At 40.0% G+C, this 288,358-nt stretch overlaps 5 protein-coding genes and 1 long non-coding RNA gene across 16 annotated transcripts; 2 read left to right on the top strand and 4 right to left on the bottom strand.

The window, feature by feature from the left end:
• Positions 1-48,326: 48,326 nt before the first annotated feature.
• ZZEF1 (zinc finger ZZ-type and EF-hand domain containing 1) lies at positions 48,327-123,486 on the bottom strand. The gene is made up of 55 exons (XM_039334652.1): positions 122,819-123,486; positions 117,399-117,543; positions 116,131-116,325; positions 114,190-114,361; positions 112,149-112,348; positions 106,443-106,653; positions 104,745-104,861; positions 104,453-104,631; positions 103,192-103,290; positions 101,699-101,790; positions 100,851-100,999; positions 100,075-100,186; positions 98,705-98,920; positions 97,657-97,757; positions 97,057-97,226; positions 95,811-95,941; positions 95,404-95,474; positions 94,502-94,616; positions 93,278-93,437; positions 92,961-93,082; positions 92,741-92,863; positions 91,332-91,498; positions 90,238-90,319; positions 89,904-90,105; positions 88,956-89,104; positions 87,746-87,986; positions 86,994-87,073; positions 85,959-86,052; positions 84,005-84,497; positions 83,035-83,199; positions 82,442-82,561; positions 80,856-81,017; positions 78,466-78,595; positions 77,484-77,622; positions 76,116-76,281; positions 74,974-75,236; positions 73,547-73,707; positions 71,545-71,719; positions 69,572-69,708; positions 66,428-66,705; positions 65,420-65,594; positions 64,873-65,005; positions 63,806-64,002; positions 62,415-62,534; positions 61,681-61,866; positions 60,663-60,763; positions 59,786-59,921; positions 58,785-59,144; positions 57,622-57,765; positions 55,118-55,286; positions 54,117-54,215; positions 53,549-53,714; positions 51,790-51,940; positions 51,632-51,703; positions 48,327-51,267 (listed from the first exon to the last, which is right to left on the bottom strand). The coding sequence occupies exons 1-55, from the start codon at positions 123,347-123,349 to the stop codon at positions 51,193-51,195; spliced, it is 9,099 nt and encodes a 3,032-aa protein (XP_039190586.1). The 5' UTR covers positions 123,350-123,486; the 3' UTR covers positions 48,327-51,192.
• A 191-nt stretch (positions 123,487-123,677) lies between these two features.
• Positions 123,678-139,017, top strand: LOC120304271. 2 transcript variants are annotated; one of them, XR_005555683.1, is made up of 3 exons: positions 123,678-123,777; positions 128,351-128,613; positions 134,056-139,017. It is a non-coding gene; the product is annotated as an uncharacterized LOC120304271 (long non-coding RNA). The 2 variants fall into 2 exon arrangements; XR_005555682.1 differs by lacking the exon at positions 123,678-123,777 and having other exon boundaries at positions 127,318-128,613.
• A 9,465-nt stretch (positions 139,018-148,482) lies between these two features.
• LOC120304269 (uroplakin-3b-like) lies at positions 148,483-165,513 on the bottom strand. The gene is made up of 7 exons (XM_039334650.1): positions 165,214-165,513; positions 160,602-160,751; positions 157,832-158,060; positions 153,970-154,046; positions 152,552-152,681; positions 151,223-151,350; positions 148,483-148,825 (listed from the first exon to the last, which is right to left on the bottom strand). Exons 1-6 carry the CDS (start codon positions 165,404-165,406, stop codon positions 151,245-151,247), a joined length of 885 nt encoding a protein of 294 aa, XP_039190584.1. The 5' UTR covers positions 165,407-165,513; the 3' UTR covers positions 148,483-148,825; positions 151,223-151,244.
• Positions 165,514-177,516: 12,003 nt separating this feature from the next.
• On the bottom strand, positions 177,517-191,062 carry UPK3B (uroplakin 3B). The gene is made up of 6 exons (XM_039334587.1): positions 190,920-191,062; positions 187,987-188,136; positions 186,298-186,520; positions 181,609-181,685; positions 179,426-179,555; positions 177,517-177,804 (listed from the first exon to the last, which is right to left on the bottom strand). Exons 1-6 carry the CDS (start codon positions 190,975-190,977, stop codon positions 177,633-177,635), a joined length of 810 nt encoding a protein of 269 aa, XP_039190521.1. The 5' UTR covers positions 190,978-191,062; the 3' UTR covers positions 177,517-177,632.
• A 7,939-nt stretch (positions 191,063-199,001) lies between these two features.
• DTX2 (deltex E3 ubiquitin ligase 2) lies at positions 199,002-232,260 on the bottom strand. Of its 2 annotated transcripts, XM_039334639.1 has the most exons (10): positions 232,118-232,260; positions 225,749-226,132; positions 222,379-222,997; positions 215,251-215,309; positions 210,126-210,257; positions 205,576-205,646; positions 203,280-203,438; positions 202,073-202,234; positions 201,122-201,211; positions 199,002-200,693 (listed from the first exon to the last, which is right to left on the bottom strand). In XM_039334639.1, the coding sequence occupies exons 2-10, from the start codon at positions 226,026-226,028 to the stop codon at positions 200,469-200,471; spliced, it is 1,797 nt and encodes a 598-aa protein (XP_039190573.1). In that variant the 5' UTR covers positions 226,029-226,132; positions 232,118-232,260; the 3' UTR covers positions 199,002-200,468. The 2 variants fall into 2 exon arrangements, with proteins under 2 accessions (XP_039190573.1, XP_039190574.1); XM_039334640.1 differs by lacking the exon at positions 210,126-210,257 and having other exon boundaries at positions 232,118-232,259.
• Positions 232,261-232,359: 99 nt separating this feature from the next.
• On the top strand, positions 232,360-267,001 carry SSC4D (scavenger receptor cysteine rich family member with 4 domains). 9 transcript variants are annotated; one of them, XM_039334645.1, is made up of 14 exons: positions 232,360-232,522; positions 237,236-237,291; positions 237,702-237,772; positions 242,775-242,946; positions 246,228-246,263; positions 248,697-249,002; positions 253,286-253,357; positions 253,938-254,252; positions 256,653-256,736; positions 258,102-258,179; positions 258,617-258,931; positions 259,760-259,837; positions 262,369-262,704; positions 266,020-267,001. In XM_039334645.1, exons 4-13 carry the CDS (start codon positions 242,829-242,831, stop codon positions 262,683-262,685), a joined length of 1,719 nt encoding a protein of 572 aa, XP_039190579.1. In that variant the 5' UTR covers positions 232,360-232,522; positions 237,236-237,291; positions 237,702-237,772; positions 242,775-242,828; the 3' UTR covers positions 262,686-262,704; positions 266,020-267,001. The 9 variants fall into 9 exon arrangements, with proteins under 9 accessions (XP_039190579.1, XP_039190578.1, XP_039190583.1 ...); XM_039334644.1 differs by having other exon boundaries at positions 237,702-237,904; XM_039334649.1 differs by having other exon boundaries at positions 237,702-237,904; positions 242,702-242,946; positions 248,697-248,930.
• The last annotated feature ends 21,357 nt before the right edge of the window (positions 267,002-288,358 follow it).

Below are 288,358 nucleotides of genomic sequence, written 5' to 3'. Positions count from 1 at the left end.
ATTGTAAATAGTTCCCATGTTCTACCAAGAACAGTTTGGATGGATTTCCAAATGCATGGACCTGCCCTGTAGAATTTTCCTATAGTGAGCTGGATCACTGCTATCCATTCACAAGTGCCCTGAATAAACCTGAGCAAGCAGAGAGCAGATAGACTCTGTGAAAACCCACCATCTCAGGCTGAAATGTAGACAGGAGCTAGCAGTGCTAAGCAAGGAAGATAAAGATTGCAATTCCAATACTTCTTAGAAGGGGTGGGTGGCGTGATGGCTCAGCAGTTAAGACACTAGGCTTGTCAGCTGGAAAACCAACAACCCAGGTTCAAGACCTGAGTGTCATGTGACGGGTGAGCTCCCGTCCTCATCCTGCCAACCTAGCAGTTTGCAAATGCAAATGTAAATAGATAAGTAGGTACCACTTTGGTGGGAAGGTAACAGCACTCCGTGACATCATGCTGGCTGCATGACTGCAGAAATGTCTTTGGACAGCGCTGGCTCAACGGCTCTTGAAAATGAAATGAGGATACAGCTGTATAGTCAGCAACAACTAGCTGAGTGAAATTTGCAGGGACTCCCCCACTTAGAGGGGGTAGTAGGTTAGGAAGGGTTGGTCTGCATGTTATTATAGTCCGTTTTTGTTGTATATCTTCCATGGAATATACAGTGTAGCAGCTTCATCTTCACTGGTATTGTTTTCCAATTTTTTCATTCATTATTTCCAACATGGCAAAATGAGTGAAACCCTGAGATGGTGGCTCCTGAGATGGGTCGTGGCTGAACTTGAGTTTCAGTTGGAATTTCCCTTTCCAGACCTGTGTAGAATTTCATTCCTTTTTCTACTGTTCAAGAAAGAACACTAACTCGGGGCAAGGATTCTCTGTAGGAAGATGCAGATTTAATCTCCAGAATTTCCAGGTGTGCCTGGGAAAATCTCCTAGATGAGCTACTTTGGCAGTGCAGCAGTACTGAGCTAGGAGTAATTGTGACGTTTCTGTAGGCTTCTAGGTTGCCCTTGACTCTTCTATTACAGTCTTTCTCAACCATGGCATCTTGAAGATGTGTGGACCAACTCCCAGAAGGTTGGCTGGGGAATTCTGGGAGTTGAAGTCCACACAACTTCAAGTTGTCATGGTTGAGAAACACCATTCTATTCTATATAACTATTTCCTTTGCTCTGGAATTTGCCTTAGTCCTCTTAACCAATACATAGGCACCTGAAGCCTATGCCTATATGCTGGTTGGCAATTTGAAGTTGTGTGGACTTCAACTCCCAGAAGTTGCACAGGTTGAAAAAAAATGTCTATTGCTAGCTTCTGGATTGGATTCAGTTGGCACTGCTCAGGGTAATTGTCCTTTGTGGGTCATTCTTTCATTTAATTGCCAGAGGCCATTATAACTACTTTTGCCTGTGTTGGATCCAGTATGTCTGGATATCTCTTGCAACTAACTCAGTTCCGTTCCAAACCTTCTAAATGGATAAATTCCTTCTAAGGCCAAGGAAATGCTAGAACATCTTGGTCCAAGCATTCACTTTATCAAGTTGGTCTTTAAAGTAAAGACATTCATAAGCCAGTTAATTCCTGAAACACATGCCAGAATTCTCTAGTTGACTGTGAGAGAGAGATGCTGCCAAGAAAGAATTAAATTAGTCAATTAATTAAAGGCTCCTGAAAGCCCAAAGGACTAGCTCACAAAGGAGGTTACCCAGCGTATCCCTGCATGACTTCGGCATTTCTTTTCTCCATTAACCTTCTCTGAAGTATATTCTGCTCTGCAAGGTCAAATCACATTTGTGATAGCTGTGGGACCATCAGGCTGGTGTGGATCTCCTAGTGAGTGACCAATATAGAAAGGGTTCTGCCTCAGTCATCTTCTGAAAAGCTGTTCAAACGTGGTTAATTCTAATAAACGCTTTGTGATTAATTATCTGCACTATCCTGCCATGTGTTTGGCTGTATGCTGGCCTTCATTTTAATCAACATCATGGTTGATGGTTTAATGGTTTTACTGTTTTATGGCTTAGGTTTGCAGGACACCTAGAGCTCTGCAATATGGCAGCATCCAAGGAATGGAAAATTAAGTAAAGCAATAATAATGTATTAACTATGCCATGGATGCTTATAGCTGACAGTTTGCTTCATGCATTTACATATTCAATGAAAACCACTACAATGAGGGTGGGGGAGGGAATTACATTTTTGAACAGAAACTATATTCTATTCCTGGGAGTAAAATAGAAATGCTTTCTAGGGACAGTAATTATTATTATTGGTAAATTGATAGATTAAACTCTGAGTTCAGAAAGAAATAGGAATCCTTTTTTACAGACAAGCGGGCTAGGTGACTTTGAGCCAGTCACTCTCTCCAGTCCAACTTACCTGACAGGGTTTTGTTGTGGGAATAATAGGAAGGGGTGTTGGATGTGTTCGCCACCTTGAATTACTTGTAATAATAAAGGCAGGAAATAAAATAAAATAATAAAACAAAATAACATTGGGAATTACTGCATCAGAGACAAATTCCTTGTGTGTCTAATCACACTTGGCCAAATAAAACTATTCTATTCTGTTCTGTTCTGTTCTATTTAAAATAAAATAATATAGACACTATGCACTACTCAGAAATTGCCAGTTTTGAGTTTCTTGCCCTGCACTAAATATGTTTATTTGAGGTTTACCCCAGGGATAGGCACTCCGGAGGCACATTTGAAATGCTTGGGATGGCATTCTCACAAAATGGCTACCGCAATGACCACTTACAAAATGCCCATTGGCCAAATGGTGACTGGTCTTTCAGAATACCCTTAATCACCTCATTGGGCACATTGTAGGATATATTTTTAAATAAATACAATGGCATATGATGGCATTTTACTTAGTGGCATGCAGCTTCTTTGCTATTTTTTTTTTAAAAAAAATAGATTAATCCTTACCAAAAGGTGATTGCACAACAGCTTCAGAGAACCCTGGAGATCTGGTGACATTGGTGGAGAGCGTATGGCTATATGTCTAAGAAAATGAATGGTACTCTCCCACAGCTTGTGTTTTAATAATTTTAAACATTTGGTTTTTAAAGTTTTTAATGACTTTTGTGGTTATTTTGTGGTTGTCTTTGTATTGTGCAGGAGGAGCCAGATGCCTCCCCAAAGATTGCCTCCAATTGTCCTCCAAGTAATTCAAAAACAAAACTGCCAACATTTCATGAGATTTTTATATTCTACTACAGTGGTCCTCATTTAATGACTGCCTTGTTTAGCAATCATCCCAGGTATGATGGTGATAAAAAAGTAACTTTGTATTTATACCTTTGTGTCCCTGTAAAGCAAAAGAAGGCTGAAGTAAGGTCATAAGAACATTGGCTGTCAAGCACAGGGAAAATCAGAAAGTCCAGACAGTTCAAATGAATATAAAGATTTATTGCAAGCTCATGCTCTCTATAAGAATCTGAACTACTAACTGTCAAGGCAAATTGGGAGTAGATAAGAGTCAATGGAATTCAAGGTAGGCTGGATCTCTTGTGTACATGACAGGACTCGAGATTTATGACATACTTGACCCCTTCCTCGGGTTCAGCCTGGTCATCTCCTACAGCAGCAGTTTCACTTAGCAATTGCTTTGCTTAATGACCAAGTTTCCGGTCCCAACTGTGCTTGCTAAATAAGGATTACCCATATGAGAAGGCAGGAAGGCTGTGGGTTATTGTGAGAGAACACACATTGTTAAATACTGATACTATTGGTATATAAAATTCATTATAAACACAAACATGAGCCCTGCTGAAAAAGAAATAATAAAAAATTATCACAGAACTAGGCATGCTAGTTATGTTACTCAGCACTGAGTGAACAAAAAGCATTCTGCACGTTGGGATGCTCATTGGGATTCCTTGATTAGCCCTTCAGTTATTTCTTGCCTGGTATATAAGCCACCAGCTATAAAACTGAGTGCATTTCAAATGACTTGGGAAACACTTTTGCAGGAACTAAACTGTTTATCACATTCATTCCTTGATAGGAAGGAAAGTGGAAGATGAATGCAACAATATTGCCCCAAGGGCCTTGTCATCCTTCCTGTTAAAACACATGCCTGCTTATGATTATTCTGAGCAAAAGTATTTTGGTTCTACCCTTTTCAAAGACTTTAGTTTAACCCATCAAAGCTAACTATTTGTTCTTTGATTTTTTATTAAAAACTGGAATAAATAGCAAAAGAACAATTAAAATTTTGATTTTAGAAAGTTACAAAGGAACTAACAGTCCAGAAAAATGTGAAGTAAAACTTGGGAATTAACAGTAACGAATCTTCCCAATGGAAAATGTGTTTGTTTGATTTAAAAAAAAAAAACCGATAAGACTTTAATAGTTGGACACTAGAGGGAACTAAAGATTATAATTAAATTAGAAGAACATTCAAACTTAACTCACAATTATAGAATGAAGCAAAATATTTTAACATTAGACATATTGTCGCCTTTGATGAGATGGATGGCATATATATTAAATAAATAAATAAATATTGATGGATATTTTGAACAATGGACCCAGAATTTTAAGAGTGTCTGCCTCTTAGACTATGTTTCAAAGATGTTTAGAATAGAATAGAGCTGGAAGGGACCTTGGAGGTCTTCTAGTCCAGCCCCCTGCTCAAGCAGGAGAACCTATACCATCTCAGACAAGTGACTGTCTAGCCCAGTGATGGCAAACCTTTTAGAGACCGAGTGCCCAAACTGCAACCCAAAACTCACTTACGTATTGTCGGGTGCCGGGTGGGCGTGGCCTACTGGGTGTGTGTGGCCCACTGGGTGGGCATGACTCTTTGGGAGGGCATGGCTTCGGTGGTAATGGCAGACTGGGCGGGACTAAAAAGTTCAATCAATCAATTCCAACTTTGCGAGATCTTTTTTTTTCCCATGAGAAGTTGAAATTGATTGATTGATTGAACCTTTTTTTTTTAATGGAAGAGGAACAAGTTTTACCTGACAAGATTGAAATTGATTTGAAGGTGGGTTTACAAATGACAGCCTACAAAAACGACATAGAGAAAGATGTTACACTGGTCTAAAAGAAACCATCTGCTGTCTTAATAATTAAAAGAGATATACAAATAACAAACCCAAAGAGTGACCTGGACAATTTTGCTTTACTGGATTTACAAAAGAAGCTTGTTAAAATTTTTAAGATTTTTTTTTGAGACAGGACAAAGAAAAACAGAAAAGAGATCAAGTTCAAGGACATTATTTGAAGGGACTAAAGATCAAGATTGTTAGAAGTAAAAGAAAGGAATATAGAGTTGGTTAATGTGATCAAAAATAAAATAAGTATGTTGTTATCTCTGCTAACCCTCAATAGAATTTTGTTGACATAAGGATGGAAATGACAACTTTTTAAGGATTTGTTCATAGCTAAAATATGGGATATTTTATTGTATTTAAAGAGAAAGCATACATTATTAAAATTATTTAAACAGGTAGTCCTCAACTGATTACCACAACTGAGCTCAAAATTTCTATTGCTAAGAGAGTTAAGTTAGTTTTGCCCCATTTCATTACCTTTCTTACCACAATTGTTAAGTGAATCACTGCAATTGTTAATAATAATAATAATAATAATAATAATAATAATAATAATAATAATAGACTTAACAATTGTCGATAAGAAAGACAAAAAAGTCTGGATAGTGGACATGGCAGTGCCTGGAGACAGCAGAATAGAAGAGAAAGAACTGGAGAAGATAACAAAATACAAAGACCTACAAATAGAAATAGAAAGACTGTGGCAAAAGCAAGCAAGGGTAGTACCAATAGTCATAGGCTCCTTGGGTGCAATCCCAAAACAACTGGAGCACCACTTGAACACCATTGGCATTGACAAATTCGCTATTAGTCAATTGCAAAAGGCGGCCTTATTAGGAACTGCTTCCATCCTGCGACGATATCTGTAATACCATCAAACATCCATATCTGCCTATCCCAGGTCCTGGGTAAGGACTCGATAGGTAGACAAAATGCCAAATCCAGTCTGAACATCTGGCTGACTGTGCGATGATCGATAATAATAATAATAATTGCCAGGTCGTTATTATCTGCTTTCTCAGCTATTTTTTTAATGTACTGGCCATGCAATGCTTTGTCTTCCCATGCCTCTATTCTGTTCTTCATTTGGTCTTTCTTGTAGGCCAGTTTGGTCTCTCCAGTAGTCAGTAAGCCTTCCTGATATACTAATTTCAGTGCATCTTCATCACTGTCCTTCAGATATTCTTCCAAAGCCATTTTTTTCTTCTTCAACCATCTGATGTACTTGCAGCATTCCACGCCCACCTATTTGCCTTGGTAGATAAAGTCTGTCAAGACCAAGCTTTAAGGACAAATGCATATAAAGTCAAAATTGGGAAGACAGCAACAGACAGTAAGTGCCGCCTATGCAAAGAAGCTGAAGAAACAGTAGACCACCTGGTAAGCTGCTGCAAAAAGATCGACTACAAGCAGTGGCATGACAAAGTAGCAACAATGGTGCATTGGAAGATCTGCAAGAAATATCATTTGCTTGTAAGCAAGAACTGGTGGGATCATAAAATAGAGAAAGTCATAGAAAATGATAAAATTAAACTGCTCTGGGACTTCAGAATTCAAACAGACAAGCACCTGCAACATAACACCCCAGACTTAACAATTGTCGATAAGAAAGACAAAAAAGTCTGGATAGTGGATGTGGCAGTGCCTGGAGACAGCAGAATAGACGAGAAAGAACTGGAGAAGATAACAAAATACAAAGATTTTCAAATAGAAATAGAAAGACTGTGGGAAAAGCAAGCAAGGGTAGTACCAATAGTAATAGGTGCCTTGGATGCAATCCCAAAACAACTGGAGCACCAGTTGAATACCATTGGCATTGACAAAGTCGCCATTAGTCAATTGCAAAAGGTGTCCTTACTAGGAACTGCTTCCATCCTGCAACAATATCTGTAATACCATCAAACATCCACATCTGCCTATCCCAGGTACTTGGTAAGGACTCGATAGGTAGACAAAATGCCAAATCCAGTCTGAACATCTGGTTGACTGTGCAATGATCCATAATTATTATTATTATTATTATTATTATTATTTATATTATTTACATTATATTATATTATATTATATTATATTATATTATATTATATTATATTATATTATATTATATTATATTATATTATAGTGGATGTGGCAGTGCCTGGAGACAGCAGAATAGACGAGAAAGAACTGGAGAAGATAACAAAATACAAAGACCTACAAATAGAAATAGAAAGACTGTGGCAAAAGCAAACAAGGGTAGTACCAATAGTCATAGGCTCCTTGGGTGCAATCCCAAAACAACTGGAGCACCACTTGAACACCATTGGCATTGACAAATTCGCTATTAGTCAATTGCAAAAAGTGGCTTACTAGGAACTGCTTCCATCCTGCGACGATATCTGTAATACCATCAAACATCCACATCTGCCTATCCCAGGTCTTGGGTAAGGACTCGATAGGTAGAGAAAATGCCAAATCCAGTCTGAACATCTGTCTGACTGTGCAATGATCCATAATAAAAATAATAATAAAGTTGGAAGGGACCCTGGAGGTCATCGAGTCCAATCCCCTGCTCGGGCAGAAAACCCTACAACATTTCAGACAAATGGCTGTCCAGTCTCTTCTTAAAAATGTTGGAGCATTCACCGCTTCTGGAGGCAGGTTGTTCCATTGGTTAATTGTTCTAACTGGCAGGAAGTTTCTCCTTAGTTCTAGGTTGCTTCTCTCCTTGATTAGTTTCCATCCGTTGCTTCTTGTCCTGCCTTCAGGTGCATTGGAAAATAGCTTGATTCCCTCTTCTTTGTGGCAGCTCCTGAGATATTGGAACACTGCTATCATGTCCCCCTTCATCCTTCTCTTCGTTAAACTAGACATACCCAATTTCAGCAACCGTTCCTTATATGTTTTAGCCTCCAGTCCCCTAATCATCTTTGTTGCTCTTCTCTATACTCTTTCTAGAGTCTCAACATCTTTTTTACATCATGGTGACCAAAACTGGATGCAGTATTCCAAGTGTGGCCTTATCAAAGCATTGTAAAGTATTAATACTTCACGTGATCTTGATTCTATCCCTCTGTTAATGCAGCCCAGCACCCTGCTGGCTCATATTTAAGTGATTGTTCACTAGGACTCTGAGATCCCTCTCACAGTTACTACTATTGAGCAAGGTACCCCCTATACTATACCTGTACATTTGGTTTTTCTTGCCTTTTTTCACCATTGAATTTCATTTTGTTAGATAGCGCTCAGTAATCAAGTCTGTCCAGTCCTCCTGTATCTTTAGCTTGTCTTCTGGAGTGTTGGCTATTCCTGGCAGCTTGGTGTCATCTGCAAATTTGATGAGTTCCCCATCTATCCCCTAGTCCAAATCGTTGATGAAGATGTTGAAGAGCACTGGGCCCAAAATAGAGCCCTGGGGCACCTCACTAGTAAATTTGGTTTCCCCGTTGACTTTGCTTGTCAGAAGGTTACAAAATGTGATTGTATGATTCCAGGATACTGCAACCATCATAAATATGGATCAGTTGGCCAAGTGTCCGAATTTTGATCAGGTGACCATGGGGATGCCACAATGGTCGTAACTGTGAAAAACTGTCATAAGTTACTTTTTTCACCGCTGTTGTAACTTGGTATGGTCACTAAGTGATCCATTGTAACTTGAGGACTACCTGTACTTATTGTGATCAAGAGGGAAATAACTCCTTTTCTTTTTCTTTATTGTTATTTTTCTTCTAGTTTTCTCTTTATTCTTTTTCATTTGTATTAGCTTTTATTGTTGCAGTTGTAATCGTTAACAAAATCATTATAAGAGGTATTAATAAATCAACCACATGACAGTGCAAAAAATGTGAAGTTATGTAACTGCTGCAGGATAGCTGCCCTGCTACTCCCAGAAACGCACTGCTACTCATCTGCCACCCAGCCACTTCTCTTCTCAACAGCTGCAGTGGGAGGTGTGAGTCAAACTGATCTTTATTAGCCAAGTAATCAGCAAAGAGTTCATGATGCTGCCCCTCCAGAGCTGAAGACAATGCCAATATCTCCAGAGAAATCCCCAACCACCAAATACAATGTTTGGCACTAGATGTACATAGTACACTTATCATTTGGTCCCTGAATGTTGTTCATCATTTGGATTCTGACTCTATGACTGTCCAAGGCCAGCATGGCCAACAATTATACTGGGCAGGATATACGTATATATATATTTTAAAAAGGATAGATTGGACATTTGTGGAAGCATCTGACACAGGAGAAGACAGACAAACGGTGGTCTCACAGCCTGTTATTTATTTATACATATTATTTATTTATACATTCCCTCACCCTGTGTTTTCATTCTCAGAAAGAACCCAAAGAAAAATAGTGGGTATCAAGTGGCTTTGCAGGGTTTCCTGCCTGAGCAGGGGGTTGAACTAGATGACCTCCAAGGTCCCTTCCAACATGGTGATGATGATGATGATGATGATGTCCCTCAGAGCCACCAGTAGCCACAAGTTGCAGCTGTCATCACAATTTTCACAGCAGTTTCATATCAGTAGTATTCTAACATGAACAAAAGGAAGAAAATATCTTTCTAGAAGTAGGATGACCATTTAATCCTGTCCCAGCAAAAGGGGCTGGGGAAAGAAAGATCATTTTTCTAAATGTCTTCTGCACTTGTTGTAATTCCATATGAGCGGGATGTGGGACATCGGTCCCTGAATGCTAGTTTACAAAGCCATCCTGAAAAACATTCCTATACAGCATTCTTACATTCCTTACGTTTTATGAGTAAGCTGGCTGGAAATAAAGCCAGCTTGAAAGTTTAGAAGGAATAAGGAATAAAATAAGAATGTATGACACCCCTTGATTGTTTAATGCATTTATGAAGACGTATAAGGAGTGCTTGTCCTAACATTTGAAGTATATTAGCTGGAGATGTGAATGCATACAATAATATTGTCATTGGCTGGCAGCCCAAATGGTTTGCAGTGAATGTTAGATAGACTGCATAATGCAATAATTCATCATTTCATTAATGACTATTTGGTCATGTTTGGTCAGAGAGAGTTAATGGAGATCAAACTAAAAATTTGTGTGTGTGAGAGAGAGAGAGGGGGGGGGAGGGAGAGAGAGAAAAGAAAAGGAAAAAGTCAAGAGGAGAACACTGAGAAAGTTATGATTGGATGGGCCAGATGCAACCCTGAAAAGTTTAAAGGACAAAAGGTAATATATGAAGTGCTGGATGGGCATAATGGAAGGAAGGATAGAGTGCAATGACAGAAAGGCTGGGGAGTGGGTTATACTGACTCATGTTGGCATCAGTTAGATTTAGCTGTATTCCTTTTGCTTTTTCTTATCTCCTAATTTCTTCATCTCATTATTTATTACTCCTTTTCCTCTGTTTGACATAGCTCTGCTTACTCTGAAAGGAAATATGTGTGTAGCATTAAAGACATCATGAAAAAGGAGGGAAATGTGCATCCTGAGAAGGCAGAGTTTGGGGGCCAGAAAAAAAAGGGGAGGGTGCTCTGAAGGTAACAGAATGAGGTGTTGTCCACTTCTTGAATATTACACGTCACACTCATGAGATGGGCAGCTGTATACATTTGATAAAGATTACATCTATTTTCCTTATACTCATCAAACATAAGAGCAATAATGCTAATGATGATGATGATGATAACAGTGATGTCCTAAACCTTATTTACGATACATTAGAAGCAGAGGAGGAGGACTTTCATAAAAGCATTCCTTGGAGAAGACGTTGCATTGCAATTTTGCAAACTTTTTCAAGATATCAGAGAAAAGGGAAAAGTGAACGAGGCAATCCAAGTTCAGATTCTGGCTGGCAGGAGACCACAGCTGGGAAAAACATCAAAGGAGCAGGCCAATGCTACATCCCTGAAAGCTGCCACCTCAGAGCATCCTTTGTACTTTACTTTGGAGAAATGAGACAGACTTCAAACCCTGCTATTTTCTTTAATGAAATTGTTGCCTTGACAACCATCTTGTCACATTAGGGCAAAGCAGCAATTCCAGCAGAAGTCTGAATGTTTGCTAAGAGCTGGGCTAAGGGAGGAAGCAGCCAAATTAATAGGTGGGAGAACAAACATACATACCAAAAGTTTAGCAAATCAACCAGATGATTAGTGGCATGGCTGGCAAATTTCTCAGCCAGATCTTCCTAATCACTTTCATGAGAGGCCCAAAAAATCCAAGGGGCAATTGGATCTTCATAAATGATTTGTATGGGGGGATAGATGGGGAACTCAACAAATTTGCAGATGACACCAAGCTGGCAGGAATAGCCAACACTCCAGAAGACAGGCTTAAGATACAGGAGGACCTGGACAGACTTGAACACTGGCTGCTATCTAACAAAATGAAATTCATGGTGAAAAAAGTAAGGTTCTACATTTAGGCAAAAAACCCCAAACACACATTACAGTATATGTGGTCTCTTGCTCAATAGTAGTAACTGAGAGGGACCTTGGAGTCCTAGTGGACAATCAGTTAAATATGAGCCAGCAGTATGCTGCAGTGCTAGGCTGCATTAACAGAGGGATAGAATCAAGATCATGTGAAGTGTTAACAGCACTTTACAATGCCTTGGTAATACTTGGAACACTGCATCCAATTTTGGTTGCCACAATGTAAAAAAAAATATTGAGACTCTTGAAAGAGTACAGAGAAGAGCAACAAAGATGATTAGGGGACTGGAGGCTAAACATATAAGGAACGGTTGCTGGAATTGGGTATGTCTAGTTTAATGAAGAGAAGGACGAGGGGGGACATGATAGCAATGTTCCAATATCTCAGGGGCTGCCACAAAGAAGAGGGAGTCAAGCTATTTTCCGAAGCGCCTGAAGGCAGGACAAGAAGCAATGGATGAAAACTAATCAAAGAGAGAAGCAACCTAGAACTAATGAAAAATTTCCTGACAGTTGGAACAATTAATCAGTGGAACAACCTGCCTCCAGAAGCTGTGAATGCTCCAACATTGGATGTTTAATAATAATAATAATAATAATAATAATAATAATAATAATAATAATAATAATAACCCCCAGTGAGGCACTACCTTGACGTGGTTGTGGGGCTTGTGTACTCTGAGGAAGATGAGAGCTATGCCAGAGGTTCAACCATACTGGACAGGTCTCATCAGAGGAGTCAGACAAAGAGTGTCTCTCCCATAAAAAATATGGTGAGACGTAAATTTCAGAATGCCATACCGGCTCGGACGTCGCCCGGGTTAACAAGGTCCGCACTAGATATTGGAGTTCCTGGATATCTGGTGAAAAATGGGTTACAGGACTCAGGACTGTTGGCTGAGCAACCAGGGCCAGCAGCTGCAGAACTACTGGAAGAAAAGGTGTTTACCCGTCGCAGATACACAGTGATGGAAAACAAAGAAATAATGATCTGTTACTACAGATCAAGTCCAACAAGACGAGGATATCTAAAACGAATGCACCAATTCTGGAAAGAACAACATCCAGAATCAGAAATAACAGAACAGAGACTAGCAGATCAACGCCGATTTATAACACGAAATAAAGTATTTACAGAAACAGAATTGGACGAACTGCAAAGGTTTACCCAGGGCAAAGAAATCAAAGCCTTACAAGAAGTAATTCAGAATGTAGAGGCAAACCAGGGGGAGTTGGCAGTGAAGAATCCAGTAGAGATATACAACTGTTCTCATTTGGAAACCAGGCACCTCTTCCTCAGGAAGAACAAAACCCTCTAACTAAAGAAATAAAAGAATTGAAACAAAGAATAATTGAGCATCTAGAACAGCACAAAAACAACAGAATAAGGCTGCCTGCATTGAAGCTTGTTCCAAAGAAACAGCTAGCACAAGCATTAAAAGATGCAAATACTGCAATATCAAGTATAAGCACCAATTCACTGCAAGAAACAAACCAACATGTACAGCACAGCTGCAGTTATAACAGAATACCTGGGATGTAAAATCAACAAAAAAGAAAAACAAACAAACAGTGCACCACAAAAATGGAAGGTTAGACTAGAAAATAAGATCAGCAAGTTAAGATCACATGCAAGCAAGCTAGAACAGATGAAAGAAAAGAAGCTGAAGAACAAGAAGACCAAAGAATACCTAATCAAGAAATACCACTTAGAAACAAGGAAGATCAAGGAAGCACTGGAAATAATAAAGCAACAAATAACAGCTATAGCCAGGAAAATCAGTAGATATGAAGCTCGAATTGCAAACTATAGGCAGAACCTCCAATTTCAATCCAATCAGAAACGTTTCTACCAATCCATCAATGGAGAAACTGCAAGGAATCAGTCAGTACCTGACAAGGAAGAAACAGTGCAGTTCTGGAAGCAGATATGGGATAACCCAAAGAAATACAACAAGGATGCAGCTTGGTTAAAAGAGGTGGATGCAAATAAAACAGAAGTTGAAATGAAAGAACTAGTAATAACAACAAAAATGGTAGAAAAAAGAGCAAAGAAAATCAAAAATTGGTCAGCACCAGGTGAAGATGAACTGCATGGGTTTTGGTTGAAACATCTAACTGTTATACACCCACTCATTGCCAAGCAGTTCAACAATATACTACAAGGAGGAGAAATTGAAAAGTGGCTAACAACTGGGAAAACCTACCTAATAATGAAAAATCCAGCAAAAGGGGCAACACCAGGTAACTACAGGCCAATTACCTGCTTACCAACAACTTTCAAATTACTAACTGGTGTGGTAGCTGATGCAGTACAACAGCATCTAGTTGAAAACAATCTCTTTCCACCTGAGCAGAAAGGAAACCGCCCCAATAGCAGAGGAACAAAAGATCAACTCCTAATAGACAAAATGATCTTGGAAAACTGCAAGAGAAGGAAGACCAACCTGAATGTGGCATGGATTGACTACAAAAAGGCATTTGACTCTCTGCCACATGATTGGATAATCAAGTGCCTAGAAATAACAGGAGTAAGTAGAAACATCAGAAAATTTGTGCAAAGATCGATGGCACAATGGAAGACACAGTTGCAGATCAATGGTGAAAAGCTGGGAGAGGTTAATATCAAGAGAGGAATATTTCAAGGAGATTCATTATCACCATTACTATTTGTTATTGCACTGTTTCCTCTGTCAACAATACTGAATAACTCAGGACATGGCTATCAAACATCAAAAACATCTGCCAGACTATCCCACCTCCTTTACATGGATGATCTGAAGCTGTATGGAAAAACATCATCTGAAATAGAATCGCTGCTCAACACTGTCCGTATATATAGCCAAGATATTGTAATGGAGTTTGGCTTGGATAAATGTGCCACACTTACTATCAAACAAGGAAAAATAGTGAAAACTGAAGGAATCAAGATGCCCCACGAAAATAACATTAAGAGTCTGGATGAGGAAGAGTACTACAAATACTTGGGTATCCTTCAAGCTGACAACATCAAGCACACTGAAGTCAAGAAAAAGATTAGAGGTGAATACATCAAGAGAGTGAAGAAGATCTTAAAGTCCAAACTCAATGGAGGAAATACCATAAAGGCAATCAACACCTGGGCAATCCCAGTCATTAGGTACACAGCTGGAATAGTGGACTGGACTCAAGCAGAACTAAAAGCAATGGATAGGCAGACCAGAAAAATAATGACAATGAATCATGCCCTTCATCCACGCAGTGACATTGATAGACTTTATCTACCAAGGCAAATAGGTGGGCGTGGAATGCTACAAGTACATCAGATGGTTGAAGAAGAAAAAATGGCTTTGGAAGAATATCTGAAGAACAATGATGAAGATGCACTGAAATTAGTATATCAGGAAGGCTTACTAACTACTGGAGAGACCAAACTGGCCTACAAGAAAGACCAAATGAAGAACAGAATAGAGGCATGGGAAGACAAAGCACTACATGGCCAATACATGAAAAAAATAGCTGGGAAAGCAGATAATAATAAAACCTGGCAATGGCTAAGAGCAGGAAAATTGAAGAAAGAGACCGAGGGACTAATTCTGGCTGCACAAGACCAAGCCTTAAGGACAAATGCATACAAAGTCAAAATTGAGAAGACAGCAACAGACAGTAAGTGCCGCCTATGCAAAGAAGCTGAAGAAACAGTGGACCACTTGGTAAGCTGTTGCAAGAAGATTGCACAGACTGATTACAAGCAGCGGCATGACAAAGTAGCAACAATGGTGCATTGGAAGATCTGCAAAAAATATCATTTGCCTGTAAGCAAAAACTGGTGGGATCATAAAATAGAGAAAGTCATAGAAAATGATAAAATTAAACTGCTCTGGGACTTCAGAATTCAAACAGACAAGCACCTGCAACATAACACCCCAGACTTAACAATTGTCGATAAGAAAGACAAAAAAGTCTGGATAGTGGACGTGGCAGTGCCTGGAGACAGCAGAATAGAAGAGAAAGAACTGGAGAAGATAACAAAATACAAAGACCTACAAATAGAAATAGAAAGACTGTGGCAAAAGCAAGCAAGGGTAGTACCAATAGTCATAGGCTCCTTGGGTGCAATCCCAAAACAACTGGAGCACCACTTGAACACCATTGGCATTGACAAATTCGCTATTAGTCAATTGCAAAAGGCGGCCTTATTAGGAACTGCTTCCATCCTGCGACGATACCTGTAATACCATCAAACATCCACATCTGCCTATCCCAGGTCCTGGGTAAGGACTCGATAGGTAGACAAAATGCCAAATCCAGTCTGAACATCTGGCTGACTGTGCGATGATTGATAATAATAATAATAACGATATCTGTAATAACATCAAACAAAAGGCCAACACAGTGCTAGGCTGCATTAACAGAGAGATAGAATCAAGACCATGTGAAGTGTTAATACTACACTTGGAATACTGCATCCAGTTTTGGTCACTGCAATGTAAAAAAGATGTTGAGACTCTAGAAAGAGTACAGAGAAGAGCAACAAAGAGGATTAGGGGACTGGAAGCTAAAGCATATAAGGAAAGGCTGCTGGAATTGGGTATGTCTGGAATTGGGTATGCATACGAAATACTGTTACTGATGGATACAAGTATTACAGATGTTCTTTCTCTTCTATCTTGTCAATCTACCCTTTCCTGACTGCACTCAAACTTAATGTGCTTTAATTTAGTACAAACTGCCTAGGGATGCATAAGGAAAAGGCAGTATGGGAATTGATAGAATGATTGTATTTAAAATGCTAGATAACTTTTGACTGTTTGGCTTTCTTAAACATCTTGGAATATTTTAGATCAGAATTTAAATGGATCATATTTAGCGAATAAAATACTGGAGGCATATTCTATTTAAATATTATGGGGCTTTTGTGTATCAGTTCAAACTTACATTTCTTGTATTTAGAAAAACTGCATGAACATAATCAACCTAATTACTGAATTAACCCGTTTTCAGCATTTGTGTAATTTGTTGAAGCATGAATTAGCTAAACAGTCTGAGTTTGCGTAACATCCTGAGCCACAAGAAAACTAAATTTAATACCAACCTTGTAAGGTGCTAGATTTTTCTCCTCTGTTCTTTGTTTCTCTTTAAGTTTTCTTGTGATTTTTAAAAGCTTCAGTCACATTTTATCCACCATTCAAACATGTTTATTTATATTGCGGAAATTCTACTCATAAACTAGTTAGAGTTAGACAGTTGGTTATTCAAGGTTAAAGGAGATTGATCAGCCTTTGGAAGGATTAGAAAGAGTACAGAAAAGAGCAACAAAGATGATTAGGGGACTAAAGGCTAAAACGTATAAGGAACGGTTGCTGGAATTGGATATGTCTAGTTTAACGAAGAGAAGGACCAGTGGGGACATGATAGCAGTGTTCCAATATCTCAGGGGCTGCCACAAAGAAGAGAGAGTCAGGCTATTTTCCAAAGCTCCTGAGGGCAGGACAAGAAGCAATGGATGGAAACTAATCAAGGAGAGAAGCAACGTAGAACTAAGGAGAAACTTCCTGACAGTGAGAACAATTAACCAGTGGAACAACCTGCCTCCAGAAGCGGTGAATGCTCCAACACTGGAAGTTTTTAAGAGAAGACTGGACAGCCATTTGTCCTAAATGGTGTAGGGTTTCCTGCCTGAGCAGGGGGTTGGACTAGATGACTCCAAGGTCCCATTATTATTATTATTATTATTACTACTACTACTACTACTACTACTACTACTACTACTACTACTACTACAACATTATTTCTATTATTACTATTATCCACATCTGCCTATCCCAGGTCCTTGGTAAGGATAAGTAGACAAAATGCCAATTCCAGTCTGAACATCTGGTTGACTGTGCGATGATCCATAATAATGATAATAATATCATCATTTTTTAACACTCCTCCACTACTGCTTAAACACATGAAGAGGTGACAGAAGAAATTAACCACTTCCCCCTACCTACACTGTATTCTTTGATCTCAATTGCATATCTCTTCTGCCTCTATTCTGATGGTGAAACCAGGAAAGGAGAGGGAGGGAAGAATTCCAAGTGAGTGACCTCCACCTCCATGTTGCTGCTCCCTTGTTCCACTCCCAAAGCTGCTTTTGGCTGAGCTCACACAATACACCAAATAAAGTTGGTTCAGTTTTTGATGTCTTGAATTATTTTATTTGTATCACAGCCCAGCATCAGCTATGTAATTCTGGCTAGAAGTAATGGGAGGTGAGAATAATCTTGGGAGACAGGAGGAGGAGCCACAGCCTTGATAATGGTCAGGTAAAAGATATCTCATACCAAAGAAGGAAAAAGGGTGTGGGAGGACTCTCAGAAAGGACCCCTCTGAAGATAAAGGCAAGGGGGAAGAGAGGTGCTTTCAGACTTCCACTTACTGTAACTTTACAATATTGTAGAGTTAGTTAGTACTCATGGTTCTAGTTTCATGTCTGCCGTACCTCAAGGGGCTCCCAGTGGCCTCCAACCATTTAACTTAGCATGTGCTTGGTAAATGATGGTATATTAGGTTCTGGAAACCCAGCCAATTGTAGATTTCAGAATTCAAGTTAAACCATGAGTTAGAATAATGTGCAGAGCCACACATAAAAAGTACAAAAAATGGCAGGCTATCTGATAGCAGAACTCCCATATCTAGAATTACCAGATATTTGAACAGGCAGTGGATCTGTAGGAGATGACAGGGTTGAGCCTGAGGGAGGGGTCAAATGAATTAAGATCTAAGTCCAGGCCACCTTCAGTTCGGTTGACTCTTATCTGCCACCAATTTACTTTGACTGTTAGTAGTTCAGAATCTAGTAGATAGCATTAACTTTCAATAAACCTATATTCATTTGATCTCCCTGGACTCCAGATTTCCTACGCTTGACAGGATTACTTGAAAAAGAAGAGAAAGTGGGGGGGGGGCAGAGGACAAACTAACTGTTTAATGTTTGTATTTACATTCATCAGTGTAATGGCTGTATGAGAATGACCTTGGGAGATGGTGGGAGGGAAGATGCCATTTAGGGAATGGTCAAATAAGAAAAGACATAGCCTGCAGCTGCATAATTGATAGAAAAAGAGGCTCAGATGGGACACCCACACACACACACATACCCTACATTCTCAGGCTGTAAAAGAGCCGGTGGGAAAATTCGACTCACAAGATTTTGTTCATGTAGTCTTACAATAAAGTAACATTAGCTCATCTGTTAACTTGGAGTTAGCTCATATTAGGAAAATGGGGAGAAAGGCTGCTTAGTTAAAAAAGCCAGAGAATATATTTTATTTTGAGGCTATGCCTGCTGGACAGAGGACATGAGAACCAAAAGGAGGACCTGACCTCTGGTAACCCTACACATATCACACCTATTTTTGTACCCATTGGCAAGGCAAGAAAGAGGTTGAAGTACTAGATTCCTCTGAGGCTGACAGGCTTGTTCTAGTAGCACTAAGGCTCCATCTTTGTGTGTGTGTGTGTGTAAACTCTGCTCAGTGGTAGCATTTGCATTCAACCCTGGAAAATCCTAGAAAATTGAATAGGCCAAAAGAAGGCAAGAGAGAGAATGACCATTTGAAAACAAAGGGGGCAGCCACGGTCATTGTGGTTTTTGTTCCCCCGAAGTTCTCCCTGTGGGCTCTGGGAGGGCCATTATGAAACAAGGTGTTACTTTCCCCTGGAACTGTTGTTTACAGGAGACTTTGGAACACTTGGCGGGAAGAGATTTTTCGTTCTTTTCCAAAGCATGTTAGCCCTGATAAGGTCTCTTCATCTCAGCTCTTTATTTGAACCAGGACCTTCACAATAGAAGGGAAAGCTGCCAACTTTCCTTTGTGAAGGTCAGCTGGACGGGGAATGCAGACTGGGCATGCTACTTTGGTCTAACGCAGTGCCTCTCAACCTTGGTAGCTTTAATCTGTGTGGACTTCAACTCCCAGGATTCCCAGTCACCATGAATTCTGGTAATTGAATGACTAGAGAGCTTAAAGGCCACACAGTCTACACACCTTAAAGCTTCCAAGGTTGGGATACACTGATCTAAGGCCATTAACACTCAGTAAGGACAACAATGTAATACTACCTGAACTAATAATAAGCCACTTCCAGGGACCAATTTTTGTACATGAAAAAGAGGAAAGCATCCTCATTTCTCTATGTGGAAGCAAAGGTTTTAGCAGGCCTCAGGTTTGATCCACGTTCTCTTTGCGTCTCTTTGATAGGTGCTCATGCCTAGCAATGCCCATCACTGACCACAATGGAATTGAATCCACAGCCACCACTGAGCCTATCCAGGTTTCAAAGAAGAGAAGAAAAGTCTCATCTTCATTTGTGCATATTTCTGCAAAGAAATTCTGTAGATGTGACTTGCTTTGTGCAGAAACCAATGCATTTCAAAGCATTTGCCAACATATTTCTTTCAGGCATCTGTCTTGTACATGTGGATGTCTAGGGGGGCTTTGAATGACCACGAGTGGCTTTGCTGGTATGCTCACAGGACAGGTAATCCTCTTTTCTGAACACTCAGATAAGGGAAATATCTCATGCTCATCTCCCCAAGGTCAGTGATGTAAAACCACGCTAATGGCTTTTCTTCAGATCTAGTTTTCTGGTTCATAGAGACAGCCAGCTAACAAACTATTCATGGACTGTAGTTGAGGGCTGCCTTAATACTGTACAGTATTACATTCCTAGTTCCTTTGGTGAATTTAAGCAAAAACAGAGAATAAACCTTTGTGAGTAAACTGGCTGGAAATGAAGTCAGCTTGAAACTTTAGGAGTAAGGAATAAGACAAGAATGTATGATGCCCCTTGATTGTTTAATACATTTATGAAGATGGGTAAGAAGCGATTGTGCTAACAGATGAGATATATTAGCTGGAAATGGGAACGCACCTGCCCTTCTGCGTATAAAGATGTTGTTAGTGGCTAACAGCCCAAATGATTTACAGTGAATGTTATATAGATTGTATAAGACAATAATTCAACATTTGATTAATGTATCAAAGGCCAAATACTATACAGTATTATGTTCCTAGTTCCTTTAGTGAATTTAAGCAAAAACAAAATAAATCCTATGGTTCTGACATTCATCTACTCCCCTGCAATCCCTCCCTCCAAGAACACAGGAGGTATTAATGTTACTTCCATCATCCTTAGTTGGGATTTCCCATATATCTTGTACAGTAGTTTGATAGCTCAGCATTTTCCCCTTGAATTAAAATAATCTCATTAACTCCTGCACCTGTTTCATAACCATGAAGCATTGGCAAGCTCTTTGCACATTACAGGTGGACAATTCCCCAAGGCTATTAATGTGCCCCCTCCCCCGGTATTTCTAATTCTCACACTCCACTCTTGACTTATCAGGAGTATCTCAACAGGGTCCCCATTTCTGCTAGATACAGCTGTTATGGAGTTCTTAATAACTTTTCTTAAGAAGCCGCTAGTCATTAGTCACTAGATCAATTTCCCTCAATCTCAGCAGCTTTAAGATGAGTGGACTCCAACTCCCAGAATTCTTCAGACTGCAAGGAACAGAGCCTTTCATGAAATTAGCCTACCATAGAGCCCCCTCAGAAAGCAGAGTGTCTTGTATTTTCACCTCTGACTCCAGGGGACTCTATGATTGCTGAGCTTAGCACTTTCCATAGTATCAGCTGTTGCTGCAATGTTAGGGATTTAGGAGAACCAGATTAAATGGGGGAGGGGGGAATAGTTTTTTTTATCATATATGTATGTACGTATGTGTATGCATAGCTCCATATGCATGTATGTGAAAGCAGAAGCCCATTACCTTTTATCTAGGTTTAAATGCACTCACCTTTTCTCTCTCTGTTCATGATCCCGTTCTGTTCACATAGACTAAAAGTGTCGGAGGGTCTCTAGGAGATCATTTAGCCTAGCCCTTTTCCAGAGCTGGAATCCTATTGCAGCATCTTTGACAAATGTCTCAATGGTGCTTTTCAAAAGTCAACTGTATTTTCTTGATTTTTTCCCCCTTGAAAAGGTTTCACTTATCATCCAAGAAACTTCTTCAGTTTTATAACCATGACCTGGATGAATGAGAATCTCCATGTACATTCTTGACAAATGGGTTTCCAGCCTCTATTTAAGCACTTCCAGCAAAGAATAGGATCTCAGCTCCTGGGGCAGCTCCACTGTTGAACCATTCTTACTGTTGGGAACCATTTTCTGATATTTGTTTCCATGTAATCTACTTCCATGGCATTTGAACCCTTTGTTTTTTGTCTTGCCTTGGAAAACAGTTTTGTCTCACCTTCTATATGACAGCCCTTTTGATATGTGAAGAGAGCTAACATGATTTCTCCCTGCAAGCAAAACATACCTAACATTGTCAGATATTAGCAGGCTGGCTGGGGAATTCTGAGAGTTGTAGTCCACATGTCTTAAAATGGCCAAGATTGAGAAACACTGCATATCTCTTTTACCTTCCACAGCATTTACCATCTTAGTGGTTCTCCTCCAGACACATTTTGTTTTCCAGGGTCCAGAACAGGGTCCAGAACAGTCTAGATTCAGAAGAGAGAGGAACTGGGTCTTCATGATACATTGAGAAGTTGCCTTCTGAAATCTGGAATCTTGAGCATATCCCTTCCCCAGGTAGAAGAGGCTTTGTTTACTACTGGGGATGGGTGAGAACATGGCTCTTGAGTGGAAAAAGATAAATCTAGAGCAGGGACACCTCTCTCTCTCTCTCTCTCTCTCTCTCTCTCTCTCTCTCTCTCTCTCTCTCTCTCTCTCTCTCTGTGTGTGTGTGTGTGTGTGTTTAAGAGAGAGTCAAATTTGCAAGATGCAGACATGTCAACATATAAGCCTCATCTCTTCTGTATATGTGGAACTGCTGCATGAAGCAAAAGGGTGGGGGAAGCTTTCTGTCCCAATCTGTCATCTTGCAGATTTTGACCCCTTCTTCAGTCATCTTTGGATACAGCAATGGAGTTTAAGTTTCAAGATTGACATTAAACCTGCTGTGTGTGTGTTTTAGACAAAAATGTCTTGGCACGCTGCTTGGAAATTATTGCCCTTATCTTTTAAAAAAAACCAGTTTGACACCTACAGGATATTGCTGGATGCTTCAGCTTTCCACTTTGGTACATTTGTTCCCCCCTCCCCCCCCCAACAAAACAACTCAAGGATCACCTAAACAAACCATAAATCAATCTGAGCAAGCCATTTCCACAGGAACTGGGCAGAACCGTCCAGCAGTCTGCACATTATTCTGTAGGACTTGTTCAACAATGCAACATTATTTTAAAGTCAGCTGGCCAGAACAAGTGTAAGCTTGCCTTGTATAGCATTGTTTTCTCAGATATTTTTTTCTTTTTTGAACAGGAAGACCACAGTCCTTGATAGCACACTTTGGAAAAGTCAGCCTTGCCAATATAACCACAATGCAGTATTATCAGCAGTGGGGTGAATTTAGTCCAATTTTCTCTCATCTGATGCCACTCAGATGTGCTAAATTCCAACACCCATAACTCACTATGGGCCTTGAGTTGATGTTGCTGACAGGATCGCTTGTCAAGTGCCTTCTCCTTTTTTCTGGGTGTTCAGCTATTGTCATGGCTGCCTCCTTTTTTTTTTTTTTATTCATCACCAGTGTGCTGATTTAGGAGAGATTTTTCCTTCCCAGTTAAATTGTTAAACATTCTTGCTTGTTTCTGCAGAAGGGCTGTACCAACCCAATACAGCCTACAGCACTTGGAGAAAGTTGTTCAACTTCATGTAAGAAGCCGCACTTGTATACAAAAGATAGCTCTGCATTGATGCCCATTATAATCGCAGTATGCAAAATCCATCAAGAAAACACTGGAAGTATGTATATCTTTGTAGCAGCAAGCTTTTTTAAAAATTTTATTTAAATTTTCAATACATATAATACTTTCCATATAATGTATATAAAACTAAAAAAAAGAGAAAAATACCTTTAAAATAAGACCTTAGGTGTCGTTCGTCTATCTCCCCCGACTGCATCCGCCCTCTCAACCTTCCTTCCTTCCTTCCTTCCCTACTCCCTCTCTCTTCTCCTCTCCTCTCCTCTCTCCCCTCACCCCTTCCAACTTCCTTCCTTCCCTCCTCCCTTCTTATCCCTCTTCGGATACAGTTCAGGGGAAACACCCGAGTGGCACCTCCCTCTAAATTACTCCATCTATTTCATACTTTAATATTTCTATGTATACTTAATCCCACCTCACCCCCCCCCTACTTTTATGACAAAGCAGCAAGCTTTGTCATAAAAAAAAACCAGTGGAGTGAGGGAAGCCAGGAACTCCACAGTAGCCAGAGAATTCTGGGAATTGAAGTCCACACATCTTAAACTCAATGGTGCTTTTTCAAAAGGCAACTGGACTTTGTTTTTGCTTGAAAATGTTTTGCTTCTCATCCAGGAAGCTTCTTCTTGAAGAAGCTGAACAGCAGAAACAAAGAAAGTCCAGTTGCCTCTTGAAAAAGCACCTTTGGAACAACCATGACCTGGATGACTGAGAATCTCCATGGACACATCTTAAAGATGCTAAGTTTGAAAAACAGTGTTTAGTGCAGTTTTCCAGGTGTTCTGGCCTTCAGAATTCCGAACTCCAGTCATTATTAGGGTGGGGGGATGGACTGGCTAGTCTGGTGGAGAAAGTTGGCATTGTACCTAAGCAAATCAGGCAAGAGAAAACTGGCTTTTCTCTACTTTGCAAATACTTATTCCCAGTGCTTTTTTTGTTAAAAAAAAAAAAAAAGGTGCCGGAACTCACACATGTCATACAACCCGCCTTGCCTACCCTACAAGGTTCCATCCAAAATAGGTGCTGGAACTCCGTTCTGGACGTTCTATGACAAAAAAAGCCCTGATTATTCCAATTTGAATTATGGGGAGCAGCATACCAGAGATCATTCCAAAAATCCCATATTAAACCGTCCAGAACATCCTATGCACAATTATGCTATATTTATTTGGGGTTGCATTATATAGATTTATTTAATATCCAAGAGTGAATTTAAGTGGGAAAAATACATGGGATTGCTTTTCTCTTTTGGATGTACGGCAAATGGTCTTGATTTTTTTTTTCTTTCAAAATTTGGGGGATTTTGATTCAAACCTAAATTAACTATAGAAACCTGACCATTCCCCGACCCCTTCTCTTTTTAATCCTTTTCTGTAGGTCCCATTTTTTACGTCCCTCCGAAGCGCAACTCAGCAAGGACTCTAACTTTCCATGATAGAGACGGAATGAAAGAGAGGAAGTTTTTCAAGACAAGCCTTGCAAGAACTAAAGGGTTACAGCTACCCAGCACAAGTGCTCCCCCTGGTGCCACATTTTATGTATTGCGGTATTCTATCCCAACATATTGTGCACTGTACACAGTATTTTATCTATACAGTATTATTATGGTTGGTCGTACAGTCAGCCAAATGTTTAGACTGCATTTGGCATTTTTATCCACCGATCGAGCCCTTCCCAAGGACCTGTGGTAGGCAGATGTTGTTTGACGGTTTTCAAGGTATCGTCACAAGATGCAAGCTGTTCCAAGTAAAGCTGCCTGTTGCAACTGACGGATGGTGATTTTCTCAATGCTAATAGTGTTCAAGTGGTGTTCCAGATGTTTTGGATTGCATCCAAGGCGCCTATTTCTATTGATACTATCTTTGCTTTCTTTTGTCACAGTCGTTCTATTTCTGTTTGCAGGCTTTTGTATTTTGTGATTTCTCCCCAGTTCTTTCTCTTCTATTCTGCTATCTCCAAGTATTTAAATGCTCATTATCCAATTGTTAAGTTTGGGATGTTTTCTGGCAGGTGGTTGTCTGTTTGAATTTTATTATTATATACACAACAATGTGATATAATTATTGTAATATCTATGCAGTTACTAGGAATCAAAAATGACTTGATGGCAGGTAATCAATATTTTAGCCCAATGAAAGGGAGGGAAGGAGCATACACCTAAGAGTGTTCACTGAAATAAATATCTTTATGCAGAACTGGATAACTTCAAAGGGCAGGCATGAATATTGAGCAGGTGTACTCACCATCAAATACACTAACAGTAACTGCTGTAAGTGACAAATTGTTAATCTCTTATCAGTATTTCTTAATCTCAGCAAATTTAAGATGGGCAGATTTCAACTCCCAGAATTCCCCAGCCTGTTTTGTACTCCACCTATTTGAGTTGGGCAGCTGACACATTCAAGTAAATAAATATTAGCTTTTTTTGTACATTTATTTATTTAAATTGTATGCTTTCCTTCAACACCCAGCTTTCTCAAGTGGAAGCATATAGCTAAATAGTGCAATTTATGTGCACAAAAAGAGAACTTTTACTATTAATCATTAAAAATAAAGACAAGAAGAGATTAACACTTCATATTTGAAAGGTGGCATCCAAACCAAAATGCTGAAAAAGAAGGCAGAGCAAAGAACATAACTTCTCCCAAACTAGGATTACCCTTAGATGTGTTTAGACCGTGGCTCCAATAGCCCAGCCAATAATGCCAATGCTGCCTGAGAAGGATGGAAACTGAAGTTCACCCAGCTGGATGGCTGCAAATTTCAAGAGCCTGACTGAGATTTATTGGACTAGCTCTGGTTGACTCGTGGTCGATTGATAACAGTCAAACACTCCTATATGTAGTCCTCGATTGATGTCCACAACTAAACCCAAAATTTCTATTGCTAAGCGAGACAGTTGCTAAGTGAGTTTTGCCGCGTTCTGTGACCTTTCTTGCCACAGTTGTTAAATGAATCACTCCAGCTGTTATGTTAGTAATACAGATGTTAAGAGAATCTGTCTTCCCCCTTGACTTTGCATGTCAGAAGGTCACAAAAGGTGATCACATGACCCAGGGACATTGCAACCATCATAAATAGGAGTAAGTTGCCAAGCATCTGAATTTTAGTCATATGACCATTGGGAATGCTTCAATGACCGCAAGTGTGAAAAACAGTCATAAGTCACTTTTTTCAGGACTCTTGTGACTTTGAATGGTCACAAAATGAACTGTTATAAATCAAGGACTACCTGTAATGGCTTAAGGCTAACGTTAGCAACTGCTAAGTGACAACTGAGTTGCCTCCCACCCTTACCCATCAGAGTTGTGAATTAAGATGGCCAACCATACAAATCTTTTAAATAAATAAAATAAATTTATATTGATTAAAGTGAGTAAAGCATGGCAATAACAATAGCAATAGCACTTAGACTTATATACCGCTTCACGGTGCTTTACAGCCCTCTCTAAGCAGTTTATAGAGTCAGCATATTGCCCACAACAATCTGGGTCCTCATTTTACTGATCTCAGAAGGATGGAAGGCTGAGTCAACCTTGAACCGGTCAGAATCGAACTGCCAAACTGCTGGCAGTCGGCAGTCAGCAAAAGTAGCCTGCAGAACTGCATTCTAATCACTGCACCACCATGGCATAACTAGAATACTGTGGACTGGTGGAGGTATTTTGATCACCAATCATATTCCTGGGCTGAGAACAGTATGTCATCCACACTGATATTAGTTCCACTTAGGGTGTAGATTTCCAAGTTCTAAGCCAGTGGTGGTGAACCTATGGCATGCGTGCCAGAGGTGGCACTCGGAGCCCTCTCTGTGGGCACACGTGCTGTTGCCCTAGCCCCACCTCCCCCCTCCTCACCAGCAGCCCCCCCGGAGGAGAGTCGCCCCTGAGCGCAGCCCACATGGAGCAGCGCAGCCAAGTACATGGAGCCCGGCAGCGGGGACAAGATTCTGCCCTCATACTCCATTGCGCACAGATGATGCTGCAGGGTGCAGGCAGAGGGCATTGACGCCATGGCCCGCTGGGCCCTCTGGGCAATCTGTGGCGGGTTGTGGAGGTGGTGAGTGGCCCTGCGGGCAGGTGGGGGTGAAGCAGGGCTGGGGCAGAGTGGGCGGAATGGGGTGGAGTGGGGGCGGTTTTGGGGCACTCGTCTCTAAAATGTTCGCCATCACTGTTCTAAGCTATAGGTGCGTAACTTTTCTGTGGTTTCAGAGTTTGAACTTTAAAACACATTTGGTTTCCAATGTGATGGCGATATTCTTAAGTCATTAAGTGGCTAGGGGCAAAATATTTATCCTATTTTCTGGTGAGGGATGGCAATAAATAAAGTTTCCCGAGATTTAGAGTGACCATTTGCCCCTTAATACTCCACTTCCAAAACTAGCATGAGAACCGATGTGAAATGGATGCCTGAAATCTCTGCAAATTCCCATAAACATCCCCCACTCTCAAAGTTGAAAAAAATTGGTTTTGCCCATTCCAGGTAAGTGTTGAATGCTGTGAGGGTCACATGGATTGAAGGGTTCTTAACAAGAACAAGTGGATCCTGTAAAGCAGTGGTTCTCAACCTTTTTAATGCCGCGACCCCCAACCGGTCGTAAGTTGAGGATTACCCAACCGGTCATAAGTTGAGGACTTTCCCTGCTCGGGAGCGCCGTGCATGTATGGTGCCGCCCCCTGCGCTGGCCGAGGCGTAGCTGGCAAGCGGCAGAGATGGCGCAGGCCTTCCACCGGCTGGGCCACCAGCTGGCCCAGCCCAAGGGAGGTAAGGCACCCGCCGGGCCTCACGCGTGCCAGCAACCTTCCCTGCGCCCGCCGGCCTCCCACCTCCCACCCCTGGCCCTCTTTTACTTACATTCTTAGTAGTTGCTCAGCAGGGAGGGGTGGAAACTTCCAGACAGCTCACCTTCGCTGCAGACAACTTGCAGCACCATTTGCAGAATGGGACTTTTGGCGGGCTCAGCAGGGCAGAGACAGCCTGGACAATTCCTATTGGCTTTTGAAAGCCAATAGAATTAGACTCTATTCAAGAGAGTCTATTCTATTGGCTTTCAAAAGCCAATAGAATAAAAGGGAGTAGCACAGCTAAGGAAAAGGGGAAAAAATGGCGGACTGCATTGTTTGGCGACCCCTGTGAAATGGTCATTCGACCCCAAATGGGGTCCTGACCCACAGGTTGAGAACCGCTGCTGTAAAGTGTAGAATCTTCCTCCAATAATGTGATCATGCAAAGTACTGGATTTCAGCTCTCCAAATCTAGCGTAGCCAAATTAAGATGGTAAAAATTGAAACACTAATTCCCACAATGGAGGAATGGATGGCAAAGGTGATGGAGTTGGCAGAGATGGCAAAATTGACCATTTTAATTAAAAAGAAGAATTTATTTAGTTTTGTTTCTACTTAGAAACTGCTCCCAGATATAGGTAGTCCTCGACTTACAACCATTTGTGTAGTGACTGAAGTTACAACGGCACTGAAAAAAATGATTAGGACTGTTTTTCACACTTAAGACCATTGCAGCCTCCCTGTGATCACATGATCAAAATTCAGACACTTGGCAACTGACTCAATATTTTTGACAGTTGCAATGTCCCGGGGTCATGTGATCACCTTTTGTGACCTTCTGACAAGCAAAGTCAATGGGGAAGACAGATTCACTTTACAACCGTGTTACTAACTTAACAACTGCAGTGATTCATTTAACAACTGTGGCAAGAAAGATTGTAAAATGGGGCAAAACTCACTGAAGAACTGTCTTGCTTAGCAGCAGAAATTTTGGGCTCAGTTATGGTCGTAAGTCAAGGACTACCTTTACTGTGCTTAAAACGGAAAAAAAATGAAACGTTAATTTTAGGTTTTGATAACTAGAATAACTTTGTTGTTACAAAACCAGCTTGAAATGGTTTTAGAAATGTAAAGCCAAAGGTTAAAGATGTAACTTTTTTTGTATTCTGCTGCACTGAAAATAGTCAGAAGTCACAGGTTTTTCCCCCTTTCCTTCTCTCTGCTCTTCCCTTCTTTCTTGTTTAACTTCCCTGACTTTTATTTCTATTTGTATTTTATAATAAATAATAAAAATTGGGAAAAATTAAGGTGATAAAAATCCAGTGTATCCAGAGGCCACCAGAGAGCTAAGGAAGGCTGAACTACAGAGATGGAATGACTCAGGATGGGACTGTTCCCAAATACTACATTTTGTCTGGAATGGTATAGGCCGGGCAGGGGTAGGCAATCTTGGCTCATTTATGACTTGTGGACTTCAACTCCCAGAATTCTGGAAGTTCAAGTCCACGAGTCATAAAAGAGACAAGATCGCCTACCCCTGGATTGAGTTTACTGCTTGAGCAGGGCAATGGACTAGAACAGGGCTTTTCAACCAGTGATACGGGTACCACCTGTGGTACATTGGCACCTGGCAGGTGGTACGCGACCATCCTAGAAAAGTGGTAGTGGGGGAGGGGAATGAGCTGAACTGGTGGCAGCACCGCACAAGCCTGAGCGGAAGTGCCAGGATCAGCACCAGGCTCCAGCTGGAGCTCAGCACTGATCCTGGTGCTTCTGCTGAACCCTGAAGAAGCACCAATCAGCTGGAAAGAAGCACTGATCCTGGTGCTTCTGCTGAACCCAGAAGAAGCGCCAATCAGCTGGAATGTTGCAGCATCTCCAGGGTCTTGTGATTTACATTCAGATGCTTGGCAACTGATTCATATTTATGACGGTCACAGTGTCCGAAGGTTATGTGAAATGACCAAAACCTGCTGCAACTACCCAGCAGACGGGGGAATAAAAACCAAACACTCCCCCACCCCACCCCCGCTGCCAATCCTCAACAGAAATGCTCACAACAATGAAAACCTTGGACAGGAGGAAGAGCGCGGCCGGGTGGGCAGGCATCCTGCTCGGCTGTGGCTTGGGGGACACTTTTTTCAGTGCCATTGTAACTTTGAACAATCACTAAACGAACTGTTGTAAGTCGAGAACTACCTATACTTTATCACTTTTTTCCTTTTCTTTTTTAGTCATCAAGTTTTTGACACCTTGCTAGGCGACTGGTGGTACTTGGATATTGCCATATCCTAAAAGTGATACAATGGGTGAAAAGGTTGAAAAGCGCTGGACTAGAAGACCTCCAAGATCCCTTCCAACTCTGTTATTTGGTTATGCAAACTTAAAAGCAACACTCAAAAATCTGCTTAATGCCCCCCAATGCCCCCTGTTTAATGCATTCTACTTGTTGTTCCCTCTCCTGCAATATTTAGGGATCCCTCACAAGTAAACCTGGATTTGCATGGGGAGAGTTTGCAGTGTTTTGCTGCCTCTCCCACATCTCCCCATCAGATCAAGTGTGCCTGTCAGTTTTCCTTCAGCAGGGACGGGGGGGGGTGTTTCAGGGGCGAGCCATTGCCAAATGTTATTCTGCACTCTATCCCAAGGGTCCTGAGCCCTGTGAAGCAGAAACGAATGAGCTCCTTTGCCAACTCATTTTGTTAAAAGCATGGCCAGAAGCAGTGGGAGTTTCACACGTGAATGAGTCACTGTTCCCCGTGCCAAGAAGAAACATTTTTCCCAGCAAGAAACAAAATGGGTCATCGGGGGTGAAAGCACAGCCAGAAGAGGTCTCAAATCGGGCATCTAGATCAAGTCCTTGCTGAGTTAACTACACACATTAACAAAAGATACAAGAAGCATCACTGGAATCAAAAAAAAGAGCATGAAAAGATTACTGGGACCATTGCAGAGCCGTTTTTTAAGAAGAGGGGAGAAGAAAACTAAATATATTGGTGTGATATCTAATGGCAAATAAAGATTCTGAAGAGTAAACTAGTTTCCTCGAAAGGAATGCACCATTTTCTGTATTATTTTGCTTTTCAGGCTTACTTATATACAAACACAACCTAGCACAAATAGAGTTTGGTGTGGTGGTTAAGGCACCAGGCTAGAAACCAGGAGACCGTGAGCTCAGTTCCTGCCTTAGACACAAAACCAGCAAGGTGACCTTGGGCCAGTCGCTTTCACTCAGCCCTAAGAAGGACGCAATGATCAATCACTTCTGAAAAAACTTGTCAGGCAGTCTCAGAGAACTGGACTTGATTGTCCAAATATCCTAGGAATCTAATGGGCTTCATTAAGGCCCTTCTACATTGCTATTGTTTTCATTACACTATCTCTTAAAAGCAGTCCAAAGACAATCTGTGTATTCCTTTTTGCCAACCTCGGATATTAAGAGCAAAAAAGTTTAACCACTGGGCTACCATAAGCAGCAGCACATGCAAAAATAACAAAAAATGTCCTTCCATTCCTAGCAAAACAGGAAGTACAAACTGCTATTGGATTGAGGGAAGATCCCTCATCTGGGGACAACCAACCAGCCCCACGCTTTGTAGAGCTGTATCTTTCTAGAGAAATGGCTAGGTTTAGCTGTGATTTCAAATACATCGCCAATATGAGATGACAGAGATCCTGGGATGATTTCCAACTGGCCTCGAGCCAGAATTTTCAGTTGAGGCACAAAAGGCTCAAAATACCTTATTTCAGAAGACCCAGCTCCCTTGAGAGTCCATAATCCTGGAGAAAGATTTAGGAAATAGAAGAAAAGGATGACCAGCAGTGAGGCAGATAGACTTGATTGCTGCAGCATCACTGGAAGACTTGAAAAACCAAGGTGAAGACATGGCATCCTAGGAATAAGATATCTGTTCAGCTAAGGTCAACTGTGACTTAATGTCAAACAATAAATCATAGAGTATTGTATTGTGTCAAAGTGTCCATAAGAAGGTCTCTTATATATGCTCAGATTGGATCTCCATCTTGCACCCTAACTAAGACAGCTTTACTGTGTTGGGTTTACTTTTCTGTGGGATGATTTTGAGCAACACAAGTGAATGGTACGATTGGTGGGGACAAAGCATCTCCTTCTGTCTCCCTCTGGTTCTGCTCTTTTCACATAGTCAGAGGGATTTTTGTAATAAGCATCACAATGGAAAGGGGGGCAAAATGGCAGTGGGATGAGGAGGGACAATATCATCCTCAGAAAACTTAGTCAAGATGGGGCTGATTCAACTGTAGACATCATTGGTTTTTATTCTCTTTTGGAGAATTGCATTTTGTTTTTGTCTGTCATATTTAACATTCATTACTGTGAAATGAAAATCTTTGAGGTTTCTGTTGGGAGAATCTAGCTAAAAGCATGTTCTGCCCTGGAATCGAAAGAGAAGAGTGATCTCAAATCAACTTCATCCTTTCCCAGGAAGGTATGTTAGTCGTTTCACTAAAATGATCTGGATTATCTTTGCATCTTCCAGCACTGTTTTTTTTCTGTACAGAAAGGCTTCCAACTGGGTTGACTTCCCAATTCCCAGACTTTTGCAGGCTGGAAATTGTTCTCCAACATATCTGGAAGGGTCCTAGGTTAAGAAAGTTTGGTCTCATGACTTTAATGAAGTGGCCTCAGCCTGAGGAATTCCAGCAACTGTACAAGTATATTTAGCAAAAAATGTTAACAGCTAAATTAAGACAGCATTTTTTTAAAAAAAAAAACATAATGGAAACCTAGAGTTTCCAGGAGAGAGAATGTGTGTATACATGTACAAGTGCTATAGATACTCTGTTGAACTATACTAAGTAAACTATCCAACCCTGAACTGACACAACTTCCTGATTAAGTCCATCTGAATCTGTTTCTCAGCAATTTTCCCTTTTCAAGTACTTCCTCCTGCAGCCTGGCAGCCACTCAAGAAAAATAATGAACAACATTTAGGTCAAATCAATATTTCAAGGCAGCGGAGTCCTCTTGTTTGCAAAGGTTGAAGACAAACTCACTTTTGTCATTGGGCTGCTTTTACTTTTTTTGCCAAAAAATACCTTCAGAAATGATGGGGAGTACATTGCATATCTCTGTTTAATTTGTTTCTGCATCTCAGCATCAAAAGCAAAGGATGCTAAGATCTGTTTGAAATGAATTTATTTAGGATTAGAACAGGTCCATTTCTTGCTTTGTTTCAAGCTAGCTGATTTGCTGAGGCAAACAGTCTTAAGGCAAATCAGGTAAAGAAAGCTTGTTTAAAAATGGCCTTTGGAGGAAAAAATGGCATTAGCGAACAGAAAAGGAAGGGACAGAAGGAAGTCACAGGAGAACAGCTGCTTGCATTCCATGCTAGGAGGCCCTCACCCAGACAGCTGATATGTAGGTGGAGAAAGAATTGCCTGCAGGCCTTATGTCGTAGTTCCTGAAGTTCCTGGAACAGACCTACCCATCCTTGGCAACAGGACATGGCGTTCCTCGTGTCCTTTGTGTGTCTTGGAGTCAAGCCGAGGGACTTGTGAGCAGCAACTGGGCCAATCAAGGATAAGCACCTTGGCTCTTGGCTTCCTCAGACACTAGTTATAAAGCTTGTGGGTAGATGAGAGTTCAGCATTAGGAGAGCTGATTTGCAAAAAGAGGACTCTCCAACATCTCAAGGAAAAAATGCTAAAGATCAAGTCTTAAACTCACAAGGGCTTCTTTCCCAGTAAAGACAGTACGGAGCTGGATGGACAAGCTGTCTGAATGATTTATGAGGCATGCTTTCTAGAGCGGAAGGATCTGTTTGGCAGAAAATGCAACCTTTATAGTCACCAGAAAGTTCTTGGCAGGAAACGCAATTCTCATATTAGGTATCCTTTGTTATCTTTTTAGAACTGAGTTCTGCAAAACAAAAGGCCTCTTAAGTTTAAGGCATAAGGCACCTGTGGATAGTGCCAATTGGCTAACACTGTGACCTCACTAAGACACTTTCCTCAATCTACAGAACATTTTAAATTTATTGTTTAGAGATCCACTATTAAAATTCCAATCAATCTTCTGTCTTTCAGCTATTTTCAAACAATAAACAAGGATATACCATTATTTTTGGTCCCATCCTTCCAGGATACTCTTGACCTTCCTAGCTACTTTGCCTAATTGGGACAAAGCTGAACACACAACATTCACGTGAAGCCCAGAGATATGCTGGCTGGAGAAGTTTGGGAGTTGAAGTCCATACAGCTTAGGTCTGCTGAGGCTGAGAAATACTGCTGTAAGGAAAAATTATGCTGCAGTGGGTACTGTAGTTTGCTGTGCAATATACCAAATTCTCAAAAAAAAAAAAGTGTGGGGGGGAAATAAAGATACCAAGTTGCCTACTGCTGCTAGAATCTGCATTTAGCTACTTCATTAATCTCAGAAAAGCCAAGCAGGATCAGACATACAGTAGTGTTTGACTACCATCAAGGTCTGTAACTAGGCTAGGAAGTCAAAACCCATTCTGGAAGAAGGCAATGGCAAATGCCTTCCACATTGTTCCAGGAAAATGAAATATGACACATCCATGCAATTACCATCTTAAAAAGAAACAGACATTAGGCTCCAACCAGTGCTTGATCCTCTTGATGGTAGGTTAAAAAAAAAGGTTGTCCCCCCTTCCCATTCTTTTAATGCAATTTAATTAAGAGGAAAAAATAATGAGGTCCTTGGTGCTCTCTGAGCTTAGTTGTTTTCTTACAGACGTTTCATTACCAAACTAGGTAACATCATCAGTATTAGTAGGGAGTGGGATTTGCTCTCATTTTATATGTTAGTAGCTTGCCTTCTCAGTGTTGATGGTTCCTTGATTGGGCTGTTGTTTACTGTTGTTTGTCTGAATTGGTAGTTTCTTGATTGGGATATTGTTTGCTTCTTGATTGTTAGTCTAGCATTAATCTTGATGGTCACCTCTGTTCATCTGGGTGTTGATTGCTGGGGAAGTGGTGTTTTGGTCTGTTTGTTTCTTTTTGGACTTTTTTACTGTTTCTTTTGGGTGGTAGAAAGATGTTGTTTATCTCTATGTGTCTATTGATGGCTGATTTGTTTGAGTGCCAGGTTTCCACTGACCATCTATTTGTAACTTTGAAGTTCCTCCTTCCATACCTTTCCTATGACATTCCTGTGGATGGTACAAAAGATCAGTTGAAAATTTGGTCTGCCCAATGTGTGAAAATCCACTTTTCCCCCCAGATTTCTGAGAAACAGAGTAAATACATGAGCATCAGTAGGTTGCTGTCAGATTTCTGACAGCTTGTTGCCATGCTAACACAACAGTGCCATTTAGCAACCAGGCTTGGTGTCTTAGTTACAAGAGAACCTGTGGCCACAATCTCAACCATTGTGATCGGAAAAAGTTAAGTTCATAGCATTGGGAATGGAGGTGATAGTGGTGGGGGTAAAGCTGGAAATTAATGCCAATATTAAAAAAATCAGCAACAATGCAATTTGAAGCTACATTTGGTGCAGAAACCAGATGCATAAAGATCAAAACTGTATACAGTTATCAGTGGTTAAAGACGCTGAGCTTGTCAACTGGAAAGCTGACAGCTCAGGTTCAAGACCTGAGCACTGCACAACAGGATGAGCTCCCGTTCTTGCCTCAGCTTCTGTCCATCTAGCAGTTTGAAAGCATGCAACTGCAAGTAGATAAATAAGTACCACTTTGGTGGGAAAGTAACAGTGTTTTGTGCACTTCAGCATATAGTCATGCTGTACAAATGACCCCAGAAGTGTCTTCGGACAACGTTGGCTTCCTCAGCTAAGAAACAGAGATGAGCACCACTCAAGTCAGACAGACTGGACAGGGGGAATCTTTTATACAGGTGTCAGGAACACTGCAGGCTACGAAGATTTCATGGAGGACCTCCTAAAGGATGATGGGCTTGTTTGCAGGACATACCAGACAGTTAACAGGTTCTGAAGAAGTGAGGAAATGAGATATGTAAAAAGCCCCCAGTTCATTTTTTGGTATCTCTACTGTGTAAGATGATGTGAATTCCTGCTTCTTTTCTTTGAGCTAGGGAAGATAATACTAGATATAGATATAAACACAAATAATCCCAACCTGGCTTCAGGATATGTCTTAAAGGCTGGAGCCAATAATTGGATTTGGCTCAAACCACCCACTAAGTCTCACTGCTTGCTGCTGACCTTGGGTCAATCGGTCACTCTTTCCGAGAATGTGGTGAAGAAAAACCATCTGAGCCGCTTTGGGCTCCTTGCAGGAAAGCTAATTTAATGAATCATACATTTATTTACTGCTAAATATTTACTTTTGCATAGCCAGTTTCATTCTTACCCCTTTCATATTGAATTAAATGAGAGAAGGCCTCAAGGAACAAGGTCTTTAGTCCATTTAAGGTAGGCGTAGCAAGAACAGCCTTTGGCTTAATGCCACACAGTCCTCAGCCTCATTCTGAAAGTGCTTTTTAAGCCATCAGTTTAGACTTCTGGGAAGAAACGTGGGAAGAACAATCTGTCTCCTCCTTGGCAGCCTGCCGGAGGAAGAGGAAAAGAAATAATTCTATTTCCTTGAAAGGGAAACCAATCTGAATTGAAGATAGTCCCCATCAACCAAAGAAGAACACACACAGAAGAATCACACAAAACCTTATGCAATACCCAGCCCAGCCCCTGGCCCCTATGCCCCCTGCCAAAAATTCAAACTAGGGTTGTAACAACGCCTCTGGAGATTTCACCTCCTCAGTAATTCAGGAGCCTGTGATCTCTTTTCCAGTTTATGAAAGCATCTGCCTTGTGATAAAATGTGTTCACCTGCAAAGATCCTTCTGAATTTTGGCTACCGTAGACTGATCCATCTCTCCTCCTACAAAGACTTCTGCTGTGTGTGTGTGTGTGTGTGTGTGTGTGTGTATACAGATACAAATACATACCCGCTGGAAGCCAATCCAGAATTGGCAGAGCCAAGATCTCCCTGGCCTCTAAAAGGCCCCTGATTAATATTGACGCAGTATAGCAAATTACTTTGATAAAATGATCCTCTACCAACATCTACCAGCTATTTTGCTCTCTATTGCAATTCCCTTCCACCTTCTGGTAGATTTTTTTTTTTTTTAAAAAAAAGGGGGGGGGACAGTTACTTACTCCTGCCAAAAAAAAAAAAAAAAAAGGATGGAGACAGGGTTAAAAGCAAAGGGCCCTGCAATGGAAAGAGGAATGGAGAATCAAGATCAAATAAAAGATAACTGGATAGTTGGGGGCAGGGGGTGAAACTTTGTTTAGACATTTTAACATATTTTTATTTATTTTTTAAATTTATATCCTGCCTTTACTATTTTTATAAGTAACTCAAGGCAGTCAACGTGTCTAGTTCTCCTTCCCCCTATTGTTTTCCCCACAACAAGAACCCTCTGAAGTGGGTTGAGCTGACAGTGGGTGACTGGTCTGAAGTCACCCAGCTGGCTTTTGCTGCCTAAGGAAGGACTAGAATTCACAGACTCCTGGTTTCTAGTCTGGTGCCTTCACCACTAGATTAAACTGGCTCAGAACCGCCAAGTAAGAAACCCTAATCTAGGGCTAATCTTCAAAGCCAGCCTTTTGTACATTTTTAACTGCCTGATCAGGAAATGTCCACCACCCCCCATTCATAGATAACAAAGAAGATACTCGGTGTGTAAAGGCCTTCCTCCATCCACCTTTGGTAATGAGGCTATGTAGGATTGCAAAGCACAACAGAACAAAGTTGCCCTCCTGTTCTAGAGCTGTCTCCTAAACTAACTGAGGTAGGTACTCAAGAGCTATGTTACCAGTGCCAAACACTTACAACAAAACATAAATAAAAGCTAGTCACTACAGAAATCAGATGTTTGAAGAAAGCTGCTGGAATGACCAGAAAAGATAAAATCAGAAATGAGAGCACAAGAGAAAGAATCAGCATTGTGTATTACATACAAAAACAGCAAATAAAATGGTTTGCTCACCTGGAGAGGATGTCATGGGATTCTATACCATACAAGGCATATACAAAAAAAAAGCAAAAGTCAAAGAATATGAGGCAAAATAATCAAGAATGCCAGCAAGGACTGTGATGTGGAGGCTATTGGACATCTTGGCACTAATGATCTGTCCCAAAAAGATGTAATCTCTGTGCAGAACGATTTCCAGAACTTGGGGCAGGAACTTAGCAGAACAGGTTGTAGGCTTACTTTTTCAGAAGTTTTACCAGTATACAAGGAGCAAAATGGAAAAGGCCAGCATATAGCACAATTCAATATGTGGCTAAAGGAGTGGTGTAAAGGGGAAGGGTTTGGATATATTAGTCACAATGTCTGTAGCTGGTCCAAACAAAAAATGTACAAAAGAGATGGTTTGCATCCATCAAAGAAAGGGACTGAGTTGCTTGGCTATAAATTCACAGATTTTCTGGAGGAATATTTAAACTAAACAGCAGGGACAGTGAGTTAATTGATACAGAACATCCCTGTCCCCGGCAATCTAAAAGTTATAGGGCTACCAGTGCATATAACATAGATGTGTGTGCGGACAAGAATATCAACATTGCTATCAAGCAAAATCAAGCTTCTAATAGCAAGTGTCACACAAAGTGCACTAACCAAATAGATAGTAGGACAATAGGGGAACTCAGGCACCACACAGGTTACGTAGAAAGTAAACACAGGGTCAGTCATAAAGGACTCAAATGTCTATACACCAACGCACAGAGTATGAATAGCATACAGGGTGAACGAGAAATTCAGGTTAATGAGGGCAGATATGATATTGTTGCCATTACAGAAACATGGTGGGATGAAACCCACAAATGGAACACACAGCTAGAGGGATTTAAATTATTTTTAAAAAAGAGACCCAATAAAAGAGGAGGCGGAGTTGCTCTATATGTAAGAAATAACCACATCTCTACAGAAATAGAGCACAACAATGATGAAAACTGTCTTGAATGCATTTGGGTCAATATAAAAGGGGAAAAAATGACATTACCATAGGTGTATACTACAGGCCATCCAACCAAACAGAGGAAATAGATGAACTTTTTGCTAGTCAGCTAACTAAGTTATGTAGGAAGCACCTCACAATAGTAATGGGGGACTTTAACTACCCTGACATCAACTGGGAGACAAACTCTGCACCAAGTGGAAGATCAAACAGATTCCTGGCAAACCTAGCAGACAATTTTGTCTCCCAAAAAGTAGAGAAGGGAACTAGGGGATTAGCCATTTTGGATCTAATTCTCACTAACAGAGATGAAATGATAGAAGGTGTTGAAGCCACAGGAACCTTAGGAGGAAGTGATCATGCAATATTGGAATTCAACATTATGGAAGCACAAACAATAGAACACAGTCAAACTAGTCTTGGACTTTAAGAGAGCTAATTTCAATAAACTTAGAGAGGGCTTGGGAAGGATTCCATGGATGAGAATCCTCAAGGGGAAAACAACTCAAGAAGCTTGGGAAATTTTGAAAAGTGAGATAATAAAAGCCCAGTCCAGCACAATACCAACAAAGAGGAAAAATAACAGCTTTCAAAAGAAACCAGCATGGCTGTATAAAGAACTCTCTGATAAATTGAAAGATAAAAAGGACAAGTATAGAAAGTGGAAAGAGGGGCACACAACTAAGTCAGAATATCAACAAATAGCCCGAGCCTACAAAGATGAAGTGAGGAAAGCTAAGGCTCAAAATGAACAAAGGCTTGCGAACAAAGTCAAAAATAACAAAAAAAAAGCTTCTTTCAACATGTAAAAAACAAGAAAAAAGTGAAGGAAATGATTGGTCCATTAGTGGGGGAAAGTGGCAAGAAGGTGACAAGCAACATGGAGAAAGAAGAACTATTTAACTCGTTTTTTGCATCTGTCTCTACACAAAAGGAAAAAACAGACCAACCTACCAAAAACAGAATAGAAACACAAGTTAAGATAGGCAAGAAAACGGTAAGTGAGCACCTGTCCAGCCTAGACAAGTTCAAATCACCAGGACCAGATGGATTACACCCCAAGGTTCTCAAGGAACTGGCAGATGTGATCTCAGAACCATTGAACTATATTTTTCAAAGATCCTGGAGCACTGGGGAACTACCGGAGGACTGGAAAAGAGCTGATGTAGTTCCCATCTTCAAAAAAGGAAAAAAAATGGACCCAGGAAATTATAGGCCTATCAGCCTGACCTCGATACCTGGGAAGATTCTGGAAAAGATAAACAATGAATCAATGAACACCTAGACGCAAACAAAGTCATTACTAAAAGCCAACATGGGCTTCTCAAAATCAGATCATGCCAGACAAATCTTATTGCATTCTTTGACCAAGTGACAAAATTAGTGGATCAGAGGAATGCTGTGGATATAATTTACTTGGATTTCAGTAAGGCATTTGATAAAGTAGATCACAACCTACTATTTGATAAGATAGAAAAATGTGGGTTAGACAGCATCACCACCAGATGGATCCATAGCTGACTGACCGGTCGTACTCAGCGTGGTCCTCAATGGAACCGCATCTACATGGAGGGAAGTGTGTAGTGGGGTGCTCCAGGGCTCTGTTCTGGGTCCAGTGCTCTTCAACATCTTCATCAACGATTTGGACGAGGGGATATATGGAGAAATCATCAAATTTGCAGACGACACCAACCTGGCAGGAATAGCCAACACTCCAAAAGACAGGCTGAGGATACAGGAGGATCTGGACAGACTTGAACACTGGGCGCTATCTAACAAAATGAAATACAATGGTGAAAAAAGTAAGGTTCTACATTTAGGCAAGAAAAAACAAATGCACAGGTATAGTATAGGGGGTACCTTGCTCAATAGTAGTAACTGTAAGAGGGACCTCGGAGTCCTAGTGGACAATCACCTAAATATGAGCCAGCAGTGTGCTGCAGCTGCCAAAAAGGCCAACACAGTGCTGGGCTGCATTAACAGAGGGAGAGAATCAAAATCATGTGAATTATTAATACCACTTTACAATGCCTTGGTAAGGCCACACTTGGAATACTGCATCAAGTTTTGGTCACCACAATGTAAAAAAGATGTTGAGGCTCTAGAAAGAGTACAGAGAAGAGCAACAAAGATGATTAGGGGACTGGAGGCTAAAGCATATAAGCAAAGGCTGCTGGAATTTGGTATGTCTAGTTCAGGGGTAGGCAACCCAAAACACTCAAAGAGCCACTTGGACCCATTTCTCACCAAAAACAAAACACCGGGAGCCGCAAAACCGTTTTGATATCTAAAATGAAGATAACACTGCATATATCCTTTTTTACCTTTATTATAGGTGTGTGTGTTTGTGTATGTATGTGTGTGTGTGTGTATACACACACACACACACACACACACACACACACATAAAAAATAAAAGTAAAAATATCACTCTTGGGAATATCCATACTATTAAAACAATGATCACCAAGAGAATGCTTTAAGAGAATAAAATTACATACACACACAGGTTAAAAAAAGGATATATGCAGTGTTATCTTCATTTTACATGTCAAAAGGGTCTCTCTCCTCTCTCTCTCTGTCTCTCTGCCTCCCTCCCTCCCTATCTGCCCTTGGTCTGCCACTCCTCTTCCCCCACTCTCTTTCTTTCTCTCTCTCTCTCTCTCTCCCTCCCTCTCTCCCCCCCCCTCCTATCTGCTGCTCACCTGGCAAGCTTCAAGCTGTTGTCCAACAAGATCAGGGGTAGGCAACCTCGTCTCTTTTATGACTCATGGACTTCAACTCCCAGAATTCCTGAGTCAGCCTAGCTGGGCTAGCTAGCTCTCTCCTGCCCTTCCTGCTTCCTGCAGAGATGCAGCAAAGGGAGGGGCTCTGCCCAGTAAGCTTTTCAGCTCCGCGGGGAACACTGTGAGTGCACTCTCTTTTACACATACACACATACACAACAAACACATACAGAGAGAGAGAGAGAGAGAGAGAGAGAGAGAGAGAGAGAGAGAGAGAGAGAGAAGCAGGGAAGTGCAATTGCCTCTCTCTGTCTCTGTCTCTCTCTCTGCAAAGGCAGAGGAGGCTGGGAGCCACAGGGGGAGGCTCAAAGAGCCGCATGCGGCTCCGGAGCCGCAGGTTGCCGACCTGTGGTCTAGTTTAATAAAGAGAAGGAAGAGGGGGAACATGATAGCAGTATTCCAATATCTCAGGGGCTGCTAGAAAGAAGAGGGAGTCAAGCTATTTTCCAAGGTGCCTGAAGGCAGGAGAAGAAGCAATGGGTGGAAACTAAGCAAGGAGAGAAGCAACCTAGAACTAAGGAGAAACTGCCTGACAGTTAGAACAATTAACCAGTGGAACAACCTGCCTCCAGAAGCGGTGAATGCTCCAACACTGGAAGTTTTTAAGAAGAGACTGGACAGCCATTTGTCTGAAATGGTATAGGGTTTCCTGCCTGAGCAGGGGGTTGGACTAGATGACCTCCAAGGTCCCTTCCAACTTTATTATTATTATTAAACCCAAAAGATGGAGGAACAACATCAAAGACACACTGCAACAACATCAATTAACAATGGTTGAGGTCGCCATAAGAGCAAGAGCCCAGAACTTTGTGTCTCCTTCAACACCCAAAGTTATAAAAGAGAAAGTAAAGAAGAGGAAAAAGAAGACTCAAAGGCCTGAAAACGGGCCAAAATTAAATTCCATGCAACAGGCTTTTTGGACTTTTCTCAAAGCTTACGATACACACTGATGTCTCCAGGCTGTATGTAGACCAGGGGTCCCCAACCGTGGCAACTTTAAGACCTGTGGACTTCAACTCCCAGAATTCCCCAGCCAGCATGGCTGGCTGGGGAATTCTGGGAGTTGAAGTCTACAGGTCTTAAAGTTGCCAAGGTTGGGGACCCCTGATGTAGACCTTGAAAGCATTGGATGCCCTCCCATCCAAAGTTTGCTAAGAAATTACATAATTAAACAAGGAGTAATCAATTTAACTACAAATTGCTGCTTCAGTGGCGTAGCAGTTAGAGTGCAGTACTGCAGGCCACTTTAGCTGACTGTGTTCAGCAGGTCAGCGGTTCAAATCCCACCGGCTCAAGATTGATTCAGCCTTCCATCCTTCTGAGGTAGGTAAAATGAGGACCCAGATTGTTGGGGGCAATGTAAATATACATTGCTTACTGGTGTACACTGCTTAAAGAGTACTTGCACTTAAAGCGGTATATATGTCTCATATATATATATATATATATATATATATATATATATATATATATATATATATATATATATATTTGTTTTCTGAGGTTTTCGCGGGTGTTTGTATGTAGGTCTTTGGTTGTTTGGGTTTTCTCCCGCGTAAAATTGGAAGTGTCTTGGCGACGTTTTGACGAAGTCCCATTCGTCATCTTCAGGCTGGTGCTTTCAGCTTCGTGCTTTGAGCAGCAATGTGTGGTCTTAGCTGTTTATTCCTTTTAACTGCCAGTGGGGGTATGAACTGATTGGGTGGGAGCTTGGCTGTTTCTGATTGGGTGGAGGTGTGTTCTGAATGGTTAGGGGCTTGGCTGTGCTCTGATTGGCTGGGGGAGTGTTCTGTTTGGTTGTGCTCAGGTTAGTCTGAGTTGCTCCCACCCAATCAGTTCATACCCCCACTGGCAGTTAAAAGGAATAAACAGCTAAGACCACACATTGCTGCTCAAAGCACGAAGCTGAAAGCACCAGCCTGAAGATGACGAATGGGACTTCGTCGAAACGTCGCCAAGACACTTCCAATTTTACGTGGGAGAAAACCTGAACAACCAAAGACCTACATACCCGCGAAAACCTCAGAAAACACACACACACACACACACACACACACATACATATATATATTTGGGGCCATTTTGTTCAACTTTGAAGGCAACTTCTTAACTCCGTAAATGTTGTGAGCTCCTGCTAAGAGCCCATTATCCTCTGTAACAAATTGTGTCACTTATAATTGAACAGTCTAATGCTTATTTCCCCCCCCCTCCACCTTTCTAGATTTCATCTCTTATTAGGCTGTAAGTCCCTGGGAGGGACAGTATGTCATGAGCGTCAAATCTATTAAATGAGCCACTGAATGAGAAATAGGCTGGGAAGCAGGCCAATTGATTATGGACATTCAAGTTGCTGCTGTGTCTTAGCAGCCGCACAGACTTTTTACAGGATGATCTGTCTCCTGTCTGCTCTTTTGGATTTTCCAATGATGTATCCATCACCGCTGTAACTGAAGCCATTCATGTTGCTGCTGATCCTCCACCTCTTCTACCTTTTTCAGCATCACAGACTTTCAGGAGAGCTAGGTTTTCACATAACATGTCTAAAATATGATAATTTGAGTCTGGTCATTTGTGCCTCAAGTGAAAATACTGGGTTGATTCATTCGATGATCCACTGGTTTTTTTCCTTGATTTTCCATGATATTCTCAAGAGCTTTCTCCAAGACCAAAATTTAGAAGTATCAATCTTGTTATCCTGCTTCTTCAAAGTCTAATGTTTACTTCCATAGTGGGTCACAGGGAAACCCATTGCCTGCATTGCTTCTGATTCTCATCTTTGTGGGTATAGAAAGTCCATAATGTCTAAATATCCTTTCCAAAGACTTCAACTGCTACCCTACCAACTGGTTTCCCTGGCAGATATTTCTTGATTGCTGTTGATGGTTAATCCTAAAGAACAGGGACTATCTACTGCTAATTTTATTCTCATTCCTAAGGCTTTTAATAAAGGAGAATATTTGTAGGTCAGGGTTGAAATGAAGGGTCCTTGATGCTCTCTCAGCTTGCTTGTTTTCTTGCAGACATTTCATTACTCTAACTAGGTAATATCATCAGTGCTAGTCTGATGATGTTACCTAGTTTGGATAACGAAACATTTGCAAGAAAACAAGGAGCTCAGAGAGCACCAAGGACCCCTCATTTCTAAGGCTTTACCTATTATTATTATTATTATTAATTTGATTGTCTTCATACCTACATTTAGCTCTATTTTCTCACTGTTCCTATCGATTTTCACTACTAGGGTTTGCAGTTAATCCAAGTAATGTCATCAGCATAGTACAGATTACTGATATTACTGCTGCTCCATTGCTGGAGGTTTTCAAGAAAATATTGTCCAATCATTTGTCAGGAATGGTATAAAGACTCCTGCCTTGGGTTGGACCAGATCTCCCTTCCAGCCTTATGATTCTGTGATTCTGAGTTTAGAGATGTTTTGGAAAACTCTCCTTGTTTTTCTGTGTTTGTTTTCATCTTCGATATCTTTACGATTTAATTATAATACTGTTTCTTGTCTCCAGTTCTCTGAAATTCTTTGTTAGGTTCCTTCCTGAGATCTTTATCTTTCTTGGCTTTGGCTTCTCCTCTTTGCACTTTCCACTGTTTGGTCTGATATCCAACTTTTCTTTTTCTTGATCTTTGACAAACGCTTTTTCCTATCTGGTTCCCTATCAGTGAGTATCAGGATTTCAAAGTGATTCAGTTTCTTTGAAAATGGGTGAACACATGCTCAAGATCTTATTGTGGTAACTCACAGGCTTTTTTCTTCAGTTTCTCCTTGATTGCATATGAGCAGTTCACAATCCATTCCACAATCAGCCCAATTAACTGAGCACTTCCAAATCCTTGTATCAATAATATAGTCAGTCTAATTCTGTGTGCTTTATCTGGGGATGTCCATGTTGTTTGAAAAATGTTCATCAGAACAGTAATGAAGACATTATTGGATTGCCTGAAATGGTTATCATCTTGCTTCATTTCTGTTACTTAGGCCATATTGTCCTACTTCAGCATTCCAGTTTCCAACAAGATAACGTTTATTGTCATTTTTTTTACTGTGGGCACAACGGCACACATCAAAAATGAAATTAGTTGCCCGCTCTCAAGGTGAAACACATACATGACACACACCTAAACATACTATGTACAACATATGTATAGACCCACACCCCTACATATACATAACAAATAAATATTAAATACTGTCCATCTTGAATATATAACGGAAGGAGGAAGCTTGAGAGTTCACAAGGTTAATGCTGTATGGAATGAAACTATGGCTGAATCTGGATGTTCTCCTACGGGTCCTCCCAGAAGGTAACAAGGAAAACAGATCTTGAAGAGGATGTGTAGTGTCCCAGATGATCTTATGGACCCTGCTCAAACAACGCTTCTGTGCTATGTCCTGGATGGGAGGGAGGGAACTGCCAATGATCTTTTTGGCCATCCTCACCACTCTCTGCACCGCCTTCCTATCTGAAGCAGTGATGTTTCCAAACCAGACTGTGATGCTGTATGACAGGATGCTCTCGATTGTCTCCCTGTAGAAAGTGGTCAGGACAGGGGAAGGAAGATGTGCTTTTCTCATGCGATGCAGAAAAACCACTGCACATCCTGCTTGCATTGTTTAGACTATAAATTTCAGATTAAACTTGAGTATGAAATTTGTCAGCCTCCTCTTCTGCATCAGTTGAAGCACAAACTGGATAATAATCCTATTAAAGCAGGGTGTCTCAACATTGTGAACTTTATGAGGTGTGTCTTTTAAGTCCCAGAATTCTCCACCCACCCATGCTGGTTGGAGAATTCCGGGAATTGAAGTCCACTCATCTGAAAAGTTCACAAGGTTGAGAAATGCTGTATTGACTGTGAAATCTAACTGATATTATCTGCTGACTGCATGGCATCCAAGTACTGCTTTTCTTGTATGAAAACAACACAATTTCTTGTTTCTGTTTTCCAACAAGTAAACAGTATGATCTACTGAAAGTTTCCAATTCTGGGGAATTCTGGCTGGGGAATTTCAATTTCAATTTGCTGACACCCAAGACATTATTGTCTAGTACAGTGGTTCTCAACCTGTGGGTCGGGACCCCATTTGGGGTTGAACGACCATTTCACGGGGGTTGCCAAACAACACAATCCGCCATTTTTTCCCCCTTTTCCTTAGCTGTGCTACTCCCTTTTATTCTATTGGCTTTTGAAAGCCAATAGAATAGACTCTCTTGAATAGAGTCTAATTCTATTGGCTTTCAAAAGCCAATAGGAATTGTCCAGGCAGTCTCTGCCCGGCTGAGCCCGCCAAAAGTCCCATTCTGCAAACGGTGCTGTACCAGTTGAGTAGTCGACTTACGACCGGTTAAGTAGTCCTCGACTTACGACCGGTTGGGGGTCGCGGCATTAAAAAGGTTGAGAACCACTGGTCTAGTAGTTGATTCCTTTAATCTTTCAATGTGTTGTGACTTCCCATGTTCATCTTTCTTAATTTCCATGTTCCCATATAAGTCTGCAGCCTTTTCTTGTAGGGCAACATCAGAAAGTAGACATCCAGAGGGCTTTAATATAGCTGCATCATACACTAGTACACCGAAAGATTCCGTTCTTCCTCAGTAGTAATACTGCCATGTGACCTGAGAAGTCTATCATCTGGCATTATTTGTCAACCACTTTATATTGTGTGCCCATCTGCCTTTCTTGATAAAGTGCAGGAATAGTTTATCATTGCTTTCTCCCACACAGTATGACTGTTTGCTGTTGTTACTAAAGTGGTCACTTGCCTTCAGCATCTTCCTATAATACTGATGTCAGATATATGTACCTACTCGCTTTAGCTGGGCAGTTGAAATCACCTTCAAGCTTTGGGTGATCCTGCTGGAATGATACACTGTATTTTTGGAATAACTTCACAGCGTTCTTTGTTTCTCTTCCAGGAAGCCCTTCCCTCCAACCATGAGGTGGCATAGCAGGACATCAGGTGGGAAAGCAATAAAAAACCATTCACAAACCTTGTCTGCCAACTAAAGCCACAGAAGTGACCATCAGCCTGTTTCATACTACACAAAGAATATATATGGAAAGTGGAAAAGTGCCCTGGTTGATCATCTTTAGCAGTGTTTCTCAACTTTGGCAGCCTTCAGATGGTATGGGCTTCAACTCCCAGAATTCCCCAGTCAGTCAACCTAGAGTAGCTGGAAATTCTGGATGGGATTCCATTCCTAACACACTGGAGGGCACTGAAATGGGGGAACACAATCAACAGGACAAGGACAGAATCTGCCAATGCTGGAGGAGAATGAGAGAATAAAGCAGTTATCTATAGACCAACCTTTCCAATCCTGATGCCCTTCAAATATGTTGAGATATCCTTCCCATCACACTGGATGGGGATGATAGGAGCTAATTCAACACACCCAGAAGGCCTCAGTTTGGAGAAGGATGCTATACTCAAAGGTCTGTTAGTCCAAAAACATTTATTTGGAATTCCTACAGTTCAAATACTTTTGCTGATTGTCAACAAATATGTTTACATAATGATCAGTCACATATTTGGGTACTTCCATTTTTAATATAATTTTTTACAATATATCTCTTCATTTGTATATATTCATCGCATTTATAACTTCTTTTTAAATACATATTAAGCCGAACAGGAATAAATCTAAGAAGTTGATTTTAATAATGTTAAACTAAAACAGACTATCCTCCTCCAACCAAAATTTTTTTTTCTGAAAACCCCCCCCCCAAATAAGCATTAAGAAAATTAATGACTATTAACATTTAAGTGTTATTTTGGGAAAATAAAGTTGCATTAGGATGGTAATAGTCTCTCGATATGTTGGATACAATTTAAGATACACAATAATCACTTGTAGGCACATTTCTTGTTTTCTTCTCCACATTCACCCTTCAAATCTCAGATTTTGCATTCATCTGAAACTACTACAACTATTAACTGCAATGTTTGTTAACTGACTTAATTCAATATATAATGTGCATCTTTCACGCTAGCTAAAACAAAGGCCATAATTCTTCCTTGTGAGAAAAATAAGAAATGAAGAGAGCAATCAATGTAAGGCAATGATTGATGTTCATGCTCAGCGGTGACCCAGTAAATTCCTTGTACAGAGGTTAGAACAAAAGATGGTTTCAATCTTTTCTAGCTTCAAAATTCTTATTGGTCATAGGAAAAGCAATATGCAAGGTTACTGTTACTTTCCTTTCAATATTTATATGATTATATAGAAAGGGACACATCATAAGCCAAACAGAAACAGGAGGAATTGAAACCATGACACTGTTGATTACAGGTCTCAGGTCATGCCATGTACCATGAATAAAATTTGCAATTTTGTTTTGGAAGAGAATGAAAAATAAGCCGAGACTCCAGTTGTCATGAGTTCCTTTTCCCTTTCAATAAGCTATCCATCAAAAGATCCTGCCTTTTAAAAATTGTGATTTTTTTTTTACAGGAGCAATATTGCTCTCCAAATGGATTTCTGGCCTCTTTGGATACAACTATCATTGAAATGGCCTTCAGAAAATGCTTCCCATCTGGCTGCACGTGACCCATAGCTTGTCTCAACATACAGCTCGGAAGACAATAGATATCTTTGCTACAACAGGGATCATCTCCTAGGATTGATGGTTTATGGAAAATCTGATTGTGTGAGAGAATGCATCCTGGCCAAAAGCTGATCGTGCTGGTTATGGCTTCTGTTCTTGAAAAGAGATGAGAGAGAATTGGAGGTTTTTCTGCATTGATTGACATTTGCCATTGTAAACAGTCAAGCACTCTCTACTTTTCCTATAGTGTATTGCTTAAGCCAGGAAAGCTCCAGCCCCTTGGCACAATCATGAAGACCAATATGCAAGCACCCAGCAGTTATATCTAGCCTGAGGTTTTTGCAACCTTAGCAACTATAAGATGTGCGGACTTCAAACTCTCAGAATTCCCCAGCCAGCCTTTCTGCCTGGAGGTATTCTGGAAGTTGAAGTCTGCCCTTCTGAAAGTTGCTAAGGTTGAAAAACACTGAATCTCTTTCTTTCAGTTTCAAAAGATCAACCATTTTTTAAAAAAGGCATTTTATAAAGAAAACACTGGTGTTTTTTTTTAATGCTTCAGCAGGAGCAATATATTTGATGTGTGTCCCTACACTGATTTGCCATCACAATGTTCAGATCCTCCAGGTGCGTTTTCCCCTGGATTCTGAAAATCCTGAAAGACGTACTGAAGCACAACTGATGACTGGCAAGCTTGATAATAATATAAATATACAGCTGGCAATATATGGTTTCCACATAGAAGCACCTAGCTTTCCATGCAGTTGTCCTGGGAGAGGACAAAAAACAACAACAAAATCTCCCCTACCCTGCATTGCTACTTTCCCTCCTGAGGTGAGAAATTAAAGCCTATATATTTCATGTTTGAGATCTTCTTATGTCTTCCCAGTTCAGGAGGAGCTCTGTGGTTATTGTTGTGAAAAGCAAGATGAAGAGTTCACTTTCTCTACACCACAGTATTCCTAAGATCTTGTGGGAGGAAAAACCACGTTGCATCCCCCCTCTTCTCAAGGTGATCTTATTGGAAAAAAATAATTCCTTTCTCTTGCCTTCTTATGAGCAAATACTGTAAATTCCAGGCCATGGGAATTTTTTATTGTATGACATCTTTAGGAGTTTGGAGCTATCTGTGAAAGACAGACTTTTAAGGAAAACTACCAGCTTCTTGGTTCTCTACCCCAACACTATCATTCCATAAATGCCCAGATAATCTACCCTGCTCTTCTCAGAAAATACATTCTTTCTTTTTGCTCATTTGTAGGAACTGATCTGGATCCTGGAAGCTGGCCCTTGCTAGGGAAGGAGCCCCCATCTCAAAAAAAAAAAAAAAAAGGGTGTAAGGCAGCAACTCAGTTTTCCGCCATGCTGTAGCCTAAAACCCTCTTAAATATCTTGCTTCTTCCATCTTCATTCAGGAGTTCACAGGCTGCTACTTGCTAATTCCAGTTCATTCGCTCGTTAGCCTTCTGGGTAGAGGATATGCACAGGATGACCGGAAGATGCGATGACTGCCAGAAGATGCCCTGAGTTCTCCTTCTTTGGGGGAACTTCATCCCCTCTTCCCTGCCTTTTTTTCTTCCAAGATTCAGAGGGTGAATACTGTTCCAGAGATATGAAGTGCATATGGCACCGGAAGTGCTCCAGGGAATTCTCCCCCATTTCCCCAGATGTGCGCTTTTGCTCTTACAGAATCTAGGTTGGGGAGGAAGAAAGGTTGGCTGGCTGAAGAGTGCACATACACTGAAGCAGGAAAGGCCTCTGCCTTTCTCTGATTCGGGAGCCGAGCGAAAACGCTTGCACCAAGGTTCCTCTGGACAAGAACTAAGTTATTCTGAGCAGCAAAAGACATTCCTAGACATTCCAGGGACTTGTTGATTTGTTGGGATAGTTAATGGCAAGACTAATAGCAGCAATGTTTTTCAGGGCCTGTTAAACAAACAAACAAACAATTAAAAAAAGCAGAAAGATGGTTAAAAGCATATCACGTTTACTATCGAGAAATGCCACCGACTGTTAAGTTTTTATCAGGTTCAATTCAGCATGTTAATTTGAATTTCAAAGCCAGTTTTCCCCACTCAGAGAAAGCAGATTTAGAACATAATAGAATAAACACTTGGTTCTTCTTACTATGGTATCTGAGCTAATTTTTGGAGCGATGTCTCTGGATTCATTGGCCTGATGCCAATTTAGTCATTCCAAAAGACTTCACGCAGTTCCCATTTCAAATTTGTTTCAACTCTTCAAGGGACTCCACCCATATGGGCTTTAGAAGAGGAACAGGCTGTCCTACCTGGGCTGTACAGTGGTAGAGATGGTCTTCCGTATTTAAGGCAAGCAAGTAATCCTGCAGAGACCCAAGTTCCTGCAAACAGAAAAAGTGAGGCTCATAAACAAACTATAGGAATATATATCTGTGGTCTGCAAAACAAAGAAAAACAAATGACTTACACTAACTCTGCTCTCAGCAACAAAGAAAAGTTCAGTGAGTGCCCGGTGAAGTGGAAGAAGGACCCCTGGCTTAGTCACTTCAAACTTCATGTTTTTTTCCATGTGGCTGAAAAGATGCCACAGTGGCTTCAGCAAAGTGAGATCACAGTCTCTGAAAATAAAAAAGGTGTGTTAAAATTAGCATGAAAGACAGTGCACTGTAAATGGCATGACCGCTAAGCACTGTTTTACCTATGCATACCAATTTCTCAAGTTACTATTTTGAATACCATTTTATCTCCATAGTTCTTAGGAATTGAAGTATTAACTTTACTCAAAACCACACTAAAAAGGTGCAATGTAAATGTTCATTTTCCACAATGGAGCTGGAACAATTGATAGTAGGCGTCTTCTGCCCACTTGTTACGGAGGCAGGGCTCAAGATTTCTTCTTGAAGGAAATAGAGTGTCTTCCCCAGCATTAGAATGCCAAGCAAGAAAAAGAGGTGCAGAAGGATAAGGCACTGAGATGTGAAAACCACACACAACTGATGCAAATCGGGATGGAGTCCTGAGGTGCCTACCTATTTTTCTGATTAGAACCTTTGGGGCATCCGAAGGGCCAAATGATTTTGAGTCTTTCAAGCCTACTGATGTCTAGATGTTCCCAAGTAGTCGTGAAAAACCTGCTTTCTGACTAAGCCTAGTGGACCTGGGGATTAACTGCTGGTCATGTTCCTTATCTGAGGAGAATTCCTCTTCCTTGCTATATGGCTCTGCGTCTGACCAGATGATAGTTGAGATGGTGAGCCTAAGTCTCTCCTTAGGATGGAGGCAAGAATCCCCCTACAAGAGTGGCAGGAGGGTGTTTGCCTACTGTGGTGGGGATCTCAGTCTGAGCTGGGGACTGGTGATGTTTCACTCTGCCCTCAAAGCCCTTGTGACTTGTGCCAGCTGGCAACCCAAGGCAACGTTTCCTGCCTTCTTCTTTCCTCTTGGGGAAGCATAGAAAGGAATACCACAGTGAGATGAGGGGGAGTACTGCTGCACTACTGGGCCCAGTCTCTCTGCCTGGCGTCAGCCACTGCAGAGATCCTCTGAGACAGTAAGTTACACGAGCCTGCTGATCATGGCACCTGTACTAAATTAAAGGGAAAAGGAACAAAAGAGAGGGGGAAAAGGTCTGACTGTTTTGGTCACATGAATGGCCCATAGAATTCACAGCTCTGCATTGTCTCTGGAGCAAGGCAAATCAACAACTGGGAGAAGAGACTATCCCTTTATGTATAGCAGGGATGTCCACCCTTACTAACTTTAAGATTTGTGGGCTTCAACCTCCAGAATTCCCCAGCTAGCCATGCTGGCTGGGGAATTCGGGGAGCTGAAATCCATAAATCTTAAGTTCATAAAGTTGGACACGCCTGCTCTAGAGGCTGCAGAAGAAATTGAAGTGCTGCCTTGAGAGTGGTTGGGAAGGACTTACCACTGGATTCATTGGAAAAACAGGTCAATATTTATGAAGAAAGAAGTATGAAAAAAGCTAAGTAACCACTTGTGAGTCAAAACTATTTCTTCCATTTTTCAATTTGGAACTGAGAGAACATTTTACACTTTCAATTCCAACTGAGAATTTAAACAAAGGGGTTAAAATGAAAATATATAGCCCTCAAAATCATAAGATGACATGATATCCAGTAGTACTGTGGATTATGCATTTTCTGCAAAAACACAAGAGCAGGGAACTCCCTCAAGGAAAGCAAAAGTAGGATCAAAAACTGTACCTCTCACTACTGCACTGTATGATCTTCAAGAGCAAGTGGATGGCTTTCAATCGTTGGTGTCCAATTTGTCGGCAGGCCACGCCCACCTGCCACTCCCAAACTTCAGCAAGTGGAATATGAGGAATTGCCTTTTCCTCTGACAGCATTTGTTTCAAGATCTCAAAGCCTGAAATTCAATATAAGCACACTGCATTTTCTATGCGTTCTTTTAAGTCTCTGTATTCTTCTCTTTAATTAATCCTATATTCTTATCCGCAGAGACGTTTGTAACTAAGCTGGTATACAGAATTAAAGAAAAACATACAGTATACTTGAGGAGATTAGAAAAGCAATTTCATAAAGCTAAAATAATCAGGATAGATAGTACAATTATTTTTATTTATTTAGGGCAGCACTCTGACTTCCCCTGTTTAGATGTGTTGGAGGGTCACTCTCTGTGTTGATGGAAGGAGACTGACTTAGATCTTCTTAAGTTCTCGACGTACGTATTTATTATTTTATTTAGTGTCCCTACACAAAGATACCCACCAAGTAATAATAAAATGCTCCAGTACTGAGCAGAACTGACCTGTCTGGAATCTCCCCAGGTGACCAGCTGTTACTGTAAACTTGTAGCCCCATTCGGTATTGCTCATGTCAGTGGTGAATCGGTAGTATAGTGTATCTCCTGTCAAATAAGAAGGAAAGATTCTCTCATACAGGCTGAAGTGACCCATTTGATAAGGCTTCCCTATTTCTTTCATACACCTGCAGGAGGGAGACTCGCCTCTTTAACTATTTTTATTTTTTTTTTTATTTGTAGTTATCATAAGAATTGGTACTAAAATTGCTTTAGGATATTTATTTTTTTAAAAAAGTTCTTTCTCTTATTGGAATTAATCATGATGGGTTTAAAATTAACCATCAAGATTTATTTGTTTGTTTGTTTGTTTTAGAACAGTGTTTCCCAAACTTGACAATTTTAAGGCATGTGGACTTCAACTCCCAGAATTCCACAGCCAGCGTTGGAATTCTGGGAGTTGAAGTCCACATGCCTTAAAATTGTCAAGTTTGGGAAACACTGTTTTAGAATATTTATATAGCCGTCTATTTGCTCACAGTGACTCTACGCAGCTTTGTATTACTCAGATGACCTGAAGACACAGATAAGCGTCCAGGTAGCTTTAACGACTCGCTAAAAGAATGCAAATGGGCAGCTGTCTGCAGGAGTATAAATCCTTCCATTCCCCACCATCCAGTCAGAGCTGAAGAAGCTTCTTGGATGAGAAGCAAAACGTCTTCAAAGAAAAACAAGGAAGTCCAGTTGCCTCCTGAAAAAGCATCTTTGGGATAACCAGTGGAACGGCTTGCCTCCAGAAGTTGTGGGTGCTCCATCACTGAAGGCTTTTAAGAAGAGACTGGGCAGCCACTTGCCTGAAATAGTATAGGGTCTCCTGCTTGAGCAGGGGGTTGGACTAGAAGATCTCCAAGATCCCTTCCAACTTTGTTATTCTGTTATACTGTTACTTCTGACACAGATCTTCAAAATAAGGGATAATTGATTTCCTGAAGAAATCTTTTGTAGTTTACCTGGAAGTTCAAAATCAGTCCATTTGTGTGGAGGCCCACTGAATGTATGACGATCGTGGGTGAAGTCACAGCTGCTGGCTATGACCAATTCATCACATCCCTCTTCGGTATTACACTGAGAGTCAAATTTGACTGAGAGGTAGATAGCACCAGGGATATGAACTTTATCCTGTGGATAAAAGAATGTATGAACATTAGTGGTGTTCCACAGTCCCATTCCAACATGAACCAAATGGGTAGAAGCCGATCAACCAAAATGACTAAAGAAAACCTGCTGGAATCCTACGGCTCAAAAATGGGGAAATCACTGTGGAGGTTTGATAGTTTTATGCCTCTGATGCAAGGAGAATAAAAAATGTTATGAGTGGTAGGCTGCAAAAGGCATCCTTGCCTAGTCCATGAAGAGGAACACGCAGCCCAGCTACCATTTGGCTCTATATAAAGTTGCATGGGCCTGTCTAACCACCTCACCAAAAGATAAAGGTTAAGCACTTCAAACGTTTTTAAATAAATAAAATGATTTATTTCACCGTTCTTTCAAGGAATTTCGGTGTCTGCTGTTTTTAACCTCAGCAGCTATCCTGCTCCACTTTCTGAGAGACAGTCCTCCCGATTCTCCCCTTAAATGATTTACTCAGGGCTTTTTTTCTCATAGAACGCTCAGAACAGAGTTCCGGCACCTTTTTTGGATGGAACCTTGTAGGGTAGGCAACGCGGGTTGTATGACGTGTGTGAGTTCCGGCACCTTTTTTTTTTTTTTTTAAGAAAAAAAGCACTGGATTTACTTATACAAACAGAGTTGTACGCACTCATGCATGCACCTGCCACTCACACAGAACCATCCTCTCTCCCCCCCCCCCCGCTGGCCCACCAATCTGGAAAAGTTGGGGACCACTGGTCTAGAATCATCTTAAAGGGGAGATATACAATTTTAATGCATACAAAATGAATAAAAATAAATAAATATTCAAGTCTAAAAAAACCTAAAACCTGTTTTCTGAGGGATTAGCAACTTCTCCCAGTTTTGTATCCTCTGCAAATCTGATGAGCATCCCTTCTATCCCCTTGTTGAAGAGCCTGAGCCTCGGGCAGACCCTGAGATACCTCCTTCCTTACAGATGCATTAAGGGCCGTGTATTGGTACAGTTATTCAATCAACTGTGAATTCATCTGATAGTGGGCCATCCATACCTACTGTTTCCTTTTGTCAAGGAAGTGGCTATGATATCTTTGTCAAATAATTTTAGCAACGTATCATCTTCTTTTAAAACACAAATGATCTCTACCCATATTCCATCTCTTGTGTATAAACAAATCTCTAAAGCCTCATCATTTCTATCTGGAGGTCGGCAAAAACCCATTAAGGGTTACCAGAAATAACATTATTACCCTTGATCAAAACAACTCTATAGTCCTTACTTTTACTCCTAACAGTCTTGATCTTTAGTCCTTTCAAATAATGTCCCAGAACTTGATTTCTTTTCATTTTTTGTCATTTCTCACAAAATTCTTCAAAGCTTTAATAAGTCTTTATTTAAAATCCAATATAAAAAAATTATCCAAGTCATTATTGATTGATTATTTGTATATCTCTTTTAATTATTAAGACATCAGCTGGTTCCTTTTTGCCTGACATTTTAAAATTTACTTGTCAATCTTGTTAGAATCAAATTTAAATGTTTTTCTCCTTTAATTGTAATCTTTACTTCCCTCTAGTCTAATTTTTAAAATCTTATTTTATTACATAAATATTTTTAAGAATTAAAAAAACATTTTCTAATGGGAAGGATTCTTTACAATCAATATCAAAATCTTACTGCAAGACAAAATTGAAATATCTTATCTGGCCCCTTAATCCATTTGTAACTTTCTAAAATCAAAATTTTAATCATCCTTTTGTTGTTTATTCCGAGCAATTTTTTAAAATCCTTAAACTTGTATTTAAAACTTCTTTTACTAGGGACTAAAGGAAACCCATCTGGTGCTATAACACTTGTTGATCCAAAAGTTCTTAGTAGCTGAAAAGCAATTAATAAGTAATTTCCGAAAGGGTTTAGAAAAGGAAGCATACAAACCCAGTGTCCTTTCAAAGGTGACAACCAGAGTTTGAGCAAAATGGCCATTTCCTCATCACCCAGAGCTCTAAACCTGCCAGAGACTTCTTTCTCACAGTCTCCTCGTGAGGAACAACAGTCTGCAGCACTCGTGAGTAATTGCATGTTCTCTCCTCATCTGGAGAGGACTTATCAGAGCGGGGCTACCTGCCAACTCTTCATTTCACTCAGTCATTAGTTTCACTTTTTGCGGAACTGCCTTCAGTCCGCCATTTCTTCTTTGGTAATCTTGTACCTAGTCCTCAGTAAGGCATTTAATTGGGTTGGCCATAGCCACCTTTTTGATAAAATGGACCAATATGAGATGGACGGTCTTTTTCATCTGGAACTGCCAATGCAAGCATGACTGACATTTTGCTCACCTGGCGTCAAGACTACTAAGCATAGTACCTCAAAGTTTGTATTATTGTTGTAAGGATGCTTGGACTCGCGCACTTGGACCGCCATCCCAGGCTCCTCCATGAACTGACAGGCTGTAAGTGCCATCTTTGCTAGCATGGTTCCACTGCACCCACGAAGCACTTTCAGTAGAATCTGTAGGAAGGATCAGGGGGAGGGAATGACACACAAAGTGATTCACAAAATAAATGTTGGTTAAAGTACTGTTAAGTTTGGTATTAATAAAAATACAGGTGGGTGTGATGAATAATGAAACAAGAAAGGTAAAGTAAGAGAAGATACAGAGAGATCCTGGATGGCTCTTGTCTGCTTTTGCCCAAGACCCTAACGTCTAAAAGTGAGAAAAGAACTTACTCATAGATTACTGGTAGAGGTGTACTTGATATTCACTATTTCTCCTATTTGGAATGGATTCACAGATTTATGTATGAACAAGATTAATTAGAGATCATCCTGAACAAGATTAGGAAGCAATTTCAAACCTTTTTTTCCAACTTAAGCAAGAAAACTAGGAGGAAGGAGATGTTTTTTAAATTTAGAGCACTATAGAGCCCTACATGGATAAGAACATTTCTACAGGTCAAAACTCTGATCATCTAAAGGAATTTTCTTTGTTAGTATTAGTGGATTGCTCCAGTAACATCACTTATGTTCAAAGGAAGCAGGACTTCTCCCTGAGAAAATAAGGCAGTTATTGTCCACCTAGCCGAATTCCATTTACGGTGATTAGCAGCTATCCAAATTCTCAGGCATTCTAGGATTGCTTTATTTGAGACTGAACTGTGATCTTCAACATGCCAAATAAATGCTTTACAATTTCTTACAGACATTCTACATCTGATCTCTTCTGTCGTGAACGTCAAACAATCTTCCTGAATAATCTAATTATGCAGCTGAGACAACCAGACAACAAGGAAAAGAAAAACACAGAAGGAGGGAAAATGGGAATATTCTGTTTCACTTTTCTCCTCCTTAAAATCCAACTTGAATAGTAGACTAACATATTGTCTTCTAGCACATTAAAAACAAAATTGGTCAAAACGAAACAAAACAACAGAGTTAGGACAGACTGATGTTCTGATTTGCTGCTAGTGTCAAGCTACTTTTCCTGGTTTACTCCCAAATCAGAGAGATATACTAAAACAAGTCATTACCTTTTCACACAGCTGTTTTTCCTCTAACTGCAACAGCATGTCCAGGATATATGTCATATGTGCTGGGCCACTGAGATCTAACATCTCCTCGCTTATTGCTATGTCATCAGGCCACTCAGTCAACAACAAAGCAAGGACATGCCTGGCATAGAGGACAGCAGTAGCTTCATTGATTCGGTAGAGATAACCCCGCACAGTTTTCTTGCTTCTGGAGTCCAACTCTTTATGCAGGAGGACAGAACTTTTGGTGCGGCGTTGCTTGGCATAACTAAGTTGGAGGTCACTTTCTGTGTTGGTGATGAGTTTCTGGGTCACTGGGTTGGATTCTTCAGTGGCTTTGCTACAGGGAGCAGGCTTGGACTGTAACATAAAGAGTGTCTCAGTAGATGTGAAATTGTCTCATTTCAAAATCTACCCCGCTTTTGGATGCTGCCCATGTATTGTATGATATATTTTTTTGTAACAGTCAGTAACAGAAACTGTGACGGATCTTTATAATTAAGTGGGGAGACTGGAACTCAAGTCTTGCTTGTCCACATCTAAAATCCTGACTGATATACCATGCTGAATCAGCTAATCACTGACACCTAAATGACTGAACATAGGTTGAGGACTACTTGTAAAGCTCTCCAAAATGGAGACTAGAATTTAAACATGCATTAATATTCTACAGTACATTGTGAAGGTAAGGGTTTGATACTGCAGATATGTCATATTTGTTGTGTGTTTCTAGTTTAATATCCTTTAGATGTATTAAATTTCTGCTTCTCCAAATATCTCACAGCTATGCCAATGAATGATTGAAGAATAGCAATATTAGTTTGGTGTACATTGCAATCAACAAACATTTTTCTACGCCCATGTCCTTCCAAATGCTTAAACTACAATTCTAATCAGTTCTGGCTAATATGGTTAATGATCACATTTGGTGGAAATATTAGATATTACTACATAAACGGAACAAAGTAAAAAAAATGTGTTGTATAAAACAATACACTCACCAAACATGGCACAATGATCATATCTGTATCCAGGGCTTTGGAATTCTGCTCTTCTGTACGTAAACGCTTACTGGGCTGCCATTTTTGAGCCAATGTACGAATCCTTTCATCCATGGTAAGTACTTCTCCATCAAATCTTTAAAAATAGACACACAAATATTTTTACTGTCAGAATGTAAAGACAATACCTTTGAGCTGATCAATCTCTACATTTAAAACCACTTCTCTGTGTTTCATCCCATCAAGTGCTCTTTATATTAGCAGTTATATGGTCATGTGGCTTTCTTTGTTTCTAGATATCTTGTCCATGTTCCATGCAATTTAGAATATCTTTTATATCGTACACTTTTAATTTGCAATATAAGCATGTTTTCAAAGACAAGGTAACTGATTGCAAGTAGTTTATCCTCTCTCTGTCTCCAAGGTCAAGAAAATGTGTCTGATGTGTTGGGCTCTAACCACCATGATTTACAGCAAGAATGAAAGGATAACAGCTTGGAAATGGCTGTTTTGTCAAAAGATTATAGCATAAAGGTATCTTACAGAAGTGGTCTGCCTCTCTCTGGGGTTGTGCCATTTCAGCTTGTAAATGGGCAAGACCATGATGGAATGTTCCTTGCACACTAAATAGTTCCCCTCACTAAAACCTGGCCTACAAGAAAGCTGAAATGGTACTCTTATCTTATTCAAAATCATCAACAGCTCAGTTAGAAATACAAGAAGTCTTCCTGCCCCATTGCAAAATACCTGCAATCTTTAAAAATAAACTCCTGGCCATCTGTTAGTTTCCTCTCTAGGAATTCTTGATTAATAGATTAATTAAGTCACTATGGATACACAAATTTGCATTCCAAGTCGGCTTCAAAAATTCTCTTACCTCTTCTGAACTTCTAGGAAGAAAGAATCTGTCTTTTTCATATGCAATTCATACATGGCTCGAAGAATATGTAGAGGTGCATCAAGAGCATCATGTGTCATCTGAAAATAGATTTAACTCTGATTAGGTGAGAAGAAGGAAAATACTTTCTAATAGTAGACAATGTAGCTCAGGGTTGAATTGTTGGATTCTTAGTTTTGGCTTGGTTGTTTTTTTTAATAACTGCAATTTTTTTTTTACCAGATGTTTCATTGCTAGTGAATACCAAAAATCCAAGTCACTTTTTTTTCTTTTCCCCTAAAAACCACTGAGGAAGTATTGCATTGGTAGAGTCAACGTTTGAATCTGAATTATTTTGTTAGGCTTCCACAACAACACAAATACCCTACCCCCACCCCATACAATCATTATACTGGCTGGCTGGCTAAGATCTGCCTGCAAAAGTTGGAGGGTGGGAGTGTCAATGCAATTTCTGTCAATTCATTACATTTATTATCACAGGAAACAGCAAAGAAGTAAAAATACTAAAAACATCAGCCTAGTGTTACCTGAAAGATTAGATAGATTTGTTCAAGAAAAAGTTTTACATCTGGACTAGACTTCACTTTGGAGTCTAACTGTGTATTTGTTCAAAGTTGACTAGAGTCCATGAAACTGATAGTACATCATTGATAGTATTATCATTCAGGCATAATTGGATTTTGTATTTTTGCCATTGTAACATTCTAATAGGATTTTTATTTGGATTTTGGGACAAACTGAAGTTGAATATTGAAGCAGAGGTGGTGAATTGTATGACTGTACAATACCACTAGCCTTCTCCCCCAAGTGAAACACTAATCTTAAATTTCTGCTTGTATTCTTAGGTCTGTCTTTTGCCTTGATGAGGACTAATCCCTTGTTGTATGAAGAGAACTTCAAACAACATGTACAGTGCAACGCAAGCTTACATGCTGTGCTTCTGAGAGCAACTGAAGCATTGTCCCCACCCCATCCACTGTACATTAAAAAACAGTACCAGGAAGCATATTTTGGTGGTTTCATCCAAGCCTTCCAGTGGGTCCATCCTATTCTGCTCAGCATCAGAAGTGTCAACAGACTCATTTACTGCTTGTTCATGATCTCGCTCATTGAATTCTAAGTCCTTCTGCTCAGCCATGGAGTTTATCTCCTTTTTTGAAGAATAAAGCATGACCGACAAGATCTGCAAGGACAAAGACAAGGTACAACTTAAATTCCATTGGAAAGCCACTGAAGCTACAAGACAAATTACAGGCCAGATTTGCTTCTCTTCTGTAAAGCTGCTTCCTCTTTAGCCTCCAGCCATACTCTTCAATTTTAGTAGTTGAACAATAAAGCATGAACATAAGCAATAATAATATATTGGTAAGTGATGAAGTGAACATTAATTCATTGAATTGTGCCATGGAACTCTTACTCTCAAAAAGGCTGTCTCAGAGTTTTGCTGTGTGTAGTTCCATAACAGACTCACAAAGCATCCAGCCCCCCTCCCTCCATCAATTTCCATTCAGTTTAGGTTTGCTGGGTATATCATTCCAGTCTGGAGCAAAAAGGCTAGCAACACATCCATTTAACATTCCTTCCCCATAGCTGCAGCACAATTAGAAAGATTGAAATTACAAAGAATATAAAACTGCAAGAATGAGAAGGAACTGCTGATGTACAGAATAATCAAATAACTGAGTACGTGGGGAAGAATTTGCCCAGTACTTAAATGCATTGTTATGTTACCTCCAGGTCTCGCAGAAGCCAAGTCTTACTGAAGCCTGTTCCTTTGCTACACTTCTTCACCAATAGCTTAAGCAATCCAGATTGCAGAAAGGCTGTGCGGATTTCTTCAAAAGCATGTGTCTGTTGGTCACAAGAAAAAGTGGTAACCGTTAACACTTTGACTAAGATTGATAGTTTATCAGGTTTTCTCAATCTCGGCAACATTAAGATAGGTGGATTTCAACTGGAATTTCCCGGGCAGCGTGTTGGAGATTTTTGGGAGTTCAGACGTCTTAACATTGTTGAGTTCACACATCTTAACAATATTGAGGTTGAGAAATGCTGGTTTATATGGACGGATTTTTTTCAGGAGTTTTTGTTAAAGGATTTCTTACATGAGAAAGGCACTGAACATATAAGGATCACATTTTCATCTATAGCAGCGGTTCTCAACCTATGGGTTGTGACCCCATTTGGGGTCGAACGACCATTTTACGGGGATCGCCAAACAACGCGATCTGCCATTTTCCCCCCTCAGGGGGTGCCGCCGCGCATGCGCGCCATGCATGGGGGCGCCGCCGTGCATGCGCGCCGCGTCCATGTGACGGGGGTCGCCGTCACACAAACGTTGAGAAATGCTGATCTATAGTGTACAGAATTATAGACCATTGTTCCTTCCCAAAGAAAAAATAGTGTGGTATACAGTATTCCTGATCAAGAAAACGTAATCTTGGATTGCAGTGCTTGTGTATTAAATTTATAAAAATTGAAAATAACTTTTTAGAAGGGTGAAGGGGTTTTTGGCTGCTGGCTTTTGTCTTAACTGTAACGTTTTGCTAATAAAAATGATCAACATTCTTAAGTTATATTCTTAGTGGACCTTCTTGTTCCTCCAGGTTCTTTTTTTCTGTTATTTTAAAGAATCTAAGATGATTGGTTCAAAGTCAAGGCTAGACAGCCATTTTTTATTAATGCTTTAATCTGGATTAGAGAACGGAAAACTGAATGTGATGGCCTAAATGGCCTCTTAGATTTTGAAGCGAAAGCTCAAATGAGAAAAGATGTCTTATTTGAAAAGATCCTGATATTGGGGAAAATAAAGGCAAAAGGAGAAGGGGAGAACAAAGAATGAGATGATTACATAGTATAATCGATGCAGTGGGCATCGGTTAAGGCAGACTCTGGCAGACAGTGAAGGACAAGTGACCTGGCGTGCTGTGGTCCATGGGGTCACGAAGAGTTGGGCACGATTTAGCAACTGAACAACAACAACAAAATGGCCTCTTCCAGTTCTGTGAGTCTATGTTTCTTTATCAGAAATCAGCAGTGTTCTTTCTTCTATGCCCCCCCCCCAATGATTTATATAATTCTGTGTCATAAGATGCCTTGGGAATCTTTGTCCGTTTTTGTACCTTAAGTATTCTGTAAAGTCCCTTCAGAGCAAGAGATAAGACCCATGTTGCTTCCACTGCCTCTGCAAGACTACTGTCAATGCTGGTCTGAAGAAGATGGCTAGTTATAAACACAAAATGTTGGAGATATCGGCGGAGCTGGCCCTGAGACTCAGCATCATCTTGCTCACATGGCCTAATCAGCTGGAGATCTTTTACTAGAACAAAAATAGATGAATACATAAGTTTCGTTAGTAGCTGTCCTGGGTTCAGCTCTGTTTACAATTCTGGCCTTAGCTTAGCACGATGCAATGTGAGAAAAACACAAATCCTTTTAAAAAAAATGTTTTCGGATCTACCTCAAAAATAAACTCTTTAAAGAATTATGTTTTTTATATTCACAGAAAGATGATGCAGACAGAATATAGATTAAGAATAGGCTGGCAGTAAATAATATTGACATATGATTCGCATTCAGCCACTTCTAATATTTTACTCCAATACAGATAGCCCTTGCTTACTGACTGCCTTGTTCAGTGACCATTTGAAGTTACAATGGTGCTGAAAAATAATTTTACCACCAATGTCTGCATTTACAACCTTCACAGCATCCTTCAGTTACATTACCATTACAGTCAATATGTATTGTCCTGTTGTTTTTCTCCCCACACACCTGCAGAGAAGAGATTGGAGAGGAACGGACTGCAATGGAAGGAAAGCACACAAGGGGACATAGTGGCACTGGCAGCACCAAGCATGCTATGCAAACAGCCAGTATAATCCCCATTGTATATCTGCTTACTCTCTTGTAATTCCTTCCTCTCTAATAAATGTAAATTACAAACACTAATTCCTTTCTTGTTAATTATCCCAGTACTAGGATAGCCATTTCAAAGCAGGAATGGTTAGGAGGCAAACAAATGTGGAAGTTATGAAACTAATAATTACAGGTAGCAGCAATATGCCAACTATCCCAGCACTGGATCATGAATGAGGAAAAAGAAAGCACAGTTGTGATCATGTGATTTTCCACTTAGCTCACACAAACTAAGTTTCTATATACAAGATATAAACAAATATCCATGAACCTGCTTTCCTCTTTCGTGTTTTAACATCCACAATCACAGCCCTGTTCTTCTCTGTGAAATGCTTGAGGATGATCACATTGTGGGCCTCATTTGCATTATCCATATACACTGATTTGGTTCCCATGCATAAAACCTGTAGAATTGGAAAGAGACATTCAGATGACGTTTGTTCAGTTAATGTAGATTATAGCTAGATTTGCTCTCTATCCAAGCAAGCTACAAGTAAAACTATGATTTACTGGACAATTTGAGGGAGGGATTAGCCATTATAATCTAAATTTACATCATTTGTATCTATTTATGACACTGGCATAATTACATACACATGTAAATTGACACAAATTATAGTCCGTCAATTTATGTGATTCATCTGGACTACTGATAGTTGGCCTGTTATTCTGAAAGAATGCCTGGATATAACTTTTGTCTATTGCATCTAAAGTCCTCTAAACTGAAGTCAATCAAGTTTTCAGTGCCTGCTTTGGCTGCATTTTTACTTGCAGTTTCAGAAAGTGACCTAGAAAAGCGTGTACCTTAATATGCTCACCTCTGGAAAGCCAACAAGTACCAGCAATGTGAAAATGTTGGTATGTTTCAACTGAAAGGGAAGCTGCTTGATGCAGTGGTCTGTGAAGGCAGCAATCACATCATGCCATTGAGCGGAGGAGTTCAGCGCTCGCAGAATATCTGCCATGGTGCAAGCCCAGTCCAGTCCGACACGACTAGAAACCAAGAGTTAGAATTAATTATCTTCACATGTGCTCCTGAATGTGCCTGCCTTACGTCAGCATTGCTTCAAAAACTGAAAGCAGCCAATGACTATTTTGCTTCACTTGTAATTCCCATTGAAATAGGCTGCCTTCTCTTGGGGTAGATCCTGCCAACTAGGAGGGACATTCCTTGCAGAACTTACTGTTTCCCCCATGGATTGTAATGAGCTGCAGAAAATGACTTGGAGGGTAGCAAGTGCCTTCAGGCAGTGATTTTGAGATCTCTGCTCTAGGCGGGACAGTTTTCCAAAGTTTAAAAATCAGCTTACTTTCAAACAAGCTACAAATGCAGGATTATCTTCAGCATTTCCTATTTCTCTCTTTCTTCCCTTAAAATAATATTTACATTAGTACTACTGATAGCAATAGCACTTAGACTTATATACCGCTTCACAGTGCTTTACAGCCCTCTCTAAGCGGTTTACAGAATCAGCATATTGCCCCCAATAATCTGGGTCCTCATTTTACTGACTTCGGAAGGATGGAAGGCTGAGTCAATCTTGAGCCAGTGAGACTTGAACTGCCGAACTGCTGGCAGTAGACAGTTAGCAGAATTAGCCTCCAATACTGCATTCTAACCACTGTACCACTACGGCTCTTATTGATTCCTTGTGAGCCTCAATTTTGTTTTTTTATTGAAGGTGGTATTAAGTTTTGGGTTTTTTTGAGCAGTAGCAGTGCTTGCAAACGTTTTTAACACCCTGGCATTCCATGACAATTTTATAATAGAAAAGGTCATCTGAACATATTAAAACTTTTGAGATTAAGTTGTCATGAAAACTGACCTGTCCAGGCACACTGCTCCCAGACTGAAGAGGAGATGGGTTGTTTTCCAGCCTTCTGGCACTATGGAGCCATCACCAGCAGCCACAAGGCTATGCTTGGTGGAGAGGACAATGTTCACAGCAGCATCCACTTCTGCAGGACTCAGTCTCCGAATCAACTGTCCCAGGAGCCCCAAGGTTAAGTGATAAGTTTCATTTAAATGGCCAGCATTGGAGATCACAACATCAAACATGAGAGGAAGGATCTGGTCCAAGTTAATTAGAGACATGGTTAAGCCCTACAAAGAGAGAACAGGGAAGAATATGAAAATCAGCAGAGGGGGTGACACAATATACTTTATTTTAATTAACATACTTCAAAGGTTCAGTTCTTCAAAGATAGATAATTTGCAGTTTTGTTTTTGAACCAACAACAGGTCTACTGGATATCAAACAATGGATTCTAAATTGAATGATGACAAAGAGCAAACTATACTCATTCTGCTTAGCTTCATCAGATCCAATTGGGTACATAGATGAATTATTCAACTGAGCATGTAGTAACTATTAGAAACTCAACTCATTTTTACCAAATAATAAGTAATGCAGCAAAGTAGGAAATGTAGGAAAAAATCTATATCTACCCAGTATCTCTTCTCAATTAAAAGGTGTCAATTTAGATAAGTGAGAAAAGTTTGAAACAGTCTCAAGTTTTTTTCACTGCTTTTTCTAATACTTTTGCAGGGAAGAAATGACTACAAGAAGTAAGCAAGGCAAGGGAACTGGCAACATTCCTCTTCTGGAGGAGGACTTGGGACAGAATCACTTGACATGTGTGTCTGCAGAGGTTGTTTCTGCCAGAATGATGAAACAAGCATCAGAATTCCAAGATGGTGGGCTCATTAGAGAGGAAGTAGAACTTTCTACAGGAGGAATGCTGTCGTAGTTTCCCATTTTCATAATCATGGTGATTATTCATAGACTAGTGTCAAGAATCTAAGCCCAAAGAACAATTTATCCTTCAGGGACAGCTTGGGGTGGAATGAACAAATTCAAGGGATGTTCCGAGTAAGGACTACATAATTTCAGTTCTCAGCGTGATGAATAAAATCCAAATGAAAAACTGGGATCAGTAAAACAAAGATTAACCAGTCATTTTTTTCCATTTTTTCTTGACTTCAAATAAATACAGGTAGTCCTCAACTTACAACTATTCATTTAATGACCATTCAAAGGTACAATGGCAATGAAAAAAGTGACTCATGACTGTTTTGCACATTTATGACCATTGCAGCAACATCATGGTCATGCGATCAAAATGCAGATGTTTGGCAAGTGGCTCGTATTTACGACCTTTGGAGTATCCTGGGTGTCAACTTTAGAATGAGCATGGTTGCAGCCATCTTTTTCCTTCTCATTCCTAGTTGCCACATAGCACGGAGGGAGGGGGTTTGCCAGGTGTTGCGCTAGACCAGGGGTAGGCAACCGTGGCTCTTTTATGACTTGTGGGCTTCAACTCCCAGAATTCCTGAGCCAGCATGGCTGAGCTTGGAAACCTCTCCCTTTCCCTCAGCATGGTTGGCTCAGGAATTCTGGGAGTTGAAGTCCACGGGTCATAAAAGAGCCAAGGTTGCCTATCCCTGCGCTAGACAAAACAGACTTTCTCTCTTGGACTTTCTCTCATGGGAACCAAGGTCATTGGCTGCTCCCGAGATTGCAGGCTGGGCCTTTCATGAAAAGTCCTCCAACAAGCTGAGTGGGGAAACGTAGTTGCTTGTATAGCTTTGGGGATGGGATTTCTTAACTTTGTATTGGGGAATGTTTATGCATCTCTTCAGACTTGGTTTCACTTTTGAGGTACCAATACTCTGTATCAATAAACATGTTCTTTGAGGAATTTGCAAGCCTTGGAGTTCTGCTTTATTTGTCTCTGTCGATCAGAACCTTGACACTGGGATCATCTGATCCTCCCTTTGGTGATCTTCTGACCAGCAAAGTCAATGGGGAAGCCAGATTCATTTAACAACTGTGTGACTAACTTAACAACTGCAACGATTTGCTTAACAACTATGGCAAGAAAGTCGTAAAATGGGGTAAAACTCATTTAACAACTACCTCACTTAGCAACAGAAATTTTGGGCTCAATTGTGGTTGTAAGTTAAGGACTACCCGTCTACAAATGATAGTGCCAGGTTGATGGTGACTAAACACAGCATTAATTTACTTTTTTCATCAGCACTTATTTTATTGTATATTAAGTCATGTATTACTTTCTAATTTGTAATCAGCTCCAATTTTCCAGTATTTCCTATATACGGCTATCATGGACCTAATTCTCTGTTTGAATTATAGTTATTATCATAAGAGGGAGCTCTTGAATTTTTTTTACCACAGTGGCTTTAAACCATGTTTTACAGTAATTACAGTATTTTTACTATATTTGGACTATGCTGTAAAAACTCAAAATGACCTGTGGCTACAAAAAAGACAAAGACAATTTTAGGCTGCATCAACAGGAATATGATTTCCAAATTGCAGGAAACAATCTTTGCGCCCTCTTCTACACTCTACTTTAAGTACTATATCTGCTTTAAGAAGAATTTGAAGAAACTGGAATAGTTTCAGAGAAGAACAATAACCAGGGGGCCAGAAGCTAAGATTTATAAAGTGAGAATAAAGAAGCTAGTCATGTTTAGTCTTCAGAACCTACAATTAAGGAGAATGTAATTGCACTCTTCAAATATTTGCTTACGTTATTAGTTGCATTGTAATACTGCTATCTCCCAAGACTGAAAGGAAGTCACACAAATGAAGATCAAGACCTCTCTCATTCCAAAGCACAGGATGTGAAATAATAAAGTTACAGGAAAATGGATTCCAACTGAATGCTAGAATAACTTTCCAACAGCAACAGCAATTTGCCAGTGGAACTAAAGCTAATGGATTCCATTTCATTGCTTAAGCAAATATATTTGGATATAGATTCCTGAACTGAGGAAGGGATTGAATGTGCTGTCCTAGGTAGCTCCTTCCTACTCTCAAATTCTTTGATGAAACCACTAATGATTCATATGAACTTCTGGAGGGATTATCCTTTTCTTACTTCCTTAATTATCTGGCACCTAAATTCCTCCACTGTTTTCCCTAAATTGGATAATTCCTTACGGATTTCAGGCGAGGCAACATTGCAGCTAGTAGTCCGAGAATCCTCTTCTGGGAACATTCAGCAAATATTTCTGCTTGATCAGGCATTGCTTTTTCTTCAGCTTGGTGTGGAGGCAAAACATCAGAAACTTCAATATCTGTAAACCAACAAACAAAAATGCTTCCTCAAATTCTGCTTACTGTTGAAAATATTAGTAATATTACAATCACTGCAGATTTACAATGCATCAATTCAATTTTCATAATGATGCACGTTTCCTCATCATATATAGTATAGTGAAATATTCCCAAATGAATATTAATTCCATGTTTATATAGGTAATCCTTGGTGAATAATGTTGAAACTGGCAACTCTGTCGATAAACAACACATTGTTTATCAACAGCACATGTATACATAACCCGAACTAGACTGTTGTTTCTCTGTGTCATATATGTGGGTATATGCAAGATTCGTTTTTCTCGCCATGCATATTTATACATAACCTGAACTAGACTGTTGTTTCTCTGTGTCATATAATATATGTGGGTATATGCATAATTCTGTATTTATTTATTTTTCATTTTTATGTAGTGTATATATGAGGTGGTGACCCTTTAAAGAGCTGTATGCAATGAAATTTCATTTTAATGTATGCCAATGAGTGTACATTTAAAGTGACAATAAAGTTATTATTCTATTCTATTCTATTCTATTCTATTCTATTCTATTCTATTCTATTCTATTCTATTCTATTCTATTCATGTATGTGACCATGCCAACTTAAATGGCACTTCCAGTTACCATTGTTAAGCAAATCCTGTGCAATCATTAAGCATGTCACATGATTGCCATTTGTGATTTCCTGCTGGCTTCCCCTCTGACTTTGCTTGTTAGAAGCCAGCAGGGAAAGTCACAAATGGCGATCACGTGATTGCAGGATGTTGTGGCCATAATTGAGAGTCAATTGCTAAATGCTCAAATTGCAATTATGTGACTGCAGAGATGCTGTGCACTCTCCTTATTCAGCAGTACTGTAACATCGAACTATCACTAAACAAGTAATCATTAACTGAGGACTATCTGTACATGGAATGGTAGAGAGGGAGATAGAGCATGCTAGGAATTCATGTATCTACCTCTGGAAGGCTGATGATCATTTTTGGCATTACCAGGATACAGCATTACACATGTATTATACTAATAAGGTTTTTGAAAAAATCATAACAATTTTCTGATTGTATGATGGGCACCTACACTAGCGTTAATTTTCAAAATGTCCTTGTGTATGCAGTTAGGCTCAATGTCACTGATTTTCTAAGCCACGAATGAGAAATGAGTGAGAGAGTCTATGTTGAAGTAAATAAGGTGTCTCATCTAACCTCAATTACGGAATCTCACTGAGTAACTTTAGGCCAATTACTCTCTCAGCTCAACTTATGTCACAGGGGTTTTGTTATAGGAAAAAGTAAATTTTTCTAGTGTGGTTAGATATAAGAGCACACTAAATAAACATACAAAATATTAAAATACTAAACCAAGAACCTTTAAATACTGCTAACTACAAAATACAGCATTCTCTTAACTTTCTCTTACATGTGTCTTCACTTTCAACTTGCAGTATTAAATATGGATTGCTCTAAAATTCTATTTAAAATTTCATATATTATGCTTGCTAACAATCATTCATTCTTCCTTATTTATTTTTGACTGTTTCTATACATTCCTTGTAACTAACTGCGTTACTATGGGTCTGCCCCTAATAGCAATAATTATTAATTTCAAAATTGCCTAAAATTTTCTAAAAACTGACTAGTTAGGGTCAGTTTTTTTTAAAAAAATTAGGCAATTTAGAAATTAACAATAATGTATTGTTGTTAGTAGACCAATAGTAATACAGTTGGTTGCAAAGAATGTACATAAAGAAATAAGAAAAAAGAAACTGAACAGCAACTGCTTTTTTATATATAAAGGAGCTAAAAAGTAATATTTACCTAAGGATATGCTCTCTTTTGCAAGTAAGTCTGAATTAAAAGCAAGTGTCTGTTTCTCCTGTGATACCATTTCTTTCTTTGGTGGAAGACCATTGGAAAGTTTGTTCTCAATTTTCATTTTATTCTCTTGTTTATTATTTATTGAAGTCTGAATTTCAGTAGTGCTTCCATCTCCCTAAGTAAAAATAACAGATTAACTTCAAAATGTATTTTTAAGCACTTAGTGACTTTAAGAAAGTGTTTTTAATTTTAGCCACTTTATTTGCAATCGAGTTTAACAGCACTGCTCCAACAGAATAACTTACCATAAACCAGTGTAAAATTCTAATGTTCTTGTTGAAGAAATGCTCCTATCGTTAAGCAATAAAGGGGATCATTCCCAATATCTGAACTAACTTCCCTGAGTTAGAGCTCTCTAGATATGCGGGGTTTGTAATTCTGAGTTAGCAAAATCATCAGATTTGGGACCTGCAATGACAGCACATCTTGAGTGCTCAGTGTTAAAGAAGGCTAATTTGAACGAACACTTAACCTCCTAGGTCTCCAAAGTGAGAGTGTCAACTGCAGCTTATTCAGAAACTGACTATGAACACAAGAGATAAGAGCTACAGAGGCTCAAGGTTCAGCTCTAAGAATATTTAGAATCTCTTCAATTTGATGTAACTGAGGTCATAACAAGATCTTGCCTAAGAACAGGTGAACCAATAATCCTGGAATTCATTCTCCTTCCTCTACAGGATACAGCTTGACCTGCTTACTAGTCTAGTGGTTAAGTAACTAGGCTAGAAAACAGGATACTACAAGTTCTAGTACCACCTAAGGCATGAAAGCCAACTGGTGACTTTGGGCCAGTCACTCTCTCTCAGCCCCATCTACCATGCAGGGTTGTTGTAGAGCAGACATGTCAAACACAAGGCCCGGGGGCCGGATTCGGCCCGTGAAGTGGTTTCATGTGGCCCACGAAGCTATCCTGGAAACAGTGAGAGAATGGGCCCCACTGCCTTGGCCCTGTACAATTTTGTGGTGGCCATCTATGCTGAAACGCATTCAGTCTTAGCTCCACAAGGCCGTCTAGAAACAACTAGGAACCAGCCCCTGCCGTGTCAGCCCCACCCCCTGGGTGCATGCTGGGGAGGTGTCACCCTTTGTGAGGAATGAAGACATGGATCATGCCTTGGCACTTGCCCTGGTCCCATCCCCTTCTGCCGGAGACCCTCAGATCTGTCCCACTCCTGCCCAGGCCCCCACAGGCACCCTTGACATGAATGATGTAGAGCTGGCCATGCCCATCCAGTAGGCCACACCCACTCCATCCACGCCCACCCAGTAGGCTGCACCCCCCCCCCGAGGGCAACCACAATGCTGATGCGGCCCTCAATGAAATTGAGTTTGACACCCCTGTTGTAGAGGAAAAATAGAAGGAAGAAAGAGTATGTCAATGCTGCTAATATTGAATATTCTTGCTTTGACAATATATGCAGAACTGTCTGGTATTTTTAGAGTTAAATCAGGTGACAGTGAAAGGGGAGGAGAATATAAGGAAAGTCGGGGGGGGGGGGAGGGGGGGGAAGAAACAGAAGTGAATCTTTGCCCTCCAAGTTAATTGGAAGATGTGAATCATGACCCCAAAATAGGGGAGGGGAAATGCCTGGAATATTATGTGCAAAGGAAGGGAAATTCAGATCTTAGCATTTCCACCATGCCGTGCTGACATCTCTGTAACACTAATAAAGGCTTTTTAGGTTAAAAAAATGCCTGAAGGTTCTCTGAAGTGTTTCGTTAATCAGACACATGACAGAGTATTAAGTATGTTCTTTGCCTTGAGTTATTTATAAAAACAGGATAAAAACACTAAAATAAATTCATTTAGAATCCATCTCCCCTCTGTTGAGTGCATAACAGATGCTCACATATTTGCATATGTCTCTGCATACAAGGCTCTACATTTATAACCAAATTAAACTACTCAATGTATGTGTGTTTTCCCCCAAAAAATATTTACATTGCTATGGATGATAGATTTTGGCATCTTGTTATTTTCCACGATTTCCTTACTGGCACCGTTTTCTACATTGTTCTCTGTGCAAGAATCAACCGAGGGCACCCCATTTTCAGACAAAGGTTCTTCTGGCAACATACTAAGCAGAGTTTGGCTTTTCAGACCTGCAGGCAAAGAAAGAAAGTTTAGATGTTCAAGACAGGATAAAAACAGTCTGAATTCAGGATTCACCCCAATCAATGAATTTCAGAAAGACAGGATACATCATGGAATGAGTTTCACCACGTATCTATTGAATCCTTCTCCTTCCTTGTGTGACTGTTCTGTTCAAGCTGCCAGGAAAGGGACAAAATGGGATTTCCTTTATCCAGCCATCCTGGACAATTTCTACCTCATCTAGAGTTACTTCCGAGGATCCAGGATGAAGTGGACCTGGGTCAGGGAACAGCACTGCTTACTGTGGTGGATAGCCTACACAAAATGTGGATGGTGGGAGGGAACACAGCCCTCCTCATCCTGCTTTATCTTCAGTAGCATTAAATATCATTGCTCATGATATCTGGACCATCAGTGAGGTCATCCTGAATTTTCTTGGCAAATTCTTGCTGCAAATTTGGGAAAAATGAACTTAGTACAAAGAGAATTTTATGACCAGAAATGGTGCTAACAAAGATGGAAGGTCAACCATCACCAGTAGCAACTGAACTTTTCTTGAGGCAAGACAAGCATCCGAGAGTTACAGGTACCACAATAATGGCAAGAGCAGTCAAAACATCTTGGTTCATACAAGGGAAAAGATGAGCTCTCCTTTGTTCCACAGAGAAACCTCAGAAGGTAACATGTTCATTAATCTACCACTGTGGAGTAATTTGAAAGTATCTGTGTGGAGAGCATACATTCCAATTCCTACTATTTTTGTTATATGACTAAGTTTAAGAGAAACAGCTTAAGGAATCAATTATACAGACTGCAATGGCTATTCAGGAGGGAGTCAGTCCAGATAAGGTTGAATTGGTTCCAGTGCTAGAAGAGGATATCTGATGAACAGATTTTGTGGTGAACAAAAATCCTTCATGTTGGTGGGCAATTATGTCCGCCAAAGCTATGCCAGGACAGGAATGTTAAATACTTGTATTCAAATAGCCAGCATGTCTGTCAGCCTTTCAAGGTAGTCCAGACAGGAAACCATGAGTTCTAACACTGCCTTTATTGTAAGGTTACAGTAACTGAACCTTGCAAGTCTGAAAACACATCAGTTCCCCCTTTCTTGTATTTTCCAAGCAACTAGAGAGAGTCCCTTCTCAGATGCTTTCCCCTGTTCCCTCTGTGGGCTGAGATGTCTCATATCTCACTTTTTGCTCTGGCTGCGGTTCTTCCTCCTCCCGTTTCTCAAGGCTATCCCCACAGACTGTGACAACATCTCCGCTCACCTTTGCCATGCTGCACTTTCATCAGGCAATCTCCAATCAGCTGAACACATTCTTGCTGTAGGATTTTAGCATGAGCGATGATTTCTGGACTGAGTTCTTCCCCATCTGCTTGTTTGCCACAAGTCAAGTCAGCGCTGTAGAGAGCCAAGGCAGAAAAAAGGAGCCAGGAATAGTTGTGAAGATAAGGCTGGATGAGCCTATGGCAGTCGCTGATCCTAAAGGTCATCATTGGATACACAGTGATGCTATGGGTAGGCAGGTGGCTAAAACGACAAAAGGGTTATAAAAGCTGGTTGATATGATCATTAATAAAAACAAGGTATTTTTTTCCCTGCACTTTGTTCAGATATATCTGAAGCCGATTGTCTGCCACAGTGAAGAATGAAACACCGATGGTTCAATCATGTGACCCACTTCATGGCAAGGCACCAGCTACCACCCAGTCTGTACCACCCAGCTGAAAAATCAATGATTTTATAGATACTAGGTTTTTGCTTAAACAGAAGCAGCTCTTCTTACGCATATACCAAATATTGGGAACAATGTCAAAGACTATAGTAAAAATTGATAGAAATTATGCAAATAAGATCAGGATATACTGGAAGCAGAGATGAATCAATAAATTTTCAATTCTATAAGGATGAGGAAGAACAGCACTGCAGTACAGGTAATCCAGTGGCCCTCTCTGTCATGTGACTGAACCTCAGGCTCTTGGCAATTGAGCTGCATTTATGGCTGTTTGCGGCATTTTATGATGGTTTTGCCAAAAATTGAAATTTGCTTGGTTCATTTATTGACCGCAGCAAAAAAGGTTATAAAATTGGGTTTGTCATGTGACCAACACGCTTTATGACCATCACATCTTACAACTTGATGGGCAAGCTCCACTATGGTCATAGGTTGAGGATTATCAATATAGAAAACCTTTGCTTATAGGAGAGGATAGTAAAGCAAAGCAGAATGGAATAACCAAAGTGGTTTTCTAAGAAATTAAATCTTTTCAATAATCCCGTTTTGTTCCTTTCATCCTCCCCCAGCCATCTTTCTTCATATACCAAAGACAGTGTAAATACATAGAGAAATGACACCCAAATATGACCAAGTGATAGGCTGGCTTTTAGTAGCTGCTGATAGGCCAGTACCTTTCAGAGTATTTCTTTGTAGAGTAGCATCCATAGCAAAGGTCAAAATCTTCACACACATTGCAGTTAATGCGCTGGCCAACAATAATCCCTTGGCAGTGATTGCAGGCATACTCCATGTTAATCATATCATGACTGGCCTCGTGACCTTCAGGTCTCACTCCACCTTTTAGTAGGCAAATGCAAAACACATCATTCCATTATTCACATGCTGCATTGTTGTCCTGCAGGTCATTCTCCACTGGTGGTTGGGGAATTATGGTCCAAACATGTTAAAGTTTATAAAACACTGATCTAAAGCCTCAAAGACACACATCCTAAATTGTCATGTAACTGGGGGCCAGTAGATGCATTGCCCTGCTGCCTGTTTTTTTCCTACTGAAGAAGCTAAGAAACTGTGCCGCAAAATAACTGCTCTGCTTGCTGTATAAATATCATTCCACAAGAAGCTGATATATTACTCCAGAGAAATGTTAATAGTTAAGAAATCAGCAGATTGTTTTAAGTTTATTTCAGAGAATCATGTAACGAACTGGCCATGAGACTAATTAGCATTGTATTATTAGCATAATTAGCATTGTATTATTGAATAGTTTTATTTAAAACGTTTCCATTTTTTTCAAGGTAATGGTGGGATGTGTGTATAGATAAATAGCAATAAACACTTGATTTAATAAATCAAGTGTTTATTGCTATTCAGCTGCAACAAACAAAATTTAACTTTATGTACATGATTTAAAAAAGAAAGCTATTGGGTAACTATGAGGTCTAGGCTTCCTGTAGGCATGAAAGCTGATTAAGTGATTTGGGGCAAGTTATTTTCTCTCAGTCCAACCCACCTCTCAAGGTTCTTGCAGTGAGGAAAATAGGAGGCCTAAGCATTAAATATGAGTTATATATAAAAAGGTGGGATAAAAATCTAAAAAATAATAACTCTTAACAACACCCCTGGCAGCAAACAACTGTAAGGACAATTAGACATTTCCTAGTTACACAATCCTACATTTGTTAATTGGAAAGGTTTGAAATACCCATTCTCCACCTCCTATAATCATCTGTATGGTTTACATCTAGAAGAGTAGCTGCCTATGACATCACATCACTGTCAGTATTGCTACAGAAATTCAAAAAAGCCTACTTAAATTTAATGGACATAGACTTTTGGTTTCAACAAATATCCTTCCACACTTTGTTAAATTGTGGAGTTACTTTGTGAATATATTTGTCTAAGTGTGCATGTATGTGTGTGGGTGTATACACCTGCATGCCCCCCCCCCCAACTGACTCTCAGTATAACAGTGGAAGTTGAACTACAGCTCCATTATGGGAAATTAAGCCTATGATACAGTTTCCATCTATCTACCTTACCCAGAAAGCATGTTTTACACAGATCCATATCATTGCATTGCAAACAGCGGTAACGATGCCACGGAGCAATCTCATCACATCCATCGCATGATATATCCACATGTAACAGGTCACAGTAGCGGGCAATGAACATGTGCATCTAGAAAGAAATAGTGATAAAACGCTGATGAACAATAAATAACAAAATGGCTAGGGATAGTGGGGATGTTGTGCTATTTTCCCACCTAGTGAAAACTGGAGAAAAGCACATGGGCAATCAGATAGAAATGGGAATCCAAGAAAGATGGCATTTTCCAAAACCTGGAAGTAATTTCACTGACAGAATTGGTTTGAATTTCAAAGGGAAGAAATACATATTATATTTTGTCTGTGTTTTGAAAAATTCTATAATAGCTTAACTCTTTAAAGCTCAACTGAGGCTTGGATATGGAAGGTTCCCAAAGCCACAACAGTAGTCCTCAACATATGATGGTCACTTAGGGACTGTCTGAAGTTACAACAGACCCTCCTTCAAAAACTTACAACCTGGTTTTGAAGTTTTGATTACCTCTGCTGTGCTTTGAGTACCTGGCAACAGGTCTGTATTTATGGCTGTTTGCAGCATTCTGCAATCACACAACTATGATTTATGTTTCTGCCAGAACCGCAGTTTATGTTTCTGCTGTAAACTGGCATTTACTTCTGGTTTCCAGCAAAAACTGGCCCAGAGCCAAAAAAAAAAAAAAGGGGTTTGCTTAACAACAACTAAGATGGTAAAATTGGCCATGTGATGACTCATTTTATAACTGTTACAACTTATGACCCTAATTGCCAGGCTATTACAGTCAAAAGTCGAGGATTAACTGTTCAGATATTACTGAACAGACTCTTCCAGTCTTACTGCTGTCCAAAAGATTTAACATATGTAAGCTACAGCACATCACTGTTTTAAAAACTTTTTTATCTGAAAAAAACCCCATGTTAACATTTTTATCCTTATGACCTTTCTCTGCTTATCAGGGTCTGCTTGGCTTATCTTGTCACACCAGGTTTCAAAAACTCCTTCCTGGCATTCATCCATCCACTCTGAGTTTTGCTTGTAGTCTGCAATTTCTTCTTCTTTGTTGCACTGGCTGAGAACAAAGCATTACATTAAAAACTCATTTAGAACAATGACAAAGCCAGAAAGACCATCTCCAACAAATTTGCATAAGCAAAACTAAAAGGAAGAAGCTGCAGTTTCTGGTTCAGTAATCAGCATTCTCTGTGTTGCTGCTTTTGAAATGTAATGCTCTTAGCCTAGCATTTTTAGCTAGCAAGACCTTTGGGTAGGAAATATATAGTAACTGAAGTGCAACGTTAAAAGCAGGAAATCCAGTTGTAGAGAGAGATTTTAAAAAAAAATTAAGTACAGCTTTAACATATGACAGACAGAAATGTCATCTTAAAATATGCTTTTCATCTTCTTTCTCACAAAAGATGAAATACCTCTAAGATAATATTAACAGAAAACCTAAATATCCAGGCAGAATAGGCTTACCTGCTTCACAATTATTGCTTCACCTTCAATAAAAATGTATAATTAAATATTATCAGTAGAACTTTAATTGCAGCATCCCATATTTGATTAGAAGAGGCTCAGTGGCGTAAAAGACACGGGAGAAGGTCTACACTCCAGAGGTTCAAGTCCTACCACCGTGTGATAGAGTGAGCTCCTGTCACTTGCCTCAACTCCTGCTAACCTAGCAGTTTGAAAGCATGTAAATGCAAGGAGATAAACAGGTACCACTTCAGTGGGAAAGTAATAGCGTTCTGTGTTTGGCCATACGATTTGTCATGCTGGTCATGTGACTATGGAAACATCTTTGGCTGGCGCTGGTTCAATCAGTTAAAGAAATGGAGATGAGCACTGCCTCCTAAAATTGGCTACGACGAGCAGAATAAAACCCATAAGGACACCTTTAGCTTTTTATATCTCATTAGTGAGAGAGAGGGAGAGGGAGAGCGAGAGAGAGAGAGACAGACAGAGACAACAGGGGAGAGCAATTGTAGTGGGTTTTTTTCAGCCTAACACCTCCAATCTGTTGGAGCTCAACATTTACAATCATTACTCAGTATAAGCTGGTTTCATGGTTCTATCCTCTTTGCATATATCTATTAAGTAAGCAGCCCTATTTGCTTCTGTACGCCAGTGGAAACGAATGACCAATTAGATGTAAGTATAATTACAAATAGTAAAAATAATAGTGAAGATGCTCCCAAGCCAAGCTTGACTGCATTGTAAGTTTTTTTTCTTGACAATGTTTTAAGAAAGTAATTTGCCCTTACTTATGGAACATTATTTTTAATTTCCCAGTTTTTAAATTTCCCACAGTTTAAACTTTTATTCCTTTTCAAGAAAAACAAGGGCCAACTTTGCCTAATGCTCAAAAACAACTAAAGTTAGGATTAGACTTCTGCTTCACTGCATGTGAGGTAATGTATATATATGTAATTGGGAGATGGTTGCATTGCTGTTGCATTTAAACATTTGCAAATGTTAACCTCCTGGCTGGGGGGAGGGCACCCAAACAACAAAGCATAGAAAATATAGTCTTATTAACCAATTACCATGCAGGATGCACATCTTTGCACAACATGTAGTTGAGATTTGGGAGGTGTGTGTGTCAACTCTTTTGCAGCTATCTGCAACTTATGCACACCCATCAACCCATCTGCAGTGCATTGATGCCTGTGTGCAGTTGCAGACAAATCTAAATCAAGCTTTAAGCAACAATTACATTATTCTAAATAAAAAACAAAACAAAACCTAAGGCTATAATTCTATTCCCTCTTCGCAGAAAGTGACTAATAGTGAAGTCATAATTTTCACAATACTAACACGTTCTATATATAGTCATTTAAAGATTTTTACTAACTTTTAAATAATATTTTATTAATTTTCTAATTTTACAATTATTTAAAAAGCAACGTGGTGACTGGGTTAATCAATAGTTCAATAACATACATAAGTCTTTAGTATAAATCTCAAATTACAACATCAGATATTTCCTCTCTTTTTCCCTTAATATCTACTATCTCATATTAGGCTAATACAGTTCTTATTATTATCAATTAAGTAAAAACATCTTTGTTACATTTATCAATAATTTTTAGTTTATACATATTTTAATTGTATTTGCATTCAATCCTTATATACAATCAATGTCCTGTTATTGCTTTTCCCCAAGCTTTAATTTGCAATCAATATTCAAATTAACATTTGGTATTTATAATGAATACCTTTTTAATGAACAGCCTTCAAAGCGGTTGTGGAAAATATCCATGTACAAAGATATTCTTAAATTATTTCACTGACTTCTCTTTTTAATATTACATGTTTTTCTGACTTACCAAATTATCTTGTCATGTGTACTTATGTTCTCTTGTGACATGGTGAGGAGGAGACGTGGCAGCTGAATATCAACGAAGAAGGAAAGATCGTTTGCCTCCCAGCCCATATCCAAAAAGTGAAGGAGACATGTCTGCACACAGGACAAGGCAGGCAGTAATGATCTAAACAAATAATAATCTAATGAAATTGAGTGCTGCTATGTTCAAGGCATCCTGCTTATATAATATATAATTTAACTACCAGGAAGATTGTGTAATAGCTGCCAACTAAGATGACTTTACATGGCAATCAGACACATTAATCAATGAGAAGAACCTAAATTTTGGAGCATAGGAACAGCCAGAAGCTGGCAGGTGAACAACATGAAAACTATTTTGTTTTTCCAACTAACCAGATGTAAGAAAATGGGACTCTTTCACTTGTCAAATGGAGCAACATTTATGATTTGGTTGATATAGCCTCTTCCCATTTAGTGTCATCTAGTTATATTCAGAATACAGCTTTCATTCTTCCTATGCCAAGGTAATGATAACTCGCCATCTCCATTAGTGGAACAGTTGTATTCAGTTATACCAGTAAGGGTATACAAAAAATGAAATGTCACCTAATGGCTATTAACATTAAAAATTCCTGAATCTTACTCCATATATTGATACATTTCTAACAATAAATTGAAATCCAACAAAGAAACAAATAAGAGACCATTGCATGGAAGTCAGCAAATCTTTACACACTTATATTGACTATAACCACACATTTTGCCTAAGGTTTGATTAGTCAAATTTAATGTGAAATGAAAATGTGTCACTGTCTGTCTGAAATGTACCAGGTTTAGTTTTAGTTTAATAGCTTTTTATTTCTTCAGAAAGACAAAACAAGATTTGCTTATCTCTTTCAGTCTGTGTAATTCTTAGCATCACTAAATTAATATAATTATTAAATATATCACAAAATCAGCTATAAATGGTATATAAACTGATCTAGATATTAACTGAATTGTGGGAAAACCAAACTTCACTTAGTTAAGACCTACTGTTATCCTGGCAATATAGGTTTTTAAAAAGGACACTGAATTTTCAGGATTTCCCTTTCTAGAAGAAAGTTTAATTTGAGAGACCAAGAAAGTCCAGCTAATTTTTTTTATAACTCACTGACTGGAATAATAGTTTCTATGAGTAACATAATCAAGACATATAGATGTTTATCCCTGTGAATCAACAGACTGACAGCAACTCAAAACTTTTTTTCAGAGAAAACAGCATTCAACCTAGCAAAATCTGAATATAACAATGAAATAATCTCAGAGAAACGGATCCCTTCCTTCTCATCCATTACAAACAATACATGGTGATTATTTATAATATTTTTATAGTATTCATTCCTGGTAGCACTGAGAGGCTAACAATCAGATATACCAATAAAATCCATATAAAAATAATATCTCAAATGTTTCAGAAAAATATATGTATGTATGTATACAAAATGAGCAAATAAGAAGGACCATTGGCTACCAAGAAGATCCATTACCAAGATAAGCAATAAGATTAAAGAGTAATTTAGCATGCTTTATGAATAAGGCTCATACTTGTCACTGTAGTTGTTAAATCCTTTCAAAGCATTGACTAAGAAGTGAAGCAGCTGGTAGAAGGATTCCCGAATTTCCCGGTGTAATTCAGCTCCACACCCTTCTAAGTGTCCAAAATAGCTGGAAACAAGCAAAAAAAAAATAAAAAATAAAAAAATAAAAACCAACAGCATAAGGCTGGCTGATGAACTACATCATAAATCCTTCCATGATATCTATTTTACATCTATATATATATATGGGATGTGGGGATAGGACATTCCATGGATAAGTGGACATTCCAAAACACACATGTTCAATTATTTATGGTCTAAGTCAGTGATGGTGAACCTTTTAGAGACCCAGTGCCCAAACTGCAATCCAAAACCCACTTATTTATCACCGGATGCTGGGTGGGCATGGCCACGGTGGTGATGGCAGACTGGGTGGGCGGGGCCAGGGTGGCAGGGGCCAGTCCCTCGCCATCTCCGGGGCACAGCATGCATGCCCACAGAGAGGGCTCTGAGGGCCGCCTCTGGCACATGTGTCATAGGTTCGCCACCACTGGTCTAAGTTGATCAAATGTCAAGGAAATGGTTTTCATCGTATCTTACTTTGTGAAGTCTTTCTGGCAAGCTAAAAGTTCCAGCAGGAAAATGATGCAAGGTGGAACAAAACAGTGAGGTTGGCTGAGGGATTTTAGGCACTGGAGGATCATCTTCAGCACTTCCAAAATATTTTTGGCTTGAGTCTTCTTCAAAGCAAGGACTTTCACGACACTGGGGATAAAACACAAATCCAAATGAAATGACAGAATATCACCACCATCATCATTAGATATTGGATGCATCAGATTACATGGAACCAAATTCAGAATTAATAGAATCTTGGTAGGGAAAAAGTTACAAGTCTTGCTCAAGTTGTGGATTAAACTTCAGATAAAACAGATAATGTCTTTCCTCCAAATTAGCATAGGATAGCTTGGCATGAATTGCTGATCATGGATCTTGGAGCACCTGAATGGTTGCCTTCCACTATCCTGTCAAGTCTCAAGTCCTGAGGAACCAGTTAGAACCACTATCGTTTTCACAACAATGTTCCTTCCCTTGCATCATTAGAAACATAGCTTTCAGTTTGTTTGCCATACTTCAGAGATCAACACTAGCTAAAGCAATCAAAAGAAAATGCTATTTCTGTTGCCTTACGCAATTTCAAAGAGAAGTTCAAGCTCTATATTTGCTTTGTTCTGACATTAATTCAGGTTGTTGTTGAACTTTCAAAGTTAATTGCCTAATTTCTTTTCTGTAGAATAATCCACTCTATATCTGCTCTAAAACTATAAACTGAAACAAATATTCTCTTTACTAAAACAGGGACTATTTTGCTCTGTTTAAGTACTGAAATAACTATGAAAATATATTTCCTTGCATTTGATCCATTCCTGTTAAGTATCTGAGGTTTGTTTGCAGTTTTTCTTGACTATAACTTACAGGGTTAAACAACTTATCCACTCCTGGAACCCTAAAGCAGAAAATACTATCAGCCCTATACACAGATTTGCATCCAGGGGACAATGTGGCTCACCTTTCATGAGAAAGAGATTGATCTTTAATGAAATCCAAGATGTCTTTCAAGATGGGATATTTCTCCTTTATGCTGGGTGCAGGTTTAGATTCTTCCATTGAACGGAAGGAGAGGAGTCGTAGCCGTCCACGGCTGAATGGAGGCTTGCGGGTCGGGGTAGAAGGGGGGGACAAGGTTTCTTCTGGCTCTGAGTTTTTTTCCAGGGAACTATTTTGGGATGCTGAAGCCAGTTCCCTCTGTGGGGAATCGGGCACTTGTTTTTTCTTGAGTTCAGAGTTTTGACCTCCCTCTGGGAAAGGAAAACCAGTTGCTTCACAAGCAGGTGATAGATGTGAGGCTTGGAAATCTGCTTCTACTACAGAACTTGTCCTGTGGCGTTTACCATTAAGGACTTGCCCAGGGTCCTCCAGATGATCAGAGTTAAGGCCTTCAATCTTGGGCCGTACAGGCAAAAAATTCAGCAACAGAAGACTTTTCTGGATACACTGCTGTGCTACAATAGAAGGCAATATAAGTTTTTGTAAGAACAGCACAAGCAGCACTCTGCACCCCAGATTCTCAGACCATTCTTGAGGTTTTTATTTAGAAAACTGGAACACTCACTTTTGGAATACAGCATTTCCAAGTGAGTGAGTGAGTGAGTGAATGAGTGAAGCAGACTATAAAAAAGCAATACAAATTTCACATAAATTAAAGCAGCTATTACTGTAGAATAATGCCTTGGGTTCTTCTGCAAATTTCAGGGTTAGCCTTAAGCACATCAGTGCACTATTTTGTCAATCCAGCCAATGGCAAACTGAGGCTGGTTGTTGCAATTCAAACACAATCCCAGTTGAAAACAAGACCTTGGGACTACTGGGAAACAGAAAAGCCAGTCATCAAATGTGTCAGGCATTTCTAGAAAAGCAGAAGGTCTTAGCAATCCTCTGTGGCTGTAGATGCTTCCTTACTGGCCTAAGAGGAACGTAACTAAACTGAATTTTTTTTTTAACTTGCTAATGAACCTAATTCAAGGTGCTAGTACCCTGAGTTGCTTAGAGTTCAAATATCTGAAGGAGTATCTCATGCATGAAGATCAGAGAAAAGCTTTCTCACTGCCTCTTTCTAGATTGATCTATTATTTTCAACCAAGACAGACTTCTGCTGCCCTGATTTTGGAATGTTCCTTTAAAACTTGTTCAGGATTTTTAAAAATACACCACAAAACATTTTTATTCTTGCTGTATATGGATACATTTTAAATGATTTAATTTTAAGTTTCTGGATTATGTTTAGTTTTTAAGTTGTATTATTGGGCTGACTTCTGGTGGGGAAAATGGCAGTTTAACCATTTTCAACGGGAGATGGTGCTCCAAACTGTTTTGCCACCAGTTATACTTAGGAATGCTTTTTCTCCCTCTGGAAATAAGGAGGAAACCTGAAATCAACACATGTGTCCTCTGGACTGTCATTCCTCACAAGAAGGTCACAGAAATTGAGCTTTTCTCAATCAGCTAGTGAAGTGAGCAATAAGGAGAGAGGGTCTTCCCTTACGTTCACACCCCAATTTATGGGCTCTAGAACCTACATTTCTAATGAAATTTTTGGATTATAATTTATTCAGCTAAAGAGAGACTTTCTACCAATACAGATAAGTGTTTCTCTTTGGTGATTCTTTGTTATTTCTGTGATTATAATATTCAGAAATGCCTGTGAATATTTTTGGCTAATTTTTACTGGATCTTTGCTGATTAATAAGGACAGCTGGAGAAATGGGTTTATAGAAAAGGGAGCAAAGTACAGAATGAAGAGTTATCTGGTTGCATTTTAAGAGGGGGTGGTAAGTTATTAATGAAGCCATTTTTTATTTTTTTGTGAGAAAGACAAATGTTCTTCAAAAGGTCCTTTGGAGAATGGACATATGATTAATAACTAATAAGATTGCAAAAAGAGGCAAGTGCAGAAAGAGACTTACCAAGACATTCTGGGTTTACCTCGGTCATCTCACCAGCCTGCTGCTCCTCCCCATTACTTCTCTGGCCCATGAGGAACTTCTGCTTCATTTCCAGCTGCAGAAAAGAGAGTTTAAAAAAGAATGAAAGAATTTCATATTTGCCTTTCTCAGATGACATCTCCACAAAGACATTTCCTCACAATCAGCGGAAATCAACAGATCAATGGAATGGTATTATAAGTTCACATCTTAAAAGAAAAACCTAGAAAAATATAAGAATGGCCAGTTTATAGACAGGATACTACTAACAGACCTAAGTTTGAAAATGATCAGTTCAGATTTCGGCAAAGCACTTGGTCTTTGGAAATCAGATTGCATCAGGAAGTATACGACCCTTAGCAGGGTGAATGAGTTAACAATATAATTTCCATGTCATTTCTTGCATCAGTAGCTCATCAAGAAAACCAATGGATAAGTGAAATATATGCTTGTCTCAGGTCCATTTAAGTGGATTTCTTCTTCTGGGAAGTTAGTATACTTGGAGGGACAGCTCCGACTAAACCTGCTCCCTGACATGTAGAGCAGCAGTCCTCAACCTTTCTGGCTCTGCAGAATAGAAGCGGTGGTGGTGGTGGTGGTGGTGGTGGAGAGAGGGTGTGATTTCGCACACGCACACACCATTTATACAGAGCATCATGCATTCACGTGCTTGCCCACTGCTTGCACGGTCCAGTTCCCAATGGGCTGTGGACTGATAACCAGGCTGCGGACTGGGGGTTGGGGATCCCTGATGTCGAGTAGCAAAATTTTATGCTATTTTTTTAAATGAAAGGATAGTTGGGAGCCCTCACCTCTTGCAGATATTGATCGATTCCATGAGAAATGAATTTTGCAGGATTAATTGCCCCATAAAAGAAAAGTTGATTAATGCTACTAAAAGAGATACTCAAACATTTAAGCAATATCTGACTGATTCTGAACAGTTCCGAACCAGATTCACTTTGTGATTCACTTAGTAAATGAGGAATATATGATAACAATTAGCAGCCCTCTTACCATCCATATTCTGATCCCATCTGCCAGCAAATATACTTGTGCAAATTCTTCACTTAAAGGAGTTTTGCCACCACTATTCACTGCAAGGACAAAAAGATGGAGATAAGAAGACAGATCCTTTTAGCCTAAATCAGTCAAAGAACAAGGCACATCCTTCATACAAAGTGCAAAATCTTTCTAGATCTTTTTTAAAGAGGTGGCAAAGCTTTGCTGAGGAGAAAATAGTGAACTGACCTTTGTACCACACCCAGAATTCCCAACCATCTTGGTCTATGACTTTACAGTATTTCAGAAATATATGTCTTTCCCTTTCATTTGAGCTGTTTAATTATATCAACAACCAGAATGATATGTTACAAACCAACACCTGTCTTCCCTCTAAGAAGACAAGGACAACTAGGACCCAAGGTAACAAAGTGTCTATCATCTTTTGAGGTAGAAGAATCACAAAGTAACCTCGCAAATGCACCCAAATTAAATATGATACTCTACTATGGTGTCTTGAAAATTAAACATATCTCAAAAACATTCACCGGAGAATGTTCGAAAGAGTGATTTCCTATATTAAGCTTCCTAGGAAAAATTAACTTTGTACTACTCCTTCCCTGCCGGTAATATTACTGATTCCTGAAGCCATATGCTGAATGTTCACTGTCATCCAGCACGTGGAGGACACCTGGTCACAGAAGACTGCTATGTAATATGAGCAGCAGTCTTTGTTATAAGTATATATTCACTAATGTAGAAGTTACCATATTTTTGCAGCTTCCCATACAAATCTGGAGAGAGATACACCAAAGCAGCAAATGTAGACTGGACAGCTTGATCGATAGTGGAACCAGCAACTATATCTGTCTTTGGGGCCTGTTTATTACATGCCTGTAAGAGTCCTTTGAAAAGTTCAGAATTTGGCCCACAGAACTCCTGGGTGGGGTCTGACTTTGAGAACTCTAGGAGAAAATTATGGCAGCAGTTGGCATCTGAATTGATTGTCTAAAAAAAGAACATCAGAAGAGATATAGGGATTAACTTCTACTTCAAACCAACTCAAGGTCCCTAATGATTAATTCTATAAGCATTATAAGATCCAATCTCAATATGAACATTAAAACAAATGTCATAAAAACATTTAATTAGACTGAATAAAAACTTATCTTAGATGTAGTTAAAAATAATTTTAAATAAGAAGTTCAAAAAAAGAAGCTATCCTATTTCGATAAAAAACTGGACCATTATTCCTAAAAATCTGGGGATCCATTTTCTAGTTTCCTAACTGAAAAGGAATTAGAAAAAGAAAGTTGCAGTCTTATATCCTGGTTATGGGGTCTGCTGATGGTTGGCTTCACCATGACAAGGAAAAATCAGCAAACTAGCTAAGATTTCAAGTAGGTTATTCAAGTATCAGTAACAATGCCACAATTTATTACAGGAAATAAAACACTGAGAAATAAATCTGTATGATCTTAACACTCTTTGTGTTATGGGTTTCCAATTTCTTATAAAATCACATATTTTTAAATTCTTTTTGAAAAGTAAATACTGTAGAAATAAATCCTTGGTTTGAGCTATAGTCCAGCACTCTGCTGTAGTAGCCTAAGTATTCCAGACAAGGAAGTAAAAGAATGTCCACGAAAACAAAGATTACATGACAACTGAACAGGAACTTTGAAGAAATTCTAAAATTAGGGTAGAAAAAAAGAGGAGAATCCTCCCACTGCCATGAATGAAATCTAGCCTAATTACAGCTGCTCCCAGACAGATGTTAAACATGCTTTTAATCCAAACTCTATCTGATCCCATCCTTAGTCTTTGATCACTTGTTTCTGATACAAAATGTGATAAATTGTGGCATAGCATTCCAGTCCCTGAATGATGTAACATCTGTCAGAAAAGAAGAGAGAAAAAATGATCAAAGGGCTCTCTGAATTGGTGTTACTAAGTGTAAGCAGCCAACCTTAATACCTTTTTATTTTCCTGATGAGTTTGGCTTTCTTTTCTGTTTACTGGTGTTTGCTCAGAACACATCCGATGCCTGAAGACAGGTTTCCATAAAGGAGAGTTAAGAACAGCTGCCGCTTCTGTAGGAGGCAATTCTATTTCACTATCTTCCCCTAAAGAGAATAAACACTAAGTTAGAATAGCAGAGACCTTATCAAATTTAATACATTTTAAGATTACAGTTTGTAATCTATATTTACAAAGGTAAGGTAGTAGAAAATGAAAAGTAAATTCACTATAAAAGCAAGCCAATACATATAACATTTTAGAAATTGGCACTATTGGCACCCTTGCTTCCATTCCTTCTGAGACTCTCAATATATGCATTCAGTGTTGCCATAGGTTATGGTGTTATTTTGTGTTGGATATTGGATTTCATGTCAGAGCAATACTTCTTTGGGCGACTGTAGTGGCTAAAGTAAAGTAAAGCACCAGAGGGTAGATATCCCTATTCCAATCCACTTTCTAGCAAAATTATTATTTATTCCTTTTTTGTCAGGATGAAGTGTTCCCCACCAAGGCTTACAACTCAGAGAGGGATGGGGGGCGAGGGAGAGGGAGAGAGAGGGAGGGAGGGAGAGAGAAAGGGGGGGGAGAGAGAGATGTGTACAACACTTCAGATAAGATAACCCTTTGAGGATAAATGAGTGAGTGGGATTTGAAAACACAGAAGTTCTAAACGAATTTAGACAAATGACAAATTCAGCTCCAATGCTGAGTATTTGTTTTAAAATACATTGCTTAGCATTTCTTCCACTGTTTCCTAAATGTATAGGCATTTTAAGTATAAACCTTGAGAATAAAAATTGCAAGTCAGCAATGATTTTCAGCTGTCTCATATCACATCCATTCCCCACCTACAAAAGCATCAAGGGTTTCAAAATGAAGAAAATCAAACTATTAATTACTCACCCTGTAAAGATTTCAACACCATACTCTGTGAAGCTAGGCGCCCCATTAGCTTGGCCACAAGGAGATGCAAATCCAGGACCCAAGAAATGTCAACATCAGGTAATCCATAGGCTGTGACAGAGAACTTGTAGCCCCACTCATTATTACTGCTATCAGAGTGAAAAAGAAACTGCAACCGAGGGCCAGTTTTGAAGGTCATTTTCTACCAAACAATAAAACAGCCAGATGTTTATAGGTGTAACAGGTTAGAAAAACAAGTTAACATCAGATATCAGGGATAGGAATGACAACACATCAATATACATTTCTTGCTTAGAATCTGGAGATTACTCACCTTGGGCCACTTATCTGTGCCAACTTTGGTATCATAGCGAGTTTTGGCGCCTTTGGCATCAGTAAATTCCAGATAATCATACCTACAATTTTTTTGAACAAATTAAAAGAACAAGTCTTAAATGGACTAATTTTGGCACCCTTTGATTAATCTGGAAACAAGTTATGCAACTGAGCCACAAGACAGGTTTTTTTCATTATGGATATTGGCCATCAATACTCCTGAAGGAAAGAAGGCCCATTATGATGCTGAAAGAAAACAGAAAGTTGATATGGAGAAGGGAGTTACATAGCGAGCAGAAGCCCCCACCAGCAGGACAGCAGAAAGCCTACTCTCCCCAAGAATGTTGCTGAAAAGTTGCCAAGTGGTTTCTGGGTTTTGTTTTTTTTTCCAAATTAAGAAGTGTATGAGATGTCTCCTCATGATATATTCTTGGCCTGGGTCAAGTCGCTTTTATCTGACCATTGCCTTGGTAGTCCCAAAGGCAACTGGACTTCCTTGTTTTTTTCCTTGAAAATGTTTTGCTTCATATCCAAGAAGCTTCTTCAGTTTGTGAACTGAAGAAGATTCTTGGATGAAAAGTGAAAAGTCTTTTGAAAAAGCACCTTTGGGACAACCATGACTTAGATGATTGAGAATCTCCATAGACATTGCCTGGTAGCAGCTCTTCCTCCTATTCTTCAAGGCCATTCCCTCTGCCTTCTACAAGCACCTTGGTCAATACCTCACAGTTTTTAATTAAATTGAAGATGCTACTTACTAAGTGACCACTTGAATGCAATAAACTGCAATCTCTACAAGAAACTGACTACCAATACATTTTCTTATGTAGCAAACATTAGCAATAAAGGACCTGATGAGAGAAGTTATAAGATGTGAGACAAATGTTATCGTTCTGAACCATCCATTTGTCTTCTTACATTTTGGTTCTAGGTTTTAAATTTCTGACTCTTAAGGAAGCAGAGTCCTAGAACTGGTCTCACATAAACAATCTAAAAACCATCTCTTTTGTTGTAGCTTCAAGAATGCAGCTAATAATAAGGCCAAAAGGAAATGTTAACCAAAAAGTGTTAATACAGGATTGATCAACTTGCCTCCGCTCCGTTTCACATCTTTCGTCAAACTCAACCTCGAAGGAAGTTGCTCCTGGGCACAGGAAGACAGTAACATCATGGCAGTTGTTATCGTAATTATGAGAAGATTCTGCTGTCCATGTTCGTAGTACCACTGGCTGCTCCTGCTGCCAGCTTTCTATGCCCATCTGATACAAATAAAATAAAAAGGAGGAGCAGATATTAGTTAACTCTCTGAAGCTTGATCTAGAAAACAATTGTGACCACTTATCCAGTGGGCACATGGAAAATTAATCCAAACCTTCATTTTAGATCCTGACTTGTCTGATAGCTATGGCCTGCTCACTCAGGGATCTGTTTTTCTATTTTAAAAGTTGTATCTGACTTTCAAAATCAGATTTTCTTAAGCTGGTTAACAATGGATCTTCATATGCTAGAGGCTAGAAACCTGCTATTCAACTGAAGACTCTGTAGTGCTCTACAGATTTTGGCACATACTTTAAGCAGGAAAGAGAAATATCAGCTACAAGTACTAAAAATAATAGTTGTAAAAATAGAGCAGTACAGAGCTAAGACTTATTTAATGAATTTATTTATTTTATTTATTTATGAGACTTATATACCACTTTAAGTGCGAGCACTCTCTAAGCGGTGTACACCAGTAAGCAATGTATATATATATTTACATTGCTCCCAACAATCTGGATCCTCATTTTACCTACCTCGGAAGGATGGAAGGCTGAGTCAACCTTGAACCAGTGAGATTTGAACCGCTGACCTGCTGAACACAGTCAGCTAAAGTGGCCTGCAGTATTGCACTCTAACTGCTGCGCCACCTCGGCTCATTGAATGAATAAAAACAGACTTCTCAGTGCTATTCCAGCTACAATAGATATTTATTTTTTTAGATACTTATATTTTCATTCAGAACTCAGTAAAGTTTACAAAATACTCTCTCTTCCTATTTTTCCCCAGTATAATATTAGCATGAGGTAGGTTGAACTGAAAAAAAAAAACCACCAAAATTAACTGGCCCAATGAGAATCTATGGTTCAGAATAAACTAGAAACTGGCTCTGTCACTCCTTATTTAACATGTGAGCCACTACTCTACACTTGGTCCTAGAATCTCAGGCATCTCTCTGAACTCCCAGGAATGTACTCCACATATTTTCCTGATCCTAAAATCTTTAATAGCCTATCAGTATTTTGCGACAGATCCTGGAATGGAACAGGTAACCAAAAAGCTGAGATACCAAAGGAATGTATTTCAATTGAGGATAAGAGTTTCTTAAGTACCCAGAAGCTTGCAATCTACTTAAATGTTTCACTATGACTTCTTATCCACAGTGTTAGTATTACAATCCGAGCATTTAATAAAAAAAAAAAAATGAAATATTGTTAAGCATTTGTATTTTTTTCTCAGATTACCTTATTTGGACAATTTTCAGACTCTGCAGACAGGTCATTCAGTAATTTTGTCAATGTGCTAACATCCTGCAGGAGGCTCCCATGGGGGATGTCTAAAATGCAGAAATCCTGCAGAAAGATCACCTAGGGAACACACAAAGCATCTGATGTTAACACTTACAAAAAGAAGCTCCAAACTGAAAATAGGCAATTGCAGTAGGAACTCATTCAGCTCACTCACCAGCTGACGGACTACCATGGCAAAAACAGAATTGCTTAATTTTTCCACAGTGGTTTTCACGCTGTATTGAGATAGGAGAGACTCTAAAATTGTCTTAATATTTGACAGAAACTGTTGTACATCTAGACAAAAAAAAAAAAAAAGCATAAGGCAACAGTTAAAGGAAATATCAGCAACAGGCTTCTGTCACTTGGTGCCCACGATGTTGCATTACATTTACCTTCATCTTCAGAGACTGACACATACATTGCTTTAGGGTAGGCTAAACTAAAATGTTGGTGACTACATATGAGTATTACCTCAGATACAGTACTCACATTTTGTAAGGATTTCTTTGGCAAGATGTTTGGATGCTGCATCATTGCCTTTAAGTTGCAGGTAACACCAAGACAGGAGGCTACCCTGTACTGACCAGAATAAGGATGAGAGAATAGGGCCAGTATCTTGCAATACAATGTCCTTCATCAACATTTCACACTGGGGAAAAATCAGTTAAGTTCAAAGTTGTTAGAAATCAAAACTAAAAATTAAGCAACTGAAATAAAATACACACCCTTTTTTTGACCTAAGAAAGGTCACATTTTCTACTTGGGGACCAGAAGAGGTATGTAACCAAAGAAGCTGTTACCTGTGAGTTCCCACTCCTGAATTAGAACAACTAACTAATTGAAGGAATGGGTATTCAAAATCACATTTTTTTTTTGTTCTCACATTTATTATTTTTAAATGTACCAACATTACAAAAACTGCACTTTTTAAATCTAAGTGTCATATCAATAATAATTAAGCAGGGTAGACAATCTTTTGGCAGTCAATAGCCCAACCTGACTGGGATGAAGCAATTGAGGACCATAAAGCGGGTGGGATAACATCATATAAGAAGTCTGGATATGGCTATTTGGGCTTTTTTTAAAAAAAAAAATCTGTGAAACAGCATTGAATCATTAAGTTTAACTTGTTATCCCAAGTTAAAGAAAACAGTTTGCTGGCTATCCACCACCTCAACTTGGTCACCGTTCTTTCAAATATGTTTAATTATAATTAAATATAAATTTAAATGAAATCAAATCAGTTTTCTGTTGCTTAATGCAGATCTCAAATGTCAAATGTGACACAATGCCAGAAAAATTAGGCATCCCTACTTCACCATATAAGGGAAAAAAAAACATTAAACATTATACTCTGCATTCTATACTCTATTGTACAATTTACAATAGACATTTTAATTTTAAAATGGTGCAAAATAGTGATATTACATCAAGCAGAGCTTATCACTAAATACTTACAAATTTTCTGTTCAGCTTTAGTTATGACTAAGGAAAAACCAGCTCTATTGGTATTTAAATTTGCAAATAATTTTCTGCAAATTCAATCAATATTGCCACCTCAATAGTATTTATCAGAAAAAAAAAACCCTGGTATACCTATTCTGAAACTATGGGAACATATTGTCAGAAGTAGCTTTCACAGACCTTCCAGAAATAATGTATATATAAATTATCACTTCTATATGGAAAAAAAACATTTTAAAAAACTACAACCTCTTTTGACATCACCATCAGGAGGGTCCTCATTACTGTTAGCACTTGAGTAACATCAACATCTGCAGATGTTCCTTTATCTGGTAATAGTAGAAGTCCACCTGGATCCTGATCACTGACAAAGAAAGAACATTTCCATAATAATGTATTGTTAATTACCAATTAGAATTGGCAACTGCTTAATCTTTAGATCAGTGTTCCCCAAACATGGCCACTTCCAGGCATATGTATTTCAACTGCCAGAATTGTTATCAATGGCTGTGCTGGCTGTGGAATTCTGGAAGTTGGAAGTACACATCCCTGGAAATTGCCACAACTGAGAAAAACTGCTCCAGATAATGCAGAATTTGACCTCAACTACCTCAGCCAGTATGAGCAATAAAAACTGAAGCTAAGATTTATCATTTAGCCAATTTAGTCTAGTGGTTATCACACTAGGCTCGAAAGTAAGAGAGCATGTGTTCAAGTCTTGCCTTAGCATGAAAGCCAGCTGGGTGACCTTGGGTTAGTCATTCTCTCTCAATCCAACCTTCCTCAAAGGGTTGTTGTTGTAAGGACAATAGGAGGAGGAAGGTATACTGAATATGTTCACCACCTTGAGTTATTTGTAAAAATAATAAAGGTGGGATAGAAACAAATAAAACAAAAAATAAACAAACATATGAATCGCTGCAGGTTCTAAAATAGAGCCATGTATTTTTCAATCCTTATGGTCACAGTTTATTTTTTTAAGTAATTCAGATCCAGTTTCTATATTAACCATTTCTACTTTTTTGTTTCCTGAAGCAGAAATCTCATTCTGATGATCAGCAGATTCATATCACAAAATGACAGATTTGAAAATGTTAAAAAAATGCCAATGAGATAATTCAATCAAGAAATGCAAAAATTAACTTGCTTACCTAAAATAAGCGCAAAGGGATTTGAAAGTAAGTTGCACAGATGGCTTGTGTTTCTGCTCTGTAATATTATTCTGTAAAATAGAAAAGGCTCTTTTAAAAATAACTCTCACAAATATACACTTTTGGCAACAGAATAAATAAGCAGAATGGAATATCTCAAAGGATTGTTGGGTAGATACAAAACGGCAGAAACGGAATCTACTTAACTAGATAGTGTTATTTACAATGAACATGTACAAGATAAAATATAGTTAATAAATATTAAGACTAATAAAAATATGTTATTGGGAGGCAGATTGAGGTAGACTGGGGAAGAAGATGTACATACCTAAAGAATCTAATCTTAAAAAGTACTTTTAAGTAACATATACAACAAAAACTACATTTCACTGATCTTCACAACATACCAGCATTGCAAAGAGCTGCTCCCGCCGGGTATGTCTATGGGGGAAAAAGATGGCTGCTCCATTGAGTAATGTGTTAGTCACTTCCTGCTTCAGAGTCTTCAGCGGTGTGGACTCATTGTTGCTGTTAACAACTGTTCATTAAAAAAGATAGAAATATCAAGTACATTTTGAATTCCAATTCCTTTTCCTGCTGTTTCTATTGCAATCTCATCTCATACATGCAGTCCTCAGCTTATGACCATAATCAAGCCCAAAATTTCTGTGAATGAGACAGTTGTTAAGTGAATTTTGCTTCACTTTATGACCTTTCTTGCCAAAGTTAAGCAAATCACTGAAGTTGTTAAGTTAGTTACGCAGTTGATAAGTGAATTTGGATTTCCTCATTGACTTTGCTTGTCAGAAGATTGCAAAAGAGGATTGCATGATCCTGGGACGTTACAACCGTCATAAATATGAGCCAGTTGCCAAGTGTTTGAATTTTGATCACGTGACCATGGGGATGCTATAACAGTCATGAGTGTAAAAAACAATCATGTCACTTTTTTCAGTGCCGTTGTAACTTTGAACAGTCACTAAAGGAACTGTTGTAAGTCAGGGACTATCTGTATTTCCTCTTTTCATTAAGACTCATCAAGAAGATACCAATTAAGGATATCTTTGTTTTGGGAGGATAAATTACAGTCCACTAGGTATGCAACAATTTCAGCAGTTTGCATCAATTTGTGAAGCCTACAAAAGGTTGGAAGATGCTATGACAACTCCCACCCCAACAGAAAGCAGCTAATATGAAGTAGCTTAGGATCTAACCTGGATGAATGAGGCTTGGGCTCCAGCAAATAGGAGATTAAATAGAGATTAACAGATATTCTTATGCACAAGGTCCCTGATTTTTTTTTTTTAATTTTCTGAGTTAAAAAGGAACTGGCCACAATGAGAAGCTAGTAGGGAGAATATAAAAGGGTCAACTTCAGGTACAGTTAGTTTTCCTCCTTCCCTAGCAGAAAGTATATTCAACTCCAAAGGCCAGACATCTTGAGATCTGAGATTAGATATCTATCATGGGATCAAGGATCAGCAGGAGATCCTTGTTACTAGGAATTTCATAGGATTTGCATTCCCTTTTCCCACAACTCCTCAAAGAATTGCCAGCTACCCTGCTCTATAAATGCCTCATATTATTATATTAAAGGAAGAATTCTCAACTACATGGAATTCATGGGTTGCAATGAAAGATGAGAAGAATCACCTTCACACAAATGTTTATAAAGTTCCTCTGCTGCTTCTGTACTTTCTACTGTTGTTTTCTGAGCAGCTTTCTCAGTCTTTGCAGCTTTGGGATCTGATGTAAGCATTGAGAAGCAACTCTGAAGAAGTTGTAAGAGCACGGCCTGGGCATCAATGCATTCTTCTCTTGGGCTACAAGGAGAAGCCACAAAACAATTGTCATGAAACTATGGTTAAGACAGTAATTCAGCATTTAGAATGCCTTCCCTAAACATAACCAAGCACAGAACCTTACATTGTGTAATTTCCTACATACCAATCAGCAGAAAGTATTTATAACACATGGTTGTGGGGCCCTGTGTAACACAGAGTTCTGGAAAATCTAATACCTGCTTTAAATTAATATTTTTCTCAACTGTATAAGTATACTGATTTCCTTTGAACAACAGCATTGTGCCTGTTGATAATTGCATATGATTTATTATAGCTGTAACTTGCCAGTCTCATGTATTTGACAACAGACCAAAGCTGAAGGTTTTCGCTATTAATAACCACCACAATGATAACCCTAAATATAACTAATTGTGCTGACTTTTTTTTAGTATAATCGAAAGGGACCTACTTTTGGTGAAGTTTACTATAAAAATTCCAGAAAAGTTTTAAATCCAGGCCTGTGAAGTCCAGATATGATTTATATCGTTGACCACTTTCCTTCTTCTGAACCTATAAAAGAAATTACTAAATAATGAAATGGAAAAGAATTTGATGTGAACTAGATTTTGCTAGGACAAAAGGTGTAGCTTTTGAATAGCAATGAGAATGAACTGATTTTGAGAACAAAAAATCTAGTGACATTCTAAAGATAGAAAATTTATGACAGAATAAGACTGTGGATTTGAATCATGCACTTGATGATCTGCTATTTGCTGAAATGGAATCCAATCCCTGAAAGCTAATTGCATAATACATCTAAAAGTCTGAAATGGGTCATATAATAATGCACCTGTAATTACCTAAGCTATACCATTCTAGTTATTGAGTACTTTTGAAGTATATTCAAAGTGTTATGGTAATCTAGTCTAGATGTTATTAGATTGGAAACTGAACAAAGAGAAGCAAGCTGAAATTAAGGAGAAACTTCCTGACAGTGAGGACAATTAACCAATGGAACAGCTTGCCTCCAGAAATCGTGGGCACTTCATCACTGGAGATTTTTAAGAGGCTAGACAGTCACTTGTCTGAGATGGTATAAGTTCTCCTGCTTGAACAGGGGAGTGGACTAGAAGACCTCCAAGGTCCCTTCCAGCTCTATTCTATTCTAAGGAGCAGCATTATCATTCTAGATCATTTCTGTCTAACCACAGACCCCGCTGCCACACCCAATTATGATGGAAGAAACTCAGAGACATAAATGCAACAGGCCAAATAAAAATGCCTCAAATTGCAAATCTGTATTTTGAAGAGTGCAATCTCACTCAGGTTAATACTTTAATAATTCCTCGCATATCTGAATTCCATACAGAATGGGTTTTATTGAAATTTTACACCATTTTATATTGTCGTTCTTAACAAGATCATTTATTTTTAAGACCTTATTAAAACTTGTTGTCAATATGTCTTTACAAAACACTCTACAGAAGAGAAGTTACAATGAAAAGAATGCCACATACCAAATCTTGTGCAAGTTGTTGAATGAAAGACAGAGTTTTTAGAAGAAGAGTCATTCCACAAATGGTATCGTCATTTAGTCTGTCACATTCCCTACAGATCTTGTTTCTGCTAGGTTCTTCAGATGCTGAGCGAATATAACCAAAGACACTTAATCCTTGTACTCCCAGCCGTTCAGCTTTCTCTTGTCTGGTGCATAAGAACTTTACCATCAAGTACTAGAAAAGTACAGAAAACAAACATGAGTCCAAGCAACTTTCTTAAAAAAAAAAAAAGACTAAACCATTTCACACTAAGATTTACAAACACATTTCTATTATGAAATATGGTCAGTTATTCTGTTTTCAGTTCTTTTAACATCAACATATGTGTTCTGAATTCTTAAAACTCAAACATTTGATTCAAGTCATTACAGAGTAGCTTCTTTCCTGTTGGAGTTAATGCCTTTAATACAATGCCTGTTGCAGCCTTTAGCACACATCTAAAATAGTGTGTGTCTTCTTACATTAGACCAGGAGTGTGCAATTACCATTAAATCAAAGCACTTAGTGCAAAAAAAGGCAGGATCAGGACGCATTTTAGGGACAGGAATTATTAGGGATTTAAAACTTTGCAATAATTAAGGTGCATATTTTGCTCCTTAAATCGCTATCCAAAACCCTGAAAAAAACAACAAAAAGGCTGAACTATGGGATCACCATAGTGTGTGTGGGGCAAGGATATATATAAGAGAGCTAACAGGACATTTGTGGCCCCAGACTACACCTCTGCTTTAAAGCTATACTTTGTTATGATTAAATATACATAGATTTACTCTATTAATAGCAACAATACAACAGTCCCTAATAAAAATTTTGAACTGCATAGAATAAGTCACCAAATTGAGATAACAATGGAAAAAACAAAAAGTAACAATAGAATGTTGATGTTGTTTGTAATGCTGCCTTTAGCTTGATGTGACTGAGATATCTAACAGCAAATTAATGTACCTACCTCCATTAAGCCTGGTATATAATTCATGTATTTATTAGATTAGTTTGCTTGACCTCCAGGAAATGGTGCTTGAGGAATTATTATTTTTGGTTTGGCTAATAAGTCCAACTAAGATGATATATGCATCTCACTGAACCACCATTTAACTATAAGGTAATAGCGTATTCTTTTAAGTCCGGATATGTGATACAATGAGAGGCAGTATGATACAGTGTACTTTCCTTAATTGTAAGAAAGCACTGGATGACTTTAGGCCAGTTACTCTCTTAGGCCAGTTTGTATTGTGGAGATAATGAAGGAATAACACAAGTTATCTTGAGCTTTTAGAGGAAAGACGTCGTGTATATCCATAGACAAAGAGGCAGTCTGTAAGTTTTACCTTAGATATTCTACACTGCTGCATTTTTACTTCTACTTCATCCCATTCCTCTTCCATTTCAAACCATCCAACAGGATCTTCCTCTCCAAGTTCATCACATACAATGCTACTTCTGGAAAACAGGCAGTATTAAAAATAATAATACTTGTACTATATACTAGATACGTTATGTAATCACCATTTACAGCCTTCCCAGCCAGCTTCCAACAAGTGATGACAATGGGGGAAGCCAAATTCGCCTAACAGCCTTGTGAGTCACTTAACAACCACAGTGATTCACTTAGCAATTATGGCAAAAAAGTCATAAAAAATCAGGCATGACTCACTTAACATCTGCCTTGTTTAGCAATGGAAATCCTGGTGGTTGTAAATCAAGGACTACCTGTATTTTTAAAGGCAAAGATATTCATCCTTATCATTTGTTTTAGCATGATTTGTGCAGCATGATAAGAAGCACCGGGTAGAATGTCTTGTGGATTAGTTGGTCAAATGTGACACTTTAAGCTGGAATTGACTGTTGGGATTGTGTCTTCTGTCCCAATAGACTGCCATGCTTAGTTTTCAGTGAAATGTCAAAGTCAAAGAGCCTGCCTAGAAAGCCCCAGAGTCAGTTTTGGTCTTTTCAGTTAAAAAGAGCAGGTAAGCTGTGATAGGCAAGGGTTTTGTCTACTGAGCTCTTTGGGAGTTTTACTGCCAATGAAAGAAGCTTATAGGCTAACTTAGTAAAAGGCAGCTTAACATTATATATTAATAAGGCACATTTGTTTTATACCTACCTTGTTTTTAAGAAGCATCGGAATTCCTCTAGTTTCCATTTGTCATAGCTCTCAAATCTTTTGAAATGTTCGTCTGCATGAAATTTATCTGAAGAGGAATTGTAAGCAAACACCAATCCACATCGGGCTCCAATTGCTCCTCTCCGCACCTACGAGGAAAAAAAAGGATGTTTAGCACTGCACCAACCACGAGGAGAAAAACTAAATGACTCCTCTGAGACTAGGCCATATAAACTCCATATAATCTTATTCTACATAAATAATACTCTTCCCAACTTTCAAATTGATTTGATGTATTATCTAACTCATTCATAAAAGTAGAGGATACAGATGTTCTCCTCCTCCTCCTCCTCCTCCTCCTCCTCCTCTTCTTCATTTTAGCCTTTATCTGTCTACCCACTGCAGGACTAAGGCCTCTTCTGCATGTTTCCAATCTATACAGTCCTGAGCTTTCTTTTGCCAATTGGGCCCACAATACTTGCGGATGTCGTCAGATTCATCTTGTTTTAGATCTCTTTCGGGGACGCTTTTATCAAGAGGGATCTATTCTGACTGCCTTGGTCCACCTACCAAGAGTTTTTCTTACTATGTGACCAACCCATTTCATTTCAATTTTTAAACAAAATATTATTATGGGTTATGAAAAAAAACCCCTATTCCTATTACTAATATTTTACTGTTTAAAATATATGTCCTGCAAACTTCCCCCCCCCCCATTTTTTAATATCAGGCTAAAGCTTAAAGCTTACAAGAAGCTAAATGAGCAAAATTTTCTTACTTATAAAGACCATGCAATTAAAAGCAAAACAAAGAGATTCACAGAGAATATTTAAGAAGAGCATTCAGACCTTTATTCTGATTTGTGTGACCTGAAAGGCTGATTCTGTCCCAGTTGAGAGAATGATGCTGGCCTGTCTTTTTCCGGTCTCTGTCAGGAAGCCTTTGGATAAAAAATATGCAACAACTTATCTGGAATGTTCAGAACAAACTTTTCCACCTTGTTACATGTTTGGCTTGATGTGCAACTGGTGTGCACATTAATTAAAACTTAACTGTGTCTAAGAATTAAGTTTGTAATTTGAGTATGCTCTTGGAACTTGCTTTACTCCTGATGGCTCACTAGTGTATAAAATGCAAAGATGATTTTCACTTAATGACCACTCATTCAGTGACTATTCAAATTTACAACAGCACTGAACAAGTGGTACTTATGATCGGTCCTCAAAGTTCTGGGTGGATGTAGCAGCATCCTCATGGTTACGTGATCACAATCTGGATAGTCAATGACCGGCTCACATTTACAACATCATAAGTATATTGTGGTCATGTGAACACCATTTGTGACCTTCACTGCTTGCTTCCAACAAGCAAAATTAATGGGGAAACCAGTAGGAGGTTGCAAATGGCGACTATGTGATTCTGCAGGATTTGCTTAACAGCAGCAACCAGAAGTTGTGTAATTGCTGTCATTGAGCAGCACGATCATATGCAGTTGTGCTTTATGACTGCATCATTTAGTGATGGAAATTGCTGTTGTTAACAACAATTGCTGTTGTTAACCAAGGACTACTTGTATTTCAAGCCACTGTTACACATGCCCAGTTCTATTGCAATATGCTGAAGAGCATCTAAAAACTTGTTGTTCATAATAAGTATGAGAAAATGTCAAAAAAATGCCTATTTGGCACATTGCTCTTGTTTCCAGCCTCAATTCAAATTGCTGGCTCTTACCACCAGAATATTAAATAATTTATGATAAGTGAAAAAAAACTTTTTATGAGCCGAAGTGGCGCAGCAGTTAGGGTGCAGTACTGCAGGCCACTTTAGGTGATTGTGTTCAGCAGGTCAGTGGTTCAAATCTCACCGGCTCAAGGTTGACTCAGCCTTCCATCCTTCCGGGGTAGGTAAAATGAGGACCCCGATTGTTGGGGGCAATGTAAATATATATGTATGTATGTACGTGTATGTGTGTGTGTGTGTGTGTGTGTATATATATATATATATATATATATATATATATATATATATATATATATATATATATATACACATACACACACACACACACACACACACACACACACACACCGCTTAGAGAATGCTTGCACTTAAAGCGGTATATAAGTCTCATAAATAAATAAATACCATGATGGTGGTTGTCTTGTGAAGTCATACATGTCACACATTTATTTTGTTGTTGTTTTTTTCTGTTTATTGTGTTTTTAACATTCTAAATTACTGTTTTATTGTATATGGCTCTTTGATATCTCTGTCTGAGGCAGAAAAGCAAGATGAAAATGTTTTTACTGAGTTGAAAATGAGAATCAAAGGAAGCCCTTACCATCGCCTGTCCATGGTTCCACAAGCATATTTTCAGGTCCTGATTTGTCTTCCTTCCCTTTGACATCACAAGCTTGCAGAGTTAGCTGCAGGGCTGTTCCTGGAAAAGCAGAGAAGTTTTATGAAGAGACACAGGGTGCCCAATTGAGTCTAACTGAACAGAGTGGGATAAGAATGACTCAGAACAACCTGTACTCTTTCAGCTTAAGCTCACAAGGATGACTCCAGGTTCAACATTTACCAGCGGAAGTATGTGGTTGGAAGAAAAACTTAAATTTATTCTTCCCAATGTATGTCCAACAACACAAGTGCAGCCTTATACTGACTATTCAAGAAACACTTATACAGGTACAGTCCTAGACTTATGCCCGCAATTGAGCCCAAAATTTCCATTGCTAAGCAAGACAGATGTTAAGTGAATTTTGCCCCATTTTGTGACCTTTCTTGCCACAGTTAAATGAATTAATGAACTTATTAAATTAATACAGCTGTTAAGTGAATCTGGTTTCCCCATTGACTTTGTTTGTCAGAAGGTTGCCAAAGGTGATATGACCCTGGGACACTGCAACCATCGTAAGTACCTGTCAGTTGCCAAACGGCCAAATTTTGATCACATGACCATAAGGATGCTGCACATTTACAGTTGTAAATGTGAAAACAGTCGTAAGTCACTTTTTTCAATACAATTTAATTGTGACCGGTCACTAAACGAACCATAGAGAGTCGAGGAGTAAGGTGTTAAACTGAGTAAAACAAAGGGAGGTAAATAACTGGGTTTTTTCCCCCACAACTGATGCAGTGGGGCTTGAGAAAAGAGTGGTAAAGTGGTTACAGCTTCTGAGAGGCAAACCTCTTTCATTCTCTCCTTAAACCTCTCAACACGAGAGGGGGGACCCAACAAAATAATGCTCATGATATTTAGCACAAAAAAGGTCTTCATGGTTGTAGGAAATGGGAGTATTAAAGATGGGAATGGAAATGACCTGACTTTCAGAGGCCTCCCACCTTTAATTTGCTCCGAAATATTGCACCATACAGTATAAAATGGGCCACCTTGCCACTGGATCTCATCAGTTTGATTTCAGAGATGTGTGTGATGCTGGAAAACATCAGGTGGCCTATAGGTTGCCTCCCTGTGCTGTAGTTTGTGGATTGTGGAAGGCTAGCAGAGAAACAAAATAAACTCCTGGTGGCAACAGTACCAAGGTCTGACCCAGAGAGGACTGAACATCTCCAAGCACAAAGTTTCCAGCAATGGTTACCATATTTGTAGAGCAGGTTTTGCCTGACTGTAGCCATGGATGTAATTAGAGAAGCAGCCTTATAAGCAGTTTCCAAGTGGCCAGCAATAGTGCAAAGTGAATTCAATACTTTCGTCAGGCTCCCTCTAGCCAGAGAAAATGCCAGCAGCGTAAGTTCTACTTCTGGAGAGGCACAGTAACTGGAACAGAAAAAGAAAGATTAAATTTTTAAAACTTGCAATTTATTCTAATTTGTCATCCTCCTCCTCCTCCTCCTCCTCCTCTTTATATTCTAGCTTAATCCTTACCATACCTGGTAATTCCCAGGAGAAAATTGTCCACTTCTTCCAACACATTGGAAGATAAGAAACTTGAAATGTCTGTGGAGCCTGGAGACAGAGAGAGAGGCGGCATATGCTGCAATGCCTTCCTAGAGGACAAGAGAAAGAAAAGGCAGTCCATCAGAAATTGCCTCAAGCCCATCACAAGAAGATGGTCATACTAGGTAATATTTGCCCAAGAGTCTGGCAACAAAAGAACAAGGGACTTAATTACATTTGCCTTTACTTTGCGTTTCAGCAACCTTTGCTTGTATTTAGCCCAGTGGTTCTCAACCTTTTTAATGCCGCAACCCCCAACCAGTCGTAAGTCGAGGAACTGGTGCAGCACCGTTTGCAGAATGGGAGTTTTGGCGGGATCAACAGGGCAGAGACAGCCTGGACAACTCCTATTGGCTTTTGAAAGCCAATAGAATTAGACTCTATTCAAGAGAGTCTATTCTATTGCCTTTCAAAAGCCAATAGAATAAAAGGGAGTAGCACAGCTAAGGAAAAGGGGGGAAAAATTGCGGACTGCGTTGTTTGGCGACCCCCATGAAATGGTCATTCGACCCCAAATGGGGTCCCGACCCACAGGTTGAGAACCACTGATTTAGCCGCTCCGGTTCCTGAATAAAGCAATTTGTTAATTAATACTCTGATACCTACCCTCGATTATGAGCGCTTATTCTACAGACAATTCAAGGAAATTAATTTGTATGAGAAACAAAACATCCTGGCTTACAATCAAATTGGTTTAATCCATGTCATCCAGTCCGATAATACACTTCTTAGCGTTTCCCTGAAGATGCACTTAAAAACTGGCTTATCATCAACATGATTATCTATAAAGTAGCATGTACAGTATATTAACCTTGAATCTTTTGGCCACTTGGCTAGCAGTTAATATCTTTAGGTTTCCTGCAGGTTTTCCCTCCTTCCTTCATGGAGGGAGTGAAGAAATTATTTAGTGACTGAGTTAATTACATAACTTTATACAATGTTATAACTTTAGTTTTTAAACTGTAAAAAAGTTTTAACTTTTTATTATGATGCATAAAATCATCAAAGTATTTCAAAATCACTTACTTAAAAAAATCATCAATCTAAATGGAGATTTAATAATTGCATTGCTTCTAAGACAGACAAACCAACAAAGGATAATGCATCTGATTTTCCTATCCTTTTTTTTGTACAAGAGCAGTTAGATACTGCCTGCTTCATTTTGAAGAGTTATACTATATTAATAAAGTGCAGAATGTAGTGATAAAATGTATAGGCTGTACGACTGTGGGCAGCAGCAATAAAGGAACTTGTTTCAAATCAACAAAGTTTAGGATTGAAAATCAATTTTTTGCATTCCTGGATTAAAGGTATTTACACGCTGTCATTCAAAGTTCCAAACATAAGCTGCAGAGCAACCTTTTTCACCTGAAAGCCCTCTAGATGGGTGAACCAATTCCCAGATTTTCCTCAGCCAGCATGATTACTGCTGAGAGTTAAAGCCTAGAATGTGCCAAAGTTGGGGAAGGCTGACCTATAGTAAAATCCCTAGGTTAAATGTAAATATTGTTTATTGTTGATGAATATTGTTCTTTAATGCTATAAAAGAATATACAAGGAAGTATGTTCACAGTACGAAACAGAGAAGTGGTTTAAGAAGAGTTAATGCACTGAAAGAGGAGAGAACTTACTGGGTATTTTGCAGAATAGCATGAACAATCGCAGGGTTGGTTTCCATGGATGCTGTGACCAGAGAGGTCAAAAGTGACCAGTACCAGATTGCTGAAGCGTCACATACAGAGACACAGTCTTTTTTCACTCTTTGGTACCCAATAGCCCTGAGACCGTGAATTCTTGTGTCACATCCATCACTAAGGCAACGCTTGATGTTAATCTGTACATCTGTCAAGAATATCAAACAAGGGTAATTTCTTCCAGTCAAGGGCCAAACTGAAAATTTCAGAAGTCAGTCAATTCTTGATACACCATTTAAGAACAGTTCTGAAGGCACATAGCTAGAGGGTTGAATTAATCTTTAAACACAATTGCATCCAGGTATACATTATGGGAAATATAGATACATCTCAATTATTTCAGGGAATACTAATATGTCTTCCTAGTCAGCAAATCTAACAAAGGGTAGCCTCGTGGCTTCTAAGATCCAGAAGCATTTGTTCCATGATATCTTTTGAGACCACTTTCTGAAGATCCTATGTAAGACAGTTTGTATGGGGAATGATGAAAGGTGAGAGAGTGTTTTTGAAGCAATGGAAAGAATTTGTAATTTAGAGAAAGTAAATGTCTAGCCATTTTCATAATCAGGTTACAATGGGAAAACTACACACCTTTGTTGTTGTGGTTGCAGTAATAGTACGGTATTTTTTTTCCCAGAAGTCATTCTAAATATTCATTTCTAATCATTTCTCATGCCAAGAGTAATGAATAGATACTTCATAGGAAGTATCAGAGAAATAAATAACCTCTTGCCAGCTCAAAAAGATATCAATTGAAAACTGTATTAGACTCTTTCAGAATGACCTAGAAATGACTAGACTATAAATCTTTTAACAGTGGGAAAGCAAGCAAGTTAAATGCAAGCAAATGCTGCAACATCACCTCCAGCAGGCTACATCTGTATCTGTACATGTGCTGAACACATACACTCAATATCCCCCTGTGAATTTATATGGGAAAAGATATGGATGATCTAAGAGCAAAAAAAGCAAAGGAAACCTACTTAGTTCCCATGTTGGTCAAATACAGTTTTAATTGGCCAGCAATACTCCTGTGACAATGTCAGTTCTGGTTTTAGGGCTTTGGAGAATTGCAAAATGGCATTCTATAACCTAACTGGATCGACCCCTAGGCGCCTCAATTATGGGGTGCCTCAGGGCTCGGTCCTGTCCCCCCTCCTTTTTAACATCTACATGAAACCGCTGGGTGAGATCATTCGGAGACGCGGGGTGAGGTATCATCAGTATGCAGATGATACCCAATTGTATATCTCCACCCCGTGTCCTTTCAGTGAAGCAGTCGACGTGATGTGCCAGTGCCTGGAAGATGTGAGGGTCTGGATGGGGGTGAACAGGCTTAGACTCAACCCTGACAAGACCGAGTGGCTCTGGTCTTGCTCCCCAAGGGTTATCCTGATCATTAGTCCTGGGGGGGGGGGGTAAATTTACCTCCCTCAGTGCAGGCACGCAACTTGGGTGTCCTCCTGGACTCACAGCTAAATTTGGAACAACATCTATCGGCTGTGGCCAGGGGGACCTTTGCCCAGGTTTGTCTGGTGCACCAGTTGCGGCCTTATTTGGACCGGGAGGCTCTACTCACGGTCACTCATGCCCTTGTCACCTCAAGACTGGATTACTGTAATGCGCTCTACATGGGGCTACCCTTGAAGAGCGTTCGGAGGCTGCAGTTGGTTCAGAATGTAGCCGCGAGAGTGATTGTGGGTGCACCAAGGTACACCCACGTGTCACCTATCCTCCGCGAGCTGCACTGGCTTCCTGTGGGTCTCCGAACGCAATTCAAGGTGTTGGTTATCACCTTTAAAGCCCTTCATGGCTTAGGACCAGGTTACTTACAGGACCGCATACTGCCGCATAGTTCCCAAAGACCGGTGAGGTCCCAGATTGGGCCTCCTTCAGGTCCCGTCGGCCAGACAATGTCGGCTGGCGGGCCCTCGGGGAAGGGCCTTTTCTGTGGTGGCTCCGACCTGGTGGAATCAACTTCCCCCCGAGATTCGAACTACTCCCACCTTGCCGGCCTTTAAGAAAGCCATTAAAACTCTCCTGTTCCGGCAGGCCTGGGGTTGATGTCCCGGGGGGGGGGGGCGGGATACGATTGGGACATGCTGTATGAATGCACTTATTTTACTGTTTTATTGTTATATTTAATGTTTTAATTTTGTACGCCGCCCTGAGTCCCTAGGGATTGGGCGGCATATAAATTTTATAAATAAATAAATAATATAAATTCAATCATGTGGCATATCCTTCTGAATAAGTCTTTTGAAATAAAAAGCACAACACCCAACAATTTCAACAAATGGATGCCCCAGCACCATGAGATCAACTCCTATGATACCATAACTTAGTAAGAACTAAGTTCTGTGCCATTTGAGGCTGATTTGTCTCATGTTTGCAAGTTCAATTCTAAAAAAGAGAGGGGAAAAACCAGAACAACTAATTTACCACCTCTGACTTATTAGAGGATTATTTATTTCTCCATGATTGTAAGGTTGGAGTTCAGAACTCATTGCAAAAATTAAGAATTCCTACATCTAAGTAATCAATCAAATTTACAAGGAATTATGACAGTATACTATACCAACAGCAAAACAGCAGATGGATATAGACTATCTGCTAAAGTAGTTACTTGGAGGAAAATAAAACCAGAAATTACAAAGGGAAGTAGAATTCCATTTGGATCAGGATACGAGCCAACCTGCACTGTTTTTCTGATCCAATTACCTTTCCTCAAACTATTAATCACAGAGGAAAGTATGCACTCAGCAATAATGTAATGGGGTGGGGAGATAATAGTATAGTTTTTAAAAATGGTAGAAGGGAACATTATTCCCACAGTATCACTGTTTTATTATTCTGAATCAGAACTCCACTACAACTGTTTTAAAGTGAAAACATTCCTTAGACCACAGGTCGGCAACCTGCGGCTCCGGAGCCGCATGCGGCTCTTTGAGCCTTCCCCTGTGGCTCCCAGCCTCCTCTGCCTTTGCAGAGAGAGACAGAGACAGAGAGAGGCAATTGCGCTTCCCTGCTTTCTCTCTCTCTCTCTCTCTCTCTCTCTCTCTCTCTCTCTCTCTCTCTCTCTCTCTCTCTCTGTGTGTGTGTGTGTGTGTTGTGTGTGTGTGTATGTGTAAAAGAGAGTGCACTCACAGTGTTCTCCGAGGAGCTGAAAAGCTTTCTGGGCAGAGCTCCTCCCTTTGCTGCGTCTCTGAAGGAAGCAGGAAGGGCAGGAGAGAGCTAGCTAGCCCAGCTAGGCTGACTCAGGAATTCTGGGAGTTGAAGTCCATGAGTCATAAAAGAGACGAGGTTGCCTCCCCGGAGGTTGTTGGACAACAGTTGAAGCTTGCCAGGTGAGCAGCAGATAGGAGGGGGGGGAGAAAGAGAAGAGAGAGAGGGAGAGAGAGAGAGTGGGGGAAGAGGAGTGGCAGACCAAGGGCAGATAGAGAGGGAGGGAGAGAGAGACCCTTTTGACATCTAAAATGAAGATAACACTGCATATATCCTTTTTTTACCTTTGTGTGTATGTAATTTTATTCTCTTAAAGCATTCTCTTGGTGATCATTGTTTTAATAGTATGGATATTCCCAAGAGTCATATTTTTACTTTTATTTTTAATGTGTGTGTGTGTGTGTGTGTGTGTGTGTGTGTGCACACACACACACACACACACACACATACACACACCTATAATAAAGGTAAAAAAGGATATATGCAGTGTTATCTTCATTTTAGATATCAAAAGGGTTTTGCGGCTCCCAGTGTTTTGTTTTTGGTGGGAAACGGGTCCAAGTGGCTCTTTGAGTGTTTTGGGTTGCCTACCCCTGCCTTAGACAAACCAAAGAAATAACCCACATAATGTAATTTTTTCATCTACTCCAATGGGGCTCCTTTTGTCTCTGTTCTTATAGACCAATTCTTAAAATTGCTGATTTACCTGGCCTAGGCAACAATTTCTTCATTTTTTAAAAAAGGATTTTGTTTTGATTGTCACTGCCAGCATATATATTTAAAGGTTAGTTATAATTATGATACATGACTGTTGCCCAAAGAAAAAATCTAGTGATTCTTAAAATGTCGCAGGCATATTCACACAATCAAGAATTGAGACAAATAATTGAGATCTGCAATCAAGTGCCCCAATGCATCTCTAGATCTAAAAAGTGACCCTGTATAGAGCCGGTTGCCCTTGAAAACCTAAAAGTTCAGAGTTCAAAGAAGGGAGACGAGAGGAAACCCAAACTTATTTAAGTGTGGGAAATTTTCTTCCTTACAACAAACTGGTACATCAACATTCTGTACATACTGGAAAGTTCCAACAATTTTTGAGCTTTTTCTTATTTTATAGACCTGTGCACAACATGTATGCACATGGAGTCCTGGGTATAACCTTATTTGGGTATAAAACCCAGAGTAGCTCTCATGATGGTGCTCCAACAATCTATGCCCTGCCTCCACCAACATCTTATTTTTAGATGATCCTACTCCATTTCTACACAAATAAGCAGCCAAAGATTCAAGGCTGCTGTTTGCATAGATAATGATGCTTACAATGGACCAAACCACAATCTCAGGACAAAATTCTGAGAAATAATTTCACTTGTGCGAGTATTTTTGTAAGCTTATAGGTGCTATAAATGGATGAAAAAAACCAGAATTTAAAAAGCAGAAGGTTCTGCTAGGAGGACACATATTTGTAATTAAATTATCTGACGGAAGAGATGGTGAACATATTGTCACCTCTCAAGATGAACCCCTTTTGTATCTATCTTGTGATAGCTCCTACTTGTGAGAAGCTCCTTCCCCTTTTCTCTCAGGCTCTTCAGAAAAGAAACTTTCTATTTTAAAGACTTTTTTTCAGAAAGCAATACTGGAACCTCACAACTAGTTCCTGAAAAAAAGGGGGGGAGGGGAGATTTTGAGGACAGTCTCTTTTTCGTTCTAAAAAGCCAACAGGCGATGGTGGTTGCAATTTCTTTAAAAGCCCAATTTGCAGAAAGACTCACTACCACTAACTTCCTTCTCAACAAACAGGAAGAAAGATGGTTTTGCTCTATCAATACCTTTACCAAAGTATGTGTTGGACCTCACCGCTGTTGCCTGCAAAACTCCAATGGGAAGAGAGAAAACTCACCCACTGCTCCCTACCTTCTACAAAGAAAAGGAATGGCAGATTGGCACAGCAGATGCTTCTGAAAAGGCTAACCTTATAGGGATAGAACCACCTCTTTTCTCCATGGAAAAGCTTCCACACCTCAGATTCCACATTTGCAGAGAGCTGCAGCAGCCTTGCTGCTTCTATCTCCTGTAACCTCTTAACAAAAGAGAAAGAAACATGTTCTTTCTCATAGAGAAAGCCAGAGTGAAGAAAAGAGTGATCTTTCTCATTCAGCTTTAGTAAATAGCAGCAAATGGGCTGCTTGCACCTTCTTTACGGAGTTCCCTACTTATTCCTATTCAGGGATGGGAAGCGTCAGCCGCAACACAAATAATGTGTTTGCAATTGTATTTGTATAGTTTGGTGGAAAAGGCAACATTTTAAAACCTTGTTTGCAAAGTTCTCCCTTTAGCTTCCAAGTCATTCAGTAACTTACTTAATTTTTTAAAAAAAACAAAGCAAAAAAGCCAACTGTATTGTTATTGACTCACACATCTGACTAATGTTAGCGTTTTCCAACAATGTCACGTATCCAGTAACATTGCTGGGAATGTGAACATCTCGGACCTCCTGGAGATTGTTGGGAGTCCTTCCAACTGCTACTGTAATTTGCTGGGGCATGTAACTCTGGTCATTTGCTGCAACAGCAATGGAGAGGTGCCTCAGAATGACATCTGGTTTCATCTTTAAACTGCAAGGCAGAAAGAAAGAGTTTATTTATCAACTTTGCATCCCACTGCAAGCATAGGAGCTTCGGTGGCTCACAAAATAAGAATATATGAAGTGAAATATAAAAACACAAACACAGGACAATTAAGATGTGATGATATTGGGTATGTCTAGTTTAATGAAGAGAAGGACAAGGGGGGACATGATAGCAGTGTTCCAATATCTCAGGGGCTGCCACAAAGAAGAGGGAGTCAAGCTATTTTCCAAAGTGCCTGAAGGCAGGACAAGAAGCAACGGATGGAACCTAATCAAGGAGAGAAGCAACCTAGAACTAAGGAGAAACTTCCTGACAGTTAGAACAATTAACCAGTGGAACAACCTGCCTCCAGAAGCGGTGAATGCTCCAACACTGGAACTTTTTAAGAAGAAACTGGACAGCCATTTGTTTGAAATGGTATAGGGTTATCTGCCTGAACAGGGGGTTGGACTTGATGACCTCCAAAGTCCCTTCAGCTTTCTTTCTTTCTTTCTTTCTTTCTTTCTTTCTTTCTTTCTTTCTTTCTTTCTTTCTTTCTTTATTTATTTATTTATTTATTTATTTATTTATTTATTTATTATGTTATGGAAACTTTTAATACAAACATTATTCATAAAAACATGAAAAAACAAAAAGGAATATCTTCAATGCTCACATTTCTCAATAAACAACACAAAGATATGTTCAACTGTAGTCTACTTGACAATAAATAGCGTAAAACAGTAAGCATGACTATATCAATTGATAGGCTTATGTTTCATGAGAAAGGTAAAATAATGTTTCCGTTTCACAGAAACTTGAGAAAACAAAAGACTGCAACATTTAGGCTTGCATTCCTATTTATACTGCTACAGATATAGATATGTAGATATAGACTGATTATCCTGGGTAGTTTTATCTTGATTACTGTGTTTTTGTTTTTTATATTATGATGTTTTTACCTGTTTTAATTTCTTGTCAGTTGCCCAAAGTCATATATTTGAGATGGGCTGCCATATAAATGGAAGGAATAAATACATACTTAACAAAAAATAAAATTCCATTTACTTAAAACAGGTTATTAGAGATGTACAGAATTCCATTGTAGACTGATAAAAGTTACATGTTTAAGGAATCTTTTAAAGATTCCAAATGTGTGTTAGTGTTATCCAGCCATTAACTTTGGACTTTTAATACACTGCTTTTATCCAGGCATTTTTCCCGCTTTTATTTTAAAATATTATAATTTTTAATCTGCTATTAAATTATTTGTAATAAATACCATGTATATTATATGTGTGCATATAATATACACTATACATAAATTCCAGCTAAAAATGCTATTTTCTCTGAAACAAGAGGGCATGATTCTGAAGACTTGAAAAGAGAAAAGATTTTCCCATTAGGATAAGGTTTCTCTTATGCAATTTAACATATAATGTAACCTTTATCGTTTAAACGTTTATTATTTAACATATTGTAATATTTAACATATCAAGCAATCAATTAATAGAGCTGAAAGATAATCATAGTATGCTATTTCAGATCCATCAATTGGTATGCTTTTTGGGTTTTTTTTGGCCAGATAACGTGAATGCCCTTACAAGTCAGATTTCTATCTGGTCAAGAGTTCATATGGTTTAAGTATATGCCAGCATTAGGCTCAGGCCAGGCCCAATCTATGAGTATTATACATACTTGGCTAGTTAAATGAACACAATCCAGTTGTATCACCCATTACACCTGGGAGTCTTTTATTAACAAAATTATAGATCAATTTTCATTAAAGTCAGATTTTATTCTAGCCATCTTAGGCAGTTAATTAATATTTAGCAAGAAGGTCTCACCGTATCCAGTGTGATCGAGCACTCCCATCTGATTGCCAGAAGGAGGAAGTTTCTCCGTTTGTCATTTTGTCTATATCGGCTGAATTAGAGGAGGTTTCTATATGGGTATAGCACTTAGAAACTGATTTGAGTTTGTCCAATTCCTGATTTCCATTTAAATCACTAGGGCTTTCTGCAAAATGATCAGATACAGGGACAAACAGGAGAATCAGAAGCACTCATTATCAACAAATGTCATTATCAATTTGCATACTGTTTTGCTTTTATCTGTTAACTTCCCAGAGACATGAACTTGAGATGGACGATTAGATTGACAGACAGACAGACAGACAATCTGTCCACCGTTCTCTGTGAATGTCTGCTCTTTCCCCTCATGGTGGCTACCCTCAAAATGTGGCACCACAAACTCAAAATTGTTTCAAGCTGTATTCTAAAGTGTTTCGCTAAAAACGTCTAAAAACTACGTTCTCACAAATCATAAAATGCACAACATCCCATAATGAATAGAACTGAAATTGGAAGAAAAGAATTTCACCCACTCCTCTATATGGTGATTACCGAGCCCACTACTTCTACATTAATTTTAAATATTTTTTTCTTGCTCGTGGTTTTTGACATCTGTAGGTGTCTTTATTCAATTTGATAAAAAAAGAGGGAAGCAGCTTCTTCCCCAGTTTTGCTGACTAATGTGCACTTGTTTAAACAAAACAAAAAATCCAAACGAAACTGTTGACTGATTTGCGCAAATCAAATTTACCACACTATTTATGGGCAGAGGAAATGTATGGAATCATTTTACTTCAGTTTTTCAGAGTGTGAGAAACATTCCTCAGTGGTTTCTCAGGAATGGGTCTCTGCTGCAATGAAACAGCAATTCATTTTTTTTTCTAAAGTTTTTCAAGGGAAGGAGCAAAGGACATCACCAGCTACGGTCGCGGAGGAGTTGCTTCTTTGTACCTTCCTTCATGCTTCAGCCCTAGCTTCATTCTAGGTCATTTTAAGTAGAGAAGAGAGATGGCCATCTCCAAAATGCTGCAGAACACTTAAGGAAAATTCTGCAAAATGGCCTTTTATTTAGAAGAGGAATGAGAAAGAAAGAAACACCAGAACACTAAGTGGGTTTGGCTCTGTTCCACTTAAAAGCATACAAATCCACTTGCCTAAATTAACAATTACACAATGCTGCAGCTTGCTTCCTGAGCTGCACAACCCTTTCAGGAAAAGAACAGCAGGGAAAAGTAATTCTATAAGCATGGCTGTAAATCAGGGATCCCCCAAATTCTTCAGCTCATCAACCTCTTCATGAATTTTGAGATGGTTTCTTGACTGCTCCCCCCAAATATTTATTATATGAAAACAATTTAATAAATATTACTTTAACTAATAATATTACAAATAATAATAATGGTATCCTCAACCACTTTTGGTCAACCCCCATTGATCCTTGGGGGTTGATACTGATCACTATGAGGAAATCCTGCTTTAAATCTTTGTCTTCATTAAGTATTAGGGGAATTGAAGAAAAACACATAGGCCAACGCACCACTAATTATCAAATCCAAATAAAAAAGTCAGATTATTATAAATCCTAACTGTCAGCCTGATACATCTTTGATTACAGGGAACTTTCTAACAAATTCCTTCCCTCATGTAAGCCTGCCTTTTTTGTAATATTAGCATTAGAAGCCCTATTTAGGATGCCAACATGAGATGAAGGGGGATGGGGGGTGGATTTTTTAAGTGGTGCATTTCAAATGTAGAAGAATCAATTGCAATTGAAATAGAAATAGATGGTAGTTTTTTGATGGTCAATTCAATATAGACTTCATTGGTACCAAATTTTGAAAACTATCTTGAAGCCCTAGCAACAGGAAAAACAGGATATAAATATTTTAAATAAGCAAGTCCAAAGTAAATCTATTAAAAATGAATTTTTAATACCCTTTTCTTTTAGGAGAAGTCGATCTAAAGAATCCTTTAGTACAGAAGAGCGCATAGTGCAAATATTGTTAAAGTATTCCAAGACTGGATATGGGATAACAGTGCTGGTGATACGATGCCGATGCAGGAATCTAAGAATCGTAGTAGTATGAAGACTAAGGCGCTCATTTGAGTCTGAAAATATATCTATAAAACCTGTAAGAGAAAGAAAAGATCCTTAGGGGAAAATATATAAAAGTTGGTGGGAAAATTCATTTTATTCTACCATTCAATACATTCTGGAAGTTTAATAAAACCTTGTCACAAATGAAAATTATAGGTGCTTTCAAACTGAGTGTTGGAGAATATCCCGAGAATACAAATCAACCAGATTTTCACTCAAAGCACAAATGGCCAGACTCAAATTACCCTACTTCAGACACATTATACAAAGACCTAACTCTCTGGTGAAAACTGTAATGTGGGGAAAGATAGAAGAAAAAAGGGTAACTAACAGTCAAACAGATGGACTCAGTTATAGTGTCTCTGACTGCATCAATGGAAGACCTGAGAAACCAGATTAGGGACAGATTATCAAAATCTATCTATGTAGTGTCTGAGTTGACAACAGTTTTATGGTACATAGTCAATCAATCAAATAGAGCTGGGAAAAGAGAGAAATGCTATTTCTGGTAAAACTCATGAAAATATTATTTTAAGCATAAATGCTATAAATGCATGGGTTAATTTTGGCTGCCTGGAATCTAGATATCATTGTTTAGCATAACTCATGTTGTGATTTAAAAGCTATCCGTGATTTCATTATGTATCCACATAAAAAGTAATCAATTGTTCCATTGTATTAATACTTTAAATTGACAACTAATGCTTTGTTTGTTTAATGTATCTTAGAATGACACATGGACACATTTTCATATAAGCTTAATTATAGGTATTTTCATAAAAATTTCCAGCTCTAAGTTGTAAGGTTCAGTTAGATAGCTTTAGAAAAAAAACCTGAAGATAAAATAAGGGCATTGAAAATATAATTTTGTTCCACTATTCTCTCTATTTAGAAATTTGGAACAGCTCCATGAACTTAATATTTTATTTCAGGCAGTAGACAAAGTATATATGCATATACACAACTTGAAACATCATGTTTCTTAAAAACTGTATCCATCTAAACCAGGACTCTCCAAGGTCTCAGTGAAAGGGTTTCTCAAGTGCATAAATCAAAGATCGCTTAAGTGAAGATGCCAGGAACATGTTCCTTCCTTTTTTCTTACCTGGAATAAGTGAACAACTTTGCATCTGCCGGATTACATGACTAAGCTCTCCTTGCAAATTTGCACCACTGGAGTTCTTGAGAACTTCCAGCATATTTTCCACATCCACTGTGCCATCGCCCTCAGGATCAAACTGAGCAAAAGCCTAGTGGGGAAAAAAAGTTAAAAAAGCCTCTCAGTACTTATCATTCCCATCAGCTGTTGGAAATCAACAAATTCTTGATTAGAATTTGGTCAGCATTAACAGCATCTTGCTCAAAGACCTTCCTGAGGTTCTAAAGAAATAACTCTCATATAATTATCTCTAATATAGTTATACAAATTTAAATTCCATAAAAGGCCTCTCACAGAAGAAATCAAGAATCGCAGTCATTACAAATAAATGACACCTGGTTGTCCTGGGGTAATATGCAAAGCAAAATACAACATATACAAACTTGAGTGACAGGCTTTCAGTAGGCCTGGCCTGAAGAAACAAATGCTCCAGGCAACTGTTCCCTATTTTTCATTTACCGCAGTCCAACCACAGAAAGGATAGATATTAATGGTGGTAAAGGCCTTCAGCTTTTCTGATCTTGGCAGGTAAGGTAACTGTAAACCACAATTTTAGATTACAGTAACCTTACTGGCTGCAAATATTTGATGACAAGAAACAAAGCATTCAAAGACCTTTCTCTGAAACCGGTTAAGTTGCCTTCCAAATATAATTCTGGTTCTCAACACAAGGGTCAACACTGCAAATGGATGCATACAGAATGCTGCTGCATCTGATCTTTACGAATATAATCTATATGAAATACTATATTAACTGATATCACAATAGTCTCCTAAGAAAATATTCTGCTACCTTTAATATAGCAGTTTCAGCTCAATCAAGTAAGCCCTGATTCTTTGAGAGGATCTCATTTTTATTTAAAATTCTATCATCAATACAGAAATACTGCTGAGAAGATTTGCTTTATCTAATGAAAGCAAACAATCTTGAATATTTATAGCCCGTCCATTCCTGCATTAGATGATATCCAGTGAATACAGAATGGTGGTCTCCAAATAAATGTGTTAAAAACTCGAGCTGTAAGAATTGCTAGTGAGAATGGTAAGCATAACGGCAATTATGGGAGTCTAAGTCCATCTAGAAAACATTAAGACTTGAAAAGCTTGGATTATTTCTGGTGAAGCTGTCACAATCCATAAAAATGACCATGAAGGAATACTGTGAGGAAACATAGGAGAAATCTACACTAACAATTACCTGGCTCTGGGCATATTAGCAATAGTGTAATAAAAATATTTATACAGAATACATTTGTTTCACCTGTATTCAGCACCTATCACACCTTAACCACACTTTTCTGAGATCAATGGTATGTAAACAGAGTGGACAGTAAACTTCTTATTCAGAGCTCTCTACGTTCAGTACAGGTAGATTTTATTTATACTTAATCAATTTTGATTTTGTCTGCTATAGTGCTACTTTGATTATTTCTATCTGCAGACATTATATGTCTTAATCAGTAGTGGGATTCAGCCGGTTCACAGAACCGGTAGCTAATTTTTTGTTGCCCAGGCCCAGAATGGACTTCCGGAAGCGGCATCCACACAGAGAACCAGTTGTTCACATATTTGAATCCCACCACTGGTCTTAATATGTCATGTATCATATATTATGAATTGCATTTGAATTTTCTAATGTTTAATTAACTAGCTGTCAGGTAATGTGTTATTTTTTTAAGATCATACTTTATTTCAATATATTCCATAGTGTAATTGGACTGTGATTGGATTTGCAGAAATGGACTCTAGAAATATAAGTAAACAAGACAATGTTGCCATTTGCTACAGCTTGAAGGCATGTAAATGAACTAGGATTCCTATCTGAGTAACTTGTTTTTTAACAGGGTGTGGTCCACTGAACCTTTGCCCAGAAGCAATAGTATACTTCTCTTGACATTATCTTTTATTAGATTATTTACTTTCCACACCCTTCCTGCAAAAGCAACAAAATATTTCGCAGATTCAATTTTACCTGTTTTAATCTAGCTTTCAGATACTTTTAGAATTTTTCTTGATTACACTTTTAATTTAAAATCAAAATGTGCTACAATCAGAATGTATACTACTCTGAAAGAAGAGTTAAGGAATGCCCTTCATCAAACCCCTCTATGCAGTAGGAAGGGATCCTTAGCATCCACTCCATCAATTGGCTCTAATTGGGAAAGGAGCTCTCCTAAATATCGACGCTCCAAACCAAAAGGAAATTTAATGACCAATAACTTAAGTTGCACTCAGAAAACACATGGTAACCAATGTAGCTCTCAGAACAGTAGTGTAACATTGCAGTGCCTAGACCAGTGATGGCAAACTTTTTAGAGACTGAGTGCCCAAACTGCAACCCAAAACCCACTTATGCATCGTCAGGTGGCCCATTGGCTGGATGTGGCCCATTGGGTAGGCATGGTTGCGGTGGTAACGGCAGACTGGGTGGAACTAAAAAGTTCAATCAATCAATTCCAACTTTGCAAGATCTTTTTTTTTCCCGCGAGAAGTTGAAATTGACTAATTGATTGAACCTTTTTTTTTGTACACAGCGGCGGCAGCAGCCTAAAGTGAAAGGGTTTTATAAAACACAACTGAAGGCATAGGACTAGGGCGATGGCGTGCATGCTCAGAGAGGGCTCTGAGTGCCGCCTCTGGCACCCGTGCCATAAGTTCACCATCACTAGCCTAGACTGCTCAATAAGTCTTACTGCTGATGCATTCAGGACCAGCTGAAGTTCCTGGGTGGTCTTTGAGGGCAGCTCCATTAAGAACAAATTATAGTAATCCAATCTACAACTCATGCATCAACTGAAGCTAACAAAACGCAAAATGAAACAGCTTCCATCTGCTTTTGCAGCAGGTATTGTGAATCCAAAAGAATCCTCAAGTAGTAAACCTGTGCCAACTAAGCATAACCCTAAGAATTATATTTGATATTATCCTTGATTAAGTAGGCTTCTGACTTAACATCCACTCCATTTTGCTTGGCTCTTTTTTCCTATCAAGGTTCTGACAGACTTTTTGGCCCAAGGTCAGATCCACCCACTCATATAGGAGTGTAATCAATGCAAAAAATGCCTCCAATTCCCAATCCTCACAGATGGCCCAATGAAACCTGTGGTTGACAGTATTTGTCACTGAGAGGTTCAGCAGGACAAGGACAATCATGATAGCTCACAACCATCAGGACAATCAGTGCAGTTTTTCTCCCTACTAGGGCCTGTTTCCCAGCTGTCAGTTATCACATATCCTCCAAAGCTTTAATTATTGCTCCAACATTTTCTCAACAATTTTCTCACTTCAAGTGCCACAGGCTCAAAATCCACTCAAGTAAATAAGTCATTTCTGCAATATTTTAAGATACTGTGGGGTCCTTGGTGCTCCCAGAGCTTGGTTGTTTTCTTGCAGATGTTTCATTACCCAACTAGATATAACATCACTGGAACTAGCAAGATACTGTTCATCAAGCTTCAAAGAGAAGTATGAGCAACCTTATCCCTGAAATGCTTAGTCAGGTAATTGCAGTTTCCCAGCAGGGACTTCTTCTGTAATTCCCTATATGGGCTTAGGAGACTCTGAATTTTGCAACGGACAAATATTCTGCACATAATAGTAATTTATTTATTGAATCATATTTATATGCTGCCCATCACACAGAAATGTAATCTTACTTTGTTGCCTTATTACATGAGGTAGGCTCAATTTTTTGTTCATATCTATTTCCAGCTGTATTCACACCTCACTTTCCCCAACATTGCTCCAAGCATCTCTTTACTTAATTTCCCAAAACTCATCAGAAAACCCAGTCACTCTGAAAGAAGCAGCCCTATGTAGTATACTTATCACCTTTATATTGATAGAGGCTATCAATACATTCAATAGAGTTGCCCTAGTTGTTGAAGAATTCCCCAAACCCATCTGAAAACCCTGTAGATTCATCAAGCACTTGAGACAGGTCATCTTAAATCAATGCTTTTTCCCTGTGGAGGTTAGCAGCCCCCATTAAACTCTTTGCCATGAGGAATGATCTGTCTGTGACAAAAACCTGTGCAAAAGTCTCCTGTTATCTCTTTATCTGTGATAAAGAGAATATATCAAGTGTGGCCAGCAGCTATTTGGTGTGAGTCATTGATCGCATAAACATTTTGTACTTTTTATATGCAACAATAAAATTGTTGGCTAAGAATCTAAAGAAGTTGCCACAAATATTGCACTAATGATGCAACAAGGAATATGGATCTACAATTAATAATGTAACAAAGATGTGTGGGACAAAGAAATGCAGCAAACTATTGCAGGCTTTAGAGATAAATCACAACAAATAGAATAAGTACGTAGATGAAATTTGCACAGAAAGTTTATTAAACATGAGAAAATGGATAAAGTTTAAGAAAAATTAACAGACATGGGAAATATATGGTCTGTGAATGAATGCTTGCCATTTAAGAACATGCTTCTAACCATTTTGTTACACTGAAGAGTTGGTCAGAAAAAAAATGAAAAGTTGAATACAGTAGGATTAAAGAACAAAAGGTAATTTATGAAGCAGTGTACAGACATAGTGGAAACAATGATAAGTAAGAAAATGTATTAAAAACTTTCGTTAGTTTTTACTTACCTTTTTCACTTATCTCTTGCCATCATTATTCAATCTAAATTTATTGCCAGCCAACTCCAGTGGATTCTACTTTATTTTGTTTACTATTTTTTTCTGCATAACACTGATGCCCCAGAAGGAAACATTAGGATTAGTACTCTGTATTTATCTAGAAATAAACATGCTGAAAGGGCTCCATTAAAATCATACTGACAATTGGTCCTCATTTCGCTATGACTAAATTGTACATGATTTAAAATGTTTCTAGACATTCCATGTCTCATTATTTCAAATGTATTCCCTAATGGCACCCTTGGTGAAAGCTGCGTATGCCTGCAGCCTGCTAATTGGTTCAGGAGAAAGCCCAAGATGAAATTCCAATAATACATTTAGTACTAAATGTAACCCAGAGTTTATGCAGTTCAGTAACAGTAATAGAGTTGGAAGGGACCTTGGAGGTCATCTAGTCCAACTCCCTGCTCTTGCAAGGGACCTATACTATTTATGATAGAAAGCTGTCCAGTCTCTTCTTAAAAGCCTCCAGTGCTGGGGCACCCACAGCTTCTGAAGGCAAGTTGCTCGATTGCTACTCCATTGGTTGTTCAATGATTCTCCTCTCACACACATTCATCAGAAAGATGCCTCGAGGAAAAGATGTCCTCTCTGAGCACTAACAACTCTTTTTGTGCCAACCCCGGAAAAGAAGCGTCCGGTACTAGCCTTTTGCTCTGCAGGTGCAGTTGAGCTTTTCCTCCCCCCCCCCGGGTGGCTCTCCCGTGCTCACCTCTTCGCTCCTGACTCGCTCCTCGGCCGCAGCGGCAGCGGGGTCCCCTCCTGCCCCAGCGGCGGCGGCGGCGGCGGCCGTGGCCGTGGTCCCTTGCGCGGGCCCAGCACGAATCTCCAAGGCTTCGCAGAGCTGCTCGAGGCTGATGGCGTGCTCCCCGCGGCCCAGGCGCTCCTCCAACCAGCGCACCAAAGCGGAGTGGTGGCGCGAGAGCAGCGACTCGGCCGCGGGCACCTCGCGCAGGCGAGCGGCGGCTTCCTCGCGCAGGCGGGCTTGTCCGAGCAACACCGCCGGCGGCGGGAGGGTCGAGGCGGCGGAGGAAGAAGACGACGACGAAGCTGGCGGCGGGGAAGCCAGGCCCGGGAAGGCGGCCTCCATAGCTCCCGGCGGAGGTGACTCGCTGGTGGCAGCGGCCCAGTTGCCGTTACTATTGCTCCAGGTGACGATGTTCGCTGTTCCTCCTCCTCCTCCTCCCGCTGCTGCCTCCTCCTCTTCTTCCTCTCCCTCGCTGTGGCTACCCACGTTCCCCATGAAGTCCTCGGTCCACCTTTTGCCCTCCGGCTTCCTTCCTTCAGGCGAACTCCTGTCACGGATCAGGAAGGGCTGTCTCTCTCTTTCTCTCGCGCGTCTTCTTCCCTCAGGACACACTTCCGCCCAAACGTCGCAAACTCTGCTCGCCCATTGGCGGTCTACGACCCTGCCGTAAAGCAGAGCTGGAGGAGGGGGCCCAGGGCCCAAGCGGCACGGCCAAAGATGGCCCCCTGTCGTCTAATTATTAAGAGAGAAAGTGATTGCATTGCTTTTCGGCAATGCCGCAAACCCGAGCATGGGAGTCTCTACAGCAACAGAGGGCTGGCCTTATTTCGTAGCAGAGTCGCAAAAATCACAGCCGTCTAGAGAGCTAAGAGTATGATCTAATCGGCATCGGGACTTGTCTTTTGACGGCAGAGGCAAGAGAGGTAATGTCTGTAGTGTTGATTTTGGCTGAGGGAAACTTGCGGCATAGAGATAAGAAAAGGGAAGAATCACCTGGTTATTTCAAAGGGGTTTTGTTTGTAGATCCAGATTGGCTGCATAAAAATGGAAAACGAAAGGGCTACAAATCGGGCAGAAACAAGAGAGGTGTGTTTGATTTGATTAATCTGTCAAAAAGAGACGCGCTGGGGCGGGAGTGTATTTTCTATGGAGGGTGAGTAGATGGAGAAATCGCTACGAGGATCGTAAGCCGGTAGCATCGGGGACTTGCAACGGGTAGAAAGTCTTTGAAAACGGAGGTTCTGATTATCTAACCCAGCGATTTCCCCAGGGTTACCCCTGGATAACGAGTTTTGTATTATCAGTGATCATCCGCCTGCTTCCAGCTGGATTGGAAAGCAACAGCAGTAAGATATTTACCTCTTTGTGTAATTTATGCTGCCTAGTCTTCTGATTCTCATTGCTTCTGGCACGCAATGTTTGAGAACCGCTGATCTAGGTAAACAGCAAGAGGTTAAAAACCCTGCATCCAACTCTCACTCCCCCCCTCCAATTTCAAGATTTCTCAGGCAAACCAAATAATTAAAAATACAACACAAAAATGCATTCCTATAAACTGCCTACCTACATTTCAAAACTGCTTTTTTACAACAACCTGCATTTGGCAGATTAAAAACAGGGACGTGCTTTTAAAAACAAAATGTTGATATCAAAAACTACTCCTTTTTCCTTAGGCCATGGCATACCAAGCCAAGCATGTCCCTTGCATTTAAAAAACATCACACCCCTCTCTTAAATTATGTATAGTGCATTGATATGTCCTGCAAGTCTAGCCTTTTTAATTAGTTCGTGATTCATGCCCCAGATAATAAGTTAATTCAGCAACATCTTTAAATGTGTTGCTTGAATACAGCCGTTCATTGACCCTGCTTTGTCATTATATGGCAAATCTTATGTATTATTATTATTTTATCCTTTTTTGTATATAACTCAAGGGAGTGAACATATCTAATACTTCTGCCTGATGAGGGAATTGAAGGGGAACTCATCAACTTTGCAGATGACACCAAACTGACAGGAGTAGCCAACACCCCAAAAGACAAAGTCAGGATCCAAAAAGATCTAGATAAACCTGAACAATGGGCCATATCCAACAAAATGAGTTTCAATGTGGAGAAAAGCAAAGTTTTACATTTAGGTAGGAAAAATCAAAGGTAGAAGTATAGATTGGATGAGACCTGGCTTAAAAACAGTAACTGTGAGAGGGACCTTGGAGTCCTAGTGGACGATCACTTGACTATGAGCCAGCACTGTGCAGCAGCAACAAAAAAAGCTAATACAATCCTGGGTTGTATAAACAGAGGCATAGAATCAAGATCACACAAAGTATTAGTACCCCTTTATAAAACCCTATTAAGACCACACCTAGAATACTGCAGCCAATTCTGGTCACCATATCATAAAAAAGATGTTGAGAGTTTGGAAAAAATTCAGAAAAGAGCAACTGAGATGATCCAAGGCCTGGAGACTAAAACATACGAAGAATGGCTGCGGGACTTGGGTTTGGCTAGTCTAAAGAAAAGAAGAAATAGGGGAGATATGATAGCAGTGTTCCAGTATCTGCTGCTACAAGAAGATGAGTACCAGATTACCAGAGGGAAGGACAAGAAACAATGGTTGGAAACTAATCAAAGAGAGAAGCAACCTGGAATTAAGGAGAAACTTCCTGACAATGAGGACAATCAACCAGTGGAACAGCTTGCCTCCAGAAATCATGGGCACTTCATCACTGGAGATTTTTAAGAAGAGACTAGACAATCACCTGTCTGAGCTGTTATAGGTCCTTCTACTTGAGCAGGGGGCTGGACTAGAAGACCACCAAGGTCCCTTCCTATTCTATTCTATTCTATTCTATTCTATTCTATTCTATTCTATTCTATTCTATTCTATTCTATTCTATTCTATTCTATTCTATTCTATTCTATTCTATTCCATTCCATTCCATTCCATTCCATTCCTAAGGGAGGTCTTGAAAAGTGTTGTGATTCAAGCGACTCAGAGTAGCCTTGAACCACGAGATGGATGGCAAATACGTTTGATAAAGAAATAAATAAAATCTGGCCCAGATCCTTAACCACTATAGCAAATTGATTCTCTGTATGATTGATTGCCTATGTGTTGCCTGTTATGCCTGCTCTTTCACAGGCAATCTAACAAGATTTGTACTGATGAATCAACTAAAGATTTCATGCTTTTAATGTAATACAACCACGGGGCAATGGGAATGTGTATATTTTTGGTAACAGTTGATTTAGCCACCAGATGTGTTTCTGCAATATATTCAGTACGCTCAAAAGCCACTTATAAACTGGAAATTAATTCAAAATCCAGCTGCTAGCAGCTGAGCTGTGTCTGGGTTGAGCAACTGCAGTTTCAGCTTTTGCCCCCGTAGAGGTGGCACTGCAGCACAACAAAAGTATATTGTCTTGATAACGCCCAGTAGGACAGCTATCCTGGGGTGAAAGCACATTCTGAAAGTCAGTTCTATTGTCTTATATTCTCTACTTACAGAGTTTATTCCACAAGTTCAGAGTTGGTAGCAGAGGAACATATTTTGGTCCTTATAGAAAATTGAGAGTGAGAATATCCACAAGCATTTCCACTAAGTGAGAACACATCTGTTTTCCCTGTGTGTTAGGTCCATTGTTGGACTAATCGAGACATTTTTATCTAATGCCTAAATCATTTTGATGCTCCTCTAATTTAAACTCCTGAGATCTGGATAGTAGAGACTACAATATTACTTTACCTTTTCCTATGTGCAATCCAAAGGTACAAAAGGTGCATTCTGTCACTGTACAGTTTACCCATTGAAATATTTATTTCTTATGGAAAATAAATGATAGAATGCATCAGGAGATACTGCAAAGACAGTACCAGTATCAGAGAATGCAATAGAGCCAAAAACATTTTCACGTGAACAACCTATGCCTCAGAGTTTTGAAACAATAATATTTATTTATATCTTACTTTCCCCCCCCCCCATTGAATTATGTACTTCCTCATTAGGAAAAGGAATCTGTGAATAATTGTTGGGGCATGCTTGCCTCCCTCTGTCATTCTGCCTGAAATATTTTGAAAAAAGTAGCAGTGAGAAATGTGTGCTGCTTATGTGTGAAGATCATTTCAGTGTATAATAAAACACTTATCATTTATTTACTATGTTGTTCCATTTGATGCTGCCTGACTCTAAACAGCCCTGGGCAGCTCACAATACACCAAAACAATATAAAAGCCATATAATAAAGATAAAGAACAACAAAATCAGAGTTGGACAAAAAAAGGAGAGGAAACTGAACCCAGCAAACCCCAGAAGATCCTACCAGCAATTAACAAGGGGGCTGAAAACATGCTAGCCCAGAGCCTGGGAGAACAGTTTGGCCTTTATGGTGATTCAGAATGCCAACAGGGTGGGACCAACCAGAGCTGGGAGTGGGGAACTTCCTTCCAGAAGGCTCTCTAGATCCTGATAGGTAGCATTCTTTAATAGAAGAAGCATGGAACATGGAACATGCCAGCCCTATCAGATCAATTCCATCTGGTAGAAACCACATTATTAAATATTTCTGGAGCTTCATTAACGTGATTATGTTTTATACACATTTTTATTTATTCTTTTTTTAAAAAAAGGAAAGAGAAAATAAACATGTCCTCGCACTTGTTCTTTAACATCAGAAATAATTAAGAAAAGCTTCAGTCAAGGCATCATCATCATCTTCATAAAATTATCTTTTACCAGATCTAAACAAAATATTTTTATCTTAAGGGCCTTTATTCTAATTTGGCCCTGCTGCACCTTATTTTTAAAAAGTCATTTCCATGTATTTTAATTATGTGACTGGTGTCTTCTCTCTTGTGCTACCTTTAACCGGAACATGCCTTGGGGAAATAAAATAATGTACAAGATAGTTGTCCTTCTAGCATTCTGATTGGCTGGTTCTTTAGAAGCCAGTTGTGCCTGGTTCTGATTGGTTGCCCTCACCTTCCTTTCCAAATCCTAACCAGTTTTACACTTTAAAAAATATTTGCAGTTGTCTTAAATGGATGAAGCTAATAAATATACTGAAAAATATGCATGTTTCCAGACAGTTGAACCTTGAAACAATAATTATGGAATCTGTGCCTCTATCTATCTTAGCAATGGCCACCACTGCTGCCTGTGGTGTTTAGGAGAGATTAGAAGAAAGCCAGGGGATCAGTGAAGTACTCAGTAAATGCATTATCTGCCTTCTGATCTAGGCTTCAGATTATCATCTCACCAAACCAGCAGTCCGACATAAGCTGTAGCATTTGTTAAAGCAGGCAGTCCTTGTCTTTGGGCATCAATCACTCTGGACTAGAAAATAGGAGAGGAGGTGCAACGGGCAATGCTGTAGCAGAATCTCCAAGCAACAGCAGCAAGAGCAGTAGCTTTTCTGGAAAGAGAATGGGGAATGGCAGATGAAAGAAGTGGCATTCAGCCGAAGCCAGTAAATCACCACCTCCTTTTTCTTCCAGCGTCAGAATCTGTGAGCTATACAATTGCATCCCGTTGCTCAGGTCCACCACCTTTTGTTTGGCTCCCTCCTTGAACAGCCACCCAACACCATTGTTATACAGCAGAACGGATCATTTGCAGCCAGCTGAAGAAGGCATCCTGCTTAATTGCACAGAGAAGCTTGGAAACGCTGAGATGGGAGAGCACCTCCAGTTCTCCTAACACGGCATCTGAAGGAGAAGGTCTTTGGATGTAAGTGGCCAAAGTTCAGGGGCAAGCGAAGGTAAGCGAAGGGGTTGAATTTTACGGGTTTCTGAATTAAAAACTGGAGACCTCTAGTTGAGCTTCTTCTTTGGAGGTTGTACAAATTATTTTTGCTTGTCCAATTTGTGCAAGTCCAAAGGCCTTTTGAGATACTGAGACTTCCAAATTCATCTTTCCTATTTAGCCCAGTTATACGGGCAGAATCAAACTTAAAGGAAAATTAAAGGAGGCATCTGTGATCCAGATGTATCTCTGTGTATGCTAGGAAACAACTGTAAGAAAGGGACATCATAATTTCCTGATTGTGGGCTTTCCTAGTGGATTAAATGGACTATTGTCAGAAGCAGCATGCCTGTTTTCATACCATTTAGCCTGACCCCGTGTAATTGAAAGGAGGGTATGTTGGCAGTGCAGTATTTGTAAACATTTGCTATTTCTTTAAGCTTATTCTTATTTAACTTTTTAAAAAGGCAGTGCAATGGTTGGCTAGAGAGGAAGGACTCACAGTCTGCAAATAGATGAATCCACAAGCTTCCCAGAATGGTATGGTTGGGGCACCATCAGGAAAGCCACATTTTTGTACCTGCTAATTACCTGTGATTATTATTACTTAGAATTTGTTAGATTTTATATGCATGTTTACAATAGAATAAAAACAAAGATGCTGACTAATGGAGATAAAAATAAAAATATGTAATCTAGGAATGGCCTTTTCAGTGGTAGCCGCTTGGCTCTAGAATGATCCTCTGGAATCCTATTGTTGGAAGGAGTCATCTTGCAATGTTTTTCAATCTCAGCAGCTTAAAGATGGATAGCCTTCATCCGAGAATTCCCCAGGGAGCATGCTCAATTGAAGTCCACATATCGTCAAGTTGACAAGGTTGAGAAATATTGATCTAGGGCAGAGGTCCCCAACCTTTTGGGCACCAGGGACTGGTTCCATGGGGAGAGGTTTTTCTGTGGACCGGAGGGTGTGTGGTTTTGTGTGCTGCCTGCATGTCGCGGATGGGGCTTTGCTTGTTTGTGCAGACAGGTTGCTGGCATGCCGCGGCTCGGTATTGGTCCACGGAACTGGGGTTGGGGACCCCTGATCTAGGGCATCAAGTCTAACTACCTACTCAGTGCAGGAATCCACATTAAAACACTGCAGATAGATGGTCATCTGGCCTTCAGTAGAACACCTATAATAAAAGGGATCCCACTACTTGTCTTGATTGTTGTTTCCACTGTCAAAACTGCTCTGATAGTTTGAATTTTTGTCTAATATTGCACCATAATCTTCTTGTAACTTAAATCCATTTTGTACTGGAATGATGAAAAACAGATCTTGACCGTTTAGGTCAGGGGTAGGCAACCGTGGCTCTTTTATGACTCGTGGACTTCAATTCCCAGAATTCTCAGGAATTCTGGGAGTTGAAGTCCATGAGTCACAAAAGAGCCAAGGTTGCCTACCCCTGGTCTAGGTGATATCCTTCCAGGTGCATGAAGATTGCTAGCATATTCCTATCTATTTTTATTTGTTTATTAAATTTGTATGCCACTCATCTCCTCAATAAGGTGACTCTTTGTGGCTTACAATCCAGAGCTGTACGGATTTAGCTATATTTTTTCCCTGTCAGGCATACCCAGCAGTTCTGCCAATTTCTCTTGAGAGAACATCTTTTCCAGATACTTCTCATTGCCCTACCCCAAACCTGTTATATTTAGTGAGCTGCCCAGAGCTGGGGTACTCAAGATGGGGGTCTGTGCAAAGCAATTCTATTTCTGACGTTTGGAAATTATATTTCTATTGATGGCGCTTCCTATTATATTTATCTTTCTCTCTTTTGCAACTGCCTCATATTGCTGGTTCACATCCAGTTTGCAATCGATTCTGGTTTTGACAAGTATTATTATCAGCCAAGACTTGTGTACCTGTGCATCTGATTTTTGTTCCCTAAATAAAAAAAAACCCCACCTTTCACTTGTCTCTGATAAATTTCATTCCTTCACTTTCAGACCATTTCCCTAATGTATCAACAGAATAAAGGTATTTTTATTCTACTAAACATTTTAATATATTGAGATCATCTCTTGCATTTCTATACTGCAGTGAAACTTTTACTCAATGCCTGCTGTTTATGCTTTCTCTGTTTCATTTTCAACAACTAACCTTATCTTTATGTTTTAAAGAACGGAATGCAGGTTTTATAAGTAAATAAATGGATAACTATATAACAGAGTAATCCACGTCCTTCTGTCTATTTCCATCCTTATCTTAGATTTCTTTAAACTGGACATGGACTGGACAGTCCTTTTAGATACAAAAGTGTTATTAAAAAAAAAGATGGAGCAGCATCAGTCTTACTTGTTTATGCATCCTGGCTTAAAGCAGTATCTTTAATTCTCTATATTATTGCTTTTATATGTCATCTATAGAAAGAAGGAAGTGGGCTTCGGTACTAGATATGCAGGCTTAAATAGAAGCATCGTGATTAATAAAGCATAAAAAAGAAGATAGTCACAATAGTTTTAAGAAAAAGAAAAGTTTAAAGCTCTTTTAGGGCAGTCATTTCATTAGAACAACACAAAGACCAACCAAATGCTTGATTGGGCCAAATGGTGAATAGTATAAAAAGGGTGTTTTGCTGGCATTCAAGACTTAAAGTATTTAAATATAATTGTGACAAGCTTCCAGATAGGCAAACTCTGCATTATCTCTGTAAAATTTATATATACATATTTATAAAAGAAATGGTAGAAAACACAGGGGAATTGCCTGGATTGCGTCATCCAACCATCTTATAAAAGTCTGTATCTGGAGCCTCAATAAAGAAAGTGGACATTGGCTATATGTATTCAGATTAGGCTATACTTTGAACTGCAAAAATTTATTTATTATTTATTTATTTATTAGTTAAATTTTATATGCTGCCCAATCCCTAGGGACTCAGGGCGGCGTACAAAATTAAAACAACAAGTATAACAATTAAAAATGAATACATTCACACAGCATGTCCCAATCGAATCCCGCCCCCCCCGGGGACATCAACCCCAGGCGTGCTGGAACAGGAGAGTTTTAATAGCTTTCTTGAAGGCCGGCAAGGTGGGAGTAGTTCGAATCTCGGGGGGAAGTTGATTCCACCACGTCGGAGCCACCACAGAAAAGGCCCTTCCCCGCCAGCCGACATTGTCTGGCCGACGGGACCTGAAGGAGGCCCAATCTGTGGGGCCTCACCGGTCTCTGGGAACTATGCAGCAGTATGCGGTCCTGTAAGTAACCTGGTCCTAAGCCATGAAGGGCTTTAAAGGTGACAACCAACACCTTGAATTGCATCCGGAGACCCACAGGAAGCCAGTGCAGCTCGTGGAGGATAGGTGACACGTGGGTGTACCTTGGTGCACCCACAATTGCTCTCGTGGCTGCATTCTGAACCAACTGCAGCCTCCGAATGCTCTTCAAGGGTAGCCCCATGTAGAGCGCATTACAGTAGTCCAGTCTTGAGGTGACAAGGGCATGAGTAACCGTGAGTAGAGCCTCCCGATCCAAATAAGGCCGCAACTGGTGTACCAGGCGAACCTGGGCAAAGGTCCCCTTGGCCACAGCCGATAGATGTTGTTCCAAATTTAGCTGTGAGTCCAGGAGGACACCCAAGTTCCGTGCCTGCACTGAGGGAGGTAAATTATTTCAAGGGACACCTAAAATTCTCCTAAATGTTTCAGAAATAAAGAACCAAACTGTAGTTAATCTCCACCCCACCCCCCTTTTAAATATAAATCAAAATTGTCTCCATAATCAGCCATATTCCAGTGAAAAAGTAGAAACAAGAGGAAGAGACAAACCAAACGGCTTTTATATTGAAATAATTATACATCTGTGCAGCTTTTTTAAAAAAAAATTGGAACTAGATTTGGGATTTGAGTCTTACAGGATAAACTGCAAAAGTAGGTGGGGCCAGGCCCAAAATAGTAATAATACAGAGAGAGAATTTAAATCAAATGTCATAATTTGTGAATAAGCTTTTTGGTGCTGCTAAAATATGAAGTTGCTTTTTCTTCAGCGGAACCATCCAGTAGAATTAACCCATCAAGTACATTCTTTTTGAATAGTTTTCCAATTTTGGGAGTGTGGGGATGTTTGGCTTCTATATTATGGAATACTGTTGTTTCCATGCCTCAGAGACCAGATTGGCATCCATCCTGACAGCTCTCTGGAAATTGGTTAAAACTGAACTCTTTGGATAACCTTTGGAGGATAATGGATTGGCATAGTCTGTGGTTAATACAAGTTCGTTGTTTTGCAGTTTGTTTTATGAATTGTATACTTACGTTAATGTTGATGTTGATAGTGCATCAAATGTATTGACTATGGTGACATATAAACCTAGCAGTCTATATACTACTAAAACTCTTATATCCGTAACCTGTAACTGGATGAAACAGTGCATCATAGGGCAAGATTTTTTCAACCAACTCAAATGAGATATGTTACAGAACACACCCAAAATCTGGGACACAAGACTCCCATGGAGTTGAAATTTGGCAAATGTTATAAAATTTTATGACATGAAAATCATCATAAAGCATTCTATGACATAATACAAGATGTCACAAAACATGTTCTGTGGTCAACTCCTGATGTTTGATTGTGCTATATACAGTTCAACATGACATCTCTGAATATCTCCCCTGAATTTTTAACAACTTTTCCAGTACATTAGATATCCTGCCGCTGTTGAAGGTATTGAGGAATCTGGTAAGGAAATATCTCTGAAACAATAACCCAAAGGGTCAGGGGTTCTCTAGTACTGAGGTCTCCAGCCTTTTGGGCACCAGGAACTGGTTCCGTGGAGAGAGGTTTTTCCACGGACCGGGGGGGTGTGTGGTTTTGTGTGCTGTCTGCATCTCGTGGATGGAGCGTTGCTTGTTTGTGCAGCCCGGTCCTGGCATGCTGTGGCCCGGTACTGGTCCACGGACCAGGGGTTGGGGACCCCTGCTCTAGTAAACCAATAAGGTTGATGTCAGCAGTCCCTCATAAGCATGGAAGTCAGAAAGGGATATCTCTGGAGGCCAAATTATGCATTTCTGGATAGCAGAACTGTCTTTGTTGTGGAAATAGACAGTGGAATTTAGTTTGGAAGCAGAGTTTAAATAAGAGATCCACATTTTCCCAGTCTTTCCAATAACAACTAAGCTTAGATTATGAGTTTAATTATTTCAGAATGTAGAAAGCCTATAAGTGGATTGATATATCAGCTTTCTCTTTTATTAGACACTCATTTTTTTAAAACAAAAATCAGTTTCTTTATATCATGAAAAATGTTGAGAAACTTGGGAAGTTTTTATTTTTATTTTTTTAAAAAATGAAGGCAATCATATTCTCATCTATTCTTCCATGTTGTCTGCTCACCATTTTGGAGGTCAGAATTTCCATTTCTAAAGAGCTGAAATAAAACATTGATCTTTTTCTGTATCTATGCAGGAGGATCCCATGCCAAAGATGATGGAAACTGAGTTAAGGCAAAGCATGGCTTCCGGCTTCCTGTGATCTAGAAATCTTCACGCAGTCTTATCCCACCCCCACGGACACCTGAAGGCCACAGGCTTCACAGCTCTTTGGAGATATCTGAGCAAGAGATATGTCTGGAAAGAAGAAGGTCACAAGTCTGGTAGCTGAAATTCTTCAAGAACTCCAAAGAGCTTTGGCTTATTTCTTAATTGTCTACACTTTACTGTTAGGAGGCTTCATTTGCGCCGGTCTGATATACCAGATCTTAGCTGCTGAGTAAGGACTGTGCACAAAGTCTGTTGTGCTCAATGGGGACGACAATGAATTAATAGAGACAGCGCACAGCCTTCTTTTCCATTTATAATGAAAACAAGCACCTTTGTAACTTGGGGCTCTTCCAGATAGAAGAGATCTGTGATGATCGCCTGATACCACAGCTGGACAATTGCCGTTCTGATGTTTCCCAGCATATCCCTGTGACTGTTGTCATCTCTCCTCCAATAAGGGAAGTCTGCTTAGGAGTGGTAATGTTTTGCTACCGTGAATTCCAATGGACATTTTGTGCTGTTAAGGGGGTGAGGTGGAGAGAGATTTTCACATGTCCTGCCTCTTGCACTTAACTCCACGCTGAAATTTAAAGGCCATGGCGCTTTGCCACCACTCCCAGCAAAAATGTTAGGGATTCACTGTGCTTTATTTTGTTTAAGGGGAGAAAGCAACAGTGAGTGATCAATTCCTGGATAGCTGGTAAGGATTGCCATTCTCTGGGCTCAGCTGGGAGGGAGGGAGCTGATTTAATGCCTGTCAATTCTCTGAGAGTGCTATTGGCTGGCAAACCTGTCCATTCAGCTCCATCCTGACCGTTTTCAAGTGGAATTGGAGGGGATGGAGGGACAGAAATGGTGACCTATTGGGCGTTACCAGAGAGGCCATGAATGAAATCTGACAAAACGGGAGTAAATTATAAAACCAATCTACAAACTCAACTGTTGTTCTTTCAGTGTTTCAGAACACTGAGGTTCTGGATATGCCCTGGACTTCCAAATTGATGCCATCCCAGAGAGACCTCTCTTTCCAATAACCAACCATTTGATTTCTAATGACAAGGAAAACTGCCACAAAACCGGACTAGAGATCTTGCTTTTGCAGAAAGCTTACATGAGATAATCTCGTTCCTTTTTCTGTCTCCTTTTTTACTAACAGTCACATGATACTGTTTAGAACAGTGCTTCTCAACCTTGACAGCTTGAAGATGTGTGGATAGCCAGCATGGAGAACTTTGGGAATTGAAGTCCACACATCTACAAGCTGCCAGTTGAAATCAGTTGAAAAACACTGATTTAGTATCATTACCTAATTGGCAAGGCTCTTTTGATTGATTGATTGGTTGAACATTATTTGCTGCTTAACGCCAATAGATTCTGAGTAGATCCTGAAGTTTTACTAGTGTACACAATATTTGCAGCAAAGGTGCAGTTTTAATATCCTTGCCAGGGGATCAGCTCTGTTGATACCACGTTGAAGAAGAAACCATCACTTTTGGGGGCTGTTTGTAACATGCTGACCCACTATTTTATTTTATTAGTGGGAAAGATTAAGCAGACCAGAGGTGTCTGTGGGGATGCATATCAAAAAAGGTCATAATGACAGCACAACCATGTGGTGGAAGCCTTGCCTCATTTTAACATACAGCCAATTCGAGTTGAGTGCACTTGAGTTGAGAACTGGACAAAAGCCTCTTAGGGGGAAATGTACTTTTGATAACTACTATAAAATTGTTGGTGCCAGTGAATTCTGCATGACTTGTGTCATAAATTCCTTGGTCCAGAGATTTCTCTAATTTATTTCTCTCCTAAGTTCAGGCAAATACATAACTACATATCAGAAAACACCAAGAAGTTATTTCCCCCTAGGTCAAGGGCTCATGGCCAAATTACTGCTATCCACCAGTCCCTGAGTCAGTTGAAAAATATGTTGGCATAAATTATGTCCCATCCCCCCCCCTCAATCTATAAGAAATCCAGCAAACTAAGTTGCCTTTAGTTACTGCTGCCAAGTTAAGGAAGAGATTAAGTCTGCCCCATTAGGTAACACTACTTTGTTGAGATTGGCAATAATAGCAGATTCTTACAAATCTTTGTCTCCTCCCTCTTTTTATACTCCAGTGATTTAGGGAGATGTCTACCCTGAGCAACCTCCAAATGTTATCTCTTTCTGGACTTAAAAAAGTGTTCTATCCCCTTTTGCCGGGATAAGAGTTTCTATCTACATATTTTTGCAAAGGTCATCTTCATTACTCTCTACAGTTGATAAATAGCTCCTAGTTTCATTTCCCACTAAGCTTGACTTGCCTGCTGAAAAACAACTACTAATCACTCTTCTGATATGGGAAAGGTTGACTTTAAGCAGATGTTTGGGATGGCAGATTTAGTCATCTGCTAAATTCGATTCAGCAGTGACAGAACTAAGAAGGGGATACAGAGTGAAGTGGAAGGAATTCTTTATTCCTTCTTTTTCATATCCTCTACTTAGAATTGACCAATCAGGATATTTCTAAAAACAGGTCTAGCCTTCCTCTTGAATAGCACTAAATTATTTTGGCTGACAATAGAGGGTACAGGCTAGAGAGAGAAGGAGTGATTAATAATAAGCAAGTTCCACCTTGTTTAGTGCAGCAAAAGGATAGTGGCAACTTAGAGTGATAAGAGAACCCACTTCTGCCTTTACAGATGGCAACATCTGGAAGTAGCTTGATAATAGATAAAATGAACACATGTACTAGAGTTAGACTTCCAGAATTGGAATTGGCTTGCCCATAAGAGCATTTATTGCCGTGGTACACAGTGCTGTCAGATACAAAATGAGCAGGCAAAATAATGCACCAGCCCCAACGTGGGGGCACAGTGAAGCCCATTGCACAAATAGCCCTAGGAACAGCAGCTCCACTGAACTGAATCTGGGAATGTTGCACAGAGAGAGCCGTAGCACTCTTGCACAAGTCCTCGGAGCAAATCAAAATAAAAAGTGTGGGTAGGCAATGCCATGGTAGCAGAAACAATGTAAAACCTGTGATGCATTGAATAGTAACAGTTAATAACACCCAGTTGACAGAACCTGGCTCAGTTTTGCCCTCTGCAGGTCAGGGTTAAGCTCCATCCTCTGACTGGGTCAGCAACCAAATAGCCAGTGAACCGTGCCAGAGCATTTTCACAGCAGTGAAGGATGACCAAGGATGACTTCAAGCTGCCTTATTTACAGGCTGTATGTGAGAATGATTTCTGCACCGGTGGCTAGGAGCATTACCCAGCCATCACTGAAGTGGTATGATTATTGTTATTTTGGTAGAAAGACAGTTAGATGGATGTCTGTAGAGCAGTGCTGGCTGGGAAAACCTGGGGGTTGAAGTACACACATTTTAAAGTTGCCAAGATTGAGGAACACTGCTCTAGAAGGAGCTATAAATTGGTAGAGAGCAATGTCAGGTAGATAATGGAGGGAAAATGTTGCCGAGAAGTGTTTGTGCCACGATTAAAGCCCAAAGCTGCTCTTATCAAGTTCAGCCCCCAGTAAATACATGGGAGCAAACCATTCAAATGCTCAAGTGTGGTGTCCTTTAGCTTTTCGAAATCAGAAAAAGTTTGCTCAAAGCTGGTACCCTTTGTGACTTTATGTCCTTTTTAGGAATCAGTAAAACTCTACATTCATAGTCTGATTTTCCATGTTGCATTTTTTTCCCTCTGAAACAAACTAACTTGCAGGCACTTCCCATACAGGATGTCATACTGAGCTGATCATTTTAGATTAAGCAAAAGGCAATGTCAAATTATTTCTTAGACCTGATTGTACTTACAAAATATTTCCAATTCAAGTCACTCAGTTGTAGAAAACAGAGAAATACAATCTTATGGCATTTAAGCATTCGTTAATATGTGATTGACATGCTCCAGATACATAAGTTCTTAATATTTATATCTGATTGAAATTCCATTCAGTACTGAATCATACAGGGGCTGAAACCTGTTTATATAATTTTCAGCAAATTCTCCAACTTTATCTGTTATCAACTATATTTTCCAATCACTGTGCAGATTGAGCAGCATTAGCAAAAATTACCAGAAGTCATTTTAGGCTGTTATTTAACCATTTTAGGGTGTTTTCTTCATGTCATAGTTATAAAGAGATACCACATGGATAGTGCCTTATCCATAAAGACTACAGAGCTCTTTTTAGGATTTTCCCTGTTTTGTTTGGTATGAAAATTGGTCTAACTCTTTTGTATTCTATAAATTGGACCTGGTTAGAACTTAAGTAAGAGATGACTAGAAAATGACTAGACCGAATTTAAAAAAAAGGCAGAAAAATTGACAAGTCACGTTTGTATTTTTGTCGAGAAAACAATGTAGCCTTGTCAAGATGGCCATCAGCTCAATATTAAAGTGACTTTATCCACAATATGCTTATTATTAATGCTCTGCAAAAGCATTATGACCAAAAAATAAGTTATGAAAAGGCAAATGGTAAATATATATTTAATACCCAAGCTCCACCTCCTGATTCCCCTAACTTTATTCAAATGATGGATAATTGTGGTCACCACCCCCAATAATTTGAGCAAACTCTCTATGTATTTATCTATCAACACTGGTAACTAGAAGAGGTTTTCTTGAATGACTTTTAAAGATCTATAATAACTGGTAGATACTAGATGGCAACATACCAATTATTTGGATTGAAGTTGGAGGAAAAAAAGCCCTCATCTTGTACAAAATCACCAGCTAAAAGTTAGAAATCTAAATTGAGGTGGGAAGGGGTCTTGAATATCTCTAAAAATACACTGTGTCCCCTTGAGGGAACTGATGCTGTTTTAAAGACCAGAACTGTCTACCTATGTGCCGTGTTATGTACATTTATAAATAAAGAGCTACTACAAAGTTACTCAAGCCTACAGTTCTTTCCTCTCATCAAACTGCCCCTTATTCTGTAACAAAAAATACAATCCTCCAGCAGAAGGACTAGCCATTCAGATGGTTCATTACCTGCTGCTGGGAACGTTTCAGAATAGATGCTAGTGTTATTTTAGTATTACTACTGGGAGACCTGACCTGTGTCTTCCCAGTTTAGTGCATTCTTGAACCAGCCTGAAGCAAAGAAAAAAATAGGTTGCCTCTGAATACCAGCTCCTGTAAAACAGCAGGAGCAGGAGTAGCTTATTGTCTTGGCTGGGCTTCCCAGAAATACCTGTTGGATAATCGGGGGAAAGAAAGGTAATTCTCCGTATTCATGTACCCAGCTATATTTCCATTTCCCTGCACCAGAATTTGGTATTATTTTAGGAGTATGGATAATAATATTTTAAGCAAGGACTATGTTCATGATAAGGTCTGGCTTAACATCTGTGGAGATTCTCAGCCATGGAAGTCATGGCTGTCCCAAAGGTGCTTTTTCAAAAGGCAACTCAACTTTGTTTTTCTTTGAAGACGTTTCGCTTCTCATTCAAGAAGCTTTTTCAGTTCTGAATGAGTGGTGGAGAATGGAAGGATTTATATTCTTTGCAGTCATCTGGTTGTTAGCACTCTTTCTGAAAGTCATTGAGGCCACTTGGAAATTTATCTGTGCCCTCAGGATCACCTGAATAGTGCAAATAGATGTGGAACCTTCTTTGAATCCAAGAAGGTTCCACAGCCATTTGCACTATTTGGGTGACCCTCAGGGCTCAGGTGATTCTGAGGGCACAAATAAACTTCCAAGTGATCTCAACGACTTTCAGAGCTGTAGTAATAATGACGAGATGACTGAAAAAGAATATAAATCCTTCCATTCTCCACATTCAATCAGAACTGAAGAAGCTTCTTGGATGAGAATTGAAACGTCTTCAAGGAAAAACAGTCCAGCTTCCTTTTGAAAAAGCACCTTTGGGAGAAAGTCTGGCTTCTTCCTCTGAATAGTCCATGATTGGAGAAATGCTGGATCTTGGCTTATTTCTAGGGTCAAGAGACAGAGCTGACATGAGAGGAAGAAGAGGGGACAGAAGTCCTTTGGGAAGTTGAATCCCTGGTCAGGCAATATGCTCCTGAACGCAAGCAGAGTGCTGAAAGCTACTGAATAATTACATAATTAAAAAGTCCCGTTTAAAAACATCTTTGTACTGTAATTGCTTTGGATGTAGTCCCTTAAAACCATTACCTCCATGGGCTTAGAGCAGCTGTACTGTCAGAGCCACTCCAGAGCATCTGTTTTTGAGCTGTAGGGCAACATATTCAAATAAGCAGAGGAATTCCACAGTTGGTTAAACTCTCCAGCCTTGATGAGCAGAAAGGTGGATGAAAATTTATCTGTTTATTTAGAACAGACATGTCAAACACAAGGCCCGGGGGCCGGATGCAGCCCGCGAAGTTTCATATGGCCCGCGAAACCATCCTGGAAACAGTGAGGGAACGGCCCCTGCTGCCTTGGCCCTGGCCCAGGCCAGCCGGGAGCCAATGTACAATTTTGTGGTAGCCATCTTGGCACTTGCCCCGGTGGACCATGCCTTCGCACTTGCCTCGGTTCCACCCCCTTCTGCCAGAGACCCTCAGACCTGTCCCACTCCTGCCGAGGCCCCCATAGGCACCCTTGACGTGAATGATGTAGAACTGGCCACGCCCATCCAGTAGGTCACACCCACTCTGCCCATGCCCACCAAGTAGGCTGCACCCACTCTGGCCACACCCACCCAGCCTCCCCAGGGCAACCGCAATGCTGATGCGGCCCTAGTGAAATTGAGTTTGACACCCCTGATTTAGAAGGTTGAAGATTCAACTTCTGGCATGCAGTTCTGGGTGACTAACAACAATGCTAAAAATCACAATAAAAATGATAAAACCCAATAAGATTGTGCTTTGGTGCATTGCCATCTGTCTCTTTCCGCCATCCTTTCATTTTCTTCCCCCTTTTCCATTACCAATAACTTGGCTCACAACCTCTTTTTGTAGAATTCCAGAAAGGATTCCTAGAAACAATGGAGAACTTCGAATTTTGAACAGAGTGCTAGAATATGGGATGTCTTTCTTCTGTCTTTCTTCCTCTGTCTTCCCTCTCTGGAAGCCCAGCTGCTGTTCCTATTTCTACAGGCTGGCCATCTTAGAACCCTAATTTTAAGATGTATCTCAATGCTGGCAAATCAATTCACAGATTCACAAAGGGGTTGACAGCAAGGACTGCATCGTGGTCATCTTTAAAATTATAGGAGTGGAAAAAATATTTTGTCCCATTTTTCAGCCAAAGGAGGCTCATAGGACAACTTACAAAAACCAGTATTTGGACAGCCCTTGCCATCTGCCTTAAAAAAATAGAGATGCAAGAACCAAGGAAAAGGATTGGGGAGGGAGGAGGAAAAAAGCAATGAAAATAAAAATGATTTGTTCAGTGAGGGATAGGGATTATTGCTAGTCTGGGTTGGATAACAATAAAGTGTTCTCTGCAGCTATTTTCTGCCTAGGCTGTCCTCTCATTTGCTTAATTTTTCATCTGCTGATTGTCTTCCCTGAAGAGTCATTAATAGTAGCTGCATGGGAGATGTTGATCAAGATAAGACCATTTGTATATAGTAAACGAACATTACTGAGTTAAAGAATTGTCATAATAGCCTCTAACTCCAGTTTGGGGAATTTCAAGAGCATTGATTCTCAGAGTAAAAAGAGAGAAAACCATTTGCATTCCTTCTTAGGTTGAAAGAGGACAGGGACTTTTAATCCTAAATATGGAACTTGTCCTTGAAATACTGAGCTGGTGGCTCTAGGGATAAAAAGAGCCAGTTCAGTACAGTAGGCACTGGGCTAAAACCTAGGAGACTGTGAGTTCTAGTCCCTGCTTAGGTACAAAGCCAACTGGGTGACCTTGGACCAGTCACACACACTCTGCCCTCAGAAGGAGGCAATGGCCAATCACAGGCAGTTGCCAGGAATCAACACTGACTTGAAGGCACAGACATTTGATGGCACTCATAGACACACAGACACAAACATATACACACACACACAAAATGGAGACTTCACCCCTGAAGTTTTTTATATATTACCAGGATTGAATCCAGCTCACCTCTTAATCCTAATTACAGATAATCCTTGATTTACAACCATCACTTAGTGACCGGTTGGAGTTATGACAGACCCCCAAAAGGCTACTTATGACCCAGATTCAAAGTTGGAAGGAACCTTGGAGGTCATCTAGTCCAACCCCCTGCTCAGGCAGGAAGCCCTATAACATTTCTGACAAATGGTTGTCCAATCTCTTCTTAAAAACCTCAAGTGTTGGAGTATTCACAACTTCTGGAGGCAAGTTGTTTTAATGCACAACCTCATCTTGCGATGTTATTCTGTAATTCAGTCCTATCGAGGTTAGTACTTTTGCTATTCCTCTGGCCAATCGTGTGAAAGACTGCAGGAATGAAATGATGGGACCAAGAACCTCTGCATCACTGCAAGTAGCTCAGTGCTTTTGTAATTCCTCGTGATTTTTCAAAGGCTTGATTGAATTTATATCATGGCAGAATGAGGTAAGGGAGCAGAGGCACCACAAAATTTAACATCAGTGTAATTTTCTGCCATCTTCTAGATGGGTTGGAGAGTGATTTCACAGGTTGTGGAGAAAAGTCCAAGGAAACATCAGTATCTGCAAAAATAAGAAAAGTACCTGGAGACAAGTAGAAAAACAGAAGCTAGGAGAGAAAGAAGATTTAAACAAAAGCTGGACTTGTCAAGGCAGGATCTATTGAGAAAAGACCGAAAGAAGCAAGTTCACCTACTGGAATCTCCCATTAAAAATTTGCAGAGCAGGAGACAGTGTTTATTGTAGGAAGGACTGATCTTCAGAAGCATTTAAAAGTGAATCAATGGAAATTGTATGTACATTTTCACCTGCAGACCTAGTGGTACATGCTGCAGAAAAAAATGTAATGCAGATTTTCTATTGAAACTGATTCTCTGTCCTTCTAAACCTCTGTCCTTCTAGACCAGTGTTTTTCAACCTCAGTTACTAAAATGTATAGACTTCAACTCTCATAATTCTTGTAAATTTGGAACATTCGGAACATTCGGAAAGCAGCAGGCCCAGATAACATCCCTGGACGTGTCCTCAGAGAATGCACAGGGGAGCTGGCTTGTGTTCTCACAGATATTTTCAACCTCTCATTGCAGCAGGCAGTGGTCCCATGGTGTTTTAAGACAGCCATCATCTTGCCAGTGCCAAAAAAGTCCACAATTACAGGCCTCAATGATTACCGTCCGGTTGCACTGACATCCACCATCATGAAATGCTTTGAGAAGCTGATAAAGGACACTATTGTATCTAGCCTCCTGCCAGCTTTTGACCCGCTTCAGTTTGCCTACCAACCAAATCGCTCTATGGAGGATGTTATTTCTTCCGTTCTCCATCTGAGCCTGAAGCACTTAGAGGAAAGAAACGCTCATGTGCGTTTGTTATTTGTCAACTTCAGTTCAGCATTTAACACAATCATTCCCCATCATCTAGTAAACAAACTGGGCCTTTTAGGCTTAAACACTCCTTTGTGCAATTGGATTCTTGATTTTCTTACCAACAGGCCCCAATATGTGCAAGTTGGAACAAATACCTCTAATACCATTTTCTTGAGCACAGGTTCTCCTCAGGGCTGCGTCTTAAATCCGCTGCTGTTCACCCTGTTGACCCATGACTGTTGTGCTAGGTTTGCCACCAACCATATTGTGAAGTTTGCAGATGATACAACAGTAGTGGGCCTTATTCAGGATGACAAGGTGGAAGCTTATCGCAAGGAGGTTGAAGGGTTGGTGAACTGATGTAAGGAAAACAGCGTAGTTTTAAATACCGGAAAAACCAAAGAGATCATTGTTGATTTCAGAAAAGGCAGGCACAGCCACACTTCTCTGTGCATAAATGATTCACCTGTGGAGATGGTTACCAGCATCAAATTCCTGGGTGTGCAGCTAACGAGTAGGCTGACTTAGTCGCTCAACAGTGAGAAACTGGTGAAGCGGGCACAGCAGTGCCTTCATTTTCTGCACCGCGTAAGAAAAGCGCATCTTCCTTCCCCTGTCCTGACCACTTTCTACAGGGGGACAATCAAGAGCATCCTGTCATACAGCATCACAGTCTGGTTTGGAGGCATCACTGCTTCAGACAGGAAGGCAGTGCAGAGATGGTGAGAATGGCCGAAAAGATCATTGGCAGTTTCTTCCCTCCCATCCAGGACATAGCACAGAAGCACTGCTTGAGCAGTGTCCATAAGATTATCTGGGACAGTACACATCCTCTTCACAACCTGTTTTCCTTGTTATCTTCTGGGAGGAGGCTTCGTGGTATCCGAAGCAGAACATCCAGTTCAGCCATAGTTTCATTCCATACAGCATTAACCTTGCAAACTCTCAAGCTTCCTCCTTCCATTATATATTCAAGATGGACAATATTTAATATTTATTTGCTATGTATATGTAGGGATATGGGTCTATACATATGTAGTTCATAGTATGTTTAGGTGTGTGTCATGTATATATTTCACTTTGAGAGCGGGCAACTAAATTTTATTTTTGATGTGTGCCATTGTGCCCACAGTATAAAAATGACAATAAAGGTTATCTATCTTAAAGTTGCTGAAGTTAAGAAACACTGTCTGGGGAATTCTGGGAGTTGAAGTCCACAGAACGTAAAGTCACTGAGATTGAGAAGCACTGGTCTAGATTAACTTGACAATAGCAAGTTACCAGATCTACTCATTGACTGATGAGTGCGGGAGTGGACTGCAACATGAGTGAAGGACTTCTAGGATAATGTGGTATCCAAAGCTTTCTAAAACAGTCTAATAGCACTAGACAGAACAATGAGGATAACTTTATTGGGGGACTGGGCATAGCTTTATGTATAGCTATAGACTAGCCTTAGGGACAATTCAATTCTTTTTAAAATAAAATGATTACTGCAGTCATTAAAACACATTAAAAAAATCAACAACATAAGGAATATGAACTCCGTAAGAGACATATTGGTGGTTATAACAATCTTAGTTCTGTAAGCATATTATAATATCATAATGGCCCAGCTGGATAATTTTAGATTCTGGATTTAACAATTGTACTGTGGGCTCCTTTACGAATCCATACGCATAGCTCAGAAGACAAACGAACAAATCACATTTCTTTCCTCTCTCCCTCCACATTTGAAATGCTGTTTCTCAAATTTTAATGCTATAGAAGGGAGAGATTATGAATAACAATTAATTATTCATAACTTTAAATAATGCAAACCTAAAGGAAATAAAGGCACATATAGTTTTGGTCTCATTCTATCTCTTAAAAAGAGCATGTGACTCTATGTGCTGAATGCAACTCGATTCAGGAAAGCTTCCCTATTATAACTATTCCTACCTTCTTGTAGGAAACAAGATATTCAGAATATCCCAGGATAATTCCTATTCTCACCACGAACAAATTCAAATTTCTAACACTGCACTTCAATTGTAGCACTTACTGAAATTAATTCTTATGCAGCCAGAGGAAAGCAGCCAGATGGGAGATCATGGCTAGAGCATAATCTGCCTAAAGAAAGGGACTTCCAGCTATTACATAGTTTGGACAGGAGGAATAAGCGCAAAAGAATTTGAAGTGTTATTTCACTATATATAGGATTTGCACTAGACACACACTAATCATTGGAATTCTTTCTTAATGGTTTTTTTCACAATAATAATACTTATCAAATGTTCCCAGATTCTTTTGTGTTTATTTAATTGGTTCAAATCTTGTTTGTCTGGGAGAAGCCTGACAGCCCCCTATAACTATGGGACTAAAAGAGTTTTTCCTGCTAGTGTTTTATTTGGGAATAAGTATCTTTTTGCCATTGAATGAATATGTTTAAGTAAAAATAATACATTGAATACCTGTATAACACTGCAATTATTTCTGTGTAACAGACACTCCTAGCTGGCAATGTCAGTGGTCAGATAGCCTTTTAGCATAATCTTAGTTAAGTAGATAGTTTTAGCAATGGTTGTTCCTTATCTAAAAAGAACTGCTCAATAAATAATGTGTTTCTGTTAACAGAGGGATAGGAAGCACAACTTTTTAAAATATTATTTTAATTTAAATGTATAATGGCAATTAGCATACTGCGAAACAAAGTACCAGCATCTAATATATTTCTTTATATTTTACCCTGATGCATCTGGGTTCTACACTGATGTATAGGCAATCACTGAAAATAAAAATAGTACAGATAGTCCTTATCTTTCAATTATTAGTTCAATGTCTGAAGTTACAATACTACCGAAAAAATTGACTTACAAGCAGTACTCATACTTGTGAACATCACAGCATCCCCACAATCATATGTTTCAAGTCATTTTGAAACAAGGTGGGTTGCAAATAAATCTAATAAATAAATGTTCAAAATTCAGGCACCTGGCAACAGGTCTAGGACAATTGGACACAGGTGCCTCGCCCTGGCTGCCTTACCACAACCCCACTGCTCTAGTGGACCCACCACGGTCACCCCTCTGTGGTCGCCCATCCATGGCCACCCTTCCCCAGCCACCTCACCCAAGGCGACTCACTGCAGAATATCGCATTTTGGATGATTCACCACATGAGACAATTAGTTGTGCAGGATAACTCAATCAGCACACCGAGGGATGGACCTCTGCCTTCCCATTAGCTGCAGCACATGATGAGGGCTCTTGGTGGGGAACAGCATAGGGCAACTAGCCACATGGGATAATTCACCAAATGCCAGAAGTACCCGTGCTGGCAGCCAGGTGTTCTGCATGGTGAAACGCCCGGGGTGAGGTATCCCACAGCAAATTGTCCAGAGTGAAGCAGCTAAGGAGAGGCAGCCAAAGAAGAGTGATCACAGTGGGTTTGCTGAGGTGGGGGGACCAAGGTGATGTGGCTGGGATGAGGTGGCTGTGGTCGATTGTCCCATTCAAGGTACAAGGGCCATCTAGATCACGTCAGTACCACAGTAAATGTCCATCAGTCCAGAGAAACCTTTCATTGGAATTGTGTATCTTGTTTTTCAGAACTGTGCTCTTTCTGTTGAAGTGACATCTCCTTTCTTTGATAGGACCTGGTAACACCTGGCAAGGTGGAATAGATAAGAGTCTCCTAACCAAAATTTATGGCTATGATCAGACTAGACCAGTGATGGTGAACCTTTTAGAGATCGAGTGCCCAAACTGCAACCCAAAACCCACTTATTTATCGCTGGGTGCCAGGTGGGCATGGCCCACTGGGTGGACGTGGCTGTGGTGGTCATGGCAGATTGGGTGGGTGTGACCAAGGTGGGCATGACCACCTCAATGTTGCTCGTGAGGAGGGATGCCTGTTGGGGCTGGGCAGGGTTGGGGGAGATCCAGGGGATCTCTGGCAGGTGGGGTGGTGGGCAGGAGGCTCATGCTGTGGGGTGAGGCAAAGCAAGGCAAGGCAGGGTGGGGGTGCCATTGTCACAGAGCAAGGTGAGGCAAGGGCTGGGCGGCTGCTGCCTGACACCATCAGCCCCTGCACACAAAGGCCAGTGAGCATATGGGTGCTGGGATACATCCGGCCATGTGGGACCTCAGCAAGTTAGCGGGCAGCTGGTTGCCATCTCCAGGGCATGGCGTGCATGCCACAGAGAGGGCTCTCAGTGCCGTCTCTGGCACGCATGCCATAGGTTCACCACCACTGGACTTGACCGTTCAGTTGACACTCCCCCACAGACATAATCCAAACATCTGTTATCAGGATAATGTTCATCTAGAATAATATTTTTCAGACTTGACAACTTGAAGATGTGGGGACTTCAACTCCCAGAATTCCCCAGCTAGCACACATTTTCAAGTTGCCAGGTCTGAAAAAATACAGATCTAGAGAATCTTATTCCCATAAAGCTGGTGTTTCTCTGAATACTTTTCTGAATGTAAGACAGATTTGCAGTCTGTTCAGTCATTGGGATATTTTCATCCTTATTACTAGGATTTCCAAGCTGAGCTTTTGTTATAAAAACAAGTCTAAGTGATATCTGGAAACTCTATGAAATCAGAGTTCCCTATTAGATTAGTTCTATCAAGTCCAGCATTTTTTCCCCATTTTTTCCTTCAATACTCTCCCAAAAGTGGTTTGAAAGGAGCACTGAGAGGCTATATTCACAAAACAGGACCTTGTAGCTCCCCACCATAAGTATTAAACCAGGGACTTTTCTGAATGTGAAAGTTAGTTTCCATAATAATAGTGCTGAATTTGTTCCAGCTTTTTTATCCCTGTTCTTTCAAGAAGTTGAGCGCTATGAGTCTCCAACCAGGAAAATTAATTTCCTAATCTTCCATGTGAGATCCAAGTTTTTAAAAAAATCCACTAAAATTATCCTTGGGAAATGCAATAAAAATAACACACTCACATGTTGGTTGTGAAAGAATATAAATTTACTCTTAATAATATTCACATGCTTTAAAAAACAAATGATTTAAAACAGAGAAACCCGATTACAAATCCCTTCAAGTTCTTTTCATCAGGGTAAATATAACATTAAGTCCAAGTGGGAATTAAAGATGGATCCCTTCTTGTCTTGCCTTTATAGCCAGGATTTACGTTCTGACATCATGAGCCATGTTTTATCATTTCTTTTTCTTCATGCATTGCATTTTCTTCATGCATTTTCTTCATGCATTGTTTCCTTCCAAAGATTATTCAGTTATGTCTGTAGAATATGTTGTGATCATGCTGTCTCAACTGTTGTTGATGTCCTGGTTGGTTAACAAAATGGAATGTCCTAATTACTGACCAATGAGAATATTTTGAGGCTGCTGATCATAATTATATCAATTGTCCACCTCTCTTCCTCAGATACAGACAACTCCAAGGGACCCTATCAATGACCAATCAAAGATGGATTGGTCATATGAATACATAGTCCAGAAAGTATGACGGAAGGAGCATAATAAACTTTTGTATATCTTGGCTTCTTGGCAGCTTAAGCAAGAATAATTGTTTAGTGTTACATGATAGACATAACTCTGTTTAAATTACTGCTTTGGGAACCAGCTAAGAGGATGCTGTAATGTTTAGCTGTGAATCATAAAACCAACTCACCTTTTCCCACTCCCATTATGCCATGGTTTACAAGTTAGGCAAACTCACATAATAAGTACCTTAACAGAATAATAAAGTTGGAAAGGATCTTGGAGGTTTTCTAGTCCAACCCCCTGCTCAGGCAGGAAACCCTATACCATTTCAGACTAATGGTTGTCTAATCTCTTCTTTAAAACCTCCAATGTTGGAGCACCCACAACTTCTGGAGGCAAATCCTTCCACTGATTAATCATTCTAACTGTCAATAATTTCATCCTTAGTTCTAGGTTGGATCTTTCTTTGATTAGTTTCCATCCATTGCTTCTTATCCTGCTTTCAGGTGTTTTGGAAAAGAGCTTGACTCCCTCTTCTTTGTGGCAGTCCCTGGGATATTGGAACACTGCTATCATGTCCCCCCTTGTCCTTCTCTTCATTAAACTAGACATACCCAATTCCAGCAACCGTTCTTTATATGTTTTAGCCTCCAGTCCCCTAATCATCTTTGTTGCTCTTCCCTGCACTCTTTTTAAAGTCTCAACAACTTTTTTATATTGTGGCGACTGAAACTCAATGCAGTATTCCAACGTGGCCTTACCAAGGAATTATAAAGTGGTATTAACACTTTACATCAGGCATGTCAAACTTGCAATGTCATGTGACATTGCACGACGTATCGCGACTTTTTCCCCATTGCCAGCAATAAGATGGGCATGTTTTCATTGTGACACATCTGGCCCATGGGCTGGCAGTTTGACATGCCTGCTTTACATGATCTTGATTCTATCCCTCTGTTAATGCAGCCTAGGTCTGTGTTGGCTTTTGTGGCAGTTGCAGCACACTGCTGGCTCATATTTAAGTGATTGTCTACTAGGACTCCAAGATCCCTCTCACAGTTGAGTCATTGAGCCAAGTACCACCTATTCTATATCTGTGCATTTGATTTTTATTGTCTAAATGTAGAACCCTAATTTTCTCACCATTGAATTTCATTTTATTAGATAAGGCCCAATCCTTAGGTATCTTGAGCCTATCTTCTGGAGTGTTGGCTATTTCTGCCAGCTTGATGTTGTCTGCAAATTTGATGAGTTCTCTCATCCAAATCATTGATGAAGATGTTGAAGAGCACTGGGCCTAAGACAGAGCCTTGGCGTACCCCATTGTGTACTTCCCCCCATGTAAATGCAGTTCCATTAAGGACTACATCTTTTGAAAATCGGCACACATGATGATCTTTTTCACAGGTTTAATGTCTCTATTGGAAAAAGAAATATTTCCAATATATTTATCACCTTACAAATCAACTTTTCAGCAAGAAGGCAAATAATTTTGAAAGAACGTTGATCATCTATTCAGTTTCCACTGGCTGGAGGGATGGATCAGTTCTAACCACGTAGCGGCACTTGAATTACAGAATGAAGCTCATTTAATTGCCATTTTCTTTTACAAGTAATTATGAAAGATGTAATTGGTGATGGCAGAGACCTTGTAATTCCAGGATTCCTTTGTAGAGAGAAGAATGCAACTAAAAGGAGATATGATTTTTAAAAAAAACTCTTCAAACACCTTTCATAGGGAAAAAGGTGTGGATTTGCCTCCATAGCTCCTGATGGTTGGATAAGGATGGAAGTTTCATAGAGGGAAATCCAAACTCAAAGAGGAATTTCTTGACCCTGAGAACGGTTAAGCAATGGAACAGCCTCCTGGAGTTCTGGGTGCTCCATCACTGTAAATTTTCAAACAAAGGTTGGACAGACTTTTGTCTGGAATGCTCTGAGGATTTCTCTCTTTAACAGAGAAGGTTAGACTAGAAGACTTTCACATTCCCCACCAACCATTTGATTCTACGAAGATCTCATATCAGCTAATATAAATTGTTGATATGTGGGTGTGGCTATCTCAGAATGTATAGCTATAGTTTAATTAAGATAGCCATGCTCATATCTTCCCCCTTTTCTTCTGAGCAGGCAAGGAACGAGAAGTGGTGGCCCCTCTTCAAACAAAAAACATACCTGGAAGTTTGTAATTAATAAATGAAACAGGAAGCAGATAAAAAAAGGAAGGAAAATACTGACTGATACTCAGCAACTTAGGAGCTCATAACTTGTTAGACTCATGTATTTGATGAGTGGTGTAGCGCACTATGGTTGGATCCTGTATTGCCACAAAATCAGCAGACATCTGTTTGTCACAAATGTTGGAACTGAAAAGAAAAGGCAAAGAATAAAGATGAGATACGAGGTAAGGCTTGAGAATTATGCAGGATAATAGGGTCAATCTACCATATTGACAACTAGTTGAAGAATACTGACATTTCCCCATCTGTTTTATGGCAGCCTTCCCACAGTGCCTGTGGGTTGGAAATTGCACACTTAGCTTGTGAGAAACTATTTGAAGGACAGCCTATCACCCAAAAGAAAAATGTTGTCTTTGGGTACAGAAGGTTCCCACTTTGTAGAATCTCAGGTAGCAAATTTGGGGAAGACCTGCCAAAGACTATGGAAAACGTCCACCACAGTAGAAAATTTTGGGCAGGTTCATCATTTCCTAGGCCCACTCCATTCAGTCAAAGTCAAAATCTTTTTCCCTTGGCATGGTTTCATGGTTGGGAGGACTTTCCAAATGGATGAGTTTGCCTATTATGATGAGCCAAATATTTATTAAACATGGTTTGAATAAACCACATTTGGCTGGCCTCGTACATTGCCCTAAGCTTAAATGGTGGTCTACAAATCACAATGACTAGATTCTTATCCCTAAAACCAAGCAAATGAGATTGTGTTCTACTGAAATGTGTGAATGTTCTTACAATGTCAAGAAAAATATTCCAAGCATGTGAGCCAATATCACAGAACATAGGAAAAGAACCTCTCTCTGTAGGTTCAAGGTACCTGATTAGGTCAAGATAAGACTCTCCTCCCATGTATGTATGTATGTATGTATGTATGTATGTATGTATGTATGTATGTGTATATATGTATTTGTGTGCATATACATATATTCATCCTTTGAATTATGGTGCTGGAGAAGACTCCTGCGAGTCCCTTGGACTGCAAGGTGTTCAAACCGGTCAGTCCTAGAAGAGATCAACCCCAACTGCTCTTTAGAAGGCCAGATCCTGAAGTTGAAACTCAAATACTTTGGCCACCTAATGAGAAGGAAGGACTCACTGGAAAAGGGCCTAATGCTGGAAAAGATTGAGGGCAATAGAAGAACGGGATGACAGAGAATGAGATGGCTGGATGGAGTCACTGAAGCAGTAGGTGTGAACTTAAATGGACTCCAGAAAATGGTAGAGGACAGGAGGACCTGGAGGAACGTTGTCCATGGGGTCACGATGGGTCGGACACGACTTTGCAATTAACAACAACAACAACATATATTCATAGGTATATGAAACATACTATTTATAGATCAAGGCGGCAATGAGAGCAGCCAGGAGAATGGCAAAGAGGATGGGCAGGATGGTGGCAATGATGTTCGTCTCAGTTCTCTGCTGCCTGGGCCTGACAATAATGCTGTCAGGACTTTTCCCTGGTGAAAAACAAATTTACTTTTTTAATCATGCAATCCTTTCAAGGCACCATTGTAGAAAAGTGTCCCTTCCTCCAGGACAGAGAATACTTTGTAATGCCTACACTGAAATTCTTCTTTGAAATCAAGATATGTAAGAAAGTGAACCAGAATTATTCTGAGTGCTCGGAAGCACTTCCAACAAGCAGTACATTTATATTTATATAACACCAGTCTTCATGGATTTGTACAGGTAGTCCTTGACCTATGGCCACAACTGAACCCTAAATTTCTATTGCTAAGCGAGGGCATCCTCCCACCTCCAGGGAACAATAAAAGCTGGAGAGAATTTGTTCCTGCTCATGTTCATTTTACTGTGAACCCTAGCAAAATCCATGGCAAAATTCTCTACCTCTGTAATGGGCAGTAGGAATAACCTTGAGGAACAGGAGGAAGAGTCACAGCCAAGGCAGTGGACAGATAAAAAAAATCCGAGTCCAAGGCAGAAATGTAATTTGTCCCAGACCTGACCCTCCCTTATTCTCATGAAGATAAAAAGATGGGGGAGGCACATTGAGACTTGCAAGATTCTGTTACTAAACCTTATAATAAAGTCACATTGGCATTCGTAACTCTGGCATTCTAGTCTGTTCCACCTTGAAGGACTAACATTAATGAGCTGTGGTGGCACAGTGGTTAGAATGCAGTATTGCAGGCTAATTCTGCTAACTGCCAGGGGTTCGATCCTCATCAGCTCAAGGTTGACTCAGCCTTACATCCTTCCGAGGTTTGTAAAATGAGGACCCAGATTGCTGGGGGCAATATGCTGACTCTGCAAACTGCTTAGAGAAGGCTGTAAAGCACTGTAAAGCAGTTTATGAGACTAAGTGCAATTGCTATCGCTATTGCTATCAATCTTGCAAGCTGGCTGGGGAATTCTGGGAGTTGAAGTTGATATATCTTAAAGTTGCCAAGATTGAGAAATACTCCATAATGAACTGACTTCAATGTCTAAGGTTGCCCATTCATGAAGCAACACTGGGGAGTTTTCAGAGAGTTGGAAATAACAAATAGTAACAAAAATCACAACACTAAAAATAATTCTTCCAGGGGGGATGGCAGACTCAATGTATAATTTCTCTTTTTTTCAGAAAGAAGCCCAACTGAATTTAATGAGATTTACTTTCAGGTTAGTGTGTATAAAATATTGTAGAGTTAGGTCCATGTGTGACTGTTGAACCAAAATGAATGGGATTCCAACAGGCTGGATATGTGACAGGTGATGCTAGTGGTACCCATTACTAGTTACCTTGAATCAGTTTGATGGGATCAGACCATTTTGATTCCTTTATGACATCTGTTGAATTCATTACCAGGAACTTGACCCTGGAAAGTGTTAATGACAGTGAGGAGTGTTCCAAAATTTATCAGCAATTGCTTTTTTCAAATAAATGGCAACTGTTCCTGCCTGATTTTTTTTCAGGTCTAGGACAACTCACCATGGCCAGCTTGCTACAGCTAACTTGCTGCAGTCAACTTGCCTCAGGACAACCTTCCATGACCAATTTGTCATGAGACAACTCACCACAGGATAAGAGTTACACTAATATCAAAGAAATGGTGGAATATTATCATTAAGGAAAGGATGCAAAAGGAGGGACAAAATGAAATGTGAATGATAAAAATTAAAATATTTTTAACATTATTTTAAATAATTAAATTGAATTGTTGAATTGTCCTGTGGCAAGTTGTCCTGCAGTGACTTGGCCATAGCAAATTGTCCCATGGAGAGTTGGCTATGGGAGTTGGCTGCAGTGAGTTGTCATACATCCTTGAATAGAAAAGAACTAAAATAAATAAATAATCAGTAGAAAGCCTCCACAGGGAATTAAAGTTAACAGAATAACAGAGTTGGAAGGGACCTTGAAGATCTTCTAGTAGTCCAACCCACTGCTCAAGCAGAAGACCTATACAATTTCGGACAAATGGTGGTCCAGTCTCTTCTTAAAAGCTTCCAGTGATGAAGCACCCACAACTTTTGAAGGCAAGCCGTTCCACTGGTTAATTATTCTCACCATTAGGAAATTTCTCTTTAGTTCTAGGTTGCTTCTATCCTTGTTAGTTTCCATCCATTGTTTCTTGTCCTGCCTGCTGGTGCTTTGGAAAATAGGTTGACCCCCCCTTCTTTGTGGTGGCCTCTCAAATATTGGAACATTGCTATCATATCAACCCAGTCCTTCTTTTCATTAGACTAGTGACACACCCAATTCTTGCAACTGTTCTTCATATATTTTAGATTTCAGTCCCCTAATCCCCTTTGTTGCTCTTTTCTGCACTTTACAGAAATAAGGTTTTCTACAGCAGAAGATAAACCTTCTTCTGAAGAACAGGGAGGGTGAGAGAGAAAAAGGATGTGTTTTTGTGTGTGAAACAGGTTCATAATTCAGCACGACAGGCTTGATGTAGGGGTGGAAAACCTGTGGCTCCTCGGTCCTGTGGGACTTCCACCTTCCTTTTATTCTGGCTTTTTGAGCTTACTCTGAACATGAGCACCCAAACCTGACCATTGTCCCTTCATTTTGAGATGGGGAACACATAATTGATTGATGATTGATTGTCCCAGATCAATAAAGGAAGTATCTGACAATCATATTGTAAATATATGGTATAGGGCAGGGGTTCCCAACCTTGGCCACTTTATGACTTGTGGACTTCAACTTCTGGCTGAGGAATTCTGAAAGTTGAAGTCCACAAGTCATAAAGTGACCAAGGTTGGGGACCTCTGGTATAGGTTCTCCTGCTCAACTGGTATAAGGTCTCCTGCTTGAGCTGGGGGTTGGACTAGAAGATGTCCAAGATCCCTTACAACTCTATTGCTCTATGATCTATGTTGTAAAATAGGCAAATCACAGTTTTAAAATAAATCTTCCTCTAGATTAGTGTTTCTCAACCTTGACAATTTTAGGGCACGTGGACTTCAACTCCCAGAATTCCACAGCCAGCAATGCTGGCTGTGGAATTCTGAGAGTTGAAGTCCACGTGCCTTAAAATTGTCAAGGTTGAGAAACACTGCTCTAGATTCCCTTCTCCCAATCTCCCACCGCCCATATTGGCTACCAAACTGTTTCTTATCTCTTCCCAAATAGGTGACTTGTAACAGGAAATGGACAGGAAATGTAGCACAATTACCTTAAGTGACAACATACAATTAGTCATTTTTTTGGTCCAGGTTTCTTGGAGAAATAACCCTTTGACAATAAATCATGTTGTTGATTTATTGCCTATATTTCCTAAGACAGGCTATTGCAACATAAATAACTGATTGAGCTTTTTTCTTAGAAGACGAAATTTTAGATCTATTGTTACAAAACACTGGGAAAGTCAAGAACAAAAGGGAGTGTAAATAATGACATCAACACGTCTTGGAAGCAAAGGTGATTTGCAGTGGTAAAAGGCTACGGAAAGGTTAATAAAAGGTATTGCTGTAAGTCAGATTTATCTTTTCTTTTTCTCATCTCATGTCTTTAATTTTTTTTGGCTTAATGTTTCTGACTTCTTTTCAATGCTCAACATTGTTTATCCTGAAAGTTAACTGTGTAATATGTATTGATATTTTCATGTGGAAAACAAAAATCCATCTTCCTTTGGATCAATGGCATTTAAAGATGCTTAAAGGAGGAAATGCTTGGACTGAAAAACAAAAGCAAAGAGCTTTGAGCAATGCCCCAGTGTATTCAGCTCAGTCACCATTTATTAGTAATAGTAATAGTTTTATTCTTAACATATATCTTTCAACTGAACAAGAATTATTCTGAGTAGAGAATGAATGTTTCAAATGTTTGGATTTATGCTTCATAGCACATTTGTGTGCATATATATAAATGCATATCCAAAATCTCCCACATTTTAATTTTTCATCTGCTTTTTCTCCTTTTTAATTTCTTCCTTCTGCATTTAAATTTTTAACATGAGGCTTCATTTGAAAATGAAATGGATGAAGAGAAAGAGATACTGGTGTTTCCGCCCTAATGACATTAAGTGACATTATTTTTTAAATTTATTTATTTTTTATCCTACCGTTGTGATTTTTATAAATAATTCAGAGCAGTGGACATATGTAACACTCTTTCCTCTTCCTATTTTCCCCACAACGACAACCCTGTGAGGTGGGTTGGGCTGAGAGAAAGAATGACTGGCCCAAAGTAGCCCGCTTTCATGCCTAAGGTGGGACTAGAACCCACAATCTCACTAGACCAAATCATTTATGCATTGCCAAGGCACAAGAAATACATCATGGAAAAATAGTTTGTATACATTATCTGGGCTGAATAGATGTAGCTTTTGAATTTATTTATTTGATTTCTCTAGCTGCCCATCTTAAACTGTGGCTCTCAGCACCTCACCATTCTAAATACATACAATATAAATATATAAAAGCAATTAAACATTAAAAATATTTAAAATAATAAAAAACTCCAAAATAAATATATACGGCAGCTGAGATAATTAACCAATTAACATTAAAGCCAAGAAACAGGACTCTTAATACATTCAGAGCCCCAGGCTCAGGTACATGGCCAAAGTTTGAAAGCCTTAAAAATGGTCATTAATATATAATTTATATAGAAACATACCTAGGCAGATTGGACAACTTTGGAATTATATACTTTGAAATGCATTCCTCTCTTTGAATAGTCTATGTATATGGGACATGTATTCATGTTTTTAACCATTTAGTCACATCCGACTCTTGGTGACTTTATAGGCAAGTGCTCTCCATGCTATCCTGTCAAGCACAGTTTCTTTCAATTGTTGTATGTTCAACTTTGCATCAGATTTGATGTTATGAAGCCAGCATATTCTTGGCTTTCCCCTTCTTTATCCACTAACCATTCCTAGCATCATTGCCTTCTCCAATGAATTCACATGCATAGCATGGCCAAAATAAATCAGATGTACTCTTATGATTTTAGCTTCCAGTGTCTGGTTTTATACGATTTAACACTTCTCTGTTAGCTACTCTGGCTGGTGTATGCCATAATTTATGACAGCACCACAGTTCAAACATGTCTGCTTTGTATTATGGACATGTATTATTTTGCTATCAATTCAGACAATGAAGAAATAAGCTATAGAGAACTTTGGGGAAATTTCTAACATTCTTTTCTCACCTGTAGGGTCCTGGCCCTGGGAGAGGACCATTACAGTCTGGCCGCAAAAGATCCAGAGCGCACTTAGTTTCAGTCCCCACACGCAGGACGGTAATTTCATCATCTTCACTTTTTTCTGGACAGGGGTAATTCGACACCGTGGTGTTCAAAGTCATGTAAAAATGATGTGTGTCAAAAAATTGGTAAGGCAGATCCTCAGGCGTGCGGGGATTTTTGAAAGTCTTCACAGCTATGGGGAAAAAGAGCAAATGATTATTTCTCCATTCCACCAAAGCTGAAGTTGTGAGTGGTGGATCCATCATGCCTCGTCCACCAAACCGTCATCAAATTTAAATACCATTCATCTCACAAAACAAGCGATGTTGGGTAATATACTAATGTATAACAAAGCTAATAGTTAACAAATAACAGATTACTGTTATTGTGGTTATTATTATTACTAAAAACATTAAAAGCACAGCTTAAGAAGAAATGTTGGACAAAGGGATGTTAATAATAATGGAGCCATCTCAATATTTTGCCAGTCTCTGTGAGTCCCTGGCCCTAATGACACAACCAAGTTATTCAGAAAGTCAAAAGTGATAAAGATAGCATTACTTCAGGGGGAGGATATTCTATATAACACGGATGTCACAGCAGAAATGTCCACCATTTACGGCTCACCCAAATATAGCTCCCTAGTGGACTGAACCTGTAGCATGTCCTCTCTGCTGGATCTGGCAGGACAGGAAGATATCATTGGGGAAATGTGATCTCTCATATAACATGCCGTGTAGGGCTTAAAATTGCATCTTTAATTGGATCTGGAAACAAAATTGTAATCAATACAACTTGCCAAGCAGAGGTGTAATGTGTGCCTATGCTGCATTCTGAATCAGCTGAATGGGTACTCTTCAAGGACAGTCCCATGTAGAGCACAGTACAGTAGTTCAACTGGTAGCACAATGGGACAATGAAGGAAGTGAATCACCTGGTAGAAGCAGGCAGAATCACTTGGTAGCAGGAGAATCACCTGGAACTAGGGAATCATGATAGAAGGGGGAATCACCTGGAAGCCTTCTTTCCATCTTATTCTGCTACTGTTAAATACATTAAAGCAAAACAACTGGAATAACAAAAGGCCACTCCCTTTGGGACAGCCCATGCTGATTAAAACAGAGTCCTGTTTCCAGTGGTTCTGGAAAGTGGCCTTTTTGATACACGTAGTCTTTCAGTTATGACTGTGATGGAGCCTGCCTATCATGGTCGTAACTTGTGACAGTGGTAAAGTGAGTCAGTCACATGACCTACCCTTTTTTTTTACCTTTTTGTGAAGGCCATTAAGCAACCGTGCAGTTGTTAAGTCAACACTGCAGTTGTTGTTAAGCAAATGCTGGGGTTGTTAAATGACACTACAGCTCACTATGGGCTGGTTTTGCCAAAAACCAGACGTAAACACCGGTTTTCGGCATGTTACAGTACCATGGATATACAGTAAATGGATATAAATGTGGCCTGGTTGCCTAGCATCCAAAGTGCAATCCCATGATTGTAGGGGGGAAGGGCGACTTTGAATCTCGGTCATAAATACCCTCCAGGTAGGTCCTTTGAACAGTTACTCAGTGACTCGTCATAAATTGAGAACTACCTGCAGTTAGAGGTATAGACAATATAAATCACTGCCTGTTCTTCTTTCTCTCATTCTGTGTTTTTGCCTGCCTTTTATCCAGCTTTGCCAGTTAACTGTTTTGGTGCTTGCTGATATTTATTATTAATACCAAGCTGCATTATTTTTTGGGTGGCTAATCTGAGCGGTCTATCTATGTGCTTGCTCTGTTCTGACTATAAAGATAAATGAGAGTGTGCTGGATGCAAACTAACCTACTGTATCTGGAAAGAAGCCAGGACTTTATTATTATTATCATTATAATCAATTTTCAGCCTTCTATTTTGCAATCCATTGTCAGTGCAAGAATCCTGGACCATTACAAGCTAATAGAGGGCATTTCTGCATATATGGCATGCAATCCTTCCTTGAGATAAAGTCAATTCCTTTAACATTCAATTGAGGTCCAGCCTAACTGTTTTCCTTTCATACTCTGCAGATGTTAGGTTCTTTGGAAACTAAATCTATGCACATTGCCCTAGTGAAAAAGAGGGGGGTGGGGAGAAAGGTTATGTTGTTGCACTGTCAGTGGAAAGTATAGCCCTGAAATGCTATGTCTCTTTTGGAGGGTTGTCTTGGAATAAAAAATAAAACCGTTGATCTTCATGAAGGCTTAATAACTATTTTAATTCCCACTCTCCTCTAATCCCATTGCTAAAAATCACTGATTTGCTGGTGAATTTCAATTCACACTGTTTGGAAAAAGTGGGGACTGTAATTCCCCATCCAAACCTTCCTGAAGCGATAATGGCACTTCCAAAGCTTTATCTAATGGAATGTTCTATCGTGGAACCAAATTGGATCATACAGTAGAGATTGTAACCATACATTGTCTTTGAACCAAGAATAATCGTTAAAACGAGGGCTGTTCCATGCAAAAAAAAAACCCCCCACTGCACAGGCATTTAGTTCACACAGTAAAGTTACTGGCCACATGACCTGATTTTTAAAGAGTTTAACTGGGATTAGTATTTTTTCAATAATGCCCAAGGACTGATAGCTCAATAAATATAGTAATTGCAACTGTAATTTAAATCTGTTTTGCTAGAATGAGCAACTTGGTGGTTGGTTATTCCATCTCTTTTAGAAATTATTACTAGTGCATTGCTAAGAATCGTAACACACCTGTACTAAGAGCCACAACCAGCCAGATCACATCAGTGGGACTGACAACCTTGTAGAAGACACAGCGTGGTTGCTGTAGGGTAAAAGTGGAAGCAGTGATCTTCCCTGCCATTTCCTCAGACGTGAGATGAGGAGTATAGTCAATCAATTCTGGAAAAAGAAAACAAAGTGAGTTTTCCCTCTGCATTCAGGTCCCACAACACAAAGGCTTCTCCATGTAATACTTTCTACAGTGGGTTAATCGTTGGAGATAAAAAAAAAATTAAAGCATTTTTATAACACCTCTTGTTTATCAAAATTGTATTAAAATAGATAAGCAGGAAGGGAAGGGTGATGCGATTAAAGTCTGAGCTGTGCAGAAAAAGAACTTTGGAAACTAGAGTACGGTGGTTATGTTAAGGGCTGCTTGAAACTCAAGTCCAAACTACTTAAAATACTTGAGAGGCCTCAGATTTTTGTATCTGAGAAAGCTCTTTTTCATTGCTGAAAGACTTTGTTTTTACCGAAACAAAAAGTATTTCTCACGTGCCATTGCTATTGTTGCTAGAATATTGATAAGTAAAATAAAAAATATTATAATTATTTATTAAATTTGTTTGCTGCTCATCTTGCTGCAAGGTAAGAAGTAAAATAAAAACATCCAAGAAGTAAAAATAATAATAATAAAAAATATCAGATCGTAGAAAAGAGCAACAAAGATGATAAGGGTCTAGAGGCTAAACCATACAAGGTACAATATATTTAGCTTAACAAACAGACAGGTTAGAGTGATATAATAGCAGGTCTTCAAATATTTGAAGGTTGTCACAGGGAAGAGGAGCAGGACAAGAAGAAATGGTGGAAGCTCTTCAGAAAGAAATCCAGCCTAAAACTAAGGAGAAATTAGTGAGAATGATTAATCAATGGAACGGCTTGCTTCCCGGAATTGTGGGTACTCCATCGCTGGAGGTTTTCAAGAAAAAATTGGACAACCATTTATTTATTTGGTATGGACTAAGGATTTCTGCTTTGGGGAGGACTAGAAGACCTCCAAGGTCCCTTCCACCCCTTAGATCAGGGGTTCTCAACTTTGGCAACTTTAAGACTTGTGGACTTCAACTCCCAGAATTCCTCAGCCAGCTTTGCTGGCTGAGGAATTCTGGGAGTTGAAGTCCACAAGTCTTAAAGTTGCCAAGGTTGAGAACCCCTGCCTTAGATTCTATGATTCCATGATTCCAGTTAATCTTGAGGTGTGAGTAGGATCAATCTGTTGGTCAAATGGTATGAAGGTGAAATCCTGTTATTTTTTCCAAGCATGTACAGGTAGTCCTCGACTTACAACAGTTCATTTAGTGATGTTCAAAGTTACAACAGCACTGAAAAAAGTGACTTATGACCATTTTTAACACTTACAACCTTTGTAGTATCCCCATGATCATGTGATCAAAATTCTAGATGTTTAGCAACTGGTTCATACTTATGACCATTGCCGTTTCCCAAGGTCATGTGATCACCTTTTGCAAACTTTGGACAAGCAAAATCAATGGGGAAGCCAGATTCACTTAACATCCAGGTTACCAACTTATCAACTGCAGTAATTCACTTAACATCTATGGCAAGAAAGGTTGTAAAATGGGGCAAAACTCACTTGACAACTGTCTCACTTAACATCCGAAATTGTGGGCTCAGCTGTGGTCATAAGTTGAGGACCAGCTATAATAAAATTATACTTTTCAGCCTGGTCTCTTTATAGCACCTGTATCCAAATGGTTTTCCCTTCTAGAGTTGAACATGGGAGTGGCAAGCTGGAGCAGTAAGAAAATGATGGTGGTAGTGGAATTAAATGAAGACACAAAATGGGAAAGACTTAGTCTAATCTCACCTGTCCTAAAGTTCACTAAACCCTAGCATTTCTTTGCATATTTTCAAAAGTGGTTTCTTCCTTGGCATCTAGCTGAATTGTTGTCCCCAAGTTCCGGAATTAGCAGAATGCTTTTTCTTGCATAAGACCTGTTGCTTCTTGGCGGATCCCTCTGCAAATTCAAGCCCTATGCTAGCAAATAATTTATGTTGATTTATGGGGTAGAGGCAGGTTAAAACAGGGATCAGCTGAGATTCCTGCCTTTGTTTCCTTCCCCTCACAATTGCCATTCTGCAGAGAAAGATCCAGCAAATACTCCAGAAGATAGGCACAATATATAGATGGATCTTGACAGACTTGAACATTGGGGGCTATCTAACAAAATGGTGAAAAAAGTAAGGTTCTACATTTAGGCAAAAAAACCCAAATGCACAGGTACTTGGCTCAATAGTAGTAACTGTGAGAGGGATCTTGGAGTCCTAGTGGACAATCACTTAAATATGAGCCAGTAGTGTGCTGCAGCTGCCGAAAAAGCCAACACAGTGCTAGGCTGCATTAACAGAGCGATAGAATCAAGATCACGTGAAGTGTTAGTACCACTTTATAATGTCTTGTAAGACCACACTTGGAATACTGCATCCAGTTTTGGTCTCCACAATATAAAAAAAATGTTGAGATTCTAGAAAGAATACAGAGAAGAGCAACAAAGAGGATTAAGGGACTGGAGGCTAAAACATATGAGGAATGGTCGCAGGAACTGGGTATATTTAGTTTAATGAAAAGAAGGACTAGGGGTGACATGAGAGCAGTGTTCCAATATCTCAGGGGCTGCCACAAAGAAGAGGGAGTCAACCTATTCTCCAAAGCACCAGAAGGCAGGACAAGAAGCAATGGATGGAAACTAACCAAAGAGAGAAGCAACCTAGAACTAAGGAGAAATTTCATGACAGTTAGAACAATTAATCAATGGAATGACTTGCCTCCAGAAGTTGCGGATGCGCCAACATTGGAGGTTTTAAAGAAGAGATTGGATATCCATTTGTCTGAAATGGTATAGACTATAGAGTTTCCTGCCTGAGCAGGGGGTTGGTCTAGAAGACCTCCAATGTCCCTTCCAATTCAGTTATTCTGTTTTTGGCTGGGGAAGACATGAATTTGGATACATGGCTAGGCCATCAATTTTAACCCATGGGCATCCAGAGGGAAGAAGGAGGGCAATAATAAAATATGATCTGTGATATTAGCTTCACTCTTATTACACTTGGGTCAAAATGTCTCACACAAGTAAGTAAGGAAAGATGTACATATCATTCTGAAAAAATCTTGACTTGCTCCAGAGACTCCTGGTTTAGAAATCTGTCAAAACTCATTTACCCAAGTGTGTGTGTGTGTGTGTGTGTGTGTGTGTGTGTGTGTGCGCACGCGCGCACATTTAAAGCTGGGGGGGTTTGACTATAAGCCAGGGTTGCAGGTAAGCTGAGTTAGATGGACATGAGGGAAGCTCAGAATGTTAAGAATCGTCAGCCAACCATCCACAAGAAAGGTGGCCAGGATAGCAGTCAAGACTATGAATTCTTGGAGGTGGTCTTAAAATATTGAATCATAAACTTAAGAAAACTGCAGGGATTTGTCTAGGCAATAACTCACAGTCAACACTAATTTGAACACCCTGCATCAAATGAAGGTTATATAACCTTGTTTATTATGTCACAAACTATAACTTTAGTTCTCCCTCACAAAAATAGAATTAGAAACAAAGTTTATCTGGAAAGAAATCTTACTTTTAAAATAGAAACTTTTTGTCCTTTTAATTGTTTGAGTGAACATATTACTAAAAAAAAATATTGAATGGGATATCAATTAGAAAATTGTCCATGTAAATCTAGGGATTCTAGAACATCAGATTATGATTACTAAATGTATTACAAAGATTATTCATTGTTTTAATTATTAAAGGAGCGAGGACATTTCCCATTGATCGACTTTCAAGTCGCTTTTCCACTTTGCTTTCATCTGTTTCATGTCAAGATCTGCTGAACCAGGTTGTTGCCTGTGACAGTTTATGCTATTTGTTAATTTAAAATCTTCTCAAAAGAGAAGTCTAAAAATGCCATTGAACATATTTTTTCTTCTTTAAAAACAGAAACTGGAGAATTGAGAGTTGAACCGTCTTAATGGACCTTTTCATAATTAGGTCCTGATTTTCACCTTATTTTGGGAAAGGTCTCTATACAAATCATTGTTCATTCTCTTTCCACCAAATAATTTATATATTGATTAATATTTTCCCCATGAACAGTGAAAAACTAAGGCTTTGTTAATAATCAGTCCATTAAAAGAACAAGTCATAATTAGCAAGAGGTAGAAATTGCAGACCAAAGGCTGTGTTCACATAGCATGCTTAATTTGATTGCTGATTTAATTAATTTTCTGTATTTGCATAATACATTGAACCATATATCTACCGTACTGACTGGTTTACCAAAACATATTTAGCAGAAAATAAATTAATGAGGCTTAGCATGTTGTGGGAACATTTCTCCCCTCCCTCCATCTTCCACCAGGTTTCACGCAGTATATTGACACACAGCCAACATTCTTTTCCCACCTACCCTAAAGAATTTGCATTTTGTTGAAGAATGCCTGTTTAACCTGTGGATGTTCGATGAGAGACATAGCACATTATCTTTTATACTTTCAATTCCAAATGATTCAATTCATTAATTTTCCATGGAATCCATTGAAACAACAGCCAAGCAACAACTCTCTTACCTTCTGCATGCGCAGCATTGATTGTTGTCCCAATCAAAAGTACCATGAAGACTGCCATCACTTCCATCATCTTGTCTCCTGTTCTGTCTTGCAAAAGTGTCTGTGGAAGAGTTGAGTAGAGATATTTTTTTTTCCCCTCACCACCCCATTTGTGGTCATGCCTTATTAGGCCTCGCCCACACTTCTCATCCATTTTTGGCACAGTTGTATATTTTTCTTCTTCTTCTTCTTCTTCTTCTTCCTCAATAGAAAGGGGCAAGGGAGGGCTGGCAGCAAACAGGTAAGGTTAGTTTTCAAGAGGGAGAGGTAAATTGAATGTAAGCAAAGTAAGCGAATCAACTGGAACAAAGAAGTCAATAGGGAGGGAGTTGTAAAGTGTCTCACCTGGAGTGGCATTCTCCAGATGCCACTTAGAGGTGATTAATTTCAGGGAAAGAATGAAGATCTATGATCTTTGTCTTGGAGATTTTGAATTGAAAGGGTAGGGATTTACTGTGGAAGTAGATGTGTTTCTCAAGATGCAGCATGTTCCACAGGTTGGCCTGACATTAAGTAGATAAAGAAAACCAGTGAGGTATGTTGGCTAAAGGAGTGGAGTAGCGCTAGGAAGATCCAGCTTCAAGTTATCCTCACTGGTAAATCTGTGCAAATCACTCTTTTTCAGCCCAACCTAGCTCAGGGGTTTTGTTTTGAGGACAAAATGAAGGGAGACACTGCCTCTGAGACTCTGAAGGGAAAAAAACATTAGTAATAAAATTCACAAATTAATGAATATTATATATCCCAAAGCTGAAGTGCTTTTCATCTATCTTTAAGCTGGCAAAAACATTGTACCAGCATGAAATTTGTTCCCTCTGCTGCTGAGTTTTCTGCCTCTGTTACCTCCATTTCAAGTCCCTCAGTCACCTGACTTCCCTCCATCTCACGTCCCTCAGTCACTTGACTTTCCCTTGGATGTCAAAGCTTAATATATTTTATGCATCTGGGACTGTCCTTGGATGGTGTTGAAGAAATGGAGGGAGATGATTTTAATACATGCATGGCAATGGACAACTTAAAGCTGTGTAATTACTGGGCTACAAAAATGAATAAAATTAGTAGCCTGTAATTAATGGGCTACTAAAATTAATAAAATGAAGGCAACATCAAGAGGACCTGGCAGAAAGAGGTAGGTTGTCTCTGTCTCTGAAATTTCCAATTCATTACAATGACTTTTTATTGCTTGTTTAACCTTCATTTTAAATATCATGGGCAATGAGAGGAATTTATGTCTCATTAGTATTTCTGACCTCTTTTTAGTAGAACATTGGGAGATACCTCCTCAAAGAGGCTTATTATTTAGTAGATGACTGCTTACAAATATGGAGAAGATGGGCAAGACTCCTTTGAGATTAATGTCTGTCCATAGAAATGGAGTAGGCATTCTTTGCTTGGTTTTTGTATGGTCATGTCTCTCCTCCTTTATCTGTACAGGTAGTCCTCGACTTACAACAGTTCATTTAGTGACCGTTTGAAGTTACAACAGCACTAAAAAAAATAACTTATGACCATTTTTCACACAACAGTCCCATTGGTCACGTGATCAAAACTCAGATGCTTGGCAGCTGACTCATATTTATGATGGTTGTAGTGTCCCGGGCTCATGTGATCCCCTTTGGTGACCTTCTGACAAGCAAAGTCAATAGGGAAGCCAGTTTCACTTAACAAGTGTGTTATTAATTAAACAGCTGCAGTGATTCACTTAAGAACTGTGGCAAGAAAAGTCATAAAATGAGGCAAAGCCCATTTAACAAATGTCTCCCTTAACAACAGAAATTTTGGGCTCAATTATAATCATAAGTCGAGGACTCCCTCTACTGGACCATGGAAGAAGAAAGCTGAAAAATCCTGGGAAGGAGAGTGGAAGAAGGAAACATCTATGAGAGGAGTTGTCAGAGAGGGAGGAACAGCATTCCACCTCTCCCAAAATCAGGTCTGACCTAACCTTCATTCCATCAAGCAGTCTTTCCCAATTCAGAGTTCTCCAGTAAACAAACTGGCTCAGGAGGATGGAAATAATATTGCTGTACACCTCAAAGGCCAAAGATTGGGGTAAATTGCTCTACAGGTTCGAAAGCCTTGCCAGAGAACCATGTTTCAGGAAGGAAAGCAAACGGGGAAAGAAAATTAGGAAGACAGTGCTTTGGAGATGATATGGTCCCTATTATTTTGAAGGATATGTCTATGGAGATTCTCAATCATTTAGGTTATGGTTGTCCTGTATGGTTGTTATGGACCTGGAAAGTCCAGTTGCCTTTTGGAAAGCACCTTTATTTTCAAGGATCTTTAGAGCAAATATCCTCAGTGGACTCCAATTCACAAATGAGTCAGCTTTCTTTTCACAGTCCCCTGGCCCTCTCTGCTTACTCACCTCTCTTGGGCTTAATTCACATCATTGTTCAGAAAGAGGAGAGACAGGTAAGGTTAAAAACTTAAGCTTCCTGCATCATACAGTAGCCATTCAGATACCCTCAGGAGGGTAATAGCTTTCTTTCTCCGTTGTTTCATAATGCTAGTTTATAAAGCATATTGTTTCTGATTTTTGAGGCAGGAATTACCTAAGGGCTTTTCCACACTGCAGCTTTCATCTAATTCTCTCCCACATGTAATGCATCTGGAAATGAATCTGGCTTAAGAAGTCCTTTTCTGTTTTTCAATTTCTTCCTCTATTTTGGCCAGAGAGATGGCTTGATGTTCTGATTGGGTTTGCCCTGGCCATAAGGGATGAGTTCTCCTGCTTCTAAAGAAGCCCTCCAGGACTGTTTTTTTTTTTTTTTAAAAAAGGAAGAAAACACAATGGTTTTGTCATTTTTCTATCTCATGAGCCAGGAGGAGAAAGCATCTAGATCAGTGTTTCTTAACCTTGGCAACTTTAAGATGGCTGGCTGGCCAATTCTGGGGTGTTGAAGGCCACACATTTTAAAATAGCAAAGGCTGAGAATCACTGATATGGACTGTTGTCAATTTCACCTGAAATCTTGTCAATTTCACTGGTCAAAAAAGGGACTTATCCAGTGGTGGGATCCAGCCAGTTCGCACCACTTCAGCAGAACCAGTAGCTAATTTTTTGTTGCCCAGGCCCAGAATGGACTTCCAGAAGCAGCATCCACACAGAGAACCGGTTGTTCACATATCTGAATCCCACCACTGGACTTATCCTTGTACTGTTTCACTGAATCTTATTAAAATTGGCAGTGGGGGAGGTGACCAGAGACAAGAAGAGAAGTGACGTTCCCACTAGAAGCTCCAGCAGTCATTTGAGCTGGAAGGTTTTACTTATAGGTGATTGAAATGTAGCACACAAACTGAACACTAGTGGGGTTTGATCTGGCATCAAGACAGAGTTGAAGGAAAAATATTCATCAGGGTCCAGTCCAAGCTGGGAATAAACAAAATGGAGACTGCTTTAGAAAGAAGGTTGTAGTTTATTGAAGAGGAGACCCTGACAGAAAGATGGCTCTGGGAAAGTTGACCACATGTAGTAGGGAGTGATGGGTTTTTATACCTTCTTGGGCTTTTGCTTGGAGTTGTTCCTGTGGCTTGAACTTTGACCTGAGTCTGAGTATGCCATTCTGGTATTCTGATGGTGGTGGGTTAATCTTACTATGTCCCAAAGGTCATATCCTGCTTTCCTGGGGGTGTGGCTGATGGTTATGTGTTGGATTTTTTGGGTATGAAGGATTGTTGATTCTAGGGATCTTTGTCTTTCTAATCCAAGCTTCCTGGCTCCAATCTTTCTGACAAGATTATCACATCTGAATTTCTGCAGACCTGGTTTCTGTTTGGGGCAGAGAGGTTTGGGGTGGGGGCGTTCTGCCTTTAAGATCCTTTGGGGAAATATAATATTCTGCCTTTTAATATTCCCCAAAATATTTCTTTCTCAGGGGGAAAGGGGGGCTGACTTCCCACAACAGAAAACGTTACATTTGATGCAGAGTCAGAAAACTCTGGCAGGGCCAGCATTACCTGCTGGCTGGGGAATTCTGGGAGTTGAAGTCTACATATCTTAAAGTTGCCAAGTTTCAGAAACGGTGCTCCAATCCAAACGAGTAGGTACTAAAGTTTAATCATCTAAACATTGATGCTATTATTATCGAGAAGCACATATATACTTAATAGAAAAACAGCAAGGTGATTACTAAAAAAAATTGAATAAAAATATATGACAACTGCAATAGCATAGAGACCAATCAGCATTTCAAAGACCAACAGAGTGTACTAAGAACTAGTAATGTGGTATGCCCTCAGCAGCTGGCAAACCTGCAGTGTTTGAAAGCAACTGGCAGAGCTTCAAAAGAAGAGAGTTTCATAGCAATGGTGCCATATCATCAAAGGCCCTTCTTGGCTAATTGTTCCCTGGCCACGGCATTGAAAAAGAAAATTGAACCAAATTGACACTGGACATAGTAGATGCGCAGATATCTTCTATAAGTGGGACAAAATACCATCTCCGAATTGTGACTGTGGACAAACTATCCAACACATAGTGACAGTGTCAAAACAGAGCCTATGATGGAGATTTTGCTGATTTCCTGGCTGTGACAAATGAAGTCCCCCAAAGAAGATGGAGTCAAGCTATTTTACAAAGCACCTGAAAGCAGGACAAGAAGCAACGGATGGAAACTAATCAAGGAGAGAAGCAACCTAGAACTAAGGAGAAACTTCCTGACAGTTAGAACAATTAACCAGTGAAACAACCTGCCTCCAGAAGCGGTGAATGCGCCAACACTGGAAGTTTTTAAGAAGAGACTGGACAGCCATCTGTCTGAAATGATATAGGGTTACCTGCCTGAGCAGGGGGTTGGACTTGATGACCTCCAAGGTCCCTTCCAACTTTATTATTATTATTATTATTATTATTATTATTATTATTATTATTATTATTATTATTATTTTAAAAAACCTGTATTTTTAATTTAGATATAAGTTTGCAACCTTCCTTTTAAGATTTCAGATTTAACATTCTATGTTTTGTATTTTCCTTTTTACTAAAATATGATGTGAATGTGCCATACGATAAATAAATAGAACAAAAGTTTTTTCCAGGACAGACAGATACATAATGGGACACTCCTATCCTGTATATATTTGTCTTTCCCCATCTAAATTGATTGTTTCCACCATACCATTGTTTAAATATTCATTTACATACATGCCATGTAACCAAGGGCTTTCTATGTGTGTGTGTATGTGGGGGGTCCCTGGTTGCTTTCTTGCTCAGAGAACACCAAGGACTCCACAGTTCAATTCTGTCGGCAAGTGTTTTCTATTACCATGGTTTGTTCAATGAATAAGAACTGACTTGATAAGAAGGAAAACAAACAGGGTATTATCTATCAAGCCACACCTAGCTGCACACTATTCTCACCTGGTTAAAAACCATACCTTCAAAAAGAATACATACAAATACCTTGAAAATGTTGGCAACTGCCTGCCAATACTCATGCATGGACAAGCACCCATAATAAGCAGAAGTTTCTGAGAAGATGGGACCAACTGATTACCACACACCTAGCAACACTTCTGATTTTTAAGGAATCATAGGACCATGAAATTCAATGTTTCCTAAACAGAGTACAGTCTTTTGTGAAACAGGCCATTCTAGCAATCTTCTGCTCAGATTGTCACAATTTAGCAAGCTCAAAAGACAACTGATTGGGAAAGGCAGATTTATATAAGTCCACATTTTACCCTGCTTTTTTTTTTAATAACTAGAATAATAAAGGTAGTTGAAGGGATGACCTCCAAGGTCCCTTCTGACGCTGTTGCTGTTACTGATTGTATTACATTAACAAAGAATCATAAAAATCAAAATATCTAAAAGATTTAAATATGATTTGAATATGAAAATATGAACAATTTCAGTATTCCAGATATGGGATTCAATGGAATAATAGGAGCAACTCCAGGAAACACCAAGGAAAAATTAGAATAGGCATGGTGGCAGCCCTTTTGAGGACTCCCCCCCCCTTCTACTGTATGTTCTACTACAGGGGTTCTCAACCTTGGCAACTTTAAGACTTGTGACTTCAACTCCCAGAATTCCTCAGCCAGCTTTGCTGGCTGAGGAATTCTGGGAGTTGAAGTCCACAAGTCTTAAAGTTGCCAAGGTTGAGAACTCCTGTTCTACTATGATATGAGTAACAGAAAATACATTTCAGATGCTTCTCTTCTTTGGGAAGGCTAATGTAAATTGAGGTACAAGTTTCTCAATAGTGGTTGTCCATTCTAAATGCAATCCCCACCTCACATGAAGACATATATAAAAATCTCCCAAGGATGCAGGAAGAGAGAGGCACTCTTTTAGATGGGGCACTAAATTCAGGTGAACCTTAACCAGTGTTCAACTTTGCTCCCTGCTATCCACAAAGATCAAATTAACCGGACATTAAATATGAGATGAGCAAGAGTTTTATTAAATGAAGATCCAGGGATATCTCAGAGGAGGAAATTAGCACCCTGCCTTCCATTCAGCAGGGTCTACAGCAAACTACGTTGATCTGGAAATGATGATAGTTCACAAATACCGCTCTTACATACTTGTGGGCTGATTCTGATGCAAATACTGTACATTAGTTGCAATATTTGTGCATGTCTCAACTTTGGTGTCCTCCCTATGGATTCCTCTGTCTTATTCAAATCTCAATTTACCTATGTGCTATGGAAGTAGGGTGTGTCCAGGGTGTGTGTGTTTGTATACATCCAAAAAATCAAAAGGACAGTCATGACCACAACATAAAGCGTTCCCTCCTTGCACGTGTGAGCAATCAGAATGCATGTATCAAAAGAAAGGACTTTGATGGTTCAATCATGATTGCCCTCTTGTCTATTTTGACCTGTTTCACTTTGGTTTCAACAGATTAATGCATGCCTTCAGAGAGATCCTTCTTTCAGCTGCTGGTGGCATCAGACTAACTTCCATTGTTTGAGAGACATTCCAAGTTGACACCTTTTGTGTGAATTATGGAGTTCAAGAGAGGTCGAAATACTTGTAAAAAAAATGTTTCTCTACCTTGGCAACCTTTAAGATGCCTGGACTTAAACTCCCAGAATTCTCCAGTAAGCATTCCATTCTGGGAATTGAAGTCCAAGCATCTTAAAGTTGTCAAGGTTGAGAAACACTGATATATAGTATATATTTGCCTGCACTTCCAAAGCAGACTACATTTATTGCACAAAATGTTCTCATTTCAATAAAGGGGTGTTCTTTCTCCTCCCACCCCAAGGATTTATTAAAGAATCATTTATAACCAAAGATAAAAATGCATACAGTTTTGAAGCAAGGAAATACCAAATGGACTTTTTGTGGATCTTTTTTGAGCATTCACCCCATATGGCAATAACATCAAAATGATTAATTTCAATTTGGGGTTGTAGAGAATATTGCTTCAAGGATAAGGTTGTCTTAAAGGGGAATTCCTTCTGACGTTGGCTAAGACATATCCAAATTATGATGGGTTTATTATATTAAAAATTTGTTTAGAAAAGAAATTTTTTCTTTAACTATTCTTTTTGTGACAGCCGAATGCAATGACATGTGGGAACTTAGGAAAGACATAAGGCATAAAACATAAGTTGCCTTGGATAAACAGAGGCAACTCAGCTACTGGATAATTTCAAAAGTCCCCTGAAAGTGACAGATTATTGCCAAGTGCAAGCTCTCCCTTCTCTGGGTAAAGAAAGAGAGAGAAGGTGAGGCTGGGTGATGAGCTAAAAAGAATTTTCGTAGTTCTCTTTCAAATGCCTGATAGGAGCTCACCTAAAATGTCAGCCCATATTTTATATTTTGCTCAAAACTTTTGGAGTTATTTGTAAAAAAAGATTAAGGCGGGATATAAATAAATAAAATAAAAATATTAAGGAAGTTAAGTTATAGAAAAAAGGATTCTGATTAAAAGTTAAAGAAAAAAATTGTCAACAAGTACAGGAACTCTTTGACAGCAAAACTAGTGACCCAAAGAGATTATGTCTCTTCTTTGTTTGATATGTGTATTCAAGCAGGGGCTAGACTGTTCTTGCTTTGGATTTGATTTGGATTCCTGCAGCGAGCAGTGAATTCCAACTTTATATGAGGGGGGGAGGCAGGGGGAGGGGGAGGGGGAGGGAGGGAGGGAGAGAGAGAGAGAGAGAGAGAGAGGGAGAGAGGGAGAGAGGGAGAGAGAGAGTGAGTTGCTATAGAAAAGGAATAGAAAGGAACACACCTGCCCATTGTTTACCCTTGGGTCCGGTGGTTTCAGAAGTCATTTCCACTTCTATTTGTCATATAGCAGAAGACAAGTGAGGAGTGGCAATTGCTTTGAAAGTAGGTATGTACGTCAACTGTGTTTCACAATTCAAATGAATCAATGTTTTTCATTCAGGACAATCATTACTCATCAATTCAAGCACAACTGTAAGAATTATTTCAGGTTTCAGTGGAGACAAATAACCTCACTATAAGCTGCAGTCCATATAAAGATTTGTTCCAGAGGATGCTTCAATTAAAATCCTGCCCCTGCCCCTCAAAAATGTCCATGGAGGATTGAAAAACTTGACATTTAAACTTCATTAGCCCCAAAATCAGCATAGAACAAAGAAGTATAGAAAATTGATTTGAACTGAATACTTTAATTGGCCAAATGTGATTAGACGCACAAGGAATTTGTCTCCGGTGCAGAAGCTATTTGGTTCTCTTTCCCTATATTATTTTATTTTGTTAAAACTAATCGATATTCAGCACCAGATTGCACAACAAATATCACATGTGTCTCGCCTATAGGCAAATAGCCCAAACAGTTGTTTGCTATGTCCATATACTGTAACACACTGAATGGATTTGTTGAATTTATAAATTAATCAAAACAGTGGCTTTACAAAACTTATTAAGCCAATTACCCACACACAAGATTGACGTCAACCAAGTTAATTACTAAATTCAGCATATTTGGAAAATACCTGGTATGTATTGGTTTTCTAATCAAAAGAATCACATTCTCTTTTAAACCAGCAGAGGAGATTATTACTCCAAAATACATCAAAACTTCATTCAGGCCAAGTATATCTAATAAGGGACTGAAATACATCATATTCCCTATTTTAACGTGTGTGTGTGTGTGTGTGTGTGTGTGTGTGTGTGTGTGTGTGTAATTAAAAAGTAAACCCGAAGTAGAAATTGTAAAAAAGTAGAAATGGATCTCTTGTAAACGGAAAGCTGGAGAGACCTAAAGGTTTACATAGAAAATTAAACTGAAGGCGTCTTGAAGGTAGCAAAAATTTGATGCCCCACAAATGATATGCATGTTACACTTCTGCTGCTTGAGCTGCTCTGGGTGGCGGTTTGCTTCCGGGTTCAATTATTGGCTATCACTTTTAAAGACCCATGTCTGCATGAATATGATATTTATATGATTTATGGTTTTTAGGTCTTGTCTTTTAATTGTACATCACCCAGAGTCACTTTGTGAGCGAGATGGGCGATCTCCAAATATGATACATGTATAAATAAATAAAATGTTGTTTTTGCTATAAAAAGAATATGGCGCCATCTATGAGTCTCTATGTTTGTCATTCTCCTGAAAGATGGGCTTTCACTCAATTGTGGGGAAAGGCTCCAGAAAGCAAAATCTCTGATATTATGTATTTACCACAGAAAATGGTTTTTAGAGATTTTTTTTTTGCTTGGGCTTGTAAAGATTTGCCATTAAATCAATAATTCGTTGATTTGAAAACATATTGGACAAGGTTACCTGCCTGAGCAGAGGGTTGGACTTGATGACCTCCAAGGTCCCTTCCAACTTTATTATTATTATTATTATTGATCATTGCACAGTCAGCCAGATGTTCAGACTGGATTTGTCATTTTGTCTACCTATCAAGTCCTTACCCAGGACCTGGGATAGGCAGATGTGGATGTTTGATGGTATTACAGATATCGTCGCAGGATGGAAGCAGTTCCTAGTAAGGCCGCCTTTTGCAATTGACTAATAGCAAATTTGTCAATGCCAATGGTGTTCAAGTGGTGCTCCAGTTGTTTTGGGATTGCACCCAAGGGGCCTATTACTATTGGTATTACCCTTGCTTGCTTTTGCCACAGTCTTTCTATTTCTATTTGTAGGTCTTTGTATTTGGTTATCTTCTCCAGTTCTTTCTCATCTATTCTGCTGTCTCCAGGCACTGCCACGTCCACTATCCAGACTTTTTTGTCTTTCTTATCGACAATTGTTAAGTCTGGGGTGTTATGTTGCAGGTGCTTGTCTATTTGAATTCTGAAGTCCCAGAGCAGTTTAATTTTATCATTTTCTATGACTTTCTCTATTTTATGATCCCACCAGTTTTTGCTTACAGGCAAATGATATTTTTTGCAGATCTTCCAATGCACCATTGTTGCTACTTTGTCATGCCGCTGCTTGTAATCAGTCTGTGCAATCTTCTTGCAACAGCTTACCAAGTGGTCCACTGTTTCTTCAGCTTCTTTGCATAGGCGGCACTTACTGTCTGTTGCTGTCTTCTCAATTTTGACTTTGTATGCATTTGTCCTTAAGGCTTGGTCTTGTGCAGCCAGAATTAGTCCCTCGGTCTCTTTCTTCAATTTTCCTGCTCTTAGCCATTGCCAGGTTTTATTATTATCTGCTTTCCCAGCTATTTTTTTCATGTATTGGCCATGTAGTGCTTTGTCTTCCCATGCCTCTATTCTGTTCTTCATTTGGTCTTTCTTGTAGGCCAGTTTGGTCTCTCCAGTAGTTAGTAAGCCTTCCTGATATACTAATTTCAGTGCATCTTCATCATTGTTCTTCAGATATTCTTCCAAAGCCATTTTTTCTTCTTCAACCATCTGATGTACTTGTAGCATTCCACGCCCACCTATTTGCCTTGGTAGATAAAGTCTATCAATGTCACTGCGTGGATGAAGGGCATGATTCATTGTCATTATTTTTCTGGTCTGCCTATCCATTGCTTTTAGTTCTGCTTGAGTCCAGTCCACTATTCCAGCTGTGTACCTAATGACTGGGATTGCCCAGGTGTTGATTGCCTTTATGGTATTTCCTCCATTGAGTTTGGATTTTAAGATTTTCTTCACTCTCTTGATGTATTCACCTCTAATCTTTTTCTTGACTTCAGTGTGCTTGATGTTGTCAGCTTGAAGGATACCCAAGTATTTGTAGTACTCTTCCTCATCCAGACTCTTAATGTTATTTTCGTGGGGCATCTTGATTCCTTCAGTTTTCATTATTTTTCCTTGTTTGATATTATTTGATATTATTATTATTATTATATGTCTTAAGTTTTTTATGATGCACCCGGTAACATATTAAATTAGGAGAATACATATTTGATTTATTTATATCTTGCTTTATTTCTGTATAAATGGCATGCATAATGTTTCCACCTTTTTCCCCCCCTATAAGAGCAGCCCTGTGAAGTATGTTGGACTGAGCAACGTCATCCAGATGACTTTCATGATTAACAAAGACCTAGAAGACATTAGACTAGACTGGCATTTTTGAATCTTGACATCTTTAAGATATATGGACCAACTCCCAGAATTCCTCAGCCAGCATTACCAGATAGGGAATTCTGGGAGTTGAAGTCTACACAATGAAAAGTTGCTGAGTTTAAGAAACACTGCCCTTGAGAGTCAGTTGGCAGACCCACGCAGGCATTCTGGAAAATAGAGAGAAACCCCCTGGAGGAGGGCAGGTAGTGGAGAAATATGTATGAACCAACCAAGCAAAGCCAGAATCTCATGGTTGTCCAAGCCAAGGCGTGGCTCCAACCCAGCTGCTCTTAGAGCCAACCTCATATTAAGGTACAGGTAATCCTTATGAACACAACTGGGGCCAGAATTTCCATTGCTAAACAAGACGATTGTTAAGTAAGTCATGCCCAATTTTATGACCACAGATTAAGTGAGCCATTGCAATTGTTCGCTGAATCACACAGTCATTAAGCAAATCTCCCTTCCCCCATTGATTTTGCTTGATAGAAGCTGGCTGGGAAGGTTGCAAATGGTGATCGCAGCAACTCGGGACACATGTGCAGCCATCATAAAGACCTGCCAGTTGCTGAATTTGGATCACATAACCATGGGGATGCTGCAGTAGTCGTAAGTCTGAAGACCTGCCGTAAGTCACTTTTTTTTCCAGTGCCATTGTAACTTTGAATGGTTGTTGAAGAAATGATTGTAAGTCAAGGACTACCTGTAAATGCATTTCCTGACTGGGCAAAGCCAACTTTGATTGTATTGCATATTCTTGGCCAGAATTTTCCTACAAAAAGCCAAAGACATGACAATGCATGGAGCATTTATTGTATGTAGCAAGGTTGTGGATATGAGTGGGGTATCACTGCCGTGGAAAGACATAGAGATCCAGTTAGGAGGGCTGTTGGTGCAGCTGTGGGCTTTATGAAGATGAAGGGATGAGATGAGGGCCAGGCGTATCTGCAGCAGGTGGTGGAGGAGAGGGCACAGGTGGGGCAGGGGGAATGTGGTGGGTGTCATAGCGGCTGCCTCGGAATGGCTCCTGGTGCTGCTCCTCTTGGTTCTCAGAGGGACTGTGGCGCCAAAGCTTGAAGCTGTCGAAAAAAGAAACTGACTTGAGTAGGGAAGCAGCTACGTGTTACTTCATTTATTTGATGGACTATCATGAGTTTTCCATGGATGAAGGTCCTTTTATTTTCCCCCACATAACAAGGACTCAGGGAGCTAAGATATGCTAAAACTTGCCTAAAGTCATCCAGTGGTCTAACATGAACTTGACCTCGGTTTCTCCAGTCCTGTGACCACTGCATCATATTATCTTGCCAATCATTGACAGTGGCAGAGGGAATATGATTTAATTCTCTCTTGGATTCAGTGATGTGTGCAGAAGGGGTGTGTGTGTCAAAAAGTCAAGATGGTCAAATCCTTATCTTTTTTAATGTGTTCAGTTGCATAGCCATGGTTCCCCTCTTTTGACCCTCACTGTACAGGAGTGATCAAATAATCAACGCCCCAGATTATACAGTCCTAGCCACCATTTGGCTCTGTTGATTTCCCTTGCAGAGAGATACCTGGTGTCATCAGTGCTTCTTTCTGCTGCCAGCAGTGCAGAAACGGTCTTGAACCTTGCAATGGTCTCCTCTATTTTGACTATTAGAGTTAAGAGGGAACCTCAAATACCACTCCTGCACCCCATTCAGAAAACCTATTCACTTGGTGTAATGGGGTGTGAGAATAAGGAAGAGAAGGAAGAGCTGCAATCAAGGCAATCTGATAAAAAGAAGGACTAGGGATGACATGATAGCAGTATTCTATTATTTGAAGGGCTGCCATAAAGAAGAGGGTGTGTGGGGGGGGTGTCAACCTATTCTCCAAAGCATCTGAAAGCAGGACGAGAAACAATGGATGGAAATTAATCAAAGAAAGAAGCAACTTAGAACTAAGGAGAAATTTCCTGACAGTGAGAACAATTGACCACTGCCTCCAGAGGTTGTGGGTGCTCCAACATGGAGATTTTAAAGAAAGAATATAGGAAAGAATATTTTTTTTTTTAAAAAAAAATATTGGACAGCCATTGGTCTGAAATGGTATCAGGTCTCCTGCTTGAGGAGAGGGTTGGACTAGAAGACCTCCCAGGTCCCTTCCAATTCTATTATTCTGTTAAGGAACAGTCAGATAAGAGAAACCTCAGCCCACACAGTAGGAATTCAGATGGAGCAAATGTCTCAGGCTTGACCCTCCATAGTTCTCTTTAGGATGAAGGAAGGAAAGGGAGGTGTTTTTCAGATTGGCAAGATTCTGTATTGTAACCTTATAATAAAGTATAATATTGATTTATTTGGTGTTCAAACCTGATCTACCTTAAAGGGTTGACCTTTGAGCTTTCTGGAAAATTAGAAGTTTTCTGTATACATATAAGTCTTTGCCACCATCTGGTGGTCAGCTGGATCTCTGCAACTCAGATATGTTATCTATCCCACATGAAAGGTGTGGAGCAAGGAATGGGCCAGAAGTTAAGAGCTCTCTGGACTTCCAAGGGGTGGTGGGCCTCCCCTGCTTCCACTATATTTCTGCCACTGACTTCAGCATTCTTTTCACCCTTCAGTCTTCTCTACTGTTTTAGGACTCCAACACCTCATTTTTCTCTGGGTGTAGATAGGATAAACTAAGAGCACCTGTCCTTTGCCGCACCAAGTTCTAGGTATGGGTACTAACCATTCGTAACCGATGGTGCTCAGGAAGCCAATGGTGATGACTCCACAGAGAGCGGAGAGAATGACAGTGATGACAATCATGTCTCCACTACGTCGTCCAGGCCAAGTGTCTATTGTTTTCCAGATTTCAGCTGAAAAAAACAAGACAAAAGAATGATAATATGTAAGACTATTCAACAATCACTCTCTGATACCTGGGACGGGGGGGGGGAGTGACATCATGTGTCTGGACATAATCGTGTAAATGATCCAGATTATGCAATATGCATCTTCTGTGCCCGGCCACAAATTACATCATTTGTGTATGTGAAGGCTGATGCATTGATGTAATCCTGGCTTCTATGTAACCAATGTATCTCTATTAAAACTATTGGTTTTATCGTCTTCCCAGTTGGCTGTATTAGCTTGTTTGTTAGATTGTGATTTTCCTTTTGTTCCGGGGATCAAGGGGCTTACGTACGTAAAACAGAACAGCTGGCCACGATGACAAAAAATGGACAGGGTGCATGTGGTGACTTCACAGTGCAAACCCTGTCCTTTCATACTTGTGCCTGAGACTGGACACAAATATGTAAATCATAAGTTTGTATCATGATTGTAGGACATACATCTTATCATTTCTTCCTTTGCTCTCAAATATATAGGGATGCATAGGGATCTCTTTTCATTTTATTCTCATAAAAATAACCCTACAAGGAAGACACTGAACTTGTACAACAGTAGATTTGAACCTGGATCTCCCCAGCTCTTGTGCAACACATTAAACACCACATCACACTAGGTCTCTTATTATATATATTAATTGTAGTTTTGAGAGTGGGTGGGTTAAAGATTACTGAATGAAAACATATATGTCAAAAAGAATGGCCCAGTTATTGGAAGAGATATTATGGAGAGTCCTAGCTACCTAATAAGTCATAACATTTTCCAGTTATTTTATTTTTCTCATCTGAGTTCCCTCCTTCACAGATAATCGGGAATTGCATAACTTGCTCTCCTGATGTGTTAGACTACAGCTCTCCTAACTATCTTAGCTAGAATTGAAGAAATTGCTGCAGTAATTTACCCATCCAGAAGGCACTAGCTTGGGAAAAGTTGCTCTAACCATTATTTTGGAAGCTCTGCTATGCTTCTGAAAACTGCATAGAGACCTCCAATCCTGCAAATATCTCTCTTTCCCCTTTGCATGTGTTTCTTTTACAGCAGTGTTTAAGACAGTGATGGCAAACCTTTTAGAGACCGAGTGCCCAAACTACAACCCAAAACCCACTTATGTATCGTTGGGTGCCAGGTGGGCATGGCCCATTGGGTGGGTTTGGCCAATTGGGTGGGTGTGGCCCATTGGGTGGGCATGGCTGCGGTGGTAACGGCAGACTGGGTGGGACTAAAAAGTTCAATCAATCAATTCCAACTTTGCAAGATCTTTTTTTTCTGCAAGAAGTTGAAATTGATTGATTGATTGAACCTTTTTTTTTTTGCACACGGCGGCGGAGGCCTAAAGCGAAAAGATTTTATAAACCCAGCTAAAGGCCTAGGACTGGAGCAACGGCGCGTGTGCCCACAGAGAGGGCTGAGTGCTGCCTCTGGCACCTGTGCCATAGGTTCGCCACCACGGGTTTAAGATGTACCAATAAAAGAGAATAGTTGTAGTTCACAGTTGAAATGAGGGGTCCTTGGTGCTCTCTGAGTTTGCTTGTTTTCTTGCAGAAGTTTCATTACCCAAACTAGGTAAGATCAACAGCACTGATGATGTTACCTAGTTGGGGTAATGAAATGTCTGCAAGAAAACAAGCAAACACACCAAGGACCCGTTGTTTAAGGTGTATACAACTTAGAAAACCAAGTTTGCTTCTAGTTTTGAACAAGATTTTTTTTTGCCTGTGTAGAAATCACACTGCACTTACTTTTTGTGCAGTGTTTTTTCAATGTGCCTAAGAAGCTGGGGAAAGAGGGGAAAAAAATAAAGAACTAGAAGGATTATATTATTACTGCTCTTGGCATCATTTGAAAATAAAAGAGTGATGGGAGGTTCCACCATTTTTGGATGACTGAGATTAGTTTTGTCTTCTAAAATAATCTTTTCCAATCGGATGCAACTCCCATTATTTCCCAGGTCCACAAAATTTTACAGTACCATACATATCTTAGCTTTTTAATGGGCAGCAAGTTCTTCTACTTGCATACCTTTAGTTAGCCTGATTGGAGAAGACCATCCTGTTTCTGCTTTCGGACCCGAAGAGTTCATGGCAAGGAATTTTACTCTGAAAAGTATAGTGAAATTAAAATACAGAAGGAAGGAATGGAAGGAAATATCAATGACATTCCAAGTGCATTCTGCTCAAGTAATGACTAGGTATGTCCATAAAGTTTAGTCAAAACTGTCAAGATGTTGTACATAATTGTGTGTGGGGGAAAATGCATGCACAGCAAATTGCCGTGCTTCCCCCCCCACAAACCTCATAACCTTTTGATACCCTTTGTCCCAATGAAGCAGCCAGAAGGTCATCCACTTTTGACTTAATGCCTCACCTACCTAAACAGATAATATGCTTAGTTCCTTCTCCTATCTCTTCCTGTCTTTGTTAGTTCCTTCTGCTTTCATCTCCCTGTATTTGTTCTTACCTGGTCTTTGACCATGTAATGTGTTACTAGAAAATAGTTGCTTACATGAAGACATTTTCCAATGAAGAAACTGTCAGCATCTAATGGTTAAACTTATGAATGTAAAATGTCAGCATTTAATGGTAAAGCCTATGTATGTAACAAGTATATAAGAAGCAATAAACTCAGAGTTTGTCAAGCTGTGTCCTGCAGCTTCAAACCTCTGCTCAAGACATGCCTGTGTCTTTTTCTTAGTGTCTTACAATGGTGAATGCACAAAACAGGAAGGCAGATCCAGGAAGAAAACAAAGATCCCATCTATTTTGGCTGATTTAACACTATATCATCATGAATAAAAATCTGCAAAATCTTCTTTTAAGCTATCAGCCAATATTCAGTAAATATTTTATAATCATTATTCAACAATGAAATTGTTCTATAATTTTTGGCTGAAGACAAATCTTGTCCTTTTAGAAGTAAAGTAATATTAATCTTTCCAAGATTCTGTCATAGCAGATCCTTGCAAAATAGAGTTTTGCACACTTTTAAGTGACTATAGAAGTTGGTCTTCAAATTACTTGTAATATGAACTTGATAACTCATCAGGATCTGGTGCTTTCCCTGTTTTATTGTGTATCAGTAAATATCTATGTTAAGCATGAGAAAAATAGAGACTAAATTCAATTATGTGAAGCAGAAAAAAATAAAATTTGCAAACAAATCAGGGAAATGGTTGGTTTATAAACTGAGGAAGGAAGAAAATAAGAAAATGGTATTAGAAATTTAGGAAGAAAAAAAAGAAAAAAGAACTAGGGTGACATGATAGCAGTATTCCAATATTTGAGGGGCTGCTGCAAAGAAGAGGGAGTCAACTTATTTTCCAAAACACCAGAAGACAAGGAACAATGGATGGAAACTATTCAAGGAGAAATTTCTTGACAGTGAGAACAATAAACCAATGGAGCAGCTTGCCTTCAAAAGTGCTGGGTGCTTCATCGCTGGAGGTTTTTAAGAAAAGACTGGGCTGCCACTTGTCTGAAATGGTATAGAGTCTCCTGCTTGAGCAGGGGGTTGGACTAGAAGCCCTCCAAGGTCCTTTCCAGCTCTATTCTGATTGACTGATTAAAGGTGAGACTATATTAATACATAATGTCAGTATTTAAAAATCCTTCCGTGATTTTATTTGAATTTATATGAAAAAAATTGTAAAGTCTCCCTGGAAAAGATTGATGAATATTTGAAAAAATGAAAGTTACCAAACTTACACAATTTCAGAAACAAAATACGAATAGTACAATAACAACTTTTGAAATATCAGAAGACTTCATTCCATTTACTGTGGTCATGCAATCCCTTGAGATTCCTGGAAGGACCAGAACAAGAAAAACCCCATCCCACCCTCTGAAACTCTGTAGCTACAAACCCATCATTATCTGATTATAGCTGTAACTTGTTTTGTATTATTGAACCCTGTGAAATCTTCCTGGCTCTGACTTCATTCCATTCCCTTACGCGGTGGAAAGTCTGGTTGAATGGGTCTGCATTCCCATGGCTATATTCTCAAGGGATGGGCCCCAAGTGCCAAAAACTGGTTATATCTCCGGCTTCAGAATCAATAGGAGTTTTTTTTTCTTTTCTTTTTTTCAGAATGGTGACATTTGGCTTCATTCTTCCTTAATTTCTAGCCGAGATATAGGCCTGGATGTTTCAGGGAATCAAAAAAGTCAAAATGGCAGCTACAAACACGCCATCAAAGATGCATATAAAAAGGGGCTTCAACTGCATAATTATGGGTGCCATCTTGATTTTTTGACTGGGTAACAATCACAGATTTATGGCCATCAACTTGATTTTTTAAAAATCCTTTTCCTTTTAAAGACATTTTTGAAGAAGTGGCTGCTCACCCCAAATATTTATTTCTCTTCAATTAGAAATTTACAGAAAAAGATCAATGAAAATTGGCTATGTGGAGCAGGGAGATTTAAAAAAAGATCGTTATCAAAGTCTCTCAATCATAGAATGCTGTAGAAAGTTTGTTTGTATATCTGTAGGCATATATGACTTAAGAATAAGTATCTTAATTACATTAAGAGCCAGCATGGTCTAGTAGTTAAAGCACCAAGCTAGAATGCAGGACACTATGAATTCTAGTTCGTCTTAGCCATGAAAACCTTAGCCCAAGGATAGACAACCTTGGCTCTTTTATGACTCGTGGACTTCAACTCCCAGAATTCCTGAGCCAGGCTGGCTCAGGAATTCTGGGAGTTGAAGTCCACGAGTCATAAAAGAGCCAAGGTTGCCTACCCCTGCCTTAGCCGGTCACGGTCTCTCAGCAAAACCCACCCCACAGGTGTTGTGGGGAAAATAGGAAGAGGAAGGTGTGTTGTATATGTTTGCTGCCTAGAGTTATTAGTATAGGTAATAACGGTGGGATACAAATAAATAATCTATCCTTTTACAGGAAGCCATTTGGATATCCTCTTCAAGCCTCTCTCCCTGCCATCCCTGCTGCAAAATGTATGCAATTTTGTCTTAATTCTCCCAAGCTTGCAAAATTCCAAAAAGAAAGAGCCAAAGATGCACTGCTGCTCTGACCCTTGTAGCCTTCAAACTGAAGGAAAAAGGGGGGAGAAAAGAGAAAACCCCTTGCTAAAATTATGGATATCATTCTTTGATTTGCATCTTGCCTATCAGTCCAGCAATCAAGGAAGCTTCCCTGCTTTTTATTTCATATCTAGCAAACAAAAGCCTTCAAAACTGATCATTCTCACTCTCCTACTGTAATAACGATATATGTCTCCCTTTCCTTTCCTAAATAAATGTTACTGCAGTGAGGTTCCCCAAATTCTCCAATGTTTTTTGTTTCTCCCCCCCCCCCCAAATCATGCCCAGTCAGGTCCAATAGCTTCCAAGAGAATTTGAGAATGTATTTGCATTGCACACTTATCCATGCTTGTAAATGAAGCCAGCTTTGCCAATGTGGTAAGCGATGTGCATCCATAAAAACAAACCTAGTCAGGATTAAATTATGCTTAACGTGCCATGCAAAGAGCAGCCAATAGATCTGTGACTGGATGCAATAGGTCTGTTGGCTTAGATAACCAAGTGGAAAGGAGAGGATGTTTATCCATTTTTTGTCTTGATTTATTTTAGGATATTATTATTATGGCTGGTCACATAGTCAGCCAGATATTTAGAATGGATTTGGCATTTTTGTCCACCTATCAAGTTTTCCGAAGGACTTGGAATAGGCAGACTTTGTATTATTATTTTTATTATTATGGTTGACCAGATACTTTTAGATTGCATTTCTCATCATTATCCACTACTGACTCTTTCCCAAAGACCTGAGAAAGGTAGATGTTATTGTTGGTGTTAAAAGTATCACCACAGGATACAAGCTGTTCCTAGTAAATAAGGTGACCAACCGTCCTCCTTTAGGGAGGACAGTCCTCCTTTTTTAAGTTCTGTCCTCCCTCGAAAAGTGTCCTCCTTCATGTCCTCCTTTTTGATATTTGAAGACTAATCTGCAGGGCTTTTTTTCCCTCATAGAATGCTCAGAATGGCGTTCCGGCACCTTTGTTTTGATGTGTTTTGTTTTCAACTTTTGCATGAGCTGTGCTACTCTCACTATTGGCTTTCGAAAGCCAATAGGAATTGCTGCTGAGTGCGCCAAAACACCCGGCTGGCAAACTTTGCACATGCAAGTTGTCTGTATTATTGTTGCAATGAATAAAATGTTTTTTTTATTTATGATATTTTTTTCTTCAATTTACTTGTGTCCTCCTTTTCATTGTAAAAAAGTTGGTCACCTTATAGTAAAGCTGTATTTTGCAATTGACTGATGGTGAGTATCTCAGCTCTGATGGAGTTCAAGTGATGTTTTGGGATTGCATCCAAGGTGCCTATTGTTCCTACTTTTGCTTTCTTTGGCCAGAGTCTTATTATTGTTGTTATTGTTATTTATATTGCAACTACTACAACTATTATGTCTATTTGTTGCTCTTAAGGACTTTCAGATCCCAATCTTGAGAATAGAATATTCATTTTATATCCTGCCTTTAGAGGTGATCACTGGTAAAAAAACCAAAAACCTCAAGATGGTGGCCACAAACACACAATCAAAACCCCGCCCCCTTTTTACTTGCATTATGACTGCCATCTTGACTTTTCTGGCATGCCTTCCCTTGTGGATATTCTTTCTGCCGGCCGGGGTTCCCTCCAAGGATTTTAGAGGGTCAAACTGAGGGCTATTTGCCATCCTCCCTTTACCTGTAAGGTCCAGAAGAGGGCAGAGGGCCATTGCAGTGGGTCCTGCTGTCATCATTTTTGCAAGATGATTCGTTGCCAACCCGGAGCACAGCCATCGTTTTGCCTTTAGTACATGGGTATTGGGAGAGGGTGGACTTCATTGTCATGTAGGCATAAGAGGTATATAAATTTTCATACGGTGGAATTTGCTGTGTGGATGTGGGATTTTTGAAATTAACTGTGGCTGTTGGAAGAACACATGAAAAAATAAGGCAGGGAATGTGACCCAGAGATGAGTTCATCTTATCAAAAACCAGTGATTTAATATCCATCTCATATAAATCCTGTTCGGCCCATGGTTTGGGAAACCTCCCATTTACCCAGCATATGGTTTTCAACAGTGGAAGCATCCCCACGGTCACGTGATCAAAATTCAGACGCTTGGCAACTGACTCATATTACTGATGATTGCAGTGTCCCAAAGTCATGTGATCCCCTTTCGCGACCTTCTGACGAGCAAAGTCAATGGGGAAGCCTGATTCACTCAACAACCAGGTTACTAACTTGACAGCTTTAGTGATTCACTTAACAACTGTGGCAAGAACAAGTTGTAAAATGGGGCAAAACATACTTAACAAATGTCTCACTTAGCAGCAGAAATTTGGGGCTCAATTGTGGTCGTAGGTTGAGGAATGCCGGTAGTTAAGGTTTTGGATTAAGATTGGGAACACTCAGGTTCTATGTGCCATCGGCCATGGAAGTGCAATAGGCAGCTTTGGGCTCATCCCTCTTTCTGAGCTCAAACGATTGCACAAAGGCAGGTGGGGCTGAATGACACAGGCAGCATTGCACCATAATCCCCATCTGTCTTCTATACACATTGGGACATTGTGTGCAGACCTAAAGGGGCAGGGCTTGTAGAACAATGTTGCTTTCATAATTTTACTCAAAGCAGAAAGCTTCTATGGATGTTCGCCCTCCAGGCGTGGCATTCTGAGAATAAAATAGAGGGAACCTCCTCCCTACGCCTTGAGTTCCAGATGAAAAGTTGGAAATAAAGGGGAATGACTATAGCTCAAGGTTGAAATGAGGGGTCCTTGGTGCTCTCTGACCTTGGTGGGGTTTTTTTTGCAGATGTTTCATTATCCAAACTGTTACTAATGAAATGTCTGCAAGAAAACCACCAAGCTCAGGTTGTTCAACTCAGAGAGCACCAAAGACCCCCTCAAAGGTGATAATGAAAAAAGAATGGAAATGGCCCAGAAGGGAGTATTCAGAAGCTGTTACAGAAATGAAGGCAGAAGTATGCTTTAAAGCAGTGTTTCTCAACCTTGACCATTTTAAGGCATGTGGACTTCAACTCCCAGAATTCCACAGCCAGCAATGCTGGCTGTGGAATTCTGGGAGTTGAAGTCCACATGCCTTAAAATGGTCAAGGTTGAGAAACACTGCTTTAAAGCCTGGGGTAGGAGACAACATTAGGGAGAAACAGGCTGCTTCCTCTTGATTCAGTGGGATTTATGACAAAGAGAAAAGAAGCTCACTCAGATTTGCAAGATTCTGCTATTATAATAAAGTTTAGTTCCAGTTTTCCTGGGGAGTCAGTTTCTTGATCGGGTCTATCTTCTAGAGCTAACAGGTAGAAATCCAATGAATAAAATACGTTTATTTTCTTCATAAAATGTCTTATGGTTTTGGTTGTTCACTCACCATTAGCAAAGGCGATTACCAACCAGATGTTGTCGGAGGCATTGACAAATGAGTCAAAGACACACTTTGGCCATTCTAAAGCAAAAGTGCTACCAGTAATTTTTCCTTCCATGTTCTCATTTGAGATCCTAGGAGTGTAGGGGACCATCTCTGAAAATACATTGAGAAGTCATCAGCATCAGTTGGTGATGCAGAAATGCAAGAACTGATGATGCATCTAATCAAATGCAAGCAGGGGTCTAGACCAAGAGTGTACACTATAGCTCGTACTTCTTGACCTGCAATCTGAAGAGCTTCTGCAGCTGAAAAAAAAAGACAAAGGCAGGGCATTTTCAGAACCTCTCTTGATGATGTAAGCATGTTACCTCTATGTTCCTTGGAAACTTTAATAAACAAATAATATATGCCCTACATGGCCCATAAAGGTTGCTCATTCTTGAAAAAAAGTAATTTTGCAGTTTTCCCCAAATATTGTTTTCAGAGAGGGAGGGTCATGCTATTTCTTTCCCCATGCTACACAATGACAGAAGATGTCTGCGTTTTTGTTTGGTGCCCACTCTACCATTACAGAAAGTGTGGTAATAACTCTCCTAGAACAGAAGTGAGAAGGCAAGTGGAGATGGTGAGGGATCAGATGTTCTATCTCATAGCCTGCTTTGGGCTTCCTGAGTTAGCTTGGTGACCTGAAGTTCTGGGGAGACTGTGTCTCATGGCATTGCACTAAGACTTGACTGCCTGCTTGCTAGGCTTCCATAAGTTCTTCTTATGAATGTCAAAGAAAGGTTCTCTCTTGTTTTCATATTCTTCTGCTGTTATAAAAATGGATCAAAAGAGTATGGGTGTGTAAATGTGCCCCCTAATAATAATAATAAAAAAACTCTGGTCAACATTTTTGGCACAAAGAGCAACCATGGATCATCCCCTTACATCAGGAGTGTCAAACTCAATTTCATTGAGGGCTGCATCAGCATTGCAGTTGCTCTCAGGGGGCTGGGTGGGTGTGGCCAGGGTGGGTATGGCCTACTGGGTAGGTATGGATGGGGTGGGTGTGGCCTACTGGGTGGGTGTGGCCAGCTCTACATCATTCGCATCAAGGGTGCCTGTGGGGGCCTGGGCAGGAGTGGGATAGATCTGAGGGTCTCTGGCAGAAGGGGATGGGACCAGGGCAAATGCCAAGGCATGGTCCACTGGAGGAGCCTCACTGTTCCTCTCAGGCCGTGCGGGGGGTGGCTTATGGAGCTAAGATTGAATGTGTTTCAGCATAGATGGCCACCACAAAATTGTACATTGGCTCCTGGCTGGCCTGGGCCAGGGCCAAGGCAGAGGGGGCCATTCCCTCAGTGTTTCCAGGATGGCTTCGCAGGCCACATGAAACCACTTCATGGGCTGCATCTGGTCCCTGGGCCTTGTGTTTGACATGTCTGCCTTACATCCTCTTTGCGCCCATTCAGTAGATAAGCCATTCTTCAGGGTTACCCTGGGATGGGAAGGAGAGGACACTCCCCTTTCTTTTGATGGTAGTGCTCCCCATAGCCTGTCAATCAGAAAGGGTATCAGAGAGCTCCATATTAGAGGAGAAGATTGCCATATTACATATGTATCGTAAACATAGGTTTTTTTTAGATTTAAGGAAAATATGCTTCTCTCTTTAATTCCCCTCTCCCCTACTGCCCCAAAGCCCTATTTCCTTGGGAGCAAAATATTAAAAACAAAAACCACACAACCAAATTTTCCTCTTAAATACCTAAAAACCTAACCTGGATAGAAAATCTTCCATATCTGGAATCACATTCATTCCAGATGGCCATTATCCATCTATGTAACAGATAATAGATAAATAACAGATTTGGAAGGGACCTTGGAGATCTTCTAGTCCAATCTCCTGCTCAAGTGGGAAACCCTATACCATTTCAGACAAATGGCTGTCCAATCTCTTCTTACAAAACTCCAGTGTTGGAGCAGCCACAACTTCTGAAGCAAGCTGTTCCACTGATTAATTGTTCTATCAGGAATTTCTCTGGATTCTCTCCTTGTATCAATTCCAAGCATTACTGTTTAACCTTATAGCATCCCCTGGACTGACTGACTACATTATTTGAGTCTCCATTTGAATACCCACCATCCTTCCCTTCTTCCAGCATCTAAGAGGATTAAGCCAGCCACCTCACCTACCCAAAGCTGTGTGCTGACATGTAAGTGGAATGTCACTGGAAATGAAAGCAAAGCATATCTTCCACACATTTCTCCAAATTCATTTTATAATATTGACATTTGTATTTAAACACAATCCACTTAACTGTGCAAGTAAAAGCCTAAGCTACAGTAGGTTAGTATGGTCCAAGCCCAGTCTGTTTGTTTCATTTATGGATGGATGTATTTGTGACCACAGAAAATAGGTTAATTCAGGAAGCAGATTTAGCACATTATGTGAATATAGCTACTCGGTTTTTGCTTGTACTTAGTTACTTAGCCCAGATTATTGGAAGATTATTCAATTTTTTTTTTACTATCTCATCACAAAAGATGATTACTGACAAACATTTACATCTAAATGTCTGCTAATGCCCAGAGCAAAAGAGACAGGATCTTTATCCTGGAAAATTTAATTCAAAATGGTAGGTAATGCTCTTAATTTAGGAAAAGACACCAAAGATTGAGAGAAAAGGAAGGAAAGAGACATTTTAAGCAATCTTCCCCAAGTCATCCTACAGATAGGTGACATGACACTCACATGATTTCCAATAAGACAAGTAACGATATGAGTTGTACTTGAACACGCTTGGAAAATACCAGGTTGGGAAAGATTGCATCATCAGCCCACTGAAATAGGGCAAGATCTTTCCTTTCATCAAAGAGTACCAAAAAGCATCGAGTTGCTCCAAATAACCCTCTTCCAACTGTATGATTTTATGATTCTATAAAATAATAATCACCTAAAGCCGTGGTCTTGCAAGCAACTAGGAACAGAAGTAGAAGGGAAGCAGCCATCATTACGGAAGCTGGTTATTCTTCTCAAGAACTTTCTTCGTGCTATGATAGAAGATGTCTCAAGCTGACAAAAGGATGTTCCTCAGAGTCCAAGGTGCAAATGAAGACAAGGTCAGTAAGGAAAAACATCCTTTTCTACTCTACTGGCCAATTCCTTATCACATTGTCTTCAGCAACTGCCCCTGTTCCACCCTTTGCCAACTTTCCACATTCTTCCCTTCCCTTGTAAGGATCTTGACCCCTGATAGCAAACAGGTTTGTCTTGTTCTTTCGCAAGAGAATAGAAAACAACCACTAACTGGACAATGTAAGTGGGCATCACAGGGGTAGAGAATGAGGAGACATGAGACTGAAAGGGGGAAAAAAAAAGAAAGGTAGTTAAGCTAGACAATATAAGTAATGTCAAGTATGGTGCAGTAGTTACACCACGGGATTAAGACCTTGGAGAGTCGGGTTCAAATTTTCACTCATTCACAAAATTGTGAATGAGGAGCATAGCCACCCATTTGGTTTAACCATGTGAAAATAAGTATAGATAGACCTCACATAGCACCGCATTTGGACCAGCAGGTCTGTTGCTAGGTACCACAGTCACTAAACAGAAAACCATATGACCTCAATGGGTTTATGAATCATTTCCCCTGAAGTGATTAAGTAAATTACCCCGGTTATTAAATAAAACAAGGGACTGCGATTTACAATTTTACTTCTGCCTTCTCTATTAACTCTGCTTATTGCAAGCCAGTTGCAAAGCTCAGAAATAGTGACCACATGACTGCAGGACCCTGCAACAATGCAAGAATTGGTCGCAATGTTTTTACATCACCATCTAAATGTCAAATGGTCATTAAAAGAGGCAGTTGGTAAGGGAGGATTATTGTACATGGGAACCTGCCGGATGAATCCATAAGCCCATCTAGTCTACCACTCATTTCCCCAATATGGTGAATAGAATGTGAAGGATGTGTGTATAATGTATGTTTTTATTTGTGGTTTTTATCAGTGCCAAGTGTGCACTGTGAATAGCATTCAATTTCATTGTGAGAAAAACACAATGACAATAAAGATATTCTATTCTATTCTATTCTATTCTATTCTATTCTATTCTATTCTATTCTATTCTATTCTATTCTAAATAGCCAATGGGATGCATTTGAAAAGCTTAGATTCTTTTAATTTGGCAATCATTAGAATCAAACCTCAATGAATGAGCCAAATATCGATCTGAAATTTATATAATCCTTAATATGAATTTATCCCAGGACCATGTTGTATATTGCTATGTTATCAAAATCAGGCCTCTATTCCGTTGGAGAATAATTATCTCTAAATTATGTAAGCTATAGTTTTTGACATTATTTTTTGTGTGAAAGAAAATTCTTTCTTTGATTAAGGAGTTATCTTTGACTACTCATTCAATTACTCAAATCAATCAATCAAATTAATCAAAAATATTTGATTAAAGAAATATTTGGTTTCAGCTACAGAATTTTGTAGTACTTTTGGAGAGAATTCAGAAAACATACTTTGGAGGGTGTGGAAATGCAAAACGTCTGTAATTTTTTTAAGTTTCTGAGCAAACACAGGAAGACATGGCTGCTTTAAAAAGTAGCTGATGGTGTTAGATTTGCAGTCATATATAACCATAGAAACATAGGGCTGGAAGGGATCTTGGAGGTCTTCTATCCACTGCCCAAGGCAGAATTCCTTATACCATCCTGGACAAATAGTTGTCCAATCTTTTCTTCAAAACCTCCAGCAATGGAGCACCCACAACTCTGGAAGGCAAGCTGCTCCATTCCTTAATAGGCCTACCTTGTGGCAGTAAGAGCGGTGACCCTGCCATTAGACTAGAACCAGGGAGACTCAGGTTGAAGTCTATACTCAACCACTGAAATTCCCTGGCTGATTTTGAGCTAGTCTTTATGCAATATTTGCTGCTTGAGGTCACAGAAGAATGGTGGATCTAATTTAACTAAGAAGAATAACATCAACTAGACCTTAGTTTACTTTTGTTTGAGGTTTTCTATGCCATGGTCCATCAAACCTGTGGTCGAAGCTTCAACAAATTTTATGGAACCATCAAATACCACAGTTGGTCAACAGAACTTGGAAAGCACCAGAAAGAGCAAAGAGAGATGTGAGAATAAAAAATTGAAAAATGCCATTAAACAGGCACGGGAAAGGTTGTAGCCACGTTAGCTACCATACCGGTTACAGTCAAGTAAAGCAGGTAATGCTGCTGAACAGGTTTTATAACTTTGGACAGTTATGCTGTGGTTGAACAGGTCATGGGGGAGGGGCTTCACCTTTTCCCACACCCCATGCATTCCCAAAGACAGATACAATTAAATATGGAAAACACATCACACTTAGAAACTAAACAATCCCTACCCCACTCAGGAACCATAACCAAACCCCACAATCAAATGACAAGGCTAGTTACGTCTTTATTTATTTATTCTCATGGTCTTTCTTCTTTTAGTCATCTGGTCAGCCAGATTTCCCCCCATGGATTCATATCTCCCAGAATGTCCAGCACAGAATCCTAGAGATTCATTGGATCATGTGGGCCACTCAGTCCAGCTGCTTCCTCTGTGCATGAATTCAAATTAAAGCAGTGTGGATGGACGGCAGCTTGAGCACATCTGGAAAAGGGTGGCCTACCACCTTCTCCAAGTAATTTGTTTCACGGCTGAACTGCTCTTACGATTAAGAAGTGAGTTAACTGAGTTTGATTGAACATGCTTGGGATAAACACATGTTCAGCATCCAACAAAAATTAAAAATATGAACATAAAATAAAAATTAATAAAATATAAAATAATTAAAAATAATGAATAAATAAATTAAAAACAAAACAAAAAAACAATAAACTCAAAGGGCAGATTCAGTGGACTACTAGACCTATCTCTGTCAGTTTTCTGTTTCTTAAAAAGTGTTTCCCCAATATTTGCGTGCAATACAGGTAGTCCTCGACTTACAACCACAACTGAGCCCAAAGTTTCTGTTGTTAAGTGAGACATTTGTTAAGTGGATTTTGCCCCATTTTATGAGCTTTCTTGCCACTATTGTTGTGAATCACTGCAGGTGATAAGTTAGAAACCCGGTTGTTAAGTGAATCTGGATTCCTCATTGACTTTGCTTGTCAAGGTTGCAAATGGTGATCACATGACCCTGGGACACAGCAACAGTCATAAATATGAATCAGTTGCCCAGCTTCTGAATTTGATCCCATCATCATGGGAATGCTGCAAAGATTGTAACTGTGAAAAACGGCCATGAGTCATATTTTCAGTACTGTTGTAACTTTGAACGATCACTAACTAAATGAACTGTTTTAAGTGGAGAGCTGCCTATTATTCCATATACTACATTTTCAAATGATTAAGAACAGATCTTGACTTTCTATGCAATGTTTTTTTCATGGTTATAGGGGTCAACTTCTATTTATTTGCATACTGTAGCTTTTCCTTTCTAGTTTCCTGATAATTCTTACTGCCTTTCTTCAACTTGCTCCAATTTTGCTGAATCCTTTTTCATGTATGGTTGTTCATGTCTTTCTCCCTCTCTGCTTTTGTCTGCCTTTCTCCACATTTTTAGCTGGCTAACAATTTTAGATGTTTCCTGAGGTTTAATCATTAACAATTAAACTATTTTTTTTCTAGATGAACTGAAGGGCGTGTTTGCTTGCTCTGATTTGGATATAAGGATTGACCAGGCACATGCAAACTAAACACATGAAACTTTTAGAGACCGAGTGCCCAAACTGCAACCCAAAACCTACTTATTTGTCACTGGGTGCCAGGTGGGTGTGGCCCACTGGGTGGGCGTGACTGTGGTGGTCATGGCAGACCGGGTCGGTATGGCCAAGGTGGGCATGATCACCTTGATGTTGCATGTGGGGGCAGGGTTGGGGGAGATCCAGGGGGTCTCTGGCAGGTGGGGCGATGGGCAGGAGGCTTGTCCTGCGGGGTGAGGCAAGGCAAAGTGAGGCAGGGCGGGGGTGCCATTGTCACAGGGCAAGATGAGGTAGGGGCTGGGGCGACTGCTGCCTGATGCCATTGGCCCCCGCACACAGAGGCCAGCGAGCGCATGGGTGCTGGGATGCATCAGGCCATGTGGGACCTCAGCGAGTTAGCGGTCAGCTGGTTGAAGAGGGACAGTTGCCATCTCCGGGGCATGGCACACGTGCCCACAGAGAGGGCTCTGAGTGCCGCCTCTGGCACATGTGCCATAGGTTCGCCACCACTGGTTTACTAACTTAAATTTAGTAACAAGGCAAGCAAGTTGTGTGAACATAACTACCAGTATAATGTGTGTTTGTGATTTTCTGAATTTGCTTAGATTCAAACATGGGACAATTTGGACAAGTGTGACTACACAAATTTAACTCCATTGATCACCTCGCTCCATCTCATAACACTTGTTCCAAAAGTTCCTACGAGGAAGGAAGACTGAAGCACTGAAACCAGCCTTACGAACTAGCTGGGATGGAGACAAAATAAAGGGCCAACTTGTAATACATACCTGAAATCAAAAGCACAATGGAATTTGAAACATGCAATGTCAGCTATCCAGCTCCGGGTCGATCAATGAAGCAAGAATCAAACAGAGTTGAATAAGGAATGCTATTGCAAGAATTAGAAGTAAATTATAGAAATAATGAGAATGTTCCAGCCTCTCTTAAAAGTGAGTTCATTAAGATGGAATCTCTTTGAACATTTCAAATTGCTTTTTCCAAGCCTTTTGGCAGCTATTTCTGAGGTAAACTCTCCCATCAGTTGGTTGAAGCTTCTTCACTTCTGAACTGAAGAAGCTTCTTGGATGAGAAGCGAAATGTCTTCAAAGAAAAAACAAAGACACTCCACTTGACCTGGATGACTGAGAATCTCCATAGACATTTAGTAGCCCTTACTTTTCCGACTCTTTTTTTTACATTTTTTTTTTAGGTGGGGAACAGTCATTTTTATGGCCAACGTTTTCACATAGGCATTTTGTCTGCCTATTATACACTCAACATTCTTACATAGCACAGGCAATCCTCATTTAGTGACTCCCTCATTTAATGATCGTTCAGTTATGACAGTGAAAAAGTCATGACCAATTGTTGCATTTATGAATGTTACAGGTCTATAAAGCAAAGGAAAGCTGAAGTTTAAGATTATCAATATCACAATTTTATTTCAGCTTTCCTTTGTGTTACAGATCTGTGAAATTTGTAAATGTGAGGGCTGGTTGCAAAGTTACTTTTTCATCAACACTGTAACTATGAACGGTTGCTAAATGAGGCGGTTGCTAGATAAGGACTATCTATATATTATGACTAATGAGAACAAAATAAAGGTTTTCTAAATCTGAGGATAGTTGCTTAATCCAACATCTGACCAGTCTGTTATTTCCAGAAACCCTCAAGTGTGTGTATGTATGTATCCAGAATCCCTATCCAGTCTTCAAACCGGGACCATCATTCTCTTATCAATTCTCCTCTCCTGGATTAAGTTCCATTTGCTTCCTTGCCTGTAGAAGTCACTCATGGTGCTCATTTACTAGTGGATGATTTAGTTCTATGTAGAGGCAAATAAGTTTATGGATCTTAATCCAGGAGTGAAGAATTGACAGGGAATTATGGGATTGGATGCGCCAATGTGCAAATTGTGAAAAGGATGGAAGCGGCGGCCAATGAAAGACTTGCTTAGCCCATTGTTCTCTTCCCACGTTTATCAACAGGAAGCTTCCTACATTTTAGTAATTTTAGCTAAAATAAAAGACATATGGCCTGAATCTTAAGACAAGGTTTTGAAGTGATGTATGGAACTAAGTTGTCGAGAAGCGGCAGCTATGGTAGTGTGTGGTTACTAGAGTATTATGATAAAGGAAGTCCAGTTGCCATCATTCAACTTTCAGACAACTTTTAACTGGATGACAGAGAATCTTCATTGAGATATTGCCACTTACTTTGAGGAAGCCTCTTGACTCTTGAGATATATATCTTAGACTTAGATACATGCAGATGCTGCTTATTTTTGATGTGTTACAATTGAAGTGATTTTCTTTTCCATCTTTCTTGACCATTCTAATTCAACCAGGATATCATATCCTAAGTATTCGTTTTATATATATAAGCCATTTTAAGTTTGTACATTGTACTTTATGTGAGCTTGCTTGTTCTCCACTTTAAAATGAATTTTTCTCATTTTCTTATTTTTATTTAAGTTAATCTCCCCTCCCCACCTCCTTAGCAAAATATGAGTTTCCATTGATAGAATAACTGACAAAAGCACCAGGAGAGAAAAGTGGAAACCAAATCAAATCCAGAGACTTTGCCAAAAAGTTGCTCATCTCTAAACTTATTCCCAAATGCAAACTTGGCACTGGGATATATGTTCCAAGAGGAAGACAATTTCCAGGAATGAGAATTGCTGAAAGTAGAAAATCCACCCAGAATTCTCTCCCATGCAGAAAGCAGGATTCTTTATTTTTGAATGTAAATGTCTTGCAGGACTGATTTCCCATGTATGACTCTTTACTTCACTCTAATGGTCAGCTCTGGTAAAACAGCCTTCTTGTTTCAATTCCTAATTGTAGGGGTTTTCAAACTTGGCCCTTTTATGACATGTGGACTTCAACTCCCAGAATTCCTCAACCAGTGTACCTGCTGAAGAATTCTGGGAGTTGAAGTCCACAAGTCATAAAAGAGCCAAGTTTGAAGACTCCTGCCTAATTGTATGTACCACACCCATTTTAGAAATTCCACCATTCCAAATTTTTGTAATTTACCTAGGATAGTTAGGTCAATTTACCCCTCCCTTGTTTTTGACATATTTTAAATGTATTTACTTATTCTTTTAAACAGGGCTTTTTTTGTTATAGAACGCCTGGAACGGAATTCCGACACCTGTTTTGGATGGAACCTTGTAGGGTAGGCAAAGCAGGTTGTATGACATGTGTGAATTCCGGCACTTTTTTTTTTTTTATAACAGAAAAAGCACTGCTTTTAAATATAAATTAAGAAAATCAGGAAGGTGCTTATTCTTATAGGACAGTGATGGGAAACCTTTTAGAGACTGCCCAAAAACTGGCCCCGCCCCTGCTCCACCCCCACTCTGCCCTCACCCCACCTGCCCGCAGGGCCACTCACTGCCTCCAGGGCCCGCCACAGATCGCCAAGCAGTGCCATAGCAGCCATGCCCTCTGCCCCGCAGCATTAACTGTCACACTTACAACTGTTGCAGCACTCCTGTAGTTATTTGATCAAAATTCAGGTGCTTGGTAACTGGCATGTAATTACTGTGCCTCATGAGGGTCTTGCCATCTGAGATCTTCCCAGAGGGGCTCCAATGGGCAGTCAATAGGGGAAGTCGGGTGTGTGATTTATTTAATGACTGTTGCAAAAAAGTTGCAACGTTTGATGCAACTCACCTACTGACTGCATTGTTTAATAATTGAAGTCAAGGAGCACTTGTATCACCCTATAACAGTGATGGCGAACCTTTTAGAGACCGAGTGCCCAAACTGCAACCCAAAACCCACTTATGCATTGTTGGGTGCCGGGTGGGTGTGGCCCATTGGGTGGGCATGGCTGCAGTGATAACAGCAGACTGGGTGGGACTAAAAAGTTCAATCAATCCATTTCAACTTTGCAAGATCTTTTTTCCCCGTGAGAAGTTGAAATTGACTGATTGATTGAACCTTTTGTGTACAGGGCGGCGGAGGCCTAAAGCAAAAAGGTTTTATAAAACCCAGCTGAAGGCCTAGGACTGGGGCGATGGCACACCTGCCCACAGAGAGGGCTCTGAGTGCCGCCTCTGGCACCCATGTCATAGGTTTGCCACCATTGCCCTATAACTATGGGCTATAATTCTGTAATTATACTAGTACATAATATGGCACTAATCTCTACGTTCAGATTTCTGAGAATCTTAATTTTCCAGAAACTTTTCCTTTTAGGAAAAAGTTTCTCCTGGTTACATCTGTGTCAAAATACTTACAAAAAACAAACAAACAAACAAACAACACAGCTGAAATCCCAAATGAAACTGTATAAAATGTATTTCAGGACTCTGCTTCAATCTTTACTTCAGTCCATGATGAACTAAATAAGCAGCAATGGATTATGCAAAATATAGAGTTATCCAATATGAAGAATTTATGCAACTTACAGAATCCAGTTTTTACTGATATAGTTAAAAAAATTAGTTCTCCAATTACATAAAGCAGAATTATTTCAGGGTTTTAGTCTTAAAGATGTAGCAAGCAGCCCTAAATTTAAGCATATACCCAACTGTGATCTTGCTAGATGACTCTGCACACTGCACACAAGATCTGTAAAATGGGAATACTGAAAGGTTATTTTACAGGGCCTGGATATAACAAAAAAGTAGCTGATACTGAAAAATTCTGGAATTCTGGGCAATGCCTCAGAAGTTAGCAATGTTCTCAAGTGCGGGTCACTGCTATATAGTTGTATATGGTATCAGTGCTAAAGAACAACAAAAAGAAAAATCATCACAAATTTAAAAGTTTACCAAACTATATGAAATTCACAAAATTTCAGGAGAGAATGCCCAATAGTTTGTATGAGTAGAAGGCTCATGTGGCTGCGTTTATATATTTTGAATTAATTTTTGAATGTTATTTGGGGAATCGTAGATACCATCTGCAAAACACTTGGTTTATGCAATTCCTTACATAAAACTGACAATTCTCCCTATTGGTCTTCCAAACTGATATTTTTGGGTGGGATTAAGTCTAAGTCAAACCCAATTCTTCCTGGCCACATCCAAGTAGTTTCGTTGGTAGCAGAACAGAAATGATCTTCTCAGATTTTTTTAAAAAAACTTCGCAGACCAGCTTGCAGACCTGAGACTTCATCCCAGCCTCTTATACAAGAAGAATCAGGTCCAACCTTACTCAGCTTTCTTTTAAAATCCAAGCTGCTATGTGCTATCGCCCACTGTGATACTATTTGGAATAGTCATAACTATATTCTATCAAACTTTGACAGCAAATTGTGGAAAGTTGCTATATATCTTCGGATTTTAATGCTGCTTTTGTTGCTAAACAACATGATTTTGTTCAAGCACTGAAGTAGGGAAATCTCATCCCTTTCAAGAGATCTGCCTCAAAGCAGCATCTGATTCTTGATAGAAAGTGAGAAGGAACAAAAGGTAGATTGTGTTCCTTCACTTCCAGTCACTTGGTGTTATCTTCAACTCCCATGCAACCACATATGGAAGAATACAATATGAGGATTAAGCCACCATCCTTTTATGTATTTCATCTAGCACAATATATATATAAAAACCCTCTTCCTCACAGTCATGCTGGGCAATCCCAGAGACTGTGTTATTGCTCAGCAAAAGGGCAAGCAAACATAAGGCAACAGAGGTGGAGATTTGTAGCGGCCACACTCAACCAAGAGGCACCTATAGTCATGGAGAAGACAAACTCCACTTTTGGCTGCAACTCCAGTCCAAGATGGGAGGTTAAACTCATGGACTTAGGCAATCTTCTGTGACCCCTTGAGCTGCCAGTTCAGCCAGCACATTGTCAAGGTAGTTAGGGTCTGGGTAGCCATGGCCCGAGACATTAGAGGTCATCTCTGTCTTGTGGTGGATCTCATTCCACACCACAGTGTTGTTCTCGCCAGTTGTGCTAGATGTTCCTACAGTGAAGATCAAGCGCCTTCTCCACGCCACCTTTAAAAGTTCCAGCACCTAGAGAGAAAAGAAAGAGGCTAACATGAAGCTTCTCACATTCCACAGAAGACTCCAACCTTTTATCTACCCACTTCACTTTGTTGAGATCTAAATTCTACTTCCATTCCATGTGTAAAGTTGGAAGACGTCTCTGAGATCACCATATTGTGCACTCTCTAGGACTTCACCAACTTTTGCTTCTGAAACTCTCCACCTGCTCAATAACTGGCACTATTGTTGAACTGTTCTTATTAAGCTGTTCAATCAGAAGAATTGGATTTAAGCTGAATTTTCAATGGTGAAAAATTTAAAATCTTTTAAAAAATACTAAACAACCATTAATAGTCTTCATTTAATTAAGCTACTGATTGTGCAGAAAAAAGGAGAATTAACTTCACATTCTTTACTGCAACAAGTTAACGATACAGATCTTAGTATCACTGTACCTTTTGTCCCTTCTCGTTATCAGGTAGGTAACAATATCGTGGGAATCCTCTTGCAGTGTATGGCAGCCCTGGGTTGGGATGCTCTGGACCCTGGAAAGATAAAGGCAGAGAACATTTATATATGAAGATCCACTCATTTGTACACACTGGCTTGAAGCACAAAATAGACTTAATTTAGTTGTTGAATTAATCAATGTTCTAGATTCACATAATTTGCTGAATCACACTCTAATAAAAAAATCAGCATCTGCAGAACACATTAAGGTATCAAAAGCAAGCCAAGGTTCAAACTAAACTAGCTCAGCACATTGTACAATAAATGATCAATTATTACTGGTTAAGTTTAGAGTGCAAACCCAGCCATTGGGTACCAACTGTGCTGGTTAAGCTTTACCCTTTTTAGGACCATTGCAAACACCCCAACTATTGGAGAAATATTTCAAACTGATATAAATAAACTGCTCAGAATATAATAAAATTCTTTAAACGTAGCGATGTGCATTTTTTTGTGAGAAATGAAAGAGCAACTCTAGATTTATCTGGAAAAGACTTTTTTGAGAAACAAAACCCCCATTAGGACTCCCAAGTTGCATTTAGCTTCACAGGGGAGCATGTGGAAGAACATTTTTCACTAGTGCTCTGCCCTTTAATGGGAATGCTGTGACCATAGCATTATATACCAGGGATATAATACATAAGATGTGCACCTTATGTGATTTCTAGGGTTATTTTTTCAGGAACAAATTATCATTGCACCTTAGAAGGAAGATTTGCTAAGAAAGGAATCCATCTGTTCATTCTTTCTCATTCCCACCTAGCCAAGTATCTTCCACTTTGAAATGAAGTGGCTCTCCAAGGCCTACACCTACAGCACCATCTTGGCCTTTCTAACTTTGCTTTACCATCAGGCCCCTCTCCTCAGGATAGGTTTAGTACATACAACATACTCACCTGAATGCCTCTGTTGATATAGTATGCAATCTGTATTGACCCACAGTTCTCGTGCCCTGGAAGAGACTCTGAGCGTTTGTAAATATCCATCTTGCCACTGGGTTGTGTGCCTGTCTTCTCACCATAGATGGCCTTACAAGAGGGACACTGTAAGCTGCCATCCTGATAGAATATTATAAAAATGTTATAATGAGTATAAATAAGGGCTGTGAAAAATACAGATTTCTGGAAATCTCTCCCCCTTTTTAAGTTCAGGATTGCATAAAGCTTCCCACTAACTGGACGTCTGCAAAATGTTGGATGCCCTTGGCAACCTATGGCTGTTTCTAATAAGCTACCTTCTTACTTCTTAATCTATAGAGCAAAAGAACTTTTGTCTTGATGAGCCCATTTCATAGACAAGGGGTAGCAAACACCCCATGTGAGCATCCTTGCATCTATTCTTATATAAAATATAAGCATCCATTCCCATTCTAGCTTGCCCATCTATTCAGGGCCCCTACTATAGTTCCTTCTACTTTAAAAGAGAGGCTTACATGACATACACTTTTCTGGTTGATGGATGCTGCTCACAGAATGCTTTCTTCCGTATCAGGTGTACCTGATACTATCTTTAAATCTTTTGCTTTTCATTTTGTCCACTATAGTAATCTGTTGGAACTCTGTGACAGTCTTTTAATGAAGTGGCTTTATTGCACTTTTTTTAAATCATAAAGCCATTATTTAAATTTCTTTTTCATTGCCATGGAATCTATTAGTTGTAGATTCTGAGTCTGCTGAAATGCTTTAGCCCCAAAGCCACAACATGAAGTATTACAAAAAAAATTGGAGAATTATATAATAATAATAATAATAATAATAATAATAATAATAATAATAATAATAATAATAATAATGTTGGAAGGGACCTTGGAGGTCATCAAGTCCAACCCCCTGCTCAGGCAGGAACCCTACACCATTTCAGAAAAATTGTCTAATGCCTGCAGGAGCGCTGGCAGAAGATGTTAGTCCTGGTTGCTTAATGGCCACCAAAATTAAACTTCTATTCATCACATGAGTGTTTCTGGATTCCACTGCTCAATAACCCTACAGGAAGACAGCCAACACTGTTAAGTTTATCATTAAGTGAGGTTGGCTAATGTGGCATCCACACCTAGTGTTCCAAAGCAAGACAAGCAACAGCCAATCCCCTCCTCACTTGTTGTACCTTGTTGCCACTGGTGTACATGGCCAGCACACAAAGTACGTGAAAGGTATGGGCACATTTGGTCAGTCTCCCCACACTTCCAGGTTGGATCATCTTGCTCTCACTGATATCACCGTATCCTGAAGGAGCACCCAATTTTTCCATACAGATAATGCAGTCCTACAAAATAAACAGTTCTTTTATATTTTTGCTTCAGGGGATTGAAAACAACATTATAACAACCAATCATCCCCTTCCAGATAAGGATCTTGTAGAAAATCAGATGTCATTTTGCTCTAGGAGAGAAGAAACATTTAATCTCTTCCCCATGGACTATTTTCCTCCTTTAAATTTTCTCCAGCTGCTTCTTCTCTCCTAGCATTTTAGAACATAGAATAGGGTTGGGAGGGACTTTGGAAGTCTTCTAATCCAACCTGTACATGCGTAAGCAAAAGAATCTCAAATTCTAAGGCAGTGTTTCCCAAACTTGACAATTTTAAGGCATGAGGACTTCAACTCCCAGAATTCCACAGCCAGCGTTGCTGGCTGTGGAATTCTGGGAGTTGAAGTCCACATGCCTTAAAATTGTCAAGTTTGGGAAACACTGTTCTAAGGGAAGGATGCTTCCCTGCTCTTTCTATGTGGACAAATAACATTGTTGGAAAAATTTTGCTGAAAGAACTGTAAAGTTTTCTTGCAAAAGCAGGAATTGGCTGGCCCAGTTGTCACTTAAGGAGTGACATATTGGAGGACTGTTTAAAAACAAACAAACAAAAAATTCCTGGCTCAGGAATTCTGGGAGTTGAAGTCCACAACTCATAAAAGAGCCAAGGTTGCTTACCCTTGCCCTAGGTCCAACTCTACTCCCGATATCATAGGCATAGCTAAGTGGTCTTGCATCCAAAAACCAACGAGGCCTTTTTTCCCTTGTACCTCACACCTTCTTTCCCCCCGCTTCTTTTCCTTCCCTTAATCTCCCATTTGTATTTATCTTTGTATTTTATATATTAAATAAAATTTAATAAAAAGAAAAAACAAAACAAAAAACAAAACCAATGAGGCTCAATTACGATGATCTCTTTGAGATCAACCAAGGGTATTTTAGTATGGCCATCTCCTATGATAGGTGAAGCTTCCCATGTGTCCCACAAGAGATCAAATTTACAGATGAACCTTTTGCAGCAACACCATCTTCCCAAATGCAGTTATGCGTAACTGGCTAGGGGGTGAGAATTAACCTTTATGTAATGTATTCAAAGGCAGCATCACGCATTGATTAAAGACAGGTCACAATTCAGCATGAAGAAAATCCAACAGGAATCACCATATATTATCTGGGTTACACAAAGTACTAAATGTGATTTGTTGTAATCATTTACTGAGCAAGCCAGTCACTAGACTCAGCCCAAATGAAACAAAGCACATTATAGCTTAGCATAATGTATGACCCCTGCTAGCATTGGGAAATATCCTTTGCCCCAAACTGAAAAGGATCCCTATCAGCTGAAACAGAAAATGGTATCAGACTCATAGAGAATTCAGTACAAAACATCCTGAATTTTAGGAGTGTATATAAGTTGTCAAAGCTGCCTTCTGTTTCAAAAGAGTAACCTTCCATGTTAAGCCACAGAAAACTAATGTAGAATGTTCTAGTGAAAACTGAATTTGATTAACATTTAATTCAAAATCTGAACTATTAATATGATTAATTTCTCTTTTTCTGTCGTATTACAATGTGGCTGGAACATTTCAACAATGTTGTAGAGGGTTACAAGGAGGTGGTGGCGCAATGGTTAGAATGCAGTATTCCATGCCTAGTCTGTCTATTACCAGGAGTTCGATCTTGACCAGCTCAAGGTTTACTCAACCGTCAATCCTTCTGAGGTCAGTAAAATGAGGACCCAGATTGTTGGAGGCAAGATGCTAACTCTATAAACTGCTTAGAGTGCTGTTTATAAAGCTGCTATAGATTGTTCACACTGGCATATATGGTCCCAGAAGATCCAATTTCATCAATGATAACTAGCAAAGCCCAATGATAAGATAGAATCATGGTGATTGCCCCATACACAAATGAAGGGGAACACAAGCTTGAACAATATAACACCACCATTGTTGTCAACCAGTAGGGTCAGTGTTGTATTGGTTGAGGATGATGAGAATTACAATCAACACCTGGGGAAGTGTTAAATTGCCAAAGGTTGGCTTTAAGGAAGGTTTCTATGACCCACTCAGCAATGCTCTTTAAGGGAGATGAGTGGTTTAGAAATGTGAAATGTAGATAAATAAACTGCTCATGTGCATCTCTTCCACATACCTCATCAACTGGAGGTGTCTTCAGCTCTTCCAAATACTTCTTCACAACCTCTACCGGCCTGGTCTTGCTATCTGAAGAAAAACAGAGAGAAAGATCCCAGAGGGGAATATCATTCTGCACTAAGGCAGTAGGAGGGAAAAGAGGTGAAGGGGAGCAGCAGGAGGCATAGGCAAGTTAAGATGGCAGGCAAAGAAGAAGAAAGAGATTTTTCCAGAAAATTAATCCAGCACAGTCATTCTTGAATGGCTAATTTGAAAGCAGCCAGTATTTTAATGGTACACAAGTAAGGAATATGGCTATTCCTACTGCTGCAGAGGCAAAGGCATCAAATGGGCAGGAAAAAGAATTAGAAGATCAACTATGGCTGAGGATGTCATTTTACTTTAGGCTAGGGAATTCTGGAAATTGACGTCCATATCTGTTAAAGTTGCTGAGGTGGAGAAACATCGTTCTAGTGTATTATATAGTTTGGAAATAAAATGGAGTTAAACTTTGAAGCTGCTTTTGCCTTTGGAGACTTCAAAATTTAACTCCCATTTTATTTCCATGATGGCTGGGGAATTCTGAGAGTTAAAGTCCATATCTAATGTACAATATTTGGGGTGAAGAGGCTTTGAAAATGTCCTTGCCATGACTTTTCTTTCCTTAATGAAAATCTACAGTCAGAAACCCAGTATTTTTTTCCTCAACTCCTGGAATTTGTGAATTCACAAAAGAGCACTTTCGTACATGTACATCCTATTCATTTCAGAAAATGGTTGAAGTTATTTGTGCAGCTACCCTGGGTCTACAAGTCAAAAGGCAAGGAAGGCATGTAATAGGCAATGGTTTTCTCAACAACAGAGTGATATGAGAAGTCAAGATCCCTCCTTCCAAACACATAAGGGTTATCTGGGCTTGAGGAACTGATCAGGGAGAGCAATTTTGCATATGTGTGTTTGAAATCTACTGAAGAACATCATAGTCATGAAACATCACTAATTTGGAGATGCAAAGTTTTGAGGTGAAAAACATAAAAGATCTTAAAATAAACTTTAGAAAGTGACTAATAGACCCCAGGATGAAACAGAAAACTTTTGGTCCATCTACGTACATCTTATGGTCTACCATTCTGCACTATGTTCTATACGCAATTGTGTCACTGAATACAGGAAGCCAACCTTATGCTGTCACTGGATGGAAGTGATCAACTGGTTTTATTCATTTAAATTTATTGGCTGACTATTCCTGGGATCATAAAAACTTAAAAACCCCATATACAGTGAAAAACATCAATTATGCAAGCTGAGTGCTTGTCCTGTAGGTTTATGCAATTTAAAAGAATTAAAGAATTATAACAGCATAATGATCTCTAAAACATTAAAGTAGCTAAAGTAAAACCCTGTAAGATAATTTTTAAAAATATAAATAGGTTTGTACTCAGTTTTCACTAAACTCACATACAAAGGGGGGAAATGTTCTGTAAAAGATATGACCATGTTCCCTAAGAAAAAAACATTATTAGTGGATGATCCCACCATCCAGTTTAATGCTAACAAGTTAAAATATGTTTTAGATGCCTTTCCAGTTGTTAGAACAGATCTCAACGAAGTAATTTCGCAACACAGTTCTGAGCATTGTGAAAATAAATGCTGTTTTTCTTTCTATGGCTTGTCTGATATTAAATAGTTTAAAACAAATGCTTATCTCTGGCCTTACAGACAGCTAAGAAACTAGGCTTTCTAGATTACCTAAACTAATCGTGCATAGTTTTCGGGGGGGGGGGGGAGGAAGAGTGCAACTGCACCACTTCTTGGAGTGCTCCATAGATCAGGCCATGAATGCTAAAACCAAGAACAACAGTATGTGATAGCAGCAGACCCAGGGAAGTTCAACCATAAGTAGGCTAGAGGGATTCTTTCAAGTGCAAAATGGATCCCAAGCTGTGATTCAGGGACCACTGGTAGCCTGCTTAAGTTTCAAAGGAAGTCCCCAATGTAGGCATATGAAAAAAAACAACAACTGTTAAACGGATGAAAATTCAAGAGATTGCAGAACTGTTACATTCCTACTTGAAATCTTGTGAAAGTTTGGACATTTACATATAAACAATAATTCTGCTCAGTTTTGAGGTCTTCTGGATGCCACGTGGGGCGATTGCATGTATATGTTTTAAGCTGCCTGGAGGCAGACACTGTGCTGCTATCCCCTGGCTGATGTGAAGGTTTTCAGATTTGTCAATTACAACATAGTGGCTTGCATATAAGAAAAAATAAGGATCTGCTGTAAGTATAAACACAGATTAATGGGGATAGAAAAAAACACAATGTACTGTAGTTTTCCACAAACATATTCTTATCCCCCACCAGCTTATTTTCAAAGACCAGAAAATGCCAATATAATTATGACAAAATAGTAGGCTACTGGCCTTGTGCCTATGTGGAAAAATGTTTTAACTAGACACTTCTGTATAAGGAAAGAAGAGGAGAAAGCTAAGGGAACTTGAGAGAGAAAGGAGAGGCAGGAGGCCGCCTTGAGAAGGAAGGGCTGGGAAGGGAAGTTAGCGGCCCCCCTTGTGTCAAAGTAAATTATTATGCAAACAAGCAGAGTTCTATGTCTCTAAATTGGATATCTCATATAACCCATTCAAACAAAATTATTAAAGTTTTAAACTTTTTAGGAACTGGTGATTTGAATAAGGCCCAGAAGATAATACACCTAACCCATTCCCCATTTGTCATGCCACCAACCAGGGAAAAGAGCTAAGAGCTAAGATTAACATCAGTATAACAACTTTAAATTGATTATTTTGGAGAGATGGCAGTATGGCTTTAAAGTAGAGGTCCCAAATTACACTTCTGACCAATAAATCCAGTCCTGCCATAGTGCAGTATTATGTTCAGAAGTTGGTGTTTTCCAAAAATCAGAGACTCACAGGGCCTGTTAGTATCTTTTTTTCCAATGCAGCTTGTTACAGCTGCTTGTATTAACCATTAATATATGTATGGCTATTTAGTTTTAATCTCTCCAAGCAACTCTTCTAACTCTTTCAGTGCTCCTCCTCCCTTTCTCATAAGAGCTAACCAAAAGCATCTGACATACTCACAAGCAGCCATCTTGTTAGCTTCTTCCACTGTTTTCTTGCAACTGGTATTTTGAGGCATTAATATCCCTATTTTAGGGTCAGCATCAAGTATTCAGAGCTGATAGCCCTTGACAGTCCTGATTTCCATGAATTTATGCAATCCCCTAAAGCCACCCAAGTGAGTGGCCATCACTGGATGTTGTGTAAGGAATCCACAGGTTAATTCATGTAGTAAGTAAGAAAGTATATAAATCATATGAAGGTGATTCTACAAAGACTGGTGCAAAATTACTTTTTAAGATTTTAATTAAGAAAAATTACAAACCCTAAAAACATTTTAATACCGGATATAACCAGTATTGATCAAATCTTCAGTTGTCATGTTTCTTCATCAATGCCTTTGATGAACAAACATTGGATGTACAGTTTATCCTTCCTTTTCCCCATTTTTTTAAATCTTTGCCCATTGTTTTTACAATTCTGCTTTAACTGCTTCAAGCTGCAACTGTATGGAAGAGATATACAAATAAATGACATAATTTAATAAAATGCAATGTGAATGCCCGTTAGTAGTCTATCTATACAGGTAGTCCTCGGTCAATGACAGGAACTGGAACTGACATTGCTAAGCGAAACAATCACGTAACAGTGCTGCTTATCAATGGCAATTCCAGCACTCGCAGCTGCCATTGTTAAGCAAGGACAGGGGTAGGCAACCTTGGCTCTTTTATGACTTGTGGACTTCAACTCCCAGAATTCCTGAGCCAGCCATGCTGAGGAGAGACGGAGAGGTTTCCAAGCTGAGCCATGCTGGCTCAGGAATTCTGGGAGTTGAAGTCCACAAGTCATAAAAGAGCCAAGGTTGCCCACCCCTGAGCAAGAATGTCCTGTGGTTGCCATTTGCAACCTCCTGCTGGCTTTCTCATTGATTTGGCTTGTTGGAAGTTGGCAAGAAAGGTTGCAAATGGTGAACCCAGCACCATGAGGCTGTTGTAACAATCAGAACTCCACAGACTAGTTGTAAGTACCACTCGTTCAGTGCCATAACAAGTTTCAACGGTTGCTGAATGAGTGGTTGTTAAGCAAGGACCACCTGTAGTGTTACTACTCCGCCACATCTTCTCCTTACCACATTTCTCCATTTAGTAGGAAAAATTGCCACAGCTGGCTTCTCTACTTGGGTACCTGGGTGGTCTTCTGAACTGCTAAAATGATCGTGCTGACGCTGGAAAATAAGAGCTACAAAGCAGTAGCATATAAAGCAGAATTGTGTCAAAACTCTCGGGCAGCAGGAAAGCCTGGCCTTCGTAGAAAGAGTAACCAAAGGCATTTTCATCGAACTGTTTCTGGGAGAAGTCAGAAAATAAGAAAGAGGAAAATGCAGGGTAGGAAAGAGAAAGAGGAGGCAAAGGTGGCAACAGAAGCAGCAGCAGCAGCAGCAACAACTGAAGAAGACTCCCGCGGAGTCCAAGCAAGTGAGAGCTACCTTTGGTGCCCACGCTCCTCCTTCCCTTAACTGAGCAGAGTTTTTTAGAGGCTCTATGGGCTCGGGCAGGCTGAGGCGCTTGGGTGAGGTGCACAGGAAATCCAGGGACTGACATCAGAAAGGCCATCATGCCTACAAGGGACATGAGACAGTCATGCACAGGGCAGGTAAGGGAAAAGGGGTGGAAAGAAAATTTGCATCATACCATTTGTAAGATTAAAAAGAAACCCGTCACTCTTGATTCGAGAACCTGATTCAATGCTCATTTCAAAAACAAGTGGCAAAGCAAACCCCAAAGGAAAGCAAGCAACACGTTATGGGGCAGAGGTGGTGGGTGGTTTTGAGGTAAAGGAATGCAGACATAATGAAAAGCTTCTTTCTTTCTTTCTTTCTTTCTTTCTTTCTTTCTTTCTTTCTTTCTTTCTTTCTTTCTTTCTTTCTTTCTTTCTTTCTTTCTTTCTTAAATTTGGAAAAGACAAGGACGGGGTGAAGCCACACAAGCAACTGCCTGCTTTTAACTCTTTTCTTTTTGCTTGAGGAAAACAGAAAAACCTCCTATGTTCAATTTAGGATTAAACCTGTTTATAAATACAGTCTTTAGAAACTGCAACAAAATTTGCTTGACTTCAGTAGTGCTGCACTGACAGCACATAAGGCCAAAACTTCTTGCCCTTAAGGTTAGTATACATCATTATACAATAATTATAGTAGGAAGCTTAGTATGCAATATGGAAGAACAAAAACTGTGGACCCACAAATATATATAATAGCCATTTTCATTTCCCCCCTCCCTATGGCATATGCTACTTTCAAACTTTCTGTGACTTCCTATAGCATGCTAAAAATGGCTAGTGCATTTCCCTGTCATTTTGAGCATAGAAATAGATGAGAAACTGCTGTGTAAGCCCAAGTGACATAACATAGTTCTAACAAAATCACATCTAAACTCCTCCAGAAAAGCAGCAACTGACCCTTTAAATCCTGTTCACTGCGACCTTTTCCCTGCCAAAAATTCTCTGCAGATCTCCCTATCACCAAAAGGTTGTCTATTCCTGTGATAAACTATGTGTTTAAACATCGTTGATTGAATTACAACAAACCACAAGCAGACTTTTGGCATATTACATGCTATGTGCAACCAATTCAACACAGAATATCCTTTAACCACAAACAAGCCAGAAATGCAGTAGCAAAGAAACACATAAGGGAGGTTGCAAAACCAAACACCAACCTCCTTTTATGTTTCAGAGATGCAGCTTCATGTATACTTCTGGTGCCTTGTGCTGCCTCATTGCAAATTCATTCATTCAGTTAGTCCAGGGCTCTTTTATGACTTGTGGACTTCAACTCCCAGAATTCCTGAGCCAGCATACGAGTCATAAAAGAGCCAAAGTTGCCTACCCCTGGGTTAGTCAACCAGTCTATCTGTTTGTAACATGCATGCATGTTACTGGATGTTACAGTACAATGAGAAATACACAGATATTTAAGACAGTTCTAAGTTGCTGACATTAAGGCTAATGTGGCTATATGGAAGTGCAGAAAAATCATGGAATTCAGCTATGCTTCCCAGGAATTTCACTTTTCTTTCAAAATTTCTGTTCTCTTTATGGATGTGAAGATACTTAGGAAAGCATCTGGGCAATGTCTACAAGCACTGCAGAAATCTTGAGTGAGAGTTAAGTAAGGTTTCCAAGGGCCTGGGCCAATACTACAACGACCTCAACTGCTCTGTAAATGGGCCTACACATCAAAAATTACCATAGAAGAGAGTGATGGGTAACTGAGAAAATATGCTTTTTGGCAGAATTCAAAAATTGTGCTTTGTTGTAAAAGCAATACCGACTGCTGGTGGAGCTGGAGACGAGTAAAATAAGAGGAAACAATGGTGAAAAGGGGTAAATAAGTAGACTAGACATAGCATCGCTATTTGAGAATGCAGCGGTCTTTATAGTTTTGTGCTCAGAGGTCAACCTTTGTTTTTATAATATTCCTTCATGCAAAAGTAGTACAGCATGCAGAAAGAAACTGAGAAAACTGGGCTAAAATAATTTGAGGTTATATTATAAAAATATTCTAATTCCTTCTTATTCTAAAAACCTATGAGTATGAAAAGCAATTGCTACACAAGTTAATAACAGAACACTCCTATACTTCCAAGTCTCCCTTAAGTCTCTCTTAAATAAATCTCATGACAGGAAGAGGAGCACCAGAGTTACTGTATAGTAGAGCCCGAGATAAAAAGAAAAAAAAGTTTGTCAATCCTTGCCATACAGGATTTGGTCAGATGAAGGCTCCTGCAGACAGAATACTAGGCCTGTTGTGGTAAACCTATGGCACGCGTGCCACAGGTGGCACTCAGAGCCCTCTCTGTGGGCACGCGCCCTGTCGCCCCAGTCCTAGGCCTTCAGCTGGGTTTTATAAAAACTTTTCACTTTAGGCCTCCGCCAACGTGTGCAAAAAAAAAAAAGGTAAATCAATCAATTTCAACTTCTCACATCTCTCGCAAAGTTGGAATTGATTGAACTTTTTAGTCCCACCCAGTCTGCCGTTACCACCGAAGCCACATCCACCCAATGGGCCACGCCCACACAATCAGCCACATCCACCAGGCACCCAACGATACATAACTTTGGGGTTGCAGTTTGGGCACTCGGTCTCTAAAAGGTTCGCCATCACTATACTAGGCACATGGTGAGCACATGATCCTGTTTCAATTCTCCTTGATGTGTAACTGACTGAAGTCCCTCCGCCCCTCCCTTGTGAGAAACAAGATACGAGTGAGCTTCTCTGTAATATCTTAGCTGCAAAAGCTCATTCACATGTAAAACCTGCCTGATTGCTGAGAAAAGCAGCATACTTTGCCATTTCTGCAGGACATAATCTGTCATATATGCTACAACAAAGAAAATCAGCCTGGGAACAAGCACTGCTGTTTAAGGGCAAGCTTTCTTAAATGCTTCAGTCTTTATTAAAAAAAAAAAAAAAAGTGGACTAGGAATGGTTAAAGTTTGTAGCTCCCAAAGTTTGCTCCTGTGTACTATTAATTGTAATTTGTATACAGCATTTCATTATACAGTACTTTCTATCTGGCCTAGTGAGAAGGAAACCCACCCCTGTGCTTTCCCATAGGCACTAGTTATTTTATTCAGGCACCATTTTCGTTTCTCTCACTAAGGATTGCCCTCAACCCTAAAGATCATAAACATGTTCTTTAAAATATGAATGCCAAGATTCCTAAGATATTGGTTTCATTAAGACATACTAAATTTCCAAAGAAGCCCTAATCACAGATCATCTCTAGCATTTTAAAACAATAGCTAGGGCTAATCTGCTTCTAAATCAGTCTTCATAGGGGGAATTCAATTGCATTAATTGCCATCAGATTGACTGGAATTGGGCATATTCATATGCTAAGTGGGGAGAGCTTAAGAACAGGCAGAAATCCTGATTTTAGCTATTTTTACAGGGAGTTTTCCCCTGCTATAAAAGACCCCAGGGTGGCCTCCTTAGACTTATCTCCCATTTTTGAAATTCAAAACACTAAATCTAAAAACAGTGCCTATAATATTGCTTTATTAATTATCAAATGTTTGGACAGCCATTTGTCTGGGTCTTTAGATTCTTGACCTGATTCTTGATCAGAAGCTTGGATAAAAAGATTTCCAAGCTTTCTTATAGACCCACAATTCTATAAAATAGGGAGTTACTTTCCAAACATTTATAGAAGGTTATACTACTCAGAGCAGTAAAAACAAAGCTTCTCTGCATTAGAAAACCATTTTATCAAAGCAAGAGAAAAGGGGGATCATTAGCAATAAAAGCAAAAAGACAAAAAATATGTAGCTATACAATTCCTGCTCTTAATGTTTATGGTTATTTCAAGTTACGGTAGTAACGATTGTAGCTGTTTATGGAAGACTCTAGCTATAGTGAAAAGTACATTAAACAAACCATAATCACTATGAGATTTATAGAAATTATGGCATATAGCTTCTCCCTTGATCATCTGATGAGGACATAAAAATGAAATATATGCAGCAGCTCAAAACAGGAAAAACAAGGCACAGGAATGTGACACCAAGGGCCAGGCTACACCCTTTTTTCACAAGTGCCGCCTTCTTTGTCCATGTGATTCTTGCTATATAATAAAAAAAGTTTCTTTATGAGGATTTTTTTACATATCTGACTCTGGATTTTCTAATATTAGAAAATGCTTTGGCTGCAGAAAATCCCAGATTAATTAAAAACCCCAGAACAGGAATGCAAATCCTGAGCAAATAAATCAGTGTTGTGTGTCCTTTTGCCTCACACTTTTCTTCTATGTCAAATGTCAGCTTGTAGTAGAGTGTTTTTATGCAAATTCTATGTTTAGTCCCCAGATTTTCAAGATAAAGAAGATCCTTCCTAAAACAAAACTGTGATGAGAAAGACTAATTTACTGTTTTAGAATAAGCAACTGGATGTGTAATTTATATATCTGCAGGAACCAGTTATTTATTAAATTTCTACATTGCCCATATCACCAAAGAGATTCTGGGCAGTTTACAACATTATAGTAAAATAATATAAATACATAAATAAAAGCATACATTAAAAGCAGAATTAAAAACAGGTTAATACAAGTAAAAATGAATCAAACTAAAAATTCAAAAGGGTAGCTTAACAAAATAGTCGCTGACTAGATACTATAATTCAGTTGTAGAGCAGAACTCTGCAATATCAGCTCCTAGATAACTCCCAGAAGAGATAAAGAAAAAGCCCACTGCTGACTAGATGAGGACTAGTAAGAGCAGATTAAAAAATATGCAAGATGATGGTCTAATTCCTCTATATTGCAACCTGGCAAATCCAAAGGTCAGAGGATGGGGTTGTTTAGTAAATGCAGCTGCTGGAAATGCAGAAACCCTTAAGAAATAGATTCACCTGAGACGAAGACATTTTGAAGAGTTCACCCCAGATTAATCATTGCTTAAAAATTATAGTCAACATTCTTATTCCAGAAGGTGTGCTAGACCAACCGGTAAATTATAAAAAAGTCAGACTTTGAATTGGGACTACTAGTTTCCCAAAGTAAAACATGGTAGGATTGTGTGGAATGGGAAAAAAAGATGGTGGCCATTACCTGCCAGAGCTTCATTCACTTTGCTGGGCCTGGGTATGGTCACTGGTAACTTTGGTACACTAAGGAGACAAAAGAAAATAAAATGAGAATTTTATGCACAGTGGTAAAAAAAAATCAAGTTCTTTACTGAGGCAACACACATTTTGTTCCAAAGCTGGCTGAATTCTGAAACAGACAAAATTTAGATAACAGAATAATAGATGGTAACAGAATAAGAGAGTTGGAAAGGATCCTGGAGGTTCTCAGTCCAACCTTCCACCCAAACAAAAGACCCTACCATTCCAGAGAAATAAATAAATAAAAATCATCATAATCATCATCAAACATCCACATCTGCCTATCCCAGGTCCTTGGGTAAGGACTCAATAGGTAGACAAAATGACAAATCCAGTCTGAACATCTGGCTGACTGTGCGATGATCAACAACAACAACAACAACAACAACAATAATGTTGGAAGGGACCTGGGAGGTCTTCTAGTCTAATCCCCTGCAGTGGTAGTCCAGTCTCTTCTTAAAAGCCTCGGGTGATTGAGCACTCACAACTTCTAAATTATCCTGCATGAGAAACTGGGGGTTTTACAGGGGTGGTTTTACAAACAGGATATAGAGGATTAGGCCCTACTGATTGCTACCAGTGGTCTCCAAATCCTCCTCCCACAATCCTGCTGAGTCCTCCCTGCAACTCCTGGAGAAAAGGACCCAGTAGTCCCACCAGTTACTTTACTCCTGAGAAAACCTCTCTGCCACCGATTTCCCTCTGACCTTCCATAGTCTGACTATGCTGAAGAGGTTAGATCCCTCTGGCAAAATAAGAACCTCTGATAAGACTTTTAAACCTTTATATTATGAAAAGCAAGGCCAGAGATCTGGAGAAAGGAAAAAGGGAGAAAGAAAAGAACTATCTCTCACCAGCACGCACAATCAGAAGAGTTTCCAGTCCATAAAATCTCAGCTCTTATACTGACTCCGACTTCCTATCCAAATTCATTCATTCATTCATTCACTGCTGTTGCTGCTGTTAATTCTTACCGGCCTTCAGCCATCTTCTCGGAAACTTGGGGTAAAGCGCCGAGAGACAGAAAAAGAAAGAGAAACCAAAAGCAGGGGGGGGGGAAAATGGCAGTTGCCCTCCTTCCTATATTAGCCCACTTGGGAGGGGAAACCCACTCTCTTGATTGGCTAATCAGTATTCGACTTTCCCGGTTTTGTCTGTCTCCACCCATTATTTGGATGGACAAGTCAACTGGCTTTTTTTTTAACCATTTCAGTGTCTACATGAACCTCCTGAAAGGAAGTAAAACCTAGCGAGCTATTTTTCAACTGAAATTTTCAGCCGATCACCTACGTGAGGAACGGAATCTGCTTTTAAAAAGCATAAAACAGCAAGAGATTCAACTCTGCAAGGACTTGTCCAGGGAGTTGCCAGGAGTCAACACTGACTCAAAGCTGCACATAAACCACAACAGCTTACAGAAATCCCCTGGTTTCTTAGCAAGCATAGCTCTAAAAGAATAGTGCTAACTTTCAAGGCAGTTTATTTTCCCCTCAATACATTTCAAACTCAAGAACTTTTTAAGGAGGTTTTTCTATACATTCCAGCAATATCTGCTTTTTAGCAATATCCAGTCCTTGCTAAATTCTGGGAGAAGAGCCAAGCAAGTGAGGGAGGCTGACACAATCACTAAAACTCCTGATCACAGCCATCCACTATCTGTAAAATGGAGAACTCCTTCAAGGTCAAAATAGAATAAACACAGGAAAGAAATACCTTAGTTTTAATTAAAGGAAAGATACCTTAGTTTTAATTAAAGGAAAGATACAGGTTTTCAGATGACTTTTTGGAAGATGTTGCCACTCTCTCTCTAGGACAGTGTTTCTCAACCTTGACAATTTTAAGGCATGTGGACTTCAACTCCCAAAATTCCAAAGGTTGAGAAACACTGCCCTAGGACCTAGACGGAACAACTGATTTTAAGCAAGCTTGAAACAATTAAATCAGGGGTGTCCCACCTGGCAACTTTAAGACTGCATGGTTGGCTGGGAAGTTCTGAGAGCTGAAGTCCAGAAGTCTTAAAAGTTGCCAAGGTTAGACACCCCTCAGTTAAATCTATGCTGCAACTGAATCTCTTGACCCCTTCCCCTAATAGAATGATTCACTTACAACTTGCCATTCATTATTGCAAATCAACTCCACCCACAGGAGCTAGGAATTGGGGCATCTTTTTGTTACCTGCCCTCAATCTGATCCTATTTGTCCTCAAGCCCAGAATTAGAAAATGAGAAGCATAGCCTGAGTTTAGGCAGCAAACAACATCTCCCCTTACTGACATATTTTGTAATTAGATGGTTCAAGACAAAGCACTTGTCAAAAGTGAATCAACAGTTACTAATAGTGGCAATAAACTCAGACTATGCTTCTCATTTTCTAATTGCTGGGCTTGAGGACTTAACAACTACAATTGAGCGCCAAATTTCTGTTGTTAAGTGAGATAGTTGTTAAGTGGGTTTTGCTCCATTTTACAAATTTTCTTGCCATAGTTGTTAAGTGAATCACTGCAGTTGATAAATTAATAACCCAGTTGTTAAGTGAATCTGACTTCCTTGTTGACTTTCCTTGGAACATGACTTTGAGACACAGCAACAGTCATAAGTATGAACCATTGCCAGGCATCTGAATTTTGATCACATGATCCTGGCGATGCCACAAAGGTCGTAACTGTGAAAAACGGTCATAAATCAGTTTTTTCAGTGCCTTGTAACTCTGAATGGTCACTAAGTGAACTGCTTTAAGTCGAGAACTACCTGTATAGATCTTAAAGCAGCATTTGAGGCACTAAACACAGAAATATTATGGAAGAAAGTGACTATAGAATCCAGACTGCTCACACAGATCAAACCCCTTTACACAACTACTTGCTTGAGAGGGGACCTTGCAGTTAATGGAGCCATGACAAGTAATAATAATATTACAAGTAATAATAATATTAAGCCATGACAAGTAATAATAATAATCACAAAAGTATAAAAACAGGCTGCATATAATAAAGACTTACCAGGACTGATGAAAGATCCTAAAGGCTTTCAACACAAATTGCAACATTTTGCTAAATGCTGACAACATGATTTTACTATCATATTTATTTGTTTAACTACTTGAGTTGTTAAGAAGATTTGGCTCCTACTATCAAATAATTCTCAGATTATTAATAAATCAAAGTAAAAAAATCATGTTTTTTTTAAAAAATGACATCACAGCCATAGATGTTTAATAGATGGTGAGCCAATAGAGCAGGCATGTCAAACTCACGTCACGTGACACCGTGTGACATATCGGACTTTTTCCCCATTGCCGGCAATGTGGTGGATGTGGTTTCGGCGTGACGCATCTGGCAGTTTGACATGCCTGCAATAGAGCAAGTTAACACCTTTCCCTATTTAGCAGTAGCCTTTTCTGAGACTGGATTTTGGCTCCATCATCATCAAAGCTCAGAGCAAGAGCACACGCAAATTCAATGTTAAAATTGATAAATCATTGCTATCCAGGTTCCTTAGCTTCAATTATTAAGATATACCTAATCAAGGTTGCCCTTATACTCTTATATGGAGCTGAAGTTTGAGGCTTAAAACACAAATCATCATTAGAACAAACCAACGTTTGAGAAGTCTCTTGGGTATGGACAAAAGGACCTTAGATACTGCAGTTAGAGCTGAATTGGGAATTTATACAATTTGTTCTTTCTCTAAAATCAGAGCCTTCAATTATTGGTGCAAAATCAATGTTATGGAAACTGACAGACTCACAAAATTGAGTCTGATAGAACAGATAAAATCTCAATTAGAGACCTTGGATTGATAAATTTTATCAACAGCTGTGATCTCCCTGTTTCCTATCCAAGCGAAAAGATTTCTGTCCAAAGAATTGTGGACATAGAAGTTCATAGAGATATAGTTACTCCCAGTAAGGCCAACACATTGAGATGGATGAGCCGCTATAAAGGCATCTTCCACATTGCCAATTATTTAAACATAAAAATATCCAAGCCTCTTAGGGGAGTCTTTGCTTGAATGAGATTTGAGCAGTTGGAAGATTTAACTAAGTCGCTTAAGATGAATGTACTTGTATTTGTGGAGCCCCAGAGACAGAGGACATAGTGCATAACTTATTTGAATGTCAATTGTACAAGAGAGAGAGAGATCAACATATCGAACAGCACATTAGACTAACAATCTCCTGGAATCATTATATTAAAATGCCTTAAAATATGCCTTATTTTAATCATTATAACATATGCCTTAAAATTATATCATATGCCTTAAAATTACAAACAATAAAGCCCTTTACTTGAACAAAATAGTGCAATTGAGAACTGTATATGTGCATCTGATTGGGTTAAATTGTAGTAGTGATGCAGAATTATTATTTGTATTTTCTTTTATTATATTTTGTAAAATAAGATCTTATTGTTTTGTATTTTATGTTTGGTATTCTAATATGGCCTGAAAAACAATAAAGTATTATTACTATTAAAACAGTAGATAGTCCTCAACTTACAACATTTTGTTTGAACATGCTGTTCAAAGTTACAACGGCACAGAAAAAAGTAACTTATCACTGTTTTCACACTTACAACTATTGCAGCATCCCCCCATGATCACATGATCAAAATTCAGATGCTTGGCAACTGATTTATGATGGTTGCACGTCCCCAGGTCACGTGATCACTTTTGCAACCTCCTGACAAGCAAAATCAACGGGGAATTCACTTAACAACCATTTTGCTAACTTAACAACTGCAATGATTTACTTAGCAACTGTGGCAAGAAAAGTTGTAAAGTGGCACAAAACTCACTTAACAACTGTCTCACTTAACAACAGAAAATTTGGGCTTAATTGTGGACCTAAGTTGAAGACTACCTGTATTTCCTTTCATTATAAAGTACATTCTGTAACAGTAGTCCAGCAAACATATTTTTCATAGCTCCACAAAGGTTTTATGGTCCTTATTCATACAAGCGCAACTAGGAGCAAATGTTCAAAGTTTTGTAAGTACTATTATTAGAGAGACAGACATTAAGAGGATATTTATAACACTTCCACTGCTGCATACAATTCTTAGTACTGTATAGGTACAAAAGTAGGCTTACAACCCTAATCACTTTTTGAATCATACCTATATGTACCTATATATACTCCAACTGGCTAAATTTGAATTCTAAAAGAAGTCAGGCAGGAAATCCATCATGCACAGTACCTATTTTTATATGATGGCTCTGAATTACAGTTGCAATCCATTTTTATCATTTTGGAAAGGCTTGACCAATTTGGTCGTTTTTATGCATCCCTTGATATTTTTCTAACTGAGTGTCAGCACTTCATCTAGTGTGAATGTTTGTTTCGTCTTCTTAAAAGTCTTCTTTTTAATATCTTGCCATAAGCTACACAAAATCAAATCTTCTAGGATAAGCACTATGACTTACTCTGAATCAATCTCGTTTATTTCACTTTCTACACATATATCCCTCGTACGTTCAGGTTACACAAAAGGGAGCTGTTTTGACCAGCTGAAAAGACATGAGAAATGTTCTAATTTAAAAAAATAGATAGAAGAAAAGGTAGGCAAGCAAACTAGCAGAGCCCAAGTATTGGAGCTACTGCTGCTTTCCTTCTCAGATTTCTACTAATTGTGTATGTTAGATTTGCCCAGACACAAGTAATTACATGCTTCCGATGGGATGCTGTTATGTGGAGATAGAAACAGAAGCTGTCTAATGTTGTCTCCTGGTGTTGAAATAGCCCTTTCCTCGGCTTAAGCTTATACTTTGTTCTGAAATGTCAGCATTGCTTTCAAAAACAGCTCTCTGTTTAGAACCTGCAAGTGAAGGTCACATATAAAAAAAACTCAAAAGTTAGTAAATTCTGAATCCCAATGCACAGTGGATGACCAGCTTTCAGATCCAATGCATAAGTACAAGTTAAATCTCTGGAGTACAAAATATTCATATCTGTATCAAAGGTGCTTTTTCAAAAGGCAGCTGGACTTTCTTTGTTTTTCCTTGATGTTTTGCTTCTCATCCAAGAAGCTTCTTCAGTTCTGACTGAATGGTGGAGAATGGAAGGATTTAGAATCAATTCTCTACTATTCAGTATTCACTAGTCAACCACAATTTCCCTCCCACCCAAACAAAAACTGCTGAAGAAAAAAGGTATTATTGAGCTTTTTGAATGCCACCAAATGGTTATCTGTTTCAACACTATCTCTAAATCTGGATGGCCAGATATTGCTCAGACATTCAAAATTAAGTAAATAATTTAAGTCCTTAGAATATATAAAACAGGGCTTCACATGGCAATTAAGTGACATGAATTTATTTATTCCATTTCAAAATATCACCTGAGTTGATCATTAATACCAAAGACTCTGGGCAACAAATTCCATAAATTAATTACACCTTCGGTCAGGTAAATATTATTTTATTTTGGTCAAGTCCAGTATTAATTTACACTCACAACATCAACAATCACTACTGCACCAACAATGACCATAACGTTTAGCCTGTAATGAAGAGAATACTTTCTCTCATCTCCACATCATTCTAAAAGCCTCCAACTCTCTATAATGCACTTATAAACATTATAGATCTCATGAAATAATGAATCCGAAACATTGGGACACTCACTCACTTCAGTGGCGGTTTCCTGGGCCTGGAAACCAAAAGAAATTTGCAATTTTGCTTCTCCCATCAGGATGTAGAGCCACTGGGAAATTGCATTTTCTGGAATGATATTGGAAAAAGAGGTAAAGCAGTTTTTCCAATCCACCAGCAAAAAACCCCAGCAGTTTCGGACCACTGGCTTTTTCTACTAGCCAAAGATTCAAGAACAACCAAGTGCTATTTAAAGAAAGGACACTGTCGAACAATGATAAAACAGCCACAGCTGAGCATAAGGGATCTGATTCCTGATGGCACGATGACTCTTCAATTTTATTATTGACATGAGCCTTTCTGGGAGTCAATAACTGTCTGAGAAGCAAGATAAAAATACTGCAAGTAAGTCTATAAATAATCCTATTCATGGATGGGACAGCAACATCCAGCAAAAATGGAAATCCCTTAGGAAAGCATACCTGGTTCCTTTGGATGCTGTGGGAGCTGAGCTGGACCCACCAATGACTGCAGATTGTGATGCTGACCCTGCACTCTGCACGTTCAGTCTTGGCATTGATCTTGCTCCAGAGAGGGCTGGTTTATTGTAAGGCACAAAGCCCACCAGAGAAGCACCGAGTCCTGAGTTTCTATTGCCCCCCTGTATACCAGTAAGGAATTTGGGAGTTGTTCCTGCTGAATTTCCAGGAAGATTCACCATTGAGTGCCGAAACCGTGAGGTTATGGGACCAGTTCCACTATTCAACAAGCACTGTTGGCATGAACATGTGGGCCCAATGTGAACAGGCCCCGTGGCTGTGGCTACTGGGTATGGAGAGTCCACACACCGACGGATTCTTCGCTGGTACCCAGTGGTTTTATTCGTCTGGGTCAGTGATACAAAATCAATTCCATAATTGTAACCAAAGGGCCCAAGATCCACCTGAGGGCTATTGAGTGAGAAAGCTTGCTCCAAATATACACAAACGTTCATCTCATATGGAAACCAGCTTCCTTCATTGTTCTGCCACTCCCAAACTACTCCCTGTCCAGGTGCCGAATCAAGCTGGAAGACATGTCTGCGCACCGCCCGCATGGTCCCTAGAGGGAAAAAAAACACAACAAACCAGGAAGTAAAATTAGATGTCAAAATTAAAAGCAGTAAGAGAAGGATTTTGCAAAGCCCAGGAAACTGAGTATTAAGTGTTATGATACTTCTCATTCACATTAGATTAGGAGAATAAAATGAGAATGCCAGGATACATTATTTGATCATTCATTTTTGCAGTAATCCCTCCAGCAGATCAGACATAGAAAAATCTTTTGAATCACTTGCTATCTGATTATTTTTTCAGAAGAAATACCAGACGTTCTATCAAGGAGCATTTGCATTCATGGCAACCCAACTAAGTATGATCCCTTCTTTGTGAGTCAGGTTCAAAAGTTAAAGACCAGTTTGAAATTGCCCAACTTCCATTGTATTTGAATTGATAAGGCAAAATGAAAAGCAAGGAGTTTTACCTTGTTTTGTATAAAAAGCTAACTGCTTATCTATGTGTTATTTAAAAACATACAATATAATATAACAATGCTCATTTTACTTTTCCCTCCTTCCTTTTTCCTTTGTATCATGTTATTTATAGCTGGAGAGTAAGGACAGGAACTGTCTTAACTGTGCTACGCATATTCATTTTTAAGCATTAAATACTGTCATAAATTAAGCCTGTTTGGTGACATGGTTAAAGTATCAGTATAGATACTGGGAGTCCGTGAGTTCTAGTCCCAACGTAAGCAAGAAGCCAGCTTGGACCAGTCAATCTCTCCTAGACCTAGAAAGCAAGCAGTGGCAAGCCATATCTAAAATCTTGCCAAGAAAATTGCAGGGACTTGCCCAGTCAATTGCCAGAAGTCATGACTGATTGAAATGCAGCAAAACCTGTCACAAATAATTACATTATTCAGCATAAAGAACATAGCCACTTTTCTTATACAGGTAGTCCTCAACTTACAACCACAATTGAAGCCCCAAATTTCCATTGCTAAACAAGACAATTGTTAAGTGAGTTTTGCCCCATTTTACAACCGTTCTTGCCACAACTGTTAAGTGAATCACTGCAGTTGTTAAGCTAGTAACATGGTTGTTAAATGAATCTGGCTTCCCCATTGACTTTGCTTGTTAGAAGGTTGCAAAAGTTGATCACATGTCCCCAGAACACTGCAACTGTCATAAATTCATGCCAGTTGCCAAGAGTTTTGATCACGTGATCACTGGGATGCTGCAACAGTCGTAAGTGTAAAAAATGGTCATAAGTCAGTTTTTTCAGTGCTATTGTTAACTTCAACCGAAGTAAGTTGAGGGCTACCTGTATCAGCTACTCTGTGGGGGATGGGAATGACATCATCTGATGCAATGAACAGACAGGGGGACAACCGAGAGATGCCACCAGCATCCCCCACTTCCCTCATTGAGTTATGATCTTCATTGCTCTCAACTGAGACTCTAAATAGAAGCTCCATTTCTAGATAAACTGCTGTTTCCTTCTGTCTCAGGAAAGGTGGTTTCCTGTCATTTTTCTCTCACTTCCTATGAAGAGACCAGAAAGCCTGGTAGCAGAATCCAGAGTTGTCTTTTTCACAGGGCGTATTTCAGATGATTTGCAGATGGTTGTTTTATTTTTATAAAATCCACCTGACGTGCTGTAGAGATTAATGGGCTGCATTAAAAAAAAATCCCACAGAACTCATTCTATTTTGTGGGAGGAGCAAGGGAAGGAGTCTGCAAAAATAGAAGTCCCATATTTTAAAAGAAATGCAGAATCTTTTATCATTGGTTTACTTTGATATCAGTGTTTGATATCCTGAGGATAGCTGTTGGCCATCAGCTATTTTAAAATACTATACTCAGAAGATAGCTACTTGAGAACAAGAATAGGTTCACACATCACACAGCAGCCAAGATTTAACAAGCCATAATTTCCTCAGTGCGTACTTTAACCTAAGTCAAAAGTAAACAAACCACATTATGGCTTAGTCTGCTGTGTAAACGAACAAACACAAAGTCTGCCCCTATCATAAAGTTAGAATTGTTTTGTGGGAGATACCTGAGGCCCAGAAAATATTGGCAACCTAGTAAATGAGATTTAATCCAGGTTTACAGCTCTTTCTCAGAACTTCAGATGGTGCTTAGAAGGGAATGCTCTGCAGCAGTGATTCTCAACCAGGCAACTTTAACTGTACGGACTTCCAGAATTCCTCTGTCACCATTGTGAAACAATGCTCTACACCAGTGATGATGAACCTTTTAGAGACCGAGTGCCCAAACTGCAACCCAACACCCGTCGCTTGCCGGGTGGGTGTGGCCCATTGGGTGGGCGTGGCTGAGGTGGTAACGGCAGATTGGGTGGAACTAAAAAGTTCAATCAATCCATTCCAACTTTGCAAGATCTTTTTTTTTCCCACGAGAAGTTGAAATTGACTGATTGATTGAACCTTTTTTTTTGTACATGGCGGCGGAGGCCTAAAGTGAAAAGGTTTTATAAAACCCAGCTGAAGGCCTAGGACTGGGGCGACGGCGCGCGTGCCCACAGAGAGGTCTCTGAGTGTCACCTCTGGCACACGTGCCATAGGTTCGCCACCACTGCTCTACAGCAGGGGTAGGCAACCTTGGCTCTTTTATGACTCGTGGACTTCAACTCCCAGAATTCCTGAGCCAGTCATGCTGGCTCAGGAATTCTGGGAGTTGAAGTCCACGAGACATAAAAGAGACAAGGTTGCCTACCCCTGCTCTACACCATGACGGGGATGTCCACTATTAAACTATATCCATTAGCAGATAATGCAGCTGCTTCTTACCAGTATCTTGCCGGAACTGGGTGAGACTCGCTATGTCGATTATGTAGGGAGCCAGAGTTGAATCAGCCTGTCCCAAGGATATGCTGCCATTGACAGGCCAAGTTCCCAGTGACCGCCGGCCTTTCACCATGAGAACCTGGAAAGATTGCTCAATGTAGCTGCACACGCTGCTTCGGTATGGCCTCCACCTGCCAAACTCATCCTGCCACTCCCACACAGCCACTCCTGGATCTGAGAGTGACGGTGGAGGCCCAGCAGATGTACTTGGCAAAGTTGCCATTTTTAAATGGATTTTCTCCACTTAAAAAAAAGTGGACAGGAACTTGGAAGTGGTGTTAAATTGGAATCCAATCCGTCATCTTCTGCAACAATACCTTGATAGACCTGTGGTGGAAAAGGAAAGGACATTAATCATGAGTTATCAACCATTATTTCTCAGATGTTAGCAACTGACCTACAGTGCAAAAGTCAGATGTAATATCACCTCTTCTAAATTCTATTTAGCACTTTACTTTCTGAACTACAGTATGTTAATGCAAACGATCTATCTAGGTGTTAGAGCTATCTCTACAATGTCTGCTTGAATATACTTTCTACTTCTCTAGAAATCTGATACTGTTTCCGCTGTTTGAACTGCACTTAGAGCTAGAAAGTTTTCCTGTCATTCAAACATAATCTCTGTTCCTGTAATTTAAGGCCATTATTGTATGCCTGGAACATTAAGCAGACATATCACTGCTGGGGAGAAAGGTGACTAAGTAGCAATGAGAGAAAACTGGAAAGAGATATCTTTGCTGTCAGGGTTATTGAAATAACTAACTACTCCTATTACTTGAAGAAGATTTGTCCTATGGCTTGATCCAATACCTGGATTTGCACAACATGTTAGACCAGTGGTTCTCAACCTCTCTAATGCCGTGACCCCATAATACAGTTCCCCATGTTGTGGTGACCCCCAAGTGGGTGTGGCCACCAATAAGAGGGAGTAGGACAGCTAGGGAAAAGGGAAAAAATGGCGGACAGCGTGGTTTGGCGACCCCCGTGAAATGGTCGTTTGACCCCAAATGGGGTCCCGACCCACAGGTTGAGAACCACTGTGTTAGATCAAACAGAAATAGAGTTGAGTTGGTTTTGGTATATCCCGCTGGAGGGATCCAGCCCGTTTTAGAATGTTGTATGAACCAGACTCTATACCAGTGTTTCTCAACCTTGACAATTTTAAGGCATGTGAACTTCAACTCCCAGAATTCTACAGCCAGCATTGCTGGCTGTGGAATTCTGGGAGTTGAAGTCCACATGCCTTAAAATGGTCAAGGTTGAGAAACACTGCTCTATACCAAACAAAGAGTCCAACTATCTGGACATTGACAGCAAATCAGAAGAGCTACAATAATCCTATCGTCAAGGTCACTTACCAACTGTTTGGTAAAAATTATGATGGACCTCCTCCAGGCTACTTACGACTCAAAGTTCTAACAGCCGCCCTCCCATGGTCATGCGATTATATTTTGGGTGTTCAGCTACTGGCTGACATTTGCAGACATCTGCAACATCCCAGGGTCACATGATCATGATTTATGATTTTCTTTTCTCCAGAAACCAAGGTTTACGTCTGATTTCGGGGGGGGGGAGGGGGGAGAGACACCCATTGCAGACAATGGGTTCGTTTAACAACTACTGCAAAAAAAAAAGTCATAAAATTAGCTGTGGTCACAAGGCGACCCATTTAACAACTGGCACAATTTACAACTGTAATTCTGGGTTCAATTATGGTTGTAAGTTGAGGACTACCTGCAGGTATGCCACATGTTGATTTGGGGGGAGGAAAAATATGTTATTGTTCTCAACTGTACAATACTTTGAAGATCTCAGCAGGCAACAAAGTTATTTATAAATAATTGTACTAAATACTACCGTAACTTTATTTAGCAATGCAATATCTGTGACATCTTTTAGAGCAAGACAAGCCCTGCCTCAAGCAGCTTGTATAAGGTGTAAAGAATGATGGGAAAAAATGACCTTCTAGATCGGGGGTCTTCAAACCTAGCCCTTTTATGACTTGTGGACTTCAACTCCCAGAATTCCTCAGCCAGCAATCTGGGAGTTGAAGTCCACAAGTCATAAAAGGGCCAAGATTGAAGACCCCTTTTCTAGATGTTCTTGAAATATAACTTCCAGCAACCTTTACCATTAGCCATTCTGGTTGAGGTGAAGATGATTAAAGTTGCATTTCAGCAACACATGTAGAGGTCCAGGTTGCCCACTCCCCTTTCGTACTGCACTGATGTAAATAGGCCCTTGACTTACAACCACAATAGGGACCAGAAAAAATCGTGAAGTGGTGTGGTCATTAAACGAGGCATCATGTGACCACCCCCAATTTTACAACTCTTGCCGTGGTTATTCAGCAAATCACTGTGGTTGTTAAGCAAGACATCACATAACTGTGATCTGCAGCCCTCTCTGCCAGCTTCCCGACTGACTTTACTTGTTGAAAGCCCAGCTGGGAAGGTCACAAATGGCAACCACATGACTATGGGGTGCTGCAACTGTCATAAATATGCAATGGTTGCTAAGCATCTGAATCATGGTTACGTGACCAATGGACTAGTTGTCATTTTTTCCAGCACCTTCATAACTTTGAACGACTGCTACATGAATGGTCATAAATGGAAAACTACCGTACATGTAACATCCAGAAATTTGAAAGAATTATAGCTCAGTTGTTTATATAAAAATCTTCCCTGGCCCATTACACCCAGAATGGGAACTGTATTCAGTTATATCTAACAAACAAACTGAGCAAACAATCTGTATTCCTTAAAGTATGTTCAAATACTTGACAGTTTGTTTGCTTTCTTCTATAGTACCATTCAAAAAGCATTTGTAAAAATATTGATTAAAAATACATAATGTGCATGGCTGGACTCACATAATACACTAAGTCAATACAAAATAAAACATATTGTAAAATCATAGGGCTGGAAGAGTCATGCGTGATGTCGCGCAACGTATCGTGATTTTTCCCCATTGCAGGCAATGGGGAGGGGGCGGTTTCATTGTGACGCATCTGGCAGGGCGGCAGTTTGACATGCCTGTTCTAGTCCAATCCCCTGTTCAAGGCAGAAGCCTTATATCACCCCAGTCAAATGACTGAAATATTGTGGGGAAATTAGATTTAATAAGAATTTCGAAAAAAGGATATATAGTGATTTAATTAATTTTTACAAATAGAAGTGAAATATAAATTGATTAGAAAAGATGTTATAGGTAGATGCTATGATAGATAAGTAGTATTTATTTCTATAACATATGAAATATGAAAATACTGGGATGATATATTTAAGTGGAAAATTTGGATATTTAGATGTTAATTATTGAGAAAATTATGATTGATAAGAATTGTTTGAATATTTTGGAGAAATTGAGTTTAAACAAGATTTATGAAAATAAGACATATGGTGAATTAATGACTTTTACGAACATAACATGTTGATAAGAAAAAAAATGCTGTATATGGATGCTATTATTGTTGGTATAAATATAGAAGAAAATGTTTTTATTTAATCATATATATATTAAATATATATAGATATATAGATAATATTAAATATTATATATAGATAATATTAAATATCAAAAATTATATTTTAATGCTGAAGAAGGAGAATACTATTGGGAAAACAGAGGATCAAGGAAATATATTATCAATTGATATACTAATTATGGAAATATAAAAATTATTATTGACTGTTAATTATTATTGATTGTAAAAAAAAATCATGAACCAAGACAACACTCTGTACACTAGGCACTAAGGCTGTTATTGTAAAAAAATAATAAAACTTTTACAAAAAAAAATGGTTATCTAGTTTATTCTTGAAAACTTCCAGTGATGGATCACCCACAATCCTAGGAAGCAAGCTGTTCTATTAATTGCTCTCGGTATCAGTGTGTTGTGTCTTCTTAGCCTATTTTGGACTATTCATAATAAGCATAAATAAACAAATCATAACTAACTTACAAACAGATCAATACAAAGCAGAAAGAAAGTACTGCATTTTATAGTTTCTTCACTTGGTTGCCTAGAGGCAATGCCGGGTTATTACAAACCAGGTGAGGAGACTTTTTGCCATACTTGCTCCAAGGTAATTCAGTATTACTATGCCTATAGATTAATGCTGCAACAACCTTATAAACTATGAAGGTCTGGATACAAATCAATAGCTGAGGGGGTGACTGTGTGCCATTTTGAAATCTGTGGGGGAAAAAAACATTTATCCAAGTTTCTCATATTGTCCTAAGCCATAATATGGTCTGAGTAGTTTTGGTTAAGCACATACTATAGTAGTAAATGATAGTTGCTTTTGGTTTAAGAGCCATTATTACATAAACCATTTCTTAGCACACTGTATGACTCAATGTAATGGTTCACTAGAGTTCATCAAATGATTCAAACTAAGTGCCCAAATCAGTTCATTAAAATAATAATCACTGAGGATTTTCTACAGGGATACCTAACATTATAAAAGGTCAGGGAGTATTTGATTATTCATTGTTCTTTATGAATAATCTTGGCAACAGGTTCTATCCAATTATAACCATTTTTATGATGCCTTTTTTAGAGTCCTGAAATCTTCAAGAGAAACATGCATATTGCCCCCCCATCCCATCTTTCATGTGACTGGAGAATACAATACAGTACAAAGGACATACCTTGGAGAAGAAAGAACTGGGAAAATGTTGGCATGGTATCCATCTCTTCTTTCCCATCGCATACACAACATTATAAATGTTTACTTTTTTATATGAACATAAACAGGAGAATGAAGAGAATCCCCCATCTTAGTATTTTTAGCACAGGCATTACCTGTATTAAAACGCTGATGGTAAAACAATTACCATCAGATTTTAACCACCCTAATGGTTTGGAGGAAAGACTGTCCAGAGGCCTGTAACTATCAGGAAAAGCCACTTTGGGGCAAAGTCATATAATCTTCAGCAGAAAATAGTACCTCTAGGAAGGAAGGTTATCTCATAAATACATATGGAAAGCTGACACACATACTTCTTTTAATTACCAGAAAGGGTACACATGGTTTGCATGTTTAAATAAAATCAAATAGTCTTGTAATAATTTATAGAAAATGATCAAATAATATAATTTAGGTTAGCTTGACAAGGTACCATGTGCTTGTTATTATCACTAAAAGTTTAATCATCTCCCTCTTTTAATAAACAGAAAAGATACCCCTTCTTACACAAATTCAGCTTCCTTCCTGGGAGGGACCATACAACAGATCCGATTTCAAAAGAGGTCAAATTACCAAATTTACTGTAGTTCCTTTTGGCTTAAGAAACAGCAAAACAACATGCCCAGCCCACTTCATAGAGTTGTGGGGAAAATAGGAGGCAGGAATATTAGCTATGTCTGCTGCCTTGTCCCTTTCTCTCTCACACACACAGTGACCACATTTTCTTAGAAAAAAATAAAGGACAAATATGAAAAAGGGGCAAATCTAAAATAGGTGCATAAAGATAAAACTAATTGTTTATTACTTTGATTTACAAAGGAAAATTCAAGAGTGAAACCAAGAAAATAAGTAATTAAGCTAAAGGACATAATAAAAGACTCCTCTTTATATGCATGTTAACTGTAGATAGATGGGTAGGATAAAAATATAATCATCATCATGCCATCCCTTTTGGGCCAGATATAACTGTGAAAGTGATTGCCATTTGACACCAACCAGGAAATCTGATCCAGCTATACATTTCCACTACAGGGAAATGCAGAGTTAAGTTTTTTGGTTCTTAAACTAAGCTTCCTGGTTACTCCTATGATGCTCAGCCTGGAGGCAAAAAGAAAAAAAAGGAAGCCAATAACCTACTATCTTATGCTTTGTCGAGAAAGGCAGTGGTGTACAAAGGTATACACATTTAAACACATTCTGAGATGTGTTAAATATTGACTTAAATGTTACTCCTCAATCATGACAAACACCCCAACATGGCATTCATTCTCTTTCGGTCTAATTATGCTGGCTGGGGAATTCTGGGAACTGAAGTCCACTCGTCTCCAAGTTGTCAAGGTTGAGAAACGCTGAGTTTAAGCAACTACAGGGTAACTGTCAAAATATGAGAGAAAGAAAAGGGGGCAAAGACTCAGGGATCCCTCCCCCCTCCTCCGAGTTTCTTGGGAGTAAGGCAACATACGAGACCAGACAGCCACCTTCCTTGCACCTCCACTGAAAGGAAGGTTGAAAAGCCTTCTCCAAGGTCCTTCTTCAGCAGAGAATTCGGACACCTAGTCTACCCTCAACTCCTTGGAGAGAAATCTGCCATCAAAACCCCCAGCCAAGGCCTCACCTGAAACGGCTACCGGAAAACACTCCAGAAGGCAAAAGCTGCAGTTCTCCAGCGAGTCCCGCATCGCCTCCTCGGGTGACGGAAATGCGCACGCGTCAGCCTTATCCTCGGCTTCCTGCTCGACGCCCATGCTTGGGGACGTGGTGCGGAGCTTCACGGGAAATGTAATCTTTCAAGCCCACGATCCTCCTATTCCTCTCCGCGAAGTCGGGAGGGGGGGGGGGCAGCCTTTTGCCGCGGTGCATTCTGGGCAGTGGCATGGAAGACTCGGGGTTCGCGTGGTGTCTTTGCTTTTTTCCCTCTCTCTTAACAAGGAGTTTATACCAAGTCGCCTTCTAGTGATTTCATGGACGCAGAATTGTACAGGAAGAATTGTTTTCTTGGAAGTTATGGAAGAAGTTTGAGGTGATTTTTATTTCCTCCAAGACCACCCTGTAGCGTTGCGATCATTTTAGTGGCTTCCCAACCAGGTGCTAAGCATGACTGACTGTACTTAGCTTTCCAAATGAACCAAGCCTGTTTCCGAGCACCAAAGTGCTCACTAAGCGCTGTGTCCAGATTGCTTGTAGTTCAAACTTGAATGGGTTGCCTAAACATAGCTTCTTTTTTGGGGATGGAACATTAAATGTTATACTTGTAATGCTAATATCCCAAATGTCAATATTGATAGAAATGTTTACATCCCTCTTTTTATTTTCAATACTTTAAGCTTTTTAAGTAACAGTTAATTTTTAATCTCACAAAGCATTGAGATTTGTACTGAAATAATACAATGTATCCTATTTGCAACTTTACAATATGAGTAGTCCTCAAGTTATGACCACAACTGAACCCAAATTTTCCATTGCCAAGCAGGACAGTTAAATGAACTTTGCCCCATTTTAGAACTTTTCTTGCCACAGTTGTTAAGTTAGTTACATGGTTAAGTGAATCTGGCTTCCCTATTGACTTATCAGTCAGAAAGTGGCAAAAGGGAATCACATGACCCCAGAACACTGCAACTGTCATAAATACATGCCGTGTACTAAGTATGAATTTTGATCACATAGCCATGGGGTGGCTGCAACTGTCGTAAGTGTGAAAAACAATCAAATTACTTTTTTCAATGCTGTTGTAACTTCAAATGTTCACTAAACATGTAGTTACAAGCTGAGAACTATCTATAAAGGAGGAAAAATGGCTTCTATAACAAATAATGGTAAAAAAAATCTGTGAAACATAAAATAATTATTTTACAATTCTTTTAAAGTCTGGAAGGGTTATATTTCTCCCCTAGAAGTAAATATTTCTTTTTTTATATGAATTATTTTTGGTCTGAGAATGCTGTGGGAGACCAGTAGTCTCCAACCTTTATGTCTTGGCAGCCTAGGGAGAGGAACTGGCCCATGTGTGAGAAATAAAAATTCAACTCCAAGGGTGTTGGAAAACAAAACAAGTTTTAGTAAAGCTTTTGCAAAAGTGGTGGAACTTTTGGTAATGGCAAATCCCAGAGTCCTCACTTGAATCAATTTTTGCGTAGGTTTTTATACCCTGTCCTGTGCATCACTCCACAGCCTTCCAAAGGGAGCCCAGTTGATAGGCCCACCCGGTCACATGCTTTCCAACCGCCTAGCAACCATTACAATTACCAGACCCTCCAATTATTAGATCAAATGCCCCTTTTGCTCCTGTCTTATCTTCACTCTCTTTTCTGTGACATGATTTGTAACATGGGGTAGAGCCTTATCTTCAAGGTGAATTGTCACCCATACTGAATAATTGCAATTATAAAGAATTTATGGCTTCCTTTGTTTTTCTATAAGAATGCCTGCCTTATATCTAGAAGCTATGTGTGTAACAGAGTTCATGCTTCGGTTCATGGCTGTATTTTGGTTCGTAGTTATACTTTGAAATACTAACTCTAGAGAGTTTTTTTATAAAGAATAAGTCTTATATAAATTGAATAATATGTTATTCATAAGCTACATGCTATTCTACAATAGTGTGCACTATTCTAAAAGTATACTTTAAGTCAGTGTCTATAGTTTCTCTCTATTCCTCCAGCTTGTTATATTTCCTTTCCTAAAAATACCTTAGCTAAGTGCCTCTATATGCCTATTCCTTTAGCAGAAATGGAAAATTACAACATGTACATTTCTTGTGTACCTCACACATGGAAGTGGTGGGCTGTCGTGTGTATGTGCTGATTCACTGCTTGTGCGCATACCGACCCACTACTTGTGTGAGTTGAGCTGCACATGCGCCAGCCCCCCACTCAAATAGAATAGAATAGAATAGAATAGAATAGAATCTGGAAGGGACCTTGGAGGTCTTCTAGTCCAGCCCCCTGCTCAAGCAGGAGAACATGAGTCAAGCTGTGTGCATGCATGCACTGGCCAGCAGCTCTCACAGTCCTTCCTATATTAATTACATTAATTGTGTGTTATATTCTCTGTTGTAGTCAGCGTTGGAATAAACAGATTGGGTATAAAGTTCAGTAACAAAGATAACATGAGAAGTGATGGAGAATACACTTGATGTGCAGAACACTGCAAGAGTCACGTTCAGTTTTCAAATTAGGACAGGAAAAAGAGATAATCACCTGATACCTGGACACCAGTAATCACAGACATTTGCAGAATCCTCCATTTTTATCAAAAAAATTAAAAGTCACACTGCGCCATTGCAAGACAAGTTCCACCCCTTTTATCCATGCATGCAGCATCATGAAGTACATACCAGAGGAAAATAGCTTTCACCATTTGCCTTTGCAATTCTCTTTCTGTGTACCCCACTGGTAGTAGGCAGTCAAAGCAGACAATGCCACTTGATGGAGCAATGATTTCCTTTGATGCAAGGCAATTTCTCTTCTTCCTGAAACTTCTTCACATGTTATTTTTCATTTTTTAATATGGCTTACAGGAGCATCACAAACTGAACGTAGACTACACTTGGCAGGGGAAAAAAATAACACAAGGACCAGGGAAGGGGGTAGGCTGACTTTATTCACAAACTGGAAATGTATTTTGGTGTTCTGCAATGTCATGTAACTAGCAACTATTCCAAGATCAGAGCAAATATTCAGGATTTCAGGAGCAGGAAAAAAAGTAAAATTTAAGCAGGAATTTATTATCTCCCCCTGGCATCCATTCAGCTTAAGAAAAGCCACTTGGCCTACTCAGGAGCCATAGGAAGCATTTCTTGAGCAATAACACTTTTATTTAGGATGTCTCTATTCTTAACTTTTTTTCACCCTGCTGTAAAACTGGGACAGACCATGAAGTTGAATGGCTAAAATAGCCTAATTTTATGCTAATCCAGTTCACTGATCACATTGTGGCAGCCACTGCTAGAGATGATTATTTTACAGTAACAAGGAAAGCATGGAGAACATGGCTTCTAGAACATTTCTGACCCTTTAATAATAGCTCTACTGTATGAATGAAGCATGTTTAGAAGGGAGGTATTGGCTATTGCCCAGTTGACTCTTTTATAGGGAGATATTAGAGGTTTTTTTCCTAGATTTTTTTTCTCCACTAGTTAGGTTTCTCCTGCCTTCAATTGAGGTGCCAACACTGTAAAGGCCATGTATCCCACAACTGCACTGACTGCAAGATCCTCTAAAGCGGAAGTTGAGTTAGTAACCTTCTTCTGCATAGGAAGTGGAGGCCATGCTACTGCTGCCATTTTGTCCTCCTTCTCCATTTCATGGCTTAGTGCTAGGCAGAGGACTTGTTGTGCCCACGCTGAGGTGGTTGGTGAATCCAGTGCCAGAATAACCACCGAGGAGACAGCAGACTGGATGAATATATTTCTTTTTGAGATTATGGATTGGATGATTTCAGATGGCAGATCAGATGTAGCCCACAGGCCATGGATTGCCAACCACTGCTTTAAAGGATTTTAAGCATAGCCACCCAGCTGATTTTAGTGCAGTTGGTACAAAGTACAGCAAACTGCATGTTAATTTCCACAGGATGGCATGAGCACATTACACCTGTGCTGTAGGGCCTGCACTTGTTCATAATTAGTTTTCAGGTACAATTTAAAGTGCTGGTAACTTATAATGTCCCATATGATTTGGTGCTTTCCCAGTCAGCTTCTGACAAGCAAAGTCAATGAGGGAAGCAAGATTTGCTTAACAACTATATGATTCACTTAACAACTGTAGCAAAAATGGTTGTAAAATTGGGTGCAACTCACTTAATAACCAAAGAAATTCTTAGCAACAGAAATTCTGGTCCCAACTGTAGTTGTAAGTCAAGGTTGGAGTATATTATGCTATTTAATCAACAATTTTGTAGTAGAAAAATAGATTACAGAATTTTTTAAAATTCTTGTCAGCTCCAAATTTCATAGTCTCTTTCTTTTTTACCCATCATAGAGGCAAGCAGGCTAAGTGAAACAAAATAAACCCCCAAATGAAAATAAGAGATTTCTTTTTTTTTTTTTTACTGGCATGAGATTGGTATGCAAGAAATTCCAGCCAAGATGGATGTAGCCCAATGATCATTAATAACTTCCTCCCAATTTAGATTTTCTTCCTGTTTAAAAAATGATGTCTCCGTCCAAAACAACAGCAGCACCATCAGCAGCATACTTTTGTCCAAAGAATTTCTAATCTGGTATTCACTTTCTATCAATAGCTTTGAGAAAACACCTCTTGCATTTCTTTTGTCCTCTCTGGAAATTTGACTCATTCATCAGAGAATTATGTACCTTCAGAGATGTCTCCGCTGAAATATTTCCCAATCACTGCCTCTTTGCTTATGGTTATGGGTTTTTTTTTTTTTTTGAAAACTGAATGAAGATGTCTTCCTGCATAAAGAGAATGATTGCCATACAATTTAATTTTAAGACTTAATTACCTGCTTTACCAGCTCCAGATAGATAGATAGATAGATACATACATACATACATACATACATACATACATACAACACAAGGTTACTGCAATGACAAACTGGAACCCGGCAATTAATAGATGAGACTTTTCCCTCCATGCTTCTTCAGAATTTGCAAGGAAAGAAAAAGGACAAAGGAAAAGGGGTTGCTCTTCTTGGCATAGAGATTGCCATTCAATTTTTAAAGAATATATTTTTATGAGTTGCTTTTTTTCCTTTCCCTTCATCTTCATAGATTTTGGGATGTAACCCTGATTTTGTTTCAACAGTGGAAAGCAGAATAGCCAACAGGTAGGTGATCTTTACAATTCCTTTTTCTTTTGATATTTACAGCATTTGTGGAAATACTCCCTTATATAAGATAAGAAAAAGTAGCCATTCTGCTTGTCCTAAATACAAGATATTGCTAGAGCTGTACATTCAAAGGAATAGAACTGATACGCAATATTTAGCATCAGTATTAATTTTCCATATTCTTGAACTATATTTTATTTTTGAAAACTATTTTAAAGATAATAATTGCGAATAAACAAGTATTGAAAATATACTAGTGACATTTCATCGTAAGAAAATATTGTTCACTTGTGAAATAATTTGGGGAGTCACTTAACAGGTCAATCTTAACAAGGTACATGATGGAAAATTTGTCCTATATACTGCACTTGATCCCAACAAGGCAATTCTCACTTTCCAATTTTTAGGTGAATATCTGGTACAGTTTGGTGATGTTTATTGGAATTCTTGGTTCTCAGTTTCCAAAAATTGTAAAGGGGTATGTGCTGAATTTTCATACATTTAAAACCATTTAAGGCTTAACAAGCTGACTAACCATAGAAAAGTAAGGAAAATGGTGAGAAATCTGGAGTCAAACCTTATGAGGCAAGAGTGAAGGTGAATCTTGAAGGTGAGATTATCTCTAGATGTTTATATATACTTGTATTTTATTAGTTGTGAGTAGACTAAATCTATTTTTTAAACTGCTAGGACTCTTCAATTTTTGGATAGGGAGAATTGAGCATCTGCCTACATTTTAAAATGGAACAGAAAGATTGAATGCTTAATTGCGAATTATGCTTAAATGCTTAATTACATCACAGTTATCATTCTTACCATCCCCATTACCTGCAAACAATAGAAATGATTGAGGTTCAAATCCCGCTAGATCAGGCATCTCAAACTGCCAGCTCATGGGCTGGATGCATACTGAAACCGCGCCCACCCCATTGCCGGCAAAAGTCGCGATATGTCGCATGACGTCATGTGACGTTGCAAGTTTGACATGCCTGCGCTAGATGGTTTCTGAAATCCTTATGTGTGGATGTATGCTGTATATGTGTGTGTGTGTGTGTACATATATGTTTATACAGTACATTTCTTGTCTGAAATGGTATAGGGTCTCCTGCTTGAGTAGGGGGCTGGACTAGAAGACCTCCAAGGTCCCTTCCAGCTCTATTCTATTGTATATGCATGTATACAGACACATGCTCATTTCAAATTATCTACTCAGGAATGGATTAGTAATTCACCTAAATCCCATAAAGCTGTTTAGAAGAATCCCATGATTTAGAGGGTTTTAAAAATTGCAGAAGGGTCAAAAATCAGCCAGTAGACCATTCCCCAGAGAATCATACTCTGTCACTTAAACCTAGATTGACTTAATCAGACACAGTTGACTGGGTTTTCACACAACAAACTAAATTATTTATTAGCAGATTACAAAGCATCTTAGCAAAGTTCACGCAACACACTGAGGCAAAAACAAATCATACGATGTGCTATCACAACTTTAGCATCTTCCACGAACCAAGAAAACACAGCAAGTTAAAATCTAGTCTAAAACCAAGGAATTAAAAACCTGAACGACCAAGTTCACTCAGGAATTCTAGAGCTATGCCATTTACCTGCTAATTATGTAGCCAACTTGGATGAAAACAGATACACATGGATCTGTAATTATTCAGCAACACAGGGTCCAAAGATAACTTCCTCTATCAGGTGGCATACTTGAACTAGAGGTCAGTTTTGCTAGGCTGTCTGTTAATAAACCAGAAACTGTAATTGTGTGGTTCTCCAAAATCAGGGTCTACAGATTAAATAATTCATTGCAACAGATTCAGTTTAACAAAGAAAAGAGAGTCTCTGCACAGAAACATGTTCTTATCTCAAAGGTGCTTGTTCAATAAAAAATAAAAAAACAAAAAAATCAAAGTCCAGTTGCCTTTTGAAAAAGCCCCTTTGGGACAACTATGACCTGGATGACTGAGAATCTCCATAGACATTAAACATGTTCTTAAATATTTAGGTCTCCATTGATGTATGAATAGCATTTTTATCACCCTATCTTTTACTTGAAAAAAGACCTTTGGAATGGCCTATTAAAGATCAGATGTTAGGCTTACCAACTAAAGGACATGTCACAAACCAGAAAAAAAATTAAAGGGTGGATAAAGAAATCTGAGTATTAAATCTCAGTCACAGAGGACAGAAACTTCAGGACTTCTAAAGATTTCATTCTTATCTTCCCTGAGGTAACCATATAGTAATGCAGTTTGAAGCCTTGTTAGATTTGTAGATTTTTTTATCCTTCCTGCTGTAGCCCAAAACAGAAAGGCAGAAAGGGGAAAAGAGAAGACATCAGATGCCTGAAATATAATTCAGGCCTGTATATTTCTGGCAGGTGCTTCTTCTACTTAATTTGGCTGAGAACTTGGCTAAGTCCAAGCATTCTTAAAATTGCTAAGATTGAGAAACACTAAGCTACAGAAATGGTGTCTTCTCAATTTCTGGTTGTTTTAGTTATTTTTTAGGAACCTTTAAAGACGGTTATCTCTCAAGTATGGTTTAATTCAGTGGTTCTTAACCTTTTTGAATAAATCGCCCCCTTGAGCCAATGAGGAAGTTGTCATTGCCCCCCCCCCCAACATAACCTCTCAATCATAACATAGGAAATAATTCTTCAATTTATCCAAACACTTTTTTTGTTTTCTTTAAAATTGTCATCAGGACATATCGATGCAAATAATTTATTTCCAGTCTTTTTCCCACATCTCAACTGTGTGAAAAATTTTTGGTGCCACCCATCACTTTATTCCCAAACTTTGTGATACATGTATTTCATTATTATCTTATTTATTCAAGACACTTAAATGTAGTGACCACTGAAAACAAAATTCAATTGCAAGAAAGTGAAATGCCCGAAAAGAAAAACAGTAACATTTAATGACTGAATTACAAGTGAAATTTAAGATGCAAAAAGAAATATAAAAAGGGCATAAGAATAAATCACAATGCAGGAACTAAGAATTTCAAGACAAAAACTCTGAAACTAAATTAAGATTTGAGGAAAGTATATAAAGTCACGCACACTGTAAAAAGGATTAAAAAGACACAAAAAAATATAATAACAAACTGGAATGCACGCTATAAAAGTACAATACAAAATGTTTTACAGAGCCACTCTGCATGCGATGTTTCAAAAAAAGCACTCCCCCCTCCATCAGATATACAGTGATTCACTGTACCAAAAAGTCTCAAAAGTGTCCCCAAAACTTCTCGCTCCATCGCCCCCATATCGCCCCCTTTTTGTTCCTTCGCCGTGTCGCCCCTTTTTGTTCCATCACCCCCCTGAATAACAAAATCACCTCCTGGGGGGCAATATCGCCCAGGTTAAGAACCACTGGTTTAATTGATTATCACTGGTGTCCCCAAAGGAACAGGAGGAATCCGATCAATGAAAGCAGTGTTGTGTCATTGTGATGCAAATCCCGTCCCTTTTGTATGGGCATTGTGATGTCTCATACAGACAGGTACCACAAAGAGGTGGAGCTTCTGTTATCAGGCCACTTTGCTGCTCTTGTCATTCTGAGGAAAGCAGCCAAACACTGTAGAGGTTGCTGTGGTTTTCCAACTTGTTGCAGAGTCTTGGTTTCCATGATCTGTAAGGTCCTTTCCAATTTCTATAATTCTGTTATTCTATAAAATATTTGCAACTACTATATTACTGCAGCTTCCAATCTGAAATGGTCATTGGGACCAGAGGTTTAGTGCTCTGAGCTCTCGGACACGTGCTGGAGCCCATCCTCAGGGAACCTCTCTCTACTAGAACATTTAACAGAATAATGTCTATCAAAACTTGCAGAAAGCCTATTGGCCATCATCAATACACCATTGCAAGAAATGCATGAAAGTGAATTGCAAAATGTGCATACAGATAGTCCTTGACTTGTGACCACAATTAGGACCAGAATTTCCATTGCTAAGCAAGATGATTGTTAAATGAGTCACACCCAATTTTAAACCGTTTTTATTATTATTATAGAATAGAGTTGGAAGGGACCTTGGAGGTCTTCTAGTCCAGCCCCCTACTCAAGCAGGAGAACCTATACCATCTCAGACAAGATTTGCCGTGGTTACTGCAGTTGTTAAGTGACTTATGCTGTTGTTAAATAAACTTGGCTTCCCTTGTTGACTTTGCCTGTCAGAAGTGGCTGGGAAGGTCACAAATGGCTTTCATGTGACCCTGGGATACCGCCACTATCACAAATACAGGCTGGTTTCCGAGCACCTGAGTTTTGATCATGTAATCGTGGGGATGCTGCGACAGCCATAAGTGTGAGGCCCAGTCGTAAGTCACATGTTTAGTGCCATTATAAGTTCAAACAACAGTAAACAAATGGTTACAAGTCAAGGACTACCTGTACTTTAAAAGATATGCCTATACAGCATGTAATGATCTACAAATTGAAAGATTCCTTTGAAAACTGGTAAAATATGCAGATCGTGCAATTGGCAAGGTGGAGATGCTTCTTCTCCTATTGCAGTTCTGAAAAGTGGGGGGGGGGGAGTCAGGTGAAGAATAACCTGAGGCCAAGCCACACACTTTCCTTAAGCCCAGGACAGGTTCACGCTGCTGGCTTGAGGCCGATTCATCTGCCATCGCTCAGTCTTTCTCAGTGGCCAGCAGGAGAGGGAAAGGCAGGTAAGGGCCCCACAGGACAAAAGTCGACATTATTTGCAAAGGAGTGTCCGCAGCATGAGGGATGAATAGAGCATTCAAACACACACACACCGATGGAGTAGATTGTTTTTCATTCCCAGATGCCATTTGTCTGCCAGTGTGCAGGACTCAAGAATGGAGAAGAGTGTGTGAGAGAGAAATTGTAGGTCCACAGGGGGAGAGAGATGTGTTTCTTTCACTCTATCTCAAATAGTCCCTTTGAGGCTGGATTATGGAGGTTAAGAGGGTAAGAGGAGATGGGCAGCTTTAGGATTAAAGCAGTCTTTCCCAGCCTTAGCAATTTAAAGAGGCATGGATTTCAACTCCAGAACTCCTCAGCCAGCATGCTGGCTAGGGGATTCTGGGAGCTGAACTTCATGCCTCTTAAAGTACTGAGAAACACTGCGTTATTAGAGCAACCAGCCAGCAGTTTTCATGGTCCCAGAGATTGCTCCATAACTTTTTTGAACTGTTGGAATTGCAGAGATAGGTTATTTTTAATTGAGCAAAATTGGGGCATTGAGTCCCACCCTCAGTAACGTCATGCCACATCACCACCATACCACCTGTGATTCTCAGAAACTGACAAAAGGCAGCGTGGGGGGGGGGGGGACTCCAGGTTGGGGAAGGCTGGTGTATAAGGAAATTAAACTGAGCTAATTTGCATTAAAATACAACCTTCATACATTTCTCTACCATGCCAAGTTTCATGTCTTTTACGTGATGAGAGACGGGTGCCCCGGCACTGTTTTTCCCTCTTCCTGGTGTGGCTTGGCAGACGTCCCTTGGGAGAACATTGAAAATCGTCCACTTAATCCTGCAAGAAGCAGAAATGAACTTTGGACCTTGGCCAGGTTACAGGAAGAAAGATCAGAAGCCAGGACTCTGGGTACCACCTGCCTTACTGACCCTGCCAACACTGGCTCCATTCTTCTTCCTTTTACTAACAGGTGAGTAATCCCCCCTCCTCCTTTTCTTCCTCCGCTGCTCCTTATTAGGCCATCTATAGTTATGAAATTAGATAGCATACAAATGATTGTAAATGGACAAAAGCAGGTAATCCTTGACTTGTAATTGGGACCAGAATTTCCAGAATATGGCATCCAGCTTTGGTTGACACTATATAAAAAAGATGTTGAGACTCTAGAAAGAGTGCAGAGAAGAGCAAACATAAAGAACGGTTGCTAGAATTAGATATGTCTAGTTTAATGAAGAGAAGGACGAGGGGTGACATGAAAGCAGTGTTCTAATATCTCGAGCTGCCACAAAGAAGAGGGGGTCAAGTTATTCTCTAAAGCATCTGAAGGCAGGACAGGAAGCTACAGATGGAAACTAATCAAAGAGAGAAATTTGCTGGGAATTAAAACAATTAACCAGTGGAACAACTTGCCTCCAGAAGTTGTGGGTGCTCCAATCCTGGAGGTTTTTAAAGAAGAGATTGGACAACCATTTATCTGAAATAGTATAGGGTTTCCTGCCTGAGCAAGGGGTTGGACTGGAAGACCTCCAAAGTCCCTTCCAATTCTCTTATTCTGTTCTGTTCATTGCTAAGCAAGGTACTTTTTAAGTGAGCTGTGTCTGATTTTTGTCATGGTAAGCAAATCAGTGCAGTTAGATGAACACTCCAAGCAGAGGAGAGGCAAAAGTCCTTCCCTGCCTCCATGTCCTTTAATCCATACTATAATGCCTGATCATCCAAAAGAAATGAAATTCAAATTGTTGATCACCTTCTCAGCTCCTTGCTTTTCTTGTTGCTTTCAAGATTAGAAAACCGATTTTCATTTTCACTTTTATGTGAAATTCCCAAATGCAATGTCTAAATTTGGAACTGGGGCAAGTTAGCTACTGTGCAAATGTGTACGCAAATCTCAAGCATCTGATCTCTGTTTCATGATCTTGCATAGGCATAGAATCGTAAACCTAATTCTTTCCCCCAGTGAATGTAGAACTCAAATGTTTGGTGCTTGGCGATGGAACTGGGCACTTGATGTACCTGAATGGCAGATCATGAGGACTTAGAACAGCGGTTCTCAACCTTTGTGTGACGGCGACTGCCGTCACACGGACGCGCATGCACGGTGCACATGCGCTGCGCCGCCCCCTGAGGGGGAAAAATGGCGGATCGCATTGTTTGGCGACCCCCGTAAAATGGTCGTTCGACCCCAAATGGGGTTGTGACCCATAGGTTGAGAACCGCTGACTTAGAAAGAGGATGAATGTCAGATGATGTGCAACAGCCTTTCCCTCCTACTGCTCTGTAGCTATGATAGACTTTGGCTCCCCAAATTGCAGTCTAATGTGAATCAAATGCAATTGTACACCAGTATTTGGTTCTAGTTCTTCTCCATGTAGATGTTATTACTTCCCACCCACCAAACAGCTATTTGGAAGACTGGGAGAGAACAGTTTTTTCTGGCTAAAATAGAGGAGAAAAGGCTGCTCTCATCCTAATAGCAAGAAGTTTTAGAAATTGAGAAAGCAAATGTGTATGTGTCCTTGAATTAGACTGCACCTGCTCTTCTCCAAACATATTCAATGGCGGGCAGTTTTTCTTGACCTTAGCGCAACCAGAAGACTGTGAGTTCTAGTCTTGCCTTAGTCATCAAATGCAATGAAAGCTGATTGGGCGACTTTGGGCCAGTGACTCTGTCTCAGCCCAACTCAGCTCACAGAGGTGTTGTTGTGGGCAAATGAATATCATTATGTTTGCTGCCTTGAGATACTTAAAAAAGTAATAAAGGCCGGATTAAAAAATTAATAAAATATATGTCCTGGAGGAAAATATGTTGCTCAGTCTTGGCACTAGGCCAGAGGTGATCAATGTTTGCCCAAATTCCCTTTTTGCAGCCCACAAAACCTTCTCTGGCCATCATTACAATAAATGGCAGCATAATTTCCTATCACACTGAGATCAGAAATAACATAAAAAAGATAATATAAGCTCCAAAGTAAAATTATCACAGTTAGAAAGGGAAAAAACCCTAATATATCTTTGCAAAACTTAGCCTCATTCATTTTCTGGCTTTTGGGGTGGGGGGGCTCGCAGTAATAAACCTAGTTCTTGACCATGAAAAAATTGCCTATTCCACACTAAATAACCTCTGAATTCCATCATTGTAAAATCCATTGTTTTTTAAACATGACAGGATGGCCTAGATCCAAGGCCTGGAGACCAAAACATACGAAGAACAACTGCAAAACTTGTGTTTGGCTAGTCTAAAGAAAAGAAGAAATAGGGGAGACATGATAGCAGTATTCCAGTATCTGAGGGGCTGCCACAAGGCAGAAGGGGTCAGGTTGTTCACAAGAGCACTAGAGGGAAGGACAAGAAACAATGATTGGAAACTGATCAAAGAGAGAAGCAACCTGGAATTAAGGAGAAACTTCCTGACAGTGAGGACAATCAACCAATGGAACAGCTTACCCCTAGAAATCGTGGGCGCTCCATCACTGGAAAAAGATGTAGCAGAATAACAGAGTTGGAAGGGACTTTGAAGGCCTTCTAATCCAAACCCCTGCTCAGGCAGGAAACCCTATACCAGGGGTGTCAATCTGGCTTCTGGGCCAGATAGGTCATGCTGAAACCACGCCCACCCCAGCTCCGGCATGGAGGAAAAGTGGCAACATGTCGCAACACGTCATGTGATGTAGCGAGTTTGACACCCCTGCCCTATACCATTTCAGACTAATAGTTGTCTAAAGTTTGGAGAATAGATTGACACCCTCTTTTGTGGCAACCCCTGAGATATTGGAAGACTGCTATCATGTCACCCCTAGTCCTTCTTTTCATTAAACTAGACATAACCAATTCCTGCAATAGTTCTTCGTGTTCCCTTGAATATGAAGAACGGTTCCTTTGAGCTCATCTTTTCCCATATACATACATACATACATACTGTAGATGTGTGGATTTCAGCTCCAGAAGTCCCAACCCAATCTTGTTGCTTTCCACTGCTGAGATTAACAGTTCCCTGAATTTCCTGTCATCCTACAAGGATGGGGATTCTGGAATGTGAGTCATTAGAATCCTAGAGTTGGAAGGGACTTCCAAGCCTGTAACCTGGTTGGTGGAAGGTTTGATAAAGAATTTTTAGACAAATGGTAATACAGCTTGTTGTAAGTCTCAGCACACCTGAAAGTCAACAGATGGAGAAGGATGTCCAGGTTTAATTCCTGAAATGGGGATATAATTGAATTTGCATGAACTTATATTATTTTTTTATTGTTGCAGCTGGCAGCACTGGGGCTGCACCGATGACCATTCCAGGTGAGACTGTGTTATATGGAGATGCATATAGAATTTTAAGACTCTTCCATATCTGGCCTTTGTGTTGCTTTAGCATTACTATCAACTCCTTCCAGCTTTGTTTCCTACAACATCATTCTTTGAGCAGTTGATTTTCTTCCTGCTTTCCTGAAGGGCATACTACCAAACTTTCTATTTTAATATTTGTAACCTGGGACTCCCCAGTTTTGCTGGTGTGTTTGTGTGTATGTTCCATTTGCTATTTATTAGAACTCTAAGACATGCTATTTCCCTTCTATCTATTTTAAGAGTCCTTATTAAATTTCATAGGCAACTTTTATCAATAAATTCCACGTTAAGACCTTCTGCCAATCTACCAATGCAATGGCTAAAATTCAGCATAAGTTGATGTTGCATAATCATTCAATTACATTTTGTCAATTTCTAACTCTGAAGAATGCACCGTATGGGTTTCGTTGGAAGCTCAGGAATTTTGATCAAATGAATAAATGCTAGTTTATCTATATAGATGCCAAATAGGAAAGAGTTACAGTAATTCAAACTGAAATATATTTCATCAAAGTAAATGCTTGACTTGTACAGTTAAAGCTCAATCTGATAACCAGGTGTTAAAATAGCCTTCTCATGGCTCTTTATCTTGAAACTGGGCTTAGAATAGAAAGCTCTTCAGATAGAAAACAATCTGTTGTAACATTCAACTTGATTACCTTGGGGAGAATTGATACTTAGCAAAAAAGTGATGGTTCATTGTATCTGAGCCCAACTAAATCATAATGGACATAATGTACACCTAAAGTTAGCAGGTGTTTGCTAGGCATCATGGTAGTGCCAGCAATAACAGCTGGACTGGTGGAGTGGTTAGAATGCAGTATTGCTGGTTAACTCTACCCCAGCCTGATTAGATTCTGACTGGGTCAAGGTTAACTCAGCCCTCCATCCTTCCGAGGTCGGTAATATGAGGACCCGAACTGTGGGTGCAATGTGCTGACTCTGTAAACCACTTAGAAAGGGCTGTAAAGCACCATGAAACGGTATATAAGTCTAAGTGCCATTGCTAGCAGCTGGGCATAAAAACAGGAGCCAATGATCCTCAATGTTTTTCAAGAATTTGTACTTTAAGGTGTGGTTGGGCTCCAGAACATGCTGGATATTTTCCTCCCGGTTGGCAGATCCCTTGAGGTTGGACAATTGTAGAGGCCCAGACCCAAGGCCAGCTGATAGAATGCTTCGAGAGACAAGTTGAATGTAGAAGACCATCAAGCTGAAACTAAAAATTATATGTGAGACTAAGAAATCAGAGCTGCAAGATGAGAGCCAGAGAGCATGCCTCAGAATTATAACACAGCAGGTTATAATTGATAACAGACGTTGTGCAGTCTGGATGGTTAGATCAAGCCAGAAAAACTATCACTTATTGAAATATTCCATCTGTAGTCCCAAAGGGTTTTTTTTTTCAAAGGCAACTGGACTTTTTTTTGTTTTTCCTTGAAGACGTTTTGCTTCTCATCCCAAAAGCTTCTTCAGTTCTGATTGAATGGTGGAGAGTGGAAGGATTCAATTCTACACCATTCAGTCAGAGCCGAAGAAGCTTCTTGGATGAGAAACGAAACGTCTTCAAAGAAAAACAAAAAAAGTCCAGTTGCCTTTTGAAAAAAGCACCTTTGGGACAACCATGACCTGGATGACTGAGAATCTCCATAGACCCCCTGTCTGTGAAGCTCTGATAGTTCACCGGAAGAAACAGTGATCCACAAAGTTTGGGGTTGATGGCTCTAATCCTAGCAGCCACCGTAATTCTTTCCCTTGGGTTGAGTCCAAGAAGAATTTGCAGTTTTAATGGGCCATAGCTATGTTAAATAGCTTTTCATTTTAGCAGATTTACTTCCCCTTAGTGCAATAATGCCTCAGGATGCAGTATAACCCCTAACATACTTGATTGATCACCCTGAAAGATTTCAGTGGATGCCTCAAAAATCATGAGCTGCTCCTGGTAGAACTAGTTGAATGGACTCAAAAGGAAGAAATTTTCAGAATGCAGAGAATAATTATATCAGCTGTATTTCATAAATAGGATATGCAAAATATCCTGTCACAGAATATTCCAACCCAGAAATTTGCTTTGATGTCCAGCTACTTTCAGAAGACTCAGAATGGCCCATTTTGAGATTGGGAAGTTCCATGGTAGAATTTTGTTCCCAGGCTTTAATTAATATTATTTGTTTAAATTAAATTAAATTTTTGTCTTAGCCCCACTTACTTCTTTATGCCAACCCAGTGTACCTTTGGGACTTTGAATTCCAATATGTAAAATTAGCTCCAGACGATTTGCCTGACCCTACATTAGTTGCTCACCAGCCATGATGCAGCTGTTCCTGCCCCACTGTAGTCTTCTTGAGTTGTTCAAGACAGTAGCTTTCCCCTCTTTTCTTCCAGAGGTACGGCTAGTCAACGGACGCACCCGGTGCCAGGGACGGGTGGAGATCTTCTACAACAATACCTGGGGCACAGTGTGTGACGATGACTGGGACATTGTGGATGCCAACGTGGTGTGCCGCCAACTCGGTTGTAACCATGCCATCGCCATGCCACCCGCCCTCTCTTTTGGCAGAGGGCGAGGACCCATTTTTCTAGACAATGTGGACTGCAAAGGCAGAGAGGCAGCCCTCAGTGAGTGCAGCAGCCATGGATGGGGCATCCACAACTGCTACCACTATGAAGATGTGGCCGTCATGTGTAATGGTACAAAGGGTTGGGCCTGGTGGATTGCAGTGGTGGTGGGGAAGGGACTGGTGGTATCAAAGTGGACCCTCCAACCTGATTCGTTTGTTTATTGATTGAGCATTTGTGGTAGGTCTGAACTGTCTTTCCTTCAGCAGTTCATGGTGTGAATACAGGCAGTCTTCGGCTTACGACAGTTCGTTTAATGACCATTCCAAGTTACCACAGCACTGAAAGAAGTGACTTATGACTATTTTTCACCCTTATGACCGTCGCGCCATCCCCATGGGATGTGATCAAAATTCAGATGGTTAGCAACTAGTTGATATTTGTGACAGTGGCAGTGTTCCCGGGGTCATCTGATCCCCTTTTGTGACCTTCTGATAAGCAAAGTCAATGGGGAAGCCAGATTCCGCTAACAGTTGTGTTACTAACATAACAACTGCAGTGATTCACTTAACAGCGGTGGCAAGAAAGATCATAAAATGGGGCAAAATTCACTTAACAACTGTCTCGCTTAGCAAAAGAAATTTTGGGCTCAATCATGGTCATCTGAGGACTACCTGTATTTTTTTTTTCTAATCTCTGCAGGGTAGTAATGACCTGAAACAAAAGCTTAACAGTTAAAAAGGAAAATAACCACTTTCTTTGTGTTCATAAATAGACTTCCCAGGCCTATCATCCAGCATAGCCATAAGTCAAGGTCTACCTGTATAGAGTCCTCTCCCTTTTTTTTTTTTTTTGAAATCTCATAGACCAGTGATGGCGAACCTTTTAGAGACCCAGTGCCCAAACTGCAACCTAAAACCCACTTATTTATCGCCGGGTGGGCGTGGCTGCGGTGGTCATGGCAGACTGGGTGGGTGGGGCCAGGGCGGCGGGGGCCAGTCCCCGCCATCTCCGGGGCATGGCATGCATGCCCTCAGACAGGGCTCTGAGTCCCGCCTCTGGCACGCGTGCCATAGGTTCGCCACCACTGTCATAGACTATCTGAAAGAATCAACATTTTAGATTGAGAAATAATCCTGAGCCCAAAGTTATCCAGGCAAACTCCATAGCTGAATGAGATTTGAGCCTTCTCTTCTGTCTTCATTTGGTTCTGCAAAACGAGTTGCAACATGTGTAGTCGGAGGCCAATTACAGCCTACCAACCTCTATTTGGGGCTTCCTAAAGCCCCTCTGCACTGGGTGTAATCCAGTAGAAATAGAACAATAATTAAAACATAAATCCAGAAATTACAGATTATTCAAGTCATGTTTGAAAGCCAGAACAAGTAGAGGCTGTAATATAACTCCCTTGAAGGGGAATATAAGTGGTTCTCGACCTACAAGAATTAGGACCAGAATTTTTGTTGGTGAGCAAGTTGATTTTGGTGAGTCACCCTGATTTTTTTTTTGCCATGGTTGTTAAGTGAATCACACAGTTAAGCAAATCCAGCTTCTTCCGTTGACTTTGTTTATAGGAACATCCAGTGTTAGCAGCGTTGATGGCAGGGTGAGAAGGTTGCAAATGGGGATCACATCATGTGTCCCCAGGACATTGCAACCATTGGAAATACACGCCAGTTGCCAAGCATCGAAATTTTGATCACATGACAGTGGGAATGGCTGCAACGGTTGTAAGAACTAGTCATAAGTCATTTTTTTTCAATGTCACAGTAACTTCAAACAGTGGTTAAACAAATAGTTTTAAGTTGAGGACTGCCTATATCCTTATCATCACCAGAAACATCATACATTGCACTATGCCATAATGTGGATTTCATTTTGGCTTAGTGTATTATAGGAATCTGATCTATATCTCTTTAAACCAGATCTTCAACAGATAATCCTCTGTTCCTTTCAAGGCTGGAAGTGGCAGAGAGAGTTGACAGCCTACGCTATCAGCTTTGTGCTCTTTCGCCAGTGAAAAGCTTGATGATTTTTGCAGTTTCAAGAAATGTTTGGCCCTCTAAATACAGTATTTTCCTTATCACCTCATGAAAGGGAACATTTAAACTAGGACTTGCACCTCATTAAGAATCAGGAAGAATTTGGTAGCATACTTTGCACGTATCAAATGTCATTAAAACATCTACACTGCAGCTCAGGAAAGTTTATGCCTTTTAATAAAGTTGTTAGTCAGAAAAGATGCTATTTATCTCCTGTATTTTGCTCTAAAGCAGGGGTGTCAAACTCACAACATCACATGACATGTTGCAACGTATCGTGACTTTTTTCCCATTGCCGGCAATGGGGTGGGCGCGGTTTCGGCATGATGCATCTGGCCCGTGGGCCGGCAGTTTGACACCCCTGCTCTGAAGTAAGACTAAACATGTTATAGCAGTGGTGGCGAACCTATGGCACGCATGCCAGAGGCGGCACCCGGAGCCCTCTCTGTGGGCATGTGTGCCATGCCCAGGAGATGGCAACCATCCTCTTCAACCAGCCGCCTGCTAACTTGCAGAGGTCCCACGTGGCTGGATGCATCCCAGCACCCATGCACTTGCTGGCCTTTGTCCGGGGCCAATGGTGTCAGGCAGCAACCGCCACGGCCCCTGCCTCGTCTTCCCCTGCGACAATGGCACCCCCGCCCTGCCTTGCCTCACCCCGCAGAACCAGCCTTCTGCCCACCGCCCCACCCGCCAGAGATCCCTGTATCTCCCCAACCATGCCCGGCCCCCACAGGCGTCCCTCCCCAGGAGCAACATCGAGCTGGCCATGCCCACCCTGGCCATGCCCACCAGTCTGCCATGACCACTGTAGCCATGCCCACCCAGTGGGCCACACCCACCCGGCAGCCACACCCACCCGGCACCCAGCAATACATAAATGGGTTTTGGGTTGAAGTTTGGGCACTCGATCTCTAAAAGGTTCGCCATCACTGTGCTATAGTGTTCTCATTAAAAAAAGTACAGCTGGTTCTGTCTGGGCTTTCATCAATTGGATAAAAAAAGTGAGGAAGCCTTGATTAAAAGAGTGGTTGAATAATAGCACTTTTAGAAGCAAAAGAGAATCCTGTCTTCAGAGCATTTTTAAACAGCTGCTTTGTGTGGATCAGAAACAGTTGTAGTGCAAAAGGCAATCAGGACTGACTAAATTGATCAGGACAGCTGGCACAGTATGGGGCAGGCAACGTTTGAGGAAACGGCACAGTTTGTTGGGGTGATTGCATGTAAAGAGAAACGGTGCTAAGGAGAGCCAGTTTGGTGTAGTGGTTGAAGTCATCCAGCTAGTAACAGGAGGCAGATCAGTCGCTTCCTCCCAGCCTTGGGAAGGAGACACTGGCAAACCATTTCTGAAAAACCTTGCCAAGTACGGTAAACTGCAAAGGCTCATCCAGTTGCCAGGAGTCAAAAACTGACTTTAGGGCATAGTGTATGTGTGTATACACACAGATGGCAGTAAGGCAGCCTCAATTACTCAAGTACTGCCTATAGCTAAGAGTCCCTTTTATAAGCACAGCATCTGATCTGCACAGGTCAGAGAGAGAAGAGAAAGGGATGAACTGGGAGACGAAGGAAGTGATGAAAGAGGAAGTAGGTTACTAAGTAAGTTTTTCAGACAAGGAAAGGAATTCACAACGCAGAATCCTTCTATATCTAGTGGTCAATATCTATTGGTATAATGGTATAAGGTTACCTGCCTGAGCAGGGGGTTGGACTAGATGACCTCCAAGGTCCCTTCCAACTTTACTACTACTACTACTACTACTACTACTATTATTATTATTATTGAGAAGTGACCATAGTAAGATAATTTTTTTCAGAGAGGGAGGGATAGGTGGAGAACCTGATGGTACCTTGAGATGTATCTCCAGGCAATATGTGATATGAGCATCACATTATCTGCTCCTGAAATACCAGATATATCAATTAAAAATCTGGATGTCACCAGAATAAATAATAATAGTAACATTGCCTATGGATTAAATATTATTTCTAAGGGGAGCATATGGCTGAGCTTTTTTTAAAGGTTTTTTTCCCCATCAATCTTCCCCAATTGGTGTCTTTCAGATGTTCTAAGACTAGAGATTCTTGAAATATATTTGGAGGGCATACGTTTGGGAAGGCTGGTTAAATCCATCAAGTTGACCTATTGTAATTTAAAATAGAAGTTGTGGGGTCCTTGGTGCTCTCTGAGCTTGGTAGTTTTCTTGCAGATGTTTCGTTACCAAACTAGGTAACATCATCAGTGCTAACAAATACAAGTTACAGAGCCTACATATACAAAGAAGATGGGGGAGGATACAAAGCCTATGATGTTGATATAATTATTTTATGGTTTTCTTGATTTTCTTGCATCAATTTTGTCTGTCTGTGTAGAACTGCTACCCACACAATCAGCAAAAGACCCTGCCAGCAAAACAACCGCAGTCGCATTAAAAGATAAGAAAAGTAAGTGCTTTCTAGATTTAATAAAAAATCTTTAGCTGGCTTGCTTATTTATTTTTGCAAGCATACATCTTGGAAAAGGAAGGAAAGGATATTTGTCTCAGGGGCCTTATAATATAATGTAGCATATGGTGGACAGCATCTGAAAGGGAGGAAAATAGAAGCTGGGCAAAAGTACTCGTTTATGTCAGATGTTTATGTTAGGCTTGGATAGAGTAGTATCTGGTAACTATAACAACTTTTTACTACAGGTACTGAATAGCCATTGCAATTCTTTGCTTTGTTCATGGAATTTTATAGCACAGGATGAGAGAGTTCAGATGATCAATTCTTCCATTCATTGGTACTGGCTATTTTTCGTTTGGTTCCCTTTTCTTATTGGAAAAAGTCAATCTTGGCAGAGGAGAAAAGTGAAACATTGCATAATAGTGGCCCCTTAATAATGTTTTTCCCCCAGGTCTTCTTGGTTTCTTTTTAGTTGGCATCTCTGCCTCTTTCTGTAAGAAGAACTCAAGAACTCTTGCTCTCAAAAGCGATAAATACAGCAAGGCAGATGGTTGGATGATCCTCTGGTCTCTTTCAGGTGATGGGAGAATCCGGCTGGTTAATGGGGCTAACGCCTGCCAAGGCCGAGTGGAGATATTCTACAAAGGAAACTGGGGCACTGTGTGTGATGATGAATGGGAGCTGCGTGATGCCAACGTCGTATGCAAGCAGATGGACTGTGGTCGTGCGGTGGCCTACAGGACCAACTCCTACTTCGGCTACGGCACTGGGCGCATCCTCCTAGATAATGTGAATTGCGATGGAAATGAGCCACAACTCTCAGCCTGTTTTAGCCTCGGTTGGGGCATCCATAACTGTGGTCACCATGAGGATGCTGGGGTCATCTGCTCTGGTGAGCAAATTGGAAAAGACATCTCAGCCATCTAGGCAGTTCCCAGGTCTCTCTGTTTGTGCAGAGAAATTTTGAACTTTAGCAGTATAAAAGAAGGGGTGTGCAAACTTGGAAGTTTCTGTTCTCTTCTTTGAATGACTGTTGTAAATGTATTACAAATGGCCTTACCTGGAAACAGAATACTTTAAGCTTGGAACTGCTCTTTTTAATTAAAACAGGGAGTTCAAGGTCAGAAGGTCTTAACCTTGATGTTGATTGAAATGTTTTAAGGGGAGTGGGGGTGGGGTGGGGTAGAGACCAGGCTATCACTAATGGAAGCTGAAATAGGAAAGTAAGTAGATTTCAGTTCTGTTTTTTATAATTCCCGGTACTAGTAGTCCTTAACTTATGACCAAAAATTTAGTCCAAAATTTCTGTTGCTACATTCTCTGAAACATTTTCTTAAGTGAGTTTTGCCCCATTTTATAACCTTTCTTGCCACAGTTGTTAAGTGAATCACTTACATAGTTGTTAAGTGAACCTGGCTTCCTCATTGACTTTGCTTGTCAGAAGGCTGCAAAAGATGATTCGCATAACCCCGGGACACTACAACAGTCATAAATATACGTCAGTTGCCAACTCTTCGAATTTTGATCATGTGGCCCTGGGGATGCTGCAATGGTTGTGAGTGTAAAAAATGGTCATAAGACACTTTTTTCAGTGTCCTTGTAACTTTGAACGGTCATTAAATGAACTGTTGTAAGCCAAGGACTACCTGTAACATGTCCTGAGCCACAAGATTAGATTAAGATGGCAGCATATGTATCCTTTAGAACTTTTCTTTGTATTTTAAAGTATCATGTGAATGCAGCTTTGGTATAAGGGGAAAGCTCAAAGAAGCTCAAATGTCCTTTGAGTCTCCCAACATGAATCAGTGTGGAAACAGAATTCCTAACTGGAACTAATGCAACTATGAGACTCTAAGTTATATGTCGTGTTTCCCCAAAAGTAATACCCCCAAAATAAGCCCTAGCTTGATTTGGGGGGGGGGCTAATATAAGCCCTACCCCAAAAATAAGCCCTAGTTTTGGGGTGAGTCATACATCTAAAAATCAAGCTAGGGTGGGGATGGGGATGTGGAGCTGCCCCACGTGCCCCACACCCACTTACCATGCAGCAGGCCTTTCCTCGCTGGCCCACTTCTTCTGCGGCATCCCCAGGCCTGCATTTCACAGTTAGGCCTTCCTGGAAGGTCTCTACAGCCAAGAACTGAGGTATGGATTGAATCCATTGTTCAGTTATCGGCTACAGAGGCCTTCCAGAAAAGCCTGACTGCGAAATGCAGGCCCGAACTCCATTCTCAGCTGCAGAATGGAGCTGCTCCTTTGGCCGCAGAAGAAGTGGGCCGGCTCAGTGGGGCTGTCAGTGTAGGAGGTGAGTAGAAAAGACATCCCCCCCACCCCCACCCAAAAATAATTTGCCTCTTTTGGAGGCAAAAAAAAAAAAAAGACCCGGTCTTATTTTGGGGGAAACACGGTAGTGCTTTTTCCTTGGCAGGAGACTTTGCCATTGTTATTTCAACTCACAAATTAGGTTTGGGAATTCTAGGATTGACAATCCCAACTCATTTGGAGGGTACCTGTTCAGAGAATATTGCTCTGGAAAAACGAAAAGGTTTTAGCATAGGATGAAAATGGAAATATGGGGCTTGTCCAGGGTATCCTTGAAAGAAGAAAATTCTAGAGATGAAGTGCAACAATAGAAAAAAAAACCCTCATTTTTGGTTATTGCCTTCTAAGATGAGGAAGTTCTTTTACTACTTCTAAAAAAGTTAGTTAGATCTAGATAAGGCTTCCATGCCAGACATTAGTCACAGACAAAGTAGGAATAAGGAATAGCAGCCCTTGAACTGTCAAGATCTCAGATCATGTCAAATCAGGGGTTTGTGAGTCAAAAAACTGTGTGTCTTGAATAGGCATAGAAATGGCACTGGATGTGTTCTCACCACAGAGTTTCCCATAATTAGCAACGGTGTATTCAATTAACACAATTTTCTGGATTCACATGACATATTGAGCCAGGCAGTGATCACACAACTGGATTCACCCAACATGCTAGGCTAAGATGTGGTAAGATTTGAATAATTTTATTCGGCTTGCATAGGATTCTGTTGTAAAATTTCCAGAAGCCAGGTTCAAGGATACCACCTTTTAGGATTATTCTTTGACTTTTTCCTTATTAGAATTATTAGAAATAATTGAAGTACCCATCATTGGCTTTTCATTTAATATTTTTAATGAGAAAAATATAGTTCACCAGAAATTGATTGATGGCACTAACTCTTCAGCAGACAAGTTGGAAATCTGTCGCTGGCCCATTGACTTGGCATGGCCAACCTTTCTTATTGTTGTGTCTCAACAGGGCTAGGGACAACCACCACCATTGTGCCAATCTCTACATTAGTGGTAGAGAACTCTAAAGAATCATTTACCGACACAGTCGCAGGTAAGAGGGGCCATGTTGTCTATAATTTCACTCTCCATAAATCTCAGAATTTGAGGGGAGGGAATGTGAGCCAAATCAAACTCTTACAATGTGGGTCTTGCGTCTTCCCATGCTGGGGGAGGAAGAAGCTTTAGAGCAATATATCTGGACACCATCTTGAGGAAGGCTACCAAAACTAGGCCAGTGGTGTACTGAAAAAGGGAACAGGCTGATTACAGGAAGGCTAACTCTTAGGCCACATTGGACCTCTGAGCAGACTGCCGACGATTACATTCCAAGAAGTAAAGAGAACCAGGGGTTTCTGCAGGGATGGTGTTAAAAAGTTGGTGGCTTTGGAAATGTGGCCATGGCTGCCATCTTAATTTTTTTTACTCATCATCACTCCAACATCCTTACATCCTCTACCCAACAGGTAAAGAATTAGGCAATACTTGAAGCAAATCTAAATTTTATCTTCATAGTTTAAATTAATCTTATTTTTAGCCCTTGGAAGGATTAACAGTGGCAATTTGGTGGCAATTTGGAAGAAACTGTGAGCCTCCTCCAAGTTCTGGGGAACATTGTATGAGCATTGTAGCTTCAGCATTTGGGTTTTCAGGCTAGAGGGTCAAGGCTGATTTTTGTTGTTGTTTTTGCATTGGAGCTATGTCCACATTAGGATTATTATTATTACCATTTCAGAGAGGGCGTTTCAAGAATTTGATCAAGTAGTGGCAAATCTCAGATGTTCTTCCCTAAAGATTGAGACACAACTCTAGGGGCCTATTGAGAACCTAGTGATCTAATCTTTGCTAAGGCAATACTTAGAAAATCATTATGAGTTCTGGCCATCAAAATTTCAGAAGAATATTGAAAAGTGGAAAGGGCTTTAGACTGGATGACGTGAACTGGTAGGAGATTTGGAACTCAAGTTTCAAAGGGGGCAAGATTGAAGGAATTGGGGAGCGCCGGGTCTAGAGAAGCAACCATTAAGAGGAGATACGTATTTCATTGTATTAATCTGTTTAGATAATAATGAACTCAATAATCCCCATTGTCAGTAGGTAGGAGTCCGATAATTTAAACTCAGAGAAAGGGATTAAACTCAAGAAAATGGGGATTTTAATAATATCCTTGTATTTGATCGTGGATCCAGCTGCCTTGCCCACAGGCTGAACCGCTTCAGTGTAAGTTTTTAAACAGAGGCTAGAGGGCTACTGTAGTTGTGGATTTTCTTCATGAGATGAGAGATTAGATCGTCTTTTTTTCCCCAATTCTGTGATTCTATGAACTGGGCTTAAACAACAGAGAATAGCCCACCTTCCTAACATTCATTTCACATAGACATCAGGGTGGGAATGCTCTCACAATTGAATGCCTTTGCAGTTACCGAGGATAAAATCCCGTCCACCTCTGAAACTGAGATGGCGATGACTTCAGCCCTTCTTCTGTTGGAAAAAAGAAGTAAGTTTTTCTACTTTTTGTACCTAGAAACAAGCCCCAGATGCTATGCAAATATTATAGTATTGGTCAGAATTAGACACAAATGGCCCTTTTAATTTTCTATCACATTTCTGGGCAAAAAAAACAAACAAAACCCCTATGTGATTCATCCTGGAAAAATAGAAGTTCTCCAATACAGCTGTTTTTCTACCCAAGGGGAAGAGTTCACTCCTGGTGAGTGAATTAAAGCAAAGGAACCCAGCTGGGGCATCTATGGGAAAGGAAGGGTTAATAAAATCAAGGCAGGTAGAACAAGAATAGGAGACAAGATAGGGCAAGATTAGAAGCAATGAGTGGAAGCTTGTTAGAGGGAGATCCAAGCTGGAAATAAGCAAGGAAGTCCTGACAGTGAGAACTTTTAATCAGTGGAACATTCTTCTTTCTCCCACTCTGACCAGCAGGTGGCGGCATACGCCTGGCGAATGGGAACAGCAGCTGCCAAGGTCGAGTGGAAGTCCTTTATGGGGACCTCTGGGGGACCGTTTGTGACGATGACTGGGATTACCCCAACGCTCAGGTAGTATGCCGCCAACTGGGCTGTGGCGCAGCCATTGGGGCTACTGTGCTGGGCTACTTTGGCTATGGCAGTGGGCCCATCCTTCTGGACAACGTGGATTGCATTGGCACAGAGACTGATCTGACCGTCTGCTTTAACCTGGGATGGGGACAGCATAATTGCGGACATCACGAAGATGCTGGCGTCATCTGCAGAGGTGAGAGATGCAAGTATCAAGATTCATTATGATTGACCCCCTCCTATTAGCCACTTCAGAAGTGAAATTGCAGAGTGTATACATGCACACTTTACTCTTGGCTCAACTGCCTGCAAAATGGGTGTGTTTGTGTGTGTGCGTGTATGTACAAAGTGGATTGCGAACCCCATTTCAGCTTTCTCTCTGGAAAGATATGGCATGTTCTGCCTTTCGTTTGCTGTTCAGGAAAATGTAAATGCTCAGTTCACAGGTAGGCAACCTGTTCTAACATAGGTGAAATTTTCAGACCATATAACGAGTACTCCTTTTTTGCTGATTTCCAAAACTTTTTCTTGATTGCTATGGCCAGGTACAAAACAGTCATTTACCAAAGCAAACTGCTAATTGCTCCAAGCAGCTTGTCTACTTGAGAGTATTTCCTGTTGCTTCAGTTTTACCTTTGATTATTTTTTTCTGGACCAACGGGCTACAGAACAAAGCAGCTGCAGTCATTCCCTTTTCTTACTTTTGGAGAAAGACTAGGGTGCTTGGGCAGAGACCAGAGGCTAACTTACAAACCAGAGTGGTGCTGGAGTTTACAGATTTGCTTGGTCTGCTTCCAGTTTATTGTTACTTTTGAATTAAAAAGTTTTTTCTCAAAAAAAAAAAAAGCCAGGCAAGGTGGCAGTGTGGGAGGTCTAGAAGAGATATTTTAGCCCTAAGTAAGACTGGGCTAAAACATGCCCTTAAAAACAAAGAACCGTATCTCAAGATTGACTAGTTGAACATGCACTTGTGATGTTCCTCTTTGCCAGTCTGCGCTCCTAAAGCCTTTTTCATGGATCCCAGGTGCAGAAGAATCGGGAGTTTCCTTGCAAGAAGATACTTTTGCTACCACAACCTCAACCACTACTCGCCCCAAAGATGGTATGTAGAGACCTCTAGTTGCTCTGAGCATGTGATGTTCTTAGCTTGAGGGGGGGGGGAATTACAGTGTATAAAATTGTACATGTTATTTAGAAAAAGGATCCGGGGAGAAAATATTCTGGATTGGGTGAGAGACCATCCAGTAAACGTGAATGGTGGGACATTTATAGAGATTTTCAATCTTCTAGGCCATTTATTTTCCAAAAGACAACTGGACTCTCTTAGTTTTTTCCTTGAAAACATTTCCAAAGAAGCTTCTTGGATGAGAAGTGAAACATTTTCAAGGAAAAAAACCCAAGAAAGCCCAGTTGCTTTTTTGGAAAAGTACCTTTGGGACATGAATGGTGGCACATTCCAGACCAGCAAAAGAAAGAATTTTTTTTACATGGTAATACTTATTATTCAACTATAGAAATACAATCTATACAAACTATAGAAATACAAGATAGAAAAATGTGGGGTAGACAGAACCACCACCAGATGGATCCGTAGCTGGCTGACCGGCCGTACTCAGCGAGTGGTCCTCAATGGAACTGCATCTATATGGAGGGAAGTGTGTAGTGGGGTGCCCCAGGGCTCTGTTCTGGGCCCAGTACTCTTCAACATCTTCATCAACGATTTGGATGAAGGGATAGATGGGGAACTCATCAAATTTGCAGACGACACCAAGCTGGCAGGAATAGCCAACACTCCAGAAGACAGGCTTCAGATACAGAAGGATCTGGACAGACTTGAACACTGGGCACTAACTAACAAAATGAAATTCAATGGTGAAAAAAGCAAGGTTCTACATTTAGGCAAGAAAAACCAAATGCACAAGTACAGCATAGGTGGCACCATGCTCAATAGTAGTAACTGTGAGAGGGACCTCGGAGTCCTAGTAGACAATCACTTAAATATGAGCCAGCAGTGTGCTGCAGCTGCCAAAAAGGCCAACACAGTGCTAGGCTGCATTAACAGAGGGATAGAATCAAGATCACGTGAAGTATTAATACCACTCTTCAATGCCTTGGTAAGGCCACACTTGGAATACTGCATCCAGTTTTGGTCACCACGATGTAAAAAAGATGTTGAGACTCTAGAAAGAGTACAGAGAAGAGCAACAAAGATGATTAGGGGACTGGAGGCTAAAACATATAAGGAACGGTTGCGAGAATTGGGTATGTCTAGTTTAACGAAGAGAAGGACAAGGGGGGACATGATAGCAGTATTCCAATATCTCAGGGCTGCCATAAAGAAGAGGGAATTAAGCTATTTTCCAAAGCACCTGAAGGCAGGACAAGAAGCAACGGGTGGAAACTAATCAAGGAGAGAAGCAACCTAGAACTAAGGAGAAACTTCCTGACAGTGAGAACAATTAATCAGTGGAACAGCTTGCCTCCAGAAGCAGTAAATGCTCCAACACTGGAAGTTTTTAAGAAGAGACTGGACAGCCATTTGTCCGAAATGGTGTAGGGTTTCCTGCCCGAGCAGGGGGTTGGACTAGATGACCTCCAAGGTCCCTTCCAACTTTACTACTATTACTATTACTAATCGGTTTTCTGGTGGGATAGTGGCTGCCTGCAACCAAGCAGTATAATTTGGTTGCTGAATTAAGCTATTTGGGGAGTTCTTCCAATATGCTGAACCACTATCGGGCAAGAAACCAGGATTTGGGATAGGGTTCAAAAGTACTATTAATTTATTTCCTGCACCTATACACAAGAATCTGAGCTACTAATAGTCAAGGCAAATTGGCCCTAGGTAGGAGTCCAAGTACTTTGGCCACCTAATGAGAAGGAAGGACTCACTGGAGAAGGGCCTAATACTGGGCAAGATTGAGGGCAATAGAAGAATGGGACAACAGAGAATGAGATGGCTGGATGGAGTCACTGAAGCAGTAGGCGTGAGCTTAAATGGACTCCAGAAGATGGTAGAGGACAGGAAGACCTGGAGGAACATTGTCCATGGGGTCGCGATCGGTCGGACACGACTTCGCAACTAACAACAACAACAACAAGGAGTCCACAGAATTCATGGGGGGCTGGACTTAGGTCTCTTGTGTGAGTGTAGTGACCCCTCCCTCAGGCTCAGCCTGGTCATCTGATCTAATGGGTTATGTCTATACAACATGCTAAGCCATAGACTCATGGCAAAAGTTGTAACTTATCCAAACACGGCATGTGAATATGGGTTGCTGGGTTCTGATGGCCATACGTAGAGCTGCACTGGATTACCTCCTTTTTGAAGTAACTTTGATCATGCATAGATTTTAAAATACAGATTTGAAAGGAAACTTCCACTTTTGTCCATTGTTAGGACACTGTGTCCCAAAGGTGCTTTTTCGAAAAGATAACTGGATTTTCTTGGGGTTTTTTCCCTTTGAAAATGCTTCGCTTCTCAGGAGAAGTGAAATGCTTTCAAAGGGGGGGGGAGTTGCCTTTGGGAAAAAGCACCTTTAGGGCAGCCATGACCTGGATATTGAGAGTCTCCACAGATGTTATGCCACTGTGTTTTTCATGTCTTTCATCCTGCCCTCAATCACTGTTTAGGTTTTCTGCGGCTGATCAATGGCAGCCATCGCTGTGAAGGCCGGGTGGAGATGTTTTACCTGTCTCAGTGGGGGACGGTGTGTGACGATGCGTGGGATCTCAAGGACGTGAAAGTGGTATGCCGGCAGCTTGGCTGTGGAGATGCCTTAGCAGCCTTTGGAGAAGCCCAGTACGGTCAGGGCAAAGGATACATTTTCCTGGACAACCTCAAGTGCAAAGGAGATGAAATGTCTCTCCTGCGTTGCTCTCATATCCGCTGGAATGTGCACAACTGCGATCACTCGGAAGACGCTGGTGCCCTCTGCCATCTGCTGTGATGCTAAGAGAGACAGTTAAGTGAGTTTTGCCCCATTTTACAACTTTTCCTGCCACAGTTGTTAAGTTAAAACACACTGCAGTCACCAATTTAATAACATATGTCAATGCTGCTAACACTGGATGTTCTTGCTTTGACAAGAGATGGAGAAGCAGCTTTTTTTCTTTCTTAGAATTAGATGATCGGGGGGGGGGGGAGGAATGCGATGGGAGTTAGTTAGACCAGGGCTTTTCAACCAGTGGTACGGGTACCACCTATGGTACATTGGCACCTGGCAGGTGGTACGCAACCATCCTAGAAAAGTGGTAGTGGGGGAGGAGAATGAGCTGAACCAGTGGCAGCACCACACAAGCCTGAGCGAGAGACGGCTGGAGCTGCAGGGCTGTCAGAGCTCAGTGGAAGCGCCAGGATCGGTGCCGCTTTCCAGCTGATCGGCGCTTCTTTGGGGCTGTCAGGGCTCAGTGGAAGCGCCAGGATCAGCGCCAAGCTCCAGCTGGATCTCGGCACTGATCCTGGTGCTTCTGCTGAGCCCTGAAGAAGCACCAATCAGCTGGAAAGCAGCACTGATCCTGATGCTTCTGCTGAGCCCAGAAGAAGTGCCGATCAGCTGGAATGTTGCAGCATCTCCAGGGTCTTGTGATTTACATTCAGATGCTTGGCAACTGATTCATATTTATGACAGTCACAGTGTCCCAGGGTCATGTGAAGTGACCAAAACCTGCTGCAACCAGATGGGAATAAAAACCAAACAGCCCCCACCCCATCCCCACTGCCAATCCTCAACAGAAATGCTCACAACACTGAAAACCTTGGACAGGGGAAAGAGCGCTGCTGGGCAGGCAGGCAGGTGTCTTGCTCGGCTGTGGCTTGGGGGCACTTTTTTCAGTGCCATTGTAACTTCGAACAGTCACTAAGCGAACTGTTGTAAGTCGAGGACTACCTCTACTTTATCACTCTTTTCCTTTTTTTTTGTCATCACGTTTTTGACACCTTGCTAGGCGACTGGTGGTACTCAGATGTTGCCATATCCTAAAAGTGGTACAATGGGTGAAAAGGTTGAAAAGCCCTGAGTTAGACATACAATATCATGGCGGGAGAGGAAACTGGGCCGGAAGCTAATTGGAGAATTTAATTTATGACTAATTGGAGAATGTGATTTATGACAATCAGTTGTAGGAGGGAATTGTGCTTTGATCTATGTGCTGAAGGGAGGGGAAGTCAGATTTTGGCTTCAACTATGTATGTACCAAAGCTATGCTGCTCGATTAAAGATTCTTTAAGGTAAACAATGCCTCAAAGTTCTTTGAAGAGTTTCATCTTTTGGAACCATGACAACATGACTATTAAGTGAATCTGGCTCCCCCATTGACTTTGCTTGTCAGAAGGTCACACAAAAAAAGATCACATGATCCCTGGATACTGCAACCGTCATAAATATGAGCCAGTTGCCAAGCATCTGAATTTTGATCGTGTGGCCATGGGGATGCTGCAACGATCGTAAGTGTAAAAAATGGTCATAAGTCACTTTTTTCAATGCTGTTGTAACTTCAAACGGTAATTATAAGAACTATTGTAAATAGAGGACTAATACAGATGTGAAATTCCTGGTGAAGTGAAAAAACAGGCGAATAAAATATTCTGAAGTTGAGTAGAGTCATTCATGGGGGAGATGAATTTAATATGTATCTCTTAGTTGTGATTTCTAAATTGATATTTGTTTGTTTGGGAGTGTCTGTCCCCAAGTACCAATTGCTAGGGGCCATTTTGGGCAAAAGCTATTATCTTTGTATTTTACATTGGGCTTCCCAAAAGGATATTGCCAATCACTCAGTGGGCTCTTTGGTCTGATCTGCAAAGCAGCTCTTCTTCATACTAGTTACTTGTGCTTGTGTAGAATAATCTTCCCAAATCTGGCAATCCTAAAATTTGGTGGACTATCACTTTCATAATCCCAAATAAGGCTTGATGGAGATTATGGAAGTAATCATCAAATAATTTTTATGCCACCCAGAGTTATTTTATAGGGGAGATGGGCAACATAAAAATTTAATAAACCAATCAATAATTTGAAAAGCGTCAAGTTTAAGAAGTCCAGCATGCCCTGTTTTTGGCATTTGGTAACTGGAACCATGATAATTAGCAATAATATTTCCATGTGCAGAGTAAATGATTAGAATCCTCCGAATACCCATGACTGAGTTACTGCAGAAGCAAAAGTAGTCTGGAGAATTTCCAATGCTTTCCTTATATTGTTAGCCATTAGAGTCAATGGCTGGGTTCCCACAATATATTAAGCCATGCTTTGTTCTCTAAGCTTCAACTGATTGGCTTCACATATCATACAAAACCTGAAATGACAGTTTTATTAACTAGGATGGCTGGATTCAGTCAGTATTCCCAAGCCAAAACAAACCTTTGAGCCATAATTTGTTGAATAAACCATTGTGACAGGTACAAATCTATTGTTGAGCTATAGTGAATAGATTTAAATTTCACTAGGAGGGTCTGCAAGGGGATCAAAATCTCGAGGCTGCTGTGTGCTCATTTTTTTGCAAATTTTACCTCTCCTTCTTCTGTGGAGGCTGGTGCATTACACACTAACATAAGCAAAGAACATTATGCCAAAGCTTCACAACCTATGAAGCTTTGACTCCTTCTGTTTTAAAAGGAGGAGGAGACTGATGGAACATTTGGCTTACTTCCCATATTACGCTATGGCAGGGTAGGCAACCTTGGCTCTTTTATGACTTGTGGACTTCAATACCCAGAATTCCTGAGTCAGGCTGGCTCAGGAATTCTGGGTATTGAAGTCCACAAGTCATAAAAGAGCCAAGGTTGCCTACCCCTGCCATAGTGTAATATGGGAAGTAAGCCAAAAGTTCCATCAGTCTCCTCCTCCTTTTAAAACTGGAGGAGTCAAAGCTTTATAGGGTGCTTTGCAATGAATCTTGAAGCCCACATCCCCCATGAAGCATCTCTGTGCTATGTCGAGGTACCTTCGTTCGAGCTGGACTGCTGCTATGGTGATAAAATTCACCCAATAAAGCTTCTGCACTTCATGAACTCATTTTCTTTAAGGCAGGAAGACCATCACTGTGACAATCAAGGACTTATCTTGACTTTTCCCAGAGTGGGTTACTTTCACTGTGCAAAACCCAAAGATGAGGTGGAATGCATCCGCTTTGCACCCCCACAGATTTAACGTAGTACTGCTTATGGCTTAATAGGATGAGTAATGCTATATTTTAAAAGGTTTCTTAAGTTGTTTTGATATTAGATGTATCACAACCAAAGTTGGTTAAAGCTGTATTTTGTTTTTTGTTTTTTTTTTCCAGATGAAATTCGTAGACTTCCAGGTCTGTACCAACTTTAAGAAACTGAACTTTCTCAGTGCGTGTCCAAAGTCTTCATACCGGAATGGCGTCTTCTCAGTGATTTTTGTCCATGTGATCTCCTGCAGATACATCTCTATACCTTGGCTCTGCATCACTTCATATTTGATTCCAAAAAGTTGCCTCAGAGGATACAGAAGTACAGATATAGCATTTGCCTGCAGCACTTTAAAGCACCCATGTGTTTTCCTGGAATTGCATGGCTATCCCTTGTGCCTACCATGTGACCCTGGAAAAAAGATATAGCTACTTTAAAAAGGTCACAGACAAATGCTATGTTCTCATTCCTTCATACCCCAAAGCATCATTTTCAAGTTAATTCTGAAGTATGACCATCTCAGTGTGCAGTTAGCTTATGAACCAGATACAGCGTATTTTTTCAGAGCAAGTCCCCACAAAAGACACTTTGAACAGATCCAGGACAGATCTCCAGAAATCTTTTATCCCAGCATATAATGCATTTTCTACTCTGTCATTTTGATATAGGTTTTTTCCCCCTGAATCTAGGGTTTCTTCTTTTGGTGTACTGGTTTTTATGGTGGCTCCTCAGGACAAATGCGTCTTCTTCGTGCTTCTGGACAAAAATATGTTTCAGGTGTGCAAAATTTAGCTTTTTAGTATGGATGGTTTGTGCTTCATGGATAGATGGAAGGGTCAGAGTGAGCTGGCATCTGGAGCTGGGAAAATGGCATATTCTCAGAATGGAACAGAATGCCGAGTGAAGCTGGAAGAAAGGAGCCAGGCACATAGAGCAGCAAAATATTCAACACCTATCTTTCCAGGTAGAGGGGGGAATGGTTGAGTTTTTTAAAAAAGACATTTTGGATGTGGAGGAATGAATGATCAAATGTGTATAAAAATGTTAAACAGTTTTTAAACTTTGTTAGAGTGCACAGCTGCAGCCCAATATACCCAGAAACCAGAATCAGAGTTGCAGTGAGTGTGTGCATTATACTCACATTTGAAGAGAGCAAATATTATAGTTTTAGCCTTTCTCATAATGCTACTGAGCAGTGTTTCAGCTCCAGGAAAAAAAAAACATACTCTTGCGATGCCTTACAAACAAAAGGGTCTGCAGAGCAGCCTCCTCTTTGTCATCAGCTGCCTAATGCCTAATGAAATTCATATGCCATTATGCAAAGACCCGGCTCCCTTGAGAAGTCCATAATGGTGAGAAAGGTGGGGAGGAAAGAGACGAAGAGGACAACCAGCTACAAGGCGGATGGAGTTGATAACAGCTATGATGGATGCACCATTGGAAGGCCTGAGGGGCTAGGCTGGGGACAGATCATCCTGGAGGAGGTCTGTCTGACTTAACGCTGCCTAATCGATCAATCAAAATAGACATGGCTCCAAAATCCGACTCCGATTGTGAGGAAGTATTCTAGTGCGTAGACTTTTCCAGCCAAGCTGTGAAATCAGCAGAAATAAGGCAGGTTAGCTTGATGAGGTTTTTTTTTGTATTACTTCCTTCTTTAAAAACAAACCAACAATTTGTACAAATGTAGTTTTGGGGTGAAAGTGTTTATGCATTCCACTCTGAAATCTTTGCAAGGCTAGGGAATTTCTGGCTCTCTATCTGTTGCTAAGCCAAGGTGATTAGAGTTCGGCTTTTAGCACCTTGCATTTTAAGGGTTGTCCCGGATAGCTGGTTTCAGGAGGAGGAACTAGGAAGGAAGAACAGAGAAACCCCAGACATTCTGGATAACACACTGAGCTCTAGGCTCAGTGTGCTTGGCTACTTGTTACTTAGGTTTGTTTCTATTTATATTAAAGCAGTCATTTAGGCATTTGTACCTGGGCTGATAAATATGTACCTGCAGGTTTAATCTCCTATACCTTTGAATACATGAAATCTTAACACGCCATCCCCAAAGGTTAAGGTTTTATCAGGACTGGAGAACATACGAATAGATGGACAGGTAGTCTTCGACTTACGACCACAATTGAGCCCAAAATTTCTGTTGCTAACTGAAACATTTGTTATGTGATTTTTGTCCCTTATTGCAACCCTTCTTGCCACAGTTGTTAAGTGAACCGCTGCAATTGTTAAGTTAGTAACACGATTATTAAGTGAATCTGGCTTCCCCATTGACTTAGCTTGTCAGAAGGTTGCAAAAGATGATCACATGACCCCCGGGATACTGCAACCATCATAAATACATGCCAGTTGCCAAATGTTCAACTTTTTGATCACGTGACCATGGGACGGCTACAACAGTTGTAAATGTGGAAAACGGTCATAGATCACATTTTTCAGTGCCCTTGTAGCTTCGAATGGTCACTAAATGAAACTGTTTTAAGTACTTTCATGTATTGTTAAACTACTGCTCCCAGCATCCCTCACTATTAGCTACCCAGACCAAGGCTGATGTTGGAGTTTAGGGAATCTGGAGATTCAATGCATTTTGTGATGTGCTTAGAATTTCCCCTCCCCCCCTTTCTAATACTTAAAACAATTCACTGCAATGGCCCCAAAGGCAGATTGCCTTCAAAACAGAAGTTCTGGATAGGGTTTTGGTCAGGATGAGGAAGAGTTCTAGCTGAACAAATGTATTTTTCATGATAATTGTTATCATGACAGATGGCGGTATCCAGTTGCCTTTAAGTAAGCTCGAAAAAGATAAGGATGGTTAACAGCAATAGCGCTTAGCCATAGCACTTATATACCGCTTCACCCAGAAGCGGTCCCAAACCTTTCCAGCTTTGTGGACTGGCAAGTGGGAGGGGAGAGGGGGTGGTTTCACGTGAGTGGTGGGTCAGTGCACATATGCAACTCCATTTGTACAAGTGGAGCTGCGCACATGCACGCTTGCCCACCGCTTCTGCAGCCCGGTTCCAAATGGGCTACCACCTGGTTGTGGGCTGCAGCTCCAGGGATTGGGGATCCCTGCTTTACAGCCCTTTCTAAGTGGTTTACAGAGTCACTATATTGTCCCCAACAATCTGGGTCCTCATTTTACAGACCTTGGAAGGATGGAAAGCTGAGTCAACCTTGAGCTGGTCAGAATTGAACTCCACGCTGTGGGCAGAATAGCATGCAATACTGCATTCTAACCACTGCACCATCACAGCTCTAACTTAAACCAAATTAGTGTTTAAATGGAAAAGCATTTGGACATTCCAGAACTGTAAATTAGTCTCAAGGAAAACAATCCCAAAAGAAGACAATTGTAAGCCACTTTAGTGTGGTTGCCAAGAAAATGATATGTGTCTGGTTATCACTAACAGTCCAGTTCAACTTTGACAAAGATGCTACTTTTTTATCACTGACCTATTTCTTTTGGCTATTATTTATCTTTATAACAGTAAGTTCTAAAAAAACTTTCCCCAAATCTGGTATCCTCCACATGTACTGGATTTTGTCTCTCCAAATGCCCAACCGGCATAGGTATAACCAACACAGAGCTTATGGGAAACATGGGAGGAGAAATGATAACTTCAGATATTCCCTCACATGTATGCCCTATTGCTATTCAATCTAGGTTGCAAAATGCCAAATGACCACCAGAGGGCCTCAAAGGAGTACAGAAAACTCTTATTCTTTTGCTGCCATCTAGTGGTCATCCAAATGTTTGCAACCCATATTTAGTAGCCCTCAATTCACACAATTCTCATTGTTGAAGTCCTTAGTGCTCTCTGAGCTCTGTGGTTTGCTTGTAGACCTTTCATTATCCTACCAGACAACATCCTCAGTGCAAGAGTACAGGGTTTGCTCCCTGTTTATAAACAGTTGCTTCCATGAGAAAATTCAGAGGAGTTTTTGGCAAAGCAGTGGCTTTTTGCAGTTCAAACGATCTCATTATTTGAGCAGCTGACAGCTATAAAACAGGGCTTAGATCTACTGAAAAAAGATTTTGAGGTTTTTATGTACAAAAACCATGAAGTCAGACCCATCACTCCTATTAAGGCAAACAATCAAACAGAAAACAATACTTTAATCAAGCAGAAAAAAACACCCCAAGCAAAACAGGCTGGGCAAGTTACAGGTGGTCCTTGACTTATGGTTGGTCAATTAATAACTGTTTAAAATTACAATGGTCCACAAAAAAAAGAGACTTGTGACCTGGATTCAGAGTTCTGATGGGGGGGGGGAGCTGTGGTCACATGTTTGCATTAGGAGAGCTCAGCAACTGGCCCGCATCTGCAATGTTATTTTTTGTCAGAAACAGGTGTTGGTTCTAGTTTCCAACCAAAGACACCCATTGCTGACAATGGGTTTGCTTAAGGACCATAGCATTCACTATACTATTGCCCCATTTACTTGACTGTTGCAAAAAAAAAATGGGCACTCGGTCTCTAAAAGGTTTGCCATCACTGACCTAAACGAAGTCAGTGATGAATAGAATTTGAGTACTTTTAAGGAAGACAGATCTGCAGTCTGATCTACAAGAAATGGGGAAGAGAAGACAACAGAATATATAGAGTGTTTCAATGCAAGTTTCGGGGGGGGGGAATGTTTCAACATCTAACCATATAGTATGTGTCATTTCGCAGAGGGGGATGTTAAAAGGTGCTTTTATATAATACAGTGTTCACATTCCACATTGTCATTTGTTTTCTCACCAGTTGTTTTGAATAAATAAAGGCCCTTGAAAAGGTGATGTGATTCAGCATTATGTATTTGCTGCCACACAGGCAGGACTTTAACAATGAGGACATTGATCATTTTTATAGTTGTTCAGGTAGTTTCCGAGCAGAGAGGAGGTTGAAATCTGATCCATGTTACATCCAGACTGCAGACCTTTCTCTGGCTGAGCAGAGTAAACATACAAGAAGTCCTTGACTTACGGCCACAATCGAGCCCAAAATTTACATCGCCAAGCAAGACAGTGGTTAAGTGAGTTTTACCCAGTTTTACGACCTTTCCTGCCACAGTTGTTAAGTGCATCATTGCTGTGGTTAAGTTAGGAACACAGCTGTAAAGTGAGTCTGGCTTCCCCACTGATTTTTTTTGTCAGAAGGTCACAAAAGGTGATCATATGACCTTGGGACACTGCAATCATCATTGTTGTTGTTAGTTGTGAAGTCGTGTCCGACCCATTGTAACCCTATGGACAACGTTCCTGCAGGCCTTCCTGTCTTCTACCATCTTCTGGAGTCCATTTATACAATCATCATAAATACATTTAAAGTTGCCAAGAGTGAGAAAGGCAGATCTCTAAGAAAGGTGGAATGGATTCCATTCTTCAGGACATCTTCCTGATGTTCTTTCAATTAAACAATCATGAGTTAAATGCAGCTTGTCCTGGGACAGCCAATCCAAGCATGGCTTTCTCCAGATTTGTGTGTATGTGTGCATGTGTGTGTGTTTGTGTGTGCGTGTGTGTGTGAGAGAGAGAGGCAGAGGGAGACAGAACTACAGCTCCCATCAACTCCAATAACTAATCCAGTGTTCTAGCCGACTGGACTGTGTACTCCAAGAAGCAACTTCTAAATTGGAAAAGGGAGTTTTTGAAAATTGCAGAGGGTGAAGGCTGTTGGAACATACAGGCTTGATGAGATTCTACAATTGAAATTTGATGGAAGAAAAGAGGCTCCATTACATTGCAATAGAACTCATGCCTGACTGTAATAGTAGGTTCTCAGACTGATAGATTTTCAGGAGACGGTTGTGTAAAGAGTCAAATGCAAACATCTCCATTATCGGCAGAAAAAAAATCTGCCTGCTTACTGGATCCCACGAATGCTGTCAGAAATTGTCTCTGTCTTAATTTAAACACAGAGATGTACTGGTTTTAAATGGAATGTAGTTGGTTTGGTGGCCAAGCCCATCCAATCAATATAAAAGGGGGCAGGGTTTGCGCAGTGTGGCTGATATCTTAATACTTTTTTTTTGTTCTCCCCTCCCGGCACCCTCCCCTGATCAGTGGCCAATGCTTTGCAAGGAAAAGAAGGCAACCGATTCAGTTAATCACCTAACAAGGCTGTGGAAGAAGCATCTTCCAGAAATGGGAAAGTACTGAGGGATCCAGTACTTTGCTTTATAATAAAGCCCAAAGGGCCTGGAATGGGATGTAACACCAGAAAAAAGAGAAGAGCAGCCAAACTGCAAGACAGCATTGACATGGTGAGGGAAGCCTGAATGGGAACAAAGCCCGTCCCTCCTGGGATTCAGCTGATTCCCCCTACATCAGCTTTGATGCCGGCTGCTCGATTTGCCTGGATCGATAGCATCGATCAGTTCCTGCTTCATCATCTCTTAGCAGGAAATGGTGGTTGGGGCAGGCCCAGAGGGAGAGAGGAATAAATATTTCACAAAGTCTGAAGCCGAGCTGGTGGTTATTTTCAGGCTGGATTTACAGCCTGTCCGAAATAAGGACGAGGGAGCAGGAGAAGGCCCATTAAAAGAGACCAAGATGATTCATCCCCAGTGAGAACTTCAGAATGTTCTAGATTGTCTCTTGCTATCTCTTTCCAAGTGTTCCAGTTTCTATGTTCAAGAAAGAATCCTCAAATCCGCCTCTCCCTCTCCAGCCCTGGAGAGTCTTAACATAACCTTGAAAGAAAACTGAGACACTCTTGTATTTATGTAATGTCTCTCTCTCACACACAGCCCACCAAACACCCTCACCCCCCATCTTTACTATGGAAGATTTTCCTCATCTGTCTATGGAGATTCTTAATCATCCAGGTCATGGTTGCCCCAATGGTGCTTTTTCAAGAGGCCCCTGGACTTTCTTGTTTTTCTCTGAAGATGTTTTGCTTCTCATCCAAGAAGCTTCTTCAGCTCTGACTGGATGGTGGGAATGGAAGGATTGATATTCCTTGCAGACAGCTGGTCATTTGCATTCTTTTAGAGCAACTCGCCGCGTCATGTGACATGTTGCAATGTATTGTGACTTTTTTTATATTGCCGGAGCTGGGGTGGGCGCAGCCTCCATATGATGCAACCGGCCCACAGGCCGGCAGTTTGACACCCCCATTTTAAAGAGTCTTTGAGGCCACTTGGAGGTTTATCGGTGTCGTCAGGGTCACCTGAGTAGTGCAAATGGGTGGGGAGCCTTCTTGGAACTGCTGAAAGGACTGTGTTGGAGAGAGTAGATAGAGGGTGTTGTGTCCAGTGGTGGGATTCAAATATGTGAATAACCGGTTCTCTATGTGAATGCCGCTTCTGGAAGTCCATTCTGGGCCTGGGCAACAAAAAATTAGCTACTGGTTCTGCCGAAGTGGTAAGAACCGGTGAATCCCATCACTGGTTTTATCCTTCCCCCTCTGTTGAGAGAGGGCCATTCAATTTTAAACATAGATGGCCTCTTTGACCCCTCTTTCAAACTAGTGGTCCTTTCTGTCCAAAATGTGGACTTTGCTGTCTATCTCTATCCTCTATCTGCTGAAAATGCATTTGTACCTTTACAAGAGCACCCATCCTGTTTTTGAACTCATAAGTGCTTCTTAAATTTTAAAGAAGTCCAGTGCATACAACCTTCAGAAGATTTAATTTTGTAATTGTTAAAAAAAGATTACAGCCCAAACACAACAAAAATCTAGATCAGCAATGGCAAATGCATGTTGCATCACACTTTTCTCCCCAACCTCAAATTTGCTTGTGTCCAGTTTTTCTACTAACTACCCATGCCCTTTTCAAGCATACTTCATTCCAGTGCTGCCTTCTCATTTTCTACTTTCATTCACAAGAATTCCTTAACAATCCTTGGCCTCTCAGTTAGTTGAATTCTCATGTTCTGGATTTCTTAAGGCTTCCCCCAGTTACTCTCAGAGAATACATTTATATATACATATGAAATTAATCATTAATAATCCACATTGAAGAACAGTACCGTAGTTATATAGAAATGTTTTACGATAGAGTGCCCACCCAAACAAGTCTCCAAAAAGGACGTACATTTGCATAGAACACAGATTAATACATTTTGTATATGTTAAATATTATCTAGTAGTAATTACTACTACTTACTTTTTCTAATTATTACAAAATAAATTGAAGCATTTTGATTTTTCTTGATTGGACAAGACCTTGATTGGACAAGCCTATGAACTCTGTGCCTGATTTACGGTCTTTTTCAACATTTTCTGGAATTTTCACCCAAAATGGTGAGACATTCTTTTTTAAATGGCCACTGTCAGTAACCCTGTGAATATACAAACAGGCAGCAAAAACAACTAGTGTGTTTCAAGGTAAAAATTCTACCAAGGGCCTTTTGGTTCTCGAGCAGAAGGCAGGGAGTCCATGGCCAGGGAATATGATGTTTCTCAGTATATTGTCTCCTGCAGAAATTTCATTTCCACGGTGGCCCTGTTTCATCACCGATGCTCCCTCTAAAGATCTGATTAGAGAAGATTAAAAAGATTAATTCCTAGCATTTAATGAAAAGCTCACAAAATGCTTATGGCAGAATAAATAACGGAGGAGGTTGAGGATACATAAATAGCATTGCTATGAAGGGGAGCCCTTTTCATATGTGAAATAGTGAGATGTGTGAAGCACGGAAAATCGGGAAATCCAGGCAGTTCAAATGAATATAAAAGTTTATTGCAAGCTCATGCTCTCTACAAGAATCTGAACTACTAATTATCCAAGCAAATTGGCAGTAGATAAGAATCAACGGAATTCAAGGTGGGCTGGACGTAGATCTCTTGTAAGCATGAAGGGACTCAAGACTGATGACGCGTTTGACCCCTCCCTCGGGCTCAGCCTGATCGTCTCCTACAAGATGCCTGACACAGACCGCAGTGCACTTCTGAATATATGAATCTCTTTGTCCCTCTTATTCTCATTTCCCCAATCCACTTATTTTGCCAGAGTCAGGACTTTCCCCAGTTTTCTCCCACGTACCTCTCCTTCCTTTCTACAGCTCTACACTTTCTCTTGCTCCTGCATCTTTCCCACCTTCTAGTTCTGCAGGCTGGAAGAAAAATGGGAAGAGAAATGCACATGGTGGTTGCTAGGTAACTAGAGGACATCCTCCTGGACCACCTTCCCATTGGTTATGGGGAGAGTAAAAGGTTTCTGCCATGAGCTCACAAGGATGAACATTTCTATGCTAGGGATGCACAGTTTGATGCTTCCAGTTTGCAATGCAACCATACACAACATATATACAAACACAGACACACACATATGCAGATGTTTTATGTGCAAGCCCCAGAGCCATGCCAAAACTCAATTGTCTGGATTCATACAACCTACAAGGCTAAAACACAATTGACCAGTTTGTGATTTAGTGGCAAGGCTCCCATTATAGCAGGCATGTCAAACTCTTGACATCACGTGACGTCGTGCGATGTATTGGAGCTTTTTCGCCATTGCTGGCAATGGGGTGGGCATGGCTCCAGTATGATGAAACCGGCCCACAAGCCGGCAGTTTGACACTCCTGCATTATAGGCTTAAAAATTCATTTCCTACATTGGATCCTAAATGACCCAAACAGGCTGCATTCACCCAACACGTGAGTCTCATACACATAAATCTACAGTCCTTCCACTGAAGGTAAAACTAACTACACTGTTCATGTTACATGATTTAACATACTATATTTTCTACAAATAGCCTTGGGAGCAGTGCCAGAAAATATTAATATTAGGTACATTTAATTTTATTATTTTTGTGTTTGTCCAGAATTTGAAGGATATCCCAATATGCCAGTCAAAGGCTTTGTCCAAATAAATTAGCACAAAAAGTCTAATTATGTCATAGTTTGGCTGCTGGAGTTGGATGCTTGCAGAATGGCTCAAATATTTATAAAGAACATAACAACCAACAGAAACTAATACAGAACAAAAAGAACAAAGAGTGAGAGAAAGAAAAAACAAAAGTGTAGAAAGAAAAAAAGAAATTTCCAATTTCTTTTGCAGCAAATACACGCATAATTTACAAAGTTATCTCTAACATTATAATTATAGTATAAAAAGCTCACTTTTTTCTATTATCCAATTATTTTTATAATAATCAAAATCACTAATCACATATGCATTTTTTCTATTGCATGCAAAAGACCTATAAGGGGTTTTCCAGTCAGCTATAAAATATAGATACTGACTTTTTTTAAAATCAAAGATGTTAATTTAGCCATCTCTGCAAGTTTCATTATATTCCCATTGTGGATAATGCTGAATTTTATTCAGGATTTTGTATACAATAATCTCGCTGCAGTTATCATGTATTGTTTTTCAACCGTTTGTCCATCAATCCCCAAAGAAAAACTTCCATGTTTCGATTGTACTTTAAAATCTTCTGAATTGATGGGGCCAAATTTTTTCAACTGTTTCACATCTGCCAAACATGATAAAATATATGTTCACATTATTCACATTTCCAGCAAAAATTCAAATATTACTTACTGAAGAACAGCACATCAGAAAGTTTTCTAGGTTAATAACTGTTTAACACAGTGGTTCTCAACCTGTGGGTCGGGACCCCATTTGGGGTCGAACGACCGTTTCACGGGGGTTGCCAAACAAGGCTGTCCGCCATTTTTTTCCCTTTTCTTTGGCCATGCCCCTGGCACCCGGTGATGTATAAGTAGTTGGGGGTCACCACAACATGGGGAACTGTATTATGGGGTCGCAGCATTAGAAAGGTTGAGAACCACTGGTTTAACAGAATAACGGAGTTGGAAGAGACCTTGGAAGTCATCTAGTCCAAACCTTTACTCAAGCAAGAGACCTATACCATTTCAGATGAATGGTTGTCCAATCTTTTCTTAAAAACTTCCAGTGTTGGAGCACCCACAACTTCTGAAGACAAACCATTCCACTGGTTAATTGTTCTCACTATCAGGAAATTTCTCCTTAGTTCTAGGTTAGTTTCCATCCGTTGCTTCTTCATCTGCCTTCTGGTGCTTTGGAGAATAGCTTGACCCCCCTCTTCTTTGTGGCAGCTGCTTAGATATTGGAAGGCTGCTATCATGTCACCCCTAGTCCTTCTTTTCACTAGATTAGACAAAATCTATTCCTGCAACCATTCTTTATCTGTTTTAGCCTCCAGCCCCTTAATCATCTTGGTTGCTTTTTTCTGCGCTCTTTCTATATCTAATAAAACACAGAACATTATTCTGCCTGAGATATAACAGCAAATGTATGGGTAGTACTCAACTTACAACCTTCATTTAGTGACCATTCAAAGTTACAACAGCACTGAAAAAGTGACTTATAATGGATTCTCATGCTTGCTATTGTCGTGGCATCCTCACAGTCCCGTGACCAACATTCTTGCCTTTGGCAATTGGCATGTATTTATGGCAGCTGCAGTAATTTCCTGACAGCTAGAACAATTAAACAGTGGAACAACTTGCCTTCTGAAGTTGAGAATGCTCCAACAGTGGAAGTTTTTAAGAAGAGATTGGACAACCATTTGTCTGAAATGGTATAGGGTTTCCTGTCTGAGCAGGGGGTTGGGCTAGAAGACCTCCAAGGTACCTTCCAACTCTCTTATTCTGTTAGTCTTAGAAATGTCAGGATGGTGGTTACAATCATACAATCGAAGCCCCCTCCCTTTTATCTGCAGTTCAATAAATGGGCAGAGCTTCGATGGGGTGGTTGTGGAGCTCATCTTGACTTTTTTGACCCCAGTAGACTCTCCCCCCACTCCATTTCTGAGATGCAATTGTTGTCATCAGGTCCCTATGTAATATAAATATAATAATAAAAATATTTGGGGATAGTTTGCTCTTAGACAATTGGGTTGCAAATCTAATTATTTCCTACCACAAAATTTACAGAAGCAGTACTTCCCAAAATACCTGGTTTATACTATTTCTCCAAATACTGATTTGTATTTTCAAAAAATGTTATTTTACATTTAAGTATACAGTAAGCTCAGTAAAGCTGTGGACAGAATAACTTATGGTAAGTAGTGCTGGGAAATGTAGTTTTAGTAACATCTGGAAGGCCACATGTTTCTTGCCCTGGTGCAGAGAAAACGGCTACGGTTAAAGGTGGAGCAGGGAGGCTTGTAAACAACTGGAAGACTCAGTCCTTACAGCTGCAAAACATGACTCGGTTCTCAGCTGCAGTTAGCTGGGAGAGACAATCTAGCTAGCCTTTGTTTCAAATCCTGCCTGATGCCCAGTGGTGGGATTCAAATATATGAAGAACCAGTTCTCTGTGTGGATGCCACTTCCAGAAATCCATTCTGGGCCTGGGCAACAAAAAATTAGCTACTGGTTCTGCTGAAGTGGGCTGAATCCCAGCACTGCTGATGCCCCATGAGGTGAAGTGTGTTCAGATGTGGAAGTTGTCTCTTGGATCTCCTTTTGCACCTCATGGGGCATCAGCAGTGCTGGGATTCAGCCCACTTCAGCAGAACCAGTAGCTAATTTTTTGTTGTCCATGCAGTCTTGCTGCACAGCACCACTATTTTAAGGAACTGCAAAGTCACTCATGCCATCAGCTCATTGAGTTTCAGAAGCAACTTTGCCTGCTGAGACTGCCTCGGTTTCCCAGAAGTCAAAGGCTTTTTGGGCACAAGATGGTATTCCAGCCAGGGATGTAAGTTTAGATAGCCACAAAGAATTTTTGCAGTCATATGGAACTTTAAAGGAGAGACCAAATGCCTCAATGTCCCTAGATCCTACACAGTTGTGTAGAAGAAAGCCAATCTATTTGCCAGAGATATAGAGGGAAGATTATTGAATTTCAAAAAGAGTCACAAATCTGAAAATTCAGCAATTTTTGCATTAGGACTCAAACTCATCATTAACCTTTCTTTTTTACTTTGGTTATTATACAATCTCCTTTGTTTTTCCAACAACTCAAAGATGGTTATTGGAAATGTTCCCAAGTTAAAGAAGGAGTAAAAAGAAATTGGTCTCTTTAGTATAAAACTAAGTGTTCAACCATGTTGGCATCCTTGAAGCAGGGTTCCCAGTGATCCATAGTTTCTTTAGTGGTATCTTAACTACTTGGAGCAGATTCAAATTATCCTATTTTCAGACACATTACTGTTTGTGAAGGCCTAGTTCTCTGGAGAAGACTTTAATGCTGGGAAAGGTGAAAGGAAAGTGAAGAAGAGGATAACCAGGAGCAAGATGGACACTCAGTTACAGTGGCAATGGGGGAACCATTGGAAGTTGAGGTTAGGCACAGGGTGTCATGGAGAATATCCAGTGGTGGGATTCAGCCAGTTTGCACCACTTCGGCAGAACTGGTAGCTAATTTTTTATTGCCCAGGCCCAGAATGGACTTCTGGAAGCAGCATCCATGCAGAGAACCAGTTGGTCACGTATTTGAATCCCACCACTGAGAATAGATAATGTGGTTGCTAGGAGTTGAAAACAACACGATAGCACATAATCAATTGCTTGTAGAACTCTTAGAAGGTAGTTTTTCTTTTTGTACCTTGTGATTCTCAGCAATGCTAGTGTTACATTGACAATTTGTTACAATTTGTAACAATATGAAAAATGCCATTTCATTTTCTCTTAATCAGGTTTTCACCCCCTTCTCCACAATAAACTAGGGTATATGTATGTGACTATTCAGCATGTTCAGTTGAGTTGAGCATGACTATTGAGAGAGGGCTGTTCAATTTTGACATATATGGCCCCTCAATAGAGAGGGAGGGAATACGACATCACCTATCTCCAGTCTACAACACAATTCTTTCAGCAGTTCCCAAGAAGGCTCCACACTCATTTGCACTACTCAGGTGACCTTGATGACACAGATAAGCCTCCAGGGGCATCAATGACTGGCTAAAAGAATGCAAATGACCAGCTATCTGCAAGGAGTATAAATCCTGCTATTCCCCACCATCCAGTCAGAGCTGAAGAAGTTTCTTGGAAGAGAAGCGAAATGTCTTCAAAGAAAAACAAAGTCCAGTTGCCTTGTAAAAAAAAGCACCTTTGGGTTTTTTTTCAATACAGAATGCTACTTTTCTCCTCCTCCCCCTTGATAAGGCAGGGGCACTTTTAATATTGACTGGGTAAGAATAGTTTAAGGAACAATACCATAATTGACATGCAAGATTATTACAGACCACCAAGCCCAACTAGCATCCAGTTATTTCTAGTCATGGGAACTGTTTACACAATCACCCTGATAACATATCATCTCTAAGAACAGACAGAAATCTTTGGACACTCATGAAAAAGTGACATCATTCCTTAGCCAAGGAGAAGACAACCTACAGCACTCCAGGTGTTTTTGGAGAGATGAACTGCAGTTCTCAGCATCTGCTCTATAGTCAAAGTAGTTGGAGATGTTGGTCGTGATGGTTCAACAATGTGTGGAGGGCCGGCAATTCTCCAACTTTGCTTTATTTTGGGCATTCAAATGTATCTCACTATCTCTGTACTATATGTCAAAGGAAAGTTCTCAAACTTTCTTTCCATTATTATTTATTCAGTCCTACAGCATTACAATCTGGTTTGAAAGCCTCACTGCTTCAGAGGGGAAGGCGGTGCAGAGAGTGGTAAGGAAGGCAGAAAAGATTATTGGCAGTTCCCTCCCTTCCATCTCTAGGACATGGCATATAAGCATTGCTTGAGCAGGGTCTGAAGGTTGTCTGGGGCTACACATTCTGTTTATGATCTGTTTTCCTTGCTGGGAGGAGGCTTCGTGGTATCCGAAGCAGAACATCCAGATTCAGTCACAGTTTTGTTCCATACAGTAGCAACCTTGTGAACTCTCAAGCTTCTTCTTTCCGCTATGTATTCAAGATGGACAGTGATTAATATTTCTATGTTATTTATATGTAAGGGTGTAGGTATATGTATATGTACATAGCGTGTTTATATGTGTGTTATGTCTGTGTACAGTTCTGAGAGCAAGCAACAGAAGAATTTCATTTTTAATGTGTGCCAATGTGTCCACAGCAAAAAATGACAATAAAAGTTATCTATCTATATTGCCTTGTATATACCATATAAAAAGATAGCCACTCCTTTGAGTTGTTCTTGGTCCCTAGTGCCTACACAGACACATCTATTTATTTTCTTGGAAGCAGTGTGGAAATATTTTGACCTGGTCTTCCTCTGGTATATTTCTTTGACTTTCAAGTCTAGTCATCTGTCCCAGGATTGATTGATTGATTCAATTTTTATGCCACTTATCTCCTCTATAAGGTGACTGCAAGTTAGAAACAGGTTTCTAACAGTCTCCCACTTAACCCTTAGCTAAATCCAAAAATGTTTAGCTTTTTTGAGATCAACCAAATTTGTAACTGTATATGGTAGTGGTGGCATTCAGTCACTAAGTTATGTCTGACTCTTTGTGACTCCATGGACCATAGCACGCTGGAGGGGCCCTCCTCCATTGTCTCCTGGAGTTTACCCAAATTCATGTTCACTTTATCGATGACACTATCCAACCATCTCACCCTCTGCCACCTCCTTCTCCTTTTGCCTTCAATCTTTCCCAACATCAAAGTCTTTTCCAATGAGTCCTCTCTTCTAATTTGGTAGCCAAAGTATTTAAGCTTTAGCTTCAGTATCTGTCCTTCCAAAGAATAATTAAGATTGATTTACTTGTATGTATAGACATATAAATCTTGAGATCTCATCCTGGACTGTGTTTTTTTTCCCCTCTTACATTGTAGTCATTTTAGCTGGAATTCTGCCCAGGCTATCATTTTTCTCATATAGAGAACATAGATTAAAGCAAACTAAAATCTAATTAGCAACACTGACTGCAATTAATACAATAAAACAAGTGTTTGTTAATAAGTGTTGCCAGATTAAAATTAATGCATAAAATAAGGAGCAAACAATAAGTGAATAGCTTTTTAAAGCTTATCTAAATGTGGGAAATTGGATATTAACAAACAAAAGATTTTAAAGAGGGTTGGGTTTAGGTAGTATCCTTGAAAAGGCCCTAATTTTTATTTAGGTATTTGGGAAATTATTAGAGCTGTGCTTCTTTTTTAAAAAACATCACTGATAAAATATGTTGAAGCTGATTATAAAACTTGGATGTCCTTCCAATGGCAAACTTGAGAAGTAGTGAATGATTTTTCTGGTCCCACAGAACTCTTCCGTCAGACAGAATTATAAATAAGACCGTCAGGGAAGGGGAAGGACAGGTTCTGGACAGTGGTGGGATTCAAATATGTGAACAACCGGTTCTCTATGTGGATGCCGCTTCTGGAAGTCCATTCTGGACCTGGGCAACAAAAAATTAGCTACTGGTTCTGCTGAATTGGCGGAATCCCACCACTGGTTCTGGGTCTGTCATCACATTCTTAAGATGGAATGGCTTTGCATGCATTTAATGAATATACAGATTGACTTAACCAAATTTTACCCAATTCAATATCCTGGATTTACATGATATATCAAAATATAAATGAATCATATAAAGCAGGCATCTTTAAGATTTGTAGACCAACTCCAGAATTGCTCAGCCAGCCATGAATTCTGGGAGTTGAAGTCCACAAGTTTTAAAATTGCCAGGTTTGGTGACCCATGATACATTTACTCAGCATGCTAGCCTAACATAATATTGACTCTAATGTGGAATTTAATTGCCATAGATTGACATTAGATATATAGTATTAAATTACTAATTCATTACCAAGTAAGATCTATTAAGGAATGTCAATCATTTTTTTTCTCCTCCCCACTTCTTTTTTCCTTTGAACTTGCTCTTGCCCAGGGTGAAGTCTGTATATTTTTGAGCTAGCCTAATAAACAAAATAAGATTGACCCTCATTATTTTAGAAACCTAAAAAGGATTGACTTAGATGTGGATCCATCAGGGAAATCCAAGGATGCACAACTTAAGGAAATTTTGACTTTTCTACAGAGATAACGAGTGCTTCTTGCTGGAGACAAATTTCATGTGTGTCTAACCACATTTGGCCAATAAAGCTATTCTATTCTATTCTATTCTATTCTATTCTATTCCATTCCATTCCATTCCATTCCACTCCACTCCACTCCACTCCGCTCTATTCCATATTGTCTATTCTATTCTCTCTTCCATATTGTCTATTCTATTCTATTCTATTCTATTCTATTCTATTCTATTCTATTCTATTCTATTCTATTCTATTCCACTCCACTCCACTCCACTCCACTCCATTCCATTCCATTCCATTCTCCACACTCTGCTGCTTGGGTTCATATAAAATATTATATTCAAATGTATTTTTTTCCACTGACTCATTGCATTAGAGCAGGGCTTTTCAACCAGTAGTATGGGTATCACCTGTGGTACATTGGCACCTGGCAGGTGGTACACGACCATCCTAGAAAAGTGGTAGCGGGGGAGGGAAATGAGCTGAACTGGTGGCAGCACTGCACAAGCCTGAGCGAGAGATGGCTGGAGCTGCAGGGCTGTCAGGGCTCAGCGGAAGCACCAGGATCAGCACTTCTTCGGGGCTGTCAGGGCTCAGTGGAAGTGCCAGGATCAGTGCCAGACTCCAGCTGGAGCTCGACGCTGATCCTGATGCTTCTGCTGAGCCCAGAAGAAGCACCAATCAGCTGGAATGTTGCAGCATCTCCAGGGTCTTGTGATTTACATTCAGATGCTTGGCAACTGATTCATATTTATGATGGTCACAGTGTCCCAGGATCATGTGAAGTGACCAAAACCTGCTGAACCACCCAGCAGATGGGGGGAATAAAAACCAACCCCACCTCCACTACCAATCTTCAACAGAAATGCTCACAACAATGAAAACCTCGGACAGGAGGAAGAGCGCCGCCAGGCAGGCAAGCAGGTGTCTTGCTCGGCTGTGACTTAGGGGGCACTTTTTCCAGTGCCATTGTAACTTCGAACAGTCACTAAGTGAACTGTTGTAAGTCAAGGACTACCTGTACTTTATCACTTTTTTCCTTTTTTTTTTTGGTCATCAGGTTTTTGACACCTTGCTAGGCGACTGGTGGTACTCGGATGTTGCCATATCCTAAAAGTGGTACAATGGGTGAAAAGGTTGAAAAGCCCTGCATTAGAGTGCCATGAGAGCTAGTTTGTCCTAGTGGTTAAGGCACTGGGCTAGAAAGCAAGAGACAATGAGTTCAAGACCTGCCTTAATCATGAAAGCCAGCTTGGTGACTTTGGGTCAGTCACTCTTTCCCAGCCCAATTCACGACACAGTCTTGTTATTGCGTTGGATATATTAACTGCCTTATTTGTAAAAAATAATAGAGAGATATAAATAATATTGTGCAGACCCAGTTCATGTGTTAGTCTGCGACTCAGCACGCTGTATGAATGCAGGCAATTGAGCTAATTTACTAAATTATTAATTTATTAACCATGGTTAGTGTGGTGGAAAACATAGCTATTATCTTAATACAGGTTATGGCCAACCTGATCCTTCCAATGGTCGACTGAGGGATCCTATATCAGCCAGAACTCTGAAAATGTGACCCTTTGAAAACAGGCTAGTCAGAAATAAGGGAAACCAGATACATCTAAAAGAGTTCGGTTCAACGTAGAGCCAGGATAGAATTTGGAAGCAAAGAGGAAGAACCAGGATACTATTATGGGATAGTCAGAATGCATCTGGAAAACTAGGAGTAGATGTCATAGTTTACCATCTTCTTAGTTTTCATTGGAGAGCCAGATTGGTGCAACAGGCTAGAAAGTGGGGGATGGTGAATGTTAGCCTTGCCTAATCTTGGCTAACAAGGTTAGACTTAGGAGCTGTGGCAGCATAGTAGTTAGACTGCAGTATTGCAGGCTAATTCTGCTGACTGCCAACAGTTCCATTCTCACTGGCTCAAGGTTGACTCAGCCTGCCATCCTTCCAAGGTTGGCAAAATGAGGACCCAGATCATTGGGGACATTATGTTGACTCTGTAAACTGCTCAGAGAGGGCCGTAAAGCACTAGGAAGCTGTATAAGTCTAAGTGCTATTGCTTAAGCACAAAGTTGGCTGAGTGACCTTGGGCCAGTCCCCCTCTCTGCACCCTAGGAAGCAGGCAACGTCTGAAAAACCATCCCAAGAAAACTGCAAGGACTAATCCAGGCAGTTACCAAGAGTCAAAAACTCTTGAAGGCGCTCTCTCTCTCTCTCTCTCTCTCTCTCTCTCTCTCTCTCTCTCTCTCTCTCTCTCTCTCTCCCTCTCCCTCTCCCTCTCCCTCTCCCTCTCCCTCTCCCTCTCCCTCTCCCTCCCTCCCTCCCCCCCCTCTCTCACACACACACATAGATAAGGTGACCAACCATCCTCCTTTAGGGAGGACAGTCCTCCTTTTGTAAGTTCTGTCCTCCCTCAAAAAGTGTCCTCCTTCATGTCCTCCTTTTCGATATTTGAAGACTAATCTGCAGGGCTTTTTTTCCCCTCATAGAATGCTCAGAACGTCGTTCCGGCACCTTTTTTTGATGGTGTTTTTTTTTCAACTTTTGCATGAGCTGTGCTACTCCCACTATTGGCTTTCGAAAGCCAATAGGAATTGCTGCTGAGCGCGCCAAAACACCCGGCTGGCAAACTTGCACATGCAAGTTGTCTGTATTATTGTTGCAATGAATAAAATGTTTCTTTTATTTATGATAATTTTTTCTTCAATTTACTTGTGTCCTCCTTTTCATTGTAAAAAAGTTGGTCACCTTAACATAGAGCTTTCATTATTGGTTATCTGGAATCAGTCCAATAAATGGATAAATAATATTGAACTTTCCCAACCAGAAAACCTTACTGTCCCTACATAAAATTGGTCATCCATTAAGTTGCCATGGGTGGGAATCTTCTATACAGGTAGTCCTCAACTTACGACCACAATTGAATCCAAAATTTCTGTTGCTAAGCAAGACAATTGTTGAGTGAATTTGCCCCATTTTATGACCTTTCTTGCCACAGTTGTTAAGTGAATCACTGCAGTTCTTAAGTTAGTAACACAGTTGTTAAGCGAATCTGGCTTCCTCATTGATTTTGCTTGTCAGAAGGTCGCAAAAGGTAATCACGTGACCCCAGGATCCTGCAACCATCATAAATATGAATCAGTTGCCAAGCATCTGAATTTTGATCGTGTGACCATGCGGCTGCTGCAACAGTCCTAAATGTGAAAAAAGGTCACAAATCACATTTTAAAGTGCCATTGTAACTTTGAACTAAATGAACTGTTGTAAATCGAGGATTAGCTGTATATTGTTGTGCCCTGAAAAAAAAAATCACAGGCAAAAAGTCCACAGGACCCTTATCAAAGCCAGGCCAGGGGCTATCAGTGAAGACTTTGAGGATCAAAATCAAATAATAAAAAAATCAAAATAAAAACATTTGAGAGGATACCCTTAAAAAAAACCAGAGCTTTGGATGGGGGGAGTGCTGGAGGACTGGGATTTCTGCCTGTCCAGGAGCCGACTCAGGGCTTCTGACTTCTCTGCTGAGTCACCCTGCAGAGCCCTTTTCCTTCAGACTGCAGCACTCCGATGCCTGCACTGGACGGAGCTGCCACTGCCCGCTCCTGTCTAAAATTAATGCGTCAGTTAATTGTGCTTTATGGCCCAAGCACTTTATGCTTACTCGCTTCTTTCTGCTGGGATCCATCTGCAGAACTGGCAGATTGGAAAGGAGGGCGGGAAGGGAAGGAAGATGCCAAGGAACAGATCAGAAGCAAAGGGGTTGAAAAGGGAGGGGGAAAGCCAAACGGGTGGCAGGCATTCCTCTGCCCATGTTCTAGCTCTTCTCCACTCCATCCTAAATAGCCAGGCTCAGAAGAAGCCAGATGACTGGAGAAACAAGGCAAGAGTCTCCTGGCCCAGCCGTGAGTGGACGGAGGCAGTGCTAAATGTAGTCAATTGACTCAATTCTCAGAGAGCTTCTAGGGCAGCGATGGCGAACTTTTTAGAGATCGAGTAACCAAAATGCAACCCAAAACCTACTTATGTATCGTCGGGTGCTGGGTAGGTGTGGCCCATTGGGTGGGTATGGCCAATTGGGTGGGCGTGGCTGCAGTGGTAATAGCAGACTGGGTGGGACTAAAAAGTTTAATCGATCTATTCCAACTTTGCGAGATCTTTTTTTTCCCGGGAGAAGTTGAAATTGATTGATTGATTGAACCTTTTTTTTTTTGCACCCGGAAGCAGAGGCCTAAAGCGAAAAGGTTTTATAAAACCCAGCTGAAGGCCTAGGACTGGGGTGACGGTGCGCGTGCCCACAAAGAGGGCTCTGCATGCCACCTGTGGCATGCATGCCATAGGTTCGCCACATGGTTCTAGGGACATCACCTGTTTTACTAGAGCAGGGGTAGGCAACCTTGGCTCTTTTATGACTCGTGGACTTCAACTCCCAGAATTCCTGAGCCAGCAGTCATAAAAGAGCCAAGGTTGCCTACCCTTGTCCTAGAGTCTTAATCAATAGGGCAGTATTCCTTAACCGTGGCAACTTTAAGATGTGTGGACTTCAACTCCCAGAATTCCCTAAATAGCATGGCTGGCTGGGGAATTCTGGGAGTTGAAGTCCACACATCTTAAAGTTGCCAAGGTTGAGAAACACTGCAGTAGGGTGTGGCCTCTTTACTCCGACCTCAAAGGATGAGATAGTCCTGGGAACAGACCCAAGTAGGAAATGGCATTCTGAGAGAAGACAAACAACAATCTTTAAAGATGGATTAAACAACAGTTAGTTCTGGAGGAGCAAAGCATCTTCTTTATTCCCTTGTTCAGCATTGGGAAGCTTTTTATTCCTCTTGCAGGGGAAACATTTAGTTTTTGTGCATTCGGTAGCTGCTTCTATCTCTGACTCCCTCCATATTCAAGAGTTTTCTCTACATACTGTATTTACCTGTCCTACTTCTGCTCAGATAACGCCGTACCAGAACTCCCATCATGCTGAGGCTGCATTTGATGGGTGTTGGAATTCTCCTCGTTTCCTATGTGCAGTACTACTGTCTGATCTTGTACAGCATTATTTTCTCCACTGCCTGCCTCTGCATCATATAAATGAACTCTAAAAATGTTTCCTTCTGGATGAGAAAGAGAAAGGTATTTAGCAAAACCAGGAGCAGATTCTGCATCCCTTTTGCACAGGGTGAGCAAGCATGGGGGGAGGGGGTGCCCAGCTTCTCTGGTGGGCTGGGAGGAAGCTCTAGTAGACACATGCCTATCACGATATAGGGCAGGGGTAGTCCACGAGTCATAAAAGAGCCAAGGTTGCCTACCCCTGATATAGGGTGAGCTGCCAGTTCCCTCAGGCTTTTGGGGAGGTTGAGGAGAAGCTGTGCATCTCTGTGCAGGTAATCCTCAACTTACAACAGTTCATTTAGTGACCATTCAAAATTACAATGGCACTGAACAAAAGTGACTTATGACTGCTCCTCACACTGACCACCACTGCAGCATCCCCATGGTCATGTGATCAAAATTCAATCAAAACTTGGCAACTGACTCATATTTAGGATGGTTGCAGTGTCCCGGGGTCATGGGATCACAGCCTT

The sequence above is a fragment of the Crotalus tigris genome, unplaced genomic scaffold, assembly GCF_016545835.1.
Source record: "Crotalus tigris isolate CLP2741 ecotype Arizona unplaced genomic scaffold, ASM1654583v1 scf7180000017632.1879674, whole genome shotgun sequence".
In the NCBI taxonomy this organism is placed as follows: domain Eukaryota; kingdom Metazoa; phylum Chordata; class Lepidosauria; order Squamata; family Viperidae; genus Crotalus; species Crotalus tigris.
Note: the sequence above shows the minus strand (reverse complement) of the source record. Positions and strands in the feature narration are given on the sequence as shown.

What these genes read in the sequence shown, in the direction of transcription:
- ZZEF1 (XM_039334652.1), bottom strand. Translation starts at nt 123,349, where the DNA reads ATGGGGAACGTGGGTAGCCACAGCGAGGGAGAGGAAGAAGAGGAGGAG. An exon ending in TATAGTAAACTTCACCAAAA is followed by an intron (nt 97,227 to 97,656) that starts GTAGGTCCCTTT and finishes TTCTCCTTGTAG; the next exon opens with CCCAAGAGAAGAATGCATTG. An exon ending in ACACATGACAAGATAATTTG is followed by an intron (nt 78,596 to 80,855) that starts GTAAGTCAGAAA and finishes CTTTGTTCTCAG; the next exon opens with CCAGTGCAACAAAGAAGAAG.
- LOC120304269 (XM_039334650.1), bottom strand. Translation starts at nt 165,406, where the DNA reads ATGGATGAGAAGTGTGGGCGAGGCCTAATAAGGCATGACCACAAATGG. An exon ending in CAATGCTGCGCATGCAGAAG is followed by an intron (nt 160,752 to 165,213) that starts GTAAGAGAGTTG and finishes TTCTTTTTCCAG; the next exon opens with AATTGATTGACTATACTCCT. An exon ending in TCCCATCAAACTGATTCAAG is followed by an intron (nt 152,682 to 153,969) that starts GTAACTAGTAAT and finishes GTTTTTCACCAG; the next exon opens with GGAAAAGTCCTGACAGCATT.
- UPK3B (XM_039334587.1), bottom strand. Translation starts at nt 190,977, where the DNA reads ATGATGGCTGCTTCCCTTCTACTTCTGTTCCTAGTTGCTTGCAAGACC. An exon ending in GGTAATCGCCTTTGCTAATG is followed by an intron (nt 186,521 to 187,986) that starts GTGAGTGAACAA and finishes TTCTTCCAACAG; the next exon opens with CCACAGTTAATTTCAAAAAT. An exon ending in CCCTCTTCTGGACCTTACAG is followed by an intron (nt 181,686 to 186,297) that starts GTAAAGGGAGGA and finishes TATACTTTTCAG; the next exon opens with AGTAAAATTCCTTGCCATGA.
- DTX2 (XM_039334639.1), bottom strand. Translation starts at nt 226,028, where the DNA reads ATGGCAACTTTGCCAAGTACATCTGCTGGGCCTCCACCGTCACTCTCA. An exon ending in CCAGTTCCGGCAAGATACTG is followed by an intron (nt 222,998 to 225,748) that starts GTAAGAAGCAGC and finishes TTTTCCCTCTAG; the next exon opens with GGACCATGCGGGCGGTGCGC. An exon ending in AGACACCTCCAGTTGATGAG is followed by an intron (nt 203,439 to 205,575) that starts GTATGTGGAAGA and finishes TTTATTTTGTAG; the next exon opens with GACTGCATTATCTGTATGGA.
- SSC4D (XM_039334646.1), top strand. Translation starts at nt 242,829, where the DNA reads ATGAACTTTGGACCTTGGCCAGGTTACAGGAAGAAAGATCAGAAGCCA. An exon ending in CTTCTTCCTTTTACTAACAG is followed by an intron (nt 242,947 to 246,227) that starts GTGAGTAATCCC and finishes TTATTGTTGCAG; the next exon opens with CTGGCAGCACTGGGGCTGCA. An exon ending in ATTTACCGACACAGTCGCAG is followed by an intron (nt 256,737 to 258,101) that starts GTAAGAGGGGCC and finishes ATGCCTTTGCAG; the next exon opens with TTACCGAGGATAAAATCCCG.